The sequence below is a fragment of the Xenopus laevis genome, chromosome 4L, assembly GCF_017654675.1.
Source record: "Xenopus laevis strain J_2021 chromosome 4L, Xenopus_laevis_v10.1, whole genome shotgun sequence".
Classification (NCBI taxonomy): Eukaryota; Metazoa; Chordata; class Amphibia; order Anura; family Pipidae; genus Xenopus; species Xenopus laevis.
Genome location: NC_054377.1, coordinates 124584763 through 124873120, shown reverse-complemented (window position 1 = coordinate 124873120; position 288358 = coordinate 124584763). Strand labels below are relative to the sequence as shown.

At 40.8% G+C, this 288358-nt stretch overlaps 11 protein-coding genes across 23 annotated transcripts in view; 8 read left to right on the top strand and 3 right to left on the bottom strand.

The window, feature by feature from the left end:
• Positions 1–20281, top strand: part of ip6k1.L (inositol hexaphosphate kinase 1 L homeolog) — a 23132-nt gene extending 2851 nt beyond the window's left edge. Inside the window, exons 2-7 of one of the 3 annotated variants that reach the window (XM_041589266.1) lie at positions 8156–8203; positions 13969–14310; positions 15498–15717; positions 16024–16205; positions 16385–16560; positions 17525–20281. In XM_041589266.1, the coding sequence (XP_041445200.1) occupies positions 14088–14310; positions 15498–15717; positions 16024–16205; positions 16385–16560; positions 17525–17962 (1239 nt within the window). In that variant the 5' untranslated portion in view covers positions 8156–8203; positions 13969–14087 and the 3' untranslated portion in view covers positions 17963–20281. 3 annotated transcript variants of the gene reach the window in all.
• A 6498-nt stretch (positions 20282–26779) lies between these two features.
• Positions 26780–40711, top strand: gmppb.L (GDP-mannose pyrophosphorylase B L homeolog). Of its 3 annotated transcripts, none has more exon segments than NM_001094053.1 (10): positions 26780–26858; positions 30885–31019; positions 31200–31280; positions 31415–31463; positions 32534–32676; positions 34403–34561; positions 35332–35410; positions 37306–37433; positions 37671–37853; positions 40012–40711. In NM_001094053.1, coding segments are annotated over 9 exon segments (1083 nt in total). In that variant the 5' UTR covers positions 26780–26858; positions 30885–30890; the 3' UTR covers positions 40144–40711.
• A 4073-nt stretch (positions 40712–44784) lies between these two features.
• On the bottom strand, positions 44785–112875 carry rnf123.L (ring finger protein 123 L homeolog). The gene is made up of 39 exons (XM_018258948.2): positions 112754–112875; positions 110249–110342; positions 107481–107565; positions 102828–102907; positions 101937–102034; positions 101782–101836; positions 101435–101520; positions 100512–100598; positions 99532–99599; positions 99096–99221; positions 98691–98805; positions 97832–97936; positions 94695–94820; positions 94531–94623; positions 94360–94433; positions 91421–91538; positions 88013–88112; positions 87205–87266; positions 85519–85590; positions 83585–83705; positions 83174–83275; positions 82957–83063; positions 82623–82815; positions 82252–82397; positions 81861–81944; positions 79070–79177; positions 76797–76974; positions 76229–76303; positions 76003–76090; positions 75823–75910; positions 73409–73493; positions 73156–73295; positions 70245–70433; positions 70065–70140; positions 69811–69892; positions 55873–56015; positions 49272–49366; positions 47833–47918; positions 44785–45423 (listed from the first exon to the last, which is right to left on the bottom strand). The coding sequence occupies exons 2-39, from the start codon at positions 110328–110330 to the stop codon at positions 45324–45326; spliced, it is 3918 nt and encodes a 1305-aa protein (XP_018114437.1). The 5' UTR covers positions 110331–110342; positions 112754–112875; the 3' UTR covers positions 44785–45323.
• On the top strand, positions 58685–61041 carry amigo3.L (adhesion molecule with Ig-like domain 3 L homeolog). Its single transcript, XM_018258949.2, is given in 2 exon segments — positions 58685–59144; positions 59146–61041. Coding segments are annotated over 2 exon segments (1518 nt in total). The 5' UTR covers positions 58685–59117; the 3' UTR covers positions 60637–61041.
• Positions 112876–131665: 18790 nt separating the features above from the next.
• mst1.L (macrophage stimulating 1 L homeolog) lies at positions 131666–155352 on the top strand. 2 transcript variants are annotated; one of them, XM_018256427.2, is made up of 19 exons: positions 131666–131880; positions 135089–135180; positions 136347–136485; positions 139689–139801; positions 141062–141176; positions 141341–141477; positions 141600–141720; positions 142150–142268; positions 142825–142993; positions 143489–143619; positions 144291–144390; positions 144592–144728; positions 144846–144878; positions 145358–145469; positions 146951–147028; positions 148057–148203; positions 150865–150971; positions 152468–152616; positions 154605–155349. In XM_018256427.2, the coding sequence occupies exons 2-19, from the start codon at positions 135093–135095 to the stop codon at positions 154764–154766; spliced, it is 2157 nt and encodes a 718-aa protein (XP_018111916.1). In that variant the 5' UTR covers positions 131666–131880; positions 135089–135092; the 3' UTR covers positions 154767–155349.
• Positions 155353–160803: 5451 nt separating this feature from the next.
• On the bottom strand, positions 160804–166602 carry LOC100037040 (T-cell leukemia translocation-altered gene protein homolog). 2 transcript variants are annotated; one of them, XM_018258945.2, is made up of 3 exons: positions 166103–166602; positions 163344–163398; positions 160804–161780 (listed from the first exon to the last, which is right to left on the bottom strand). In XM_018258945.2, exons 1-3 carry the CDS (start codon positions 166378–166380, stop codon positions 161763–161765), a joined length of 351 nt encoding a protein of 116 aa, XP_018114434.1. In that variant the 5' UTR covers positions 166381–166602; the 3' UTR covers positions 160804–161762. The 2 variants fall into 2 exon arrangements, with proteins under 2 accessions (XP_018114434.1, XP_018114435.1); XM_018258946.2 differs by having other exon boundaries at positions 166167–166588.
• A 2677-nt stretch (positions 166603–169279) lies between these two features.
• apeh.L (acylaminoacyl-peptide hydrolase L homeolog) lies at positions 169280–190873 on the bottom strand. Of its 2 annotated transcripts, XM_041590760.1 has the most exons (23): positions 190734–190806; positions 188457–188567; positions 187218–187347; positions 185344–185470; positions 184435–184525; positions 184258–184333; positions 182874–183034; positions 182512–182649; positions 182302–182393; positions 182087–182127; positions 181796–181917; positions 178838–178898; positions 178361–178458; positions 178224–178278; positions 177594–177682; positions 177376–177514; positions 177111–177194; positions 176945–177025; positions 176760–176848; positions 176444–176634; positions 172146–172248; positions 171549–171655; positions 169280–169396 (listed from the first exon to the last, which is right to left on the bottom strand). In XM_041590760.1, exons 1-23 carry the CDS (start codon positions 190737–190739, stop codon positions 169285–169287), a joined length of 2304 nt encoding a protein of 767 aa, XP_041446694.1. In that variant the 5' UTR covers positions 190740–190806; the 3' UTR covers positions 169280–169284. The 2 variants fall into 2 exon arrangements, with proteins under 2 accessions (XP_041446694.1, XP_018114431.1); XM_018258942.2 differs by lacking the exon at positions 188457–188567 and having other exon boundaries at positions 190734–190873.
• A 56-nt stretch (positions 190874–190929) lies between these two features.
• Positions 190930–206236, top strand: nicn1.L (nicolin 1 L homeolog). Of its 2 annotated transcripts, none has more exons than XM_018258944.2 (7): positions 190930–191064; positions 193874–194041; positions 194911–195096; positions 202532–202645; positions 204033–204104; positions 204540–204644; positions 205600–206236. In XM_018258944.2, the coding sequence occupies exons 2-7, from the start codon at positions 193910–193912 to the stop codon at positions 205639–205641; spliced, it is 651 nt and encodes a 216-aa protein (XP_018114433.1). In that variant the 5' UTR covers positions 190930–191064; positions 193874–193909; the 3' UTR covers positions 205642–206236. The 2 variants fall into 2 exon arrangements, with proteins under 2 accessions (XP_018114433.1, XP_018114432.1); XM_018258943.2 differs by having other exon boundaries at positions 190971–191110.
• Positions 206237–211548: 5312 nt separating this feature from the next.
• amt.L (aminomethyltransferase L homeolog) lies at positions 211549–225558 on the top strand. Its single transcript, NM_001096947.1, is given in 9 exon segments — positions 211549–211643; positions 215436–215606; positions 215814–215894; positions 217770–217901; positions 218017–218095; positions 218846–218991; positions 221498–221678; positions 223656–223811; positions 224685–225558. Coding segments are annotated over 9 exon segments (1215 nt in total). The 5' UTR covers positions 211549–211553; the 3' UTR covers positions 224864–225558.
• Positions 225559–232427: 6869 nt separating this feature from the next.
• rhoa.L (ras homolog family member A L homeolog) lies at positions 232428–252904 on the top strand. 5 transcript variants are annotated; one of them, NM_001086260.2, is made up of 5 exons: positions 232428–232455; positions 246356–246513; positions 247419–247539; positions 249164–249294; positions 251668–251952. In NM_001086260.2, exons 2-5 carry the CDS (start codon positions 246358–246360, stop codon positions 251839–251841), a joined length of 582 nt encoding a protein of 193 aa, NP_001079729.1. In that variant the 5' UTR covers positions 232428–232455; positions 246356–246357; the 3' UTR covers positions 251842–251952. The 5 variants fall into 5 exon arrangements, with proteins under 5 accessions (NP_001079729.1, XP_018111936.1, XP_018111934.1 ...); XM_018256447.2 differs by lacking the exon at positions 232428–232455 and adding an exon at positions 232465–232496 and having other exon boundaries at positions 251668–252904; XM_018256445.1 differs by lacking the exon at positions 232428–232455 and adding an exon at positions 232482–232942 and having other exon boundaries at positions 251668–252904.
• Positions 252905–263647: 10743 nt separating this feature from the next.
• On the top strand, positions 263648–267436 carry gpx1.L (glutathione peroxidase 1 L homeolog). Its single transcript, NM_001095866.2, has 2 exons — positions 263648–263938; positions 266800–267436. The coding sequence occupies exons 1-2, from the start codon at positions 263675–263677 to the stop codon at positions 267151–267153; spliced, it is 618 nt and encodes a 205-aa protein (NP_001089335.2). The 5' UTR covers positions 263648–263674; the 3' UTR covers positions 267154–267436.
• The last annotated feature ends 20922 nt before the right edge of the window (positions 267437–288358 follow it).

Genomic DNA, 288358 nt, shown 5'->3' with positions numbered 1-288358 from the left:
CTGGTCTGGCCAGTTCTACGCTCACTTTTATCTGATGCATTAATAATTCTATTGCTTCATTATACATTTTACACAGGGACTGAGTTTTACCTGCAACTTACTTGTTGTTTTCAAAGTTAATACTCCCAAACTTGGTTGCCATTTAATTGGCCACCACTGGGATCACCTGACTATAGCTGGGAAGGGTGGGGGCTACAACATGGAGCTGGTCACTGCTCCTGTATAACTATAACAAACAAGGGAACGTTGTGCTCGCCACTAATTTTTAAAGGGCAACAATCATACCTAAAATCATATACTTGTAAATACACTATGTGAAAGTTCAAGGTTCCCTTTGGTTCAAGGTGCCCTTTAAACTATTAAGATGGGGTGCAATGAGGCTATGTATTGTTATTGCTACTTTTTATTCAGGCCTCTATTATTCATATTCCAGTCTTTTATGTACGTCAATGCATGGTTGCCAGGTTAATTTGGACTCTAGCAACCAGATTACTGAAGTTGCAAAGTGGAGAGCTGATGAATAAAAAGCTAAATACGGTAACTCAAAATCACAAATAATGGAAAAAATTGCATATTGTCTCAGAATATCACTCTCTACATCATAATAAAAGTTAACCAAAAGGTGAACAACCCCTGTAACAGAGGGGATACTATCACCATATTTGTAAAAAGCTATGATTCTTTATTTAGTTTGATGCCAGCACTGACTGTAAAATTAGGACAAAATGTGCCATTTAAACCTTCCTTTGTTTTTGTTGTTAGAATTGTATAATGCAATGACACATAGGGCCAGATTTACTAAAGGGCTGAGTTTTTCTTCATTGAAAATTGATAAGATAAATCTACATCAGTGACATCATATCCTGTATGCAAAAAAAGACCAGACGCTGGTGTTTTTTTCATATTTTAACATGGGATTATGTAAAAAAAAGCTATAACTTTTTTTTTAACCATTTGATATGGTTTGATTTGTCATATTTGTTTTAGGGTGGGCTTATGTCTAGGACAATAGAAGATCTCGTATTTAGCTTCTTTGGACATTTTTAATAATAAGTGGCCACTTCCAGCTATATCACCAACAATCACTAATAAAGATATATATATGACCTATACTGTATGTACCCGGCATATTTAAATTGCCGTAAGCGCAAGTATGTTAACGAAGTTTCGATAGGAAGAAAAGAACGAGAAAATTTGCTTATAAATGTTCATAGTTCACAAAGTTTTGCCAGCGTTTATCTGCCAAGATGAAACATAGCATTTTAATAAATACATGTATTTGCTGCAAAATAACGTCTGGAGACGTTTCCCCAAAGCGAAAATCCACCCTTTAGTAAATTTGTGTTTATTTCAGTATTATTGGCCAGTTAGAGAAAAAACTACGATGTGTTTATCCTTTTTAGGTCAGTGCTCACAGTTGATGTTTTACAGGTTGTCTGGGAAAATTTTGCAGACCAAATATTCTGATTTATGTTCTGAGTAGCTTTATAATGTAAAACTGGCAGCAACAGATCAATGGTTGACTGACTAGAGGAGTAGGTAAAGTGTTTAGGCATGTGGCCAGGATGCAAATTAAGATATCATCCAAACCTTAATTATTTACTGTTACAGTGCAAGTTACAGAGCGATTGGAAAGTCTTATATGTGCCAGCCTAACAACTTTTAAATAGGGATGGGCGAATTTGACCCGTTTCGATTCGCCAAAAATTTCGCCGGCGAAATGTCGCAGACGCCCATAAAAGTCTATGGGCGTCAAAAATTGTCGCGCGGTGAAATTGTTTTGACGCGCGTCTTTTTCTTTTTTTACGCACAGTGCCATACAAGTCTATGGGCGTCATTTTTTTGCCTACTTTTAAACTCTTGTGAGATATTTTACTATAGTGGTCTTTTTTAGTTCTTTAGGTGCCAGTGTAAGATTGCTTGTGTGGGCCCTACATGTGACTGATCATAGGTATGGGGCCCAACGATCAGATCAGCCCAGTCTGGCTAACCTCTTGTGTGACCTAATTGGGCAGAGATCTGCTTGCTGCAGCTGTGGCCTTGATTTAGGGCAGGGGTCCCCAACCTTTTTTGCCTGTGAGCCACATTCAAATGTTAAGAGTTATGGAGCAACACAAGCATGAAAAAGTCCCTTGGGATGCCAAAAAGGGCTGTGATTGGTTATTTGATAGCCCCTATGTGGACTGGCAGCCTACAAGAGGCTCTACTTGGCAGTATACTTAGTTTTTATGCAAATAAAACTTGCCTCCAAGCCTGGAATTCAAAAATTAGCACCTGCTTTCAGGACCCTGAGAGCAACATCCAAGGGGTTGGAAAGCAACAAGTTGCTCACGAGCTACTGGTTGGTGATCACTGATTTAGGGACTAGTGATGTGCAGGTCGACAAGAAGTCACTCCCGACCCGTCAAAAAGCCGGTTCTTGAACTGGCAATTCCCCTCTGTTTATAGACCTGCACCTGCCCCCCATCCCTGAGATCACAAAGTGGGAGTAGCAGACAAGTGCGTGTACAGTGGTGTGAAAAACTATTTGCCCCCTTCCTGATTTCTTATTCTTTTGCATGTTTGTCACACAAAATGTTTCTGATCATCAAACACATTTAACTATTAGTCAAAGATAACAACACAAGTAAACACAAAATGCAGTTTTTAAATGAGGGTTTTTATTATTTAGGGAGAAAAGAAATCCAAACCTGTGTGAAAAAGTAATCGCCCCCTGAACCTAATAACTGGTTGGGCCACCCTTAGCAGCAATAACTGCAATCAAGCGTTTGCGATAACTTGCAACGAGTCTTTTACAGCGCTCTGGAGGAATTTTGGCCCACTCATCTTTGCAGAATTGTTGTAATTCAGCTTTATTTGAGGGTTTTCTAGCATGAACTGCCTTTTTAAGGTCATGCCACAACATCTCAATAGGATTCAGGTCAGGACTTTGACTAGGCCACTCCAAAGTCTTCATTTTGTTTTTCTTCAGCCATTCAGAGGTGGATTTGCTGGTGTGTTTTGGGTCATTGTCCTGCTGCAGCACGTAAGATCGCTTCAGCTTGAGTTGACGAACAGATGGCCGGACATTCTCCTTCAGGATTTTTTGGTAGACAGTAGAATTCATGGTTCCATCTATCACAGCAAGTCTTCCAGGTCCTGAAGCAGCAAAACAACCCCAGACCATCACACTACCACCACCATATTTTACTGTTGGTATGATGTTCTTTTTCTGAAATGCTGTGTTACTTTTACGCCAGATGTAACGGGACACGCACCTTCCAAAAAGTTCAACTTTTGTCTCGTCGGTCCACAAGGTATTTTCCCAAAAGTCTTGGCAATCATTGAGATGTTTTTTAGCAAAATTGAGACGAGCCTTAATGTTCTTTTTGCTTAAAAGTGGTTTGCGCCTTGGAAATCTGCCATGCAGGCCGTTTTTGCCCAGTCTCTTTCTTATGGTGGAGTCGTGAACACTGACCTTAATTGAGGCAAGTGAGGCCTGCAGTTCTTTAGATGTTGTCCTGGGGTCTTTTGTGGCCTCTCGGATGAGTTGTCTCTGCGCTCTTGGGGTAATTTTGGTCGGCCGGCCACTCCTGGGAAGGTTCACCACTGTTCCATGTTTTTGCCATTTGTGGATAATGGCTCTCACTGTGGTTCGCTGGAGTCCCAAAGCTTTAGAAATGGCTTTATTACCTTTGAAATTGAACTCAGGTGTGATAAACCACAGTTAAGTTATTTTTTAACAAGGGGGGCAATCACTTTTTCACACAGGCCCATGTAGATTTGGAGTTTTTTTTCTCCCTTAATAACGTAAACCTTCCTTTAAAAACTGCATTTTGTGTTCAATTATGTTATCTTTGACTAATAGTTAATGGTTTTTGATGAGCAGAAACATTTAAGTGTGACAAACATGCAAAAGAATAAGAAATCAGGAAGGGGGCAAATAGTTTTTCACACCACTGTATATTCACAGCTCCCTGAGTCAGAATAGGGTAAAATTTAGGTCGTGGGTGGAAATAGTTCAGCCAGAACCTGTCCATGACCCACAAACTTGTGTATGTCACATTAAGGGACATATTCCTGCCTGAATAAATACTTAAGCAATTGTAATTCTTGCATTGCAGCATGTATGTGGTCATGGTGCTCTAAATTAGTGATCCCCAAATAGTGGCTTGTGAGCAACATGTTGATATGGGACCCCTTGGATGTTGCTCCCAGTGGCCTCAAAGCAGGTGCTTAGTTTTGAATTCCAGGCTTGGAGACAAGTTTTGGTTGTATAAAAACCATGTGTACTGCCAAACAGAGTCTTCTGAAGGCTGCCAGTCCACATAGGAGCTACCAAATAGCCAAGCTTTCTGTAAATTGGCCAAAAACTATATGGCGGATGCTGTATGAATATTCATTAAAGGGGTGGTTCACCTTCAAACAATTAGTTGTTTTCAGATTGATCACCAGAAATAACAACTTTTTCCAGTGACTTTCAATTTTCTATGTGAACGTTTTTCTAATATTTTGGTGTAAAATGTAATTTTTCATCTTCTGAAGCAGCTCAGGGGGGGTCGACGACCCTGTAAACAGTTCTAAATAGATACATTTAGTTGATACATTTCTTGTCTTTGTCCCTGAGCAGAATCTCTGGGTTTCTTTACAGGCAGCTGTTATAGAATTGATACAATAGTTGCTAATACTCCAGAGATGCTGCTGAGAAATGTATCAACTAAATGTTGTAAAAATGTAACAGTTTAGAGTCTGCACCTGAATTACTGAGCTGCCAGACTGACACCAGTCACAAACATTAACAGGGTTGTTCACCTCTGAGATAAATTTTAGTATGATGTAGTGAGTGATATTCTATATCTATATCTGAGATAATTTGCAATTTGTTTTAATTTTTTGTTATTGAAGGTTTTTGAGTTTTTTTTACCTTTTTTATTCAGCAACTCTTCAATTTGCATTTTAAGCCATCTGGTAACTAGGGCCCAAATTACCCTAGCAACCATGCATTGATTTGAATTGGAGACAAGAATATGAATAGGAGAGAGTCTGAATAGAAGGATCAGTAATAAAAAGTAACAATACATTTGTAGCCTTACAGAGCATTTGTTTTTTCAGATGGGGACAGTGATGCCCATGTGAAAGCTGCAAAGAATCAGAAGAAAAAGACAAATAACTATAAAACGATATATAAAAAAATAAATAATGAAAACCATTTGAAAAGTTGCTTAGAATTGGCCGTTCTATAACATAATAAAAGTTACTTTAAAGTTGAACCACCCCTTTAAACTTAGATTTTGGAAAAATAAATAATGGAAAGTAATTGAAAAAAAGTCTTTATTTATGGGGAGCAATCTAAAAACAACTGAATTGAAAAAAAGTGTTTGGAAGGTGAACAACCCCTTTTAAAGGGCAAGGAAAACTGGATTCACTGGAATTTAAGTTTATTTTTTAGCTGGAGCTCAGGGATTTTTATAATGTTGCACATATATGTCTAATTAGGGATGCCTGGAGACTACAGGTAAGATGCTAATGCTGCTTTAGAAATTCCCCTAGCTGTTGCTATTTCATTCTTTTTTAAAAAATTTTATTGCAGGGGATTGCTGGCCCGGGAATACATTTAGCAGTGGGATATAAATTCAGCTTTCTATGTCTATGAGAATAATGCTAACCAATAGGCTGCAGTGAAACACGATAAGTGAAGCAATAAATACATTCATATTAATGATGTGCAGACCGACCCGATACCCGCGGGTCGGGTAAGTTCGGGTCAACCTTGCACTGCTCCTCACAGGCAGGTGCGGGTTGAGCTCTTCTGCTCTCCCCGCCCACCACCTTCAAATGCCAACTTCTGGGTTCCGGTTTTATAGTCTTGCGTCTGCCTGCCCCACCCCTTTTGTCGGCGCGGGTCTATAAAACGACCCCGGAAGCGCAGGTGCGGGCGGGCGCAGGTTGGAGCAGGGCGGGTTAGGGTCGGGATCGGGTCAGGAAAACCCTGACCCGCACATCAATAATTCATAGGGTGGAAGTAATCCCTTTATGTTGCAATGTTAGTCATGTTCTAGAGCGGTGATCCCCAACCAGTAGCTCCTGAGCAACATGTTGCTCACCAATCCCTTGGATGTTGCTCCCAGTGGCCTTAAAGCAGGGGCTTGTTTTTGAATTCCAGGCTTGGAGGCAAGTTTTGGTTGGTAGTACATCTGGTTTTTATACAAACAGACCCACCTGTAGGCTGCCAGTCCACATAGCGGCTAGCAATAGCCAATCACAACCCTTATTTGGCACCACCCAGGAACATTCTTTGTGCTTGTGTTGCTCCCCAACTCTCTTTAAATCTGAATGTTGCTCATGGGTGAAAAAGGTTGGGGACCCCTGTTCTAGAGCATGGATTCCCAACCAGTGCCTCGAGAGTAACAAGTTGCTCACCGACCCATTGGATGTCGTTTCCAGTGGCTGCAAAGCAGGTGCTTATAATTCCTGTCTTGAAGGCAGACTTTAGGTGCATAAAAACCATATGTGAAGGCAAACTTGAGGTGCATAGACCATATGTGCAGCCAAACACAGCCTCGAGTTGTCTTCTAGTCCACATTGGAGCTGCCAGCAGCCAATCAAAGCTCATATATGGCCCCCCAGGAACTTTTGACATGCTTCTGTCGGTCTCCAAGTTTTATTTAAATTTGAATGTGGCTCCCTGTAAAAAAGGCTGTTCTACAGTCTATGTCTAGAACCAGGATCCTCGCACACCGGAGCAGCAGAACTTACTCCTATCATAATCCTTCAGATGGCTGCTTCTGTCATAATCCAAGATCCTATCATAAATTAACAGGCTGACCTTTGGGTAAATCCCTAAACTAGCCACGCATCAGCCGACCTTTTGGTAATACTGTTTATGCCAGTGAGACCTTTGGGTAAACTGTGTGACCCGTTGGCAGATAATTGTGGATTGTACCGGGTGGAACATTTAAGATGGCCATAGACTCCAAGATCCGCTCGTTTGGCGACATCGCCAAACGAGCGGATCTTTCCCCGATATGCCACTAAACTGCGTGGCTATATCGGGGGTAATTCGAACGTTCGGCCGTATGGCCGAACGATCGAATTACGATGCGCCAAGCGGCTCCGACGGGTCGGTCGGGTAAAAATCCAACCTTCCCGATCGATATCGTGGCCAGATATCGATCGGGAAGACCCGTCGGAAGCCCCCATACAGGGGCAGATAAGCTGTCAAATCGGTCCAAACGACCGATATCGGCAGCTTTATCTGCCCGTGTATGGCCACCATTAGTGTGTGTCCAGGATAATGTGTTAACTTTAATGGCTGCCCTACAAAGCAGGCTTATTTATATGAAAAGTGTTGCAGTGTTTTTGAAGCAAGCACACGCTTTTTACCAATGCAGCTTTACAATACATTATTTTTAATTGCATATAAAGCATTTCTCATTTTATTTATTTTTTTGGGCGTTACCGTTCCTTTAAAGGGGTAGTATACACCCTTTAAAAATAAGTAGAACTTATGCTTAAAAAACCCAGAGCACTATTGTATCATTGTTTGTTTTATTTTTTTACACTTAGGGGACATATTTATCAAGGGTCGATTTCGAATGGAAAAAACGTAATTCGAATTCTAAAAGACCAACCGAAATTAAGTCTGGTTTTTCCTGTCTGGTGACATATAGAAACAATTCTCAGTTTCATCTCATCTTTGAAACTACCAGTCTACTTAAACCAGTCATTTACTAATTTTAAAGGGGTTGTTTGCCTTTAAATTAACTTTAAGCATGATGTAGAGCAGGAGTGTCCATATTTGACTAATGTGGGGTCTACTTTTAGTGATGTTGTCTCATTATGATCTACATACATAATATCACTGTTAGCATTCTGTGCCATGGAAAATGTTACTTAAATATTGATTTTTAAATATAGAAATATAAATTCTCTTATGAAACAATTATTTCTTATGTAACCTTAAAAATCTGAACGAGAAGCATAAAACAGAAGGGTGATTTAGACAAGCTTTTTGTTGGCAATGTCTTGAGATCTACTGATCACCAACTAAAGGTCTACTGGTAAATCCCGATCTACCTTTTGGCACCCCTGATGTAGAGCGTGATATTCTCATTTGCAATTGGTTTTCGTCTTTTATTATTTGCAGTTTTTGAGATTCATTTTTTTTGTTCAGCAGTTCTCCAGTTTGTGATTTCAGCAAATATGGCAGCCCCCTCATAGACAGGTAATGTAAAAGCATTGGGCAAAAACTGTATGGCAAAATTATAAGAAGCATGCAAAGCCAATTTTAAAAGGTTAATTTTCTAGTGTCAGGTCGTACACAGGCTAGTGATGGGCTGAGTTGGCAGATTATCTGCCCCATGCATGTGCCCTCTGATGGGCCTACCAAACTGATATCTGCCCGTAAATCAGGCAGGTTTGAAAATTCAGTGGAGGCAAAGGACCCCATTGGTTTGTAGATGTGGTGGTCCTTGCCCTGATGGCCTATATCCCAGTCATTGTGATCTGATTGTTTGCCCCGAGGGTCAAATGATCGAATCTGCCTGATATTGCCTCAAAGTGAGATTATTGGGAAAATCTGCTTGTTTGGCAACATCCCCCCACTCCCATTGTGACCTACAGATAAGCAGAAGTTCATAATACAAGAGGCTTATCTAAACAGCACAGCGTAACTACTAAGCAAGAACCACGAAAATGAAAACTGAGACTAGTTTCCTTGTTTGCCCTGTCTAACTCAAGGAATTTTTTTTTTAAAAAAAAAAATTTCCGATTTGAAACAGTAGGCAAAATGTATGTTCAACCCTATAGAGAGAGAGCCGTGTTGAACAAGGGATGTACTGCACGTTTTATCATTACACACTATACGAATAGTGGAAGAGGGGTGGGAGGTTATTTATATCCGTTGCATTATTATTAGACTAAGATATAAGGGTTTAGGAATGTTTTCTGTGGCAGGAGACTGGATAGCTAGCTTGTGTTGTCTGCTTCAGACACTGATATGTGAAGGTGCTAGCACAAATACAGTCATGTCAAACAGCCATTTCTTCCTCCCATTATTTATGTCACACTGAATGACTCCTGATCTTAATAAAATGGAATATTAGACACATAACACAGGATTTTCATCAATACTGTCTTTATTCCAGGTTATATAGTGAATAAAGTACCCCCCTCTTGTAAAATATAAGGATATTATAAGTTACTGAGGAGTTTCATGACCATATAAAAACAAGGCTGAGTGTTTATATACAGGTCATGGAACTCTGAGGTGACGAATAATATCTGTATTTAGCAACGGCAAGTACTTTATTTATTATAATACACAATTTCAGTGAGTCATGTGACAGAAATGACATCAGAACTCACCGTTTATAAGAATATAATTTACAAGATATTCATGGCTTTTGTGTATTATATAGTGAATAAAGTACCCCCTTTTGTAAAATATAAGGATATTATAAGTTACCGAGGAGTTTCATGACCATATAAAAACACGATGCCGAAGGCCGAGTGTTCTTATACAGGTCATGGAACTCCGAGGTAACTTCTAATATCCTCATATTTTACAACTGGGGGTATTTTATTTATTATAATACACAAATTTTAGTGAGTCATGTGACAGAAATGACATCAGAACTCATTGTTTATAAGGATATAATTTACATGATATTTATGGCTTTTGTGTATTATAATATATATAATCTTATAGGATGTTTCCCCACCTGTATGTTTTATCTTGTTTAAATGGCTTTTCACCCAAAACAAATAGCACAGTGAAGCAAAATATGTATTTCCATCATTTTATTTATTCAGTTTATATAATTGCAATTGAAATTGGTATTGGTTTATACTTTTCTATTCTCTGAGGCGGATTAATAGGAGATTATTTACTAAACTCCAAATTTATCTTATTTTATTAAAAAAAAACCAGAACCAAACTCCAATGCCCAATTCAACCTTCTTTATTAATTTTAAGAAAACTCAAATTAATTGGATCGAGAAAAAACATGATAAAATCAAGCGAAAACCAGAAACATCCGATTTTTCAGACTTTCTTTCCCGAATCGCTACATTTTTGGGGGTTTTGTCTGGTGTCGGACCCATTTAATCAGCTGGGGCAGTAATGCTGTAAGGGTGGTGACACGCTGAGATTCGGGGAGATTAGTCGCCCAGCAACAAATCGCCTCTTCTTCAGTCGACTAATCTCCCCTAAATGCCTTCTTGCAGGCTAGAATGTAAATCACCGGTGGGATGGCACTCGGAACGCTTCATTCTCCAAAGTCGTCTGAAGTTGCCTCGCAAGGAAACTTTGGGCGACTTCGTAAAACAAAGCGTTCTAAGTGCCATCCTGTTGGCTATTTACATTCTAGCCTGCGGGAAGGCATTTAGGGGAGATTAGTTGGCTGAAGAAGAGGCGTTTTGTTGCTGGGCGACTAATCTCCGCGAATCTTAGCGTGTCACCACCTTAAGGGAACAGCAAGGATTAAGGACAAGTAAAGAAATAAATATGTCTATGTAAGATCTGGGCTAATTATCTGTGTCAGCTCAGTTGTAGACAGCTAAGCAGAGAGGCTGGAATGAAAATAGTCCTGCATGTCCCTTCTAACTTTTTCTATGCGCTCACCTGTATAATGAGGGGAATAAAGTTGTCTTATTGCATGTGAGGACTATTTGGCCTTTGCTTTGCTCTGGAACTGTTATTCCTTGGGAAATACAAGGAGGCATTTGACTCCAGAGGCCACCCTGTCTACAGGTTTGGGTCACATGAGGACGTTGGGAATCTTTCACTGCACGACCTACAGACTGCACGACCTACAGACTGCACGACCTACAGACTGCACGACCTACAGACTGCACGACCTACAGACTGCACGACCTACAGACTGCACGACCTACAGACTGCACGACCTACAGACTGCACGACCTACAGACTGCACGACCTACAGACTGCACGACCTACAGACTGCACGACCTACAGACTGCACGACCTACAGACTGCACGACCTACAGACTGCACATTCATTACAGAACTAGTTCCCCCCCGTGTAATATTTTCTTTGCTGCATTGCAGTGTTTATGTGCACCTTGCTAGTGTATGCATAGACCTATAAAAGTGCTTGTGCTCACAGAATACTTGTGCTTTCATTATATTCCTGCCTGCTCTTAATATTCAGTTCCAGTGCTGACAAAAGATTTATAGAGGGCCACAGAAGCATGTCAGGACTTTAGATTATGAATGGCAACTTCCAGCCTGTCTTTATCTCAGAACCTCCTATGTAGAGGGGTTTAAAACGGAACCGTGGATTGAGCCCTTTATATGCTTACACTGTTCCATTCATGCTTACACTGTAACCATGGGCATTCACTATTAGCCTCACAAATAATAAAAAGTAGGGATGCACCGAATACAGGATTCTGTTCGGGATTCGGGCTTTTTCAACAGGATTCAGCCAAATCCTTAAAGGAGAAGGAAAGGTTAAAACTAAGTAAGCCTTATCAGAAAGGTTCATCTAAATATACCAGTAATCCCCCAAAGTAATGCTGCTCTGAGTCCCCTGTCAAAAGAAACACTGCATTTCTTTCCTTCTATTGTGTACTCGTGGGCTTCTGTATCAGACTTCCTGCCTTCAGCTTAAACCTCATTGCCCTGGGCAAGAGCATGCTCAGTTTGCTCCTCTCCCCCCACCCCTCCCTTCTCTACTGTAATCTGAGCCCAGAGCAGGGAGAGACTCAGGCAGGAAGTGATGTCACACCATGTTAATACTGCAGCTCCTATTCTAAACAAACAGAGAGTTTCTAGAGCTTTTTACTCAGGTATGGAAAAACATTCTACAGAATAAATATAGCATTCTAGCTTGCACTATTGCAGCTAATCTATTGGCAATAAAATGCCTCCGTAGCTTTCCTTCTCCTTTAAGGGGTGATATGATAACTGTATAAATATATAAGGGGATCATATAATAATTCTCTCCCTGAATCAGTTGTACAGGCTGATACATTAGATAGCTTTAAGAAGGGGTTGGATGGCTTTTTAGCAAGTGAAGGGAATACAGGGTTAAGGAAGATCGCTCATAGTACAAGTTGATCCAGGGACTGGTCCGATTGCCATTTTGGAGTCAGGAAGGAATTTTTCCCCCTCTGAGGCAAATTGGAGAGGCTTCAGATGGGTTTTTTGCCTTCCTCTGGATCAACTGGCAGGTAGTTAATAAAAAAGAAAAAAAAAAGGTTGAACTCGATGGACATGTCTTTTTTCAACCTTACTTACTATGTTACTATGTTCTGCACGGCTGAACCAAATCCTAATTTGCATATGCAAATTAGGGGGCAGTGAGGGAAATTGTGACTTTTTGTCACAAAACAAGGAAGTAAAAAAATGTTTTCCCCTTTTCGTCGGATTCGGTTTGGTATTCGGCCGAATCTTTCACGAAAGATTTGGTGGTTCGGCCGAATCCAAAATAGTGAGTTCGGTGCATACCTAATAAAAAGGAGACTTAAAGTGATATTCTGAGACAATTTGCAATTGGGTTTTATTTGTTATTGTTTTTGAGACATTTAGCTTTTTATTCAGCAGCTCTTCCATTTTCAATCTGGTTGCTAGGGCCCAAATTACCCTAGCAACCATGCATTGATTTGAATAAGAGACTAGAATATGAATGGGTGAGGCCTGGATACAAAGATGAGTATTAAGTAGCAATAACAATACATTTTTTGTCTTCAAGCATTTGTTTTTAGATGGGGTCGGTGACTACCCATTTGAAAGCTGGAATGAGTCAGAAGAAAAAGGCAAACCATTCAAAAACTATAAAAACTAAAAAATGACCAATTGAAAAGTTGCTTAGAGTTAACCATTCTATAACATACTAAAGGTTAACCACTCCTTTAAAGTGAAATTTAAAGCATAGGGCCCGTTGCAGAGGCTTACCAAATCCCATATTTTTGCCAGACTTTCACAGAAGATTCATCCGATTACCAAATTTAATTTGAACCCTATTTTCCAATATGACTTGTACAGCAGTTCGACTCATTTGTATACATAAAATATATGTACTATAATATGACGCTGAGTGTAAAAGCCGATCGTCTTTCCCGTGTATTAATGTACGCGAAGAGGAATTTTGCCATTAAAAGAAAGGCCGCACAGATATTCTATTCCATTCTGTGTAATTCTTTTGTAAAGGGAAAGTTCATTTATATATTCACCTGATGAAGTGTCCTGCCTTGCTTTTCCTAAAACTACTGTTGGCAAATAATTAAAGAGCTTGGAGAGATCATGAGGTGCTGATTGTGCTTCTATGCATAGCCCTGCAAGTTCAGGTAGGAGGTGATTGGCGTGAGAATTGGGTTAGCCAAGTATCAAAGGAGAGAACTTGAGCCTCCAGGTGGTTTTAGGTTTTTGGTTCATGGGGTTCACTGCTAGAGTGTTGGGGAACTTAGTATGGAATTGGATAGGGCTGGAAACAGATCTTAGGAAGGATGATACAGACACCGAGTAGTTCTAAGGCAGACATGGACGTAGGAAAGATGCAGTTCAGACCATTTTATTAGAACTGGAAACTTGTTCCTTTCTGTGCATGAAATACTTAACCACTGACTGCAGTAGTTTTTACATTTGCTCCATCCGGAAGGGATAAATTTGGGTTCTTTTGTCTCGCTGTTGAAATGTATCGGGCACACAAAGGTTTGCATCTTCCACATTCTTCCAAGAATTCCTCAGCAGGACACATTACAAGGACCTTTTACTGATTGACGGCTATTCTAAATACAAGCACTTGTGATCCCTCAGCTGTCACTGAACTACAGTCTCCAGCTTCATCTAACAGCCTTTTGCTCTGGGAATACGAGTAATTCAGCTACATCTGCACATTTACATTAACACACATTCACTTCCTCCAAGTTAAAATGCTACATCACACAATATTGCAGTATTTAAGTGAACACACAGTGTAGCTATTTGCAGTCTATAACTTGTTTTACATTTTATTTCCACAGATTCCTGGAGTGATTCCAGTGTGAGAGATTTGCCATCCACTGTTCTTTGCTCTGCAGTGCTGTTCCCAGGCCCCCAAGCCCTTCCCCATGCCCCCACCGAGCATCGGGCGTCCAACGCAATGTGTGTTTGTCAAACCATGGAAGTGGGGAAGTGCATCAAGAACACAGTGTGTGACAGGGGCCGGGGGGTCCTGCTGGAGCCATTTATCCATCAGGTGGGGGGGCACAGCAGTATGATGCGCTATGATGACCACACTGTGTGTAAGCCCCTCATCTCCAGGGAGCAGCGTTTTTATGAGTCCCTGCCACCCGAAATGAAAGAATTCACCCCAGAATACAAAGGTAACAAACCCATTGTAACTGTTCTTCCTTTTTCCACGTCTGTTTCTTATTTACTCCCTTCAGTACTAATGGCCCAGAATATATTTTATTCTCTTTATATTTATTCTCTCTAGGGTTTATTTCTATGAACGTGTTTCCGGCAAAGCTGGTAGTTCCATATGTGTGAGATGTGAATTGGGCCTTGCTTGTTTTCAGGCTGTTATCCACTGGGCTAGCCAATGATTTGGAAATGGGGAGTCTGAAATAACCATCCATATATGTAGTTAAAATTCTTAAATATTTCTGCTAACTAATTTTATAATACATTTGCGACTCCTTGAATGTAATTTGGAAGTGCACATTCTTATTTCACACATTCCTGGTGGTATTGTTACAGTTCAGGCTTACTAGGAATTCTTTACCTTTAATGGAAACTCTTACTACTATTTAATGGGTACAATTATGAGAAGTGCCTTTTTAGGGCTGGTGGGAAGTAGATTTGTAGTACAGATTACATCCCTACCTAGGGTTGTTTCATTTTCACAGTGGCCTAGTACCAGTGAGGAATACCATTGGCTACTGAACAGAAATTAAATAAATACGAGAGTAACCTCAGCTGTCTGAAAAATTGCTTTATTATCAAACCTACAGCAACAAATGCTTCTTGTAAACGTCCTGCAGTTATGCAATTGAATAGGGTAATAGTAGGCCAATATATAGTGAATAAAGTACCCCCTATTGTAAAATATAAGGATATTCTAAGTCACCGAGGAGTTCCATGACCATATAAAGGTTACTTCTAATATCCTCATTTTCCAACAAGGGGTACTTTATTTATTATAATACACCAGTTTTAGGAGTCATGTGACAAAAATTACATCACTACTCACCATTTATAACTGATGACATCACTAGTCACCGTTTAGAAGGATATAATTTACAGGATATTCATGACTCTTGTGTATTATATTAGAATTAGGCAACCATGTAGTAAAAACCAGGTCGGAGAATAACAAATTAGAATCTCATTTAAGTGTGTGAGCTAAAGCCAGTACAGTTGTTACAAAGCCAGAGTAATATATGCCTAATGAACTTTGTGTACTGCTGCAGAACAGACAGAGATATCTTTGGTGACAGCCTACCGAAAGGGAAACTTTATCTATTTTAAACTTATTTTATTGCTTTTATAAATTTTTTTGTTTGTGCAGGAGTGGTGTCTGTCTGTTTTGAAGGCGACAGCGACGGTTACATTAACCTGGTGGCATATCCCTATGTGGAGAATGAAGCTGTGGACCAGGAAGAAGCTTTTGAGAGGGAGCATCCAAGACGCAAACACTCCCGAAGAAGCTTACACCGCACAAGTAGCACTGCAAGCAGTTCTGACCATAAGGATGAATGGCCACTGCTAACCGGGGAAAACACAGAGAGGTATCTGAAACAGCGGATATTTTCTTTGTACCATCTTAGGATCTTTATTGGCTATGCACAACATAAAGGGGAAGAATGGATAGGCATGTTATGTGTAGATAACGTTAATGCAACAAGTAAGGTGTATGAACCTAGTTAATATAGAGATGCTTGTTGCAGTTCCCAGTTCACAAGATAAAGAGCTTGTAATACACACATCAAGGAGCTAGAGATATTATAGTTTTTGAGTACTCCTATTTATTTATTTATTTAACAAGGAGTTTATCCATGCTTTTCTTAACTGCTGTAACCTCAATCTCCCTCTAGTGTACCAGAGATGAAGAGCCCAAAGTTGGAGCTACTCATGCAGTCAGATGTTCCTTTTCAGATGCTGGACAGCAACAATGAAATTAGCTCAGAAAGAATAAGCTACAACCCTTGGAGCTTGCGCTGTCACAAGCAGCAACTCAACCGCATGCGCTCGGAGTCCAAGGATCGCAAATTGTACAGTATCCTCTGAGAGAAAGGGTTAAAAGAAAGTAATTTGAAAATCTTTGCTAGCATAAGAGGCCTTTAACAGCCCTTATAGTGTGATCCATATGGCGGCAAAGAGGCTAATCTTTTAAGTTGTGATGTTTAAAATTCCACTTGCAGTTCTGTCACAGGTCCTTAACCCTATCCACCCCAGAGTTCCTTCTTCTGGAGAATGTGGTACACCATTTTGAGATTCCCTGTGTTCTGGATCTTAAAATGGGCACACGACAACATGGGGATGATGCCTCAGAGGAGAAGGCAGCCCGGCAGATGAAGAAATGTGAACAGAGCACATCAGCCACACTTGGTGTGAGAGTATGCGGCATGCAGGTACTATAGGCCTAATATTATGCACAACTCTATTGAAACGGAGGGTTGTATATTCTCGGGTTACAGGCAATATTGGTTTCAATATTCTCAGGATAAATAGTGACTTAGACGCAGAACCCTTCATAACTAAACACCAAAGCGAAAAATTCTAAGGCGTTTAATAGCTAAATAAAGCTAAGGAAGCAAGGGTGTTGAGACAAAGGGGGGATTCATTTGAGTGTGGGAGATGGTGGGCTATGGGCATTAAGGTCAATCTAAAGATGACCATACAAAGTCAGATTGAATCTGCCCATTTTTGGCCTTTAGACTCGGATTCGGCAGTTCATCTGCCCATGTATGGGGCCTCTATATCCGGCCAAAAGTCGGTCGGATACTGATCGGGCAGGATTGATTTTACCATCAGATCGGGGACTGCTTCCGCTAGTTGATGCTGTCCTCGCTCTGATTGCTCATGTATGGTCACCTTTATTCAGCGCAACTCAACTCCCCAATTAAGATGGCACTGTAATCGTATCCCAGCATGTGTGTGTCTTTAAAGGTTTAGGACCGTACTATGCTGCAGTCTTGCACGGTGTTCCACCCATTCAATGCTCATAAATCAATTATTCTCTTTTATTCACTATTAAAACATTAAATTAATCCAATAGGATTGTTTTACCACCACCCATATGGATTAATGATATCTTCAGTAGGATCAAGTAAAATTAATTAATTTATTATTACAAAGAAATAGGAAATTTTTAAAAAAAAATAAGTAATTTGCTTAAATGCATGGGAGATGGCTGTTGTGTAGTTCAGAGCTTTATAGATATAAGATTTCCATATAAGAGATCAAATACCAGTATTTTTCAATCTGGTTTTATCCATGCAGTTTGACATCTGTCTCTTCTAATTCCGCGACTTCTCTGCTGGAAATGGCTTGATAATTAGTTTGAATGTTAACTTCGGCTTTATTCCTCTGCAGGTCTTTCATGTGGACACGGGGCACTACCTTTGTTTAAACAAGTACTATGGGAGAGAACTGAGTGCAGAAGGTTTCCGGCAGGCCCTGTTCCAGTATCTTTACAACGGTGTTCGCCTGCGTGTTGATCTGTTTGAACCCATCCTTAGCAACCTGAGGCACCTTAAATGTGTCCTGGAAAGCCAAGCCTCTTATCGCTTTTATTCTAGCTCCCTTCTAATTATTTATAATGGGAGAGACTATCCAGCAACCAATGTAGCTGATCCATTGGCCCAGGAACGCGCACCCAAAGTAGATGTACGCATGATTGACTTTGCCCACAGCACCTATAAGGGCTTCCGTGATGACCCCACAGTGCATGATGGGCCAGACAAAGGCTATGTTTTGGGCTTGCGCAGCCTTATCAATATCTTGGAGCTTATTCGAGATGAGAGCCAATAATCTTTATTATAGCAAACAAATGACCTGGTCCTGCTTAGCCATTTCACCTGATGCGAGTCACACAAATACAAGGAGGTAACGGCACTCATGTTTTTCCCTTCCTTGTATAAACCAAATTATGCTGAAATCCATTATATTCTGCAAGTGAACTTTTTTCCTTGATTATGAGCTTTTTTTTGTCTGCTAAAAATGGGAATTGTTGCCCTACTGCTTGCCAAGGTATGCAAAGAACTGTTCCAGCGCAGGCGTTTGTCGCATAATAAACGTGGAAAAGTGCACGTGAGATACAGTTTCAATGGCTCTTGGGGCGAGAATTGTATACAAATTCCTGCAAACCTGCTTTGCTCTGAAATGCAAAAATACAGCTCTTTTTACACAGAAAACTGTCATTTCTCAGGCCTTTTGTTCTTGCTGCCATGCTTGGGACTGGACAATAGCAATTTTCCCAAGAAATCCGTCCTTTTGGCTGAGAACATAGAAGTGCAATGCAACGAAAATATGGACCCTTTTAGAGACCTTCGGACTTATGGCTTTCAGCCACATCAGTGTACATATTTCTATATTCCTATATATATATAGACACAAATATATCAGATTGAATCTATATAGAGCTATATTATTCACGCTTATCTGTGTGTAATGCCAGCCTTCTCTCTTCAGAAGGGTTGATTGGCTGATATTTTTTTAAAGTTAACACAAGTGTTTTTGTGACCTGGTTTACAAGACAATGAGTGAAAGCTTGTTTCCCAAACTGAATCACACCGAGCTGTATTCAACCCATTGCATACTGCAGGCTGGTGTGCTTCTGAACAATATTTAAGCCACTATCCTAGGTAAGTAATGTAACGGGAGGCTCCTACCAACTCTAAACGATACCAGCTGCTAAAAGGCTAGAATCACAATAGATCTACACTAGCAAAAAATCAGGTGCTGATTCCAATCCCTTTTGGTGGCAGAGGGCAAAGAAAACTATAAATAAAAAATACTAGATAGATGTTTTTGAAGATCCGATTATAATAAATAAAAGGCCGTCCCACTGACATGGAAATTCCCTGAAAATGCATTCTTTGTCATAGTCGTAGCACTTGCTTCTTGTATTACTTCCCAATGATTATAATTGCAACAAGTTACTTGGCTTTTGCTGTGTTTTTTTTTTTTTCTGACCCCCAGAAAAGTAGTAGAGCTCAAAATACTGGAGCATCGCCCTATGAGATTTTACCTCGTTGAAAGTATGATGTGCCAGGGAAATGTATTTGGTCTGGGATATCTTGTGGAAGGCATTAGGAACATGTCACACCTGAAGATCGGATTTGCTTTTAAGAGTCATCGCACACAGAGCTACTTTGGGCACTTTAAGGGCCATGTTTTAAGTAGCCTGAAAACACAGCACTAGAAAAGTCACTTATATATAATGTAATAGTTCTCTTCTCAGTACATTTGCAGTATTTAATGTTCTTTCTTGATATTGGCAGCTTTTACACAAAGAGTCACATGGCTATTTGTACAATACCCCATAAAAGTTTTGCACACTACATGGGGCATTGCAAATGCCTTCATGACTTCAGTGGTGTCTTGGGGGAAACCTCCAGTAGTCAAAATAGCCTAACTCTCCCTCTTCTAGTGAAACTGAAAAAGGCTGGTCAGACCCTGCCCACAAGTGATTGCCACTAGAAACAGCAGTACACCTTTCATATAAACGGACTTATTTGTTCACATCATAATAGCTTGCCCTTTATTCAGCAGTACATAATAATAACCCTGAAGAATTGGGATTAAACATTAGTGGGGTTATGAAATTAAAGGCACTAAATTTGCCCAGGTACACTAACCTATAGCAACCAATCAGCAGGTAGCATTTACTTGTCACACAAACATCTTATTGGTTACTGCTCCTGGGCAAATTTAGTGCCTTATATTATATAACCCCCTATATCTTATTGCATTGTAACTGCCAGATTTTCATCTGTCAATCTGAAATGACCAGCCTTCTTTGGGCACTTGAGTTGTAACAAATTTATCCTATGGTACCTTGGCTGTGCATCTCGGGAAAGAATTTGTTGCTAGTATCCGCCACCGTGTGCTGCGATTCTTTTCTAGAAATGTCTTTATTGAAACCAAAGGAGGTAAAGAGACCTGTGCGTTTGTTCGTGGGAAACATGCAATATTTGGGCTCCTTTGTGGCGAAAGGGGCAGAGAATACAGAGTAACAAGGCCGAGCTGACATATAGTGGATAATGTACCTCCTACTGTAATTTATAAGTATTTTAGAAGTCACCAAGGCACATCTATAATACTGTAGAAGTGTGCTGTTTATATAGTGAATAAAGTACCCCCTCTTGTAAATTATAAGGATACTATAAGTTACCAGGGAGTTTCATGACCATATAAAAACTCGAGGCCGAAGGCTGAGTGTTTATATACAGGTCATGGAACTCCGAGGTGACTAATAATATCTGTATTTAGCAACGGCAAGTACTTCATTTATTATAATACACAATTTCAGTGAGTCGTGACAGAAATGACATCACTAAGCGCCAATTATAACCGATGACATCACTAAACACCGTTTATAAGGATATAAATTATAGGATATTCGTGGCTCTTGTGTATTATATAGTGAATAAAGTACCCCCTCTTGTAAAATATAAGGATATTATAAGTTACCGAGGAGTTTCCTGACCATATAAAAACACGAGGCCGAAGGCCGAGTGTTTTTATACAGGTCATGGAACTCCGAGGTAACTTATAATATCCTCATATTTTACAACTGGGGGTACTTTATTAATTATAATACACAAATTTTAGTGAGTCATGTGACAGAAATTACATCACTACTCACCGTTTATAACTGATGACATCACTACTCACCGTTTATAAGGATATAATTTATAGGATATTCGTGGCTTTTGTGTATTATAAGGTTATAACTTACAGTTTGGTCGCATAGAGACATAATTAAAATATAGATGATATATTTATTAATCCCTCGCCTGCTGTTCCTGTTGGTACTGGGTTGTGCAATCATTTAGCAGGGACGACGGTTAACTGAATTTAAATGTTGTTCAATATCAGTCTTTGGGGTGTAAATGTTCAAAATATCCTGGACACCCTTATAGTGTGTGTTTGTTTTAATTGCAACCTGTTTCTTGCTCAACCAAAGTATGTGGTGGGAATGATTTTGCACATGTCTTTATAATGCCACTGTGGCTGAGAATGAAGTTGTGCTGGGAAGCCTCTGCAAACATGGCAGAGTACGATGCTCCAGTTGCTGCTGCATTTCCACTATTTTACACACATGCAGCCGCTACACCATGCTAAAAAGGGATCAGCAGTACTAATGAATTGTCTGTAGCACGTGTCTGCCCTGATGCTGCGACGGCCTGAAAGCAAGTCATTTTGACTCAGAGGTTCTATTTCGTTTTTTCAAGGAGCATTGTAGATACTTGATCACTTCCAGTTCTCACTCTCTGCCTTACTGCCCCTTTAAAAATCCACTCTGGGTGATGTCCTTTTGCCCAACAAGCATGTAAAAACATGAGAACAGACAGCAAAAAATAAAGAAATGTAAGTCTGCCTGAAAATTAAAGGGATACTGTCATGGGAAAAAACATTTTTTTCAAAATGAATCTGTTAATAGTGCTGCTCCAGCAGAATTTTGCACTGAAATCCATTTCTCAAAAGAGCAAACAGATTTTTTTTATATTCAATTTTGAAATCTGACATGGGGCTAGACATTTTGTCAATTTCCCAGCTGCCCCTGGTCATGTGACGTGTGCCTGCACTTTAGGAGAGAAATGCTTTCTGGCAGGCTGCTGTTTTTGCTTCTCAATGTAACTGAATGTGTCTCAGTGGGACATGGGTTTTTACTATTGAGTGCTGTTCTTATATCTACCAGGCAGCTGTTATCTTGTGTTAGGGAGCTGTTGTCTGGTTACCTTCCCATTGTTCTTTTGTTTGGCTGCTGGGAGGGGGGGAGGGAGGGGGTGATATCACTCCAACTTGCAGTACAGCAGTAAAGAGTGATTGAAGTTTATCAGAGCACAAGTCACATGACTTGGGCAGCTGGGAAATTGACAATATGTCTAGCCCCATGTCAGATTTCAAAATTGAATATAAAAAAAATCTGTTTGCTCTTTTGAGAAATGGATTTCAGTGCATAATTCTGCTGGAGCAGCACTATTAACTGATTCATTTTGAAAAAAATGTTTTTTCCCATGACAGTATCCCTTTAATTTTCAGGCAGACTTACATTTCTTTATTTTTTGCTGTCTGTTCTCATGTTTTTACATGCTTGTTGGGCAAAAGGACATCACCCAGAGTTATAGCTCATCGTTGAATTCTGTGTATTGCCTCAGATGAAGGATAGGAGACACTGCTGAAGTGCTGCAGATTTATCTTGCACTGACACGTCCTATATATATATAAAAGTGTATTTCCCACTATACCGCTGCTGAAACATGTTACCAAGTGTGTTTATGGAATTTGTTAGTTACTGTTTTTTTTTTTAAAATTAAACATATCCATTGATTTGTATCTCTGCCCGTGTACTTATTGCAGGAAAAAGACACAATGTGGTGTACATCCCTGGTTTATTGTTCATCCTGGTCATGTTCGTTGTTAAAATTGGTCACTAGAGATGTCGCGAACTGTTCGCCGGCGAACTTGTTCGCGCGAACATCGGGTGTTCGCGCTCGCCGGAAGTTCGCGAACGTCGCGCGACGTTCGCCATTTTGGGTTCGCCATTGTTGGCGCTTTTTTTTGCCCTCTCACCCCAGACCAGCAGGTACATGGCAGCCAATCAGGAAGCTCTCCCCTGGACCACTCCCCTTCCCTATAAAAACCGAAGCCCTGCAGCGTTTTTTCACTCTGCCTGTGTGTGCTGAAGAGATAGTGTAGGGAGAGAGCTGCTGCCTGTTAGTGATTTCAGGGACAGTTGAAAGTTTGCTGGCTAGTAATCGTTTTGATACTGCTCTGTTATTGGAGGGACAGAAGTCTGCAGGGGTTTGAGGGACATTTAAGCTTAGGTAGCTTTGCTGGCTAGTAATCTACCTTCTACTGCAGTGCTCTGTATGTAGCTGCAGTGGGCAGCTGTCCTGCTTCTGATCTCATCTGCTGACTGCTGCAATAACAGTAGTCCTTGTAAGGACTGCTTTTATTTATTTTTTTGTTGTTTTACTACTACTACTACTACTACTACTACTACTATAAGAGCCCAGTGCTATGCAACCAAAAAAGTTTATATTTTCAGCATTTATATGGCATAATTTTTCTGGCCTCTGTGCTTCAGTGGCTGCAACCAAAAAAATTTATATTTTCAGCATTTATATGGCATAATTTTTCTGGCAACTGTGCTTCAGTGGCTGCGTCCAAAAAAACTGGGCAAACAATGTCTACAAGGTCAACGTATGGCGAAAAATGACTATTTTCAGCATTTATATGGCATATTTTTTCTGGCAACTGTGCTTCAGTGGCTGCGTCCAAAAAAACTGGGCAAACAATGCCTACAAGGTCAACGTATGGCAGTTGTTTAAAGAGAACAGTAGATTACTAGCCAGCAAAGCTACCTAAGCTAAAATGTCCCTCAAATCCCTGCAGACTTCTGTCCCTCCAATACAGAGCAGTATCAAGCAGATTACTAGCCAGCAAACTTACTATCATCTGTCCCTGAAATCACTAACAGCTCTCCCCCTACACTATCTCTTCCAAGCACACACAGGCAGATTTTTCAGATACATTTTTGCCCTTGATCCCCCTCTGGCATGCCACTGTCCAGGTCGTTGCACCCTTTAAACAACTTTAAAATCATTTTTCTGGCCAGAAATGTCTTTTCTAGATGATAAAGTTCGCCTTCCCATTGAAGTCTATGGGGTTCGCGAACCGTTCGCGAACCGCTCGCATTTTTGCGCAAGTTCGCGAATATGTTCGCGAACTTTTTTTCCGACGTTCGCTACATCCCTATTGGTCACTTGTTTTTACTTTTAGCGTCTGCAGCCTTAACCTGCAAAATATTGCCGCTTTCCATTCTGTACATTGGTAGGCCCATTTATCAAAGTCCGAATTTATCTCATTATTTTCTTGAAAACGTCTCCAACCAAATCCGCACTGGATTTTTCCCATTATTTATCAATACAAAATTTCCTGTGCAGGGAAAAAATTGCGTACATTTTTTTTTTATTTTCCACCTGAAAACTGATTCATTTTTATTTTTTTCTGATTTTTGCCCGAAAACCACGAAATCTTTGGATTATTGCACGGAACCCAGAAATTCCAGTAGTTATTGGATGCACATGGAATGGTGACAGGATGATCCTGGCAGTAAAATAAAAAATATTTCTGAGTAGAAGCAGCTGATGCCTTGATAGTAGGCATAAAGACCAAAAACGAGAGTGCCCTGTTTAAGATGTTTGAGTCAGAAATTTTCTATACACTACACTAACCAGTCCATTGAGTCATCCCAGCAGGAGATCCTGTCCTACAACCAAAGAACAGACACTCTCAACAGGAAAAAGCTAGAGTGAAGGCAGACCCAGAGCTAAATCAAGCAGATTTCACTGGGCTTCCATTGGATCACAGAACCATAATATAATCCACCCAGCACATGTGTGACTAACTAGGAGAAAAGATCTTGTTCAGTTGTTTACCAAATGAGTGGATCTTTAAAGGATAAGGAGCCTTTTATTTTACAATCCTCAAATTACTCTAAACAGCTGCCAGAATAACAACTTTTTTTCTCTATCACAAGCAGGTGAACTGCAGCTCTCTTAGATAATTCCTTGTGTCGTGTGAAAGTCTGTCCCTTCGTTAAACTGCAGTTCAGCTGCTTGTCATAGATAAATGAAATCAGATGAAATGGAATGAGAGAGAAAAAAAGATGTTATTCTAGAGTGAGAAAAAAGGTCTACTTGTTCTTTAAGTAACACCACACCCTAGGCAGCCCAGCCGGCCGCAACGGGCAACACGATATAAGATGTGCCGCAAGAGGGACAACTGTATGCACCGACGGCCAGTCAGACTGGGGACCAGACTAGGGGTAGGAGAGGCAGAGATGGTGCGTTCCTGGCGCCCCCCCCAGCTTTGCACCCTACACATGTGCCTACTCTGCCTGCCCCTAGTTCCGGCCCTGCATTGAATAGACATCCTTAGGGCTATGGCACATGATCACCTGCAGGAAATCCACAATATCCACTGCCTCCTGAAAATGCCTTACCATTTACTAACCTTCAGATCACATTGCATGCAGTGATAATGTGGAAGAAGTAATCTCTGGCAGGAGATCATGTGCCATTGCCCTTAAGGCTTGGTCTGTTGATTCTAAGATCTTCACTTTTCTCTAAATTCCGACCACTTTGTTCCCCCAACGTAAATGTACATTCATTTGTTTATTCCAAATGCAGCAAACTGCCTCGTTGCTACTTATTTTCTAAACCATAAGAGCAGGAAGGGCAACCAGTCACAAAAACATTGTTACTAAGTGATAAATAACTAGAGATGCACAAATCCACTATTTTGGATTCGGCCGAAACCCTGAATCCTTCTCAAAAGATTCGGCCGAATACCGAACCAAATCCTAATTTGCATACGCAAATTAGGGGTGGGAAGGGGAAAGCATTTTTATTTCCTTGTTTTGTGAAAAAAAGTCATGCAATCTTCCTCCCTGCCCCTTATTTGCATATGCAAATTAGGATTCGGTTTGGTTCAGCCGGGCAGAAGGATTCGGCCCACAAAGTGTTGCAGCGCATTCCAAAGGTCAAGGATCGCTCCTGTTCAGGAATATTCACCTTTATTATTACATTTGATTAAAAACTACAGCATCCAAGGCCGATTCCAAATCCTGCTGAAAAAGGCCAAATTCTGAATTCAGTGCATCCCTATAAATAACAAACATTATTAACATGTATTTTTATCCCTAAAAAGTATAGTACTCATCAATAACCATCTCTTGCCCAGCATGGACATAGCTAATGGATTGTTGCCATTCATCATCACCATCATGTGCCCCTTAACATTGATCGCCTAAATCTGTGTAAGGAACGATCAAATAACATAACCTGTAAGCAGCATGCAGGCCTGGCAATCTGTGGGTTCTGGCAAATGCTGATGTTGCCATAGAAAGTCAGTATTTCGTGGGCTGATTGGGCCTGAAAAACCTGAACCTGAAATCCCAGGGCCTATTTTGGTTCTCAGTCTTTGTATTGTAAGCACGTCGCTAATAGCAACCAGAGCCCTGTAATTACTGGCGGCCCCAGTAGCGCAGGGAGGCGACGCAAGACTTCATAGTGATGCAAATCAGACTCTCCTGTACAACGTAACACAAAACTTCGCAAACCGGTAAAGTCACTAAAGCCGGAGTATTATTACAGCCAACACACCCTCCTGCACTCACTTTATGCCACACCCACTTCTGGGCATTTGTACTTCCGCATTGCTGGATTTGTCACCATCACAAATAGTCCCTGCGCCCACTGATTGGCTACACGCTTTTACCAATAGTTCTACGTTCTTACTGGAGGTGTGTTAGAAGCTGATTGGCTGGACAGGCTATTTGGGGGTTGTCCCGTTGTCTAGATGACAGCAGCCATTGAACTTCCTCTTATAGGTAGCGGATATGCTTAGTGGTTTCCTTGGTAACGGAAATGCTTAAGACAATTAGGCCTAGTGTTTTCCGAACAGGAGTCCAGGTTATCAACCTCTGGTATGTCTGGGCTACAGGTTGTCACGGTGCGGGTAATAATCATGACCTGTCTGTTGTCAGAACTGTACAGCGACTTCCTGCATTTTGTGGGCAAAAGCGGAAGTGGGTGTGTTGTAGCTCCGCCTCGCGACTCGGGCCGAAACCACGCCTTCGATTTGAATGGTACTGAGGTGGAAGAAGTCTGGTGACAAGTGGATCGGATAGGTGAGTGCGAGCAATTGGAGAATCGCTATGTGTAGAAGAGGGAATGTCGGGAGTTGTAGTTTGTCCTCAACGAGCCTGGTGTTAAGGATAATTGCTATATATGAGCGCCTGTGTATGTGTTAACTAGGGGCTGTGTAGCTTCCAAATGCACTGGATAGAGGGACACTTGGGGCAACCTGAAGGGAAATGGTGTCAGGTAAAGCTGTGGTCTGTGTGTATCCCCCTAACTGTTGTATATCGTGGTGACTGGAGCTTGCCTTCTTCTGACGTCACATCACAGTCATATAAATAACATTATTTGTGGCATGGAGTCTCTGTATGGGCTGCTGAAGGGAAAAGAGAAAAGTGCCAATCACAAGATGGAGTCAGTGCCAGCCAATAGCTGCTGAGTCTGTGAGCTTGGAGTCAAACCAGAGGGACAGGCAGGACTGGAATCCTTCGGCCTCCTTACTGCTTGTACTCAATGCTCACACTTACTATGGGCTTGGCCCGACTCCTTTACTGGACACATAACACGTTCACATTAAAGGACTGGTTCACCTTTCAATTCGCTTTTAGCAGGTTATAGAATGGCTAATTCTAAGCAACTTTTCAATTGGTCTTCATTTTTTCTTTTTTGTAGGATCACTGACCTCATCTAAAAATATGCTCTATTAGGCTAAAAAACTATAGTTATTGCTACTTTTATTACTCCACTTTCTATTCAGGCCTTCTCCCATTCATATCCCAGTCTAATTCTAAGCAACTTTTCAATTTGGGCTTCATTTTCTTTATTTTTTGTTGGATCGCTGACTCATCTAAAAATATGCTCTGAAAGGCTACAAATGTATTGTTATTGCTACTTTAATTACTCAACTCGCTATTCAGGCCTCTCCTATTCATATCACAGTCTCTTATTCATATCAGTGCATAGTTGCTAGGGGAATTTGGACCCTAGAAACCAGATTTCTGAAATGGTGAGCCGCTGAATATAAAAGCTAAATAACTAAGAAGACACAAATAATATAAAATTAAAATCAATAGCATATTATTTCAGGATATCACTCTCTGCATCATACTAAACATTAACTCAAAGGTGAACAACCCCTTCAAAAGAAACAAATTGTCACATTTATTTGCCCAGAGCTTTAAATTCACATAACTATTGAGAGTTTAGTTTGGCTGAGTGCTTTGGGTCCGGCTGATTATGAAACCTACTAAAAGTCCACAGGTTCAGCCGAATCCTGGAATCAGTGTATCCCTATTATGTTTAATCACCTTGACTCTGGGAGGCACTTGTGTAGGTGCCCCCAATATTCACCCAAGCTGCAGTCGTCCTTAGCAAAACAGTGTTTGTGTGGAGAGGCTGCTAGGGTTAAACACTGAGCTTGACGTGGAATCTTTTCTTTTTTGGACTGACAAAGATCCTGGTCAGATCCATTACAAACACACCAACCAGTTCTTTGAGGTGTGGGGATTTGATAAATGGGGCAGGTTTATGACTGTGCAGCTGAAATGTATGTTAAAGGGAAGGCGAAATGATTGAGTCATAACCAGATTTGTAAGGACTATATTAATCACAGAATGTCTACAAATGTTTTTAAAGGGGTAATTCACCTTTAAATTAACTTTTGGTATATTATAGAATGGTTAATTCTAAGCAACTTTTCAATTGGTCTTCATTGTGTATTTTTTAGTAGTTTCTGAATGATTTGCCTTCAGCTTTTGACTATTTCCATTTTTGAAAATGGGGTCACTAACCCCATCTAAAAACAGATGCCCTGTAAGGCTATGGATCTATTGTTATTGATACTTTTTATTACTCATCTTTCTATTCATATTCCACTCCCTTATTCAAATCAATGCATGATTGCTAGGGTAATTTGGACCCTAGCATCCAGATTGTTGAAATTGCAGACTGGAGAGCTGCTGAATAAAAAGTTAAATAACTCAAAAGACACATATAATAAAAAATGAAAACCAATTGCAAATTGTCTCATAATATCACCCACTACATTATTCTAAAAGTTAGCTCAAAGGTGAACAACCCTTTTAAAGACACAGCAACTTTTACGAGCTGTTTTAAAATAGTGTAGGTATGTCAGAAACCTGACATGTAGAAAGCTTATGATCATGGCCACCTCCCATAGAGTTCATTATAAGCAAATGATTCTCATTTTTACAACTGATTTACCTTTTCTCTATAATAAAACAATAGCTTCTACTTCTAATTAATCCTTATTGGAGGCAAAACAATCCTGTTGCGTTTATTTAATAATTTAATTTGTTTTTAGTAGACTTAAGGTATGGCGATCCAAATTATAGAAAGATCTCTTTACTGGAAACTTCCAGGTCCCAAGTATTCTGGATAACAGATTCTATACCAGTACTGCCTTATTACCGTCATTCGCGTATTTTTTACCTTTCTGGATAACGGATTTATACCTGTAATTTAGGGGCAGATTTACAGTATCAAAATGTGAGATTAGAACTCACCACAGGAAAACTCACTCACTTTATATTCATTTCTATGGGATTTTTAGAATCATATTTATCAATGGAAATCACCATTTGATAAATACAATTCTAAAAATCCCATAGGAATGAATATAAAGTGAGTGAGTTTTCCTGTGGTGAGTTCTAATCTCACATTTTGACAAATCTGCCCATTAATATGCTGTTACTTATGTACATTGAACCTTTTCAGATATTTGTGTGTGAGGGCCTAATATGTGCCGAGCAGAGAGGGCATTGGCATGGGGCCACCAAGTTCAGAGTACAAACAAAGCACAAACTTTTCTTTGTGTTTTTCTATCGGGCTGTTTACAGGTATGGGAACCATTATCCAGAAACCCATTATCCAGAAAGCTCTCCTATATACTCCTTTTTATCCAAATTTATTTAAATGATTCTTTTTTCTCTGTAATAATAAAACCATAACTTACACAGGTATGGCATCCGTCATCCAGAAACCCATTATCCAGAAAGCTCAGAATTACAGAATGGCTGTCTCCCATAGACTCAATTTTATCCACATAATCCACATTTTCCGTTTTCTCTGTAGTAATAAAACAGTAGCTTGTACTTGATCCCAACTAAGATATAATTAATCCTTATTGGAAGCAAAACCAGCCTTTTGGGTTTATTTAATGTTTACATGATTTTCTAGTAGACTTAAGGTATGAAGATCCAAATTAGGGAAAGATCCATTATCCGGAAAGCCCCAGGTCCCGAGTATTCTGGATAACAGGTTCCATACCTGTACTTGATCCAAACTAAGATATAATAATCCTTATTGGAAGCAAAACAACCTATTGGCTTTATGTAATGCTTAAATGATTTTCTAGTAGACTTAGGGGCAAATTCACCAAGGGTCGAATATCGAGGGTTAATTAACCCTCGATATTCGACTGGGAATTAAAATCCTTCGACTTCAAATATCGATTTTAGCGCAAATAGTTAGATCGAACGATCGAAGTAATAATCCTTCGATCGAACGATTAAATCCTTCTAAAAACTTAGGCAAGCCTATGGGGACCTTCCCCATAGGCTAACATTGGGTTCGGTAGGTTTTAGATGGCGAACTAGGGGGTCGAAGTTTTTTCTTAAAGAGACAGTACTTCGACTATCGAATGGTCGAATAGTCGAGCGATTTTTAGTTCGAATCCTTCGATTCGAAGTCGTAGTCGAAGTAGCCCAAAAAACACTTCGAAATTCAAAGTTTTTTTACTTCGAATCCTTCACTCGAGCTTGGGGAATTGACCCCTTAAGGTATGAAGATCCAAATTAGGGAAAGATCCATTATCCGGAAAACCCTAGCCCCTGAGCAATCTGGATAACAGGTCCCATACCCGTACCATCTCCTGCACCCCCAACTGCTTATTACCTTATTCCCAAAGTTTTTAGTAGACTTTTTATTCTTGTGTTGGGTTGAGGTTCACACACCTCACAGGTTTGTGTATTTAGTTGGTTTAGATAGTAAGGATTTGTATTTGTATTGATCTGATGGTGTTTTCCCTAGTAACAAGTCTTCTGATCTTGCTGCAGGCCAATATGAAGGCACTAATTCTTGTTGGTGGATATGGCACCAGGTTGCGGCCTTTAACCCTGAGTGTGCCAAAGCCATTAGTGGACTTCTGTAACAAACCCATCCTACTGCACCAAGTGGAGGCCCTAGTAAAGGTGAGTACTCAATGTAAAGTACTGTGTAGCCCACTCACACTCACTTATACCCACTCATACCTACCAAGCAGACAATGCCACCCTCACCCATCACTCAGCATGTCACATACCTCAGTCATTCACATGCTGTTTATCTGCGCACTAACTGAGTATTCCTATTGGTTGTCCTGTCCTGAACAGGCTGGAGTTACTCACGTGATCCTCGCTGTCAGCTACATGTCTGACATGTTAGAAAAGGAGATGAAGGAACAGGAAAAGAGGGTAAGTGCATGCAGCAATCTGACCAACTATAAGTCTGTATCAGTGCAGGTACCATATCTCTAGCATTAGCCCTGTGTATCTAGTACATCTGCTTCAATAATGACTCCTAAAACATTTCCCATCAATGTTAACAGCTTGGAATCCGAATCTCAATGTCACATGAAAAGGAGCCTTTGGGTACAGGTGAGCAGATCCAGAAATGCAGTCAGGTTTTATTATCTTTTATTTTTATATTTCCCCACCCACACAGCCTGCAGTCATTCAGCCCTTCCCTCATCTTGTTTCATGTTGAAGTGATGGATTCTGGGACTTAAAAGGGACCCTCACCCAAAAAGATTATTCCAAATCCTATTTTATCATGTTAGTCAAACAAAATTAATTACACTGTATAAATTATTTGAATCTCGTTTCCATCAGTCTGGGAACTCATAATTATAACAAGCAGGCAGGAGCCATTTTGTGGACACTGTTATTAAGACAAGCCTTGTATCATCTCAAAATCTTGTTTGTGCACCAGAATGGGAGACCTAATGTCCATCCCCATGCCCTGGCTACATAATTAAATGGTTGAGAATACTGGGAGAATGTGGGGAGAGCAGTGACATCTAGTAAGTGCTGAATGAAAAGTGAAAGTAAATGCCTGCCCCGCCTCTATGCCTAAGGCATAGAGGAGGGGCAGCCAATATTTGATTGACAGCTGAGATTTTTAATTGAGCTTACAACAGCTATGATGCTGAGATTTTTAAATGATCTTACAACAGCTATGAACACTAAAATAAAAAAAAAAGAATTTGGATTTCATGTTTAATTTTTATAAGCTCTTTAATTATACAGCTTTTTATGTCTGGGTGACAGGTCCCCTTTAAAGCCCCTCTACTTTCCCTGGTGGGCCATGCACAGATTATCTGTAAAGCAACAAAAGTTTATGCACCTTTTTATCAGTCCATATGAGTTTGTTTGTGTCAAAATATGGGTGGGGGCGGGGGCTGGGTTTTTTTAGCCTCCTACAGTCTCGTACAAAGTAGAATGTGACTTTGCCCTGTTTAGTGAAGAAATAAAAAAAAAAACCATAGTTATTCTTTTAGTATAGATAGTATGTTCAGCACAAGCTAAGTTCACTGCCCTTGAATTGAGGTATATTTTCCTTTTAAAAGCTATTCATATATTATATATTATAAATATATATCTTTTTTTATTTTATATATTTATATTCGGAATGCTAATTCTGCTATTTTTTTTTCTTTCTTACACAGCTGGTCCTTTAGCCCTGGCAAGGGAACTTTTGACTGAAAACTCCGAACCCTTCTTTGTCCTTAACAGTGATGTCATTTGTGACTTTCCTTTTGAGGATATGGTGCGATTCCATAAACACCACGGAAAAGAAGGAACCATCGTGGTGAGTCCTAGCCTATTCCACTGCCAAGATACATTAGAACAGATGTGTGCTTAACGGGGGAACTCCGCCCAAGAGCAATTTTCTCCCTGGAAAATGTAGGCAACATTCCAATATGGGTTAAACAGTGTCAGTGGTTTAATGTTATTTATTGAGTGCACCCTGTTTATATTCTATGCACTGATGGTTCTGACTTATGAAACAATGTTGCAGAATCCAACATTTAATGATGAAATAACATCTGCTATAAGTGAGAGCCCTCTGGATGCTTGTTCCCTCTTTCATGGACATGTGTAAATAACTTTGCAGTTCCATCCATGATTTTGCCCCGTTGCTATCTTTTGCAAGACCCCTGGGGGGGGGTGCACCTGCAGGAGTTACGCAGCTGGTTATTGAACTAATTAATCTGTTACTCTTGCTAACAACTCCTCTCCCCCCATTCATCTTAGTGTGGGGGTGCCTGAGGGTTCTGTACTTGGCCTTCTGTTGGTCTCCTTGTACACTCTCTCTTTGGGAGATCTTATATCTTCATTTGGCCTTAAATATCACCTGTATGCCAATGACACCAGATATATTTAGACACCCCTTCACTAACCACTCACATTCAGACCTAAATAGAAAACTGCCTACTAGCTATCTCCTCCTGGATGAACCAACGCCACCTCAAGCTCAGCTTGGCCATAACTGAGCTCATGGTCTTCCCACCCAAACCTAGCTCTTTTCTTTCTTTCACCATTACTATTGATGGCATGACCATTAACCCAGTTAATTCAGCACACTGCTTGTGGGTCATCTTCGATCAGTCTCTCCCCTTCGCTAATCATATTAATACTACTGCCAAAACCTTCCATTTCTTAGTTCGCAATATAGCCAAGATAGGCCCCTTTCTTTCACAAACTATAGCCAAACACTAGTCCATGTCCTTATTCTGTCCAGTTTAGACTATTGCAATCTCCTCCAATCAATCTTAAACTCCACCACCAGGATCCTCACACTCTCTCCCAAGAGGGAACCTGTCCAATCCCAACTAAAATCCTTATCATGGCTGCCTGTTAAAGGATAGCATATAAAATCCTTTTGCAAGTATTGAAAGCTCTTTACTCCTCTGCTCCTCACTAGATTTCTTCTCTTGTCTCACTGTACATTCCTGGTCATCTTCTCTGCTCCTCTCAGAGCCACCTTCTCTTCTTCTCTTCACCCCATCCACATCCACTGCCATCTCACATCTCAAACCTTTCTATCCTGCTGCTCCTTACCTCTGGCTGGAATTCCATCCCTGAATTTCTGAAGGAGTGCTCTCTCTCTAAATCTCTTCAGGAAAAAACTAAGAGTCTACCTTATGGAGCAATAGAACATTAGTCTAGTCCTGGCACCTATTTGACAATGCCTTTAGCTTGTGCAATTTCCCCCTCCAATTTGTGCCTATATGTTAGCCACCCACCCACTCTGTAAGACTGGAAGCTCTATAGGACAGAGATCTCCTTCCTCCTGTCTCATACCACATAGCACTTAAAGCTTCTTAATTCTGTGTACTGTGTGTGTGTATTTATTGTATTTATTGTCTGACTTGTCCTCCCTGTGTGTACTTTTATTTATATTGTACTTTAATGCATTTACGTTAACAGTGCTTTACAAATAAAATAATATATACATACATACAAGTAGAATATTAAGGGAGAAAAGGGGGGATGTTACAAAACGTAACAGTTATCTCTTCACCTCCATGTAGGTAACAAAGGTGGAGGAACCTTCAAAATATGGGGTTGTTGTATATGAGACAGAGTCAGGGCAAATCCAGCGCTTTGTGGAGAAGCCACAGGTATTTGTCTCCAACAAGATCAACTCAGGACTTTATATCTTCTCCCCAGCTGTGCTGGATCGTATTCAGGTAAGAAATGATAACTGGATTGTAGTGTTGCCATATACGCAATGACCCGGCGCATTCTAAGCCAGCGCAAGGGGAACACAAAAGCACTATTGCACATAACTCTCTAGTTATCTAATGTCTGTGCTAGTCTCTTGCATCTAAAGGGAAAACAATGTGTCCCCTGAGCAGTTTTATGTTTGTTTCAAGTAGCTACTTAGAAAAGCAATTTTAAGAGGAAACAGAAGTATTCAAGGACATTTGATGAGATGGGTTCTCCAGTCTTAATGGCAGCATCCTCTGCTCCTGACTCTTTCCTACAGACTTAAGCTGCCCATACACTTGCGGTTGTGATGAGGTCGCCAATCACGCGGATCTTTTCCCTGATATGCTTATGTTGGCTATATCTGGCTGATCAAACTTAGAGCCCTAGGGCCAATGATTGGATCACAATGAAAGAGTTACAGGCAGTCGGAGCAAACTCTGCATGAATCAGCTGATGTGGTCCTTGCTCCAATGACATTATTAAACCTGATCTGATCAATAACTGGACAAAGTTTGTCCAGATATTGCTTGGGGAAGCAGTCATCCAATACAAAGGTCAATAAGCTACCAACTCTGCAACTTTTATCAGCCCATAACCACCTTTAGGGCAGGGCTGCTTATTCTATCAACCAAAAGGAGAATAGAATGATGAGTTTGGTAAAGGCCATAGAGACTGGGTATGGACTCGCCCACTGACATCATTGGTATGAGGGAGCTGGAGATATTGACTGTCTCTGTTGTTTTTCTAGTTACGCCCAACCTCAATAGAAAAGGAGATTTTCCCTGCTATGGCTCAGGAGGGGCAGTTATTTGCAATGGAGCTGCAAGGTAAGTTGGTTTCGTTTTCTCTTTAGAGCTGTTTGTGAAATAGCCAAGAACAGGCGATGTTAAATAACTGTAACCCCTCTTTACATAAACTCCTTCAGATAACATAAGCTCTGATTCACAAGGACCATTCCCCCTTGGGTCATTCAGCCCCTCACTAACCTTGTTCCCTGTTAAGGTCCCTGTGCTTTTCATGGCAAAGCAGCACTGCATCCCGGATTCATATTGGTATTTGGCCAAATCCTTGTATCTTGGGCAGAATTCTGATTTCAGCCGAATCATGTAGTGTTTAACCAGACTGAATCCAAACCCTTAGTCATATGACTTCAGAGTGTTGGACAACAGACAGTGCCAGCTTTTTTCAAGTGTCACGGTTTTAGTGAATTTTTCTCAGATTTTAATATGCAAATTAGGGCTTGGTTTTGTTATGTTAAACATTCGTAATTAACCTGAATTAAAAAAAACTATGGATCGGATGCATCCTTGCTTGCAACTGCTTAAAGGGGAAGTAAAGTCTAAAATAGAATAATTCTAGAAAACATAAACATGAACTTACTGCATCACAAGCCTAATCAAACAAATGATTTATGCTTTCAAAGTTGGCCACAGGGGGTCACCATCTTGTAACTTTGCTAAACATCTTTATAAGACCAGGACTGTGCACCTGCTCAGTGTGATCTGTGCTGCTTAGGGATCGTCATAAATTATCAAAACAGCACAAGTGAAATAATATCTGCTAGAAACCGATACAGCAAGACTGGTTAATAATCAAAATATACAGACTGCACTGGGTCTTGTGTTGTTACGTAATCGAATGTGGATTTTATAGTTTTTGTATTGTTTAATACAAATTTTCTCCAAATCTGCAGAACCAATGGCTGCAGCAAAATAATCCTCCAAATAGAATCCCAGTTTATCTGTTTAAATCTGGCTCCATGATATTTGTCCCTGCAGCTGGAGTTGGAAATAGTAAAGGGGATGTAAAGGCAAAAATAAAATCCAATACAAATCTCTACACAGTCGCCCACTGTTCTACAGGGAAACAAACAAAGCTGCTTGAGTTCTGCATGGCTGGGAAGTAAGGCGGGGGCTCCCCCTGTTGTTCATAAGTTTGATTGTTTCCCTGCAGAGCAGTTAGGGACCGTCTGACAATTCCTATCCACAGCAGTAAATGAAGGGAGAATTTCACTGCATACAGTCAGGTTTCTTATAAAAACGGTACACATTTTTTAATTAAAGTATATTGGAGATAGGTTTTTTGTCATTAAAAAAAGTAAAAATGGGATTTTATTATTTGCCTTTACATCCCCTTTAACCACTGGCTGGAAGAGGGAGGGAAAGTGATGTCTGTAATGTTCCAGTCTCATTGTACAATGCAGTAACCCGATTTTAACCATTTAGCAAGGAAGGCTCCATTATATCACATCCCCAGTCAACTCTACAGGGGGCTCTTACTAGAACAACAATGGTCTAATTATGAGAAGAAATTCCTTAGAGAAACAATGGTCTCTGCCAGGAAGACATTAAAACTAACTTAAATGACGCTCCGTTCTCCCACCTTGGGCCAGTGGATGTCGGTGCAATAACAGCGGATGTGTTTCTAGTGCACAAGAGAGTATTACTGAGGCGCTGTAAAGATTGGCAAAATTTATTTAATTCTTGAAGGACATCAGCCTCCCACAGTTATTCCTCATCATTTTCCCATAGACTGCACCCCATTGGACCACTCATTATTAGCACTGTTAATTGGCAAGGTACGTAGGGGAGATCTACTTTGCCTTCCTCTGCACTTGCTAGTTATTTGTATTTTATATCACTGTCCAATAAATGACTGTATACTTTGTCCATACAAAGTATTGTGATTTATATGTATAATGGAATCAATGTCATTTCTTTAGGGTTCTGGATGGACATTGGTCAGCCTAAAGACTTCCTGACTGGCATGTGCATGTACCTCCAGTCTGTGAGACAGAAGCACCCAGAGTGGCTTCATGCTGGACCTGGATTTATTGGGAATGTGCTGGTGGTGAGTACGGAACCTGAGTTCATTCTCTTGAAGTCACAGCATCTGTGTCACTTAATTCATTGCAAAAGGGTGGTTCACGTTTCACTTAAAGCACCTTTTCAATTGGTCTTCATTATTTATTCTTTTATAGTTTTTTTTTAAAATTTTTTGCCTTCTTCTTCGGACTGTTTCTTAGCTTCCAAATAGGGGTCACTGCACGCACAGATTTCTCCAACCTTTGCTATGATCTCTTTCTAGGACCCCACAGCTAAGATTGGTCAGAACTGCAGCATTGGCCCTAATGTGACTATTGGCCCTGGAGTGACTGTAGAGGACGGAGTGCGTATCAAGAGATGCACAGTCATGAAAGGATCCCGGCTGCACTCCCATTCCTGGCTCGAGTCCTCCATTGTTGGTTGGAGCTCATCAGTAGGACAGTGGGTGAGACAGTGGGTGATCCCTATTCTACATATACATTTCCCACTTTAATCCCTAGAGGGTCATGTCCATTGCCCAAAACAAATCACCTGAGGCGTTTGAGTGGTGGTGATGTTATCCAGCTTTACAGTAACTATAACATTACAATGCAGCACCACTATTATCCTCTGCATGACATTAGTCATAGGAAAAACTGGTCTAACTGCCCAGGGAAGGTGAGAAGACATATTGTTACATGAATGGACAGGTTGCACAACAGAGAGGCCTAGATTATATGCAAACAGGCAGATGGGAGTCCATCTAAGGGGTCCTGTAAAAAAGGGAACCAGGCAGGAAGTGGATTATTGGACCCCCTACATTACTATGGGGACAAGCTTTGTGATGGGAGTTCTGTGATCATGTCAGTATCACTAATACACTATTATTTAAAAAAAAAATGTTCCCTCAACCCACCTGTTCTTCACAGATCCAACACCCGAACAGTTTTGTCAATCATGTTGGGCTGGAGAAGGTTCTGTCTTTCTATGTGCTGAAGTACTTTAAAGTGGACCTGTCACTACACATAAAAAGCTGTATAATGAAAGTCCTTTGCAAATTAAACATGAAACACTAATTATTTTTTCTTCATTTAAACACCCATACCTGTTATAAAGGTATTTAAATATTTCAGTTGTCAATCATATTATATGCCCCGCCTCTACGCCTGAGGCATAGAGGTGGGGCAGTCAATTACATTCACTTTCAATTCCGCACTTCCTACATATCATTGCACTGCTCACATTGCACTTTCCCTTCTCAGGCTCTATAATTGTGTAGGGCACTGTGCATGGGTATTATGTTCCCCATTCTGGTGTTTACACAAGATTTTGGGGTGATACAAAATTTATCTTAATAACAGTGTCCCCCAAAATGGCTCCTGCCTGCTTGCTGTGGTAGTGTAATTCTAAGACTGAAGGAAACAAAATGTAAATAATACATATAGTGTAAGTACAGTTTATTTTGCTCAGTTAACATGATAATAAAGAATTTATAATTATTTCTTAGGGTGACAGGTCCCCTTTAAGTGGTGGTTAACTTTTAGTTATTCTAAGAATTTTTTCCATTGGTCTTCAGTTTTATTTTTTGTTTTTTTTTTATATAGTTTTTGAAATGTTTGCCTTCTTCTGATTCTTTCCAATTTTCAAATATGGGTCACTGACCCCATCAAAAAAAACAAATCCTCTGTAAGACTAATATTCCAGTCTCTTATTCAAATCAATGCACGGTTGCTAGGGTAATTTGGAGCCTAGTTACCAGAAAACTGAAATTGCCACCTGGAGAGCTGCTGAATAAAAAGCTAAATAACTCAAATAACAAAAAATTAAAAGCAATAGCAAATTATCTCAGAATATCACTCTCTACGTTAATTTAAAGTTGATCAACCCCCTTTAACAGGCATGACAGTACAATATAGATGCTGTAATCATAAGCACTGCCATATTATTTTCTTATTTCTTACTTACCCCCTTGTAAACAGAGTCAGACTGGGCCAGAATCTCCGTTGCATCTCGCTGGTGCGACCTCCCTTTATTGGGCAGGTTGCGGCAAATACAAAGTGTATGCATGTGCCGCTGGCCCCGGCTCTTCATGGGACCCGGAGGGGGGTCCGCAGCCCAGTGGGCTCCCCACTCCGACCCTGCTTGTAAATGACTTTGAGCTTGTTATGTACAATCTGCTTACCAATGTGGGGGTCAGTCATTTTGCTTATGGGAATGACCAGCTGTACTTGATGGGAGAACTCCATCCAAACCAGTGATCCCCAACCTGTGGCTCATCAATAACATTGTGCTCCCCAACCCCTTGGATGTTGCTCTCAGTGGCCTCAAAGCAGGGGCTTATTTTTGAATTCCAGGCTTGGAGGTAAATTTTGGTTGCAGAAAAAACAGGTGTACTGCCAAATAGACCTTCCTATATGCTGGTAATTCACATGGAGGCTGCCAAATAGCCAATCACAGCCCTTATTTGGCACCCCAGGAACTTTTTTCATGCTAGTGTTGCTCCCCAACTCCTTTTACATCTGAATGTTGCTCACAGGTAAAAAAAAAAAAAAGGTTGGGGACTCCTGATATAGTGTATAATTCTTTGCCACTAAATTGCATTTGCCTTTCCCTGTGTATTGCAGGTGCGCATGGAGAACGTGACGGTGCTGGGGGAGGATGTTATTGTTAATGATGAGCTTTACCTGAATGGAGCCAACGTCCTGCCGCACAAGTGCATCTCGGAGTCTGTGCCTGAACCTCGGATAATCATGTAAACGTGCAAGTATTTCAATCAGACAGCACATAGCTCTCTTGTGATTGGGGACTATGATCATTATTGTGTGCTGTCCAGCAGCGAGGGGGTTTTGCACTATAGTACAGAGAGGAGCAGAGAAATAAATAAAGAGTATAATCTCAGGAGATGGTATACAGGCTGGCGCAGTGCTAAAAGCATGGCTAGTTGGTGGTGTCTGTATGACAGCAGTTACAGGGTGAGACAGGACAATTCATTGAGAATCAGGCTGTTACCCCTCAAGATAATTTATTATATAAGGAGCAGCCTTCACAATGGCATCTGATACTGAAAGGAACATCTAACACTGTGCTCAGCCCATCTATCCAAACTGCTTGATGGACCTACAGCACAGTGGGTTTTCTCAAATAATTGTGAGTAAAGGAACCAGTCAATATTAGGGATAGCATGCCACTCCCATGACTCTTTGCTGCCTGTGCGTTTTAAAGGATCTAAAATGGCGATTTCTCCTACAGTGGGCCAGATTTACTACAAGAACTCTACTGTATTTTCCAACACAAACACTTCTTATAAAGGAAAGAGATTTTTAACTCCTTGTCTGCCATATTTTTTAATTTTTCTTCCTGTATAAAATTGTGTATTGCTATGAAAGCCAAAAATAGAATCATTATATATTTATATAAAGTATACAAGTCATGAATATCCTGTAAATGATATCCTTATAAATGGTGCTTAGTCATGTCCTGTCAATGTCTGATATCTGTATTAGCTTAGGGGGGGGGGCTGATTAAAGGCTGGTTGTCCAAGTGGGGGTGTTGCCTAATGAAAGCCCCACCCAGTTTTTGTCCAATGGGGCTTTAGTTACAAGATTATAATCTTATAATACACAAAAGCCATGAATATCCTGTAAATTATATCCTTAGAAAGGGTGCTTAGTGGTGAAATCAGTTATAATCTGAGCTTAGTGATGTCACTTCTATCACATGACTCACTGAAACTTGTGAATTATAATAATGTAGCCCCTGCACCTGGGATCATTGTTTCTGCGCTGGTGCAATAGACAGTGGATTTCTGCACCGAAATTTCTGTCTGGCCCTAGCCTTAATGTGTTGGGCTTGCAGCTAATACCCAGAATATGAATAGAAAGCTGAAAAAAGGAGATTGTGTACTCACTAGTAAATCTCTATCATGTCTGATGGCAACGAGTGCCTCAATCCAGGGAGGGAAGTCCTGTGTCCCCCGAATGACTGAAGAGATTTAACGGTGAGTATACAAAATCTCCTTTTATCCAAGTCATCTTGGGGGACAGTGGGGACGTACTAAAGCTGTCCCCTTATACCTCCGGGTGGGAGAGTAGAAGTAACAGCTTGAAGCTCCTTTCTGCCAAAGCGAGCGTCAGAAGCCACAAAGGTGTCGAAATGATAGAGTTTTGAAAAAGAGTGGACAGAGGTCCACATTCAGCTGATGCTTGCTTCCTGAACGCCCAGGACATACTCCTCCCCCTGGTGGAGTGAGCTGTGAGTCTGGCTGGAGGCTTTTGACCGCGTGCCGCGTAGGCTTGCTGAATCGCTTGCTTGATCCAACAGGAAGTAGTGGATTTAGTGGAAGAGTATTTGACAGACTTCTCCACTGAATCTGAGGAAAGCTCGCCCTCTGAGTGATCAAAATCATCATCTGGAGGTGGTGATGATGATGCAATTCTCTCTTCATCCAATAGAGTTGGGGCTCTGCGTTTAGACATTCTCCCCCTGGGATTATCAAGGCAGGAGAGAAGTTTGTCCAAAGATTGAGACAATTTTGAGATCCCCGTAGCCAGTTGCGATGCCCATTCTGGAGGAGAATGCCGTCTACGTGGTGGGGAATCCCTGTTGGGAGTTGATGGTTCCCCTTGGTTCACTGGGGGGGGGGGGAAAGAATGTTCTGGGGAGTCAGGAACCAGTTCAGGTGGTTTGCATTTGCCACATATGGGTCTTTGTGCCGCTTGGCAAACATTTGCAGCATTTGGCACAGGCTAGAAATTTCATTGTGGCAGTAGGTGCCCCCCTAGAAAAAAGGCTATTGCTTGGTCCCTCAGACTTGGTGCCGGTAGGTCACTAAGACACCTGGACAATATGGGGTAACCCTTAGGTAATTAAACCTTCAAACTAGGTTTCAGATGGATCACCAGAAATAAAGACCTTTTCCATTGACTTTCTATTTTCTACGTGTGACCGTTTTTCTAATATTTAAGTGTAAAGTGTCATTTTTCATCTTCTGAAGTAGCTCGGGCGGGGGGGGGGTTGCCAACCCTGTAAACTGTTCTAAATGGATACATTAATTACTGAGCTGACAGACTCAAACACCAGAGACAGGGACATTAAACTTAATTTTGGAAAAAACAGTAAAAATAAATAAATAATGGAAATTGATTGAAAAAAGTCTTTATTTCTGGGGAAACAACTGAATTGAAAAAAGTGTTTGGAAGGTGAACAACCCCCTTAACCCAGAGAAGTTGACCTGACTGAGCGCTAACCTGTTGTGGTTATGAGCAGCTTGTCCCAGAAGTGCCTGTAGCTGAAGCAGCGCCTTGTGTAGCCCCGTGAGCGGAGTGCGGCCTTTCAGGTCCATGTTGGAATCTGCACCCAGTATGTTGCAGTAGTGTGTCCCAAGATGGCGGCTGTGATTGAAAGAGTGCCCTGAAATCGCACAATAACAGAGGCAGGCCTGAGGGAGAAAAGGCTCCAAATGAGAGTGTGTGCAATATTATACCGGTGTCTCCTCATTAACCAGTGGCCTGCAATCAGGGTTGCTCTGTCTCTTCCAGGCACGTCACTCACAGAGTAACTGATAGCTGGGGGGGGGGGGGGAATGACAGCACTTCCACAATACTCCCGTTAGAAGGAAGATGGTATGCTCCGGAGAGGGCAGGAGTCTGTACTTACTGATTTCTAATCCGCTCTCCACTGTCATCCGGCCAGCTGTTCTCCACCTGTAAGAAGGGGGGGGGGAAGGGTTATAGAAGCTTGATGGTCGTTGCCCAAGGCGCCCAGGACCCCGGAGACAGATCCAACGATGAGGGGTGCCTATGGGAATCCTCTACTTAATGTAGAGGTCCTGGAGATCCCCTGGTGTCAAGCAAGTGACAATCTCAGTGAAAAGATGAAAATAAAATGAATAGAAAATAAATGTCCTATCCTTCTGAGGACACAACACAAAGTGAGCTAAGCTGGGGGTATAACCAGTGGAGGAGGGGCTACCTTTTCCTACTGTTGTGTCCTGCCCTCCTAGTGGTACCGGCTATACACTGTCCCTGTGTCCTCCAAGCGGACTTGGAGAAAATGCACGTAACTGTTTTGTACTTTTGTATACGGTCATTAGTGATGGGTGAAGCTGACACGTTTCGCTTCACCGAAAAGCATTGAAGTTTATGGGCATGACTTTCACAGTGAAACTTGGCGACAAAATTTTGTTCATCACTAGTCATTGCTTTTACATTTCAGTCAGGGGGGTAGATTTGTACTGTAAGCAGGGCCACCATCAGGGGGGGACAAGTGTCCCAGGCCCAGGCCTGAACGGGGGGCCGGCAGTGCTGCACTTTCGAAAGAGCCGGGCCCCCCTTGACAGCGCCAAAGCCGTGCAGCCATTTCCGAAGTCCCGACAGCGGAATTCCCAAAAAGCCAAAACCCAAAAAGACCCAAAGCCACGAAAATAGCCAAAAAAAGTCCTGAAGCCACAAGTTCAATTCTACTGAACACCAATTTGTGTTTTTTTTTTTTTTTAATCCCCTGGCCACCAATGTATTATTTTAATACTCTATAGGCCCCTGCCACCAAAGTTTTTTTGAAAAATATTCTTTGGGGACCCCAATTTTTTTTTTAACTTGTAAGAGGGGCCCTGGTGCCAATTTATTTTTGTTTTTTAACTTGTAGGGGGACCCTGACCACCAATTTTTAAAAACTTTTAAGGGGGACCCTGGCACCACCGTTTTTTTTTTCAACTTGTAAGATGGCCCTGACCATCAATAGCTTTTTATAACTTTTGTGTGTTGGGGGGGGAGGGTTACCTTTTTTAGCGCTGATGTCTGTGTGGTCTTTTAACTGTTGCGTGGATTGAGTGGGATCTGGGATGGGGCCCCCAAAAATTGTTGTAAGGGGGGGATTTCTAAAGGTGGCCATAGACGCAAAGATCCGCTCGTTTGGCGATGTTTCCCTGATATGCCATTAACGAGCATGGCTATATCGGGGGGTAATCTGAACGTTCGTCTGTATGGCCAAACAATCTGATTACGATTCGCAATGGGCTCCAGCGGGATCCAAAAATGTCGGAACACTCCACACACGATCCGGAAATCATGAATCCTAGATTCGTACCGTAGGATCTTTGCATCTATTTCAACCTTAATGGCGGCCCTGACTGTAAATTCCTCTAGTGAATATGAAAAGTAACAACAGATCGGAGAAGCTTCAAATGGAGTTTTTTTGCCTTCCTCTGGATCAACTGGCAGTTGGGCAGGTTATATATAGAGTTAAAAGGTTGAACTTGGACGTGTGTCTTTTTGCACCTAATGTACTATGTTCCTATATAATATGGTGGCTGTGGGGCACTCCAGTAGCGCTTCTCTCAATTGGTTGAGTACATAGAAAAGATGGATGAACCTAAACTCCAAATAAAAAAAAGACAAGGCTGGCAGGATAAATAATTTAATACTCAGTTCTGTGTCCATGTGAGGAACAAACTGGACACACAATAAAAATGCATCTGTAAAACTGTACCAAAAGAAGCCGACTCCAGTGATAGGCCAGGCTGCGGCACAAGGCATCTGGATCAAGTGCAGCAACACAAGCCTTGGAGGTGAGCAAAGCTTTACTTGTACAATTGCTAGGGAGCCTTTGTGCCTGTAGTTGTGGCTACTCTTTATAACAGGTCGTCAGTGCAAATACACATAACAACTGCCACCCACCCCTTCCCACCAGCGTGACTGACAGCCAGTGGAGTCCAGCAGCTCCTAACGGAGTGTAAAGTCAGCGCACTTAAATAGCATTTAAAAATAAAGCTGTGTAAACATATTTAAAATGCTCCAAAATAAATGATGCTGCTGAACTAGAAACTCTGGGGCAGCACAATAAAATATTTTGTACAATAGTTCCCCTTTAAACCCATTAGGAGCCAGAATGACGGTGGGATCAGAGTGGCACCGGGCTGTACTGCAGAGGGTCGGAGGGGCTAGTTGCCAGCTGGCTTCTCATAGTCGTCTACTCCAGTGATGGTGGCCTTGCAGAAGAAGCAGTCTTTGTTGTTCATGAGGTGCTGGTTAATACAGGCCCTGTTAGAGAATAAAACAAACGCGGCTCCGTATCAATGCAACGTTTTCCATCCTATTGTCTTGGTATGTTCTCTACCTGCCTAACAACGAGTTCACTGCACAGAACAGATTTCTAGTTATAACTCACAAATGGTTGGAGGTCGTGGATTAAGAGGCTCTGGGATGAAGAGCTAACTCCCTATAACGCAGGGGTCCCCAACCACCAGCTGCCGAGCCCACAATTAACGCTGGACCACCAAATTGGACGCGCAGTCTCTGCTAGCTCCCCAACCCCCTCCTGACCCCCTGGTCCTTGCAAAAAAAATTTCCGTTACACCGGTCCCTGGGCAAAATAATGTTGGGACCACTGCTATAACGGACTGGAAGATCCCCAGGCTGCAAGGTATTCAATTAAAGGGGTTGTTCACCTTTAAATGAGCTGTTAGTATGATGTAGAGAGTGATATTCTGAGACTATTTGCAATTGGTTTTCATTTTTTATTATTTGTGGTTTTTGAGTTATTTAGCTTTTTATTCAGCAGTTCTCCAGTTTGCAATTTCAGCCATCTAGGGTCCAAATTCCCCTAGCAACCATGCACTGATTTGAATAAGAGACTGTGAAATAAATAGAAGAGGACTTGAATAGAATGGCAAGTAATAAAAAAAGTAGCAAGAACGATACATTTAAAGCTTTACAGAGCATTTGTTTTTAGATGGGGTCAGTGACCCCTATTTGAAAGCCGAAGAACGTCAGAAGAAGAAGGCAAATCATTAAAAAAAAAAAAAAACTATAAAAAATAAATAATGAAGACCAATTGAAAAGTTGCTTAGAAATTGCCATTCTATAACATACTAAAAGTTAACTGAAAGGTGACCCACCCCTTTAAGGAAACAAGAATGACTGTATGTCGTATATGGAATGAGGGGAGATTCAGGAGACGGGTGCGCTGTCTGACTTGTACTAGTGATGAGCGAATCGTGAAACGCATTGAAGTCAATGGGTGTCAAAACAATTGACGCGCGACAATTTGGTCCAAATGCATTAAAGTCAATGAACGTCCGGATAATTTGGACGCGCGACAATTTTTTATTTTATTCACCCATCACCAAGTTGTACATGTAGGGGGCAGTCTTGGCCTTTTCAAAGTCGTAGTCAAGTCTGTACAGCACTGATTTGTCACATGACCAGACATAAAGCCCTGAGCACGACTGGTGTCTGGACAGGTGAAGCTTAGGGAATGTCACTCCCAGCCCAGAGATCTGCGCTAGTTTTGTGGATAGACACACCAAGGGCTGAACTACGCGGTGCGCGTTCTTCAGATCCGACTCGCTGAGAACAATCACATGCGACGAACGAGACAGACGCGCCGAATATAATGTAACAGAAATGTCGCCCTGTGTGCGTCTGACACAACTGTCGGATGCGAATGCCATATTTCATCTTCATCAGTCAGTCGTGTTGTGTCAGATGCACGCAGTTTGTAGGTGCGACATTTCTATTACTTACTTTATATTCGGCGCATCCGTCTCGTCGCATGCGATTCTTCTCAGCGCGTCGGATCTGAAGAACGAGCGCCGTGTAGTTCAGCCCTTAATTGTCGTTCATTTAAATTCAGGAATCCCCCCCTTTTTTTTAACCCTTTATAAGGGGTGAGAGGGGAGACACAGGCCCAGGACTACTGGCTGAATGGGCTACATTATAATTAGCAGATTACAGCTGGCTTGGCACAAACACAAGGAAGAATAGAATTGTTTAGGCCATTTTGTTTGTTGTGAAATAAAAAAAAAAAAATAATTACTGTACATTGTATTATATTGCCAAGTAGAGTCCTGTGCGGAACCAATTTCTAAGACCTGGACCCGACCTGCACACGCAACTCGAACCGCAACCCGCATATTTACCCACTTTGATCCGCTACCCGACCCGGACCCGCAACTGCCTGATCCGCAACCCGCCGACCACCATAAAAACAGGAAGTGGTGGTGCTGCAAACCGGAAGTGATGTCATCAAAAGTGGGCGGGACAGAAACAAGTTTTGTAAAACTTGAAAAGGAGTAAAATATTGACAATATTACACAATAAGAAATTTAGATGAGACCCGCATCCCGACCCACAGGCACCTGAAAATCCTCCCCGCATTCCGCAGGGTGCCTGTTTTTTTAGCGGGTAACCTACGGGTACCCAACCCGCTGCAGAACTCTGTTGCCAAAATACCCTCCATTAGGAATTGCTCAGCTTTCTGGAGCCAATGCAACACTGACCCAAAGGCAAAAAGCTCACATTCCCTGAAAGGATTGTTTCTCATACACAAGCCAATGGGTTTGCTCAGCACTAGGACAAGATTATGTTCTGACTATATCAGCTCCATATAACCGTGTGTTGTTACACTACAAGGGGCATCTGAGGAAAGGACAAGTTACAGCCACTTACTTGCAGGACTTGTGGGAGCAGGGCTTGAACACAGCAGAGATGGGGTGCGCATAGCAGATGGGGCACAGATCCTCCTCACTTGTTGGCTGAAACAGATAAAACATAAGGACTGAATAAGGGTTCCTATGGAGCTTTTATATTTGTGAATATCTTCTCTGCTCAAGATTACTGCAGAGTTTCTGCAAGCTACAGATGCTGCACAATTGCAACTCCCAGCATCCTAATGGCAGGAAAGTGGCTTCCGGGAGTTGTAGTTCTACAATATCCATGCAACGACAAGCTGCCCATCCATGTCCTAAATTTCCCTTCCATGCAGAGCTCGGGGTAAGGACAGGGAGTTGGAAGGTGAAGCAGGAGATTGGTCCATTAATAATTCAAAGACATCGGCCCAACGTGTGCTTCCCCAGTGAGGATCACATTCTGTGCAGAAAACTATTTTTGCCCAGATCTGCAGTAAACTGATCACTTTATGGGAAGGAAAGGTCACGGTTTTGCAGAAACATAATCCTACCCCAGAATGCCGCCATTCCCTTACTGCACTATATGATACAAATGTGGCCCTCTCACATTCAGCACTGATGCTTACAGCCCAACGGCTCTTCCCATACTGCACTTTCATCCCACCACACAGTCCTAGGCAGCAAATGGTTAAAGGGGATGTAAAGGCAAATAAATAAAATCCCATTTTTACTATATTTAATGAAAAAGAAACCTATCTCCAATATACTTTAATTAAAAAATGTGTACTGTTTTTATAAGAAAACTGACTGTATGCAGTGAAATTCTCCCTTTGTTTTACTTGCTCTGACAGCTGCGGATAGGAAACTTCAGATGGTCCCTAACTGCTCTGCAGGGAAATGATCATACTTTCAAACGACAAGGGGAAGCCTTCACCTTACTTCCCAGAACTCCAGCAGCTTTGTTTATTTCCCTGTAACAACTGTGTAGCTTTGTATCCACAGACCCAGTGCAGTCTGTATATTCTGATTATTAATCAGTCTTGCTGTATCGGCTTCTGGCAGATATTATTTGACTTGTGCTGTTTTGATAATTTATGATTATCCTTAAGCTTAACCTCCCAACTGAAGCCCAGACCACACTGAGCATGTGCGTAGTCTTGGTCTTGCAAAGATGAGTTTCAAGATGGCAACCCCCTGTGGGCAACTTTTTTTAAAAAAAATTATCTTTTGTTTAATTAGACTTCTGGTGCAGTAAGTTTATGTTTATATTTAGTATACAAAATACAGCATTTCTAGCCTTGTTCTATTTTAGACTTTAGTTGCCCTTTAATATCACTTGCATACTGGGGCCTGGAGTCCAACCTGGGCACAAACCAAAAACCAACATGCTGCATTTGCTGCTTTCCTAGAGATGCTGTAGTATAGTGTGGGTAAGTGTGCGTGTGGGGGTTAAGTTGGGGTGGGGGGGTAAGTGGTCACCTGAGTGGACGCTGCTGCTTGCTTGGATTCCTCGCTCAGGTGGGCCAGCATCTTGCTCACTTTCCGGAGCTCTTCTGCGTCGATATAATCTGTGTCTGGACAAACAGAAACACTTGTTCCATTAAGCAGAAAGCAAAGCTCAGACTTGATGATCATTAATATTTCATTGAACAAAAGGGCTAATTATGACTGGACTAGAAAGGGGGGGATAAAACACAAAGCAGCAAATAGAGTTGAAATAACTAAATATACATCCCATCATGTAACAAGAAGTAATTATGTTCAGAATGAACCAATAGGAATGGAGGACCTCTCTGTTGCTTCAATGCAATTAGTCGTGTTTGTTGTAACCGCAGGAATGTACATAAAGGGGTATATTTATCAAAGAGTGAAGTTAGAGGTCACCGCAGTCCTCTAGAGTCAAATTCTGCCACTCTCCATTCATTTTAATGGGATTTTTAAAAGAGTATTTATCAATGGGTGAAAGTGAAAGTTTATCCTTTGATAAATCCGCCTTTTAAAATCCCATAGAAATAAATGGAGAGTGGCGGAATTTGACTCTAGAGGACTGCGGTGACCTCTAACTTCACTCGTTGATAAATATACCACTTTATTTACATTCCTGCGGTTACAACAAACACGACTAATTGCATTGAAGCAATAGCGAGAGAGGGCTGGTCCTCCATTCCTATTGGTTCATTCTAAACATAATTACCTTATTAGAGATCAGTAGAGTTGAAATAACTAAATATACATCCCATCATCTAACTTCAATCTGATAAATATACCCCAAAGGGTTTCTTCAACATTCCCCATGTGTTACAGTGTTTCGCACAATACAGGGCATATTATCAAGGGTCGAGTTTAGAAATTGAAAAAAACTTCGAAACTCGAATTCAAAAAGATCAAACGAAGTTCGAAGTTGTTTGGGGGTGGAAGTGGTCCGTATTCGACCTACTTTGAATCGTACGATTGAAGGAACAGCGTCTTTGATCTACTTCGATTTGAGTTTTTTTGAACCTCGACCTTCGATTTCCCAAACGCCCCCAATTGCCTCCATACAGGTTCTAGGAGGTCCCCCATAGGGTAAAACAGCACTTCGGCAGCTTTTAGGTGGCGAATGGTCGAAGCCGAAGTTTTAAAGAGACAGTACATGATAAATTTCAATATTCGAATTTCGAAGTTTTTTTCAAATTCGAACCGAAGTTGGACTATTCGATGGTCGAAGTACCCAAAAATTACTTACTAAGTGTTAGCCAGTGATATTAGCAGAACCCCACGGGCTTAACCCATTCGTTTGCTGTGTTACTTCATCAGGATTCATTTGCCCGTCAGGTTGCATGGCGGCACCTTTATACATTTATTTATTCATGATTATTCTTTGGCTCAGAGAAGAAGGGTTAATAGGAGGCCTGACCAGAGCGGCAGATGAGCAAGTGCCTATTAAACCCGATCTGGAAGCTTTTCTATCATATTAGTGAGCGGGAAAAGAGCAGCGATGGGCTCCTACTCCCCTTCAGGTCATTTTTCTCTCCAGAAATAGAGGTTTCTATAAATACTCTGCACATTAATAAAATATCCCGCTGCCTGCGCATGGTTCCTTTGTTACCAAGGCTTCTGACAGCTGTCACCGTCCCCGGATAAAATGGGTGGGAGGGAGATTTTCCACATGCAGCAGAAATACAGCGCGGCTTCTGGACAACAGATTGACAGCTTGTACTTTTCACTTCCTTCCTGTGCGGCACAACAGAAGCCCCCCCATCACTGGGAATGAGTCCTGGAATCACACAGCTTTTTACTGCTTTCAGTCACCTTAACATAGATCTATACCCAACTGAGACCTAGGGTCTATATTCCATGTACAGTGCCATGCGCTTACAACTGTATTCATAAACTGTCATGAAAAACATTTCCCTCCAGGGGCCAAACTGTCAGTAGAAAACAGCAGAACTGTTCCTCTTCGTGACAATAGCAGCTCTGTCCCTTTAATACCGACGCCCCACTGAAATCGCCAAATGTCCCATTTCCTTTGGCGATATATATATTTATTTATATGTCAGGTTCATGCAGAAACCTCAAAAGACTACATTTTTTTTCTAGTGTGAGGCAGTCACTAAGAGGGTTATTTACTAAAGGCCGAATGCAAAAATCACGAAAAATTCGTGATTTTTTTTTTATATAAAATTAGATTTTTAAAAAATCACGTATTTCTGGGAATTTATTAAACCCCGAGGATGGAAAAGTCCAAATCTGAAAATCTGGCATCTCAGACCTGTCGAGGTTGCATAATAGTCAACGGGAGAAGTCCCAATGATTTTTTGATGTGCGCTGGGTTTTCAGGCAGTACCTCGAAGTTTTCAGGTGAATAATACGAAAAGATGGTGAAAATCGGATGAAAAGTTAGAAAAATTCGTGAAACTCAGATTTTTTTCCCGCAGTGCAAATTTTGGTGAAAATGTAATAGGGATGCACCAAATCCAGGATTTGGTTCGGGATTCGGCCTTTTTCAGCAGGATTCAGATTCGGCCGAAACCTTCTGCCCAGCCGAACCAAATTTGCATATGCAAATTAGGGGCGGGAAATCGTGTGACTTTTTGTCAGAAAACAAGGAAGTAAAAAAAAAAAAATGTTTCCCCTTCCCACCCCTAATTTGCATATGCAAATTAGGGTTTGGATTCAGTTTGGTATTCGGCTGAATCTTTCACGAAGGATTCGGGGGTTCGGCCAAATCTAAAATAGTGGATTCGGTGCATCCCTAAAATGTAATAATAAATAAGCGTAAAAAAACCCGAGCGGATTTAATCGAACTTTGTAGCAGAAAATAAGAGATAAATTCGGACTTTGATAAATAACCCCCTAAGGTTTCTCCCTTTTCTGATGGTATAAAACATACAGAATTCTGGGACAGTACAATGGTCTTTTACAAGTTATCACCCCCTTAAATGCACCTGCAGCCTCGCGGATATGGGATCAACTGTCCAAAACATCAAGGTCCATTTCTTGCAACATAAACCATGTATGACGGCAGACACGTGTGCAATTACTGGTTCCTAAACATGTTACTGAGATGTCTCACAGCTGCGGTTTCATGTGAATGAAGGGATCCCTCCACTTAAAACAGGGGGTAACAGGAAGGTTCTTCTCAAACAGAAGGAAGTATTTTGCGTAAAGAAACTACAAGTTTTGTCTCCTAAAACTTGTAGTTTCTTTATCCACACATGTTCAGTAGAAGTCTCCTGATATTTATACACATTCTGCCTGGGTTGGTGGCTGCTCCTGGCCAGTCACATACTCATGTGTTACCTTTATATACTATACTTATATATACAGGTATGGGACCGGTTATCAAGAATGCTTGGGACCTGGGGTTTCCCAATAACAGATCTTTCTGTAATTTGGATCTTCCTACCTTAAGTCTACTAGAAAATCATGTAAACATTAAATAAATCCAATAGGCTGGTTTTGCTTCCAATAATATTATTTCTTAGTTTGGATCAAGAATAATGTACGGACGGCTAGAGGCTGTCCAGGAAAATTTGGATAAATAAGGAATGCCTGGATGGGGGGAGATCCAGGGTACCTAAAAGCCCTTCACTTTCCTTCCGCAGGGGATAGTATGGCTACTGTACATACGGGATCTGGGGTGAACCAGTAGCCTGAGCAGCAGATGAACCATACCCCTTACTTCATTTCAGTCTGCCCACCTAGACCCGCTCGCTCCTAGCCTTACTGTCAGATACTTAAACGAGGTCCATCCCCTCCTTACTTCCAGTTCTTCTTTGGATCCTTCAGAAGTTTTACCTTTTTTGTTTTCTATGCTTTTATCTTCTCTTATCTAGCTCTTAAATGTTTAAAAAAATCCAATAAAGAAAATCTTTAAAAAAAAAAAAAAAAAAAAAAAAAAGAAGAATAAAAGGTATGGTTTTATTATTACAGAGAAGAAGAAAATAGTTTTTTTAAAAATTTGAATTATTCGCATAAAATGGAGTCTATGGGAGACGGCCTTTCTGTAATTCGGAGCTTTCTGGATAATGGATCCCATACTTGTACTATAGTCTGACCGCAGCTTGAGAACTGACCACGTTGGTCTGAATTGTGCCTATGTGAGGTCACGTTACAATAAAACTTTACATATTATTTCCATTGGGTGTGAGATATTTCTGTTTACATATTTTTCTCCTTCTGCAAAGTAAAGGCACATAATTCCTTTGGCAGCCAATAAATACAGCCTATACCTGGATGAGCACATTTGGTATAATAGCAGCCAGGTTGCAACTGGAGTTGTATATGTGATGAGGTGGAGTTAGGGATTGGCAGAAGAGGTAAATACCTAGGGGCAGCGGTTGGAGAGAGGGTCGGAGAGGCAAGGCACCTCTTCTATCTGAGTAACCCTAGTCTTGGCCCTGGGTGAGGGAAATGGAGCCTTCCCACCAGCAATTTAGCCCTTTTCGCCAGGAACCCCCGTATGGCTATGGCACCCAAACTTCCCCCCACATGCAGAAAGGGGTGCTCACGTGTGATTGTTGCCTTTCCTTATCATGGTCCAGCACTGATGTGAAAGTGAGAGGAGTGAGAAAGAAAGGCAACACAGTGTATCAGTTGTACATGATCCTCCTGCAGCATCAGCACTTGTCATGTATCAGATGAGGCAGCAGCACAAAGTACACAAGGTTAAAGCAAAATAACATCATCGTCAAAACCACAATGAACCCCAACACAGGATTTGTCTTACACGGATTGATTCTTTAACAGAAACCAAACTACTCCATCATTTATTCCTCACCAACGACAACAACAATGTACTTGGCTAAACTGCATAATCCATATTGGGGGCAAACATTGCTATTTGCTTTATTTAATGGTTAAATGAGCTTGAGAAAGCCTGATTTAGAACATTAGGGCACACTTTACATTATTTACGGGCAATAACAATGGGGCCGGAGGCATGTACAACAATAGCCTAAAGGAATAAAATAGAGGCTGGCAGGAAAGTCAAGTTGAATTAGTGATCCCTTATCCGGAAACCCATTATCCAGAAAGCTCCGAATTACAGAAAGGCTGTCTCCATTTTATCCAAATAATCCAAATTTTTTAAAAATGATTTCCCTTTTCTGTGTAATAATAAAACAGTAGCTTGTACTTGATCCCAACTTAAGGTGGCCATACACGGGCAGATAAAGCTGCCGATATTGGTCGTTTGGACCGATTTGACAGCTTATCTGCCCCTGTATGGGGGCTTCCGACGGGTCTTCCCGATCGATATCTGGCCACTATATCGATCAGGAAGGTTGGATTTTTACCCGACCCGTCGGAGCCGCTTGGCGCATCGTAATTCGATCATTCGGCCATACGGCCGAACGTTCGAATTACCCCCGATATAGCCACGCAGTTTAGTGGCATATCGGGGAAAGATCCGCTCGTTTGGCTTGGAGTCTATGGCCACCTTAAGATATAATTAATCCTTATTGGAAGCAAAACCTTTTTGGGTTTGTTAAATGATTACATGGTTTTCTAGTAGAATCAAGGTATGAAGATCAAAATTATGGAAAGATCAGTTATCCAGAAAACCCCAGGTCTCGAGCATTCTAGATCACAGGTCCCATACAGGCCCGGACTGAGAATTAAAATAGGCCCTGGCATTTCAGGTACACAGAGGCCCAATCAGCCCACACAGAGGTCCAAACAGCCCCCACCAGCCCATTAAATACTGACTTTCTATGGCACCTTATATCAGAACCTCTGGCATTTGCTGAACCCACAGATTGCCAGTCCGGGCCTCCCATACCTGTATATGAAAGAGATTTAAGGTAAAATATGCCCAGTGAATTGAGGCTAAGATTATTCACTTTCAGTGGTACCAGTTTCATTATTCAGAATGTCAGCTGCTGCACTGACTCCTCTGAAAGGAAAAATTCCATATCGGACACAGACCTCACATAAAGAGTCTAGAGTGTGCAGTTTAAAAAGAGCGCTGGAGATTACCTGATTTACTAAACACCATGCAAGGCCAGCCTGTCACCAATCTGTGTGTGTGTCAGACAGGAGAGATGCCCTGATGCAAAGTGTGAATGAGGACTGCTGTACATAGCCAATAAGGAAGAACTCAAAAAACAAATAAAAATTAATCACTCTCTACATCTTACTAAAAGTTAACTCATAGGTGAACAACCCCTTTATAAGAGATTTCCTACTCTTCTTGCAGATTCTGCTTTGCACCAAATGTCCGTTGTCTATTCTTCTGTTTGGGTGTGTCCTGGAGCTGGAAGGAGAACTCTCCTGGGGAAGAATACTAGCCCTGCAATTGCTCTCTCACAAGGTGGAGTATTAGGTGTTGGAAAGCAACAGACAGAGATCGTTGTGATGTACTGTGATGTGGATTCTCCTAGAACGATTGTAAGGGTGTATAGAAATCTAATGAGATTGTTTCACACTGTTCAACCATCTGTTAGTAAACCTCTAAATGTAGACAAACATGGGTCCCTCAAAAAGGCAGCTCATTGTTCATGACCCACAGGCTAACCTAACATGTTACACGCGTGTGTAAAAAAAAAAAAAGCATGTTGTTCATACACCAGGGTGATACGAGTAAATTAGTACTTACAGGCCTGCAAGGAAAAATGTTTCTTATCAGCAGAAGGGGGTCCGGTCCCCAAGATGGACTGTTCAGTCTGACCCAAGAGGTACTGGATGGAGCGCAGCTGAAAACATGGATCTGCCAATAGGACCGCTGTGGCTCGTTGAATCCTGTGCGGAAAAATCAGATTAGAATTAGAAAAATGCATTATAAGGCCTGGCCATGGAACTACTGTAATTAATAACATAACATAATGGAAAGCCCCTCTGCAGTTGGTTCCCTTGTTGCTCTTAGCAGGCTACTGGCTGTAACATACCTAGTCTGTACATGGGAGTCCTGCTGTATCACTGGGCAACCGTACAGCAACACTCCAATTAACAATGGATAAGAAAGCACAGGGCTTCATGTGCAGCACAAGTAAAATGGCCTGCCATGATGTCTGTGCTTCACTCCTTTTGGCTTGGCTAAACTAAAGCATAATATGTATGTTTAGTACCTTATTTGAATAGACAGAATGTCCAGCAATGCATGCCCCACTCCGAGCCCTAGAACAACAGCAATACATTAAGGGGGTGGCTCACCTTTAAATTCTAAGCAACATTTCAATTGGCCTTCATTTTTTTTTTTTTAATATAGTTTTTGCCTTCTTATTCTTTCCAACTTTCAAATGGGGGTCACTGACCCCATCTAAAAAAACACATTCTCTGTAAGGCTACAAATGTATTGTCATTGCTACTTTTTACTTATCTTTCTATTCAGGCCTCTCATATTCCAGTGTCTTATAAAAAACCAATGCATGGTTCCTAGGATAATTTGGACCCTAGCTGCTGAATAAAAATCTAAAAATAAATAATAAAATGAAGCCCAATTGCAAATTGTTTCAGAATATCACTCTCAACATACTAAAAGTTTATGTAAGGGTAGAACTACACGGACTACTTCCAGGCGTTTTCGGCAGAGCCGATCCTGGGGCTGCTGCTGCCTGAGGGCGCGCTTAAAAAAATCAGCGTTGGAGCTGGCAGCATCGCTAGTGCATTGAGTGCAATTGCGCTCTTTGCACTAACTGAGTCGAATTTCCGGTTTAAAACCCAGAAATTTGGCTCTTAAAGCTACCCTAAAGATGAACAACCCCTTTAAATTGTGGAGGAAGTGTGGATGTCCCCAGTTGGATGCAGATTAATGTCTTTTATTTTGAACATGGTGCCATTTGCAGGAATAAAGCCTAGAAGGATGATTTCTTGGGAGCAAATAATCAATTTTAAAAATAATTTATTTTTTCTCTGTAATAATAAAACAGTACCTTGTACCGGTAACAAAGCTGCATGAATCCATACTTGTGGCAAAACCATCCTATTGGGTTTATTTAATGTTTAAACAGACTTAAACTATGGTAATCTAAATTAAAGAAAGATCCCATATCTGGAAAGCCCCAGGTTATGAGCATAAGAGATCCTATACCTGTAGGAGAGTATATAGAGCTGCTTGCTTTAGCTATCAGAGTTCAGCAAACGTTCAGGCCAGTGGATCCGGTGCAGGAAAACTCAAGGGAGGGCATCAGTTTGGTGCAGAGCAGTGCTAATAACATGATTATCAGATCATATTTCTCACAGTGGGTTTCTCTTTCTTCAGTGCCAGAAGTAAATAGAATGATGCCCAGGGGAGTACCAGCTTGGATCTTTTGTCCATTAAGTCCTGACAAAGCGAGGCAGGGAGTGAGGGATGTACTCACATTACATATTCCAGCTTTGAGCAGACTGCTACATATCAGCTTCTGCGGAAATCACAACAATTAACCCCAACTTACAGTCAAATGCCAGTTTCAGCTGACGGCTTCGTGCTTTTGCTGGATTTTACCAAGACCCCTTGAGACTGTAAGGATTACATGGCCAATCTCTGTACTTTCCACATTTAAGATTTAAGAGTGAAATGAAGTCTGATGAGTATGGTGGTCGGGGATGGACCAGCAACTATGTATTGCTGCTTAGTTCATGGATTTTTGTGCCAGACATAATTCTAGCAATATTTTATGCAGCACTCGGGAATGTTTAATGCCCTCGTCTACTGTATATCTGTTGGGTTCCCTTCTCTGTTCTACCATACGATCATGAATTCTATAAATGTCAGCAGGCCTTTGTCTCTTCCTTATTATATAATAATTGGTTATTCTTTGGCAATGCAAGGGTTAAATGTCTTCGGCAATTAAGAGACATTAAAATCCTATCAGCAAAGGCACAGGACAAATTGCAATTCTAATGAGCGCAAATGAAGAATACTTCCTAATACAGTTCTGACATCATTTAATGACTATTAGGAATGAATGCAGTTACCTACAAGGTGCTATGTGCCTTCCCATTAGTGCTCCACATACCTCCCTCATATTCTTTTATTGTTCTGCTGCAGAATCTCTAGACATTGCATATAATGATCACTGCTAATTTGCAGCATCTGTCCTCCCTGATTTACCATGCGTTACACAAAACAGTCACTTAACTCTGTCCTTTTCTGTTCCAGAAATGTTCCGGCCCCTCCATATGCTATTATTGCAGTCCGTCCATATTCTGGAATGCCTATAACAATGCTGTAATTATTACGGCTGAATGTGGTTGAATCCCTGCAACTGTAACCACTCGTTCTATTACTGTCATATCACATCGCTGTACCTAAAACCACATTCCCTCTGCCTCTATAATTATCCTGTGAACAGAGGCTGCAGTTGGACACTGGGATCTTGGCAGCCGCCCCAACCACTGTTGAATTGAGTAGCTGTATTCCCACGCCGTGCTCTGGGATTATGAGAGGAAATGTAGTGAGAATCATTGAGAATATTAGGGAGGGAGGGTCAGTGATGGACTCCAAGCTCAGCCCTTTGTAATACAGGTCGAGCCAATGAGGATCAGAAGAGATGTAGCCGTTGCTTGTCGTACGGAATGCAGGAGGGAGAGGAAGAGAACTGGATCCAGGCTCATTGAGCTGTAAGCACACACTGGCATTGTTCAGCTCAACTGTGATCTTCTCATCAGACAAAACTTCTTCCCTTTCTATGGCAACTGCATGCTGCCTTTCATACAGGATTGAGCTCAGGGAAAACACTTCTTGGAGACATTTGTCCATGGATTAGATGCAATGGAGAACCACAATCAAGTGGATCTTTTAATTTGGAGAATTCTGTGACTTTGGAGAATTCACCTGGAGGATTACAACGCCGTCTGCTGTGATTATAGAGAACTCTTTGCAGGGTAGTGGAACATGATCACCCTTTCAGCTGCACCACTATGTATATCCACATGGGCATAACTTATTAGTTTCTGGGTCTCTGATACAATGATAGCCTGTCCCTGGATGAGAGATTGGGAAGAAAAGCTCCTTTTCATCCTCATCATGGGAGCTTTGGCTGGTGGGTCCTTCAACTGTCCCTCCTCTTGTATATGTGCTTCTGATCTCCTCAGTTGCGTCAGGCAAAACCTGCACCAGGTACCGAAACCTCTGCCCTCCATTACAGTATCTCTGGACCTGAGCCATAACAATCTTAGTCACCTCCACAACCATTGGCTCTCTAGCCTGTCAAGACTGCATACCCTCCGCCTTAACCATAATCACATCCGCCAGATATCAGCCCATGCCTTTCACAACGCCACAGCACTGCACCACTTAGACCTTTCTTCCAATCTTCTGGAAGACATTAGGGAAGAGTGGTTTAAAAGCCTTTGTAAACTTGAGGAGCTGCTGCTATACAACAATCGCATTGGTTATGTGGATGATAGTACCTTCTCCCATTTGAGCAACATACAAAAAATCTACTTGAGCTGGAACTTAATGACCAATTTCTCATTTCAGTCCATGCAGAACCTGACCAACCCTCACCTACGCACACTTGATCTCTCCTCCAACAGGTTTCTGGAGCTTCCCGTGGAAGAACTGTCTGCTTTACCCGCATTTATAAAGAACGGCTTGTATCTACATAACAACCCACTGACCTGTCACTGTGCCCTGTATGCCCTCTTCACTCTTTGGGATAATCGGGGGTTTTCCTCTGTGGTGGATTTTTTTGAAGCGCACACCTGTCTGTATATGGGGAACCCTCGAGCCATAGTGCGCATTCTACAAACACAGAATGGATTTGACAACTGTTCACTTGGAAAGCCGCATAGACTGCAGGATAACAGTCTAAAGGTTCTTGTTGGGAAATCACTTATGATAACCTGCAACACTAGCTTGCCGCAAGAAAATACTACCTTTCTTTGGATCTTACCCACATATGAGTTCCTTGCCTTTCCTGGGAATAGCAATCAGAGCTTTAGAATTCTCCACAATGGTAGCCTAGAAATCAGGAAGGCTGAGATGTGGAATGCTGGATTCTACCTATGTATTGCCGTAAACAAATGGCTTAATTATAACGCTACCCATGAGGTGAACGTAACTGTGCATTATCCAAAACAAGAAGGTGAGTCCTTTAATACTGGACTTACCACCCTTTTGGGTTGTGTTGTTAGCTTAGTGTTAGTCTTCGTATATCTCTACATGACTCCGTGTAACTGCTTTCATTGCTGCTTTAAGCATCCGCACACTCCTAGTCCCCCACTAGAAAGCAGCGGCCAGTCATCTATCCTCTGTGGAACGCCACCCACCTTTGAAGGGCCCAACAGTCGCAGGGCCGGCATCAACCGCCACGTGGTCTTCTTGGAGCCAATCAAAGAGGGACGGGGTGAGAAAAACTCAAAAGTTATACAGCTACGGTCAGACTCTGACTCTGCTAGTTCTGTTTTTTCCGACAGTCCCATTGTGTCTACTTAGGTGGATAACTTTTATTATCATCCAGATGGAAGATGTAAAATATAATGCAATGGATGGATGACATGGTGAACATCTCTCTGACCTTAGTGTAGACAATGACCACACAGAGTCATTACCCTGATGGCCTTTATACAATGGCCAAGCATCGTGCCCCTAGCGGACCTGTAGCCTGGAATTTAAAGCGATATTAATGCGATACCAATAAATAATGGGGAAGTTCAACAAAAGGTTTTAAAAACCTTCATCCGACTTATATAGTTCAGCTTTTAAAAACATAATCTAGAAACAGGATTGTAGGAATCTGGAAGGAGACTGGCCATGCTTTATTATGAATTGAAAGACAGTGGTGGCTTTACTCTAGCAAAGTATAATCTCTATCATCTAATTTAAGAATAAGAAGAGAAAGGCAACCTCAGAAGACCTTATGGAAACTCTGCAGAGGCTGTAAGGCTTTATTACTATAGCTGCTGTTGTTGCACAGAACTTGAGCATGACCAGTCTCAGCATGCAGCATGTATGACGGGGCTCCATAGTGGCTCTCCTAGGTCTTTAAATATGTTTAGTTTATGCTAGGGTACAATGCCTGCTTATTTTCACTATAATAAAGCCCTGTCTTAGCATTCTTTTATGTTGCTGTGGTGTGAATTCTTTAGAAGCACAGAAAGAAAAAGCGCCTGCTGAAGAATACAGACTAGTTATTGCACGCAGCATGAAGTTTCTAAACAGCACTAGAAGCATTGTACTGTCCCTAATTTCTGCTGCCTCGGCTGTATCAGTATAGGAGGGGAGAATGGACGGTGAAGGGTGGGGGATGGTTTTGAGAAAGGGATGGAGACCCCGAGGGACTAGGCCTTAATGCAAAAACACTTTAGCACTTAGAGGCTGGGTCACTGCACGTTGATGTGTAAGCACATTAATGCTGACTCCATCACTTGATAACAGATGATACCGCAGATGGGAAAACAGGGGTCAGTACCAGGATGCACTCAAGATTTCACAACCCAAGTCACCTTCAAAATGATTTCTGACAAATATTGGTTAAGAACGCAACATGGCAAACTGGCAGGTTATTCACCTTTGCGTTAACTTTTAGTATGATGCAGAGAGTGCTATTCTGAGACCATTTGTATTTGGCTTTCATTTTTTATTATTTGTGGTTTTTGAGTTATTTAGCTTTTAATTCAGCAGCTCTCCAATTTGCAATTTCAGCAATCTGATTGCTAGGGTCCGAATTACCCTAGCAACCGTGCATTGATTTCAATAAGAGACTGGAATATGAATAGGGGAGGGCCTAAATAGGAAGATAAATAATAAAAAGCGGCAACATTAATATACATGTAGCCTTACAGAGCATTTGTTTTTAGAAGGGATCAGCAGCCTCCATCTGAAAGCTGGAAAGAGCCAGAAGAAGGCAATAATTCAAAAACTGCATAAAAAATAATAATAATGATAACCCATTGAAAAGTTGCTTAGAATCGGCCATTCGATAACATACTAAAAGTTAACTTAAAGGTGAACCACCACTTTAACGTCTACCCTGTTAAATGGCTCTATAAACAGTGTAGGCATTAGGGATGCACCCAATCCACTATTTTGGATTCGGCCGAACCCCCGAATCCTCCGCAAAGGATTTGGCCGAATACCGAACCGAATCCGGATTTACATATGCAGATTAGGGGTGGGAAGGGGAAAACATTTTTTACTTCTTTGTTTTGTGACAAAAAGTCACGCGATTTCCCTCCCGGATTTGGATTCGGTTCGGCCGAGCAGAAGGATTGGGCCGAATCCTGCTGAAAAAGTCCGAATCCTGGCCGAATCCCGAATTCGGTGCATCCCTAGTAGGCATGTATGGACCATGTATGCACAGTATATATGAGGACATATGCAAAGAGAAACAATATGGCAGTTCCACCAAAGCATACAATAGCACAATCATTTTAAGAGTTACATGTTGCCCCCCTCCAGTCTATATCTATTTTACAATTTGAGAAAAACTATTTGTTTTCCTTTAAAGCGGACCTGTCACCTACACATAAAAAGCTGCATAATGAAAGTCCTTTGCAAATTAAACATGGGACACTAATTTTAAAGGATCTATCCATGCTATAAAGGTATTTAAATATCTAAACTGTCAATCAGAATTATCTAAAGCATAGAGGTGGGGCAGACAATTACTTTCACTTTCCATTCAACAATTCCTACATGTCACTGCATTCCCCACATTCCCCCTTCCCTCCTCAGGCTCTATAATTGTGTAGGGTACTGCGCATGGGCATTAGGTCCCCCATTCTGGTGCTAACACAAGATTTTGGGGTGATACACTTGCTGTGATTGTATAATTTCAAGACTGAAGGAAACAAAATGTAAATAATAAATACAGTGTAAGTAAACTTTAAATTTGTGCAACTATCATGATCGAAAATAATTTGGAATTATTTCTTAGGGTGACAGGTCCCCTTTAAAGAAATGATACGAGGAAGCCGATTGCTGGGGTTCATCACTGCAGCTAATCTCTCTGGACAGTACTGTATTTCTCTGAGATTACATAACAGTGGTCACATGCATCTAAAAACCCCATATTCAAATTATAAATATTTCCTAGAAGAGATTAAGAATGTACATATTTATATTGTTGCAGACTAGTTATTTCTCTAGATCTTGTCTATTCTTCACAGATTTTTCATGTAAGCAGAACAATAAGCTGTGTATTGTAATGACCTGATCTGGCTGACTATGTCCTCAATGTGACATTCTGTTTCAATATGTCTGGCCTTATTAGTGAAAGACACTACTAGACAAGAAGTCATAGGACCTTTAAAACTTATTACATTGTCTCCTGTGGGCTTCGCTATCTTGTTACACACAACCTATCACACACCGAGAGTGTTATTATTTCATTATAATACACAAGAGCCATGAATATCTTGTAAATGATATCCTTATAAACAGTGACTAGTGATGTCATCAGTTATAAACAGTGAGTAGTGATGTCATTTTTGTCACATGACTTGCTAAAACTTGTGTATTACAATAAATAAAGTACCTTGTTGGAAAATATGAGGATATTAGACATCACCTTGGAGTTCCATGACCTGTATAAAAACACGTGGGCCAAGTATAACTCCTGAGTAATTTATAATATTCTTATATTTTACAAGAGGGGGTACTTTATTCACTATATTATTTTCACTTGGAGTTGATTTAGGACCCCATTTAAGAATGTTTGAGCATTCGACTAGTAAAAATACAAGAATAGGTCAGCTTCCTGTCCCCAACCTTGGAAGGTTTAGGTGAAGTTTTTTTTAAAAAAAAACCCACTTGAGGGGAAAAAAATGAACAGCAGGAAGTTTTCGAATGAGGAAACTGAGCAAGAGTTACTAGTTTTTACTAGTCAAATGCTCAAGCATTAAATGGAGCTCTGATTTTTACTTGCCACAAAAAGTAGTTGGGCCCTCTTTGTCTGCATGGCCACACCAATATGTCGAAACCCCAACTGCACGTCTCCTTCAATCGTGACAGTTTGCATATGCAAATCGGGGTCCCGATTCAGTTTAGGATTCTGATTCAGTTTAGGATTCTGATTCAGTTTAGGATTCTGATTCAGTTTAGGATTCCACCAAAATGGTGTGAAAGATTTGGCCAAATCCCAAAAGTAAAGGTGGCCATAGACACACAGATCCTATTGAACGAATCGAGGATTCGTACGATTTTCGGATCGTGTGTGGCGTGTGCCGACATCTTTCGTCCGGTGATCCCGCCAGGAAACCACGGCACATCGTAATCGGATCGTTCGGCCATACGGCCGAACAATCAGATTACACCCGATATAGCCATGTTTGTTAATGGCATATCGGGGGAAAAGATCCGCTCGTTTGGCGATGTTGCATCTATGGCCACCTTTAGGATTCTGTGAATCTCTACGTCAACCACATCTCAAACAAGAGTTTTTCCTGTCCTGTATAAATGACCCAAGTCAAATGACCACTATATAAAAAAAATGGAGGAACCGCTTGACATATTCATCATAGCCAACATATTTATCTAGTTAAAAGCGAGTAATGTCTTACTTATATACAAACGGAGGCTATTACAGTAATGTACTGTGGTTTGTTTCTCTTTTATTAGCATTTAGCTTTAATAAGCCACCCGCCCCAACCCCATCTGTCATGTGTTGTCTACTGCAGAGCAAAGAAAGGTAAAAACAAATACTATGTTAAGAACATTGTTGTTGCATTTCTTAGGTATATTTTCCTGTTCCAACATACAAATTCAACTTTAAAGGGTTATTCACCTTCCAAACACTTTTTCAGTTGAGTTGTTTTCAGATTGTTCCCCAAAAATAAAGACTTCTTTCAATTACTTTCCATTTTCTATTTTTTACTGTTTTTCCAAAATCTAAGTTTAAAGTTGAATGTTCGTGTCTCTGGTGTTTCAGACAGGCAGCTCAGTAATTCAGGTGCAGACTCTAACCCAGGAGTGCCCATACTTTACTAATGTGGGGTCTACTTTTAGTGATGTTGTCCCATTATGATCTACATCCATAAAAGCATTGTTAGCATTCTGTTCCATGCAAAATATTACTTAAATATTGATGTATATTGTATATTGTTATATTTAACAAACAACTATTTACTATGTAACCGTAACATAATAAATATCTGAAGGAAAAGAGTAAAACAGGAGGGTGATATAGACAAGCTGTTTGTTGACCGTGTCTTGAGATCTACTGATCACCAGCTAAAGGTCTACTGGTAGATCCCAATCTAACTTTTGGGCACCCCTGCTCTTAACGGTTACAATTTTGCAACTTTTAGGGCGTTATTTATTAAGGGTCGAGTTGTGTTTTCCAAGAGAACTCCAGTTTGATGGGTTTTTTTGGGTCAAAAATCTAATTTTCGCATTTAAAAAAAAACCCGGCCCTGGAGATAGCTCGAATCCGAAAATACTCCAGCTCAAACCTATTGAGGTCATGTAGAAGTCAATGGCAGAGGTCCCTTGAACCATTTCAAAGTGTTTTTTCAGAGGGTTTTGCCCAAGAACTCAATCAATTCGAGTGATTCGAGTTTTTTCCTGTTGAAAAATTAATTCATTAAAGTCTTCGGGTTGTTAAAGGAGAACTAAACCCTAAAAATTAATGTGGCTAAAAATGCCATATTTTATATATTGAACTTATTGCACCGGCCTAAAGTTTCAGCTTGTCAATAGCAGCAATGATCCAGGACCTCTAATTTGTCACAGGGGTCACCATCTTGGAAAGTGTCTCACATGCTCAGTGGGCTCTGAGCAGCTGTTGAGAAGCTAAGTTTAGGGGTCTTTGCAAATTATCAAGCAGAAAATGAGGTTTGTCTGTAATATAAGATGATGCTACAGGGCAGATTATTAAATTCTGATGCTAATTGCATGTGCTGCCATGTAGTAATTATCTGTATTAATTACTAATCAGCCTATAATATATTGTGACATTTCTATTCTATGTGTACTGTATATTGTGAGTGGGTCCCTAAGCTCAGTAAGTGACAGCAGCACAGAACATGTGCAGTGAATCAGCAGAAAAGAAGATGGGGAGCTACTGGGGCATCTTTGGACCAGATCTTTACTGCTAAAGGGCTGTGGTTGTCTTGGGCTGGTACAGAAGCCTAAAACATAATGTACAACATTTCTATCAACTTCTTTAGTTAGGCTTTAGTTCTCCTTTAACCTCAAACTCGTTTAATCAAGTTTTTTCCATTAGCGTTTTTTCTTAAATTAGAAACCATTCTAGTTGCGAGTTCAATCGAGGTATAAAATAAAATTCTTAAATTCAACCTTTGATAAATGACCCCCTTAGATGATTGATTTCTCAGCAGCATCTCTGAAGGATTAGCAACTATTGTATCAATTGTAACAGCTGCCTTTAAAGTGGAGCTCCACAAAAAACATTACTTAAGCCTTTTGAAAAGTAAACATAATTACAAGCAACTTTGCAATATACATCAATTAAAAAATATGCAGACTTTTTATGATGTTTAATGGATTGGAACAGTTCCCTACGCCTAGCCCTCTGCTCTCTTGCTGATCTATCCGATTACTTTGCTGAGCTGGCTGACCAGCAGGATTTCAGCTAAGAACATGGCATTTATTCATACTTTATGTAGAAACAGATAACACTTATGGGTATATTAGGGGTTTCTGTGTTAATCAGATTTTGGTTTGAAAGCCGGAGTTCCCCTTATATGAAACTCAGGGATTCTGCTCAGCAGGGACAAAAACAACAAATGTATTAAACTAAATGTATGAATTTAGTACAGTTACAGGGTCGGCAACGCCCCCCCAGGTGAAAAATGACACGTTACACTTCAATATTACAAAAACAGGCACAAAGGATTGTGGGAGTTGTAGTCAAGCAACACCCGAATGGTTGCAGGTCAGACAGCCCAGTTTACACCCATATATATCTCTGATGGTGTGTCATTCCTTAAAGGGATGCTGTCATGGGAGAAAGACATTTTTTTCAAAATGAATCAGTTAATAGTGCTGCTCCAGCAGAATTCTGCGCTGAAATCCATTTCTCAAAAGAGCAAACAGATTTTTTTATATTCAATTTTGAAATCTGACATGGGGCTAGACATATTGTCAATTTCCCAGCTGCCCCAAGTCATGTGACTTGTGCTCTGATAAACTTCAATCACTCTTTACTGCAAGTTGGAGTGATATCAACCCCCTCCCTTCCCCCCCCCCCCCCCAGCATCCAAACAAAAGAACAATGGGAAGGTAACCAGATAGCAGCTCCCTAACACAAGATAACAACTGCCTGGTAGATCTAAGATCAACACTCAATAGTAAAAACCCATGTCCCACTGAGACACATTCAGTTACATTGAGAAGGAAAAACAGCAGCCTCTCTCCTAAAGTGCAGGCACAAGTCACATGACCAGGGGCAGCTGGGAAATTGACAAAATGTCTAGCCCCATGTCAGATTTCAAAATTGAATATAACAAAATCTGTTTGCTCTTTTGAGAAATGGATTTCAGTGCAGAATTCTGCTGGAGTAGCTCTATTAATTGATGCATTTTGAAAAAAAACATGTTTTCCGATGACAGGATCCCTTTAAAATAAAGTAGTGATAAGATAGTTACAAATGGCATGTTTATATTTTTACCTCTGCCTCTTATCTGCCGTTTAACAAGGATGGGGGTCCTATGGCCACTGACTGTCATTTAGTCTGCGCAGTAACTGCCCCCAAGTGTTTGGATAACGTTTCATGGCACTTTCTGCAGCACCAGTGTTGTGTATTTTAATACTGTGCCACAATTTGGAAAGAATCACACTTAATGACCCCAGAGGATCTTCAAGACTCCGGTTCAAGAATCTGTTATGTACCCCTGGGGTACCAGAAGTGCTGTTTTCCTCATTATTTAAAGCAGGGCTGACCCTATTTTAGCAATTTTCAGTGAGGTCGCAGCATCAAGGTCAACTATCTCATAGTGTATTTCAATAAACAAAGTTTATCAAGTCACCGTTAGCCTGAGAATGCGTTATACATAGAGGAAATCTTATTGGACTGATTTTAAACAATGGGCTGCTATAAACGCCCCCAGCTCTACCTTTTGCGCATCACTGTTTGACTGTGTATCATGTCGTACACTTCAAATCATAGAACATACACAGTGTAATTCAGAATTACATTACATTTCATTTATATCACAGGGTAAGAAAAAATAAAAATCACTAGTCACAATTATGCAGAAACCTGCAGCTGTATTTGGGGGTTAATGCCTGAAAATGCAGAATGGAGAGATGTGCTTTGTAATTCACTGCTCGGTTCTACTCTGGTCCCTACATATGAATGGGTAGCATGTCTGACATACATGAAAGGGGTTGTTCACCTTTGAGTTCAATTTTAGTATGGCGTAGAGTGATATACTGAGAAGATCTGAAATTTGTTTTCATTTTTTATTATTTGTGGTTTTTGAGTTATTTAGCTTTTTATTCAGCAGTTCTGCAATTTCAGCATCTGGTTGCCAGAGCCCAAATTACCCTAGCAACCATGCTAAGAGACTGGAATATGAATAGTGGATGACCGGAATAAAAAGAGGAGCAATAATAATATATTTGTAGCCTTACAGAGCATTTGTTTTTTTAGATGGGGTCAGTGAACCCCATTTGAAAGCTTGAAAGAATCAGAACTATAAAAAAAAAAAAAAAGAAATGAAAACAATTGAAAAGTTTTTTAGAATTGACCATTCTTCAAAAAAGTTACTTTAATTTAAACGTGAACCACCCCATTAACTGTCGGGAAGGTGCAGTTGAGCAGAACAGTGAGAAAGTGTTGGTCTAACAAGGCAGTTCTTATTTTAAATATTATTGCTGAAATGTGTATTCTCTTCTTCACTATGGGGCAAATTTACTAAAGTGACTAACGTTAGCGAAAATTCACCAGCATGACGTCATTTTGGTACTTCGCTGATTTACTAACGGGTGCTGGCGTAACTTCACTAGAGAAGGAGATAGACTCTAGCAATACTTCGCACTCTTACGCCAGGAGAAGTTTCGGTCTGGCAAAAGAGTGTTACTTCGCAAATTCACTAAGATGCGCATTTTACTGGACGTTACCTGTTCCGCCAGACTTTCCTTCGCCAGCTCAGACCAGGCGAAGTGCAATAGAGTGTATAGGGCTTCTTCAATTTTTAGTTGAAAACTAAAAAAGTCCCAAAAAACGATGGCTTCTTTGTTCTTTCAGGGTGATAGGCTGTAAAAGTCTGTAAAATTATTTTTGGGTAGCTGGGCTCCCCCCTACATTTCCTAACATATGGCACAAACTATACACTGGGCACATGTGTAGGGCAATATAACAACTCTATTTTATTTCATTAAGGTTTCCTGGGCTTGTGTAGTGTAATGTATTTGCTGCAGCATATACGTCCATTCAACTTTTACTTCCCACCGTATGCAAATTAGGCGACGCTAACGCAACTTAAAGGTTAGTGAATTTGCCCCTATGTCTCCTGCTAACAGGAGCACCGGGCCAGAAGTATTAGTTAAGTGATTACAATCAATTGGGACTGCCTAACTTTTGTCAACCCCAAGTGATTGTGACTTTACTTCTCCTTACAGCAACAGACCGCTCATTTTCATTATACAGAGCAAACAAAAGTAACAAACTAACCCTGAAACGATAGAAAGTATGTCTCTTACCCTTGGGAGCTATCAACAAGCAGTCGAACTAGGATACCAGTCACAGCAACCAGAATTGGATAGTGATCCACACTTTCTAGCCCTGCCAGGTAAAGATATAAGCAAAGGGTTAAGAGGGGAAAAAAAAAAAAAAAGAAATCCTCACATGATTCAGGACACACGGGTATCTCTGCAGCGACTTCTAATTTTAGTCAAAGGAACTTCAGGCTCAGCATACAACAATGAAGAAAAAAAAACTTGGCTCACATAATTACCTGGAAGCCGGAGATTAACCACTCTGTCAAATAGGTTTCTCTCAGCTGTCACACGATTTAGCACCTGATTCAGAAGCTGAAAGGAGAATAATAAATCCATTAACGCGCCTTCCTCTTAAGAACTCGCTATACTTCAACAACACCATGTTACTTCTAGGATTGTGGAGACAGTGTCTGTACCTGAGCCAAGCGCCTTAGAAGCAGCTCAGATGATGACCGACTCCAGTCCAGAAAGATGTCAGGTACAAGGGTGACTGTCATTTCCAAAACCCGCAGGAGGCTGACAGATAAGTCAAAGCAGGTGGCACAAACTTTTAGCTGCCGGCTATCCACAAAGTTCCTCTCCAGCCGTTCAGCAGCTTGTTGTATCTGAAAGGGAAAGAGAAGCAAGAAGGATTATTGTGGCTCTTTTCTCAACAAGCTGCCTCCCAATACCTATTTTGCCTCTAGAATGGAATATTCATTTGATTTTTTAGACTCTCTTCATAAATGCACCCATAGCCTGCGCCAAACTTGTGGTTTTTCACATTTCTACAATATACTCTGTGCAGCCTATGCCACTTTCAAATGCATGCAGCACGTTGCCTTCAGGTTGAATTAGCCACCTGGGAATTGAGAGTGGCAGGTAATTAAAAGGGTTGTTCACCTTTAAACAACACGTTGGTTTCAGATAGATCACCAGAAATAACGACTTTTTCCAATGACTTTCTATTTTCTATGTGTGATAGTTTTTCTAATATTGAACTGTAGTGTCATTTTTCACCTTCTGAAGCAGCTCTGGGGGGGGTCGCAGACCCTGTAAACGAAATGGATACATTTCTTATCTGTGTCCCTGCTGAGCAGAATCCCCGAGTTTCATTACAGGCAGCTGTTAAAATTGATACAATATTTGCTAATACTCCAGAGATGCTTCTGAGAAATGTATCAACTCAATGTTGCAAAATTGTAACAGAATTACTCAAACACCAGAGACAAGGTCATTAAACTTTAAACTCAGATTTTGGAAAAACAGTAAAAAATAATGGAAAGTAATTGAAAAAGGTCTTTATTTCTGGAGAACAATCTGAAAACAACTGAACTGAAAAAAGTGTTTGGAAGGTGAAAACCCCCTTTAAAGGACCAGTAACATCAAATTTTTTTAAAAAAAAAAACACAACGAATAAATAACACCAAGACAAATTATATTTTAAAATTGCAAAGTCTTTATTAAGAAATAACTTACAAAAACTCAGCTTCCGCTCCTCTTCAGAAAAGGCGATAGGGCGACCATCCATCCAGTGGCGCTCAATTTCTCCTCCCTGGCTCTCTGCTGCTGGCCGCTGAATGGTGCTCTAAACTGTCAAAGTTTTCCCAATGTGCCCCAAGCCTGCCAGTGCCTGAGTGCAGCGCCCTCAGTGCCTGAGTCTTCTTCCACACATTCACAAACAGGAATGGTTTGTACTTTGTATAAGTGCTGCGATAACCCTGCGCTAATGTGTAGCGGTGCTGGTTATGTGTGTAACCAAGGTAGTAGGTAACTCTCATGCCCTTAACCGATGTGGTTAGTTCAGTAGGACTTGGTCTATTCCACTGTATGCACAGAGCACAGATCATTTGCAGCTTTTATTGTGTCTGCAATCCCTTCCCATTGTAGGAAGGCTGCTGGTTACCGTGTTTTATAACCTGTGCTTGTGTCTGTGTATGAGATGCGTCCTTGCTCAGAACTGTGCGATTGTGTCTCCTCTGGCTCCGGAGCTCTGCCGTGGTATGTGGTAGTGCAGGAGTGGGAGGCACTGTATTCTGCCGGCTCCACTCTCACACTGCTATAATATAGATAATGGGGTCCCTAGTGCTGCGCCGCATTGATCTATATAGATATACACACAGACACATAGAGTATTCAATAGCAGATCGCCGTGCCTGGGGACCCCATTACCTTTATTATAGGCGACACTAGAATGATATTGAGTAGTGACACGGAGCCCACACAAAACACACACCATTAGTTTCACAATCACACTGTGTATACTGTCACACTCCCTGGCACAGATGCAATAGTAACAGAGTGAAACACAGATGCGCCTCTAATACAGCAGCAGCGTTAGCAGTGTTTTGTGTGGGCTCCGTGTCACTACTCAATATCATTCTAGTGTCGCCTATAATAAAGGTAATGGGGTCCCCAGGCACGGCGATCTGCTATTGAATACTCTATGTGTCTGTGTGTATATCTATATAGATCAATGCGGCGCAGCACTAGGGACCCCATTATCTATATTATAGCAGTGTGAGAGTGGAGCCGGCAGAATACAGTGCCTCCCACTCCTGCACTACCACATACCACGGCAGAGCTCCGGAGCCAGAGGAGACACAATTGCACAGTTCTGAGCAAGGATGCATCTCACACACAGACACAAGCACAGGTTATAAAACACGGTAACCAGCAGCCTTCCTACAATGGGAAGGGATTGCAGACACAATAAAAGCTGCAAATGATCTGTGCTCTGTGCATACAGTGGAAGAGTCCAAGTCCTACTGAACTAACCACATCGGTCAAGGGCATGAGAGTTACCTACTACCTTGGTTACACACATAACCATCACCGCTACACATTAGTGCAGGGTTACGGCAGCACTTATACAAAGTACAAACCATTCCCGTTTGTGAATGTGTGTAAGAAGACTCAGGCACTGAGGGGGCTGCACTCAGGGGCTGGCAGGCTTGGGGTACATCGGGAAAACTTTGCCAGTTTGGAGCATCAGTCAGCGGTCAGCAGGATTCAGCAGCAAAGAGCCAGGGAGGAGAAATTGAGCGCCGCTGGATGGATGGTCGCCCTGTCGCCTTTTCTGAAGAGGAGCGGAAGCCGAGTTTTTGGGAGTTATTTCTTAAAGACTTTGCAATTTTAAAGTATAATTTGTCTTGGTGTTATTTATTAGTGGTGTACTAACGAATTTCTTTTAAAAAAAAATTTGATGTTACTGGTCTTTTAACCACTTCCGGGAGTTTTTCTCTACTCCATGTCCACAGCACCACAACCGCTTCTCATCATCTTGAGCTGGCTGTCATTAATCTAGTCAGGCCTCAAAGTCTCCTTCTAAACCCAGTCTTCACTTACCTCTTGGATCATACCAATGAATTCAGAGAAGGCCCAGTTTAGCTGATTCAGAACACTGTTGAGAAAGCTTGATGCCAGTTCTGGGTCTCCTCGAAGAAGCTCTGCCATGTGGTTTTGCAAGAGAGCGGAGGGACAGGGCTCTAACATAGCAGAAAAAGAAATTAAAAACTGGCATAAAAATCAGTCAAATTTGTTGACATAAAGGCCGTCAAATATCTAAACATGAATACAATAAGACATAGTTCTTACTCACTCTGCAAACTGGGCAGGTTGGCATCCTCGGGTTTAGTTTTCAGCAAGTGTGGAAGTCGTGTGTATCTGTAACCAAAGCCGCAGCCCTAAGAAGATGGGTGAAAACAGATTTTGGATCAGAAAAAACTTTAAGTGATGCAATATAACAATGTAAATAAATAGATAATATAAATGAAGTGGAAACAAATTAAAACACTCAGTACTGGATTAAAGAGAATAATAAATATAAATATATTTTTTTTCACCTCTAGAATTTGGTGGACATTGTGGCACTTTTATTAGATGGTGAAACTAGAGCTCACCACAAGTCAGAGTGAAATTCTGCTGCTCTCTGTTTATTTCTGTTATTTTGGGGGCCATATTTATCAATGGATGAAAGTGAGTTTACCTTTTGAAAAAAACGCTTTAAAAAAATTCCAAAGAAATTCATAAAATGACTTTCACTCTGGTGAACTGTGGTGAGATTTATCACACTTTAATAAATATGCCCCATTGTCTTAAAAACATGTAACCCCCCCACCACCACAAAAAATAATCAGTGAAGAGCCCCTTTAAAATCTTTAGATAACTGCAACACTGGTTGTTAAAAGGTTAACAGTAAGGCTGCAGCATCTTCTTAATCACTTAGGGAGTGGATTAGAAGAGGAGAAGGATTCCTAAGTTATTTACTTTGGCTGTTGGCTAATGAGCATGCTCAGTTCTTCTCAGCTCACTAAACACACCCTCCAGTCTAACAGCCAATGAAGAGATAGCATTGCTGGTTCCCATAGAAACCTTAGCTGACTGATCCTATTTTTTCTCCTAACCACCTCTCCTGAGTTCAGCTTAACCATTTCAGTGCTCATCCCCAGCAGAACTTTTTATCAGAGTATGTTGTGCCTGTGTAACCTGCAGTCTGCATTGCATGAACTATACAGCATATATGTCCTGTTTGCACATGTCACCGATGATGTGTAAGGGGGAAAATGGCCACCAGGTGAAATCTGCTATTTGTTTTAGGAAAATATGATGGCGCTGGCAAATGGAAAGGGTATATGCAGTACAAATGATGTTGCTTGGGTGGGGAAGATGCATATGCATGGTAGGAAAATGTAGGCCTTACATGTTCTTTAAGTTTGTCTGTGCAAAACAAGTAAACCTATAGCAACCAACAATCAGCTTTCTTTATTCAGCTTGCAGAGCCCTAAGGAAAGCCAATTGGTTGATTACGTTTACTGCACTGGGGCAAACAATCCATTGAGATTAACCAATCTTTGCTTAAAATGAAAAACTGCATTGAAATCCAGTGAGCAGAACACGTATGCATATGGGTATACTACGGGCCTTTGTTCTCTCTACGGTAATGGTATATTGCACAAACACCTGCAGCACTTAACAGTTTTGTTAAGGATTCAGACCCCATGAGCTTTGCTTGTTTGCCTACACATTATACATTTGTGCTCTTTTACCTTTTAATGTGACATATACAAAATAGGCCAGCAATTATTGGAATTGACTAACCACAGCCATTATTGCCAATACAGGTGCCATTACATCATACAATTACATTCTTTGCTTCCTACATCGTAGCTAAAGTTTGTGAAAGCCCCTTTATTGTTTCTGCCCAGCAATTCCCCATGTGCACAAAGTGAGGTCTATTCTCCATGCTTTGCAAAGATTAGAGCGGATGAAGTTTGTTGGATGCTTTGGTCCTGACTTCAACTGAAAGGAACGCCCGTGGGATGAAACTGGAATGGCAACTGCATTTCTTCATCCTGAACATCATCATCCTTACTCAACCTTACTGATGAATTGATGAATGGAAGAAAATCCCAGTAACAATTTCCAGTATTTGGTGGAAAGTCCTCCTATAAGTGCAGAGGCTGTTATAGCAGCAAAGAGATGACTGATTTCATATTAATAACCTTGGTTTGGGAATGAGATGTTGGACGGGCAAGTGTCTACTTTTGGCCATATAGTGTATATCTGTATTTTTAACACCTAATAGGTTTTCAAGGCACAATATGCTTCTTCAGGGAAAACAAGATGTACATATTAACTTTATTTCATAATGACATGTGGCTAATAGCAAGTTTCCCAATCCAAACTCCTGGCATGAAAATTCAATATACACTTTAAAGATTAGCTCTAAAGTTTCTGGAGGTTCCCCTACCTGTATCATGTTTATATACACGGTTAGTTCTGTTTCTAACTAGAATAGATCACAGTCTGTGGATAAAGCTGTTCAGGCAGGGGATACAGGAGTAAAGATTGGAAAGGTTCTCAATTAATAAAGACACTGCAGTGTGTCATATCTTGGCTGCCAGTGAAAGAAAAATGAATAAGGAGGAAAGGGGTAATCAGCCCACAGCATGTTAGCCACATTCTGCTTGTGAAATAAAAATCTAATTACACCCACTGGCCCTTTTTCCTTACCCTCCATAGCCTCACAAGGATCCAGTTGGTTTGAGCCCATGGTCTTTGCTCGTATGGAGCCAGCAAATTCTTCATCATGCTAATCTGCCTGAAGAAATAAACGCCAATTAGCAGGTCTGTGCAGCTAGAGCCACGTCAAGAGACTACATTAATTATATGCTAAAAAGAAGTCTGACTTACTGCTCTGCTGAGATCCTCTCCACCGCACGCAGGGAGTGTGGGTAACAGACATAGCTTGCAAGAGCCTGCATAAGCGAATCCTTAATGTCTGGCAGAAAACAGGAGGTTTTAGATGATTTCCTTAAACATTTTTTATCTTACACACACACACACAAAAGCCAAACCCATGGACAGGGAGTAAAAATTGGATCAGTGGTTAGAGAAAACCAACAATGCCTCTACTCACCAGTTCCCACAATTCTTGAATCTGCAAAGTGCTTGGCCAGGATGGTGGCCAAACGTGTTAGCGTTTCTTCATAGCCTACAACACAAAATTATATTTTTTTTTTTCCAGTGCAGCCTTTAAAATGGATTATACTTTATTTCTATGTTATTATACTTTATTTTTACATTTTTAAATTGATCATTGAGAAAATCTTGAAGCCCAAGCAAGTTCAGAATTCGTGTTAGGGTGGCCATACACGGAGAGATCCGCTCGTTTGGCGATGTCCACCGATATGCCCACCCTAGGGCCCAACGATCGGATCCTAACGATGCCTAATGGGGGGTGGCATCAATGAACAGATGCGGCCGCGATCCAACGAGATTTTTAGTCCCATCCGATCGAGATCTGCCCAACTTTCGGCCAGATCTCGATCGGGGAAGCCCGTCGGGGGCCCCATACACAGGCCAATAAGCTGCCGACTCGGTCTGTCAGCAGCTTTTATCGGCCCGTGTATGGCCACCTTTAGAGTCGAGCATATGAACCAAAACAGGTGGGAAAAAAGAAGTCATGCAAATCCAGTCAAACATACCTGGGAGCTCCTCCATACTGCTTACTGGGCTAAAGTAATTCTTGAGTGCATTATAGCTGTTCATAGCCACATTTAGGTAAAATTCTGGCATGAATGCAAAGAGGGATCCAGTACGGTCAGCATGTTCAATACTGCGTAAACACACCTGAAGAAGCCAGTATATGTCTTGCATCTTCTCCTGCATGGGGGCAGAAAACATATATTCAGCGTCTTCCATGCGGAGTGTTTATAGTAAGTAATGTAAGTACAGAAATATTCTTTCCATATCCCTTAATTAGTGAATATGTTAACACACAATACATTGCTACTGATAATGTATGTGCTGCTTATTAGGAATTATATTGTGCCATTTAATCATTGTACACATATGACATTACCATTTACAAGAAATTCTATTCTGTCTTTGGGAAGCAGAATAGATCATTGGTATTACTATTGCAGGTATGGGACCCGTTATCCAGAATGCTCGGGACCTGAGGTTTTCCGGATAACGGATCTTTCCATAATTCGGGTCTTCATGCCTTAAGTCTACTAGAAATTCATTTAAACATTAAATAAACCCAATAGGCTGGTTTTGCTTCCAATAAGGATTAATTCTATCTTAGTTGGGATCAAGTACAAGCTACTGTTTTATTATTACAGAGAAAAAGGAAATCATTTTTAAAAATTTCGATTATTTGGATAAAATGGAGTCTATGGGAGACAGCCATTCCGTAATTCGGAGCTTTCTGGATATCAGTTTTCCGGATAAGGGATCCTACATCTGTATTTGATTGAGAACCAATTCATCATATGTAACAGAAAGTGCAACTGTAACTAATCTTTGATTTCTACCAAAAGGCAAAACGGACCATGCATCACAAAATTTCACTACATAATAAGAATATTCTGTAGATTTTAAAGGTAAGGAATACAGACTAGAAAAAACATAAAATATTAAAGCAATGATAAAATGGCTCGTTTTGACCAGAGAAATATAGAAATTTCAAGTGGGCATGCTAAAATGTCAGCATTGCTAAATATCACTGAAATGATTTCTGTTTATGCCAAGTTGTTTTTAAATTAAAGTTCTGAGAATTTTCTAGCTGTAGCCTTGAACCCATAAACCAACACCCAGCTTACACAGAGTTAAAATACTAGGCAGAATCCACAATAATCCTAACAGACTCAAAGTTTAGAGACAAATATCTTTCAATGCCTCCAGTCTCTCAACAAAACTGATCTATGGTCCCTGCTTGTCCTCGTGGATATTAGAAAAATAAACCTATTGAAGTTGGTAATGTTCCCCAAATGTGTCAATTTCTTCATCATATCTCTGTTTATATAACTTCGTTGCTAAGTTAGTCACTGCTTGGTGGCGTGCTTCTCCCTCAGCAGATAAGTACACTGAGCGTGTAATCAACCGACAGAACATAATTAACCTCCCTGTAGAGAAGTATAAATTTCCCAACAGAAAAGTGTTTCAATTACTCCAATTTAGACAATCCCAAAGATCGTAACATCCCAATGAACAGATCTGGAACCAGGGGCAATCCTGGCCCCTCCGCCGCCTGCGGCAGCTTGGTGTTGCTGCCCCCCCACCCCGGGGCGCTCACCTTTTTGGTCTGGGGGGGTCCATGAGGGCGGCGGAGGGGGCCAGGACGCTAGCGCAAAGAGCACAATTATGCTATAGACGATCCAAATTTCCGGTTTTAACCGGAAATTCGGCTCTTAAAGTACCAGAAGTGGCATTTTTGCCACCCCTGGTACCTTGTGGGGCGCTGCCGCCTGAGGCGAGTTGCTCAACTTGTCTCATTGGTGGAGCACCCCTGTCTGGAACAAACATGAGGGCTACCCACACCCCTTTCAGTTTTGTTATGAACCACGCCCTCATAATCAACTTAGGACTCAGTATTAGAGGCAAAGCCAAAGACTGAATATTGTTATAAAATGTACCTTATCCCATACAGGATTCACAACAAGAAAACAACAATCCCCGGTGTACCAAATGCAAACAAACTTCTCCTCTTAAGCATGATTTGGGTTTGCCCTCAAAGCAAGTTTTTTTGAATGCAGTTTAATACAGAAATGTCAGGGATTCCAAGCTTACCATTGCTCAGGAACTTCCTATCCCTACTACACAGCCCATTTGAATAGATATCAAGGCCAACCAAACCTGTTTACTGAACAAATCTCATAGCTAGAATCAATTCACTTTCCAATGTTACACGGATTTCCCCTACCTTATGGCACCAGCGAGGTAAGCTAAACATCCTTACTGTACCATTCCTTACCTTGGAATAGATTGTAACATTGATCCAGGCCAGACGCCTGCTCAGGTGATTTAGCTTCTCAGAGAATACACGCTGACTTTTCACTAACTCATCCATAATATCTGCTCTCTGGGATGGAGGAGAGGAAACAGCAGATAATTAGATTTAAAAAAAAATAATTGGCATAAATATCTATTAATAAACATCAAATAAGAAAATAAATTTTGCAATATCAATTCCTCTACTATTTCTTCATATTCATTTAGCATTTTCTTCTTTATCTAATGCAGAAGAAAAAATACCTTGTATGTATGCACTCAAGATCTCGGCTTTGATATATGTACTGACAGGCATTATTTGAAATTTTGGGTCTGTTTCCTATGATATCACCGAAAGTGCTACGATTTCATGCACCAAACATGAAATTGAAACCACTTTGACTTTATAAACTTTCAGGTTCTGTCAGGTCCAAAGCCTAATAAAGGAAGGCATTTGTTCGCACAAAGCTCACTATATATATTTTTAAAAAAATGCCTTTTTAAAAGGGGGAAGGGGTTAAGTAGAAGATGAAATTGAAAAATATGGATTTTTTTAATTAAATAGGTAGAATTCATATATTTTTTTAAAAAATTTAACAGTTTTATTAAACACACATACATAACAGTGGTACATAAGAAGAGTAGTAATAAGAAAAAAGAAAAGAAAAGAAGAGAAGTGTGAACCCAGTTGGCCAGTTTAGGCCCAAAAGAGGGGAATTAGGTAAACAGGGGTATCTGTGCAATCCTTGGGGTTTGACATTCTAACTTTGGGCCGCAAATTCCTTAAAATTTATCAGGGCTTCCTCGTGCCATATATACCAGTTTTGGTTTAGCCAAGGATTAGTTAACTTTTCTGACTTCCATTGTAATAATATCACTTTCTTGGCAAAGTAAAATAGCTGTAGGTAGCAAAGTTTTGTGTAATTGCGCATGGGTAGTGTTCCCGTGATCCCCAGGAGACATAAGCTGGGAGACAGGATACTGGTTAGGTCTAACATGCGTTCTATGTACCGGTATGCCAATACTTCACTCCAAAAGCTCTGTATACGGGGCAACCCCAGAATATATGGCGATAGGTACCTACATCTCTCTCTTAAAAGCCTGTGCGGGGGAGGATCTAGCCCTCAGACTGAAACCAAGGTTCAAGTGACACTGATTACTAGTAATGCTACTATGCAGAGAAGTAAAAGACTTTTTATACTATGACCAGAGGTGTCTTAGATTTATATCGGTTGCCTTGGCTGGCATAAACCCTGTCTGGTCCGGATGGATCAATTCCCCTATCACTGCCTGTAGCCTGGTAGCCAGTATCTTGGCAAAGAGTTTCATATCACAGTTTAAAAGCGATATGGGTCTGTAAGATTCACATCTATGTGGTGGTTTCCATTCCTTTGGAATCAGTACAAAATTTGTATTTGAGTTCAGGAGTAGGTTGGTGTTATCCAATTAAGTAAATCTTTATGTTTGGGTGTGAATACTTCTGTGTATTTTTTGTACCACTCAGCAGCTCATTCCATCCAGGACAGATGTTTTTCCAGTGGGTAAACTGGCTATAGGCTCCTCAATCTCCTCTACTGTTATATCTACATCTAGTTGCTGTGCTACACCCACTGTAATGTAAGGTATATCAAGATTTTCCAAAAAGGGGAGCATATCTGAACAGTTGTAATAATGTGGCCCTTCATTTAACTTCTGATAGTACCGACTAAAGCAATGTGCAATTTCCTCTTTGTTATAGGTAAGGGTCTGGTCCTCCTTTTGGACTTCCTAAATAACTAGGTGGGGGGGGGGCTATCTCCTTTGGCCAGCATAGCCAGCAATTTACCATTTTCATCTCCCTTATCATACCATTGGGCCACTCTGTAGAGTTCCCTCTGTGTGATTTTATCTGTATAGATAAGATCAACGTTTCTTTGCATTTCAGTTACTTGGGCCTGGTGCATCTCTGTGGGATCGTCATCGAGCTTTTGTTCAGCCTTCACCAGTACATCCATTGCACAAGCAAGGCTAGCACCATACATTCTTCTAGTATCTTTTATTAGAGATATGTAAACTCCTCTTAAATAGGCTTTGCTGGTATCCCACACGACTGCCTCTGGGGCCAACTCAGCATTTATCTCCCAGTACTGGGTCAATGAGGAGAGAACGTTTCTGCTATATTCTTGGTATTCAGCCATTTAGTTAAACGCCATTGTTATTGCGTATTTTTAACGCCCCAAGTGAACTCAGTCAGTTGGGGGGCATGATCTGAGCAAACCCTTGGGAGAAATGTTGTGGATTTAAGGCCTTGGAGTAGATCTGAGTTTATCAATGTATAATCTATGCGGAAAGCGCCCCAGAGGCTGCAGTGTAACAGGGCTATTGTTTAGAGTGGGGATTAAACCATCTCTAGGAGTCAATTAGCTCCAGCGCAGCCACCCAGTGTATCAATGCCTGTGATTCATTTGCCTGTGGGCGGAGCCAATCTAACTGTGGGTCAAGAACCATATTAAAATCACCTGGCCAAAGGGTGGGGTAGGGGCCCAGTGTAGCCGATTAAGTAGCGGTGGGTCTGCAGTGGGGAGTAGAGGTTTACAAGCAGTTATATTTGCCCAGCAATATGTCCCTTAAGTATTAAGTACCGACCGCCTCGATCTGTTACCAAATTCTCGAGGTGGAAGTAAAGGGATTTCCTAACTAGAATTGCTACTCCAGCAGAATTCATATTTAACACAAATTCCAATAAATGTGCTTATGCAGAGCAATGGTGTCTATAGATAATAATAAATACTTACCCTTTTTGGGCAGCGCTTAATCTTTTCCTCTGTATCCTTTAAGGCCAGTGCATACTCATTCACATCATCTGAAACTCCAACCATCTATAAAAGAAACATGGTAACTAAATACTATTGTCGACAATCCTGTGCAACTGTTTGTCACTGCGATTCACATGGTGACCCATCCTAGCCTCTTATCATTAGCATAGACCTTATAAAGTACCCTTGTATCTCCATTGCAGGTAATGACAGTCTAAAGTAGGAAAGACAGATCATTGTCAGGTAATTTGAAAAATATTACTGGTCACTTTTGCCCACTAAAGTTTGTTGCCCCTGCAAGTGCAGACCTACTATGCCAGGTCTGGGGGGGGGGGAGTTGCATCTTTTATAAACAATTATCTATACATACCTTTCCAAGCTGCTGATGTACACTCAGGTTATACATCATAACTGCACCATCCAGGATCTCCAACAAGGAATTTTCTGTGATTACAGCATCCGTTTCCTCTGGTGGTCTACCCAGTAAAAGCCCATCATTTCCATGTTGGCCTTCAACTACAATCATATAAAACAAAGGTGCCATTGAACCACACACACAATGCACTGCAGGTAACCACAATGTTTGTTAGTAGACACTACAAGGAAAAGCAAAATGAAGCAAGAAAAACATATATAAAATGCTAGAAATCCCACAAAGTGGTAAACCGGTGACAACCGATGAGAGAATAACAAACATTGAGTAAAATTAAAATAGCTCTGTTTCACTTTGCCCTTACTCACTGTCATCCTCTGTGCGCTGGTCCACACTAAGACTGCGCACCTTGACTTTATCCAAAGCACCGAAGGGACGACGTGGGTTCATCAGGCTCACAGCAGCTGTGCTCAGGAAACGGTTTGCTCTCCCAAGGGTTGGGGAGCTAAGCCAGCTTGGTCTAGCAAGGGCTCCCCCAATTGCCAGAGCAGCACTGGACCTCTGAATGAAGAGTAAGAGAACAGGTAAAGTAAACATAATTAAAAAAAAACATGAAAGATTGTGGACAAAAGGAGTATAAAAACTATTAAATTATATGGTTTGTGAAATGAACTGAACCATACAATGACAGTTTCAACTTACCTGTGCAGTTGTATTGGCAGATTCATCTTCCTCTTCTAGATCATCCATTGTAACGGCCTGCAACTCCGAGGGATCGATCACGATATTGGCCTTAGATGCTAGCTCATCTATTAACGAACAGACAGAGACAGTACTGAGATAAGGCCACAGGAAACGAAAAGTGCTCAAATGACATGATTAAAATTGCATGAACAGAGAACTGCAACAACATGTTCACCTTTTAGTGTCTTCCTCAGGTGCGAGAGAAGCCCTCCAAGCCTTTGTAGGTCAAAATAGTCTACCTTCCCATTGTAGAAGAGCTGTGGGGGGACATAGGCTTCTGTAAAGTAAAAAATATAATGTTATGTTGGCTGCAAATAACATGGAATATTTAAACAGATACCCTGTTTTGTAGTTTACATAATTGATCATCAATGGAGTTTTATGGAGCGTGTTAATGTTTGGAAAATTAGGCATAGTCCTGCAACAGAAAATCCTGGATTTCACTTTCACATTTTTATTGGTCAAATCAGGCATTTTAACCTATTGTGTCTTGGCACATTACAGTTGCTAGAGAAAAGGCTGAAGTCTTTAAATTGTAACCACAAAATTGAAATAGAGGCACAACTTACCACTAACCCTTTCTTACCGTCACTGCGGCTGGCTAGTGGGTTTCTTATCTTGTTTTCATCCCAACAGGACCTCACAGCACAGATCAAGCGATGCAGAAAACAGACCATGTACTCAGGAGGACAAAGTACTGTTGGGTTCTGGGAAAAAAAAAAAAAAAGACCCGTTAATCTTATGAAAACAGTAATTCAATTATTCAGGTTTGTTGACCTCTTCCTCATGTAGTATGTCTCAACCATGGAAATGTGTTAAACGATTTTGCATGTGACACTCCAATGGACAGTGGACTCGAATCAAAGTTGGTTGAGTTTGAGAGCAGTTTCAAACACCTGCACTTTGCCCAGTCTATGCATGGATTCCTAGCTTGCCATCATGTAACTGTGCAATGCAAGCATTCTGTATTCATAGTGCAGGCTTAAACAAAAGCTGGAGGGAGTAAAGAAACAATCCAAAAATATACCCACCTGCGGGGTCACCAGTTAACACTGCTGTTGTACGAGTGTTGCTCTTAAACAACACAAAGCAGACTCAGTTAATTCTGCTCTTTAAGGTATATTTAAATATACTACGCTACTGCACTTGGAAGTTCTTCTAAGCTCTTTCGAAAGTTAGGGAGCTAAATCTATAGCAAAAGTGTAGAAAAGGAATTATGAAAAAACGGTGTTATCATGTAACCACCTTATGTAAAAAGAGAAGGAGAAATAAAGATATAATCACTAGGAGGGTGCCAAGTTGTTAGGTATTAATTAAAGGGGACCCATCACCCAAAAAAATTATTCAAAATCCTATTTTATCACATTAGTCAAGCAAAAAAAAAAACCTTAATTACACTATATAAATTATTTGAATCTTGTTTACTTCAGTCTGGGAATTCATAATTATAGCAAGCAGGCAGGAGCCATTTTGTGGACACTTATTAAGACAAGCCTTGTATCATCTCAGAATCTTGTTTGTGCACCAGAATGGGGGACCTGATTTCCATCCCCATGCCCTGGCTACACAATTAAATGGTTAACAGAATGGGGGAATGTGGGGAGGGCAGTGACAACAGGGCATAGAGGAGGGGCAGACAATATTTGATTGACAACTGAGATTTTTAAATGAGCTTACAACAGCTATGAATGCTTTAATACAAAATAGAAATTGGATTTCATGTTTAATTTGAAAATGACTTTTATTATACAGATTTTGGTGTCTGGGTGACAGGTCCTCTTTAAAGGAACAGTCAAATAATGTAATTGTTTTAAAGTAATAAATATAATGCAGTGCTGTCCAGCACTAGTAAAACTGATTGGTGTAGCAATGGAGGCACAGCAATTCAAAGGAAAAAAGGCTCAGGTTACACAGCAAATAGCAGATAAGCTCTGTAGAACATAATGTTATCTGTTATCCACTATTTAACCTGTGCCAAATAGCATTTTTTCAATTTCCACCATTGCTACACAGCAGCTTGTTTATATGAACTATAGTAGTGTTTCTGAAGCAAACACATCAGTTTTACCAGTGCAGAGCAACACTACATGATATTGTCATTACTTTAAAACTTAAATTTTTTGGTGTTACCGTTTCTTTAAGGTCTACACGTATTTGGACCTCCCAGGAGTCCCCGTGTCAGTTCTAGGAGGGTGCATGCATGTGTTGCACGATGGTGTTGCAGCCCTGAATACAGTATATAGAATATAGTACCCTGAGCTGGTGCATGTTTTAAGAAATAGGCAGACAGCCATGGTTAGCAGGTACATGACTAGTATCACTGTGTGGTGTGGCAACCAGGGGGCTACAGGCATACCCACTTTCCATAACCAACTACATGTTACACCAATTATGTCGATTTTCCAGCGGATATATTATGCACACGCTTCTGCTGAAAAAACATGAAAACCTTGGGGAAACCATTTTAAATTAATTAGTAAAAACAGTGGCCATCTCTTAAGTATTTCTACAAACACATACCCCTCTGTTGCTGGCATTTTCTTGTAAGAACTTTCTGAACTTGTTCAGAAAAATATACCTGGAAGCTTCACCCTGCCAGTAGGAATGAAAATAAATATGAAATATGGAGATAGAATACAATGCTTTAAAGTGGTTGGTAACTTTTAGTATGATATAGAGAGTGATATTCAGAGACAATTTGTAATCGTTTATTTTTTTTATTGTTTGTAGTTTTTGAGTTAAGTAGCTATTTATTTATTCAGCAGTTCTCCAATTTGTATTTTCAGCAGTCTGGTTGCTAGGGCCCAATTTAACCTAGCAACCATACATTGATTTGAATAAGATACTGGAAAATGAATAGGAGATGGCCTGAGTAGAAAGATGAACAATAAAACGTAGCAATAACCATACATTTTGCAGTCTTACAGAGCATTTGTTTTTAGATGGGGTCAGTTTCCCCCATTTGAAAGCTGAAAAGAGTCAAACGAAAAAGGCAAATTGAAAAGTTGCTTAGAATTGGCCTTTCTATAACATACTAAAAAATAACTTCAAAGTGAACCACCCTGCTAACAGTTATAGGCTACAAAATCTAAGTGCTTACTGCTCTTTACAGATGTGAATAGCAAGAATTCAGGGAGAAACGTGGGCAGTGTTGTATATGCCTGGATTCAGTAGTATGTCCCTGGTTTTATAAAGATTATAGGGTGGATATGTCAGCCCTAGGAAATGCTTACTGTGCAGTAAACATTACAGAAGGTTTTAGATGTAACTATGTTTTAGCAGAATATTTCTTTAGCACATAAAATGATTGCCTGAATCCTTTCACCTTGCATGTAACACACATCAAGGACAAAGGGTGTAGACAGGTGGTAGCACTCAGCACTATTCTTGCTACTGAAAATAGATTTCATAACATAACACAAACACAGAAATAGGATGAAATGGCAATCATTATTAATAAGTCACCATATAGGAGAGGACAACATTTAAAACAACATAAAATCCACTCATCCCCAAATCAACCTGAGAATACTATATTAGAAAGATCCTGCTAGGAATTCTTCAGGATCCCAGTTTGATAATTAAAAAATCAGTCCCTATGTTTTTATGCCAGAATTCCTTTCACATTTATATAAATATACCCTTCTTTTATCTGTGGAGGCAGTCGTGCAGGACTGTGAAGGGCCCACTTTGTATAGAGAACAGGGGAAAATAATGAAAAACTGATAGAGGCCCAGTCATTTGTGACTCTCTATACACATACAGTATGAACGTTTTTCTAAACCGGGCCACATAAAGGAAGATCAACTTAGACACCCTTGTTGCCAGTTTTCATGCCCTTTGCCAGATTATATGCAAACCCAGTTATTTTGGTCCCATTATACACACCCTTCAGACGCTCAAGGCAGTCCTCACATGGCAGGATACTCCAGCTTATTTAATCAATATCATAAGCCCCAGTCACATACTTTTTTGGGAGGACATTATTTTGGCCCCACGCACAGGCAAATAACCTGCAGAGCCAGGAATGACCATGTGGTTAGGTAATATTGGGTAGTAAATGACCATTTTAGTTGCTGGGCAGTCAGATATAATTTAGAAATCTATATTAATTGTGTATATTCATTTTCCATTCTGAGGGGAAACACCCACTTCAAAAAAGCTTTATGTATATGCTATAGTGCAAGGTCTCCTGGGCTTTCTTACCCCTCCCTTGTCTTTGTTGTTCAGCAACAGCCTCAAAATCTGCACCTGCAGTTCTTCCACCACTAAGTAAAGATGAAAGGAGAAAGATTATTAAATCAAACAAGTAAAATATCTTACACTTTAATTTAGCAGGAAGTGTGGTACTTCTGTTCCTCGTGACAGTGTAAGGGTCATGCTGCAGGAATTTCAGCAAGCAAATAAAAATTAATTGAAAAACAAAAATGAGGTTACTCACTATAACATAAGGCACATATAAGCCTGAATAAATTATTTTAGGAACACTGATGTGTTACTTTAAAGAAGGGATGCACAGAATCCAGGATTTGGTTGGGGATTCGGCCTTTTCAGCAGGATTCGGACGGCCAATGGCCTCACTGAACCCAAAAAATTGCACAACTTTTAGTCACAAAAACCAAGGAATTCAAAAATGTCTTTACCATGCACTCCATGCTCGGTTCTCTTTCCCCCTTTTTCGCTAATTTACATATGCAAATTAGGGCTTGGATTCAGCCTAATCCTAGAGTGGTGGATTCGGTGCTTCCCTACTTCAAAGATCCAGTCTTTTGGTTGTGTCACATGGGCAATTAATTTAACTTTGTGAGTAACTCAATAAGCCAGGCAAGACATCAGTATTGATTGCCAGAGAGTAACTGGCTAGCCTGACCCCATCTCCAAACTCCACCTAAAAAACACTAGAACTAGCTCTTATTTGATGGAACACCAATGCTTAGCTGTAAGTAACTGTAATTAATCGCAGACAGAATAACACCTTGTAGGCCATAATTATTAGGGCTGATACAGGACTCACCTTCAATTCGTTTTTTCAACCTCATGCAACCTCGTTCATATGCTCTCCTCCTAAGTCGTTCTTCTCCGCTTTCCTCTGATGTATCTCGGATTTCTTTCCCCTACAAGTAAAAATATGAAATACTTGGGAAATTTGACTCAAATTATTTAACATAAGATCATTTAGTTCATGGAGGAAGCACATCTTCCCAAAAGTGTCCTTAACAACACTTTATTCAACTTAATAAAGGGTCAAATATGTAAAGCACTATAGCTGGTGTTGTACTACAAGTCCCTCAACTCCCTTAGAGCATATTTGCAGTCTACATTGTATTGATATTTTATTCAGGTTGCACATCTCTGGTGCACATGCAAAACCCTGTACTTATTTCTGTGACTAGATAAATATAATATAATAAAATGTGTGTTGCACGCAGAGGTCCTCTTTTCCCAACTGCTTCTTGCTGCTAGTATTTTAAAGAGTTCAGATAAAAGTTCTGAAAATAAATATATTCTACGTAGAAGACAAAGCATCAATGCCAGAAAACACATGCAAGAGAAGAACTGACGTTGTTTTACCCAAACTGAAGCACTGATGGATAAGGGGTGGTTCACCTAAAAGTTATTTTAGTATGCTATAGAATGGCCAGTTCTAAGCAACATTTCAATTGGTCTTCTAGTTTTTTTAATTATTTGCGTTCTTCTTTTGACTCTTACCCAGGTTTCAAATGGGGGTTGCTACAATTTATTATTGCTACTTTTTATTACTCGTCTTTTAATACAGACCCTCTCTTATTCATATTCCAGGCTCATTCAAATCAGTGCATGGTTGCTATGGTAATTTGGACCCTAACAACCAGCAAACTGGAGAGCTGCTGAATAAAAAGCATAATAAAAAAAAATATTAAAAAAAGAAAACCAATGTAACTTGTCTCAGAATATCACTCTCTATATTTGACTAAAAGTTTAAAAAAAAAAAAAAAAAACCCCTTTAGAGTATTAGAGTTAATTCAGAAACCTACATCTCTATAAAGGCACAAATTACAGACTATTTTAAGATCGCCTTTCATTAAAGGCCAATCTGTCCCCACTCTAAAGCTCTCAGGCAGAAAGTTATGTTACTGATGCTGAGGTAGGTCTCAATGGATACTACAAATACATTACAGAGAAATTATATAAAAATGGTTGTTCACCATCCAACACTTTATTCAGTTCAGTTGGTTTCAGAAAGACTTTTTCCAACTACTTTCTATTTTCTATTTGCAACCCTTTCTAGAATATTGAAGTATAAAGTATTACACAAAGAAAAAGATAGTAACCCCAAACTATCTGAATAATCGGTTTCGATCTAAATTCTCAAACTACCACTATAGTCCTGTGCAGACTGTGAAAAGTGCTATGTGCGAATTAGTATCTCATACGAATTCATTAATCGTATGTAATCAACTGATTCAATTAATTAAATCAATTAATTAAAGTGCTAGTGCATGCAACAATGATTGTACATGCACTAGCACTTTAATTAATTGATTTAACTGCTTAAGTGATACTTTTTAAATGGATTTATAATACAAAGCAATTGTTATTTATTCATTTTATAAGCACTGGCACTTTATATTGGAATTAATTTATTAATTGAATCAACTGATAACATACGATTAATGAATTCGTATGAGATACTAATCCGCACATAGCACTTTTCACAGTCTGCACAGGACTATAGTGGTAGTTTTGAGAATTTAGATCTAAACCGATTATTCAGATAGTTTGGGGTTACTATCTTTTTCTTTGTGTAATAAATTGTCATTAGTAATTTACCTCTATACTATTTGATTTTATTAATTGTGAATAACAAGAAACAAGTGTGAGGAATGGAAGTATAAAGTGTAATTTTTCACTTTCTAAAACAGTTCCGGGGGGTCGCCGACCCTGTAAACTGTTATAAATGGATACATTTAGTTGATACATTTCTTATCTTGGTCCCTGCTGAGCAGAATCCTTGAGTTTCATTAAAGGGATACTGTCATGGGAAAAAAAAATTTTTTCAAAATGAATCAGTTAATAGTGCTGCTCCAGCAGAATTCTGCACTGCAATCCATTTCTCAAAAGAGCAAACAGATTTTTTTATATTCAATTTGAAATCTGACACGGGGCTAGACATATTGTCAATTTCCCAGCTGCTCCAAGTCATGTGACTTGTGCTCTGATAAACTTCAATCACTCTTTACTGCTGTACTGCAAGTCGGAGTGATATCACCCCCTCCCTTCCCCCCCCCCCAGCAGCCAAACAAAAGAACAATGGGAAGGTAACCAGATAGCAGCTCCCTAACACAAGATAACAGCTGCCTGGTAGATCTAAGAACAACACTCAATAGTAAAAATCCATGTCTCACTGAGACACATTCAGTTACATTGAGAAGGAAAAACAGCAGCCTGCCAGAAAGCATTTCTCTCCTAAAGAGCAGGCACAAGTCACATGACCAGGGGCAGCTGGGAAATTGACAAAATGTCTAGCCCCATGTCAGATTTCAAAATTGAATATAAAAAAATCTGTTTGCTCTTTTGAAAAATGGATTGCAGTGCAGAATTCCGCTGGAGCAGCACTATTAACTGATTCATTTTGAGATTTTTTTTTTCCCATGACATTATCCCTTTAAAGGCAGCATCTCTACTGCAGGCGACTAATATCCCGAATTGCCTTCTCGCTGGCAAGAATTCAAATCAGTGGCAAGATGGCATGTGTATCTCTTTGGTTTTCCAAAGTTGACACGAGGAAATTGATACAATAGTTGCTAATACTCAAAAGATACTGATGAGAAATGTAGCAGCTAAATGTAGCAAATTGTAACAGTTCAGAATCTGCATCTCAATCATGGAGCTGCCAGACTGAAACACCAGAAAACTAGAAAAAATTAAAGCAATTGAAACAGTCTATTTCTTCTGTAAAATCTAAAAACAACTTAACTGAAAAAAAAAGAAAAAAAAGTGTTTGGAAGGTGAACAACCACTTTAAGCAAAGGAGATCTAACCCCCCCAAAATGAATTGATGTTAACTTATCTGAGCACTTTTGAAACAGACATATTTAATATTTTTAGTGGCGTTAGCTGTCTAAAATACATAAAACACAAATATATCAGAAAACAGGTAAAAATAGAAAATGAACGTCAACTGCAAAAGAAGCAAACATGAGTTTATTTTTCTGGGTATAGATCCCCTTTAATAAATTCAGTCATTTGCTCATACAAAGTGTATGTGGTCTATAAGTGGCTAACAAATTAGCTGGTAAGTCACAATATGGCTTTTTTTTAGCAATTCATATTAAAGGTATGATTAAACAAGAGCTAGACTAGTTTGAAATTGACAGCTCACAGTACCTAAAGATACTAAAGGTTTTGGAATGTATTTATATGAAATGTAAATCTTTATCACCTCTTTGTTGAAGCGGTTGGGCCACCAAGTGGTTGGGATGAGCTCTTGCAGCCCAGCCTCCTCCACTCTCAGGGGGCACTTAATGAAGAAGAACACCACAGAACGAAGGACATCAAATCTTGCAAATTGATGTTAAGGAAAAAAACAAAGTACAAGTAGCATAGCACGAATGCAAGTTCTAACAGAACAAATACATTGGCTATATCCATTCCATAGATAGTTTGTATGTGAATGCATTTCTGATCTGTTTGTTGATCTTGTTGGATTGGAAAATTTCTGAATTACAAATATCTGCAGCATTTATGGGATTATTTTTTTTTTTTTAAAAAAAACCCACATCAAAACAAAGCAATTTATACAGGTTTTGATGGTGCAGGTGTATTAACCCTTTAAGTGCCACAGAGCATAGAATCTACGTTCTGTGGATAAAATGCTCTTCGTGCTACAGAACGTAGATTCTAGGTCAGGGATCCCCAACCTTTAGAACCCGTGAGCAACATTCAGAAGTAAAAAGAGTTGGGGAGCAACACTAGCATGGAAAATGTTCCTGGGTGCCAAATAAGGGCTGTGATTGGCCATTTAGGATTATCAACCTACATTGAGGCTCTGTTTGGCAGGAAACCTGTTTTTTATGCAGCCAAAACTTGCCTCCAAGTCTGGAATTCAAAAATAAGCACCTGCTTTGAGACCACTGGGAGCAACATCCAAGGGGTTGGAGAGCAACATGTTACTCACAAGCTACTGGTTGGGGATCACTATCTAGGTTCTGCAGCACTTCCTGGTTTGGGATCGGAGAATTGGCTTGTAAAGCTGTGCCTCTTCCCCAGCCCCTAGGCAATGAGCAGAAGTGAAAAATGAGCAGGCCCTTGAGCACAATCACTCAGGGGCCCCTAGAGAGCAGTTCCTCCTCTTCTTCCAGGATCACCCCTCCCAGTGGACCCCCTTCCTGATGGCGCAGTTCCAGGAGCTGCAGTGGTTCTCCTGTATCTCCAGCCTGGCAAGAGCCACTACACACATTTTACACTAATGCACAACTTTTTTTTACCTGAAAATTTTTTTATTGTCATTGCAAATAGCTTATTCGCAAACCACACAATACCTTTTGTATGTTACTTTGATGATTATATGACCATTTTGGGGATTTTGGTGCATTTGAAGCCATTGTATTACATTTTTAGCTGTGTGTAGGTGTTGTTTGCTTGTTTGTGTCCGTAAAAACTATTTAGCCAACCCAAAATAATCAGACTGTGATTCTAATTGTGGATTATACTAGGCGAGAACAAAAAAGTGTTGATTTTTGTGGTTTTATTGGATTTTAGTGATTTTATTTCATTTCGCCTAGTTCTGTTAATTGTTTTTGCCCATGGAAATTTGGTCTGCTATATATCCATTTTAGGGTCTCTAAGTACTAGATAGTTTAGTAATCCTATGCACAATGGGCATTAAACTGTTCAGTAGACCCCTGGCATTCATAGTTAGGATGTTTTTCTTGGTACCTAATGCTATGAGGGAGATACGTTGCTAGAAAATGGAAGCTTTGAGGCAATTTTCAGGTACTTTATCAAAACAGCATTACCCGCATTTTGGATTCGTCTGAATGTGTACTTTTCAAAAATATATGGTTTTGGGGTCAACTTATGTTTTTGTGTTTTTACCACCAAAATGCAGTAAATATGTTAATTTTTCAGCAGCTGAAGTGACCTCCAGGGAAATTTGTATGCACTAATTCATTTTGGGGTGCTCAAAGCACCAGATACTTTGGTAATTCTATGCACAATGGGCATCAAACGGTTTAGTGGACCTCTGACATTCATATGAAGGATGTTTTTTCTTGGTACCTTATGCTTTGTGGGAGATACGAACTTGCAAAAAACTTGCAAAGTGAACAATTTGAGATGATTTTTCAGAATTTTCAAAAAAAAAAAAAAGTTCAGAATAGCTTTGATGTCTGGTAATTTGGAGTAAAAAGACATGGTTACCAACATTGGATTTGGCAGAATGTGTATATCTGGTATAAATGAATATATGGTTTCCAGGGGTAAACCTACTGGTTCCAGGATTTTGGGCATTGGAATGTAAAGTATTCCATATTCTGCTGTAGTGCTTTGAAAATTCAGTAATTTATTGCTGGGAATTTTTGATCTATAAAAGTCAGAAATCAACATAAAACTATACATATCTGGAATGAGGCTTTCCAAATCCACATTTTTTGTGTATAAACCCATATATCATGAAAAATAGCATTTTTTCTTTTTTCTTGGTATTTAGATTCCTAAATCTTGCTCATAAACTCCCACAGATTTAGAAAGCTCATATTTAATTTTCCTAGGTAAACTAAACCCCCCCCCCCAGGAAATGCCTCTAAAGTGAGAGAGCAAAAACGTTAAAAAAATGGCTGGCGTTGAGTGCAAATGAAATGGGACATTCTGCTGGCACTTAAACGGTTACAGGCAGATGTTATATAGGACTTTTTTTCTGTGAGTAATGATGCAAAGGGGTTAACTAATGCAAACCCCATTGCTACTGGCTCAGTCATTTGTTTTTTTTATGAGGTTGAAAAGAAGTACCCATTGCACTCCAAAAGCTTCCGTCAACTCATCAGGCCAGCTATGTAAATAAAGGTCTTTTCTCTCACATTTCAGGAAGATCTGTATTCAAGTTACTTTTGGCTTCTGAGTCAGTACAAGCATGAGCAAGTCATGCATTAACATGGGAGGTATACTGAACACATCAGAATGGAAATTCTTCCCTTAACAATGTGCAGAGTCTTCTGCAGACCATAAAGCCAACAAAGAAGACAAAATGCTTCTGTTTCTGTCTCCATCTCACCTGGAAGTGCACAGGTAACATACTATGTGACAAACCGTAAACATCCAAGATCCATTTCTGAGGTACAAGCCTCACACACAAAAAAAAAATCTCCCACTAAAAAAGGATACAGAACATTACTTAGCAAATACTTGCGAGACTTTTCATGTCTCAGTATGGCGATGGTGAGACGCAAGTAGTGAATCTGCACAGAAGAAACAACAAATAATCAATAAGCAATTCCACTTGTTAGTATACATAAAGAGGACACACCAAATCCAAAGACAGAACAAAGTCCCCACCTGCAATCCCAGATCAGGCACTATAGGAGAGAATCGATAAGCTCGAAGAAGTGACATCATTAACTGTTTGAGGCACTCGTGAATTTCATAGTCCTGTTAGGAGGGAATGTGTTAGTGCGGACAACAAGCAGGCCTCTCTCTTTTCCATAGGAAATGCTAGTTACCTCCATAAGCAACCACATAAGGTCTAGGAGGTGCTGGATGAGGGGATGTTCGTCCACTGCTCCACCTTCTTCAAGGATCCCCAAAAGGAAGTTCATTAGCACATCCTCCACAAGAAACACCTTGCACTTCAAACCAGAAAAACAAAAACAAATAGTTCAGTTGATGTTGATTACTACATTGCTTTAAAAGGATTACTTTAAAAGACACATCGACCTTCCTTAAAGGGGAACTATAGCCAGAATGAAAATTTAACATAAGCTTCATCATACTGAAATAAGAAATTTTCGAGTTGATGGAATAAAAAGTGGAGGTGTGTTGGGTCCACTAGAATTGATACCCTGGGGAGGGGTATTAGGAACTGAATCCACCTTGTCAGCCTGTTGTGGAGGGTGTGGGGACAGTATTGGGGCCTCCAACGAATCTGATTTGCAATCGGAACAATAGTTCTTTTCAGATTTCCTCAGGGAATGCTTACATGTCTTGCATTTTGGTAATTTATCTGGCCTTTTCTGAGACCTTGTCTCCCTTTTCTTGGCAGTGTTAACCTCTGCTCTTAACTCGGTAAGGGAATCTGTTTGATCCATGGTATTTATATGCAGAGAACGCAGTAACTCACTGTTGTGCTCTTAATCATGCGACACGCTGTCTCGTGGTGCTTCAATGCGCCTGTCTAGACTGGCCTTCCGTTCCTGTAACTGCGCGGTTCAGACTAGGGCGGCTTCCCTGTAGGCGCGAACAGTGACGTCAGCGCGCAGTACGCACTCTGCCTTTTGGCGCGAGTGGACCGCGCACAGAGATGACGTCAGAGCGGCTCTCTCGGCTCTGTGCGAGAGAGACGCTGCCGTTGCCTATGGAAAGAACCTGTTACCTAGAAAGATGCGCGCACGGCCCCTACTAGACTGACTATGTGTCACAAGGTGTGCCATTGGAATTTACCTCCAGAATGTGGCGGCCATGTCATTGATCTGCTAAGGGAACAGCTCAGCGTGTTCAGCAGAATAAACTTGTAATTTGTAATCGGGTTACATCTAGGCAGCATCAGCGTGCCCCAGTAACAATATGATGATCTTTCCCTGTTCTTGTCACTGAAAATTCAGCGTTTACAGTAGAGGATGAACACTCACTTAGCCTGTGAGGTGCTCTGGTCGCATTACACTCGCATGGATAGCTCAGCATATCCTGAGTGGCAGAAGTCTTCCTTGAAGTAGAAATATAGTAATAAAAGAATTAAAAATAAAAACTAAAAGAAATAAAATAAAAAATAAACTGTCCTTCACCTCCGAGGCAGGACAAAAAACTGAGGGAAGATGGTGGAGCCAGAGCTTATATGAAGGAGGAGGAGGGGCCAAGAGGCATCAATCTTTCTGTCCTGCCTCCAGAGGTGAATCAAGACAAAACCCTGACGTCTGCACTGACAGGAGGGCCGACTAGAGAAATAAGAAATTTTCGAAATACTATCAATTAAATATTCTGCATAATTTCTGAAATAATCAAGTTTATGTTCTATATCCCTCTCTCAGCATCTGTTTCTCTTCATTCTCTCTTCATGCAGCAGTTGGGTGTCAGTCATTAAATCCAATATATCTTATAGGGGGGGGCTTCGTTTCCTAGCAGATGTATTAGAGCATATTAAAGTAACTGATTCCAGTACAAACAAAATCTAACAAAGTAACTGCCTTTTGCACAAATTCTGCATGTAGAGACATGGTGTCTGGTGATTTTAATAGAGTGAGCTTGAATACTTCTTCTAGGCAAAAGGAGCCCCCCTATAAGATATATTGAATCTAACTGTCAATGATCATCTGACACCCAACTCCTGCATGAAAAGAGAAAGATGCCGAGAGAGGGATATAGTGAAGATAAACTTGATTATTTCCGAAACAGTACATAATTAATTTTTAATTGATTGTATTTAGAAAAGTTTCTTATTTCAGTATGCTGAAGCTTATATTAAATCATCATGTTCGCGATAGTTCCCCTTTAAATACAAAACATAATAAATATACAGGAATACCTAAATATGCTGCAAGTATTCCCTATATAAAGGAGAAGTCAAACAAGAAGCACTGCAATATTTGCTGTATGTAAACAATATGGTATTGCGCAACTGAATGGTGACATTGATTCAGAAGTGCCTACGAAGCTATTTTGCTCTAAATTCTACTTGATGTTATTTGGGTATGATTTTTGTCCTAGAATTTCATGGTCAATACACACACACACACACAAAGGCATTAGTGCTGAACACTGGTTTAGTTAGCATTAAATTGGCCTTTAGCACATATTTCCATACAGCTCAGTACTATAAGAAAAGAGATCTTCATTATGGAATAAAGTAAAAAATAAAATTATATATATATATATATGAGTTTTGGATGAGTTTTTCATTTTTAATTATAATATGCACTTGATGCACTTTAATCAATGACTTATATGATGTTTTTAACTTATCTAGGTGGATATGGGACACAATTCGTTATTCTTTATCAATGAGTGAATGTATGGATATTGATACAATGCTACATATTATTTCACTATATTCATTATGTTACAGCACTTTGATGTGATGATGCCATTTCCTATTGACAAGGGGGTTGGGGTATTTAACTTGATTTGTGATACAGGCATGGTTGCCTTGAGAAAGGTCCCAGAGAGGACCGAAACGTCATGTTGGCTGTTCATGCATTTTCAATACACTTGAACTATCTTTTCACAAAGTATATCGGTGTTGCTGGTCTTTTTTTGTACTATATATATATATATATATATATATATAGATATAGATATAGATATAGATATAGATATAGATATAGATATAGATATAGATATAGATATAGATATAGATATAGATATAGATATATATATATATATATATATATATATAGATAGATATATATATTCAAATACTAATTCAAATACTGTAAACTAAACAAGAAAAGTAAAAGTAGATACCCAGTTCTATGTATTTATTTGCAGCTGCTGGGCCGAGACTTGTGGCATCTTGCATAATGAGGACACTGCACAGATTTAGTTGGTACCCAAAATAATAATAATAATAATGAGATGCTTCTTCTGGTCTTCAAAATCAGGAGCAGGAGAAAGGTTAAAGAATAAATAGCAGCAAAGAATTACTCACCATGAGTGGAGCAAACTGGTTGAATATATGAGCCAATGTAATCAGAACTGTAGGTTCCCCTTGCAGCTGCCATGTGTTCAGGTCCTTATCCACTAGCTTTCCTTCCTGGAGATAAGAACATCTGTCACAATTCTAAGGACTACCAAGTTTGTGGAACTCGTATATTAAAAGAGAATTAAAGATTAACAGGATGGAAATGCTCCACATTATATTTTGCAAGGTAATTCTCCTACCGCACACCTGTAGTTCACCAATCCTGCAAGCTGGTGGTGCGTTCCTTCCGTTGACCCGGCCGGGTCCCTTAGCAACCAACGTGTAAAAGAAACGGATCCGCACACACCGATTAGTGCAGTTGGGGATTATCCCCCCGAAACGTTGATGTTTGGTGGCTGAATAAAAGGGGATAATCCCCGACTGCACTAATCGGTGTGTGTGCGGATCCGTTTCTTTTACACGTTGGCCACATTATATTTTGGACATTGTTACCAGCCCAAGAAAAGATGAGCTTTACCTTACCACCCCATCTACTTTTCTACAGATTCCTAGCACAACCTTACTCCTAGCACACACCTAGCCAATGAAACTGTGGGGCATGAGACACATTGGTGCGCACACACAAAAACACACACAAAAACAACCTCCCTTATATTGACTTGGCCCTGAATAAGCATATTGCATCATCAAAGGAATGGAATTTAGACAGTTGCCGATTTGATATTTCCTAGATTTTGAAACCCAACAAATATCTTGCAAGAAAACTAAACTAAAAAAAGATCTGTAAAAAAAAAAAAACAATGCCTATGCTAATGATATGTTTTCAAATAAGTGGAAGTATAGATGTAGTGCAATAGTATGTTACCTGAACATCTATTCCAGTTCTAAGGACATTCTTGATATAACCCATCAGTCTCTGGGATTTCAGCAAGTCAGCAGTGGGGGGATCCTGCAGGGGGTGGTACCCTTCTACAGGATATGTACACAAGAAAGTTAAGGATAACCCAAAAAAACTCCTAAAGAGAAAGTATCATTGCTAAAAGAAACCCATGTGTTCAGTTATATTTCACAAATGCTATAATATTTTTTAAATGGTTTTTGAGAGATGAATGGCTCGTGGGTCCTGCTGCAAGCAACTCAGTTTTGTGGTTTGCCAGCTTATAAATATGCAAATACGCATTAATAAAATTGGTGGAATTTTAGAAAGTGCATATATAAAAAAAAGAAAAAAAAAATTATATAGTGATGAGAAACAACAAACAAAGGATATCGAAGGGGGCGAGATCCAAAGTTGAATGCAACAGATTCCTTAAATGACAGGCTGATTGCAGGAAAGTAGGCCATCCCAGATCCCCGAGAGATGTCACTAAAAGCTGTGCCTAAGGATACACCATTCCTGGAGGAGGGAAAAAACAATACTCATTCTGGTGGCAGTATTGTAGGCAAGGCCAGATCTAGGCTAAAGTAAACAAGGTGTTTGACAACAGATGACTTGGAGGGGAGATTGACAAGAAAAAGCCATTGCATAATTATTCATTTAATTATAATATTAAATTACTGCTAGACTTATTCTGTTTAAGACACATCAGTATTATGTCTGGCCAGGTATTGAACTAAAGTTTCCCAGGGGGGTGGAGGCCTGAAGCCTTTATACAATGCTGAGATCCCTGCATTCTCTAGCCAAAGCCCAGGAAGTCGGTCCTTACAGGCAGAAAGAAATGGTCCCTTCATCCAGGTCTATGAGACAGCTGACAATGTCCCCAGCCGCCCAAGACTGTGAAATGAAAAAGGAAAAAATGATTATAGTGAGCAATTGCACAAGTGCAGTATGTGCCCTAACTCAGCCCTGCCACCATTTCCCACAAATAACTGGACTAGACATTCCTCCAATAGTACTATAAAAGGAGGCTATGATCCTCCTATTAGTAAAATTAGTGGCATACTTTAAGGGGCAAATTCACTAAGATTCGTAGTTGCGCCAGGCGTAACTTCGCCGCACTTCGCCAGGCGTAGTTTCTCCAGCGCTCCGCAAATTCACTAAAATCCGAAGTTGCGCTCAGGGGTAGCGTAAGGTTGCGAAGTTGCGTTGATTCGCTAAGCGAAGCGAAGTTACGCTAGCGATGGTTAATTTGCATATGGCACCAAATTCAAATTTCAATGGAGGAATATGTAGCAGCACTACAAATGCCTGGGAAACCTTCAAAACAGCAAATAAAATTTTTATTTTGCCCTACACATGTGCCCACTGTATAGTTAAGTTGCCATGAGTTAGGAAATGTAGGGGGGGGAAAGAGGGGAGCCCCAAAAAAAATTTCAATCTTTTTCAGCCTATCACCCATAATATAGAAAAAACGCCAGCGTTTTTTGGGACTTAGAAAAAATTTGAACTTTTTTTTGAAGCAATCCCTATATACTCTGAGCTATTGCGCTTCGCCTGGTCTGAGGTGGCGAAGGAAGTCTAGCGTAAAAGGTAGCGTTCAGTACAATGCGCGTGTTAGTGAATTTGCGTAGTTACGTCCGTTGCGCAAATTCGCCAGGCGTAAGGGTGCGAAGTAACGCTAGCGAAGTTACGCCAGCGTTCGTTAGTGAATTTGCGAAGTAACGAAAATGCCCAACGCTAGTGAATTGACGCTAGCGTTAGGTGCTTCGGCGCTTAGTGAATTTGCCCCTAAGACACAACACTTACCTTTCCATAATTTGTAGTAGTCACATTCCATTTGCGCACTCTGTTCCCATCATAAGCAAAAGAGTCAGGAGTGTCACCAACACCTTCCTTTATAAATAAAGTGTATTTAGTGAGATTCTAAGCTCCATGTTTACACCACTTAAGTTGTGGACAAGTTTTCATGGGTGAACCACATAGAAATGTTAAAGGAGAAGGAAAGGTTAAAACTAATTAAGCCTTTTCAGAAAGGTCCATCTTAATATACCAGTACACCCCCAAAGTAATGTTGCTCTGAGTCCTCTGTCAAAAGAAACACTGCATTTCTTTCCTTCTATTGTGTACACATGGGCTTCTGTATCAGACTTCCTGCCTTCATCTTAAACCTCTTTGCCCTGGGCAAGAGCATGCTCAGTTTGCTCCTCTCCCCCACCCCTCCCTTCTCTACTGTAATCTGAGCCCAGAGCAGGGAGAGACTCAGGCAGGAAGTGATGTCACACCACATTAATACTGCAGCTCCTATCCTAAACAAACAGAGAGTTTCTAGAGCTTTTTACTCAGGTATGGTAAAACATTCTACAGAATAAATATAGCATTCTAGCTTGCACTATTGCAGCTAATGTATTGGCAATAAAATGCCTCTGTAGCTTTCCTTCTCCTTTAATGCCTATTTATAACAGTTATACTTTGACAACAAAAGAAATTCTGATGTTTAACAGTTCACTGCCAATACTCCACAAATATAGTATACTCAATATAGCCCATTACTGTGTAGCTATTCACAGGCCCAGACTGGCAATCTGTGGGTTCTGGCAAATGTCACTATTTAGTGAACTGCTGAGATCTGTTTGGTCCTCTTTATACTTGGAATGCCAGGGCCTATTTGGACTCCAGTCCAGACCTGGCTACCCATGATTAACTTTTCCATACATTGTTATATTCCATACCTCTTGGTTAAACCTGCAGCTTAGAGTACACCATCCGATCTGCATCAGACCCTGCGAGGAGATGAGGACCTCGTAAAGCCACTTTCCTGATCAGAAAGAGACAAGAAAAAAAAAAAAAAGGCCAAGAAAGATAGGAATACGAGAAAGGTGACGAGAATAAATTCATAGAAATGTAAATGAAGGTGGGAGGTGATAAAAGACAGAAATGAGCAGAAGTAGGAGACAGGAATTGGGAAACAGTCGTGAAAGGAAGAATAAAGTGAGACATCATAAGCAGAATTACAGCTTCAGGATTATAGGATCACAAGGTCTACCATAAATAGGTGTGCCCCTTATTTGTTCCTCACCTTTGTACACGCAGGTGGTAGCCCGGATGGAACTAAAATTACTGTGTCCGATTACCTGCAGGAAGAATATTAATGTTACTAACACTAGTCACAGAACACACTTGTCAACTTATTCTGTATAGGCTATGAGAGCTGGTATTAACTTTTATACTTACCCCTAAAAGGTCATCATCCACCAGCAACAATCCTTCAAAGCCACTGGTATGATCTAGTACTACTGTGGAAGGTCCCAAGCGTCCCTCCGCAGCCTGATCTGAGACAGAGATAGTGGAAGTCAGTTCTGTCTGAATCATTCCCCTCCCAGTTGATGCAATTTACCAGCAAGATCTCATATGCAGAATCCAGTAGAATTAAGTTTAAAGCAACTGGACTTTCTGATGATTTTTGAAAATGTTTCATCACTCATGCGGCTTCTTCTGTTTAACTGTAAGGTAGAGCCTACCCAATCATTTTAATACATTCAGCAACAACTAATCAGTACCTGGAGAGCACTCTGTGTCTTTAAAATGTTATGTCTTTATTGCAGAAAATTGTGCACTACATGTTTCGGCTCATCAGCCTTCATCAGGTGCATACGAAGGCCGAAACATGTAGTGCACAACGTTCTGCAATAAAGACATGACATTTTAAAGACACAGAGTGCTCTCCGGGTACTATTTATATTCACTTGGAATTTCACACGGGGACTGCAACCTGTGGAAATACTAATTTACACAATAAGGACAACCTTGTATCTATTTAACAACTACTCAGAATGACTCCATTGTTGAACTGAACAAGACACTCTGGTGAGCAGTAAACGTTTTCATCAGAGTCATCTGAAAGCCCAATTGCTTTAGACTCAATTGTGTTAAATACTGTATATGAAGAACTGGATAAATGAAAATCTTCATAGACAACGTTCCATATGATCTAAGGTACATGCATGCTGGCACTACAATCCTAGCTGAGTGTATTATGAATTACTGGCTGGTACAGAGACTAAAACATTCCTTTTCAATGGTTAACCTATGAATAAAAGGGCTAATAAACACAACTCTACTCACCAGTATCCTCTTCTGTTGTCTCCCCAGCAGACACATGTCTTTCCAAATGTTCATCCAGGTTCTGAAAAGTGAGAGGTTTTCTGCACATACAGAATAGAAAAGTTCACATATTATAAAGCTGAAATAAATACACAGACATTTAACTTTTCAAATATAATTTAAAGCACTGAAGTAAAATTCCAATCTTAAAAAAAACCCACTATAAACAAAAACTTCAAGCATACTCAGCCAGGAAGAATACATGGCCAGAAAGACTAATGGAGTAAATATACAGAGTTACATAAATTACACAACTATAGGTTCCTATTATAGCTCACATTAATGTATTAAAAGAGAAGTGTAACATAACATTATCTTGTAGTACTTGATAGAAGAGGGGTTCTTTCCTTTCTCTTATTTAAATCGTTTAGGTTACACTGATTAAATCAGACCTCAATTCTAATCAAGTGGATACATTGGAAGTTGTTAATTAAGGGTATCATCCATTCCCTATAAATAATAACATTATCTTGTAGAATGTTGTATGACAGGCGTATACTAAAATTATTTTAATATGAGATTGCTTGCCTTTTTTCGCTGTTCAGTTTGGCATTTAAACTGCTACTGTAGATACGTGCTAAGGTCAGTCACCCTAGCCCCCCTGCAGAGTAGATGGCAAGAACAAGGACTCGAACAATACCGCATACCACAATCTTTTTGCTTCTGGGTTGCTGCAAACACTTTTACATTTATATTCTTCACAAGCCCCCAGTCATGCACCCTACCTAAAAATAAAGAGTAAAACGGCCTACAAGTTGTTCAGAAGTATGGACAATTTTTTCTTAATGTCAGCATCAAGGAAACTACATACAAACTCTATGGTTGTTCAGGTATGGGATGCCTTATCCAGAAACCCATTATCCAGAAACCCTGAATTAAAGGAAGGTCATCTCCCATAGACAGGGGTGATCCTGGCCCCTCCGCCGCCTGAGGCAGCAGCAATTGCTGCTGCCCCCCCCCCCCCGAAATACGCTCTTAAAGTACCAGGAGCAGAATTTTTGCTGCCCCTGGTACCTAGTGGGGCGTTGCCGCCTGAGGTAACAGCCTCAACGCGCCTCATTTTGTGGACACTGTTATTAAGGCAAGTCTTAAAAAGCCAGAATCTTGTTTGTGCACCAGAATGGGGGACCCGATGTCCATCCCCATGCCCTGGCTACACAATTTAATGGTAAAGAGAGAGGGGGAATGTGAGTAGTGCAGTGACATTTAGGAAGTGCTAAATGGAAATTGAAAGTAATTGTCTGCCCTGCATCTATGCCTACAGCATAGAGGAGGGGCAGACAATATTTGATTGACAGCTGAGATGTTTAAATGAGCTTACAACAGCTATGAATGCTTTACTAAAAAATAGAAATTGGATTTCATGTTTAATTCAAAAAGGAATTTTATTATACAGCTTTTTGTGTCTGGGTCACAGGTCCACTTTAAATGATTTATTTAATGGATTTACTGTATGTCGACCCAAATTACAGAAAGGCCCATTATCAGGAAACCCCAGGCCCCAAGCATTCTAGATAACATGCATGAGGGATTTGTCCTACTGTGAAAGACTACTGGAATGTGGTTTGTTACATTGCCTCCTAAATGCTATGGAAGCCAGTATGCACACCCAGAAATAGCCCACTTTCTTCTGACAGTAGCAGCAACTGTTACCTCCTCTTCTAGCAGCCATAAGATAGGTCGCTTTAATTGGCTGTCAGCATCTCTCGCCTTAATATTTTTTCCAGGTTTAGTTATATTCAGCACTTTAAACACATGGCAGCATGGTTACAAGATCCCTTATATAACCACAATGCACTTTGGGCCTCTTGGATTGGTTACTATAAAAAAAAAAAAACAAACAATGCTCCCCACTAAATGTGATTAATAAGCTAGCACTTTATATAATGGGGAGCTTTGTTATTATTTGTTAATATAAGAAAGGGATACTTCAAAGATATACAATATAAGTATTTCCACTTTATTGAGAATCTTTTTTTCACTTGAAACCTTAGCACACCACAGCTTGTGACTAATTCTGTTACAAAACATATCATAAAATATTTTTTTTCGGGGGGGGGGGGGGAGGATAACAGCATCAAAAAGGGTTTCTTAGTAACTGCTAATGTTTAATAGAAACAACTGCACCTAATACATGATAATTCTCTAAACATGGAATATAACGGACGTTAAGGGGCAGATTTATCAAAGGTCGAATGTTAGAGTTGTTTTTTTAATTCGAATTAACTCGAATGACCTCTTATCTTATTTAAGAAAAAACTCATATCTAAAACTCGAACTAATATTACCGACTGGAAAACTCAAATCGAATTCAACTAAACTCAAATCGAGTTTATTTCTCAGAAAAAAGCTTGAATGTCAGGAAGGTTATTAACATCTTCAAATGAGTCACTGAACCTCTCCCACTGACTTCTACATGAAGTCGGCAGGTTTTAGGCGGCGAATACTCTAATTCGAATTGTTCCCAGGATCCCGGTATGATAAATCTCGAAATTCGAATTAGGATTATTCCCAATTTGAATTTGTGAGTTTTGGCCAAAAATCCAATACGAACCTTAATAAATATGCACCAAATTAGAGATGCAGAGAATCCAGGTTGCGGTTCAGGATTCAGCCAGGATTAGGCCTTTTTCAGCAGGATTCCTTCTGCCTTGCCGAATCGAATCCTAATTTGCATATGCAAATTAGGGACGGGGAGGGAAATCGTGTGACTTTTTGTCACAAAACAGGGAAGTAAAAACTGTTTTCCCCTTCCCAGCCCTAATTTGCATATGCAAATTAGGATTTGGCTCGTTATTCGGCCGAATCTTTCACAACGGATTCAAGGGTTGGGCCGAATCCAGTGCATCCCTACCCAAAATACTTAACAGCAATACAACAATTAAAGGGAGAATAAATCTCTAAGTGGGAACGTGCCGACTCTCTGATGAAAAGGTCATATCTCTTCACAGCCTTTGACATAGATGCAACTGAACTGGCTTTTTGTTTTTGGTGCTAAGTCATTCATACTCTACCGCATGGTTGGGGAGATTAGTCTGTACTGTAACTGAAGAAGGGCATTAAAGCATTGAGGGATTATTTTTAGAAGCGTTGAAGGACATCCTGGATGGACAACTGTACTCACACAAACGGCATTCATGCTATTATACTGAGCTTACTGGCAGGTCCCTTCCATCTGTTACCTGTATGTCTCTTCAAGAACCATTACTGATGCAAAGGATGATCTTTATAGCCTTATAATACTCAAAAGCCATGAATATCTTGTGAATTATATCCTTATAAACCGTAAATTCTGATGTCATCAGTTATAAACGGTGAGTAATGATGTCATTTTTGTCATATGACTCACTAAAACTTGTGTATTATCATAAATAAAGTAGGAACAGGACACACCGGCACAACATGGGTAATTTCAGCAGGTAAAACCTTGCTCGTTTATTGCGGATGCAACGTTTCGGGGCGTGACCCCTTTCTCAAGCAAGAAAGGGGTCACGCCCCGAAACGTTGCATCCGCAATAAACGAGCAAGGTTTTACCTGCTGAAATTACCCATGTTGTGCCGGTGTGTCCTGTTCCTACGTTGTTTCTGAGGTTGCCCATTCCCTCTAGCATCGAGCACCTGGGAGTCGCTGAAGTCTGGACGGCCAGGGTGTGCGAGTGTAAGTCTTTCTTTTTGCATAAATAAAGTACCCCATGTTGCAAAATATGAGAATAATATACGTTACCTCGGAGGCCTCCAGCCTCGTGTTTTTATATGGTCATGAAACTCCTCGGTAACTTATAATATCCTTATAGTTTACAAGAGGGGGTACTTTATTCACTATATAATGTTAATTCCATTTGATCACAGAATTTTGCTTTTCTGAATTTGGATATTTATCTGCATTTAAGTTTATTTTTCAATAACAATCAATAGTTCAGAGGCAACTTGAAAATTCGAAGCAATCCCGACGGAGATTCGTATTCTTGCCGGCAGGAGGGCAGTTTGGGGAGATTAGACGCCCGCAGTAGAGGAGATTTGTTGCTGGGTGACTAATCTCCCTGTCCGCCACCACCCTTATATAGTATTTCTACTAGCTGGACTTCAGTGCTTGTGCATTGTGGGGCTTGTTTACTTACAGAGTGCCAAACTGATACGCATAGCAATCAACCATATTATAGATTTATTTTTTAATAAAGTGTACTGAGCAAAATTTATTGCTATGGTTTACTGCACTTGCGCAATTAAGCACCCCAAACTTTGGAAAGAAGACATTTTTCATAGACATAGGTTGACTGTGTATCAGTTAGTGGAGCCTACTTCCTCTATAATTGCACTGCTGCTAATTCAATTAAGGATTTTGGGGTAGATGCTATCCATATAGTAAGAGCCGTGCACAGGTCCACTTCAATTGTAATACATTAAAGACATGCACAGCTTCTCACTTAAAACATTTATTTGTGCATTTTAACCACAGCAAAATTGCATATCAACACATTTTAATTAATGTATTATAAAAGAGTGGAATTCCATGATAAGAGTACAAAGAAAAGATGCAAACATGTAAGGACAATAGCACAATATGCAATGCCTAGGCAAAGTGTTAGATTTGATAATAATCCAACTATACTGTACCTGTATGCAGCACCATGCGATGTCCCATCTGTGGCAGGGAATATCCGTTGCAGATATTGATTTAGTAGTCTCTCATTCACAATACCTAACAAAACATTTAACAAATTGTGAGCCATCTCCCCACAGCAACCAACAATTGCTGTTATATAAAGAACTGCAGTTTTGGGAGCAATAAAGAATAGTCACTTTTTGGTTGGTAAGTTCTATAGGGCAGGTACCTATCCTTGTGAATGTTTGCCACGTAATCTTTGTTGCTGGGTATATTTACTTATATACATAAAAATGTTGCCCCCTTTTGCACTGAACTGTAAGGGTCAGGCCACACAAGCAGATTCAGGGAGATTAGTCTCCCCAGCGTTCCACTGGCTAAAATGAAAACCGCCTGGGAGAAGGCACATGCGGCGCTTCGTTTACCAAAACTTCGGGTGACTTTGGAAAATTAAGTGCCGCGTGTGCCTTCCCCCAGGAGATTTTCATTTTAGCAGGGGGAAGGCAGTTCGGGGAGATTGTCGCACCGAAGAAGAGGAGATTTGACGCTGGGGCGGCTAATCTCCCCGAATCTGCTCATGTGTCCTGACCCTAAAATATACCGAGCTGCACACAAAGCCCTGTGTGATACCAGGCATGTGGTTTATAGAGTCTAATTATACATGTGCCTCACAAGACAAACAGCAGGATCAGAAAGTCTAGCTTACATTTTCTACATTGTTACCTGTTGGTCTTAAATCATTTAGCAACGAGGGTAGAATAGAGAAGTCTGAATGTGGCAAATAAAAAAAAAAAAAACACTGAACATTTAAAATCAGGAAAAGGATCTCAATACAGGATCATAAAGGCTCCAAAATTTGACATTCCAGTTAAAGACCCTGACAAGTGCAGCAATAGGTGGAAACACTGCTCTCCCCTTGTCTCTTCATATCAGTCACACTGCACTAATGCAACATTTAACACTTGAAATTTCTGGTAAAAAACATTATCTGGCAAGTCTCAGACCACAAGGATACATTTTAGGACTACTAAAACACATTTTACACAATTTGCTGTAATTATAACAAACAAATAATTATGTCAACAGAATAACTTTAAATGGAAATATTTTATATATTTTACCTTTTATGCATATTGATGAAACTGTACGGTAGTTTGCTTTTAAGGGGGTTGTTTAGCTTTGATTTAACTTTTAGTATGGTGTAGATATTCTGAGACAATTTGCAATTGTTTTTAGCTTTTTAATTTTATGTTTGAGTTATTTAGCTTTTTATTCAGCAGCTCTCCAGCTTCCAATTTCAGCAATATGGTTGACGGGGTCCAAGTTACACAAGCAACCATGCATTAATATGAATAAGAGACTGGAATATAAATAGACAAGGGCATGAATAGAGATGAGTAAACAAAAGTAGCAATAGCAAAACATTGTAGCTTTACAGAGCATTTGTTTTTTTAGAGTCAGTGTCCCTAATTTGAAAGCTGGAAAGAGTCAGAAGCAGATGGCAAATAATTCAAAAACTATAAATAAAATAAATAATGATGACCAATTGATCACCAACCGATAGCGCCCAAGGACTTGGTGAAGCCGCCGTACAGTTACATCGCCCTCATCACCATCCAGAACGCCCCAGACAAGATGATCACCCTGAATGGCATCTACCACTTCATCATGGATCGCTTCCCTTTCTACCGAGAGAATAAGCAGGGCTGGCAGAACAGCATCAGGCACAACCTGTCCCTCAATATAAATGGTGTGTCGGAGAGTCAAGTTACTGCCATTGATTGAGGCTGAGCGGTGGAAGGAGAAGAGCTCTGTATGGAGGAGCCGAATTTGAGCTGCGGCTGAGGATGCGCTACTGGTCCAAGGCTATACTCAGAGCTTAGACTGGGCTTTCTGGACTGGGGCGTTCTGGCTGGCAATGGTGATGAGGGCGATGTAACTGTACAGCGACTTCACCAGGTCCTTGGGCACTGTTAGTTGGTGATGGTGAGTGGGTGCCGTCGGTTGGTGATGGTGAGTGTGATGCTTGTGAGTCATGTACACACTCATTGGGGTGGCCATGCTCCCATAGGTGTCCGCAGCCCTGTAGTAGTTCTGTTGGCTCATGTATGGCACGACCACTAAAGCATTGGGGTCTGCCACAGAGTAACACGCCTGCATCATTGGTGCTGAAAGGCGGAGTGCCAGGGGGCAGCAGTGATGGGGATCTCGCAGATGTAGAATGGACACAAAGCGATGAAGGCAGATGAGTCGGTACAGGGCAAGCAGGTATCAGTTGCAGTCTGGCATCCTCTTCTTGCCAGGTGATTGCACGGACTGAGGCACAGAATCTAATGCCAGCAAGCCAAGCACTTGTCCATAATCCCCGCTCCTCTGGATTCCCACTCCAAGGCTAAGCACTGGGTCTCATTGACCACTAAAAGATGCCTGGTGTAAAGCCCAGTCTAAGCTCTGACCTTGTTGTAAGATGAAAAGTATAGTCTTGGATCAGTAGCACCGCAAGATGGATGGTCGCCCTGTCGCTTGCCTTTTTTGAAGAGGAGCGGAAGTGGAGTTTTGGTAAGTTAATTCTTAATAAAGGCTTTGCACTTTAAAAGTTTAATTTGTCTTGGTGTTTATTTTTCGTTGTATACTAACAAATTTAAAAATAAATAAATAAATTTGATGTTACTGGGCCTTTAACTGTTTTTAGGAGTAAGTCTTCCTAAGATCAATGTGCCCTTTTAAGTGGGGCAATCATTATGAAATATATTCTAGCAGCTGACTCTTGGTAGCTTACCTGTGACCTTTCTTTTTTCAGATTCAGACGTCAACCTGTAGTTTTTTCTTGTCAGTGACGTGCCAGATCCCCTGGATGCCATGATCCTTTCTTGCTGTAGAGGGGGGAAAAAAGCAACAAAATTGTGCATCCCAGCAAAAGTGTATCTATAACCCCATCTAAACTACTTTGAACATGGTCTTAAAGTCTCTTATATTTTAAATGCATGGATACTAATCTGTGTCTCTGTTCCCTCTACAGCCTGTTAAGCCTGTTACTTGGAATGCCAAATATTTTATCATCCTTGCACTTAGAGCACCTACAACTCAAAAACAAATAAAAAATTTGAAGTCACATTTAGCAGTGCCATATTTTATAGAAGTGACATATTTTAAATGGATTCAGATCCAAGGATGTGTGGCTATATTTTCTAGCCTTAGCTGCTCATATATCAGGGAGAGATGCCAAATGCAGAATTTTGGGGGGTTTTTTGCTGACAATTCAGAATAACTGGAACACTTTATCAGTGCAAGCTTCCAAATCACTGGAGCAGTGGCACAAAGCAAGTAGTAGGGAAAGGCCAGGAGTAGGGAAAGGCCAGGAGTAGGGAAAGGCCAGGAGTAGGGAAAGGCCAGGAGTAGGGAAAGGCCAGGAGTAGGGAAAGGCCAGGAGTAGGGAAAGGCCAGGAGTAGGGAAAGGCCAGGAGTAGGGAAAGGCCAGGAGTAGGGAAAGGCCAGGAGTAGGGAAAGGCCAGGAGTAGGGAAAGGCCAGGAGTAAGGAAAGGCCAGGAGTAAGGAAAGGCCAGGAGTAAGGAAAGGCCAGGAGTAAGGAAAGGCCAGGAGTAAGGAAAGGCCAGGAGTAAGGAAAGGCCAGGAGTAGGGAAAGGCCAGGAGTAAGGAAAGGCCAGGAGTAAGGAAAGGCCAGGAGTAAGGAAAGGCCAGGAGTAAGGAAAGGCCAGGAGTAAGGAAAGGCCAGGAGTAAGGAAAGGCCAGGAGTAAGGAAAGGCCAGGAGTAAGGAAAGGCCAGGAGTAAGGAAAGGCAAGGAGTAAGGAAAGGCAAGAAGGAAAGGCAAGGAGTAGGAAAAGGCAAGAAGGAAAGGCAAGGAGTAGGGAAAGGCAAGGAGTAAGGAAAGGCAAGGAGTAAGGAAAGGCAAGGAGTAGGGAAAGGCAAGGAGTAGGGAAAGGCAAGGAGTAGGGAAAGGCAAGGAGTAAGGAAAGGCAAGGAGTAAGGAAAGGCAAGGAGTAAGGAAAGGCAAGGAGTAAGGAAAGGCAAGGAGTAAGGAAAGGCAAGGAGTAAGGAAAGGCAAGGAGTAAGGAAAGGCAAGGAGTAGGGAAAGGCAAGGAGTAGGGAAAGGCAAGGAGTAGGGAAAGGCAAGGAGTAGGGAAAGGCAAGGAGTAGGGAAAGGCAAGGAGTAGGGAAAGGCAAGGAGTAGGGAAAGGCAAGGAGTAGGGAAAGGCAAGGAGTAGGGAAAGGCAAGGAGTAGGGAAAGGCAAGGAGTAGGGAAAGGCAAGGAAAAGGCAAGGAAAAGGCAAGGAAAAGGCAAGGAAAAGGCAAGGAGTAGGGAAAGGCAAGGAGTAGGGAAAGGCAAGGAGTAGGGAAAGGCAAGGAGTAGGGAAAGGCAAGGAGTAGGGAAAGGCAAGGAGAAGGCAAGGAAAAGGCAAGGAGTAAGGAAAGGCAAGGAGTAGGGAAAGGCAAGGAGTAGGGAAAGGCAAGGAGTAGGGAAAGGCAAGGAGTAGGGAAAGGCAAGGAGTAGGGAAAGGCAAGGAGTAGGGAAAGGCAAGGAGTAGGGAAAGGTAGGGAAAGGCAAGGAGTAGGGAAAGGCAAGGAAAAGGCAAGGAGTAGGGAAAGGCAAGGAGTAGGGAAAGGCAAGGAGTAGGGAAAGGCAAGGAGTAGGGAAAGGCAAGGAGTAGGGAAAGGCAAGGAGTAGGGAAAGGCAAGGAGTAGGGAAAGGCAAGGAGTAGGGAAAGGCAAGGAGTAGGGAAAGGCAAGGAGTAGGGAAAGGCAAGGAGTAGGGAAAGGCAAGGAGTAGGGAAAGGCAAGGAGTAAGGAAAGGCAAGGAGTAGGGAAAGGCAAGGAGTAGGGAAAGGCAAGGAGTAGGGAAAGGCAAGGAGTAGGGAAAGGCAAGGTTTCATGGGAAGAAGGCCTGGCTCAACTACAGAAAGATAAGGCTGAAAGTGCTGGATACAATTCCTGGATTCATTGGGTAACAGATATCCTACAGGAGAGACATTCCAGCAGGGAGACTTGGGACATAGAACAGCCACCAGGACTTATTGGCACAGCATATATAGAGACTGTTGCACCAATTTTACATAAAAGGAGATTAAAGCTACTTCCAAGCAGGTGAATGGCATGCAGTCTCTCGGCACAGACAATGCTATATGTGAGCGTGAGTCAGTCAGTGCAGTGTCTCCGCTAATAAAATGATGTTATAGCAGAGCAGTATAATAATTGAAGCAGACTGACTAGGAGGGATCGGAGCAGCCGACAGCTCTAACCCGTCTCACACTGCCTGCTAGAGCTTACCCACACACCGGCTCCTCCCTCCCAGCGAAGCTCTCCTTCTTCTTCCTCCTCCCGGTCTATTTTGGCTTCCTGCTCACAGGATACATTTCACTTCAACAAACTTTATTTACAACGATCACGCGTTCAGCTGTCACTTTTTTTTTTTTACAATAAACTTTATTGGCCCCATAAAGCTTAACTGCTAAAAATACCAGCGCTCAGTACTTGTAAAGCGCTATTTCTAATCTGAAATGCTGATACAGTTTGAAATTGGACTTCTTTTGTTTTTTATTATGTTGTTTTTTTTTTAAAGGAGTGATTCACCTTTGAGTTTTCAGTGTTTAGTATGATGTAGAGAGGGATATTCTGAGAGACTGAGACAATGAGCAATTTGTATTCTTTTTTGATTATTTGTCGTTTTTCAGTTATTTAGTTTTTTTTTTTTTTACAGCTCTTGGTTTGCCATTTCAGCAATCTGGTTGCTAGGGTCAAAATGACCCTAGCAACCATGCACTGAATTGAATAAGAGTCTGGAATATGAATGGGAGAGGCCTGAAAGATGAGTAATAAAAAATAGCAATAACAAGTAGGATCCTCTGTCACCAGAATAGGGTTGTCACCTGTCCAGTTTTCACTGGAGGGCTGTCCTGGTATTTTTTATCATATTAAAAGGGTTGTTCACTGTCAAATTAACTTTTAGTATGATGTAGAGAGTGATATTCTGAGATAATTTGCAATTGGTTTTAATTTTTTATGAGTTATTTAGCTTTATATTCAGCAGCTTTCCAGTTTGCAATTTCATCTGGTTAGAATGTGTACTTTCTGAGAATATATGGTCAGTAACGTAATTGGGGGTGGGCGAGCCCTGGTGTGGGACCTGCCGCCGGGCCCCGCCCCCCTCCGTACCAGATTTTTTTTGCCCGAAATCGGCCGGTACGACCAGAAATCGTCAGTGCGCAATCAGCCCACACAGAGGCCCACCAATCCCCCACCAGCCCACTAAATACTGACTTTCAATGGCACCTTATAGCAGCCCATCTGGCATTTGCCAGAACCCACAGATTGCCAGTCCGGGCCTGGTGGTGCGAGGTCAGTCGGTAAACTCGCTGGTCCTGCGGGTATTGGGCCGGCCCGCACATCACTAAAGCCTTCCTATATATTCATACCTCCCACGTAGAACAGCAAAAAAAAAATCACCACGCCCTTTCTGTGGCCACACCCCCTAATTACCATGTTCATTTTACAAAATTTGGCAGGTTATGAAAGTTTGAAAATATTTCTCCTTATCTAAACTGTTTTTTTTGTGTCTCAAAATTGTTACAAAGCATCTTATTTGCACCTGTTGGCTGTTCTGGGCTCTCTGCTAAAAGCCAATTAAGTGAGAAACTTTGTTTCCTTTTCTGGCTGTTCAGTGCAGAGAAAAGAGGGACTTTCCAGTACAAATGCGGGACTGCAGGTTGAGCTGTCAAAAGAGGGACTGTCCCTCGGAAAAAGGGACAGTTGGGAGGTATGTATATTTTTCCCTATTAGTAACATTGCGATCAACCATAGTTTTTACCGACCAGGCCAAATTCATATGCAATATTTTCATTTGGGTGCTTCTACTTATGTGCCACATGGTTTGGTCTTGGGAATTAATCAGGAACTGGAGATCACTTGAGGTTAAGAGTGAAGTTTATTGACATGACCTGGGTGGATTCTGTACCCGCAAGAGGCAGAATACAGAACAAAGAACAAGGTGGGGGTTTTATAACCCTTCACACAACACACTGTTACAAGATGGAAAAACAGTGATGTTGAAACAATGGCGTGGGAGTAGAGCTGCCACCTTTTCTGGAAAAAGATACTGCCCTTCCTATATATTTATCTTTTTCTCTATTAATAATATTCGGATCAACCATAATTTTTCCTGGCCAGGCCAGTAAAATACTGGCCAGTGGCAACCATAATTGCAGCAGCCAAAATGTCAGCCGTGAAAATTCATATGCACTATTTTCATTTGGGCGCCTCTACGTATATGCCACGTGTTTTGCTAAATTTGTGCATATTGGGCATCAGAGTGTTCAGTAGGCCCAGGACGTTCATATTTATGATGTTTTATGCTGCTATGTTACGAAATGTAGGGCATATAACTGGCTAAAATGCAAGCTTTGTGACGATTTTCAGAAATTTCATAAAAACCTCTATGTTCAGCATAGCTTTACAGCCTGGTAGTGTTGTGGGAATTCACCAAAACTGGGAGATCACTTGAGGTAAAGAGTGAAGTTTATTGACACAAGCTGCGTGGATTCTGAAGGCAGAATACAGAACAAAAAAACCAAGGTGGGGGTTTTATACCCCTTCACACAACACACTGTTACAAGATGGAAAAACAGTGATGATGGAACAATGATGTGTAGGGTTGCCACCTTTTCTGGAAAAAGATACCGGCCTCCCATATACAGTATTTATCTTTTTTCCCTATTAATAACATTGGGATCAACCATTAGTTTTACCAGCCAGGCCGGTAAAATACCAGCCAGGTGGCAACCCTATGTGGGAGCCGTACGTAGGAACCTTGTAGGGCCCCAGAACCATGAAACAATGAAGCCATACATAGTACTGATAAGTTCCAGCTCTTGAGCTGTTACATCTGTGGTGCAGCAATGAAGAGGTAATTTGTAACTGCTTCACTGTGTCCTTGATGGTCGACTTAGAACAGAACTGACTAGTGAAGGGGGACATGAATCTTGAAGGAGGACTCTGGGTATACTGAATCATTCCTGCTAGACAAAATGTAACCCTTACAGTAAATTTAACCATTACAGTAGTTTGCAGTAGAAAGATATATTTACCCATTTTAGATTTGTCATAATGTGTATTTTCTGAAAATATATGTTTTTCTAGGATCTCTGTATTGTTGGGGGGGGGGGGTTGTTAAGGCACATACAGGGCCGGCCTTAGGCCAATTGGACCAATTGGGCCCAATTGGGCCCCGCACCTCTGGGGGCCCCGCACTGCCCCTTTCCTTTCTATTTTGTGCCTGTATGCCCTTATTTTCCTAAATACTTGCTGTGTCAGTAGCCAGCAACACTTTGTCTAGGGGCCCCGCCAACATGGTCCCAATTGGGCCCCACATTTGATAGGACCAGCCCTGGGCACATAATACATATATCAGGTGCTTAGATTGCAGCAGCCAGTGTGTCAGATGTAAAAATTAATTTGCAATATTTGATTGGGGGTCTCTGTATGCCACATAGTTTGGTAAATCTATGCATATTGGGCATATAACTGTAATCAGTAGACCTCAGAAGTGGAAATACACAAAAAGCTCTAGATCTCCTAAAAACGCAATTTATAGTTTTCCCTAGGTAACCCCCCCCCCCCCCGAAAAAGCCCCTAAATTGAGAGAGCACAAAATATTCAAAACCATCTGGCTCTAAGTACAAATGAAATGCGAAATTCTGCTGACACTTAAAGGAGTACTAACCCCCCCAATAAGAAAAGCCCCACCTACTACCCTAGATAGTCCCCCCTCCCTGTTTCCTCCCCACATAGTTCATTATTTCAGAAAGCGCCCCTGGACAGTATAATCGCATGATTTATATAGAGTAGCTCAGTGGAGTTCATGGACACCATCTTTGGATCTTCTTCTGTAAGGGAACTCTGTATTTGGCACATCTGCAGTTGGAGCAGTCCGGTATTCTTACCAACTGCGCATGCGACACAAAATCCGTGAAATGCCGAAGGGAAGGAAGAGGATCTGATTACTTTTTGGACCACTACCACTTTACATATGCTTGACTCTACCATATTTAATGCAACTAGACCACAATGTTTGAAAGTGAGCAACACTATCTAAATCAATGTCAGATACCTGCAAAATGGAACACAGACCTTGACCCTTATTACCCCCCATTTTTTTTCTCTCCCTAACCCTTATCTGCTTCTCCCTCCCCCAATAATGAAACAAAAACAAGGATGTTACCAAAATTCAATGATACTTTATTGATGTTCTTAAATACAGATTTATTTTCTGTGTCTTCTCTAAAATTGTAGTTATACAATCATGAATTGGAGTGAGCTGCTTGGTTCCTACTTTTGGGAAGTACTAACTGTGACTTGACAGGCATTTCAGAAGACAGGAGAGCAAGCCCACAGCCCCACACAGGAGGAGGTTTATGTACAAGTAGTGATATTTTAGAAAGCATTTAGCTGAGTAGTGCTTCTTGGGCAGGTAAGGTCGGAGGTCTGTCTGTCTGTCTGTCTGAGGCTGTGTCTGTCCCTGGCTAATACAGGTATGGGACCTGTTATCCAGAATGCTCAAGACCTGGAGTTTTCTGGATAAAAAATATTTCTGTAATATTATCGTGCGGTTAGTGGGATTCGAACGATCGTACATCTTGCGATTTTTCGGCCGACATCTGTCAGGAAATTGATCGGCCAGGTCAAAAAATCTTTGTTGGTTCCAGTGCAATGTATCTATGTTTGCAGGGCCAAGCAGGCAGCTCCCGTTTGTTTTCCTGGCAAATTGGTCTTTTTAGTTGACGGTAAATTCGTACGATCGCACGATCGTTCCGAGAAGATCGTGGTCTCACGATCAGGATCTGATCTTTTAAAAATCTCAACATCTATGGCCAGCTTAAGAGATGTTTTCATCTAAGGATAATAGCACTTGGTTGATGCAATGTCATGTGTTTTGTTGCATTAAACTGCTCGCAAGGCAGGAAACAAAATGTTTGGATTCACACTGCCTATTAATATTTCCCATACTGTAGTAATTGCCTGTACCCACAACTGCACTCATTATTCAGGCAATCATTGCTCGAAAACACTGGCTAATGCATTTTTGAGCAATAAATAGTCAATTGCACATGACTGAACCCTGCCATATAGGAGGTCATTTCCCAATAGGAAACTTGGGGAGGTGTAAAGGGTACAGCTTTGGGGCAGCTGCAAGGAGTTACTGTTCAGTAAAGGCGGCCATACACAGGGAGATCACCAAACGAGTGGATCTTTCCCCGATATGCCCACATTGAAGTGGGAGATATAAGGCTGATCCGATTGTGGGCCCTAGGGCCCAACGATCGGATCAGAATGGAGGCCAAACAGCCAGTCAGATCGCGGGACTGCATCCACAAAAAGACGCGATCCTGATCCGACGGGATATTTTAACATGCCCGATTGGCATCTGGCCGACTTTCGGCCAGATATCGATCAGGGACTACTGGCGGATGGCCCCACACACGGCCAATAAGCTGCCGACTCGGCAGCTTTTATCGGTCCGTGTATGGGGGCCTTGAGGAGCCGCAAAGTAATAGTTACTGATCTGATCTATAAAGATGAGTTCAACATACAGAAGATCTGCTTATACATGCAAGTGAACATACCATTAAAAGGGCAACCTTAAATAAAGCCTCTTATCAATCACATGATCAAATCAGTGCATATAGCAAATCAGTTGTTTGTATTAAGATCAAATTCACATGCTATATGTAATTAATGGGCCCATTCATTTTTTAGCATTTTATGTGTGATGAAAGCCCTGCAAAATAATTTAAAAAAAAAAACAAATACTTGAAGAAATCATGCATTCTAAAAATCTAAAATAGCTAAAGATGTCTTTCTGTTAAAAATATGAAATTTTGCTAAATTTAGAAGTTGTGACATTTCTGTTAGCTGGGGTCCATGGGTTGACACTCATTCCCTCTGTCTCCTTTGTTTGCTGCCTATGAAGAAGCTCCAGTTCCTGAAACTGCTACAGTCTGGTCCTTCCTTTCAGGTCCGGACTGAGAATTAAAATAGGCCCTGGCATTTCAAGTACACAGAGGCCCAATCAGCCCACACAGAGGCCCAAATAGCCCCCACCAGCCCACTAAATACTGACTTTCTATGGCACATTATAGCAGCCCCTCTGGCATTTGCCAGAACCCACAGATTGCCAGTCCTTGCCTGCTTCCTTCCCAGACCGTAAATTTTACAGTATGTGGCAGTTAAACAGATTAAACCAGAATTTGAATAACAGCTATAAACAACATTTAGGGTCACTTTAATATTGCTACATTTCCCTGGTGCTTGATTCCTTACCCTGTCAAAATAAACTAAATAACAAATCAGGATTTCCCAAACTTTGCGAGGTGTTCCCAGCAGACATACTTATGCTTGTTAAGTTAAAAATAAAAACACATAAGTACCACCCACACATTTACAACACCCAGTACAATAACAAAGATCAATCCTAACAAGCTTAGAGTGGCTTTTATATTAAATATTACAAAAAGAAATATACTATAGAACTTTGTATTTTATGCATTAACATAAGTGAAAAAAACAACTCTGCTTCACATAACTGTAGCTAACCAAGAAGGCTACTCTCTAGGCAACACTGTCAGCACCATATTTTTGGATAAGCCTTTTCTGAGTCTTGGCATCATCTTTCTGCAAGTCCAGGTCATCCTTCCCGACCCATATGGGATAGCCATCAGGCCTAAAACCAGTCTGAAGGAAATGCCTGGAGGCAGCCCGGCCAGCTCCCTGTTATTTTTAAGGAGTGCTTGAGTTACACCACACAAGCTGAGTTCAAACTCTGACATCATGCTAAGCAAGGCTTTTTGCAGACCTTCACTCTCTGAATCTTCTGGATTTGATTAAACTTCAGCCACCTGGGTCTGACTATCGGTGCAAGGTGAGTCTTCTCCATCACAAACTCTTTAAGACCAAAGCTCATTCTGGGGGCTTCAATCTCTGGGGTATCCTGTGACTGTCAGAAGAAAGAGAAAACATTGACTGTTACAATAAATATACAGACAGTGTTACTGTAACGGTTGGTACCCTAAATCTAGAACCAATGCCAAGCACCCTGGTCTCGGCTTGTGCTTCCGCCTGTAGCAGCCGCCTTTGGCTTCGGGAGGAGCCCTCAGCTACTCAGATGCCGCCAGGTCTTGAAACGAGAGGTGCAAGGCGAGGGGTTCTAGACAAGCAGAGGGGCACAACAGTAAACTAGAGTCTTTGGGCAAAAGGTCACAGTACAAGGTGAAAGGCAAAATCGTAGTCAGATCAGGCAGGGTCGAGGCAGGCAGAGAATAAATGTAGTCAGGCAGGCAAGGGTCAAACCGGGAGATCAATCAGAAGGGAATAAGCAGAAGAGGTAGTCGGTATTCAGGCAAGAGTCAGGATCCAGAGGTCAGAATATTCAAAAGCCAGGCAGGGGTCACAACAGGAATCAATCATAAGTTGCACCTCCCCATCATGAGATCTGATCACTCAAAGAACAAACTAAAACGTAACTTTTACTAATAAACTAAATATAAAATAGTAAGCCCAGGAAAGCATTAAAATAAGGTTAGAAACAGGAAGATGAATAGACTGAAAATAGATTGTCGGTATGCAGAGGCCGCAGAGTGGGTCACAGACCAGCCTATTCAGTCTGCAGCTGATTACTAACGTTGTTGAGGAGTAGAAGTAAAAACAGTAAAAACTGCAAAATGGCTCTCAGATCCGCCTACCCAGCTTGTCGTCGATACCCTTCCAAGCCACAATTCACCAACCACCCCTTCACCCACATTTAAACCCTCCCAGTTTCATGGTAAGAGACGGGTAAGTTAAGTGACTGACCACATATGAAGTCTACTTGGTCAAGTTGCGGTACACAAAGAAGGCTCACAATGAGCAATATGAATAAATTCCACCCCAAAAAAGGTCCGTTATCGCCAACCCCTTCACCCACAGAGCTCCCCTCCCAGTTCAGCTGTGAAGTGATGGCTAGGGATGTAGCGAACGTCGGAAAAAAAGTTCGCGAACATATTCGCGAACTTGCGCAAAAACGCGAGCGGTTCGCGAACGGTTCGCGAACCCCATAGACTTCAATGGGAAGGCGAACTTTAACATCTAGAAAAGACATTTCTGGCCAGAAAAATGATTTTAAAGTTGTTTAAAGGGTGCAACGACCTGGACAGTGGCATGCCAGAGGGGGATCAAGGGCAAAAATGTATCTGAAAAATCTGCCTGTGTGTGCTTGGAAGAGATAGTGTAGGGGGAGAGCTGTTAGTGATTTCAGGGACAGATGATAGTAAGTTTGCTGGCTAGTAATCTGCTTGATACTGCTCTGTATTGGAGGGACAGAAGTCTGCAGGGATTTGAGGGACATTTTAGCTTAGGTAGCTTTGCTGGCTAGTAATCTACTGTTCTCTTTAAACAACTGCCATACGTTGACCTTGTAGGCATTGTTTGCCCAGTTTTTTTGGACGCAGCCACTGAAGCACAGTTGCCAGAAAAAATATGCCATATAAATGCTGAAAATAGTCATTTTTCGCCATACGTTGACCTTGTAGACATTGTTTGCCCAGTTTTTTGGACGCAGCCACTGAAGCACAGTTGCCAGAAAAATTATGCCATATAAATGCTGAAAATATAAATTTTTTTGGTTGCAGCCACTGAAGCACAGAGGCCAGAAAATTATGCCATATAAATGCAGAAAATATGCATTTTTTTGGTCGCAGCCACTGAAGCACAGTTGACAGAAAAATTATGCCATATAAATGCTGAAAATATAAACTTTTTGGTTGCAGCCACTGAAGCACAGAGGCCAGAAAAATTATGCCATATAAATGCAGAAAACATGCATTTTTTTGGTCGCAGCCACTGAAGCACAGTTGACAGAAAAATTATGCCATATAAATGCTGAAAATATAAATTTTTTTGGTTGCAGCCACTGAAGCACAGAGGCCAGAAAAATTATGCCATATAAATGCAGAAAATATGCATTTTTTTGGTCGCAGCCACTGAAGCACAGTTGCCAGAAAAAATATGCCATATAAATGCTGAAAATAGTCATTTTTTGCCATATACGTTGAGTCAACGTATGGCAAAAAATGACTATTTTCAGCATTTATATGGCATATTTTTTCTGGCCTCTGTGCTTCAGTGGCTGCGGCCAAAAAAACTGGGCAAACAATGCCTACAAGGTCAACGTCGTTGACCTTGTAGGCATTGTTTGCCCAGTTTTTTTGGCCGCAGCCACTGAAGCACAGAGGCCAGAAAAAATATGCCATATAAATGCTGAAAATATAAATTTTTTTGGTCGCAGCCACTGAAGCACAGTTGCCAGAAAAATTATGCCATATAAATGCTGAAAACATAAATTTTTTTGGTTGCAGCCACTGAAGCACAGAGGCCAGGAAAAATTATGCCATATAAATGCAGAAAATATGCATTTTTTTGGTTGGCAGCCACTGAAGCACAGAGGCCAGAAAAATTATGCCATATAAATGCAGAAAATATGCATTTTTTTGGATGCAGCCACTGAAGCACAGTTGCCAGAAAAAATATGCCATATAAATGCTGAAAATAGTCATTTTTTGCCATACGTTGACCTTGTAGACATTGTTTGCCCAGTTTTTTTTGGTTGCAGCCACTGAAGCACAGAGGCCAGAAAAAATTAAACCAGTAGGGTTTGCACCCTAGTTTGTAACGGTGGCGGAGGGAGGAGGAGGACGCTAAAGGACAGCTGTGTGTGGAGTCATGAGGCTTGAAGAGAAGGACAGCTGCATAGAAGTCAGAACAAGTCTTCCGGCGTGCAGTAACCCTCCGAGATCCACCCCTCATTCATTTTAATAAAGGTCAGGTAATCGACACTTTTGTGACCTAGGCGAGTTCTCTTCTCAGTTACAATCCCTCCTGCTGCACTGAAGGTCCTTTCTGAGAGCACACTTGAGGCTGGGCAAGACAAGAGGTTCATGGCAAATTGTGACAGCTCTGGCCACAGATCAAGCCTGCGCACCCAGTAGTCCAGGGGTTCATCGCTCCTCAGAGTGTCGATATCTGCAGTTAATGCCAGGTAGTCCGCTACCTGCCGGTCGAGGCGTTCTTTGAGGGTGGATCCAGAAGGGTTGTGGCGCTGCCTTGGACAGAAAAACATTTGCATGTCTGACGTTACAGACTGGCCAAAGGGCTTTGTCCTTGCAGGTGTGCTCGTGGCAGGATTACTGGCACCTCTGCCCCTGGAATGTTGATGAGTTCCTGAAGTGACATCACCCTTAAAAGCATTGTACAACATGTTTTGCAGGCTGGTTTGTAAATGCCGCATCTTTTCGGACTTGTGGTATGTTGGTAACATTTCTGACACTTTATGCTTGTACCGAGGGTCTAGTAGCGTTGCGACCCAGTACAGGTCCTTCTCCTTAAGCCTCTTGATACGGGGGTCCTTCAACAGGCATGACAGCATGAAAGACCCCATTCTCACAAGGTTGGATGCAGAGCTATCCATCTCCGCTTCCTCATTATCAAGGACTGCATCATCCACGGTCTCCTCCCCCCAGCCACGTACAAGACCAGGGGTCCCCAAAAGGTCACCACTAGCCCCCTGGGAAGCCTGCTCCTGTTGGTCCTCCTCCTCCTCCTCCACAAAGCCACCTTCCTCCTCTGACTCCACTTCTGGCACCTCTCCCTGCGTTGCAGCAGGTGCCTGGGTTCGTTCTGGTGATTCCGACCAGAAATCGTGCGCTTCCAGCTCCTCGTCACGCTGGTCTACAGCCTCATCTGTCACTCGTCGCACGGCACGCTCCAGGAAGAAAGCGAAGGGTATTAGGTCGCTGATGGTGCCTTCGGTGCGACTGACCATATTTGTCACCTCTTCAAAAGGTCGCATGAGCCTGCAGGCATCGCGCATAAGCACCCAGTAACGGGGGAAAAAAATCCCCAGCTGTGCAGATCCAGTCCTACCACCCAGTTCAAAAAGGTACTCGTTGACGGCCCTTTGTTGTTGCAGCAGACGTTCCAACATAAGGAGCGTTGAATTCCAGCGAGTCTGGCTGTCAGAAATCAAACGCCTGACTGGCATGTTGTAGCGCTGCTGAATGTCAGCAAGGCGTGCCATGGCTGTGTAGGAACGTCTGAAATGGGCCGACACCTTTCTGGACTGGGTGAGAACGTCCTGGAATCCTGGGTACTTGGAGACAAAACGTTGGACTATTAAATTTAACACATGTGCCATGCAGGGCACATGTGTTAAATTGCCTAGTCTCAACGCTGCCAACAGATTGCTTCCATTGTCACACACCACTTTTCCGATCTGCAGTTGGTGTGGGGTCAGCCACCGATCGGCCTGTGACTGCAGAGATGACAGGAGTACAGATCCGGTATGGTTTTTGCTTTCCAGGCACGTCATCCCCAAGACAGCGTGACAACGGCGTACCTGGCACGTCGAATAGCCTAGGGGAGCTGGGGGTGCACAGGTGTGGAGGAGGAGAAGGAGGACCCAGCAGCAGAGTAAGAAGAAGAAGAAGACGAGGTAGAGAGCGATGGAGGAGTAGAGGTGGTGGCAGAACCGCGTGCAATCCGTGGCGGTGACACCAACTCCACTGTTGTTGTTGAGCTACCCATTCCCTGCTTCCCAGCCATTACCAAGTTCACCCAGTGGGCAGTGTAGGTGACATACCTGCCCTGACCATGCTTGGAGGACCATGCGTCAGTAGTCATATGGACCTTTGGCCCAACACTAAGTGACAGAGATGCGGTAACTTGGCTCTGCACATGTTGGTACAGGTGTGGTATTCCCTTTTTAGAAAAAAAATTGCGGCTGGGTACCTTCCACTGCGGTGTCCCAATTGCTACAAATTTGCGGAAGGCCTCAGAGTCCACCAGCTGGTATGGTAAAAGCTGGCGGGCTAAGAGTGCAGACAAGCCAGCTGTCAGACGCCGGGCAAGGGGTGACAGTCAGACATTGGCTTCTTACGCTCAAACATGGCCTTCACAGAAACTTGGCTGGTGGCAGATGACTGGGAATGGGAACAGGTGGTCAAGGTGGAAGGCGGAGTGGAGGGTGGTTCAGACGGGTCAAGGAGAGCAGAGGTAGAGCAGTAAGATGCTGGACCAGAAGGAGTGTGGCTTTTAGTTTGCCTGTTGCCTTTGAGGTGTTGCTCCCAAAGTGCTTTGTGCTTGCCGCTCATGTGCCTTCGCATAGAAGTTGTACCTATGTGGCTGTTGGGCTTACCAAGGCTCAGTTTCTGACTGCACTCATTGCAAATTACAATGCTTTTGTCAGAGGCACACACATTAAAAAAATCCCACACTGCTGACTTTTTGGAAGTGTGCGATCTGGCGGTAACAGTAGAAGTTGGCGGAGTTGGCGGTATTGGCGGCAATGGCGGGTGCGTTGGCCGGCTGAACACAGGTGCCGATACATGTTGTTGCCCTGCTGATCCCTGCGGGCTGTCCTCCCTGCTTCTTCTAAGTCTTATTCTCCTACTGCCTCTCTGACTCTCCGTCTCTCCATCTGAACTACCCTCCTCTTGCTCTCTTCTACTAGGCACCCACAAAACATCAATCTCCTCATCATCATTCTCCTCAGATGCATCAATTTCTTCTGACACATCACAGAAGGAAGCAGCAGCGGGGACCTCCTCCTCATCACTCATTATGTCCATCTCTATCGTGTTCTCTGCCAGAATTAAATCTGGTGTAAGGTCCTCATCTCCTTCATCTTCTTCTGGCAATAATGGTTGCGCATTACTCAGTTCAAGAAACTCATTGGAAAATAACTCCTCTGACCCCAGTGAAGAAGGGGCACCGGTGGTGGAGGAAGTGTTACGTGGGGTGGCCATAGCAGTGGAGGATGAGGAGGATGTTGTGGTAAAGTTAGAAACGGTAGAGGATGGGGTGTGCTGTGTAAGCCAGTCAACTACCTCTTCAGCATTTTGGGAGTTCAGGGTCATTGGCTTTTTAAAACTGGGCAATTTGCTAGGGCCACAGGATTGCATAGCAGCACGGCCCCTAGCACGGCCTCTGCGTGGCGGCCTGCCTTTGCCTGGCATTATTTTTAAAAAAACAAACAACAACAACAAAAACTCAGTTGGTTTTTCTGGAAACGATAATACACACAGCTAGATGGCGGGTTGAAGAAAACACTGTGCAAATAATGCCTACAAAGTCAACGTATACACTACTACAGCGGTGGATACGGATTACGTAAAATATATGAATGCTGCTTGAAAAAAAGTAACTCAAGTGGTTTTTCTAGAGACGATAATATTATCAATATTTAGACAAAATGTGAACAAGGTCACACAGCTCGATGGCGGGTTGAAGAAAACAGTGTGCAAATAATGCCTACAAGGTCAACGTATACACTACTACAGCGGTGGATACGGATTACGTAAAATATCTGAATGCTGCTTGAAAAAAAGTGACTCCGGTGTTTTTTCTGGAGACGGTAATATTATGGATATTTAGACAGAATGGGAACAAGGTCACACAGCTCGATGGCGGGTTGAAGAAAACAGTGTGCAAATAATGCCTACAAGGCCAACGTATACACTACTACAGCGGTGGATACGGATTACGTAAAATATATGAATGCTGCTTGAAAAAAGTGACTCCGGTGTTTTTTCTGGAGACGGTAATATTATGGATATTTAGACAGAATGGGAACAAGGTCACACAGCTCGATGGCGGGTTGAAGAAAACAGTGTGCAAATAATGCCTACAAGGTCAACGTATACACTACTACAGCGGTGGATACGGATTACGTAAAATATATGAATGCTGCTTGAAAAAAAGTAACTCAAGTGGTTTTTCTAGAGACGATAATATTATCAATATTTAGACAAAATGTGAACAAGCTCACACAGCTCGATGGCGGGTTGAAGAAAACAGTGTGCAAATAATGCCTACAAGGCCAACGTATACACTACTACAGCGGTGGATACGGATTACGTAAAATATATGAATGCTGCTTGAAAAAAGTGACTCCGGTGTTTTTTCTGGAGACGGTAATATTATGGATATTTAGACAGAATGGGAACAAGGTCACACAGCTCGATGGCGGGTTGAAGAAAACAGTGTGCAAATAATGCCTACAAGGCCAACGTATACACTACTACAGCGGTGGATACGGATTACGTAAAATATATGAATGCTGCTTGAAAAAAGTGACTCCGGTGTTTTTTCTGGAGACGGTAATATTATGGATATTTAGACAGAATGGGAACAAGGTCACACAGCTCGATGGCGGGTTGAAGAAAACAGTGTGCAAATAATGCCTACAAGGTCAACGTATACACTACTACAGCGGTGGATACGGATTACGTAAAATATATGAATGCTGCTTGAAAAAAAGTAACTCAAGTGGTTTTTCTAGAGACGATAATATTATCAATATTTAGACAAAATGTGAACAAGCTCACACAGCTCGATGGCGGGTTGAAGAAAACAGTGTGCAAATAATGCCTACAAGGCCAACGTATACACTACTACAGCGGTGGATACGGATTACGTAAAATATATGAATGCTGCTTGAAAAAAGTGACTCCGGTGTTTTTTCTGGAGACGGTAATATTATGGATATTTAGACAGAATGGGAACAAGGTCACACAGCTCGATGGCGGGTTGAAGAAAACAGTGTGCAAATAATGCCTACAAGGCCAACGTATACACTACTACAGCGGTGGATACGGATTACGTAAAATATATGAATGCTGCTTGAAAAAAGTGACTCCGGTGTTTTTTCTGGAGACGGTAATATTATGGATATTTAGACAGAATGGGAACAAGGTCACACAGCTCGATGGCGGGTTGAAGAAAACAGTGTGCAAATAATGCCTACAAGGCCAACGTATACACTACTACAGCGGTGGATACGGATTACGTAAAATATATTATGGCTGCTTGAAAAAAGTGACTCCGGTGTTTTTTCTGGAGACGGTAATATTATGGATATTTAGACAGAATGGGAACAAGGTCACACAGCTCGATGGCGGGTTGAAGAAAACAGTGTGCAAATAATGCCTACAGGGCAAATAATGCCTAAAAGGTCAACTTATACACTACTACAGCGGTAGTAAAATAAAAAAAAGTAAAATAAAAAAAAATGAATATTAAAAAAAAAAATTAAAGTTGGTGCTGCTGAACTACTAGGAGCAGCAGATTAGCACACCAGTCCCACTCCCCAACACTGCTAGACTAATAGCACTGGGCTCTTATAGTAGTAGTAGTAGTAGTAGTAAAACAACAAAAAAATAAATAAAAGCAGTCCTTACAAGGACTACTGTTATTGCAGCAGTCAGCAGATGAGATCAGAAGCAGGACAGCTGCCCACTGCAGCTACATACAGAGCACTGCAGTAGAAGGTAGATTACTAGCCAGCAAAGCTACCTAAGCTTAAATGTCCCTCAAACCCCTGCAGACTTCTGTCCCTCCAATAACAGAGCAGTATCAAAACGATTACTAGCCAGCAAACTTTCAACTGTCCCTGAAATCACTAACAGGCAGCAGCTCTCTCCCTACACTATCTCTTCAGCACACACAGGCAGAGTGAAAAAACGCTGCAGGGCTTCGGTTTTTATAGGGAAGGGAGTGGTCCAGGGGAGAGCTTCCTGATTGGCTGCCATGTACCTGCTGGTCTGGGGTGAGAGGGCAAAAAAAAGCGCCAACAATGGCGAACCCAAAATGGCGAACGTCGCGCGGCGTTCGCGAACTTCCGGCGAGCGCGAACACCCGATGTTCGCGCGAACAAGTTCGCCGGCGAACAGTTCGCGACATCTCTAGTGATGGCCTATATAATAAGTTTTGTTCAATATCCCCGCCTAAACAATCTAAAATGCACCTGACGTGCGTTTCGCCCGCAATATGTAGGCTTTGTCAGAGGCAACGTTAGTATTCAGCTGCTGATGGGGAGGTGCAACTTTAAGGGTTAGTTCTTTTTCCATATTCCATTTATTATGGCTCATAGATAGAAAATGTTGAGGACCTCTGCTTTAGATTATAAATTCCACTCAGCAGCATACTGTTTGGGGTCCAGGCCCCCCACAGGGAAGTTTTCTGATCATCTGGGGCAAAGTCACATAAATAGCAATTCCATTTTGTTGCTTAAGTTTTAGTTGTTCTGCTGGTAGACAAAATGCCCATAATCGGCTTTCTACTTATCTCAGTGCCAATCACATTTACCATTTAAGCAATTATCATAAAGATGAATGGAAAGCAATTGATTGTTGCGGAGAGGCATCTAATCTAAATCAGCATAGATAACCGAAGGAGAGATAATATTAAAGGGGTGGTTATAGAATGGCTAATTTTTTAAAAATAATTTTTGAATTGGTTACTATGGGGTACAGCACTTGTTACAGGGGTGCAACTACAGAGGAAGCAGATTTTGCAGCTGCAGAGGGGCCCCAGAGCTATAGGGGGCCCCATGAGGCCCTAATTAATGAGCAATTTAAATATATATTGATGAAAACGGACAACTTCTGGATATGTTGGGGGCCCTACAAGTAATTTGCTGTGGGGCCCAATAACATCTAGTAGCACCATTAACTTGTTATTTAGCATATATCTTAGTAAATCAGAGGCAATGAGTTTCAAGCCCATTCTACAACCTCCTCCTCCGCTATTTCTCATAATTGCTCTGAAGAATCATGGATGTGGGTGATAAATTGTCCCTGCTACTCTATTATACTTGTTAGTTCAAAAAACAACATCTTGATTTCATTAAACAGTGAGCAGAATGTTGTAAAATGTGTGGGATATGTTTATATTTAGTAAATGCCAGTGACGCATTTTGTACCTGATGTTGGCAATCTCAAATATACGCAAATCCGCCCCTTCCTCCAGACACTCTATAGCTACCGCACTGGTTGCTTCCTCACTCATCTCAACAGATTTCGATTTTCCTGAAATGCAGACAGGAGTATAGCAAGCAAAGGCCAGGAAAAAGTACGGGATCCGTTATCCGAAAACCCATTATCCAGAAAGCTCTGAATTACGGAAAGGCCATCTCCCATAAACTTCATTTTATCCAAATAATTCAAATGTTTAAATATGATTTTCTTTTTCTCTGTAATAATAAAACAGTCCATTGAACTTGATCCAAACTAAAATATAATTAATCCTTATTGGAAGCAAAACCAGTCTGTTGGGTTTATTCAATATTTACATGATTTTATAGTAGACTTTCGGGCAGATTTATTAAGGGTTGAATTTCGAAGTTAAAAAACTTCGAAATTCGACCAGGAGCTGAGTAGTCTGGGCTCTCTGTCAAAAGCTTCTTATTTAATTACATTTTCAAAATATTGTATTTCTGGCTTCAGTGCAGGAGATCAAACAGAGACTGCGGTCATTTCAGTAAAGCTGGCCACAGACGCAAAGATCCGATCGTACGAATCATCGTACGATCGGACTTTCCCATCTCCAGACCTGCCACTAACCATTCAGATCAAATAAAGTACAAAAGAACAGATCAGCCTCTGACAGCAATTGTACGAAAGTTATGTCACAGATATTATCGGCAGCCGACAGAAATCTTTTAACCTGTCCGATCGACCAAACGACCGATCTCCGCCGGATGAAAAATGTCGGGACTCTCCACACACGGTCCGAAAATTGTCCGAATCCTCGATTCGTACGATCAGATCTTTGCGTCTATGGCCAGCTTAACAAACTGGGACAGTGGGCTGAGTTGTCAAAATCGGGACTGTTCCTCGAAAAACAGGACAGTTGGGAGGTATGTATAAAGGCCAAATGCATCAAATGACAGTGTCGGACTAGGACTAGGGACCCACCAAATAACCTTACTATAGGCCCAATCTCCAAAATATTATCCTGCTGCCCTTATTCATCTTCTGCTTTTGTTAAAATACTATAATCTATCCTCCATCTATTTCTCCTGGTTGTGCTCATGTAGAAATAAGTTAGGAATAGGAGGGCCCACTGACACCTGGGTGGTCCACCAGGCATTTTCCTGCTATCCTGATGGGGCAGTCTGACACTGCTAGGAGGGTCAAGGCAGTTACAATTCAAGTCAATGAGGGGCCAAATATCAGCATTTTGATGTTGTGCCATTGTTTTAATGGTTACAGGAGGCACAGTATGGCCAATCCTCTGTAGAAATACAAGAACAGATTGAATGCTGAGCCCATGCCCCTCGTTGCAAGGCATGTGGTAGCTATCCCCACACACAGCAGGGGGGGTTCTGGACAGGAGGCCCTGAAGCAGCAGCCCCCAGGGTCCGCAGGGGGGCCCTGAGGCCAAGGCCCTGGTGGGCCTGGGCCCCCCAGTCCGACCTTGGCTACCACTGCATGACTGAGCTGTAAGGCTACAACTTTATAGTTATTGCCACTTTCTATTACTCTTCGTTCAATTCAGGCCTCTCCTATTTATATTGCAGTCTCTTTTTCCTATGAATGCATGGTTGTGATAGTTATTTGGTCCCTAGCAACCAAATTGCTGCAATTGCAAACTAGAAAGCTGCTGAATCAAAAGCTAAATAACTCAAAACCACATATAATATTAAACAAAAACAATTGCAAATTGTCTCAGCGTATCACTTTCTAAATCATACTAAAAGTTAACTTTGTTATAGAATGGGCAATTCTAAGCAACTTTTCTGACTCTTTCCAGCTTTCAAATGGAGGTCACTGACCCCATCTAAAAAACAAATGCTCTGTAAGGCTACAAATGTTTTGTTATTGCTACTTTTTATTACTCATCTTTCTATTCAGGCCTCTCCTGTTTATATTCCAGTCTCTTATTGAAATCAATGTATGGTTGCTAGGGTTCTTAGCAACCACATTACTGAAAGTGAAAACTGGAGAGCTGCTGAATACAAAGCTAAATAACCCAAGAACCACAAATAAATACCAATTGTAAATTGTCTCAATATATGACTCCCTACATCCTACTAAACGTTAACTCAAAGCTGAACATCCCTTTGATTAGTGAATGTACAGCTCTACTGAGAATTCACGTCTTCATCCCGACCCCACTGACATCTCTCCCTCCCAGCAGGTATAATTACCCCCGACCCCGGTCAGACTCTCATCCCCACCCCCGTTATTCCCGTATGTGAAGCAGAAACCAGTTTGTTCCAGAACAAGAAGGAGTCTGGCACCAAACAGCAGGACTTCTGGTAAATCCTCTGCCTCCCGCCGGGCCGGACAATGCTCTTTCCATGTGAGTGCAGCTGGAGGTGGGAATTGAAAGAGGAACAAACAAGAGGTAACTGCGACCCCCGGCTCCTCCTTCCGCCCCCTGAGGGGAACCTCGAAACTGTCCCGTTATCCGCAGCAACTCCAGCCCCCACAATCCATTCTACACCCGCTGCTGCTGCTGCTGCTGCACAGTCCGGCCTAGAGAGACAGACAGACAGAGAGACAGAGAGACAGACAGGGCACCGGACAGAGGTACGGGATTTTCATTATCATCCTAATTGGACATTTACACCCTGTTTCACATCCACTGACATTTATTTGACGCAAACATGATACAAACGAAACATAGGAACGCGCGCAAATGCGAACGCAGCAACTTGACAAATACTGACTGCTTAGAGATGGGACTCAATGTTACCTGGGGGCTTCCCTTCCCACTCCACTTTGTACCACAACATGCCAGGGCAATCTGTTACTGTGTCCCATCCCAGGGTTACCCGTTATTTATACTTTGTCTTTTCCCAGGGTTACCCATTACACTTTGTTCCATGCCAGGGTTACCCATTACTTACACTTTGTTCCATGCCAGGGTTACCCATTACACTTTGTTCCATGCCAGGGTTACCCATTACTTACACTTTGTCCCATGCCAGGGTTACCCATTACACTTTGTTCAATGTTAGGGTTACCCATTACTTACACTTTGTTCCATGTCAGGGTTACCCGTTACTTACACTTTGTCCCATGCCAGGGTTACCCATTACACTTTGTTCCATGCCAGTGTTACCCATTACTTACACTTTGTTCCATGACAGGGTTACCCATTACACTTTGTTCCATGCCAGTGTTACCCATTACTTACACTTTGTTCCATGCCAGGGTTACCCATTACTTACACTTTGTTCTATGCCAGCCGGGTTACTCGTTACACTTTGTCCCATACCAGGTTACCCGTTACACTGTTCCATGCCAGGGTTACCAGTTACTTACACTTTGTCCCATGCCAGGGTTACCCATTACACTTTGTTCCATGCCAGTGTTACCCATTACTTACACTTTGTTCCATGCCAGGGTTACCCATTACACTTTGTTCCATGCCAGGGTTACCCGTTACTTACACTTTGTCCCATGCCAGGGTTACCCATTACACTTTGTCCCATGCCTTTCTTACCCGTTACACTTTGTTCCATGCCAGGGTTACCCATTACACTTTGTTCCATGCCAGGGTTACCCATTACTTACACTTTGTTCCATGCCAGGGTTACCCATTACACTTTGTCACATTCCATTCGTATGAGTTATACATTTTGTCCCATTCCAGGCCAGGGTTACCCATTACTTAAATTTTGTCCTATGCCAGGGTTACCAGTTACACTTTGTCCCATGCCAGGGTTACCTGTTATACTTTGTCCCATGCCATGCCAGGGTTACCCTTCCTGTGATTCCATGCTATTTCTACCATTTGTCCTTCTCACATTTATCCCAGTAAACAAAAATATTGTGGGTACATGTGTGTATCTACCTGGTATATGATTGGGCAGTGCAGTGGATACTGCAGCACTAATTGGTTGGCATTGGCTGGAAGTGGCATCAAGTATGGAAAACAGATACATTTTGTGCCATTCATTTCTTCCAGCAAAGTGAATGCTTTTGGCAGGACTATAATATATATATATATATATATATATATATATATATATATATATATATATATATATATATATATATATATATATATATATATATATATATATATATATATATATATATATATATAATACACAAAAGCCATGAATATCCTGTAAATTATATCCTTATAAACGGTGAGTAGTGATGTCATCAGTTATAAACGGTGAGTAGTGATGTCATTTATGTCACATGACTCACTAAAATTTGTGTATTATAATAAATAAAGTACCCCCAGTTGTAAAATATGAGGATATTAGAAGTTACCTCGGAGTTCCATGACCTGTATAAAAACACTCGGCCTTCGGCCTCGTGTTTTTATATGGTCATGAAACTCCTCGGTAACTAATAATATCCTTATATTTTACAAGAGGGGGTACTTTATTCACTATATATATATATATATATATATATATATATATATATATACAGTATATATATATATATATATATATATATATATATATATATATATATATATATATATATATAGTCCGCTCAAAAAAAACCGCATCAACCAGGTCTTAGTATGAAAAATCAAATATTCAAAATTTATTGTCAACGTTTCGGCTCCATATATTGAGCCGTCTTCAGGACACAATATATGGAGCCGAAACGTTGACAATAAATTTTGAATATTTGATTTTTCATACTAAGACCTGGTTGATGCGGTTTTTTTTGAGCGGACTATGTGATTGTTGTAAACCAGCACACAGGCATTGGACTGTTTGCCGTGTGCACCAGCTACACAGTATATATATATATATATATATATATATATATATATATATATATATATATATATATATATATATATATATATATATATATATCTTTGTATATTGATTATTTTGTTCACTTATGTTATGATAATTGTTAGCCTGTATAATGTTATGCGTAGAGCTCTTAGCCATGCATGTATGTGGGTATATATTGCTTTGTGTGGTTTATGGTTACAGTGGGTAACGGGTTACATTTGTACAGTTTGAAAAAGTTTTTAGTCCTTGTTATTTTCTTCAGTTGTTTATTTGGCTGAACTCTCTAATGACAGGATGAGGGGGGTGCAGAGAAGGAGTAGGCTGGCTGCATATTCTATTCCTTCCAGGAATTCTGCTGGGGAAATTCAGTTGTGCTAGAACACCATGCCACTTATTTGGGGTATAATAAGTTTCCTGTGCATAAGTACTGCTATGGATATTCTTCTAAAGTTAAAGAGACTCTATCATCACACGCAGCCCACTATGACTAGTTCAGGTATAGGATTTATTATGTGGCATGCTTGGGGTTTTTCAGATCACTGGATTTGTATTGCTATAAATATGTAAATTCAATTCCAGATAAGGTGAATTGGTGAAAAGCCACAGGGTTTAAAGTGCCTGTAAAGTGCAGTTGTACATTTCTAATGTATTTTGAAAAATTGCTCTGAATTACATTTCACTATGCAAAGAATTTGTTTTCTATACATTCTAAATATTCCACAAAGGGGGTATTGAAGAACTATTACCACCACATGAGGTGCCAGATGCTTTAGGTGCGACTTTTTTTCTGCATTAAAAACATGAGATTATTGATGGTGGATCCAACATAAAACCAGTGAAAATGTGGACTCTCTTTACTTGACATTGTCGTTACCTTCCCACGTGGAGTCACTTTGCCATATTACAAAACCTACCTGGAGAACAACTATCCTGTTAATATGTCATCCGTACAAATATTTAGAGAGGGTGGGTGGTGTGGGCTTCAGATTACTGATCTCTTCTTTCCTTTGGGACAGGTTGATGAGACACATAACTGTACCGTCCAACATGAAGTCCTGTCTTTTTCTGCTATGCTTCAATGCTGCCGTGTTCTTTGTTACTGGAACAGGTACGGAACCACTTTGGGGCAATTGCAGGATTTGCTGAGCAATTACTCTTTTTAACAAGATATTTATCTTATGTTGGAACTGCTGAAATGTATGTCTTGCCTTGTACTTGGGCTACACTTGACATATATAAGAGCCAGTAATGGGATGGCTGGTGGGATTTCTAGGAGAGGACTTCTGTGGGGAGCCACTGTTGTTGTACCAAGAGTCTCGGTGGTATAGGTTGCAAATGACAAAGTCTGTCTCCTGTCTTTGTCTCCTGTGTGTCCATGGCTGGCAATGCAGTCTAGACTGTTAATTGTTAATCAGAAGGATTTGCCTCATCTGAACTTATATGAGTTGGTTGAAAATCCCTCCCATAGGAGTAGTGAAGAGTATACGTTTTTATGCTCACCATATATATCTCAAATGTAAAACAAATGTTTAACTCCATAATAATTTTTGAGATGGTGCAGTGCCTTCTCCATGACTTCTCCATGACTACAGTTAAAACTCACCAGTCGGCTGGTACTCTGCCAATAAAGCTATTGGGTACAAAAGATTTTGTCATGTTTCAACTTCTCCATGGGTGTTGTGGGAAGTTTGTAACCATTGCTCGGCCAAATTAATTCTTGCCACAGCTAAGATTTGACCCAAAAGCTTATTGGTTAGCACCTTAGTGGGAAGAGCTAACGGTGTTAAACGGACATCAAGGGTAATTGGCTTTTTTTAAAATAATTCACTTTTACAGAAGAAAAGAGTTCCTTTAAGTTTACCTGCTTGTTGGCATCATGTGTTTTGAATAATGTAGGTAGCCATTTCTTAAAAGATGGGTCAATTGAATTTATAACATGATAGAGTTAGGAGTATCTAAACGTTTCTTTTTCAGGCAGATTTTGATTAATTTGCATTTTGATTAAATTGCACATATTGTAGAAATTTGATCCCACTGGATTAAAGTAGGTCTTGTACCCCATTGGTCTGATTAACTTTCCACCACAAATGTATATGTAAGTGATGTGTTGTCCTAAACAACTGCAGCAAAAGTAAGTCATGTATTAATATTAATATAGTAATATAACCCAGTGGTAAATGTGTGTGTATCTGCTATAGAAGAAAGCCGTGAGGGTTGTTCCCCTCAATGTATAGGTAAAATATATAAGCTAGTTTAACCATTTGTGCCTTGTAGCTCACCGCAGTGCCTTGAATGATTACCAGCGTTCCAAGGGGTTGGAGTTAGTGCATATGAATGAAGGAGGGGTAAAACAAGAGGTACAGGCGGAAATTCAAATCTGTGCCAAGCAGTGCTCTGACCTTCTGGACTGCAGGTAAGAAGCAAGTGTTTATAGGTTGACTGTTTGTCTCATGGTCAATATTTGACTTGCCCTTCTCAGGTGTTAGGATGGTGTTTGCATGGACATGATGGTTCTGGGGAATTGTTGAGCTCAATATAAAACATTTAAACTTTCAAAATCACCTATTGAATTATACAATGTTTGTAGAGCAAAACTGTCCGACTGGCAGCTTCCCCTTGTGTGGCCCTCCATTGAAATCTAGCTGCTTTGATTTCTTACCTTTGTGTAAACATCAAAATGTATTAGAAATTAGATTAACTTTCCACCTCAAATTCAGGCTTTGTTCACAATTGTAATCCCATGTATTGTTCACACCTTTAAGACCCTATATCGTTCACACATGTAAGGACCTCCATTGCCTGTAATACCCTGCACTGCTCACACCTCAGACTGTCAGTGCCCACACTGATCACATGTTCACACCTCATACAGACTGAAGGAGCAGCACTGGCATTGTGTCACGGTACATAGTACAGTATGTACTGTTTAAAGTAGAGTTTTCCTGAAAGTTTTCCCTGTCTCCTACCCTGCTCTGCCTGTACCTGTTCTACCCTATAGAGTTAGATACTCTCACTGCCCTACTCTGCTTCTGTGCCATGCTCTGCCTTCCCTATATTTCTTGTGTGTACCATACTCTGCCTGCCCTATTCTCCCTGTGTGCACCATACTCTACCTGCCCTGCCTGTGTGTGCCGTACTCTACCTACCCTACTCTGCCTGTGTGATCTACTCCACCTGCCATATGCTGCCTGTATGTGCCATACTGTGCCTGCCTTGCCTGTGTGCCCTACTTTACCTGCCATATGCTGCCTGTATGTGCCATACTCTGTCTGCCTTGCTTGTGTGCCCTACTCTACCTGCCATATGCTGCCTGTATGTGCCATACTCTGTCTGCCTTACACTGCTTGTGTGTGCCATACTCTGCCTGTCCTATGCTCTCTGTATGTACCATACTCTGCCTGCCCTGTCTGCGTGCCCTGTTCTACCTGTCCTGTGCTGCCTGTATGTGTCATACTCTGCCTGCCCTATTCTGCCTATGTGCTCTACTCCACCTGCCATGTGCTGCCTGTATGTGCCATACTGTGCCTGCCTTGCCTGTGTGCCCTACTCTACCTGCCATATGTGCCTGTATGTGCCATACTCTGCCTTACACTGCTTGTGTGTGCCATACTCTGCCTGTCCTATGCTCTCTGTATGTACCATACTCTGCCTGCCCTGCCTGCATGCCCTGTTCTACCTGCCCTGTGCTGCCTGTATGTGTCATACTCTGCTTGCCCTACTCTGCCTGTGTGTGCCATACTCTGCCTGTCCTGTGCTGCCTGTATGTACCCAACTCTGCCTGTCTGTGCCCAACTCTGCCTGCCCTATGCTCCCTGTATATTCCCTACTCTGCCTGTCCTATGCTCCCTGTGTGTGCCCTACTCTGTCTGCCCTATGCTCCCTGTGTGTGCCATACTCTGTCTGTGGGAAGTGAACCTGGTCGGGGTATGTTAGCATTTGCAAATACTTGTTAGGGGGCCCCCAAGGTGTTGAATCATGTGCTGGGGGTTGCTGTACAATCCACATGGAAGGAAGAGGCATATGGAGTTAATGGTATGTCTAAATATGACTTTTCATATATGTGTGATCAGTACCCATTTAGGTTTTTAGTGTGCCACCAACATTATCGTGGGTATGGCTTTAACATTTTTTGTGATAACATGGGTGTGGTTTAAAGTGGGTGTGGTTTAAGGGGAGTGTTAAACACCATCTTCCATTATTGGCCCTCTACCATGTACGCAAGAAAAACTTCAGCCCTTGGTACTACAGAAGTTGGACAGCACTGTATAGAGCATGAAGAATACAAAATGTAATTCTAAACTTTGGTGGTTTAAATATTATTTGCTAACTTAATTGCAATTGAAAGCAATATTTGTTTATCCCTTTTCTGTTCTCTGGCTGTGATTCTTGAAACAATGTTGCTGGATTCCGCAACATGGTTTTTATAGTAGAACCAGGAGACACAGAATAGAGAAAGGGTAAACAAATACTGCTTGCATTTAAAAATTAACTTTAAACAAATTAAAAATCAATGGGGAGTTGCTTAGAATGTCTTTGATTTTGTAAAATACAGGACATTTCCTTTAATGCAGTGTTTTATGCGACAAAGCTTTGGCTTTAGATTTACCCAAGTTTATGGCTTTACCCCTTCCTGTGCAACGGAGGGCTGCCAGTGAATTCCAGGAGTGCTGGGAAGGTTACATAGTTAGTTACATAGTTAAATTGGGTTGAAAAAAGACAAAGTCCATCAAGTTCAACCCCTCCAAATGAAAACCCAGCATCCATACATACACCCCTCTCTACTTTTAATTAAATTCTATATACCCATACCTATACTAACTATAGAGCTTAGTATCACAATAGCCTTTGATATTATGTCTGTCCAAAAAATCATCCAAGCCACTCTTAAAGGCATTAACTGAATCAGCCATCACAACATCAGCCGGCAGTGCATTCCACAACCTCACTGTCCTGACTGTGAAGAACCCCCTACGTTGCTTCAAATGAAAGTTCTTTTCTTCTAGTCTAAAGGGGAGGCCTCTGGTACGGTGATCCACTTTATGGGTAAAAAGGTCCCCTGCTATTTGTCTATAATGTCCTCTAATGTACTTGTAAAGTGTAATCATGTCCCCTCGCAAGCGCCTTTTTTCCAGAGAAAACAACCCCAACCTTGACAGTCTACCCTCATAATTTAAGTCTTCCGTCCCTCTAACCAATTTAGTTGCACGTCTCTGCACTCTCTCCAGCTCATTTATATCCCTCTTAAGGACTGGAGTCCAAAACTGCACTGCATACTCCAGATGAGGCCTTACCAGGGACCTATAAAGAGGCATAATTATGTTTTCATCCCTTGAGTTAATGCCCTTTTTTATGCAAGACAGAACTTTATTTGCTTTAATAGCCGCAGAATGACACTGCCCAGAGTTAGACAACGTGTTATCTACAAAGACCCCTAGATCCTTCTCATTTAAGGAAACTCCCAACACACTGCCATTTAGTGTATAACTTGCATTTATATTATTTTTGCCAAAGTGCATAACCTCAAGTTTTATCAAGATGATGGTTCAGCCTTCTTGCACTGCCCCTGCCTGCCCAATTGTTCCCACTGATCTCCTATTTTCTTCCAATGCCAACCAGATCTTTTGATTATAATTGGAAGAGCCAAAGCTGCCGCCTGCTCCCTTGGACACAGAATTCTTCCAATGTTCTTCTGCAGAGAAATGTGCAGTATGACTTGTACCAGAAAAAAGGTGAGCAATTGAATGGAAAAACTACAGAATAAGTATTTGTCTTTATGGTAACGCAACACAAAGAACGGTATACCCAAAACTTCATATACGGAATATGAATTGACAGTCTGTTATCAGTTAATGTGGCGGGTGTGAAGTTCAAAACATTTGGAGATTTGTGGAGTAGGATCTCCATTTAGAGGGCAGCTTTTTCTGTAGTGGACTGGAATTCCAGCAGTTCTAGTTGTAGTCAATAGGATGCAACACATGGTCATACTTGATATTTTATCTGCACTTTTATTCCCCCAATATGTGATCAACAGATGGCCTGAAGCAGTAGGTGGTTTTAATAGTTGATATGAGGGGAGGAGTCCATGCAATACCCATGCTTTATATGAACAAATTCAGATCAGGATTTATGGGGACATATGGGGGGGGTGACATATGGGGGTGGGGTTAAGACATTTGGGGTGTTTTTGTGCTTCATGTGGGTGTTTTGTTTTGTTTTTTACATCAGAAGTGGTTAGATTATTGTTCAGGTTTAACAAGGATGTAGCTGAGACACCCGTAAGAAAAGCTAATTTGAACGGGTTGCAACCCTAATACTTAGGGAGTAGGCCTAGGTGGTTCACTTTTATCCCAGACATCGTAAATCTTCCAAAGATTGTACACCTACACAGAGAATTACAATAAAGCAGGCCCTAAAGTTTGTGGGGAAAAATAGCTGAAACATACAAGTAATAAATAATACAGTATGATAATAAATGCCCTGGCAGTCCAGGATTCATCTCATAGTGGAGAACCAATTCAGGTAGTTAAACCATTTTGACTTAATTGTCAGACCATCTGTTCAAATATTGGGGTCTTAGAATGAGTGTCTTGAATACACAGAGTTTACAGCAACTAATAAAGCGCATGGTTAACTAATGGCATATTTGGGCATGGATTCAGGGTCACCATTGAGATACACTGTGGGTTAAAGTCTGTATACACGTGACTAAGATTGAGCAATTCTGGAATATGCTATTCTATTAGACCAGAGCATTCATTTAACTAAATTGTTTGTTTATTGTTTGCTTGCTTACATGAGAAATGGCTAGTGTGTTTTTAGTAGAATGTACATCAGTTAACTTCTGTTGGAATTTGAGAGTCCGGATCCATTTTCCTATTTCAACCTGTCCAACTGAGGTTGTGTTGATTGTGTCTGTTGGAATACAGTCACTGGTATGTGGGGGGAGATGTTCAACTGTGACCACTGACCACAAGAGTCTGTATCCCTAGACTACATCCGTGACTGTGTGGTGGGCAATGGAAACACATACCGAGGGACTGTGTCCAAAACTAAGAATGGAAGGACCTGCCAACACTGGAGGCTGAAATTCCCCCATGATCACAAGTAAGTAAGGATTTAGAGATTGGAATTCATTTCTGCCCAGGGTTCTTGTGCATACTGTACTCATGATATGAGGCATACATTGTCTAATAAAGAAACAAACTGATGAGGAGCAGGTCTGAAGTGGCAACATGTTAGAAGGTGAAATCTGGAAATACTCTTTTTAGGTTCTCGCCAACACATTGGCCAGAATTGGAGGAAAACTACTGCCGAAACCCTGATTCAGACCCTGAAGGTCTCTGGTGTTACACAACTGACAAAAATATCCGACACCAGTATTGTGGGATCAAAAAGTGTGAGGATGGTAAGATCCCTGACTTTCCTAATTTCTTACAGTGGGCACTTCTTTGTTTTCTTTTTTTTGGTGGGTGGGGTGGGATATGTCCTTGTATCATAAATCTGATTGTGGTTCCTTAATTACTGCAGCTGTCTGTCTTACCTGTAATGGAGAGGATTACCGGGGGTCAGTGGACAGGACTGAATCTGGAAAAGAGTGTCAGCGATGGGATTTACAGGCACCCCACACACATCCCTACAAGCCAGAGAAGTAAGTACTGTAGGTGGCCTAGAAAGAATAACAGACTCAGAAGATAAGAGTACATCCAAAAGTATGTTTAGGGAATCGCACTGTATATACAAGAGAGTTTAAAAGCAATGAAAGGGTGCCTTATAATATAATTATATGTAGGCTTTGGCTTATTTGTATGGACTGTGTTCCTTCATATTTATATGTATACTTTTGAACGGCTGCTGGGTTACTGCTTAGCCGAGGTGTAGTTTCTACATACATCACACCCACATTATTGGGGTCCTAAAGTAAAAAATGGCTCCTTTGTTATTTTTGCAGCATGGCATTTCCCATTAATAAAAAAAGAAAAAATACTTTTGCTTAGATGAAAGAAATATATTTTTCTTCCCCCCCCCCATATATTTTGAAATTGTTACAATATCTGTATGTTTTCTGTCTGCTCAAAAGGTACCCTGACAAATCTCTGGATGATAATTATTGCCGGAATCCAGATAGCTCAGAACGGCCATGGTGTTACACTACGGATCCCAATGTGGAGAGAGAATTCTGCCACATCACTAAGTGCAGTAAGATCATGGAAACTGGGGGGTAGGAGCAAGGGTAGAGCAGGTTATAAACCAGGTATTGCGTGGGGGGGGGGGGCTAACTGAACCAAATCAGACATACCCAGTGAAATAGAATTTTATTTACAAATACCAAAAACACCACTCGTTATAATTTAATGTAAATATTTGTAATTTGCATTTTTACTAAGGAGTGTTCATTCCAAAGAGGGTTTTTCTGTTTTTTAAATACCCCGCCTGTCCTGATTATAAAAGGAGTTGCTATTAGGAGGGTCTGTGTGTGCTGTTACCCTTCCACCACTTACACAATCTTTATTTTGCTCATGTTTCAAAGAGGTGTATATTCTCCGAAAATTAAATAAAAAGGGGCCTTTTTTGTAGTATTCTGAATTGTTTCCTGCTTAGGTATGGGTAGGGTTAGATCTTTCACACATTTGGTACATGGAGAAGAGGGGAGACAGTTTTTTTTGCAAGAATTGGACACCCCTGTCCTTCATTCATGCTCCCTCTCTCTGGTTTCTGTTTTCTCTCCCTCTCCCACCACCTTGGTTTTGTGAAGTAGAGAAGCAGCGAATATCCAATATTGAAATAACAAGCACCTGCTTCAAGGAACGGGGAGAAGGTTACAGAGGCAAGGCAAATACAACAACCTCTGGAATCCCCTGTCAGCGCTGGGACACCCAGGCCCCTCACGTGCATCGCTTCTTGCCCGAAAAATACCCTTGCAAGTAAGCACCAAGCTTCCATTCATTCACAGACTACTGATCTTTCTCTAATTCTAATGTGTTCAAGGCGCAGCCCTCCCAGTATTTCCAGACACTGCTCAGCTGTTGGTGCATGTAGATGGGGCTGCCCACTCTGCACAAGGCTTTTTCCCCACCTGGTATCTTAAGGGTTCTTCATGGATTCAACTATGCCAATAGCAGCACCACCAGTAAAGTTTAATAAAGGGCCTATTAACCTTACCTACCTTACTACTGTGCCATTTTATGTCACACACAGCTGCTGACAGTGAGAAGCAGCACAGAGAGCCCTGTGCAGAAAATTTATTTGAATATGACAGCTTAATTCTGGGTTTTAATTGCGCTTTAATAATATATAGAGTCTGTGCTAAAGGTTTATCGCCATAAAACAATTCACAAGATTTTATGGTGCATGCTGGAATACTGTATCTTAACCTGTGAAGTGTAATACAGATTAAATAAACTTGACCTGCCTTCCAGGGGTCTGGATGAAAATTACTGCAGGAATCCAGTTGGCTCAGAGGCTCCTTGGTGTTTCACCACACTCAAAAACATGAGGATGGCTTACTGCTTCCAGATCAAACGCTGCACAGATGATGTTGTGGAACCAGGTCAGGACATGTAGAATGCTCTAATATCTGTTGGTTTGGTGGCTGAGGCAGCTGAAACCAAATCTGATCTGACATCTGATATCTTATAGGCATCACAGACCTGTTTATTTTACTTTATTGTCATTGTGTTTTATGTTCCTGTACCTTGTCGCTTATAAGAGCTACAGAATGAGACATGTTCTCTGGATGCAGAGATTAATAATGCACAAATGATTAATTTTTACATATTCACACTTTTTTGGAGCCAAGACTCTTGATGGTACAATGGAAGCTCCCAAACTGTGGGCTGGTCTGCTGCAGGGGTGGGGTTGCATCAAAAGTTGTGAATGGGGGGGGCATCATGTAGACTATAAAGGATGAGGTTTTTAAATTGAATGGTTATTTGCTGACTTTAGCAGGATGAAGGTTGTGACCATAATTGCCATGATGGCACCCCAAACACAGAAATGCTTGTTATCTCACAGGCTGTTTTCCAATCACATTTTGTCCTGAATATGCTCAAAACCCAATATGGCCAGTCCTATATGGTCAATATGGCAGGCCAATCACTTCAATGGTGAGTGGCCTGAACTGATACAGGCCTTTCTTCACCAGTGGCCGAGCAATCAATTGGTGTGCAATTTTGAACTAAAAGGGTCATCCTGTAAACTTCTTTTTGTTGTATTTAACAGAATGCTACCATGGTAATGGGGAACTGTACAGGGGGCGAGTCAGCAAGACACGAAAAGGAATCATGTGTCGCAGATGGGAGGAAAAGCAGAATGACCTAGAGTACGTCTGATAAACCTTGTTAAAGAGAGGATGGGATGTGTCCTGATTCATGAATTAAACCATTATAATCAGCAGAGAGGGCTAGACGGTTAAACTTCATTTTGCAGAAAAGAGTAATTTAGAGGGGGCATTCTTGAATGGGAATAAGATGCAGGTTAGAGGTGTGTGCACCCATGTAATGTTTAATGTTACTGTTCCCAGGCTTTCCTTGGCTCAGCCTTACCTTGTGCCCCTTGAAGAGAATTACTGTAGAAACCCAGACCGAGACAGCCATGGGCCCTGGTGTTACACAATGGACCCCAACACTCCCTTTGATTACTGTGCCCTTAAACCTTGTGGTAAGGAACTTCATATAGCTCTACTATTGCTCCATGTAGATATCTGTAACTGATACATGCAGATGTTTGCATTAAATCCACTGATCTTTTTCCCTATTTTTTTCTTCTTGTTGGCAGCTGGAGATAAAGTGTTGACCTTGGAAGAAGCAGGTAAGCTCAGCCACATTTATCACCAAGTACAAAAATTCTGTAATGTAGGGGTCAGACTTACCGGCCTACCAGCTGCTCCAGATTCATAAGCTTTTCAACTGTAGGGTGAAGTAAGAACCTTGACCAAGCTAGCATTCGTGCCAGAGCAGCAAGTAGCCACATGCACAAGTTTTTTTTAAAACTCGATTCAGCATATGTAGTAGCAGACAGAGATGAGCTCTTTTCTAGAAATTGACAAACCCCCATCTAGCACCAAAACTGGAGAAGAGGTGAGAGGCGTTCTGGAGTGGCCAGGGTAACTGGGCTCTGTTGTCTTAGGCACCAGAATGGCTAGGATCCCCCCTCGGCATACAGTACAACATATCTTTCTTACATAATAAAGGGAATACTAGCCTTTATTCAGTGTTGATTAAAAGTAGTGCCTGTTTCAAACAAATCCATTTTGCTTTTTACTCTTTTTTTTCTTTCTTTTTTTACAGAAAGCATTGCGTTTGATTCCTGTGGTAAAAGGACTGATAGACTTTTACGAAAGTCACGTATTGTGGGGGGTGAGCCAGGAAATTCACCATGGACAGTGAGCCTACGAAATAGGTGAGTCTAATTCGGCCAAAAAGGGGCAGTATACGCCATGCTCAACATAAATGCAAAGCAAAGGGCTTGTGCTGAGCATACTTTTTGCCTGTTTGAATTATAAAAAATCTGGTTATTGGTTTTTTTTTTCTTGAGCTAAACAGGACAAATGGGGAAACTGAAGTTACTCCATTTTTGTTCCTGGAGAGGTAGATAATTAAACTACTAGTATACAACACCATTCCTTAACCTCTGTTTGCAGGAGTCCATTATGCACTGGGATTATAAGTGCACTAGTATTTTAATTATCTACCTTGCAAGGACCAAATATCAAGTAGCTTCAAACTCCATGTTTGGCTCCCGAATAAAATATTGATTTCTCTTGATTAAAACAATGGGCTAAAAGTATGTTCAGCTCAATGCATTGAACTCACTTTGAGCAAGGGGGTATATTTCAAGGGTTATGTCACAGATAGTGCAGTCATCTTTTTTTAGTGCTGCTACTGCCACATTTAGAGGCAACTATAGCCTGATCAATAGTGATACTTAAAAATACTACCCTTAAAGGAATGTCTAAACCACTGGGGGTGCCATATGATAGGCACTCCACAGTGATTGTAATCAACTGATATCCCTGGCCGGTGCTCGTGTTAGAAAACTGTAGAGGCCAAGGTACTTCTGTACGAGCATCACGGAGCAATCCTCTTCTTACACTTCTTCTTTCTTCAATAACCCCTGGAAAACACATTCACAGTACGTTGAAAAGGCCGGCTTTATTTGTTAAAGTTCAGCTTTTCATTCTACTGCACATGAAGAAAGAAGAAGTAGGAAGAGGATCACTCAGTGGTCTTGGGGTATCAGGTAAGTGATTACAATCACTATGGGGTTCCTTATAACTGGCAACCCCTTGTAGATTTAGACTTTCCTTCTTCTTTAAAGAGCCCAAAATAACCATGTGTGCAGTTTCCCTAAGATGTCTACATGACTGTCAGTTCCAGGTTTATCTGAAGGGGATTGATAAAATTGCTGGGATGGTTTCAGTGACGTTGGGAACCTTTCCAGCAAGGATAATTTCCATATATTTTAGATCAGATTTATCTAGTTTTCACTACATGCTCCACCTCGTTGCAGCATAAAACAAAACCTTTAAAAAATTAGTTAGGCTACCCTTCTAAACCCCAACTTTTTCCCCGGGCTGCTGCACCACTTGGGCTGGACAAATGCTCAGTATTGTCTTTCAATCATTGCTACACTGTTCATGCATCATGTCCATGCAAGTAATCCCTGTCAGATGGTGGCACCTCACTTACCATGGACTCATTTTTTTTAGGGGGGGGGGTCATGCATGTTTGATGGACCCTTTTTTCAGAACATATGGGCAAAATGTAGAGTGAGCGATTATTCTTGCTGTTATGTTAGGGTAGCATGGAGGTTGCAGGTCAATGTCTAATTGGATATTTTATTCTTTGTTCTATTATATGTTTGTGTTTTATTTGCTGCAGACAAGGGGAGCATTTCTGTGGAGGATCCCTAGTAAAGGAGAATTGGGTGATCAGCACAAGGCAGTGTTTCTCCTCATGGTAAGAACTGCTAATTGTATTGCTCATCTAAACACCACTAAATCTGTAACAGCCTCTTTGGCAACCTTTGGAGACGGGCATTGTACCAGTCTATATGTGAGCATTAAATATGTTTGTCATAAGAGGGGGTTACATCATCATGAGGTGTAAGTCTTCCTTATATACAGGTCTGGATTTGTGGAAAGTCCACCAAGGCCGGACCTAGCGCGGCAGGATTTAACCAACCCACATTGGTTCAGGAACACTAGGGAAGCACAGGCGATAAAATCGTTTTTTAAATTTCCCATGCATCAATCCCCATTGCTCTGGTCCCAATGATGAAAATTTGTGCAAATAAAAGGATGGGAACGGGGGCGATGAACGTCAGTGGGCCTAGGGGTGCCTGCTATTTAAATCTGGCCCTGCTTATGTCATTTTATTATTCTTACACTTGATTCTGTTAACCTTCTCCAAGAAAAGGAAAGTCTATCTGCTTCTATGTCTCTTCAGCATGGCCTGAACACACAGAGAGGTAGAATGAGAAGAAATAATGCAGTCTCTTTTTTTTAATGTAAAGGCACAAACTTTATTCATTCGTGTCCTTTTAAACCTATTCAGATGAAGGGAAGTTCCTGAATAATCCTGTTTTACAGAATGATCGGGGACAAGGCTTGAAGTTTGTATAGCGCCTCTATCTAGTGCCTGAACAGAATGCAGGCAGTACCTTTTACTGGTTAATAGTATATTGCTGAGGCACTTACTGTAGATCACGTTGGCTTACAGTCTAAAAATAACCCTTCCAACAAAAGCATTTAGCAGCCATAATACAAATATATCTCCAGTGGTTTGCTCCACATTTTGTACAAATGTTTAGTGCTGGGTGTTGCCCAGCTCAGACGAGTCCAGCAAATGCTACATGAAATCTCTCCTACTTTTGCCATAGCTGTAAGTTAAAGGGCACATCCAGTGTGGTAAAATCAAAGGTCAAGATCTTTTCAGTTAAATTTTTACGTAACCATGAACAACATGCCTCTCTTTTTCTCTTACAGTGATGCTGACCTCTCTGGGTATGAAGCTGTCATGGGGACACTCTTTAAGAACCCAAGCCCCGATGATCCTGACAGGCAGTCTGTTCCCATAAGCAAAATAGTGTGTGGACCCTCTGACTCCAGCCTGGTGATGCTAAAACTTCAATGGTAAATAAGATATCCATGGCAGGAGACTGTATGAGAGGTAGAATGGGGGTAATGTTTCCAGTCATTTTTTTGTTAATGATAATGCAAATGTATTTTGCCTTCATCGCACATCATTCCCACTAGGGATGCACCAAATCCACTATATTGGGATTCAGCCAAAGACCAAATCCTTTGTGAAAGATTAGGCCGAATACCAACTAAATCTGAATCCTAATTTGCATATGCAAATCAGGAGTGACACTGGTGAAAGAGAAAAAAAAAATTATTTCCTTTGTGTGTGACATGATTTTAAGGATTCAGTTCGGCCAGGCACAAAGATTCAGCCAAAACCAAATCCAACTAAAAAGGCCAAATACCAAACAGAATCTTGGATTTGGTGCCTAATTTATATTATATCATCAAAAAAAGCCTGTAGGAAAAAATTAAATAAATATATATATATATATATAGTGAATAAAGTACCCCCTATTGTAAAATATAAGGATATTATAAGTTACCGAGGAGTTTCATGACCATATAAAAACACGAGGCCGAAGGCCGAGTGTTTTTATACAGGTCATGGAACTCCGAGGTAACTTCTAATATCCTCATATTTTGCAACTGGGGGTACTTTATTTATTATAATACACAAATTTCAGTGAGTCATGTGACAGAAATGACATCAGAACTCACCGTTTATAACTGATGACATCAGAACTCACCGTTTATAAGGATATAATTTACAAGATATTCATGGCTTTAGTGTATTATATATATATATATATATATACATATATTTATTAAATTTTTTCCTATAAGCTTTTTTTGATGATTCAATGTAATTTGGTAGACTTAAAGGGGTTGTTCACCTTCCAAACAGTTGAGTTGAGTTGTTTTCAGATTGTTCTCTATAAACAAAGTCTTTTTTCAATTGCTTTCCATCTTTTAGTTTTTTTTTACCATTTTCCTAAAATGTAAGGTTAAAGTTCAATGTTCCTGTATCTGGTGTTGGAGTCTGGTAGCTCAATGATCCCGGAGCATTCTGAACTGTTAAAATTTGCTACATTTAGTTCAGTGATCACCAACCAGTAGCTCGTGAGTAACATGTTGCTCTCCAACCCCTTGGATGTTGCTCCCAGTGGCCTCAAAGCAGGAGATTATTTTTGAATTCCAGGCTTGGAGGCAAGATTTGGTTGTATAAAAACCAAGTGCACTGCCAAACAGAGTCTCAATGTAGGTTGACAATCCACATAGGGGCTACTAAATGGCCAATCACAACACTTATTTGGCACCCCAAGGACATTTTTCATGCTAGTGTTGCTCCTAAACTCCTTTAACGTCTCGATGTTGCTCACGGGTTCAAAAGGTTGGGGATCCCTGATTTAGTTGATACATTTCTCATCAGCATTTGTGGAATATTAGCAACTATTGTATCAATTCAGCTGTGTTTAATGCATGGGTGTCCAAACTTTTTACAACGAGGGCCAGATTTAGTGAGGTGAAAATGTGTAAGGGCCGACCATTCAGCCTGACATCCATTCGGATGTAGCTAGCTTGTGATCAGGATCATTCACTCCTGGAGATGGACGCGTACACGACGGAAGTGGAGAAGTGGAATCGCGTAGCCATAGCAGTAATATTTGGGCACATGATTAGTGAAATGATCGTCTATACTGCTGCCTGTGTGCTGAAGGTGTTGCCAATAGACACGTACTGGCACGTAGTGATGCAACCGCTCTCGCATACGTATTTAGGGCTGAAGGTGCAATAGACGTACTGACGTGCCAGTACAGTAGACTAAAGATGTATGTGAGAGCGGTGCATCACTACGTGTCATTACATGTCTATTGCTAACACCTTCAGCACATAGGCAGCAGTATAGACTATCATTTCACTAATCATGTGCCCAAATATTACTGCTATGACTACGTGATTCCTGATTGCACTGTGCTGGGGGGCCAAATTATTATTAATTTCATGATGGAGGCTGAGGGCCGGTGTAAATTTGAAAATGGGCCACAATTGGCCCGCGGGCCTGACTTTGGACATGCCAGGTTTAATGAAACTCAGGGATTCTGCTCAGCAGGGACAAAGATAACAAATGTATCCACTAAATGTATCAATTTAAAACAGCTAAAGAGTCGGCGACCCCCCACTCCCACCCAGAGCTGCTCCAGAAGGTGAAAAATTAAACTTTACACTTTATATTAGAAAAACAGTCACAAATAGAAAATAAGAAGTCATTTTAAAAAAGTCTTTATTTCTGGTTAACTGTCTGAAACCAACTGAACTGAAAAAGATGTTTGAAAGTGAAAAACCCTTTAAAGGCACGGTGCTCCAAATTGTGGAATGACCACTTATTCAGAAAAGCCCAGATTTTGAACATTCTGCATAACAGAAGCCATACCTGTATTTTACTATCTAACCATGACAGAGGTGGCTTTCCATGGTAGAAAACTATTACAGTTATCATCTAAGTTTAGCTCTTTGCTGCAAGATGTAAAAAAAGAAAACGGGGTCCATGTACAATAAATTACTTTTCTCTGATTTCCTAAATTCTGCCGATGATTCCACTACTTCCAGCCTCAGCCCCCACTTCAACAGTTGTCTTTATCTCATCCCTTCCTTCCACTGATACAAAAGGTCCCTCATAATTATGTTTCTCTTGTTTCATATTTAAAGGCCTGTTACCCTAAACTCTCGTGTGGCTCTCATCTGTTTGCCCCCGGAGAGATACATTGTTCCAGAGGACACTAAGTGTGAGATAGCTGGCTGGGGGGACACCCAAGGTATGTTGGTGCAAGCTGAATACAGTTTAATGGATACTTTTAATATACTCTTATTACTTTTAACCCTTTTTGTCGAGGTCAAAAAAGCGAATTGTTTCTTAAAACAATTTGGATTGCAGGTTTTAAGAGCAATACCTTAGCCAAATCAGTGCTGTAAACTCGATTCACCACAATCTGTAGAGTCAGTTTAGGTAGGCTTACACTGTTCAATCCAGTTGTCCCGCACAGGGGTGGATTAATGAATAGGCTATAGAGTAGGGGCTCAGGGCCGCATCTAGCTTTTTCAATTATTATTTTTATTTTCTTTAAAAAATGTATTTTTATCAGTGATGTGCTGGGCCTGGGTCCAGTCAGGTAATTTAATCAGTACAAAGAAATCAATTCTTGTGTTAGACCTAGTCTGGTATTTCTAGGTACAGGCTATGAGCAATCTTCTAGGGTTGTGGACCTTAGCTGCATAGCCTTACCTTTTCTGTGTTCATTTGGCCACACCCTCAGACTGCTGGCCAATGGTAGTTTCTTCTGTAATCCTCAACTGAGCAGCTGAATTTCATTAAGGACAAGGGGAGATTTAGGGAAAATAGCAGCAGACTAAATGCCCATTTCCAGCTGTCACCCCTCTAATGCCCTTTATTGGCAAGTGCCCTGGCTGGACTACATAGGGGAGACAGGCTAAACTTGACAATAAAATGTTGCTTTGACAGCTACCATTCCCCACCAGAGGACAAAAGTGTTTAGGCTACCTCCCCGATGCCTTAGACCAGTGGTCCCCAACCTTTTGATCGATATTCAAATGTAAAAAGAGTTGGGCTATTTGGTAGCCTCTATATGGACTGGCAGCCTACAGAAGGCTCTACTTGGTAGTACATCTAGGTTTTATGCAATTAAAATTTTCCTGAAGCCTGGAATTCCAAAATAAATACCTGCTTCAAGGCCACTGAGAGCAACAGCCAAGGGGTTGGCGAGCCACTGGTTGGGGATCACTGCCTTAGACAATAAATAGTGTAACACGTTTATAAAAGATAGGGTAAGCTCTGCAACAAGGAATATACTGTATAATAATCATTCATATCTCATTCGTAACACAATGGTTTGTAATATATATGTGTGTATATATATATATATATATATATATATATATATATATATATAGTTCCAGTTGTGGCGCACTCCAATCAAACATTCTCTTCATGCCTGGGTGCTGTCAAATATATTATAGATAGTAGTCCCCCAAGATTGATGCACCCCAGGACTTCATAATGCAGATAGAAAAGAAAATTTATTGTCAACGTTTCGGTCCCGTTCTGGACCTTTCGTAATGTCTTGAGAAAGGTCCAGAACACGACCGAAATGTTGACAATAAATTTTCTTTTCTAACTGCATTATGAAGTCTTGGAGTGCGTCAATCTTGGGAGACTACTATATATATTATATAACTTGTATATTTCTATTTTTTAACTCTCTAAGGGATATCTGCATCTGTCTTCCTCCTCCAGGTACTGGACATGATAATGTTTTGAAGATTGCATCTTTTTATATCCTCAGCAATGACAATTGCAATAAGAATTATAGGAGTCAAAGGAACAAAGTGCTGGATAATGAGATGTGCACAAAGCCAATGACAGTAGATGTTGGAGCATGTGAGGTAATTGCGTAATAGTGTTATCTTTTATGGTGTTTAAAGGAGAACTGAACCACCTAACCTAGATATTCCTTTCCCCCACATGCTTCAATAGCCCTTAAAATGTCCCTAAAATATTTCACACCTATCAGTGCAGAGTAAGCGCAGCTGAGCTTGCAAGCGCCATCTTCAGGATTGCCGGTCTACATCTGTAATAGAGCACCATATTGGCGCATGCGCAGTTTGAGTAGTCTGAACTGCTGAAAATTGCATAGGAGGACCTGAAAAAATCTGAAGTCCTGGAAGATAGTGCCCCCGCGAGCACCGCTGCGCTTACTCGGCACTGATAGTTGAGAAATATTTTACGGACATTTTCAGGGCTATTGAAATATGCAGGAGGAGGGGAAGCAGGGAGGGAGGACTATCTAGATTAGTAGTAGGGGCTTTTTTTTTCCTATTGGGAGTTGAGTTCTACTTTAATGCCACAACACTATTTGAACCTTTTACATTTTAAATATGGAACTGGCTTATTGCTGCCTAATGCAACAGGTGATGGGAATGTAGAGAAACTTACTTAGTTTCTCATAGGTAACATGTTTATGTCAGGTTGGGCAGGTTCAAGATTTAAAAGTAACATACATAGTAACATAGTAAATTAGGTTGCGTAAAGAAACATCCATCAAGTTCAGCCTTTTCTTCTAAATGTAACCCGCCTAACTGCTAGTTGATCCATAGGAAGGTGAAAACCCCCCCATCTGATAGTTACATAGTTACATAGTTAAATTGGGTTGAAAAAAGACAAAGTCCATCAAGTTCAACCCCTCCAAATGAAAACCCATCATCCATACACACATCCCACCCTACTTTTAATTAAATTCTATATACCCATACTTATACTAACTATAGAGCTTAGTATCACAATAGCCTTTGATATTATGTCTGTCCAAAAAATCATCCAAGCCATTCTTAAAGGCATTAACTGAATCAGCATCACAACATCACCCGGCAGTGCATTCCACAACCTCACTGTCCTGACTGTGAAGAACCCCCTACGTTGCTTCAAATGAAAGTTCTTTTCTTCTAGTCTAAAGGGGTGGCCTCTGGTACGGTGATCCACTTTATGGGTAAAAAGGTCCCCTGCTATTTGTCTATAATGTCCTCTAATGTACTTGTAAAGTGTAATCATGTCCCCTCACAAGCGCCTTTTTTCCAGAGAAAACAACCCCAACCTTGACAGTCTCCCCTCATAATTTAAGTCTTTCATCCCTCTAACCAGTTTAGTTGCACTTAGTCTCTGCACTCTCTCCAGCTCATTTATATCCCTCTTAAGGACTGGAGTCCAAAACTGCACTGCATACTCCAGATGAGGCCTTACCAGGGACCTATAAAGAGGCATAATTATGTTTTCATCCCTTGAGTTAATGCCCTTTTTTATGCAAGACAGAACTTTATTTGCTTTAGTGGCCACAGAATGACACTGCGCAGAATTAGACAACGTGTTATCTACAAAGACCCCTAGATCCTTCTCATTTAAGGAAACTCCCAACACACTGCCATTTAGTGTATAACTTGCATTTATATTATTAAATTATATATTATTGATGCCTCTCCAATTTGCATCTCCAAATTCATCCCTGATTTCAAGATAGCAATTGGACCAGTCCCTGGATCACCTTGTACTAAGAGCTATATTCAATAACGCTGTATTTTCTCACTTGCTAAAAAGCCATCCAATCCCTTGAATGTCAGCAAGTTCAACTGACTTTGTAAGAGAATTCTACAACTTCACTGCTCTCACTGTAAAAAAACCCTTTTAGAATATTTAGATGGAACCAACTTTCTTCTTAATCTCCATTGTGGCTGCTGGAAGGACCTTCTGGTGAATAAAGCAAAAAAGAGAGTTGAATGGTCCCCTTCTACATTTGTACTAAGTTATATCCCGCCTCTTCTTCAGTATAAACATTCCCAGCTTGTCCAACGTTTTGTGTTATTTTTCTTTTTTTTCTTTCTAGGGAGACTATGGAGGGCCACTAGCCTGTCTGACCCATGACTGCTGGGTTTTGGAGGGGGTCATTGTGCCAGCGAGAGGATGTGGAAAGAAGAACCAGCCGGCCATATTTACTCGGGTCTCTGTATATGTTGACTGGATCAATAAAGTCATGAAAATGGTCTAAGAGTAACTGCCTAAACCTGCTCTGCAACCTTCTCTTAGAAAAGACCATTAAAAAGAAAGGGGAGCAGTACATGTAGAAGAAAGTCATGGGACTGGCAAAAATAAGAAGAAAGAGTGACTTTAAACCAGTGTGCCCTTCTATTGCTTAAATATTGTGTACTTTAATATTTTGTGCACACTTTCACAACTTAAATATACAGCCACCCCTTTTTAACAAGCATCACTTGTTAATGACCAAATGTTTTTTGTTTTTTTTTCATTTAAAAACTGGCACATTAACCCGAGAAGAAGACATATAAGTTTAGATGAGAAATACATAGCTGGGGTGGGGTTTGTGGCCAGGAGCAACATTATGGGACACAACAGTGGACTTGTTTAATCTCTGCGCAGGTTTTATTGTAAATAATTTTACTGTGACTTTACAGAATCCTTAAATGAAGATGCATTTTAGAATGAGTCTGGTCTCTGTCATTATAGGACGTCTTTATACAGAGAGCAGAAAATTTTTCTTATATATTTTTGTATTTCCCTTTTTATTTTGTATGCTCATAAGGCAGAGTTAAGTGATTAAAGTACATATTCCAGCCTGGGCTGCTTGACTTATTCGGCACAGCAATCATCTCATCTTGGAAGAAGTAGAGAAATGTAATGGCCATCGGGTGTAATAATATGCAGTAATATGTTTTTCTATTCTTACAAGCATGAATAGGGACTTGAACCCCAAAAAAACTCTAAGCTATTCCTGTAGGGGCTTTGCTGACTATGCCCAACTCACATTGTTATTTTAAAGTACGAAAGTAAGTACATGAGGCTGTTTTTCTGCCCGTGTATAAGAAAGAAGGTGGATAAAAAGCTAATCCACTCTGTGGTGTAACTGCACTGACATACACAGCATTAGCCTGTGTGCACAAACTAATGTGGTCCTTCTATTCAGCATGTTAACTACAGGCCTGTTAGTTTGATATCAGTGGCAGGCAAGCTTTTGGAAAGAGTAATAAGGCATACGATACTTGAATACATTGCAAATCACAATACTATGAGTTTGTGCTAGCCTGGTTTATAATGCCAAAAGCATAGTAGATCTTGCCAATTGAATGGCCTTTTATGAGGACGTAAGCAGGAACCTAGGCTTTGGGATGACAGTGGATATTATCTACTTAGATTTTACTAAAACTTATGATAAATAACCACACAGTTCCTGGTTAAATTAAGTAATATTGGCCTGGAACTTTATGGGGCGGATTCATTAAGGGTCGAATATCGAGGGTTAATTAACCCTCGATATTCGACTAGGAATTGAAATCCTTCGACTTCGAATATCGAAGGATTTAGCGCAAATTCTGCGATCGTACGATCTAAGGATTATTCCTTCGATCGAACAATAAAATCCTTCGAATCGAACGATTCGAAGGGTTTTAATCCAACGATCGAAGGAATATCCTTCGATCAAAAAAACTTAGGAAAGCCTATGGGGAAGGTCCCCATAGAGTAACATTGACTTCGGTAGCTTTTAGTTAGTCGAACGATTTTTAGTTCGAATCCTTCGATTCGAAGTCGTAGTCAAAGTAGCCCATTCGATGGTCGAAGTAGCCCAAAAAATACTTCGAAATTCAAAGTTTTTTTACTTCGAATCCTTCACTCGAATTTAGTGAATCGGCCCCTATATGTTTACTTGGATATAGAACTGGTTGAAGAATAGATTACAAAGAGTGGTGGTAAATGGAGCATTTTTTAATTGGACCAGTGTTGTTAGTGGAGTACTGCATGGGGTCCTTTGCTTTTTAATTTGTTGAGGTGGGCATTAAAGTACTGTCTTTATTTATGCTGAAATTGTGCAGAACTATAGGTTCCAAGCAGGATCTAGATAGGAACTTGAGACCTGGCACTCTGAAGATTCAGATTTCAGCTATTTCTGCTTTTATGGGAATTCGTTTATACACTGTTCCGCTTATTCAGAGGTTTATAAAAGCTGCACAAGTGCTTAGCCCTCCTGTGATAAATCCGGTACCTCAATGGGATCTTAATTTGGTGTTGGAAGGTTTATGTGATCCTCGCTTTGAACCACTAGAAAAAAGTGAATAGGAGACATCTATCCTTTTAAGCAGTTTTACTTGTTGCCATTACTTCTGCAAAGAGGGTTAGCGAGATTCAAGCTTTGACACGCCGTGAACCTTATCTTCAGTTCTTTCTTCATCAGGTCATCTTAAGAACCTTGCCAGATTTCAGGTTGCTTCTAATCTAAATATAATATGAACCAGGAGATTATTTTATATGCGTTTTGTCCAGAACCACAATCTGAAGAAGACTTTCGGGGGGGGGGGAAATAAAGTTGAGGCAGCTTCTAGACTTACAAACCATACTCAACCCATGAAACAGAGACATCCTGGGCAGAACATTTGTTGCCCCACGACCAAATTTGCAGAGCGGCTACTTGGACCGGTCTCCATACATTTGCTAAACATTACAGATTGGACATCGAGGCTTCCCAGGAAGCAGCCTTAGGTAGAATGCTTCTCCAGTCAATGTTCAGGAAGTAGTGATCTTCTTTCACTCTGTATGTCCCTTGTGTGCTGCTGTTTAGGATGTCAAGGAAAGATGAAATTTTATTTACTGGAATTTTTGTCCTTGAAGTCCATACAGCAGCACATCTGATTCCCACCCTAATAAAATATATTGAAGCAGTTCTGTGTATTCTTGTTACAACACAATCTGAAGGGGGTGGGGGAGTGAACTTATAGATTCTTGGTTTAATTGGCTCTTGTCTGTTCTATCAGAAAAAAGGGGATATTAACACGTGTGCTGCTGTATGGACTTCAAACATTGAACTTATAGATTCTTGATTTAATTGGATCTTGTCTGTCCTATCAGAAATAAGGGGATATTATCCCGTGTGCTGCTGTAAGGACTTTAAGGAAACAAAGATCACGGTAATTAAATTTTCTTCATTGTATACAATAGAGGAGTCAGAGTTCCTAGACCCACCTCATAGCTGCACTGTTGGTTCAGCTCAATCTAGTCAGTGGCTGACTCAGGATATGATTCATAAAGCTTTGCTAAAAATTGTGAACAAGGCGCCAGGGCCAGATTGAATACAACCTCGGATTATAAGAGAGCTTAATACATTTTCTGACTGGCCTCTATTTCTGATTTTCTCAGACTCGCTTTCATTTGGCATGGTACCTATGGAGGAAAGCCGATTCCTATATTTAAAAACGGATTACGATCTCAGCTTGGCAGTTATATGCCAGTAAGTTTTACATCCATGGTGGGCATTTGAAAGCTTGTTACGGGTTCACATAATGTTATGAATGACATTATGAAATCAGCATGGCTTTATGAAGGACAGGTGATGTCAGACAAATTAGATTTTTTTTTTATGATGAGGCAAGGAGAATTTATTTAGATTCTGCCAAGACACTTGATACAGTGCTCCACAATGGACTTATTTGTACACTAAGGGCTTAAAGAGATTCTGACACTAAAAAATGATTCTTCAAAATATTAATGTACATTAAAAGTTACCTATAGCTCATGTTGATAATTCTTCACAGATAGATCTGTTTTTGTAAGTAATTGCTACTTGAAGTTCCTAAACCTGACAGTTTTGCCAACATGACTGTCCCATCTCAACATGTCACGTAGAATTTCTAATGCTAACAAACTACTGGAGCTCAAATATGGCAGCCTCCTCATAGAGGAACATGGGGGATCAGATGTGTAATGTAAAAGCATCTGCAAATACATTTATGGCAAAATTATAGATCGCATGCAAACACAATGTTATGATAGATGTAAAAAAAATTTAATTTCTGGTGTCAGTATCTCTTTAATGAAGTCGTTTGCACATGGATAGGAAACTGGCTACAGGATCGGGTACAGAGGGTGGATGTTATTGGTACATTCTCTACTTGGAGTAAGGTTCTTAGTGGGGTCCCTCAGGGATCGGTATTGGGTCCACTTTTATTTAACTTGTGAATTAATGACTTAGGAGAGGGTATTGTAAGTAATGTATCAGTGTTTGCAGATGACGCAAAACTATCCAGCCCAATTAATTCCATCCAGGATGTGGCATCCTTGTAACATGATCTTGACAAACTGGCAATCTGGGCAGCTAAGTGGCAAATGAGATTCAATGTTGATAAATGTAAAGTCATGCACCTGGGATGTAAAAATATCCAAGTCACTTATACCCTTAATGGGACTGCACTAGGCAAATCCATTATGGAAAAGGACCTTGGAGTCCTTGTAGATGATAAACTTGACTGTAGCAAGCAATGCCAGTCAGCAGCATCAAGGGCAAATAAGGTCTTGAGCTGTATTAAAAGGGGCATAGAGTCACGCGAGGAGGGGGTCATTATTCCATTGTATAGAGCACTGGTAAGGCCCCATCTAGAATATGCCGTACAGTTTTGGTCTCCATCACTCAAACAGGACATTATTGAATTAGAGAGGGTACAGAGAAGGGCAACTAAGCTGGTAAAAGGTATTGAAAATCTTAGCTATGAGGAAAGACTGGCCAAATTGGGGATGTTCACGCTGGAGAAGAGGCGCTTAAGGGGTGATATGATAACTATGTATAAATATATAAGGGGATCATATAATAATCTCTCTAATGCTTTATTTACCAGTAGGTCTTTCCAGCTGACACAAGGTCATCCAATCCGATGAGAAGAGTTTCCGTCTAAATATTCAGAAGGGTTTTTTTTTTACAGTGAGAGCTGTGAAGATGTGGAATTCTCTCACTGAATCAGTCATACAGGCCTATTGCTTTAAAGGAGAACTCAACCCTCGTACCAAAAAAAAAACAACATCTTCCACCGCTTTCGGGCCTTCCTGTAATTCAGAGCTTTCTGGATACAAGATCCCATACCTGTACCAGATTCCTTCATTAGAAACTATTAAAGTTAAAGATTAGTGGATAAAGAAAGTGTTCCATGCAGAGTTTTGTGGGTTTTATTTAAACAAACTTTAGCCTTCTATCATTTCAGATTTAAAGCAAATGAATGGGACACACACATCACTCAAACCCTTTGTTCAGGAGACCCAATAAATTAAGAATATTAAATATCGCAGGGCATAGACACGCTTTCCCATTGTCTACGCACTTTGTACTTTCTTACACTGATTTGAATACGTGGTCTACAGCAAATCATACACAGATGAATAAAGCTTGGAATACACACAGTTATATGGAGCCTGCAAAAAGGGAAGATAACGTTCCGTAGATATACCCCAACAGAAATGGCACCAAAATCAAACGGATAGCATGAAGGGAAATGCAATGATTCTAGAAAATGTAAATAGAATCTCAAGATAAATTATAAACTCTCACACCTAGGAGAATAATTACTGAAACCTTCTGAGGTAGGGAGGAAAGCAACTATATATATATATATATATATATATATATATATTTTTTTTTTTTTTTTTAAAGGGGTAGTTCACCTTTCTAAAAAGTTAACTTTCAGTATGTTACAGAACGGACAGCAACTTTTCAACTGGTCTTTGCTTTTTACATTTTTTTTTTTTCATTATTTGCCTCCTTTTTCTGAAGCTTTCCAGTGGGGTCACGAAACCTGGCAGCCAAAAAACTATTATAGAGGCTACACTTTTGTTGTTATTGTTACTTTTTATTACTATTTTATTAATTATCTTAATTCTATTCAGATTCATCTGATCTCTGGTTGCTAGGGTAATTTTGACCTTACTGACCAGGTGTTTGCTAAAGATGCCAAATTAGAAAGCTGCTGCAAAAAAAAATGCAGACCAACTGCAAATTGTCTCAGAATGATACTTTATGATACTCTACTACATTATACTAAAAGTTAATTTAAAGTAGCAGATAAGCAAGGAACAGGCTGCTGGGTACTTGCTGTGAGGGATAAAGCACACAGGATCCTGAATGATGGAATCTGTATGCATATGCAGACACAGAGAAAAAAAACTAGTTAATACTTAATATAGTGCATATAAAAGGATACGTCAAGGAAGGGAAATATACCTTTTCTGCTATGATCAGGGTTTTTTTTCACCCAAACCAGATGCCTGCTGTTCTATGTCCAGCCACAGCTATTTGCAGGTAACAAACTACAACTTGGCATTGCAAGTAAGTGGCACAAGATGTGACTACAATCTGGCAAAGATCTTAATCCTGCACTGTATTAATATATTAAATGGTGTTACCCCTACTTAAATTTCCTTCCATCTACCGCTACTTGTTACATTTATAGTAAAACAAATGCAGCTTGTTTGTGATTAATCTACTCATATAACACTTGTATAGCAGTGCTGAGTATTGCATCCTCGTTCTAAAGCTTGGGCATATAGATTAGGTGCAGAATTCTACTCCTGCACTTGAGCAAGGCAATTATCCGTTCATTCTCTCTATGGGGTCAAACATGATTTGTGATTAGTGGTTTCAGTTACCTATACCAGGAGATCCCCACCAATAAGGCCACAGTATATTCTGTAACAGCAAGTTGTGGGCGGGGGAGACAGAGTGCAATATTACAATGTATTCTGTTGAACTGCTAAAGTGATTAGATTGAAAGATTAAGGACGGCGATGGGGTTTGCAGGGAGAACTGGCAATCATTGATATTTGCTAAATAAAAACTTAAATTTAAATAAGTCAAAAACATAAGCAATGTAACGACACAATTCATCTTGATACTTGTGGACAGAGTATGAATTAAGCCCTGATGTCAAATGAGAATGAGGCAATTCATCCAGCCTCATTATTCATTATTTAGTGATCAGAACCCTTATGAAGTCATCCAGCGGAGGTAGTCACTGTCCCGCACATGCTCAGTTTGTGAACTGATCCAGCCCGCTGTGTGTATTCTGGGGGTAGAACTGCCCCACCCAGTGCTAATACAGATCAACTCGTTCAGTCACACAGCCCTGGCATTTTATGGAGCAGGTTATCAGAAGTCTCCACTAGGGGACAGCAGAGTCCTGAAAAGAATGGTGCTCATTCTTGGTGCCTTTTTAAGGATTCAGTGCTTGAACTCTCCCTGCAGAGAAACACATGGCCGATCATCCAACAACTCAACACAATTTCTTAGTTACATGTCAAGCCTAAAACTGCTTGCCTAGCTCCTAGACTCCATCACTATAGCATAGAAGAAGTTGAGGAAGGGGCTGAATGAGTCTGGGAGCCAAAGGGAATAGAAAAATAAATATATATATATATATATATATATATATATATATATATATATATATATATATATATATATATATATATATATATATATATATATATATATATATATATATATATATATATATATATATGAGCCATGAATATCCTGTCAATTATATCCTTATAAACGGTGAGTAGTGATGTAATTTTTGTCACTTGACTCACTAAAACTTGTGTATTATAACTAAAGTACCCGTTGTTGGAAAATATGAGGATATTAGAAGTCCCCTATGAGTTACATGACCTGTATAAAAGCTTTTATATGCTCATGGAACTCCTCTGTAGCTTATAATATCCTTATATTTTACAAGAGGGGGTACTTTATTCACTATATATATGTAATATATATATTGACATGATGTAAATTCTGCCACTCTGACTCAATGAAATGTTTGCATTATAATATAGTGAATAAAGTACCCCCTCTTGTAAAATATAAGGATATTATAAGTCACCGAGGAGTTTTATGACCATATGTTTTTATACAGGTCATGGAACGCTGAGGCGACTTCCAATAGCCTCGTATTTTGCAACTGGGGGTACTTTATTATAATACACAAGTTTCAGTGAGTCATGTGACAGAAATGACATCAGAACTCACCGTTTATAAGGATATAATTTACAGGATAATCATGGCTTGTGTGTATTATAAGTAATTTACCCCCTGTTGTAAAATATAAGGATACTATATGTCACCTGTATGGCCTGTATAAAAGAACTCAGCCTGTGACCTCAGCCATTTATATGGTCATGAAACACCTGACTGAAAATATTTGTATATTTTACAATAGGTGGTACATTATTCTTTATACAGGTATGGAATCCGTTATCCTGAAACCTGTTATCCAGAAAGTCCCGAATTACGTAAAGGCCATCTCCCATAGACTCCATTTTATTCAAATCAAAATGTGTACAAATTATTTCCTTTTTCTCTGTAATAATAAGACAGTACCTTGTACTTGAAACAAACTAAGATATAATTAATCCTTATTGGAAGCAAAACCAGCCTATTGGGTTTATTTAATGTTTACATGATTTTCTAGTAGACTTAAGGTGTGAATTACAGAAAGATACGTTAGCCGGAACACCCCAGTTCCAGAGCATTCTGGATAACAGGTCCCATACATGTATATTTAAAATCTTGCAAAGGAATGCCCAATTAGAATCCACTATTTATGCCGTCTCTTTAGTTGTAATATTCTTCTCAAAATGAATAATCACAGTTTAATTATTTATGACACCAAATTAGTAATTTGGACAATAAACTAAATTCCCTTTACAAATGCAAAAAATATTGATATTTACATTTTCAAGTGCACTTTTTTTTTTAGATTAGATTTTGCCTCTCTAGGACCCCTCAAAAGATACTCACCATAATGGGAAACGAGCAGGGTACTCTGGGGTTCCTCCGTTTTGCCCCCCCATACCTGCAAGTAGTACAACGGAGAATCAGCATTTTCTCTATGTCTTGCAATAGGAATATATTGTAATTGATTTGTTGCTTTGGCATTACTACTGCATAATGTGCTGTAGGTACTGGTTGCCCTTGAGCATGGGATTTCATATATAAAACAATTGCAGGTTGAAGTAACAGGGAAATGCTATTAACGGGAGCGCGAAACAACTAAAAGCACCCAGATATAAACTAACATGGTAACTCTAAGTAACCTCTGTGTTTTTATAAAATCATTAGTTAACTCACCTCTGCACTATCACTTTTAGCTTTATCTTATCTCTGCTCTCCAGAGTTGACTTTGTGTGCTTTTGGGGGTATTCCCTCTTATAACCCGGGGGGCGGCCCCTCTGTATAACCCGGGGGCGGCCCCTCTGTATAACCCGGGGGCGACCCTTCTGTATAACCCGGGGGCGGTCCCTATGTATAATCCAGGGGCGGAACCCAAAAGTACCCCGTGACCTTGTGCCATTTCCCTACAATGATAATGCCCTTAGTTCTCCTTAAAAAAAAAAAATAATGCTTCTGAGTTTGACTGAATACACCAAGAACTTAGTTCAGTTTTAGCCCATCCATTATTTATTTTCATAGACTCCCTCAAATGATCTAATAAGGTACCAACAGTCTAAAAGAAAGTCTATGGAATATTTTTTTCTACAATTGTTTTATATTCAGAATTAAGGCACATATTGCATCACATGGTGTAGGTTAGGCACACTCACAACATACAAAAAAAATGTTTACATGTATCACACTCTTATTATAGAATGCTTACATTGGTTGCTGTTGCTTTTTCTATTGGTTTAGAATTTTGTGTAATTTGCCTTTCCTTGATTGGAGAAAGCCTTGTGTTATGTAATCGAAGCAAATTATTTTCAATGGTATGGAACTGTGCAATGTGATCTTCTTTGATTGGATAAGACTTTGTGTGATTTAATTTGTCATCTATTTTAATTTGTCATCTATATTGAGGGGAGACCAAGAGTAAGTGCCCATCTAGGCACAAAGCGCGTCAGGCTAATGCATGTCCTAATAAAGATTTTTTAATTTTATAATAACCTTGGCTACTGCATTACTAGTAGCGGATCTATGGTTGCCAGCTTTTAGCCCCGTGGAGACCAGACAGGGGACGGGGCTCTGACGTGGAGGGGGCATGACAGGGACTAGGAGTGGGCAGACCGTGACTTCAGGGGCTGTGCTATGACGCAGCAATTTGGCCGATCGCAGTGTCAATCATAGGAAATCCTGCCCGGCAGGCAGTTTTGACCTGGGTGGTCCCGGTCAAAACTGGACAGGTGGCAACCCTAAGGGGGTCTCTTCCCATCTAACTATTTATATGTAATCGTCAACCACCCAGTGGAAAAAAAAAAGCAATAAAAGGATTGTAGACTATTAAGGAAAACGATACCCCCCTGAACAATGTAGGTCTCTAAAAAATAAATTGCATAAAACAGCTCATATGTAAAACCCTGCTTCATGTAAATAAACCATTTTCATAATAGTATACTTTTTTTTAGTAGTATGTGCCATTGGGTAATCCTAAATAGAATATTGCCACTTTAAAAAATAACAGCTGCCCCCTGGGATTGTGATTGTAAGATTCACGGTGCACACAAACAAACCATACATGGTAGGTCACATGAGCCAATTAGCAGACAGAGTTGTGTCTTTTGCTTCCACACTTCTTCCTTTTACAGTTAGCGCTGCAGTATTTCTGGTCAGGTGATCTCTGAGGCAGCACCCAGCCCATCACGTAAAACAAGAGATGTAGAAGGGCAGTTTTAACTTAAATATATAGACCATTTTGGGAAGATTCTTGAATATGCCACTTAATTTTGTTATAAACTGTTGATTAAGTGTTAATTTTTATAATTTTACTTTAAAGGTATCCTGTCATCGGAAAACATGTTTATTTCAAAACGCATCAGTTAATAGTGCTACTCCAGCAGATTTCTGCACTGAAATCCATTTTTCAAAAGAGCAAACATATTTTTTTTATTCAATTTTGAAATCTGACATGGGGCTAGACATTTTGTCAATTTCCCAGCTGCCCCTGGTCATGTGACTTGTGCCTGCACTTTAGGAGAGAAATGCTTTCTGGCAAGCTGCTGTTTTTCCTTCTCAATGTAACTGAATGTGTCTCAGTGGGACATGGGTTTTTACTATTGAGTGTTGTTCTTAGATCTACCAGGCAGCTGTTATCTTGTGTTAGGGAGCTGTTATCTGGTTACCTTCCCATTGTTCTTTTGTTTGGCTGCTGGGAGGGAGGAGGTGATATCACTCCAACTTGCAGTACAGCAGTAAAGCGTGATTGAAGTTTATCAGAGCACAAGTCACATGACTTGGGGCAGCTGGGAAATTGACAATATGTCTAGCCGCATGTCAGATTTCAAAATTGAATATAAAAAAATCTGTTTGCTCTTTTGAGAAATGGATTTCAGTGCAGAATTCTGCTGGAGCAGCACTATTAACTGATTCATTTTGAAAAAAATGTTTTTTCCCCATGACAGTATCCCTTTAACATAGGTTAGTAAGATTCGAAACATGTTATAAAGCTTATACCACGGCCCCAGGTAAAGGGACTCATTAGAATTGACACCATGTTATGCAGGTTTAGCTAGGAATAAACACATTCTAACCATGTGACGTAACGTCACCAAGAAGGACGTCATACGCACATTACAGAACGGAGGGAGCTGCTGGTTTCAGGGGGTCGGTATAACCGAGGGGCCACATTCTCACCCTGCCGGTAGTAGATACTATTGACAGTGGCTCCGTAGCTTTTCCAAGCCAGCTGGATAGCAGTGACACTCAGCACGATCCAGCCCAACAGCAACTTAAAGATCGCAGCTTTCATATCACTGTTCTCCCATTCCAGTGTGAACTCTGAGCTGAAAGCCTGTAAACACCCGAGGGCCTGCGTCATAATCTCCGAAGCCCAAGTCTCAGCCATCATTTATTTAGCCCGGCCGCAGCCGCGCCATCCCGGAGCCAATCGCTACTAACAGGCCATGTCAGGAGCAGAGCTAAAACGGGCACGGTGTTGTCCTCTGTCGGTCAGCTTCTCTCAGTGTTAACAGCCCTGGCCAATGAAATAAGTATGCCTCGGCCTCGCTGAATCAGCTGCAGAGTCTGGCTCCGACCGACTGCCACATGAGCCGCGCTGATTGGTTGAAACAAACCAAAATAGGCGCGGCCTTGTGCTAGAACGAGGTTTGGAACGCACTAAAACCGGAACTAATGCCAGACGCGTGTAATTCGATAAATATGAAAAAAAAGGTGGCGCTTGTTTGTCAGTCTCTCAGTCACAACGTACAACCCTAGCACGCACGCAGCATAAATAGTGTTCACGCGTAACAAACAGCGCTGTTCATCAGAATTATATTTTATTGTTGTATTCAATAAATGCACAAACGTCTGAAAAGAAAGCAGCAAACCCTCTCCATTCCTGCAGTGTAATTCCAGTCATTATTTGTGTAAACAAAGCCATAGACAACCCAGAAAGGAGTGGCTTAAGAAAACTTTTAGTATGTTATATGAAAGCTAATTATAAGCAACATTTCAATTGGCCTTCATTGTTTAGTTTTTTTTTTTATATCGTTTTTGAATTATTTGCCGCCTTCCAGCTTCAAATAGGCCCCTGCCTAAACAAATAAAATTTAAGTAAAGACTATACATTAATGGTTATTGCAACTTTTTATAACTTTCTATTCAGGCCCTCTCCTATTCATATTCCAGTCTCTTATTTAAATCAATGTATGGTTGCTAGGGTCATTTATACCCTAGCAACCAGATTGCTGAAATTGCAGACAGGAAAGCTGCTGATTAAAAAGCTAAATAACTCAAAAAAGATATTGAAAAATGAAAACCAATTGCAAATTGTCTCAAAATATCACTCATTATACTTATTGTTAATTTAAAGGAGAACAGCCCATTTAACCCATAGGGGCAGATTTATCAAGGGTCGAAGTGAATTCGAGGGAATTTTCTAAGTAAAAAAATTCGAAATTCAAAGTAATTTTTTGGATACTTCAACAATCGAATAGGATACTATGACTTCGACTCGAAGTAAAATCGTTCGAATCTTCGATAACCTAAGTACTGTCTCTTTAAAAAAACTTTGACTTCAATACTTCGCCAAATTAAACCTGCCTAAGTGCTATGTTAGCCTATGGGGACCTTCTACAGCATTTTTCTAAGTTTTTTGAAGTCAAAGTAAAATCATTCGATTTGAAGGATTTAATGGTTCGATCGAACAATTTTACTTTGACCGCAGAATACCCAAATTCGATGGAGGACGTTCGAATACGATATTCAAATTCGAAGTATTTAAATTCGATGGTCGAATTTCGAAGTATTTTTTACTTTGAAATTCGACTCTTGATAAATCTGCACCTTATAGTCTAGTGTTGGACTGGCCAACTAGGGCTCCAGGAAAACTCCCTATAGTTGTGGGTGTGTCAGTGGGTCCTCCTGCTCACCCAGCCTATATTTTGTTTATTAACCATTTCTCTACAAGAATATATAGAGATAATAATTGGAAAGGTGGATAGTATGTAAAAAAAGAGAGTAGGAGAATAAGGAAGGTGAGTATGGAGAAGTAGCTGAATAACGTGGAGAGTGGGCCTGTGGGCTATTATTTTCTAGTGAGCATCTGGCATCACCAAATCACACTGTTAGGGGCAAATTTACTAAAGGGCAAAGTGACTAAAGTTACCGAAAATTTGCCAGCGTGACATCATTTCGTTACTTCACCGATTTACTAACGGGCGCTGGCGTAACTTTGCTAGCGAAGAAGATAAGACTCTAGCGCTACTTCGCACTCTTACGCCAGGCAAAGTTTCGATGGCAAAAGAGTGTTACTTGGCAAATTCACTAAGATGCGCATTTTACTGAACGTTACCTGTTCTGCCAGACTTGCGTTCGCCACCTTAGACAAGGCGAAGTGCAATGGATTTTTCAATTTAAAGTTGAAAAATTTTCTAAGTCCCAAAAATCACTGGCGTCTTTTACTTTTTTCAGGGTGATAGGCTGCAAAAGTCCGTATAAATTTTTTTTGGGTACCCGGGCTCTTCCATACATTTCCTAACATATGGCACATAAAGTATACAGTGGGCTCATGTGTAGGGTATAATAACAACTCTATTTTATTTTATTAAGGTTTCCTGGGGTTGTGTAGTGTAATGTATTTGCTGCAACATATACGTACATTGTGCTTTCACTTCCTGCCGTATGCAAATTAGCCAACGCTAGCGCAACTTTGCTTCGCTTGCCGCAGTACTGCTAGCGCAACTTCGCCAACGTTTGGCGCCCTGGACGCAATTTTGGATTTTAGTGAATTAGCGTTGTCCTGGCGAATCTATGCCTGTCGAAGTGTTGCGATGTGAGCAAAGCCGTCGCTGGCGAAATTACGGAGTTTAGTGAATTTGCCCCTTAGAATCTTAGGCTTTTATCTGTTGTTGAACTGCACTCTTATAACCCACCAAATTAGAGCTACAAGGCATTGTAATTCAACAACAGCTGTGGAAATGGAGGTTCAACATCCCTGCTTTAGAACCTTTTCTAGTAGAGAATGGCATATGAACAAACATTGGGTTTAGTGTGATTATCAATCATTCCTATTCAAACGTACATATATATATATCTACTGTTAGCCCTACGCCACACACAAAACAAATCAAATGCATTAGGTTAAAATAGGCGGCAATTAGCAGTGGACAACCAGTTTGTATAGCTGTACACAGCGGCATGTTAACCACATTCCTGTCTGGATAATTCTGATGTCTGGGGTTGGATCCCCAATTGCCTTCCAGGCCCATAGTGCAGTGAGGAGGTAAAGAATGTGACTCGTGGTGTAGAATCAACAAGTTTGCTTCATATGTTTCAAAATCCACAGTGCAATGTTCATGAAACAGTCTGATTCTGCATCAACCTTCGCCAGCGAGTGATTATTTCCTGGATACCAAAGCAGCCTGCAATAGAGGGAAATGAGCACAAAGTATATATATATATGTGCACTGCAGGTATATTTTGTCAGAGCAAGATTTGTGGTGAATTGCTTGACTTCATTGGAACTAAGGCTGAAAGACTGTTGCACCAGTATTTTCCTAAACCTGTAGTCATTTCCAGGCGCGTTTCAGCCTGAGGCGGCATTCAAAATGCCGACCCTCCCCTGCCCCTTGCACTTACCTTAAGATCGATGACCGGAGAGCATTATTCCGCTCTCTGAGCTAGAAAAACCAAATTTCGTGTTTAATAACTGGAAATTCGTCTCTAAGGGCTTTAGCACACGGGCAGATACGGGGAGATTTAGTCACCTGGTGACTAATCGTCTATCTTCGGGGGGACAATCTCCCCAAACTGCCTTCTCCCTGCCTTCCACCTGCTAAAATGAAAAATCACCTGCGATTAGCAGAGCGGAAGGCAGTTTGGGGAGATTGTCGCCCTGAATTAGAGGAGATTAGTCGCCAGGCGACTAAATCTCCCCAAATCTGCCAGTGTGCTAAAGCCCTTAAAGTTACCAGGAGCGGCTTTTTGCTGCCCCTGGTAACTTCTGGGGAGATGCCGCCTGAGGTAAGGTGCTCACCGTGCCTCATGGCAAAAACACCCATGGTCATTTCATAAGCTAAGGGGGTGGCCCTGACCAAAAGGTTGGACCTTCATGGAGGACCCATGGAGAACAGCTGGGCCCTGAAGTACAATTTGAACTGAAAAAGATTCTATAAGGTAACAGATGCAATTTTAGAAGCAAAACTAGGTTTCATCCTCAGTACTCTCTTCTCTGCTCATTCTAAGGGACAGATTTATTAAGGTTCGAGTTGGTTTTTCCACGAGAATTTGAGTATTCGAGTTGTATTTTTTGGTCAAAACTCACATTTTCAGTAGAAAAAAACCAAAAACTCAAATTGATCAAGTTTTTTTTAAAAAAAAAAAGAAACTTGAATATTCGAGATTTATTATACCTCAAGCCTGGAAATAGCTTGAATCCGAAAATACACCACCTAAAACCTGTCAAGGTTCTGTAGAAGTCTATGGCAGAGGTACATGGAACAATTTGAATAGATTAACAGCCTGCTTGATGTTCGAGTTTTGGCCGAAAACATGAATTGAGAATTCAATTCGATCGATTCAAGTTTTTTTCTGCTGAAAACTCGATCTATTCAGGTTTTTGGGTTGTGGGACTTGAACTAGCTGAATCTGTTTTTTGCCATTTGAGTTTTGAGGTCATTTGAGTTCATTCAAGGTTAAAAAAACTCTACACTTGACCTTTGATAAATAGCCTCCTAAATGCTTTTTTTTTGTGGAACCACGTCCTAACCCAATGGGTAAGCGTTAGCTTTCATTGGTGTATTCTGTGAAAATGAAAATCAGTGATACTGGGTTTATGCCCCATAAGTACTAAAAGCCACTAAAGTTCATCCCCTATAGTCAATAAGTTTGTCCAGGTGCAATAACCCATAGCAACCAATAAGCAGGCGACCAGTAAATGTCTCCTGATGATTGGCTGCTATAGGTGATTAGACCATTCGCAAACTTTGCACCTTTTATCATATTTCTCCATACTTATGTTAATCAAGCACTTACAAATAAACTATGTAATGGCAACACATGTGCTATTTTACATGAGATGGGTTTCTTTTATTTATAGATCTATGGGGAGCAAATGCAAATGCCATTTGGTTCATTAGTACCTTCTGTGTAAAAATAAAAACCATTGTATTCTTCCCATCTTATCTGTAAACATGTGCCTTTTTGTCCTATGGTGCTTATGGCTATACAACAGCTTCATATCAACCATAGTATTGTTTCTGAAACATGCATAAAAGTCAGTGTATTATATTCAAATGCAAATGAAACCCTTTCATTTTTAAGGCCAAGGGCAGATGGAGTGTTGGCTCCACAGCTCTCAGCCTGCGTACTTTTTCAGGTTGAGAGAAGTGGACCCGCTCCGTGCCCCAGCTCTGCGCAACTAAACCATTTCCACACAGGCACACGCAGTGGAGCGGATCTGCTTCTCTCTAACCCTGAAAAAAATATGCAGGTTGAGAGCAACTCTGTTTGCCCTAGGCCTTAGTGCTGCTACTTTAATGTTTTATTCAGATATGTGCATGGTTCCCCACTTACCGTGCAGGTACACCATGAGCTTTCAGAGCTCGATAATACTCCAGTCCCTGCTTGTTAGGGACCCGTCTGTCTTCCTCTCCCAGCATCAAAAGGACTGGGGTCTTTACCTAAATGTAAGAAAACACCTATATTGTTTGTATTTCTATACTTAAAGTAACTTACTCTTGGCAGTTACAGTACTTTTAGGCACATTAATAGTACCAGTGACTTCATGGAAAGCATGCATGGGATTGGTCTAATAACTGTCTGTACTTGCAGTTAATGGGAAGTAGCAGGAACAGTTTAAAAGTGGAGAAAAAACACTATGTACCAGAGCAGCAGTACTAGAGCTTTTCAGCCTGACAATGCTCACTACAATGTATGCAGACCAAAATGCACCAGTACTTGTACTATCAGGCATGAAAAGTGGAGGCAGCTGTGGGTTAAGGAACCTCTCTTTTCAAAACACAAAGGCAGAAAAACTCCCCTTAGGACATAAGCATAAAGTTCGCACATGTTATTTCTCAACTTCTCTCAATTGGCTACTTTAAAATGAAGTATTGATTATTTGGAACCTCTCTTTTTCCCTTTTACACCCACCATAACATCATTAAGTACCTGTGATACCGATCTTATAGGGGATTTATTTAGCATGTCTCCCCACTGTGCAGGATCTGGGAGAGTCTCAGGAGAATAGGGCAAGCCAGATTCCACAAGGCACCTGTAGTAAAGGACAATATATTAAGAAACACACAATAGCAGGGACTCCTATACAGGACAGCAGCATCTACAAAACTGGGATCTGACTCTATGTGACATTAACGTAATGAATCTTCTGTAAAACGAGTGATGGCCATCTTGTAAATAAATACTTGCATTTCAGGTGTATGGTACAGATTCGACTGTTTCTCACACAAGTGCCATGCAGCTGAACTATTTACTTATTGCCTGTGCTGCTTGTATATATTTTATGTCAAGTTTTAAAAAGAATAATGAAAGAAACCTTGCATATGCAACCATTTGTTTGTAGTTTGCACAAAGTATAAGCCCTATGGCACATAGAATACTGTAACATACGAGTGAGCATTTCTGTGCAGAAGCAGCCAGTCTCTGCCATAAGCAGCGCTTTCCTGGTTGCATATACGTGTGTGTATATGAGAAAGGTCCCCAGGTGGGACCAAAACGTCGGATAACATATACACATATATATACATATATATACATATACATATACATATACATATATATATATATATATATATATATATATATATATATATGTATATATCCATGGAAAAGAACCAGCAACTACAGGGTATTATTGAAAAATCAAGAGAAAGGTCCCAACAGCGACCGAAACGTCCCGTTATGGCTGCTTGAGAAATATCTGGGGATTTATCACAGTGGATCAAGTCCACTGAATCTGCTGTTCAAAAAGCTACTGATAAATTGCTTAAGAGATCTAGATCCCAAAACGGGGGTTGGTTGAGGATTGTATTGCCAAATTTTCTTATCTGAGAGAGAATTTATGGAGGATGAGGAAGAAGTACCTATGCAGGAAAATTCTAAATTTGATCCAGATATTATTGATTCATTGGAGCAAGCGGTAATTAAAACTTTACACAGAGGATACTAAGGAAGGTACATCTTCTAAACCAATTCATTGTTAGATCCCTCTTAAGAAATGCTGTGTTTCCCTAGCATGAGGAAATAGAGAAAGAAGTGGTGCAGGAATGGCAACAACCAGATCAAAAGTTTTTTTATTACTAAATGTTTGAACCATATGGACCCCTTTGCACAAAAGAAAATAAAAATTGGGCTAATACTTCAAAAGCAGATGTTCCCATTATCAGGCTGGCAAAGAAAAATATTCTGCCTGTGGATGATGGTGTCTAGTTCTGGGATGTAATGGAAAAAAAGACAGGAAGCTATTTTACCTAAGTCCAATGTGGTGGCAGGTGCTTTAACTAGAATCTCCATGGCTGTGTTTTGGGTTGTAAATGCCTCTGAGAAATAGACCAGGAATATACAGGAGGCTTTGGTTGATGATGGGGTTCCCAGAAATAAAATCATTGAGGCCCTATCAGAAATTATACTAGCAAATGAATTCCTCTCTGAAGCTAATCTGGACAGTGTAATTTTGTCTTCTAAATCAATGTCTTTTTCTGTCAAAGCAAGATGTGCTTTATGGCTGAGACAATGGCAAGCTGACTCCTCTTCAAAAATTCTATCAGAAATGGGGCCCATTAACAAAGAATTTGATGGCAACAGCCTGCAACTCTCAACTTCCTTTATTCTGTTCCAGCACTTACAGTCCTTAGGCGTACCAGATGAATGCATTCTTGTGCTCATGGAACCAAGGCCTTCTTTATGTTTTTCCTTCAATACATATGATCACGAAGGTCTTAACAAACGACTGAACAGAGCAGAAGAAGTAGCAATAACCCCCTTCTGGCCGAGAAGGCCCTGGTTATCACAGCTTCTTCAAGTGTCAATATATGAGCCATGGAAGATTCCGATAATACCTCAATTACAGAATCAGGGCCCAATATTCCATCCAGACTGCAGCAAACTGGCCCTGTCAGGTTGAGTGGCAAATTCTTTAAGAAAAAGGCCTCCTTGACACAGTGATTCAGACTCTAGTTCAAGCCAGGAAAATGACTACCAGAAAAAGCTATCATCAAGTATGGGATGTATTTTTTAAATGGTGTGCTGATAAAAACTATAATCCGCTCAAGACTTAGGTTAATCATGTTCTGGAAAGTAGATAAAAATCTTGCACTAAGACCTGACCTGAGACCTGAAAAGATTGTTAATGTTCCACAATGGGATCTCATAACTTCAGAGTCTTAGGCTAAGGCCACACTAGGCGATAGCGCCGCGATTTGACTCGCGGCGACTTTTAAGCCGCAATCGCTGGGGAAACTTTTGCACTGGCGTCTATGGGGAATCGCGAAAAATCGCCAGCGTAAAAACACACGCGGCGATCTTTTCTCTACTGTCGCTCGAAATTGCCTCGCTAGGCGATTTCGAGCGACAATAGAAAAAAGATCGCCGCGTGTGTTTTTACGCTGGCGATTTTTCGCGATTCCCCATAGACGCCAGCGCAAAAGTTTCCCCAGCGATTGCGGCTTAAAAGTCGCGGCGAAAAGTCGCGGCGAGTCAAATCGCGGGCGCTATCGCCTAGTGTGGCCTTAGCCTTATGAAACATCCTTTTGAGCCTATGCAAGACATTAAAAATGGTATTTATATTACCCATAACCTCAGCAAGGAGAGTGTTGGAGCTTCAAGCTCTATCTATTCAAAAGAATCAATATTTTATGAGGACTAAGTGGTTTTAAAGTAGAAGGAAAGGCATACTGCACTTGGGGGTGCCAAATGTTAGGCATACCCAAGTGATTGTATTGACTTACCTGAAAAACCCGGCCGGTGCTCCTATCAGCAGAAAACTGCACCGGCCGAGGTTATACCAGTGAGCACCACACAGCGGTTTTCTTCTGTCTTCTGCTTTCTACGCGAGGCTGCGCATGCGCAGTAGAGCAAAAAGCCGAACTATAACTAAAAAGTCGGATATTTCGCTTAACTGCGCATGCGTTTGCCCCGGGAAATTTGAAGCCGGAAGAGGATCACTCCGTGGAGCTCACTGGTATAACCCCGGCCGATGCAGGTTTTTGCTGATAGGAGCACCGGCCCGGGGTTTCAGGTTAGTCAATACAATCACTTGAGCAGCAGTGAAGGATGCCTTTTTTTTTTTTTTGCTTAAAATATGTTCTAATTTTCATCGTAAACTAGATACTGTTCTGAAAAACTAGTTTTGCTTGTCCACAGAATGATGAAGAAAAAATCTGGCATAGCCTAAATATTGTTAGGTGTGATGTACCTGAATTGTACCAAGTAACTGAAGGAAACTAAGGCACTAGTAGTGCCAAAAGGTAGCTGGTCTCCCAGTAACAAAATAGACGCTGGCTAATTACATTGTGAAGTGTATCCAGTTAGTATACAGTCACGAAGGCAAAGAGGTCCCGCAGAACGTGCATGTACATTCAACTAGAGTTATGGCAGCATCATGGACACTCAAAGCAGTTTGCATTTACCTAATAGTTTTGTAAAACATTATAAAATTGATGAATCTGCCTCAGAGGACAGTAATTTTGGAAGGAAAGTTCTTCTTTCAGCAACTCTGTAAATATTTTAAGCAGATTCTGGCATATACGTTTCAGCAACCCCCCTGTGGTTATCTTAGGTATGTCCCATTTGTGTATATTGCCATGGGAATGTGACCAGGAAAAGAGAAAATCTATAACCAACTTACCGTGATTTTCTTTTCCTGAAGCATTCCATTTTCCATTTTTTCCCTACCCTTTTTGTTTTGTCATCCTAGGGGAAAACCTGAGACAGGGTGGAAGGGGAAGGAGGCAATTTAAAGAATATGGAAAGCTTTGGTAGGCCAACTTCCTGATTGACAGGTTGGGTGGAGAAATCCCATTTGTGTATACTGCAATGGAATGCTCCAGGAAAAGAGAATCACTGTAAGTTGGTTATAGATTTTCTCTTTAACCATTCTTCTCTCTCATCAGTAGAGACAGGTGATTTTGTTTTGATTTTTTTACCACTGAAGACCTTTGCTAGAAAGCAGTTGTGGTCAAAATTTCTCATGTGCTATAGGCATATGCACATGAAGTACTCCAGACACTAGAAGAAACCACAATCAGAAAACTTTGGAACTAAGGAGAATAAAGTGGATGTCATACATTTAAGCAACAACAGTGTTTCTGCAACCTTGGCCTGATAAATATAATTGTATGTATAATACTTTGTCAAGCTTTAGTTGCATTTTAATCAATAGTCACTAAAGATATGGCTTAAAAGCTCAATTGCAGAACACAATGTATGAAAACTTATGGAAGGATCCTCACCAGTCTGGAATGTCAGTTGATCCTACCATTGCTGGCACATTGGTCACTGGGTTCCGGGAAATGCAGGCTATATAGAATCCAGGATACTGCCCAATCAAGTGACAAGACAAGAAGCCACCATGTGAGCCTCCACATAATGCAACCTTATGTGGATCTATAGAGTCTTCCCGTAGAACCTGTTCCACAGCCAACTGTAAAGAAAAGTCTTAGTGAGAGCAGCCAATTCATAACGAGCATCTTCAGCTAATACACCAGGCAAACATGTTGTATGAGTAACCAGTGAGTAAATAAGAATCAGTTCATATACTGTGTTTACCTGCACATCTTTCACATCTTGGTCCCCAATATTGCCTGGCAGCGAGAGGATGCTATCTTGCCCAAATCCTAAGGATCCCCTGTAATTCACTATGTTGCAAGCAGAAAAAAAAATACTGAGCTTATTACTAAGTACTTATGTCTAAGTACCTAACAAATCAAAAACCACCACTTCAGTTAGCTCACCTAGAAGCACAGCAAAACCCATTTTACATAGGACAGCTGGGAACAGCATCCACTCACTGACAAAATTAGAGTGCGGACCCCCTTTAAAAGGCAGAACACAGTACAGTTAGTGCAGGATCCCATCAATATAATTTGATACTAATAGGATACACAATGAAATACAAACCATGTGGGTATACAACCAATGGAATCTTGCTTTCAGGTGAGGCATTCTTTGGCTTTAAGAGGATGGACTCAAACAGAAGGCCAGCTGTAAAAAAATGTATAAAATAATTTAGATGCAAATAGGAATTGAATAAAATCTGTAACATAATAGTGTATGAGTCAACCACTATAGTTGTAACTGAAAAAAACATCCACTCGTTTCTTTATGGAGCAATCTGCCACTGTAATGTCACACCGTCCAGGATATTTCCCATGATATTACTTACGATATTGTGGATTATCCTGCTCTTGAGGTGGATGGTGGATCTTGATACTCCATTCTATGTCTTTAATAGGGGTTTCCTCCTCTAACGAAATCCATGTAACCTCCTTTTCTTTCCCACTTGAAGGAAGGAAACCAACTTTCTGCAGACATAGCAGATTCTGTCATACAAGTCAAAATCTGAGACTTGTATTTGGATACATTGATGATGAAGGTACTTACCAATGTTGGTGGACAGCTTGGAGATGAAAAGCTAACTATCAAGAGGTCTCGGTCAATAGCCATGAGTTTCCAACTACCTGGTGAAGATTCTTGGAAGCCATAAGTAAAATAATAACAGGGAATTATATAAGCTATTAATTATCTTTTTATTAAAATAAGGCATAACTAGCAAAAGAGGGTCATGAATCATAACCCCTGGATTGCAAGCTTTTATCTGAAAGGTTCCCTGCTCTTAGAATTGTTTGTTTACAAATAAATAAACAGAGCTAGAGAACCTATGCATGCATTTAAACAAAGAAATTATTAATATATAAGGAAAAATGAAAACAATGGATGAGTATTCAATTAACAGTACTGAGATAAACATGGAAATATATTAAAATAACATATATTACATTTGGTAGGTAATCCAGCTATGGATATGTAATACTGATATAATAAATAAAAAGATTTCCACCATGAAGTCTGTCCACATAAATGCAGGACACATGCTAATGATACAACGTCAGTAATTTGGTTTCATGGTGTTATTAAGTCTGTAGAATGCTATTATGCAAAATATTAAATTCTAAAGCACCGAGTTTGAATAAACCTACAAAAGCTTTTACTGGTGGGTCTTTGGCCTCTTACCTTTGGAGAAAAGTTGTGTTACATTTCCCGTACTTGTATCAATGACAAACAGGTTCTACAAGAGAAAAACCAGGCTTTAGAGACATCGGTATGTGTAAACACAAAGACATGTGCCTGAATGTTTTTCTGCTTCCCACCTCCTGGCTACGCTGTGCGGTGCTAAAAATCACTCTCTGACTGTCTGCTGACCAACAAAATGGTGCCAGGAGAGAGGTGTAGATGCCCGAGAACTTGCCTGGAATAACACAAGAGAGCAAAGTACGAGTTCAGAATTAGCATTGTCTAAAAAAAAGGTGAATTAGACTAAAATAAGTGACAGGAAATTAGGATTCAAGGAAAGAAACAATGATGCATGGTTAGTGCTGTTTTATCAGTGGTGGCAAAAAATGGAAGTATTGGGTCTGCGGCCTCAATATATATATATATATATATTCTTATATCAGTTATAATAGACAGTGGCACTTGGGCAGTTAATATATAGCAGTTACAATAAATAGTGGAAGTTACAAAATATGTCAGGCATGAACAGTAGGTATATAGCAGGTACAACAGCACAGCATGGTACATGAAGACAAGGAATAGAGGTAATGAATTAAAAGATAATCCTTACTAACCATCTATGGATCTAGGCACAGTATCCACAACAATGGATGTCACCTTGGTATACCAATCATACTAAAAAAAAATGAAACAACAGAATATTTTTCAGGTTGCAAAATGACAGTGCATCCTACCAATACAATATGACGGTCAGATTATATTAAAGTGATACTGAAGAATTTATTTTCAAAATATAATCTACATTAAAAGTTACATATAGGTCACGTTGATCATTTTTTGCTGATAGTTCTAATTTTATAAGTAATTATTACTTGAAGTTCCTAAACCTGACTGTTTGCCAACCTGACTGTGTCCCTTCTTAGCCTGTCAGTTAGAGTTTCTAATGCTAACGGACTACTGCAGCACAAATATGGCAGCCCCCTCATAGAGGAACATGGGGGTAAGAAAGGTAATGTAAAAGCATCAGGCAAATACTTTTATGGCAACATTATAAATAGCATTCAAAGACAATGTTATGATAGATATAAAAAAAAAATTATTTTCTGGTGTCAGTATCTCTTCAAAGGATAAAGAAACTCAAAGGAGGAGGGGTTGACAATTTGTTAGGCACCCCAGTGACTTTAGTTACCAACCAGGTACCCATTTCCCTTATAGCGCTGTGCTGCATTTTCCCAGGGATCCCTTGCATCCCCCCACAGTATAGACTACTATACAGCAAGGATGCCTGCCCAGGTACAAGGGATAATCAAAGAATCTTAAAGAAGAGGAGCGTTGGCTCAAGGACCCAGATTAGCCATCAGATCTATAGAGGTGCCCCCACCCAAATTAATTTGGTTTTTGTTTTCCTTTAATTAAAAAGCAGGCTATAGAGGTGTATAGCATTTGGTCTTCTAGTAAAGACAGAAATAAATTGTATTTCAGATGAGTATTTTTTTCTAAAAACTACTTTAGAGTGACATGGAATTATAATGTTGCTTTCCTAAACAATGGTATTCCATTTTAGAACACAGTAAAGCATTCCAGCAGTCTTTATAAAAATGTTGCCAAGAGGTAATTGTTTCATTAGAGGTCTTTGGATCTACAGTTAGGTCCATAAATCTTTAGACTGAGACAACTTTTTTCTTATTTTGTTTCTGGACATTACCACAATAAATTTTAAATAAAACAACTCAGATGCAGTTGAACTGCAGATTTTCAGATTTAATTCAGTGGGTTGAACAAAAAGATTGCATAAAATGTGATAACTAAAGCCTTTTTTTAACACAATCACCTCATTTCAGGGGCTCAAAAGTAATTGGACAATTGACTCAAAGCCTATTTCATGGGCAGGTGTGGGCAATTCCTTCATTATGTCATCAATGAAGCAGATAAAAGCCCTGGAGATAATTTGAGGGGGGGGGGTGCTTGTATGTGGAAGATTTTGCTGTGAACAGACAACATGCGCTCAAAGGAGCTCTCCATGCAGGTGAGACAAGCCATCCTTAAGCTGTAAAAACAGAAAAACTCATCTGAGAAATTGCTCCAATGTTAGGAGCGGCAAAATCTACAGTTTGGTACATCCTGAGAAAGAAAGAAAGAAAGAAAGAAAGAAAGAAAGAAAGAAAGAAAGAAAGAAAGAAAGAAAGAAAGAAAGAAAGAGCGAGCACTGGTGAACTCAGCAACGCCTGGACCTGGACATCCATGGAAGACAACAGTGGTGGATGATCGCAGAATCATTTCCATGGTGAAGAGAAGCCCCTTAAAAACAGCCAAACAAGTAAACAACACTCTGCAGGAGGTAGGTGTTTCGATATTCAAGTCTACCATAAAGAGAAGACTGCATGAAAGTAAATACAGAGGGTGCACTGCAAGGTGCAAGCCACTCATAAGCATCAAGAATAGAAAGGCTAAATTGGACTTTGCTAAAAAAAAAACTGTTTAAAAAGCCAGCACAGTTCTGGAAAAACATTAGTTGGACAGATGAAACCAAGATCAACCTCTACCAGAATGATGGCAAGAAAAAAGTATGGAGAAGGCGTGGAACAGCTCATGATCCAAAGCATACCACATCTCTATAAAACATTACAGAGGCATGGCTTGGGCGTGCATGGCTGCCAATAGCACTGGGACACTAGTGTTTATCCATGATGTGACACAGAACAGAAGCAGCCGCATGAATTCTGAGCTGTTCAGAAACACTGTCGCTCAAATCCAGCCAAATTGATTGGGAGGCGTTTCATAATACAGATGGACAATGACCCAAAACATACAGCCAAAGCAACCCAGAAGTTTATTAAAGCAAAGAAGTGGAATATTCTTAAATGGTCAAGTCACCTGATCTGAACCCAATTGAGCATGCATTTCACTTGTTGAAGACTAAACTTCGGACAGAAAAGCCCATAAACAAACAGCAACTGAAAACTGCTGCAGCCTGGCAGAGCATTAAAAAGGAGGAAACCCAGAATCTGGTGATGTCCATGAGTTCAAGACTTCAGGCTGTCATTGCCAGCAAAGGGTTTTCAACCAAGTATTAGAAATAAACATTTTATTTTCAGTTTTTTAATTTGTCCAATTACTTTTGAGCCCCTGAAATGAACTGATTGTATTTTAAAAGGCTTTAGTTCCTCACATTTTTATGCAATCTTTTTGTTCAACCCACTGAATAAAAGCTGAAAGTCTGCAGTTCAACTGCATCGGAGTTGTTTTTTTCAAATTCATTGTGGTAATCTACAGAAGCAACATTAGAAAAAAGTTGTCTCTGTCCAAAGATTTATGGATCTAACTCTAGATACCTAATCAAAGCAACCAGTGCCCCCACTAAAAAGAATGCAAATATGCAGATAAATAGGCTTCCAGGGCAAAATAGCGTACAAGAATGTATGTAGGAGACAAAATTGAAGTAAAGCCTACTTTTAAATAGGGCACACACTCCCAAATTGTTAGGCATCACCCAGTAACCCTGACTAGTGTGCCTCTTCATTAAAAAGTGCACTGGCTTTGGGTAAGCATGATTAGAAGAAGGTGATACCAACCATAACCAGCTGGCAGCACTGCTGGTGAGGCCCATACACATTACATTTCAGGTACACAATTCGGCACTTGTCTGGGCTCAGGCGGGGAGAAAACACCGCAGAGGAGTCTGATGAGAGCATCTCTGTTTGAAGAAACAAAAAATAATAATCATTATAATGTCGGAGAGAATGTTAATAAATCAGATGCATAAATAACAGAAGGTAAGAAGGAAATGCAGGGTATAAAGGAAAATACATAAAAAATAGTTTAAAACACTAAAGAGAATTAGTAAAAATACACGTTCTGCTTACCACATTTACCCTCTGTCAAGTCCACAAAGAACAGAGCTGATCTAGAAGCAGAGAAAGACCAGTTAGAAGGACATGGAAACTGTTTCGAGGCACAAGCTACAAACCCCATCATTCCAACACAAAGCATACAATTCCCAACATCCATTGTTCTGGGAGGTGTAATTCTCAATCCAGTGCAGGCGCAACAAATTGAAGGATAAAATGAATTGTCTTACCTCCTGTTGGCGCAATACTTAAGCCCTACACGAAATGGACTGTGCCACCAGCCAACAAACACCACTCCAGTATCACCAGGAGACCAGAATGCCTGCAACAATTACAGTACTTGTGAGACAAACCCAGCAATAGAATAGCAATGCAAGATAATAGTGTCACACAAGTTAATAAGGAATTAAACAGAAAAGAAGGTAGAATGTGCTACCTACCTGTCCAGGAGATATATGGTCTGGGATCCCCTCCAGTACAGAAATGTTGCCGCTCTCAATATCTAAGACACACAGAGCTGGGACACTTTTATTCACAAGACCTTCCCCCCAGTCCTCATGCAGCACAAACTGATCTCCCTGAAAACAAAATAGCAAATAGGTACTAATATTGCATTTAAAATTCAATTCCACTTACAAAAAGCAGAACAAGGATCCTGTGTAGCTATAATGCAGGCAAGTCTTACAGCAGCTGTATAGTTGGTGTATTTGAAAATCTTTCTGCAGCTTTGGTCTCTAAGGCCATAGCATCTCCTCAGGTAACTATAGGAATGGTGGTGTGCACAATTTAACCTTAATCTCACCTTTATGGGTTTATTAACGCCATCCTCCTCTTCTTCAGAAGCTCCTGTACTCAGCTGCCCTGTGGTTGCCTGGAAAAAGGACTCTGCTTTGGGCCGCTTCCGCTCAGCAATATACAGTAGGTGAGACTCTGAGTGTGACCAGGACAGACATCCAAACTGCTCTGAGGAATTATAAGGAAAACTCACAGATAATCTAAGCATGACCATGGAATGGTATTCAGTACTTGACCTTTCAGTTCAGAGGGGATAGAACGCTGCAAATGGATAAGTAAGCCAATTCAAACTAATTTCCAGGGAACACAATGCCAACTTGATATTAGATGTTGAAGAGTGGTGCCTGCCCGCTAGTTATTGCTATCTTTGTTACTCGATAACTGTACAACCTTTATGATAATTCTGTTACCCTGTAACTTTTTGACTTTCAAGGTATGACATCTTTACCATGGTCTAATGCAGAGAACACTAGCCCAATCACCAATGGGGTTATGCATAGGTGGCATCTAGATAGCACAATACTTGGATCAACCAGTGGCTCTGGCATCTATGAGTCCACCCTGAACTGCATATTCATGGGCATTAGGCATATATTAATATTCTGTCTGTGTGGCCAGTAGGAGATTCCAATAATAAGGTTGCTTGCTGGATACCAAATAAATGAAACCAAACTGCATTCTTATAACACTCAGTAACCTGACTTTTGAATTGGTTAAAGCTTGAATGTTCAACTGCACTGAATCTAAACCCTTACTATCTTGGGACTTTAAAGGGGATCTATGGTCGAAAACTATAATCCTCTTTAGTCTTTGGAGAATGAATATAAGCATATTTGGAATTGCAATGCATTATTTTTTATCAGCCGTTTTTATGGTGTAATCACCATTACCTTGCAGCTCTTTTTCTTCTCCCACATATCCGCTTAATTCAGTAGCTCTGAAAACCTTCATGGCCAGCGGCCATCTCTTCTACTTGGCCCGCCCACCCACCAATAAAAAAGACAGTAACATAGGCATGTAAGCATAGGCAGTTATGTTTACAGAGGCCAGCTGAATGTGCGTGCACTTCACTACCACGCTGTTTAAGCTGCTTTGCAATCTAAAAATATGTTACTGTGCTTTTCTATGTCAGCTCTATCTATTAGTGCAATGTATATACTTTGACTTTAGATCCCCTTTAAAGTACTGGACATTGTAAGTAGGCACATTTTGTTCACAGGTTATGCAAATTTTTTCTTATTTTACTCTAATCTGAATATGCAAATAAGTGCTCAGATTCAGTATTGGGCCAAATGTTTTGCAAAGTATTCAGTATTTAGCCAAAAGCAAAAATGCTGGCTTTTGTTCATCCTTAGTGTGATCAGATAAGAAGCATGAGTCATCATCCTTACCATCTTCATACACCTTCCCATGCTTATCCAGTGCAGTCAAGTTAATGCTCTTCACTTTGCGATTCCGTTCCCAGATCTGGTAAATAGAGAAATATCTGTGTTCACATACAGGAACTGGCTTTCTACTCCCCAATTTTCTATGAGTGGGTGATGGAGCCCTGAGAATTTCTCTCTTACCTCTAGAAACTGTGTGTCCTCCCCTTTGCTGTTTTTAGTCTCCCGCAGAACAGCCTTTAGGGTTCCAGAAGGGGACTCCCTGCTGAGAAGTCTGGGAAAATAAGAAGTGGTTTTTCAGAAGATTTTTTCCAAAAGCCCAAAAGCAGACATACACCACTTACACTTAACATGATCCCTAAACACTAGGGGTTCATTCATCTTAGTACAGTTATTTCCTTGTCTTTGACACTTGGCATTGACATGGGCCAAGGAGAGGCTACTGCAAAATAACATTGATGCTTGTGAAATCATTACAGGCCTTAGCCCTATAATTTCCCTTTAGGTAATGCTTAGTGAAAAAGGGGTGCATACTACCTCATTCATTTCCCTCTGGACATTGAAAATGTGATGCAATGAAAAGCAGATTGTATAAAATAACATGGCCCATTTATAAGTACAAATAAAATGTGCAAACAGACATAAATGTGTTCTACCAACAATGCAGAATTCAGAATTTCCTCTGAATTCCAACACAATTACAGGTGTTCTTGTTTCACAAATAGAGAAGCAAATAACTGTTTAACTTGGTAAATTATCCGGAAACTGTGGCTCAGAATTTTGATACTGCGTTAATTCACTGGGTGCAAGCCAGTTACACTTGTTTGATCCAAAATGCTAAGGGAACCCTGGAAGTAACACCTTCCCAAAGCAGGATTTAATTGCATTCATGTGCCCTGTACTTTGAAGCTTGCATACAGTCTAAGCTCGCACTTGCTGCAAGGTGTGAAAGTACATATGTTAAGAGCATTTAAAGGTGCGCTTTCAACTTCCACTCGTAAATGAACCCTAACATATCAGTCTGGACACTGCAACACTTTCAGAAATGTCCCAAACTTCAGGCATTCCTCCAGTTCAGTGAAGTCTACTTACTCGCCCTTAATCTCACTTCCATTTCCACAAGCACCAGAATATACAACAGCATTATTGTCATGGAAAACGATGTATTGCCGGCAAAACTTCACTTGTTCACTGCGATCTAGATCTCTCTGTGACCATTCTGAGAATGAAAGCAGCAAAATGACAATATGAATAGTGATCAAACACCAAAATAACAAAAATGTACATGATATCCTGCGCTGAAATGCAGTTGTCGAGATCAAGGCTTAGACTGGCCCACTGTACAGCAAGCCCCTTTTTATTCATGAACCACTCTATTTTTATTTTTCCTTGTATAAAGGATCATTTTCGTGCTGAAAGATTAGCATGCATTGTTTTATATTTTTGCAGTACAGTACCCTGTATTTTGCACCATGAATTTTAGGGATGCACCGAATCCAGGATTCGGTTCGGGATTAGGGTTGGCACCTTTCTGTACAGCTGAGACCGGGCAGGGCTGTGACGTCAGTGGGTAGGGCCATGACATAGGGGCTATTGGGCGATTGGCTGATCGCTGTGTCAATCAAGGGAAGTTTTGACCCGGGCAACCCTTCAAAATACCAGGCTGTCCAGGTCAATACTGGACAGGTGGCAACCCTAGTCAGGATTCAGCCTTTTTCAGCAGGATTCTGCCGAATCCTTCTGTCCGGCCAAACCGAATCCGAATCTTAATTTGCATATGAATTTCAGGAGCTGGGAGGGAAATCCCATGACTTTTTGTCACAAAACAAGGAAGTAAAAAATCTTTCCCCTTCCTACCCCAATTTGCATATGCAAACTAGGATTCGGTTCGGTATTCGGCCAAATCTTTTGCAAAGGATTCGGGGGTATAGTGGATTTGGTGCATCCCTAATGAATTCCTTCTGTCTTAAAAACATGCCAAAACCCTGCTAATGAGAAACAGTCCTACAGCATAATGCTATCAAGTATGTTTCTTTATGTGACATGTGGACAGTGCTTGTGCCACACACATTGCTTGATGTTAAAGGGGTTGTTTACCTTTAAATTAACTAGTTAATTAATTTAAATAGTATAATGTAGATGTGATATTCTGGGATAATTTGAAATTGCTCTTCATTTTTTATTATATATGTTTTTTTTAAATTATTTTGCTTTTCATTCAGTAGCTCTCCAGTTTCAGCAGCTATCTTTTTGCTAGGGTTCAAATGATACTAGCAACCAAGCAGTGGTTTAAATGAGAGACTGGAATATGAACGAGGGCTTGAATAGAAGTATAAGTTATAATATATCGTAACAATAACAAAGCGGTAGTTTTTTGGCTGTTAGGATCAGTGATTCCCATTTGAATACTGCAGAGTCTCAAAAGAGAAGGCAAATAATTCAAAAAAACTATAGGGATTATGTAATTAAATGCACTATTTGCCCATGGGCAGTAACCCATAGCAATCAATCAGCATGTAGAATTTATTGGTCACCTGTTTAAAAGTAAACATCTTATTGGTTGCAATGGGTTACTGCTTCTTAGTGCCTTTTATTACGGGGTATAAAAAGTAAATAATGAAGACTAATTGAAAAGTTGCTTAAATCTATCAAACTGTTATGATAAAGGTGAATCACTCCTTTAAGCCAAATAGCTCTGTATTGGTCTCATCTGACCACAAAACCTTTCCCATATAACAACTAGATCTTTTTTTAGTAATTTATACGTTAGTGCCCCCCCCCCATACAGGAAAATGATTTGGTTAACATATACAGTGAAATATAGTGGTGATAACATCATACTAGGGGTGCTCCTTATCACCAGCCAAAAAGTAAGTAAAAATTAATCTGTGACATAACAATTGACTACTGACAAGTCTGTATTTCTGTTTGCAAATTCCATACCATACACAAATCCATTTGCTTACCTGTGTAGATATTGCTGTATTTGCCCCCATACTGTGTGGTGACTTCTGGACCTATAGACACACTAGACAGAGATGGAAACTGACTGAATTCCCGGTACAAGGCGGCAATGTCCTTCGGTTTTCGGAGAATCTAAGAACAAGTTGGCAGCAAAAGAATATAATTATCAAATGCAAAAAATCCAAATACATTCACAGATTTTCCAGCTATCTCATCAGGCTTAATGCAGAAATACATTTCAAATTAACCCTTATCTAAACAAACTGCCTTCCATAGACTATTAGTCATGGTGCATGCAGATGTACTACAGGAATGGGTTTCATTCATTATCCGGAAACGTTATCCAAATTACAAGAAGGCCATCAAACATAGACTCCAATTTAAACTATCCCTTGTACTTGATTCTAACCAAGATATAATAAATGCTTATTTGAGACAAAACAATCCTATTGGGTTGATTTCATGTTTAAATTATATCTTACGAGACTTAAAATATGGTGATCCAGAAACCCCCCAGGTCTTGATCATACTGGATAACAAGTCCCACATCTGTATATCTATACAGATCTTGGTGCACAAACCTACAGTAATTAATTTTATTATTATGTTTTATTGCATTACAGCGTATTGGATACCAAACTAACACTACACACCCCTGGGAGATTTTAACTGTGTTGTTTAAAGGGCATGTAAAGTCTAAAATAGAATAAGGCTAGAAATGCTGTATTGTGTATACTAAATATAAACATGAACTTACTGCACCACAAGCCTAATCAAACAAATAATTTATGCTTTCAAAGTTGGCTACAGGGGGTCACCATCTTGTAACTTTTTTAAACATATTTGCAAGACTAAGACTGTGCACATGCTCAGTGTGGTCTGGGCTGCTTAGGGATCGTTATAAACAAAGCTTGAGTTCTGCATTGCTGGGAAGTGACGCGGGGGCTCCCCCTGCTGTTCATAAGTATGATTGTTTCCCTGCTCAGCAGTTAGGGACCATCTGACAATTCCTATCCACAGCAGTAAATGAAGGGAGAATTTCACTGCATACAGTCAGGTTTCTTATAAAAATGGTACATATTTTCTAATTAAAGTATATTGGAGATAGGTTTCTTTTTTATTAAAGAAAGTAAAAATGGGATATTATTTTTTGCCTTTACATGCCCTTTAAGGAACTCTAAGATAACTGCAGAATAATTAAAGTAGAAGTTAATTGCCATTAAAAATAAACAGAAAGGTACCTGGGACACAAGGTCATATGGCGGTGGGGCTGGGTGCACATGATGGTGGACAAAGGTCTGCCAGTTTAAAGCCCAGCGTTTAAAACAAAGGGCCAGACTTCGCCAAATGACCTATTAAAGTATATATCACAGCTGCCACTGTATCACATCATCAACACCCCTACAATTTCATTTGAATTATCACCCTGTTCTTCTTCACATCCTGACTATTTCTACTCCTTCGACCAAACCATGTTGCTAAATCAAATACCGAATGGCTGTTGTGTTGGCCACTAGCCTGCCAACTTAAGAAGGGTTAGATACATGATATAAACCACAATAAATGCGTGTATGTATGTGTTGTAAGCAGGAAATTGGACTGTAAAGCAGCACAGTAGATGCTGTCTACTTACACTTTGGCCAGGCTATTTAAAATATTTTTTGGAAAAATATTTCCCCACATAGGTATGGGATCTCTTATCTGGAAACCCAATATCCAGAAAAGGAAAGGAAGTCCTTTTAACGCTAATAATAATTAGCTTGTTTTTTTAAACAGTAGTTTGTACTTGATGGTAAATAAGCTGCATGAATCCATATTGGAGGCAAAATAATCCTATTGGGTTTATTAAATGTTTAAATGTTTTTAGTAGCCTTAGAGGCACATTTATCAAAGGTCGAATTTCGAATTCATGTGAGTTTTTAAAAACTCCCCTAAACTCCCATACATTCGACCAATCTATATTTATTTAAAATAAAAGTTGTTTTTTTTCAAACTCGGATGAATTAAATCGACTCGAAAACTCGAATTCAAATCTAACTTGATTCGAATTTTAAAAACTTGATTCGAGTTTTTTCTCAGAATAAATCTCAAATGACAGGAAGGCTGCAAACAAAACAAAATTGATCCCTGGACCTCTCCTGTTGACTTATACAGCAATCCAGCAGGTTTTATTAATAGTCGAATTCCAGTTCTTAAAGGGCCAGAAAAATCTTGAATATCGAATTCAAATTTTTTTTAAAAAAAAACTCGATTGAATTTGAAAACTCCTAAGTCGAATTTGACAGTTTTGACCATAAAAAATTCAAATTTCAAATTCGAATTTTCAGATGTCAGCAGTATCCTCTAACTGGACATGTATTCCTCATGATGTGCCACGCCAGGTTTGGAATGGGGGGGGGGCACTCTTGTTCTAGAAAGTATTTGTTAATAATAACAACAATAACTCAGAAAAACTATTGCAAAAAATGTACCTATGTTTGCAGGTGACACAAAAATTATGTAAGAATGAAAGATTTGTGTTAGGGATGAGGTAATATAAACATTATGCACAAATATGTATATGGTCCCTACAGTAAACTCAGATTTCTTATTAAAGATAAAGGTGCATCTTAACAATTTGCAGCACTGTGTATACAGTATTCCTGTATTTATGGAATACTATAGTATGTACCCCGTATTGTAAATTATATAGCGAATAAAGTACCCCCTATTGTAAATTATAAAGATATTATAAGTCACCGAGGAGTTTCATGTCCATATAAAAACACGAAGCTGAGTGTTTTTATACAGGTCATGGAACTCTAATATCCTCATATTTTCCAACAAGGGGTACTTTATTTATTATAATACACAAAAGCCATGAATATCTTGTAAATCATATCCTTATAAACAGTGAGTAGTGATGTCGTCAGTTATAAACAGTGAGTTCTGATGTCATTTCTGTCACATGACTCATTGAAACTTGTGTATTATAATAAAGTACCCCCTTTCGTGTTTTTATATGGTCATGAAACTCCTCTGTAACTTATAATATCCTTATATTTTACAAGATGGGGTACTTTATTCACTATATAATACTCTAGTTTTAGTGAGTCGTGTGACAAAAATGACATCAGAACTCACCGTTTATAACTGATGACATCACTAGTCACCATTTATAACTGATGACATCACTAGTCACCGTTTATAAGGATATCATTTACAGGATATATACATGACTTTTGTGTATTCTAAGGATGTTAGAAGTCACTGAGGGGTTACATGACCATTTAAAGGTATGAGGCTGCAGACCAAGTGGTTTATAGAGGGCAGGGAACTCCACGGTGACTCCTAATATGCCCATATTTTACCACAGGGGGTAAATTAATTATTTACAATAATGAAGTTTCAATGAGTCGTGTGTCTGAGATGACATCAGTAGGAACCAATAACAACAGATTCCTCTCACTAAGCACCGTTTATAAGGTCCTAGCTGATAGGATCCCTAGGGCTTTGGTGTATTATACATATATACTTACATTCATCTTAGGGTGCAGTAGAAAGAGATTTGGTTTTGCAGCAAGAAGTTGCGGAAGTGTGTCCAGGAAGTGACGTGATCAATCCGTGCCCTCCGCTTCCGGATTTCCCCAAACTCATTGATTCTCGGACTGAGCAACGCTGTGTACAGTGCGCCTGCCTTTTCCTGTGCACCTGCGGAACCTTTAGAGTAGCAACTGACAGACCAGCCTTTGCTGAGCTTACTCTGTAATGTCAGCTGACTACAGTGTTACTGTACAACCCGTTCTACTCTTGATCTCACCGCTTGATCGATCGGCCCACTGATTGGTCTTTGGAGAGCGCATGATCCGGGCTAGTACCATTCGTTTGTCTCTTCTGGAGTCAGTCTGCAGATAATGTAAATTGTCTCCCTGTCATGATGATATTTACCATTGTTGCCTGTGCTTCATTGACCAAAAAGCGAAAAAGGGATAGACTTCCAGTTGAAAAAGGAGCCCAGATGATATATAAAAAGTAGAAAAATCTTTATTAGGACATATTCAAGCCTGACGTGTTTCTTGCCAAGGGTGGGCAATGAGTAAAGGTGGCCGTAGACATAGAGGTTCGATCTTTTGGCGATGTCAACAAACAAGCGGATCTCTACAGGTTATGCCCACATTTAAGTGGGCGACATCGGCTGATCCGATCGTAGGCCCGTGGATCTGATCAGAATGGATCCGATACGGGTGGTCGGATCGCGGGGCTGCATAGATGCGGCCGTGATCCGATGAGATCTGCCCGACTTTCGGGCATGTATCGATCGGGGAAGCCCATTGGATGGCCCCACACTCGGTCTGTCGGCAGCTTTTATCGGCCTGTGTATGTGGGCCTTAAGTGCCCACCCTTGGCACGAAATGCATCAGGCATGAATATGTCCTAAAAAAGAATTTCCTACTTGTTATATATCACCTGGGCTCCTTTCAATTAACCGTAAGTCTATCCCATTTTCGCTTTTTGTTTTATTCCATTTAATTACATGGACCTTGGACTGGGGGTCTTTTTGGGATTAGACTACTGTGTATGATTTTGGAATTCACATTGATCTCTGGACTATGCTCAATTAGTAGAGGCACACACCACAGCTATATAGTTTATTTGCTTCATTGACCCTTGTACCTATTCTACATTCACCCTCTGGGCTCTGCAAGTAAAGACCATGCTGCATGTTTATTACCATATTCTCACCTTTATATTTCCTCATTGCCCTCCTCCTAATCACTCTTCAGCAGCCTTTACATACCCAGATTTTGACTGGTACTGTTCCTGACCTTGACCATGCTTCTGTACCATCTGTGCATGTATACCAGATTGGGGGTGCTGTTAAAATGGTGGTTCACCTTTTAGTTAACTTTTGGGGGCAGATTTATTAAAGGTCGAGTTGTAGTTAACCAGAAAATCTTGAGTTTTCAAGTCAAAACTCAAATTTTCAGGTTAAAAATTTAAATTTCCAAGATTTAATAATTTATATTTAATATAAATAATTTAGATTTAATTAATTTATTATACCCCTGAAAGCTTGAAAAAACATATATTTATGAAATGCAGCATCTCCCATATTTTATTTGTTACAAAGATACAAATGCTTGTAATATGAATGCCAAAAGTCTTCTGACCAGAACAGATTAATGTTGAGTATGTATAAGAGTATTAAAGTATGTGGCATGGTAGAGATCCCACCATGAAAAATGCATATACATGTTCTTGGTTCTCACTTCAGCTTCTCCAAATGTAAATTTTTTTTTGTGGGGAAAAAAACTTGCATTTTTCAAGATTTATTATATCCCCAATACTGCCTTTCCAGGGTTTTTGGGCAAAAACTAGAGATTCAGGGAAAAAGCATGAAAGGTTTCGATAGAGTTTATTGAGTTTTTCACGATCCGATTAAATCACGTTTTTTTTATTCATAAATGAGCTTAAATCGGGCATGATAGTTTGGTTGAGCTTTTTTAATTAGCATTATGAGATAAATTCAGGTTTTTTTTTGATGTGTGCTACAATCACCAAAAATGTTATTGACTCCAGAAAACCATTTATTAACTAATCCAAAATAAGTAAACACGTCTGTATTTTCCAAACTGCCAATCTTTAAAGTTTTGATTTATTTAATTTTACAGAATTCTTAACAATGTGATGCCTATTATGCATAAGGTGACCATAGAGATCCTAAAATTAAAATAGTCCAAATGGATTTTCTAGGGATGCATCGATTTTCGCATCTGTATAACCATATGAATCTTTTTTTTTTTTTTTACATTTATACTCCATAAGTGTTGCAGGACAACTTACATGGGTTATGCATTATAACAGTTGGTGTTAGGGAGTATTCATAGGATACAGAAAATTGCCCTTTATTTTCCTCTGTGCAATGACTTTAAAATCTTGTACATGTTCTGTATCATTGGTGGCTTCTAGTCCTACAGGTTTGAGATGACCTCTACTTTTACCTCTAATATTTGAAAATATGATGTATCCCAAAAACTGGCTACATTTATACCTGTAACAATGTGTGCATTTAAAATGGTATTAATAAGCCAGACTTTTAATTGTTTAAACTGGGTTGCTTGAACTGATATTTATCTTCTGAAATAGATACAGTAACTGATATTCACACATTAAAGTAGGGTGAGTGCCCCTGGTTATGATATTCAGATAGTTCAAATATTCCAGATCTTTATGCAGCAGAAGTGGTGCGTTTTACACTATGCAGTTAGGCTCACCAACCAAATTATTTGCCTTTCTATCTTAAAATTTGGAGTTCTGTTCTATTCAGCAGGCTTAGCATGGGCCCAAAAATAGATACAAGGGCCGCAAGTTAGTGGAATTGAAAAGGAACTTGTCTGTAGTAATATAGGTGATGTGCACTTCAGTATTTCTTTAATAGATCAGTTTGATGTAATGCTATCATCTGCCTCTTGTCGGCCATGTATGGGCAGTTAGTATTTCCAAGCAACTGTGTGCATATAAATTGTGCTGATGACTGCAATGCTAAGAGGCAACATTTCCATATTGTTAAATAATTATGTAAACTGGGTTGCTTTTCCCTGAATTAAGAAAGGAAATACCAACAATACCAATAAATATTTTTTTTAAAATAATTTTTTGTTTTTTTGCATTTGTTCAGAATCCTTGCAAGACCTTCATCTCTGCAGTGTAAATCATGGCCCAGGAGTCCGTCCCTTACACAGTCAAACCCCCTGTCCCATTGCAGGTGGGAGATGTGAAGACTGAAATCAGCCGGCCTGGTGTGTACGTCATCGATGTCACATTTCCCAAAAATCAGCCGGTTGATGTAAGTGCAGAACAGTGCTACTGTAATCACTTTTATTTATTTAGTCTTGTTACTTGACTAATGACACACTAAGGGGGTTATTTATCAAAGGCCGCATTTGTGAGTTTTTTTTTCTACCTCGAATAAACTCACAACTTGAATGTTTGCTTATTTCTGAAAAAAACCTGAGATGTAAAAAAACTCGAATTAATGTAATGGGGAGGAACTCGAATACACTAATTGAGTTATCGCTGAGTTATAGCTTTAATTGATTGAGTTTTCGAGAGCAAACCACCAGAAAAAAAAATCATGAAGGCTAAAAACATCTTCAAATGGTTCAAGGGACCTCTGCCATTGACTTCTACATGACCTCGACAGGTTTTCACTGGAGTATTTTCGGATTATCAGCTTCGGGTCAAAAAAAATGTGAGTTTTTCTTTTTAACCCAAAAAATTTGAATTTTTACTGAAACTACCCTCCAAATTTTTCAGGAAAACACAACTCAACCTTTGATAAATCACCTCCTAATTGTTCTCGTGTTTTCGGTACTAAAAACTGCTCCATTTTGAAACCATTAGATATCAGTAGGTAATTTAGCACTGGTAGAGTCACTGGTAGAGTAAGAGCATGGGAAGAACAGAGCATAGTGCTGCTGCGACTGCACATTAATATAGCAGTGCTAGTAATGACTCACCATATCTGAATGTTGATGTCTCTAACCAAGCATGAGGCAATTCTTTACTGGAGAGGTGGGGGTAAAGAGGAATAGTGTTTCTCTATACTTTACAATTGGGCCATTTTTTATGTGATGGTTGCACTTATATTAACACAATATTAATATAGGGCATTGAGCTACATTAATACTCCCTGCTCTGTATCTTACATCTCAGGTTCAGGAGATCACATTTAAGAATTATTATACTGCTTTTCTGAGTGTGAAGATCCAGCAAAAGAGGCCTTCAGAGTCAGTGGCCTGCCCTGCTGTATGGCATACATGTATCCGAAATCTTCGTCTTATGCCAAACCCACACACAGAGGAGGGATCCCAGGACTATGTGTCATTGCACAGACACCAGGTGAGAGGGAACAGAATGCAAATGACAAAAAATGCAACCCAGAAAGAAGAATCAGACTCCAGTTATTACAGACCTACAGAAATCAAGATCTCTTGTCACCTTTAATAACTGCAGAAAGTTTCCTGTCACTGTAATAGAGCATAGATAGCAAGCTGGGTAGAAATTATTGAAGAAGCTAACAACTGGTCAGATATGAAGTATGAATACTATAGAGGATATACAGATCTTTTTTTGGCAAATAAAATAAGCGTGGGTACCGTATTTTACAATTAATAGTGAAAACTGAGGACAAGTTCTAAAATTCTTCATGGCAGTTAACTCTTGGACAAAAATGTTGATCTCCTTTTAGCTGAAGAAAAGACTGTTATTAGGTTGTGTTGTGTTGTGTTTGCAGCTTCTTGTGCTTTTTCCTTATGTTTTGCTTAGTGAATTTTCAGTTATATAGATTTGCTGGTTGTCTCCCTTAGTTGGGCAATAAGCTGGGCAGCCATTTTTTTTAAAGTGATACTGACATGGTGATGTCAAAACCTGGAAGAGTTGTATATTGTCGAAAAAGGAACCCCTTATTAATCAATTTATTAAATATACATCCCTTGTTTGGGTTAAATTTCGAAATGCATTTGTGCTATATAATTCGACCCTCAATTAAACAGGGAAAATTATGCCAACTATATATTTCGCTAGTATATCCCCAAAAACGACCCAACAATGATTTTATCCGTAACTTAATCAACAATAAATTAGTGCAATTAATTACACCTCCTTCAATTAATTACGATATCTAAACTGCAAGTGCTTAAATAAATAATTAATTGGACTTCAATCCTTAATTCTAAAGTGGCTTGTGCTAATGATTGTCAATCAACAATCCACAATGAATTAGTGCAATTAATTAACCTCTGTTTCATTACACAAGTTCAATTTCACTCCAGTGCAGTAACCAGCAAGTCAGCTGCTTTCATCATTTGCACTGGTTGCTATGGGTTACTGCCTTTGTAAATATTAGCCCCAGTAAAACATAATAACCAATCAAAAATGAGTTATTGTCTGTCTTCCTCAGCTAGATCGATCAATACTCTTTTTTGTTGGTTGCTACTGGTGATTGCACCAATGACAGATCTGTCTAAATCATTGGTTATAATGTAGCTCCACAGGCCTTTTCTTTTCATCTTGTACTACTAACTTTAACTTAGAGTCCTGGTGCCTTTGAAAAAAGTAGGAAGAAGTACAAATGTAAAATTAAAGAGGATAGCCCCCCCCCCCAGTTTTATTTATAATGAAAGAAAAAGTATTTCCAATGAACTCTCCCATGTTCATTAATACAAATGTAAATGGTAATTTAACATAATAAAAATTGAAAACAGCATTTTCTGGATGTGAAACCATGCAGCAGAATAAAGCTCTCCTCAAGGTCTTTTAATCAGCTAGCACCTGCTACATTTTTTTTTCAGCCGTCAAGACCAGTAATTCACTATAAATTGCCAGGCAGCTACTGCTTTAAGTAGCAATTAAGTTTAGAAATACACGAGGGGCGTGGTTAACTGGCAATGTGAGCGGACGTCTTTTTGCTTAGCTCCGTAGTTAGCCTACTAAATCCGGCCAGATATCCTGACTTGGGTGGTATGTAACCCGCCTTTTGACTCAACTACTTCTACAGAACTTAACAGATGGGCAAGAAAAAGCAACAAGCCGCTGAATCTTCAGATATTAGAGCACATCTCCGCACCGCCGCGAGGCCCGCCAAGATGGCGGAACTACGCAGTGCCGCTCCACAGCAGCAACAACATGCTCCCTCCTCTCCGCTACCTCTCGATGATTCCGGGGACCACTCGACAACTGATGATACGGAGTCGGGGGCAATATCAGCCCCAAACTTCCACTCGTCACAAGTAGGTGACCCCTTGGGCGTAACAGCACTGCCTCAGCCTGCTGATTTAACTTTAGCGGAAGTTGTTACAGTCCTAAAGGCTACTATACAAACCTGCCATGCTGCCACAATGGCGAAGGTTGAGGAATTAAAAGTGGACTTTTCGATACTTCGGCAGGATGTGCAAAAGGTGAGAGAACGCACTACTGAGGTTGAGAGGAGGGTAGGCGGCCTAGAAGATCTCTGTAACCCTATGCCTGATCGCATTGAACAACTGCGTCATAGGCTTGACGCTGCGGAGGCCAAAGCTGATGATTTGGAGAATCGGCTCCGCAGGAACAATATAAGGATTGTAGGCTTTGCCGAAAGAGCTGAAGGCCCGGATACTACCAAGTTTCTGGAACGATGGCTCCAGGAGGAACTTGGTCCAGAGGCCTTCTCCACTGCCTTTATTATTGAACGTGCTCATCGTATCCCAGGTAGACCACCGCCCCCTGGGGCTCCTCCGCGGCCTATTATTGCACGGTTTTTGAATTTCAGAGACAGGGATGCCGCACTTGCTGCCGCCCGTCGTAAAGGGGAACTACGGTTTGAGAATGCTCTCATTTCCCTATACCCTGATTTCTCCAACGACCTACGTAAGCAACGGCAACAATTCACAGCGGTTAAACGGCGTCTCCGAGAAACGGGTCTCCAATATGCTATGTTGTACCCAGCCAAGCTTAGAATCTCAGCGGATGGGCGCACTCACTTTTTTACTACTCCTACTGAAGTCTCCAAATGGCTGGACCAACAACCGCAGTCGCATAGGCAATCCTAAGTTCTCATGTTCCACTCTTATAGCAGCCCTGCAACACAGTTCTGGTTTGGTAACGTATTTCTCTCCACACACTTTATCGGGTAACCCACATGGCTTCCCACTCAACGCCTCCTGGCTTAAGTGGGCCTACGGAGCTACAACGGATTACAGGCCCTGCTACATACACGGTGCTATAGCACAACTTTTGTTATTTGATACAGTTCAATTGTATTGATGCATACTGCTCTCTTTTGATCTGCTGGTTAATCTAACTTGGTGTACGGTTTGGGTACACCCTCCTTGGTTGTAAAATGTTAAGGGTGCAAAACTTCTCCACTTTTGGGAGAAGTAGGGTGGGTTGTGTTGGTTATTTCATGTCTCTGCTGTCCCTCTTCGCTATCTTCTCTTTTCTTCTCTTTTCCCTATGCTATTTCTCTTACGCTCTGCATCTCTCTTTGGGAGGGAGATGGTTCATTGGTTTGTTTTTATGCAATGACGGAGATAACTGCTATATCTTGGAATGTTAGGGGGCTAAGTTCTCCATTAAAGAGATCCTTGGTATTTAGCTTTTTACGTAAACGGAACCCCCATATTATCTGTCTCCAGGAGACTCACTTATCCCAAACTACTAACTCTACCTTCCTTAGAAAACCCTGGATTGCACAGTCCTATCACACGGCCTATTCCAATTATTCTAGAGGTACCTCCATTTTGATAAATAAGTCACTCCCTTTTCAACTCCTTCATTTAAAGAATGACCCGGAGGGTAGGTTTACTCTTATACAAGCCTCCTTAGCTGGTATGCCATATATTCTGGTTAGTGTATATGTCCCTCCTCCTTTCCAAGATATGCTATTATACGATTTACTCCACCATATTGCGGACCTGCCTCTTGGCCCGACATTGATACTTGGGGATTTTAACGCAGTCATGAATGGGGAGCAGGACCGCTTATCCCTATCTACTTTAGGCAGGGCTGACCCTGGTGGCTTGAGAAGCTGGGCACAAACCTCAGGGTTTGTAGATGTCTGGAGGGAATGTAATCCCACCAAAAAGATGTTCTCTTGTTACTCTAGGGGAGCAATGTCCAGAATTGATCTCGCTTTTGCCTCTCCTGACTTATCTTCCAAAATAGTCAAAGCAGAGTTTCTTCCCAGGGGAATCTCTGACCATGCTCCGCTGCTAATTACATGGATTCTGTACCCAAATCCTAAAAATAAAATGTGGAGACTTAGCCCGCACTGGATTACCCATCCAGATATACAAAAAACTATACAACTCTCACTCACTACCTACTTTCAAGAGAATATTAATACAGCCTCCCTGCCTTTGGTCTGGGATGCAATGAAAGCTTTTATTAGAGGAGAATATATTTCAGCTATTGCCTTTACTAGGAAGAAATCGGCCTGTTCTTTAGCTGACGCGGAGCATGGACTGCGGGAGGCTGAGGCGGGATATATTCGGAACCCTACTGAGCAATTAAAAGATCAATACGTTGTGGCCCAGAGGTTATATGCTCAAATACAATGGAAGAGCGCCCATAAAAAACATTTACATTATAAATTTGCTCTATATGAGAAAGGCGACAAAAATGGTAAAATGCTAGCTTTGTTGGCAAGAGAGGATCAACCCAGGACAGCTATTCACGCACTACAGCTAGACGATGACACGCTTCTCACAAACCCAACTCAAATCAATCAAAGCTTAGCAGATTACTACCAAGCCCTATATACTTCTAGAATCAATAAACATCCCAATGAAGTTCGAGCTTACCTTCACCGGCTAGGTCTTCCCAATCTCCCTCTAGAATATAGAGAACTCCTGGACCTCCCAATACAGGAACAAGAAGTCCTAGAGGCCATAGCTTCACTTCCATCTGGTAAAACCCCGGGTCCCGATGGTCTGCCAAACGCTTGGTATGTCTCGCATGCATCTACTCTAGCTCCACAACTCACTGAGTTATTTAATCATTCCCTAATTTCGGGAACTCTCCCGCCATCATTTGCAGATGCCACAATAGTTCTGATTTTAAAGCCTGGTAAGAACCCGTTACATCATTCTTCCTATCGACCCATCTCACTTATTAACTCGGACTCTAAAATCCTAACAAAGGTATTAGCCAGACGCCTCAACCTTGTTATTCAGTCTCTAGTTGCCCCTGACCAAGTGGGCTTTATACCTCATAAAGCTGCTGAACTTAATCTTAGGCGGCTGTACACTAACATTGTTGTGACATCTGATAATCCAGGTACCAGAGTCATTGCCTCTCTCGACAACGAGAAGGCATTTGACTCGGTTGAGTGGGTTTATTTGTGGGAAACTCTGAAAATGTTTGGCTTTCGCAAAAAATTTTTGGCATGGTTGCGGATGTTATATAATAATCCTACTGCTAGAATACTGTCGAATCTGGAACTCTCTGAACCGATAACATTAACTAGAGGTACCAGACAGGGTTGCCCCTTATCGCCAGGCCTATTTGCGCTTGCTATGGAACCTCTAGCATGCCTTATTAGGGATAGCGAAGAAATTAGGGGCTTTGAATTGGGCAATCTCAGGGAAAAAATTTCCCTATTTGCAGATGACACCTTGCTTTATCTACATGACCCGGGCCCCTCACTGAAACACGCCTTAACCCTAATTGATAACCACACTCTTTTCTCAGGCCTCAAAATTAATTGGACCAAATCCTCTCTATTGCTGTTAGATCCGAAAGCTTCTGAGGTAATTGACCCTTCCCTTCCACTGACACAGGTAGACACGCTGAAATACTTAGGGATACATGTACATCCGAACCTGGATAGATATAGGTCATTGAATATTGACCCTCTAATGGACTCTCTCCAAAAAACAATTGAAAAATGGCTCAAGCTCCCTTTATCATTACTTGGCAGGATAAATTTGTTCAAAATGAAGTTCCTCCCCAAGTTCCTCTATGTATTTAGACAATCACCAGTTTGGCTGCCTGCCTCTTTCTTTAAACTGCTTAGGATGCAACTTAACAAACTCTATTGGTCTCCGGGAGCTACTAGGGTTAAATACAATGCCCTGACATCCTTGCTGCAGGAGGGCGGACTAGCTGCCCCTGACATGTTTGACTATTTTATAGCAGCCCAATTGACACCTTTGAGGTGGTGGCAAACCCCAACGCCTGAAGACCCAGTGACACTTCTAGAAGCTCAAATAGCAGGGTCGCTTGAAGGGTTGTGTAATCTGATTTATAGAAAGGCTTCTTTCTCTACCAATATTACTCCAATGATGCAAAATGTGGTTAAAGCTTGGCAGTTGGGCTGTAAGAGATTGGGCACGGGTGCCCGGACCCTATCTCCTCACACCCCATTATGGTTTAACGTTAATCTGTCGCAACTTCTTACTGTACCAGACCCTCAGCTATGGGCTTACTACAATGTGAAATATCTCGGGGATTTGTATTTAGATAATGTACTTTTTTCCTTTCAACAACTTAAGGACAAATTTGGTCTGCCTAATGGAATGTTTTTTCGTTACCTACAGTTGAGACATGCTCTCACTCAACAATTTCAGTCCAATGCTCCCAGGATTGAACTTTCCCGACTAGAGACTCTAGTACGCAAGGAACATCTCACCAAACCACTATCCGCAATATACTCTTTATTGCGTACCAGCTACCAAACCACAAAGCAGGAACTGCTGCAGAAGTGGACTGTTAACATTCCGGATCTTACAATGGAGCAATGGTCCTATATTCTGGTTAATTCTCTTACCCCCTTGATCAGATCCAGGGACCGACTTATTCAATTTAAATACTTGCACCGGGCCTATTATACCCCCTACACTCTACATAAAATGAATCCAGATTTCCCGGACAAGTGCAACAGATGCAATAGCCCTAATGCAGATTTTTTTCACATGGTCTGGGAATGTGCCCAAATCCAGCACTTCTGGACAGAAATAGCTGATTATATAACTCAGCTTATGGCTATGCCAGTGGAGTTCCACCCTACGGTTTTACTACTCAACTACCTACAGGATACTACCTCTTCAGGAACAGAAAGGACTCTGCTCACCTTTCTCCTGTTCCATGCAAAACGGGCAATAGCCATAAAATGGAAAGACGAGAGTCCTCCTACCCTACACTTCTGGATAGCTCAGGTGGAGCAAACACTGCCCGCTCTGGAACAGATTTATTATGCAAGGGGGTGCCCTACGAAATTCAATAAAATCTGGACACTTTGGTTGTTGCGAAACGAATCTTATACTAATAGAACTGTAACTATTCCGACCCAACCAATGGACTGGCTTGAAGCCCCCACTTAAACCCTGGCTGACTAGCATTATTTGGATTGTCCAAACACCAATTCCTACTCTGCATATGGTTTTCAATGTGGTTGATAGTTTATTGCAATGTCCTAATGTCTCAAGTAGGCTTTCAATAACTTGTGCTGCTGGTTTATTGCTTTGTTTCCTGTGCAGATTGGTCCACCCCCCCCCCTATTTCTTCTCTACACTGTTCTTCTTTTTCTACTTCTCCTTTCTTTCTCTACTCTTGTCACCTACCTCTTTGTTGGGGATCCCAAGGTTGTAAATCAAAATACGGCTTTCAGAGATACGAAATGCAATATATCTGTAATAACTTTTTTCCTGTATGCACTTTATTTTGTATGCTTCTGGAAGTTGGAAAAAAATAAATACCTTTTAAAAAAAAGTTTAGAAATACACTGCAAAACTAAAGTTCTACATAATTCATTCTAAAATAATCTGAATAATGTATGTTTGTATATATTTCCTTTTAGATGCTGTGTGATACAGATCACGTGACATCGCTCCGACTGATCCTTAGGCAGCCGTCTCCAATCTGGCTAAACTTTAATTTGGAAGAGTTGCAAATAAATCCCACTAAGAAACAGGTTCCAGATTCATGATGTATTTTAGCTGCAGAAAGTATTGTCTATGCCAAAAGGGGGGTTGCAGATTGCTGAGCAATGCACGGTTTTAGCATAGGAATTGGAGGCTGCTGTTTTCATGAACAGCTGCCATAAACTTCCTTAAAATATCAAAAAGAATATATCAGAAATGCATAGATCTGTTGTCATGTACCAGACGATCATTTCACCATACAGGCAAAGGCATTCACCTGACACATTTCACATAACCAGACGCATCTTCACAACATCCCATGACTACATTTGGTTCATATTTTCTCCCAGATACTCAGGAACCCTTCTCACTTCAGGCCCTTTTTATGGCTTTGTTTACAAACTCAGACGTTAAATTACCAGCCCATGAGCAAATAGCTCTTATAAGTCTACTATAATGTAAGATGGCCATTAACTGAAACTCCAAACTGGCCACTAAGGTGCTGAGCCAAATGGGTCTGATAGATTATATGGTTACAAAAATTCACTGGCACTCACGGTTGATTCAAGCAGGGAAAATCCCTTGCGTGTTTATTTGCAGCTGTGCAGGTTGTACCCCTTTGTCAAGCATGCCGCGAGTGCCAATGAATTTTTGGAACTGACTGTCTGGGAGGGTGCCGATGCCTCCATCACCGCGCACCAGGGGATATCTAAAGAAGGCCAGTTTGTGCGAGCGGGCCATACATTCCAGATTATATGGTGAATCTGGCAGTTGTATTGGCTAATCACCTGACCTGCAGGTAATATCAGCCCATGCTCTAGAAAATTAAAAGAAAGATCTGATTCCTGTCTATGGGTAATTGTGGAGGTGCAGTTTAGCACTAGTAATGCAACCTCCACTTTCCATAGGCTCTTTAGAACTGCCTGTGTCAGATTTTAAGTGTCCTCGATCAAGAAGGTTTACTTATCCATTATCCGGAAACCCATTATTCAGAAAGCTCTAAATTAAAGATAGGCCATCTCACATAGACTCAATTTTATCCAAATAATCCAAATTTTAAAAATATAAAATATTTCCTTTTTCTCTGTAATAATAAAACAGCACCTTGAACGTAATCCAAACTAAGATATAATTAATCCTTATTGGATGAAAAGACAGCCTATTAGGTTTATTTAATGTATAAATGAATTTCTAGTAGATTTAAGGTATGAAGATCCAAATTATAGAAAGATCTGTTATCTGGAAAACCCAAGGTCGCAAGCATTCTGGATAACAGGTGCCATACCTGTACTCTTATGGGTAATATCTCTTATGGTAATAATCTCTTCATTCTCATTATGTCTAAGTGAGCAAGGAAACATTATACGAAATAACCGTTTTTGTTTCCCTACACTCCTGAGCAGTTGATATTTTTATTTTTTTTGTCCTTAATATAAGAGTCCACAAAAAAGGTTCTCGTGTTGGCTTTCTCGCCTACCTCAAGAGGAGCAGCTACAAAATCTACACAAGGTGAGTGAGTTTAAGAAGTTGCCATGTTTATTCTGCAGAGTGAAGTGAAAGAATTTAATTGTGCTTGCTAGCAAACCACAAAGATGGACAGAAGGAGCTGAAACTTGTTGAAAAGGTTAAAATGTTAAATAAAAACTTTCAAAAAAAATGTTGAAAGTTAGATTTGCACTTACAAAAAAAATGTAGATGCATGTTTTATTTCTCTTCAGTCAGAAATAAACTTTGCAATTGTTTGTATGGGTTTATACATATGCTTGGTTATTGCTGTGAAGCTAAGTGCCCTTCTGAACTGTTTAGTGTAATAAAATAGTCAGGAGATTCACCATTGACCTCTTCTAATAAACAAGTACGAACAAAAGCTGTCGATGCTTTATGGGGGCAAACAAGAAGAAATGCAATCTTTTCTATTTTAATAGCTTGATTTCCCTTTTCTAGGGCCTCCCAGATCCTGACAAAGTGTCAAGTGAGATGCAACAAATGTGGGTGCTGACTGAAATGATGAGAGCCAATCAGAGTACAGCGAACGTTGGGAGATTTGATGTGAGTATATTGGATCACCTGCTTAAAGGAACAGTAACACCAACAAATTTGTGTTTTAAAGTAATGAAAATATAATGTAGTATCGCCCTGCATAGGAAAACTGATGTGTTTGCTTCAGAAACACTATTATAGTTCATATAAACAAGCTGCGGTGTAGCAATGGTGGAAATTGACAAAAGTCTATATGGCACAGGTTAAATAGTGGATAATAGATAACACCATTATGTTCTACAGACCTTATCTGCTATCTGCTGTGTAAACTGAGCCTTTTCTCCTTTGAATGGCTGCCCTCATTGCTACACAGCATGCATGCAAGCATTTACGTATGTTAACAATAGTAGTGTTTCTGAAGCAAACACGGCAGTTTTACCAGTGCAGGGCAACACTGCATTATATTTTTATTTTAAACATTTTTATTTTTTGATGTTACTGTTCCTTTAAGGAGCGATATGGGCACAGTCTAGCGTGGGGGGGGAGGAATAAAATAATGTAAATCAGGAATGTCATAAAGCTAGTAGTGCCACACCCATAGTAAGTAACTCACAATAACCAACAGCATTTTGTCATCACTGGTAGCAATAATTAGAACGCCTTATGTCCTATAGCCCTCAGAAATAAACAAGCTGATAGCATGTCATACATAACGGAAACAATATTGTACTGTCTTGCAATTAAATATCTGGCTTGTCCCTAATTTAGTTTGATATAATGCCATATAGGCTCCAGTCATTGAAGGTTCTTACTAGTTTATTGGGAATCCTGGATCCTTTAAGTTAGGCCATCTTTTTCTGTTTTACAACAGCTAAAATCCCATTAAGTCAAAAACTGTTGTGTGATGCAGGGAATAGTGGTTCAACAACAGCTAAAGACAGCTTAACTAGAGCGCTGTCGGTTGCAGATTCTTACCCATGACAATTGACTCTTGAGAATTATATTTTTAATTGTTTTTGTCCAGGTGGATGGGTGTTATGATATCAACCTCCTGTCATACACGTGAAATAATCAAGAAATGTCGGACGTGGCCATTACTGGAGTCTTTCAAAGGAATTAAGCATGACCTTGTTCTTGAACAACAGTAGGAATTTTCAGGCTTTACACTGATGAACTAGGCATCGTAGGAGCTCATTATCAAATCGTAATATAGCCTTCCTTCTGAAACGAACAGAAGACAAATTATATTATATTCATCTGGTGTCTGTGTTATCAGGGCATCATCAACAGGAGAGAGACACATTCCCAGTCCTTACAACTTCCTGTTGACTCCTGATAACAGCTTTGAGATTAACAAAACCCATGTAATACACTACAATTATGTTTAACATTACTGGCAGATCTTCTGAGCACAGATCCTAGCCAGGATTTTGCTACAATGATGTATATGGAATGACATCTGACTCCACTCAGAAGGAAATAATCAGTTTAATAGAGCAGAAAATTATGGCTGCTTGAATTTGTTTGAGTCTCTAAATAATGCTTAGAGTGTAACATTATTATTTATTATGGCAGCTCACTAACTAATCGACTTTATTGTGCCTGGCACTTCTGATCTGATGGTTTATTTATTCGTAATAAAATTTGAATTGTAAGTGGTAGATCAAGGCAAATGTTTTATTTGTGATAGGCTAGATATGTATTTATTTATTTGTCACGTCTAGTAAACATAATAATAAACAAACTTCTCCTGAATAAAATATTTTGTTATAAATGAGACACCGGGACATTTGGTTGGCCCTTACCCTACCCCTTTGACAGGAAGCAGCTTCCCATTTTCCCCCCTTTGCCTTGTAGAAGGCCTGATAAATGGGTTGTGGATGAAAATACATTACACGTTGCAAAATACATTTTAGCATGAAGGGAGCTTGATGCTAAAATTCTGATTTGTGTTTTTTAACCAGGTCTGATATATCAGGCAGCATGAGGGCAAGAAGTGCCCCTGAGAAAAGAACACTAAGGGGCAGATTTATTAAGGTTTGAGTTGTGTTCTCTGCGAAAAATTGAAGTTTTCAAGCTTATTTTGGGTTTAAAAAACTCTAATTTTTCTAGGTTGTTTTTTTTTTTAACTCAAATTTTTCCACATTAGTATACCCCGACCCTGGAAATATCTTGGATCCAAAAATACACCATCTTATACCTGTCGAGATCATGGAGAAGTCAATGGCAGGGGTTCCTTGAACCATTTGAAGATGTTAATAGCCTTCATGATGTTCAAGGGTTTTCCGGTGGGTTTTGCCCAAAAACCTGATCAGTTTAAGTGATTCGAGTTCTTTTCCGCCGAAAGCTCGATCAATTTGAGCTTTCAGGTTGTGAACCCCAAACTCTCTAATTCGAGTTTTATCATAAATTAGAAACCATTCAAGTTGTGAGTTCATTCGAGGTCTAAGAAATGCTAACTTTAAACCTTTGATAAATAACTCCCTTAGTATGCCCGCTAAGGGATAATAAAAATCAGCTTGTTTTGTGTGTATACAGTATATATTGGGTAAATATGCCCCATAGATAGTATAGGGCTGTATTTTGGAGCTGCATGATTGAATCCATGCTATAAAATAAAATCTGCTGAGTGAGAACCTTGCAGTTAAAATTATAATAACACTAAAAACCCACTATCCCTATTCTCATGCTTAAAGCAAAGATAATTGACATTGCAGCTAACGAAAGATTGTCTTACATGTTGCAAAACGACCTGGAGGCCTACGATAAGATTTGGTTGCCCTGGTTAATGTGTGAAAATGACCCCTTGCTTTTCTCAGCATTGCATGTATAACCTGTCTCCTTTCCTTTGGGTCCTCTCACTGCATGTGCCCTTGATTATGCTCATGATTATTGTTCTCGTTTACTTTGACACCTAGCCCAGCCGCCGTTTTTACTTTTACTTTTACTTTTTACTTTATTTTCTTTTTCTGTTTTTTTTTTTTTTTTTTTTTATTTATGTGTTTAATTTCATACTGTTACTGTACTCATGCGACAATGAGATGTATTCTTTCTTCTTTTATTTTTCATTTACTGATATTTTTGGAAAATCAATAAAACTTTCAGTTTAAAAAAAAAAATTATAATAACACTAGTGATTTCAACCCTGCCTTGGTTAACAGCAGGCGTTCAAGTAATCGGTGTAGCTAAACTTTGCTACCTGGGGCAGTACAAGGGTCTGGATTGCCCTATTATGAAAAATTCTCAATATTCTACATAATGTAGTTTCCCTTTAATATATTTCTGATTTTCTTGAAAGGAAGTGTTTACCCATTACAATAATCACAAAACTGCCTTTTTTTAAAAAAGAAGGTAAAATCCCTAGGAGGGTGTCCAGTTGTTTGGCATCTCTTCCCCAACACCTGATTCTAGTGACTTTTCATGCCACCCTGGTCTGGTGTATTCCACACATTCTATATGTCTATTGAAGCCGCATGCATGTGCAATACAGAAGTCGTCAAAGTTGTGTATTTTGCCTGTGCTTGCCCAGGACGCCAGAACAAGATGGCAGCACTCTTCAAACAGTCCCCCAGGCTTGTGAGTTTTTTAAGTAAAGGAGCACCAGTCCAATGGAACAGGTAAACTGTTAGAATCACTGGGGGTGTCTAAAAACTTGGCTCCCCATTGTGAATTAACCTTTCCTTCCCCTTTAACTTTCACTTTTAATTAGCTGCTAGGCTGAAAATGAAGAGTGATCTAATGCAAGGATTTACAAAACACAGGGCAGACCCCATTTGAGGGCTCAAAGCTGTGGGAAGAAGGGTCCTACTTGAACTCTTGAGTCATTTAAGCTGGCCGTACATGGGCAAATTTAAGTTGCCCATTTGCCCTCCTTCTTTGCTTGTCCTGTAGCCTTTTCCCAGTGGTCTCCCTGACAGATATCTATCAGGCAGGCTTGAAAATTTGCCCCCCCCCTCATACTGTCCAATCCTGATTATTGACATGGGAGAGATATGGCTAACTTGGCCTTGCACGTGGGTGGGAAATTTGTCAAAGATCCACTCATTTAGCAACCTTGCCACCCTAGTGGGTCTTTATGTGTATGATGAGCTGTATATTAGTGCTTTTGAGTCTTTGCCCATCCTATTGTAAGATATAGCGCCTAAAGTTGAAAAAAATGCTCCAAAAACAAGACACATGGGTCTATTATTTGCCACCCAAGCAGGCCTGGATTTGGGGGCAGGCCACAAAGGCCCATGCCTTGGGCGACAAAGATTGGGGGCCGGCATCCAGTCCGATGGCCACATCTTTACATGGGATTGGACAGAAGACTTTGACAGCGGTTTGAACCTACCGCCCAGTCCCCAATGGAATGGATCACACTTTGCCAGAAGCAGCAGAGCCGGCAGGGGAGGTCAGAGAAATTCAAGCGGCGGGGGGGGGGGGTTGGGTTGCAAGTGGGGGGGGTCTGGGGCGATTAGAGGGGAAGGGTGCAAGTAGTGGGGGGTCCTAGGGTTGCAGAATCTTTAAATCTGGCCCAGCACCCAAGTGATTTTCAGCTTTAGTGACAAAATGCTGGGAATTTACCCTCCACTGACGTAAATGATTATTATGGATAGAGTCATTTATTGCTGGAGTCACTGTGAGTGACTGGCAAGTTCTTAGCAATTATCACTAAAGGGGTGGTTCACTTTTCAGTAAACTTTTAGCATGTTATAGAATGGTTAATTCTAAGACTCTTTTAAATTGGTCTTCATTTTCCTTTTTATAGTTTTTAAACAATTTGTCTTTTTCTTACTGACTCGAATGGGGGTCAATGACCACATCTAAAAAAAATGCTCTGTAAGGCTATAAATGTATTGTTGCTACTTTTTATTACTCCTCATTCTATTCAGGCCTCTCATATTTATATTCCAGTCTTTTATTCAAATCAATGCTTAGTTCAGGGGTGTAACTACAGAGGAAGCAGAAAAACAAAAGTTACCGGTCAAGAAACTCCCACTCCCACAGCTGCTCTCCTATATGAAACTGGGTTCTCAGTCTACAGCGTCCCCAATGTCTGTACTCCAAAACCAAAAAAGGACGGCACTCCGAAAAAAAACAGATTTATTGCAGAGTCCTGCAGATATCCATCACCTTACGCGTTTCGGGAGTCTATCCCTTAATTATTGGTTTATGATTAAGGGATTGACTCCCGAAACGCGTAAGGCGATGGATATCTGCAGGACTCTGCAATAAATCCGCCTTTTTTTGGTTTTTGAATGAGTACAGAGGAAGCAGTCCCTGTGGCTGCAGGGGGGCCCATGAGGTATAAGAGCCCCATGAGGCCCTAATTCATATATTATTTCAATAGATATTTGTAAAACAGGTCAACCTCTAGACATTTTGGGGGCCTGTAAAATAATTTGCTGTGGGGCCCAGTAACATCTAGTTATGCTACTGGCTTGCTAGCGTATTTTTTGCTAGCATCAAAGTCAGATATTATCTCAACATTTTCTGCTACAAAGTAAGATCAAATCAGCTCTGGGTTTTTTACACTTACGGTATGTATTATTATATTTTCCAGAAAATTTGCTTTGCGGGAAAAAAAAAATCAGTTTTTACTATTTTTTCGGATTTTTCACCTGAAAACTCCTATTTCTTATACCTTTTTGCCTGAAAAAGCAGAAAACTAATGGGTATTGCACAAAACCCAGCACACGTCAAAAAATCATTGGGACTTCTCCCATTGACTTATATACAACCTCGACAGGTCTGAGATGCCGGATTTTCTAATTCGACTTTTCCTTCTTTGGGGTTTAATCAATTCCGAAAAATTCGTGATTTTTTTTAAAGTGCAATTTTCTAACAAAAACAACACACATTTTTCGGGATTTTTGCATTCGGAGTTTTGTAAATAACCCCCTAAGTGTCCAGCCCAGTTCTCAGGCATAAGTCTTCACCACAAAATACACAAAGAGTTAAATGGGTTCTGCACCTTTAAAGGGGTTGTTCTCCTTTGAGTTAACTTGTAGTATGATGTGGAGAGTGATATACTGAGACAATTTTCAATTGTTTTTCATTTCTTTATATTTGTGGTTTTTGTGTTTTTTAGCTTTTTATTCATCAGATCTTCAATTTGCATTTTAAGAAATCTGGTCACTATGGTTCCAATTACCCTAGCAACCATGCAGTGATATGAATATGAAAAAACTGGAATATGAATAGGAGAGGGACTGAATAGAAAGACGAGTAATAAAAAGTAGCAATAACGATACATTTGCAGCCTTACAGAGCATTTGTTTTTTAGATGGGGTCAGCGACACCCATTTGAAAGCTGCAAAGTGTCAGAAGAAAAAAGCAAATAATTATAAAACTATAAAGAATAAATAATGAAAACCAATTAAAAATTTGCTTAGTATTCACCTTTCTATAAGATACTGAAAGTGACCTTAAAGGTGAACCACCCTTTAAATTAACTTCTAGTATGAGTGATATTCCGAGATAATTTGCAATGGGATTTCATTTTTTATTTGTGGTTTTTGACTTATTTCCTTTTTTATTCAGCAGCTCTGCAATTTCAGCAGTCTGGTCGCTAGGGTCCAAATTACCCTAGCAACCATGCATTGATTTGAATAACAACCTGGAGTATGAATAGGAGAGGCCTGAATAGAAAGATGAGTAATAAAAAGTAGCAATAACATGTGTAGACTTAAAGAGCATTTGTTTTTTTAGATGGGGTCAAGCTGGAAAAAGTCAGAAGGCAAATAATTAAAAAACTGTATTAAAATTAAGGCAAATTGAAAGGTTGCTTAGAATTAGCCATTCTGTCACATATGAAAAGTTAACCACCCTTTAAGTATTTTATTGTAAGCTCACTAATTGCAGCCAATGAGATGAGCGCTATGGAGGGGCAGGTACAGCCGGGAGCCAACACGCCCACTCCGCGCATATGCAGTGTATCTGGGGGTGTGTACTCCGCGCATGCGTAGTCCATCAGGCTGAAGCTTTACAAGTAGGATGCAGCGATTGCGCTGGATCGGTGTTAAAGCGCTGCGATCTGGGGCAGCTGGGAGTAGGTTGCAGGAGAGGAGCTACAGCAGCAGCCAGGTACCGCTAAGCTGACATCAGTTTTCTAATATGACGCAGAAATAGCCTTGTAATCGCTCTTTATAAAGTCTGCAGATTCGCAGTATAGAGATCTAAGGCTTCTGAAACTTTCCATGGGGGCCCAACGTGTAACTTCGAGACAAGTGCTGGTATATTTATACTCGTAACAATTTCCATTCGATGTTATTTAAGATTTTGGTTTTAGGCAGGGCCATATGAGTGCAGTGCTTACACAGATGCTGCACAATAATAATGCTATAGGGTATGCATCATGATCTCTGATAGTTTTGGGGTGCACATCAGTACTATTCACATACAATCTGGCATAGTTGGGGTACCCAAACTTATATAGGGTCTCAAAGCAGCAGCCTTAGTCCTGTACCCATGATGAATATATTCTGGATACCCATCAGGAGGATCTGCTGGTATGACCCATTCATTTACTGATTTTCCACTTGAGCACTACCCTTATTAAGGTGCCCAGGTTTGGGGATACTTCTGATTACCCATTCATTTACTGATTTTCCACTTGAGCACTTCCCTTATTAAGGTGCCCAGGTTTGGGGATACTTCTGATTCCCCTGATACCTTGTGCCAGGCACTTCATTGTAATTCAGTGGTCCGCCTGTTTGTACAGATCTAGGTGCAAAGGTTGCAGAATAGCTGAGTGTGGAGATTGACAGTCAGACTGTGACCCAGAGATATCAGGCGTCCTATTACCACTGGAGTCTGTCCTTGCAAACCTATGCAGCACACTCTCAGGTGTCTGGGCAAGAAAGGGTGTTTTCTGGTTAAACATAAAAAAAAGTTATTTTTCAAAGCTATTTGTTAATTTTAGCAGTTGCATGTGACCATGGATTAGTCAGACGTGAGCTCGCTGGCCTGCAAGAGGGGGGTAGGCATTTCTTTGGATCAGCACAAAAACGATTTTGCAATAGTTGTTGGTCTTGTAGATTACCCGCTGATATATCTCTACACACAAGTTGTACACTGCAGTGTGGTGCAGGTTGCAGCTCTCCCAGTTCCACAATTGGAATGCCATGTCTAATGTGAGTTTCGGTGTGCAAGCAACTGCATCTGATTTTATATGTGGCGCTGCTATCACATATACAATTATGCAACAAAGGTTGTTTGCTCAAACCCTTTTTGCAGTAGCGAAAAGCAGGCCCAAACTGGCAATCTGTAGATTCTGGAAAACGCCAGAGGGGCTGCTGTAAGATGCCAAAGACACTCATTTTTTGGACCTGCTGGGGACACTTTGGGCCTTTGTGTACTTGAAATGCCAGGGACTGTTTTGAATCTTAGTACAAAGATCTGTGTCTCCAAAGATGCCCCAGTAGCTCCCCATCTTCTTTACTGCTGATTCACTGCACATGCTTTGTGCTGCTGTCACTTACTGAGCTTAGGGACCCACTCACAATATACAGTACACATAGAATAGAAATGTCACAATATAAGGCTGATTAGTAATTAATACAGATAATTACTACATGGCAGCACAGAAACCAGTGCAACTAGCATCAGAATTTAATAATCATCCCTGTAGCATCAGCTTATAATACAGGCCAACCTCTTTTTCTGCTTGATAATGTGCAATAACTCCTAAGCTTATCTTCTCAACGGCTGCTCAGAGCCCACTGAGCTTGTGAGTGTCACAGACACTTTCCAAGATGGTGACCCCCTGTAAAAAGTAGGGATGCACCAAATCCACCATTTTGGATTCGGCCAAACCCCCGAATCCTTTGCGAAAGATTTTGCTGAATACCGAACCGAATCCTAATTTGCATATGCAAATTAGGGGTGGGAAGGGGAAAACATTTTTTACTTCCTTGGTTTGTGACAAAAAGTCACAAGATTTTCCTCCCGCCCCTAATTTGCATATGCACATTAGGTTTTGGTCTGGCCGGGCAGAAGGATTCAGCCAAATCCTGCTGAAAAAGGCCGAATCTCGAACTGAATCCTGGATTCGGTGCATCCCTAGTAAAAAGTTTGCCCTGGATCATTGCTGCTATTGACAAGCTGAAACTTTGGGCTGGTGCAATAAGTTCAGTATATAAAATATGGCATTTTAACCATATTTATTCTTAGGGTTTAGTTCTCCTTTAAGCTCAAGCAATAATTAGGCTAGAAATGCTACACCTTATGCTGTGGGCTTCAGTCCTAACTAGGGATGCACCGAATCCAGGATTCAGTTGGGGATTCGGCCTTTACAGCAGGATTTGGATTCGGCCGAATCCTTCTGTACAGCCGAACTGAATCCGAATTTGCATATGCAAATTAGGGGTGGGGAGGGAAATCATGTGACTTTAAGTCACAAAATAAGGAAGTAAAAAATATTTTCCCCTTCCCACCCCTAATTTGCATATGCAAATTCGGTTCAGTATTTCGGCCAAATCTTTTGCGAAGGATTTGGGGTTCAGCCGAATCCAAAATAGTGGATTTGGTGCATCCCTAGTCCTAACTCAGTACCACCACATCGTTTCGCAATGACATCTGTGACTTTGAAGGTTCACCCTAGTTAGTGGCCAGGCCCGGACTGGCAATCTGTGGGTTCTGGCAAATGCCAAAGGGGCTGCTATAAGGTGCCATAGAACGTTACTATTTAGTGGACTGGTGGGGCTGTTTGGGCCTCTGTGTACCTGAAATGCCAGGGCCTATTTTAATTCTCAGTCCGGACTTGTTAGTGGCATAAGTACCCACAGCAGATGTGGGTGAGATTGGACAAGGGCCCCAGTGGGGCCTGCCAGAGATATAGCCGAACACTGTGCAGGGGAAGGAGGGGGTGGGGTTTAGTTCAGCTAGTTCTCAAAGTAGCTCCCTATCTTCTATAATATTATCTACAATTAATTATAATAACAATTATAATCATTTTAATAATATATATAATTATTATTATAATATTATTTATAAATTATATTCAGATTCACATTATATTGCAGCTCTAAAAACAGTCCATTCTGCAGCATCCAAATTGATTAATAATCAGCACTAAACATCAGCTTCTATGACCGGTGTAGCCTCACTTTCTGATTCTATTTGGATGTTTTCTCACACTGAGCACGGTCAGCCCCACTCAAAATCAAGAAGGTGGTGGACATCTATAAAGAATTGTTGCTGTTATATGGCTGCTCAACCTCTACCTTTAGTACTGTATATAACATGCAGCATTTGAAGCCATATACTTTTTTTTAGGTTTTAGTTCTCGTTTAAGCATGAACCAATGGAATTTACTGCATAACTGAATCTGATACAATCAGGTGGTCACATGACTAGAAATAACATAACATGTTTTTTTACCAATCATCATTACACAGAGTGGTCCAGCTTCAATGTATCTACCCCAGAACTGGACCCCAATTGCCAGCACCAGACAGAAAGCTTTGTCGTGTCTTCATAGCAACCCCTGTGTCCCCATTTGTGAGCTGGGACACGTGATTGTGGCAGAGCAACATGTAGCAAGGGAAATGCTTAGCTGGCACTTTGCTTAACAAAAGAATAGGTCAGAGTTGCAGACAGGCGTTAAGAGCAGGAGGCAGCAAGAGTGCGAGAAAATTTGCAGCAGTGCCATCTGGGTCTGGGTAGCTGTTCTGCTCATGTTACCTTGCTTACCCACAAATGCCCAACTTATTCCTATTGCTTCTTGTGGGAGTTGCCTGTGTAGCTTTAGGGCTTTGGTTCACTGTCAGTTTTTGTTAATGTTACTTGTCTCCACAATGTAAACACCCTTTTGAATGCATACTAAATGAGTTTGGGGAAACTGTTTATCACTCGCACTATAATTTTTTTTTACAGACCAATCCCCCTCGCCAGACACCACTGTACGACTTTCATCGTGAACATGGCGGCAAGATGGTGGAGTTTGCAGGCTGGAAGCTTCCAGTGCAGTACAAAGACTCACACATTGCCTCCCATCTCCACACCCGTCAACACTGTTCTGTGTTTGATGTTTCCCACATGCTGCAGGTAACCCATTTACCTTAGGGTATTGTACCCTGGGCGACTAATCTCCCCATGTGTCACTACCCTTAACAAGTTACTCTACTAATGTTGCACTAGTACTGTTTGATTTTCTTTAGCCAACCGCCCTCCAGTATTTTGCTTTCTACAGGATGCACATCACTGTTGTCTTCTGCTGCTGCTGCCATTTGAACCAATGTATTTCTTTTACAGACCAAAGTCCTAGGGAAGGATCGCATACCCTTCATGGAGAGCATGGTGGTGGCAGATATTGCAGAGCTAAAGGAGAACCAGGTGAGACTTCTGCTGATTTGCTATCAGCATCTTTTATCCTAACATATCAACATTTTAGCCAATATTATGTACTTGGACTTGTACTGGTATATTTGGATGAATATGGCTTTTGTTACATGGAGAGCCGTCAGTAATTAATGGAAACATTATGTTAAAAACAATAATATACCAGTGTATTATATTCTTTTGAATATAGAGGAAGTGTGCTTGAAAAAAGTAGCATTTCAGGCTGATTTATTGAAAACTTCTGCATAAATGAACCCTTCCCATCTATTCCACTTCCTGTTGCCTCCTTTCCCAGGCTGTGCAGGGGAGCCAGTTGCACTCAGCACACTGCACTGTAGTGTAGGAACCAATCAGCAGCTGGGCAGACCTGATAGGGAACTGAAGCCTGTCTGCTTGTGTGACTTCAGGTCTGTGATTGGCTGTCTCCCTCTTACTGTGCTTCTGGAAGGGGCTTTTAGGGCATGCCGGCCCCTCATTTGAAACATGGACAGTGACCGTAGCAGATCTATAGGGAGCTCAAATAAAGGGGCTGGTTTTTAGAGAAAACATAAATTAGTAGTCTAATGTGAGACCAGCACCTTATATTAGTCATAATTGCCCATAAAATTAAGGATTTCTTTAGTTATCTTATGTTTCCTTTAAAGTTGCCCTACCTTGCACATGGGTCATAGTGAATGGCACTTCAATTAACTACATCATCTTTAGCTTTCCATAAATATTTGTCAGTTAAAGGGAAGATTCCACATATGGATTTCTCCATTCCACTAGCAATTGTGCCTTGGTTGTCTAGCTGGTAACCAATTGCATCAAATCTTCTCATATTTATGTACAAATGTATTTCATTGGTACCTGCTTGGCTTATGGGTGGTGAATCTAGCAGCCCCCTAAAATGACATTTCAGACAGTTGCTTTTAGTTACACAAAATTATGCTACTCTGCAGTCCATTGCTCTGTTGGTTGTCTAATACTGGTTAGAAGAAGCTTGAAACTTATTAGCCAGGTGCTGGTTAGATAATAATCCCAATAAACTGAGAGACAGATTTAGTAGACATTTGTTAATGTGTTGGTATTGTGCTTCAGGCAGCCTGTAAAGCTGAGATCACTTTTCATAGCACACTGCAGGAGATATAGGAAATTGTTAATGGTTCTGTAATTTGGGACTGCACTTTTCTATTAGATTCATCACACAGCAGTTGCACAACCATTTTTGAGTGCATATGGACATCCACAGAACTGCTACGCAGCTATACATGAGAGCAGTCTGTGTGAGCACAGAGGGGAGATTATGGCTTCATGACAAAAGTAATAAGACCTGATATGATATTTATGTGTGTATTGCCTTCCTCTCACACCTACAATCTCTTTCTGACACTATTACATCTTGATCCTCAATCCCTACCCTAAATAAACAAAACCCAAGGCACTAGATAGTTGTATGAAACCATACACAGTAGAACCCCCATTTTACGTTTTTCAGGGGACCAGAAAAAAATGGTGTCAAATCCAGGAAAATGTAAAATCAGGGTAATGTATTATGCATAATATATAGGTGGGACCACAAAACAACAATGTAAAATGAGGGGAAACTTAAAATCAGGGGATGTAAAATGGGGGGTTCTACTGTATATTTATATTTAAAACTTACAGGTATAGGAGCCGTTATCCGCAAACCTGTTATCCAGTAAGCTCTGAATTATGAAGGCCATCTCCTGTAGACTCCATTATAATCACATTAAATTACAGAAAGAACCCTTATCTGGAAAACCCTAGGTCCCGAGAATTTTGGATAACAGGTCCCATACCTGTATAAAAAGTGGCTAATCATGTGCCAGGCGCATTAAAATGTTGCCCCTTTTCTTCTTTTCACAGGGTACATTGTCTCTCTTCACTAACGAGAAGGGTGGAATAATTGATGACCTCATAGTCACCAAGACCTCAGATGGATATCTATATGTGGTGTCCAATGCTGGCTGCTCTGAGAAGGACTCTGCCCACATGCTGGTGATTTCCTCTGCTGAATAGGGAGATTTGAAATGATGATGACTTATAGTTGATGAAGGGATGCTGGGAGCCATATTTCAGAGTACATGAATATGTTTCTTTATTTCCCCCACAGAATAAATTGCAGGCGTTCAAAGCCGCTGGACGTGATGTGGATCTAGAACACATTGATTGTGCTCTTCTGGCAGTGCAAGGTAATGCTTGTTATCTTTACCACCATCAAGATGTACATAACATTGGCTCTTTGTATTAATTGTATTCCTATTGATAGTAGTGTATGGCCTCCCAAATCCCTATATCTGAAATTTGAGAACTTTAAAATGTTCATCTATATATCTTTCATAATCAACTACTCTGTAAGGCCTGAATGACCAGATTTCTATTGGACAGAATACCATTGGGTGAGCATCTCATCCAACCTTTTTTAACCCATGAGCCATATTCAAAAATAAAGCGTTGGGGAGCAACACAAGCATGCAAAAAGTTCTTGGGGTGCCAAATGAGGGCTGTGATCGGCTATTTGGTAGCCTCCAATATGGATGGGCAGCCTACAAGAGGATCTGTTTGGCAGTGAATCTGGTTTTTATACAACCAAAACTTGCCTGCAAGCCAGGAATTCAAAAATAAGCACCTGCTTTGAGGCCACTGAGAGCAACATCCAAGGGGTTGATGAGCACTGGTTGGGGATCACTGCATTAGACAGTTGATCTTCTCCTGACAAGCTGCATAGGCCCCTATTATGATCTGATGGTCAAATGATCAGCTCAATTTGGTCCAACACATGGTTGACCTTCTTAACTTTTATTGACTAGTGGGCTAGTCAAGTGGTACCAGTTCCGCTTTACATTAATATCAGGAGGAATTCATATTTAATATATCTAATTGTAACTAGGCAAACATGCTACTGATATTGGAGCTAACTTTACATTTCTGTGGGTTTTCAGGTCCCCTTTCTGCTCGAGTTCTCCAGGCTGGACTAACTGATGATCTTTCCAAGCTAACATTCATGACCAGTGTTTACACAACTGTGTTTGGCATCCCTGGCTGCAGAGTGACTCGCTGTGGATACACAGGAGAAGATGGTGTGGAGGTACAGACAACAGACTTGCTTACAGAAAAGCCTTGAACCTTTTGTGAGCTGTGTCACCTATTAGCAACAAGGGGTTGTTTGCCTTTAAAGGAAAAGTAACACCAACAAATGTAAAGTGTTTTAAAGTAATGGATATCATGTACTGTTGCCCTGCACTAGTAAAACTGATCTTTTTGCTTCAGAAACACTACTATAGTTCATATAAACATGCTGCTGTGTAGCAATAGCAGAAATTGAAAAAAAGTCTATATGGCACAGGTAAAATAGTGGATAACAGATAACACCAGTATGTTCTACAGAGCTTATCTGCTATCTGCTGTGTAACCTGAGCCTTTTCTCCTTTGAATGGCTGCCCCCATTTCTACACAGCAATAGTGTGTCTCTGAAGCAAATACATCGGTTTTACCAGTGCAGGGCAAAACTGCATTACATTTTCATTACTTTAAAACACTTAAATTTTTTGATGTTACTGTTCCTTTAACTTGACATTTAGTATGATGTAGAGAGTGATATTTGGAGACAATTTGCAATTGGTTTTAATTTTTTATTATTTCAGTTTTTTGAGTTATTTAGCTTTTAATTCAGCAGCTCCCCACTTTGCAATTATGGCAGTTGTGTTGGTAGGGTCCAAACTACCCGGGTCACAACCTGGAGAGCTGCTGAATAAAAAGCTAAATAATGCACAAACTATAAATAATAAACATGAAAATCAATTGCAAATTGTCTGAGTATCACTCTCTACATCAATACTAAAACTTAATTTAACGGTAAATAACCCCTTTAACCATGATGACATTTCTCAAGATTTTAATGTCCACCTTGGAACCTGCCCAGTGACATAAATAGTAGCGTGCACCTGTATATCACACTGTTCTCTAACTGTTTAGGAGATCCCTCTGACATCATGTCAGGTATTCAAGTAATAGGAGCACAAAAAATTGTAGATATACAGTAGGACAATTGCCTGCTTGAATAATGAATTGCATGGGGTTCCTTTGCTTAAAGAAACCCTTTACTTCCCAGCTAGTTATATGGGATTATATGTCCTGCCCATATGGGATGTGTGAGCTGCACATAACATCCAATTGTGACTTGGCAATCTGACACATGTACTTGGTGTTTAACAAGGTAATGTTACCCAGGTTTCTAGCTGCATGAATGTAATATTTTCCTCCCATCCAAATGCTGATAAATTCAATAATAGAATTGCTAATCAACAGATTATTTTTTACAATTAAATTAGTACAACTGTGTTTCTATTGGCCCAACTGGTAACTGCTCAGATTTATTAATTTATTACATATCCCCCATATACGTTTATACACATAAGCTTATAAAAATAGATGTTTTTTGTTCTTTCTGGTTTATTAAAAAATAAAACCAAAGCTTGACAAAATTATTTTTGGCCTATTTTCCCACTGGCTGAGGACATTGGTTACCGTGATGGCTTAGTGCCTGCTGGGGTAGCCCAATGAAGTCAGCCACATACTACATTAACTGCATTGATCCCATACACGAGCCATTGGACTTCTATTTTGGTCAAGAGAGGCAGAATTGGCAGCCAAAACTTATGCAAATTTAAAGGAAAAGATTCCAAAAGTGGATAAATAAGTTTAAGCAGGTAGAAATTCTCAAAAAACTGTACTGTGTGTACTGTCCAGGTGCACACACCTTGGAGCCTTAAGCCTTTACCTACAGTTGCATAGAGGGCTAGTAGTGAGTGCTCGATAATGACAAAACAAATGTTTTAAATTATTTTTGAATTATCTTTTAACATAATACATTTTATTAGACTTACGTCAAACCTATGCTAGGGACATACAAGTCTCCCTGAATAATATCACCTAATATAGCATGGTCCAGAACTAGTGGCATTACTAAAGTTTGCTGGGCCCCCCTGCAGACAAACATGGGGGGCCCCTCATCCTTGAAGAACTAATGGAGCACATTTATAACTTGCAACAAAAAAAGACTTGCCAGCAAGGCCACTGCAAATATGTCCAACGATTACTCCATTAACTCCAGACTTGCCATTAAAATGACTGCAGAAATAGCTTCTGGGCACTTCATTAATAGACTGAAAGCATTAACTTACCAAGCTGAATACAACACTTTTCTTCTAATTAAGCTTGTCTCTCTCTTTGCCCCTTCCACCTCGTTGAAACTTCAAAGAAAAAAAACAAAGATGGCCGTGTGTTCCACAGGTGGAATGCACAACCATCTTTGATTTATTCCTACCAGAATAGGTGGGAAAGCTCTGTTTAAACCCTGGCAGTGGTGGGGGCCCCTCAAGACCTCCCCCCCGTGCGGTGCGGTCCTGTGGGGGTGTTATTGTCAAGAACATTGAGTACCATGTGCAGCCAACTCCCCATTTTGGTGTAGACTGTCCGACCCCAGCCTTATTCTTATATTTAGGTGTACCTTTAAACCTAACACTGTATTCAGCCACAAACTGTACTCCTGTTATCACATCCACTTATTCCATCCTGTTTTCTATCTCTCAAAGATCTCTGTGCCAGCCCAGCGGGCAGTGGAGTTGGCTGACAAGCTGCTGCAGAACAGTGATGTGAAGTTGGCAGGTCTGGCAGCACGTGACAGTTTGCGCCTGGAGGCTGGGTTATGTCTGTATGGCAATGACATTGATGAGACCACCACTCCAGTGGAAGCCAGCTTGGTTTGGACTCTTGGTATGTAAGATAAAGAAGATTGTAAAGAAGACTTAGGGATTTGATGCAGAACAGATATAAATAAAAGAACTGTAGGCTATAATATTAGGATGTGTGGAGAAAAAACAGGATATGGCAAGTTGGAGATCTTAAAGGAGAAGGAAATTTGTCTTGCACTTGGGGTGGCAAATGTTAGACACCCCCAAGTGATTGCACCACCGAGCGATCATCTTCCGGCTTCTTTTTTCTTCAAATTTCCCGGGGTAGATGCATGCGCAGTCAGGGACGGGCCCCCTCAGGGCCCCCCGGCAGTCCACGCGCCGCTTATTCCCGTGCCACTTCCGGGTGTACGGAGAGGGGTGGGGGCCCAGCTGCGTGTCCTGCGCCAGGGCCTGCCCCCCTCTAGTTCCATTTCTGTGCGCAGTAGAACGAAATAGCCAACTTTTTAGTTAAAGTTTGGCTTTTCCCTCTACTGCGCATGCGCAGCCGCGTGAAGAAAGAGGAAGGCAGAAGAGGAGCGCTTTATAGTGCTCACTGGAAGAACCCCAATCACTTGGGGTGCCTTACATTTGACACCCCCCAAATGCAAGACGACTTTCCTTCTTCTTTAAATTAGATATAATGTGTTAAAATAAGAATGTGCCAGTGCATTATACTCTTTTTAATATAGATAGCATGTGTTTTAAAAAGTAGTGTTTTGGGTTGATTTTTGATAAAAAAAAAATTCTGCAAAAACCTACTAGTCCTGTCCGTCTGTTCCACTTCCTGCTGTCTCCTTTCCCAGGCTGTACAGGAGGGCTGACGTCATCCAGCACACTGTATTGTAGGCTAGGAACCAATCAGCAGGCTGACCTGATAGGGAACTGAAGCCTGTCTTTGATTGTGTGACTGTAGGGCTGTGATTTGCTGTCCCCCTCCTACTGTGTTTCTGGCAGGGACTATTAGGACTCGCCCATCCCTCACGGACAGGGACAGTAGCAGATCTATATGGAGCTTCAATAAATTAAATATTAATTTTTAGCCCAAAGTCAAACCTGCACCATATAGTTTTCTTTAGAGCCTACAAAATTACGTGGGGTTCATTTATCCTATATGTCTCCTTTAAAGGAATTGTTCAGTGTAAAAATAAAAACTGTGTAAATAGATAGGCTGTGCAAAATAAAAATGTTTCTAATATAGTTAGTTAGCCAAAAATGTAATGTATAAAGGCTGGAGTGACTGGATGTCTAACATAATAGCCAGAACACTACTTCCTGCTTTTCAGCTTTCTTGGTTTATACTGACTGGTTACTCTGGTTACCAGGCAGTAACCAATCAGAGACTTGAGGGGGGCCACATGGGTTATATCTGTTGCTTTTGAATCTGAGCTAAATGCTAAGTATCAGTTGCAAACGCACTGAACAGTTATGTCCAATGTGGCCCCCCTTCAAGTCGCTGACTAACTCAGAGTTAGAGAGCTGAAAAGCAGGAAGTAGTGTTCTGGCTATTATGTTACACATCCAGTCACTCCAGCCTTTACACATTACACAGTTTTTATTTTCACACTGAACTGTTCCTTTAAGACAGGGCTAAACCTTTATTTTCCTTTTAAGTTTGTCTAATGGGAGTAGTTACAGAGAAATATCTAGTTGTAGTCATGGTATACAGCTTTGTTAGAAGCTTAAATTGCAAATTTGTTGTTAATCCTTCTCATTTTCTGCTGTAAACCCTCCTGTAAGTGGAAGTCCTCAAATTTGAAGCCAGCTTGACAGCAGGTTGAGGAGAAGTGAACAAGAAGTCATGGCCAGCCAAAAGCATGCATTGAGGCAAAGATTAATGACAGGAACAAACCTGTCATAAATTATGTCTAGCATGTGCCGTATCCTAAGTGCAATTAGGCAATCAAAATGTAGTGTTTGGTGTCCATTGTAAATAAAAATGATAGGACTGTTTAAAAAAAAAAATGATTTTACTATTGAACGTGAGTGTGGGTTTAATAATCGTGTGGCATCATTGTAGGAAAACGACGCAGAACAGCAATGGATTTTCCAGGAGCCTCGGTCATTGTCCCTCAGATTAAAGGAAAAGTGAAACATAAGCGAGTTGGTCTGACCTCAACAGGACCTCCAGTCCGGCAGCATGCGCCTATCCTGAACCTAGAGGGGCGTGTTATTGGTGAGTGGATGCAATGCAGGTATTGAGGTTGCACTTCAGTAGTAAGTAATGTATTGTTGATTGGGCAACAATTCTATAAAGGATTATGTTGCTATTTGGCTCCTCTGTACCTACTATCCTGCAGTGCCTTTCCAGAGGTTATTATGTCTACTCCTACTATAGGCACCATCTCTTCCTACTATACCTGCTATCTCACAGTTCTTTCCCAAAGACTATTATTCCACTATTACTAAATAAACCATGTCTCCCTACTATACCTGCTATGCCACACTCCCTTCCCAGAGACTATTATCCCACTGTTACTGTAGGCACCATCTCTCCCTACTATACCTGCTATCCCACAGCCACAATCCCTTCCCAGAGACTATTATCCCACTGCTACTATATGCACCATCTCTCTACTATACCACATCCACACTCCCTTCACAGAGACTATTACCCCCACTGTTACTATAGGTACCATCTCTCCCTACTATCCCACAGCCACAGCCTTCCCAAAGGCTATTATCCCATTGCTACTATAGGCACCATCTCTCGCTATTATCCTCATTGCTACTATAGGCACCATCTCTCCCTACTATACCTGCTGTCCCACAGATACCGTCCCTTCCCAAAGACTAATATCCCCACTGCTACTATAGGCACCAGCTCTCCCTACTATACCTACTATCTCATAACCACAGCCCCTCTATTATCACATGCTGCCAATGGGTGAATTTCTATAACATTACTGAACTTTCTATATTCTTTTTCCCCAGGGTAGGGAATACAGTATATTCTGTTTTTTGCAGGGTAGGTAGTATGTGTAGGCTCAGCACATTTCATTCCTGCTTGAATGCCTTTAAAACTGATCTTCTCTGCTTCTATCCTCAGGTGAAGTGACCAGCGGTTGCCCTTCGCCCAGTCTGCGAGTTAATGTGGCCATGGGCTATGTGGAACCAGAATACGCAAAAGCTGGCACAGCCGTGCGTTTTGAAGTCAGGAAGAAGATTGTAGATGGTGTTACCACCAAAATGCCATTTGTGCCTGCAAAGTATTATACCCTAAAGTGAACTGGTGAAAGAGGAACAATGTAGAAATGTAATGAGCTGTGTGTATGTGACTGTGTGTTTATATACCTTTTCCTTTTCAATCTGAATGAATATTGTGCATGTGGGGGTTTGCTTTCCTTGTGTTGGTGCATGCCTGTGCCCATATTCAGTTATCCGTGACAAATACACAGAGCAGTTAAAGAACAACCCGGATGAAGGGCAGATGTAGAGTCCTACTACTGAAGCAATAAAATTAATTAGCTTTGTAGTTGGCATATGTGGGCCATACCCTACTTCATTTCAAGTCTCAGGTCCTTTCTTTACTCAGGGTGTCTTGCACAAGTGCCAAAATCCTTCTTCCAAAATAATAACCCATTCCATATATTTAAAGGGGACAATCTACACCCACCCTGTGGCATCTCTTTATCCAACCTGCTTTTGCAATGGTGCATTCAGCATCTTTGGTTCTAGCAGAAGCCATGAGCTATGAACCTGTTTAAGTAACAAAAAGCTTCCCTTTAACTAAAAACAAAAGTAAATCTGGAAAATAGTAACTTGCAAACATAAACAAGATTATGTAAAAACAGCAAACTATGAAGGTTGTAACTAATTTCATTCCAGCAATTGGTGTATAAAAGATGTTATTGATGTATAAGGTGCCAGTTAGATTAGAATTTACAACAAAGACATAGACAAAATAAACAACCATAGATGTACTTAATATTGCATCCTGATATTTGTGGCCAAATTCTGTTAATAATTAACTATGATTTGTTACTAAAATAATTTTGTAGTAGACACCTCGTGTGTTTTCTTGAATTTTGTTACTGTTCCTAGATCCCTTAAAGGAGAAGCAAACCCTAAAAATTAATATGGCTGAAAAAATGCTATATTTTATATACTGAACTTATTGCACCAGTCTAAATTTTCAGATTCTCAATAGCAGCAATGATCCAGGACTTCAAACTAGTCACAGGGGGTCACCATCTTGGAAAGTGTCTGTGACACTCACATGCTTAGTGGGCTCTGAGCAGCTGTTGAGAAGCTAAGCTTAGGGGTTGTCACAAATTATCAAGCAGAAAATTAGGTTTGTTTGTAATATAAGCTGATGCAACAGGACTGTTTATTAAATTCTGATGCTAGTTGCACTGGTTTCTTGCTGCCATGCAGGAATTATTTGTATTAATTACTAATCAGCTTTATATTGTGACATTTATATTCTATGTGTACCGTATATTGTGAGTGGGTCCCTAAGCTCAGTAAGCGACAGCAGCACAGAGCATGTGCAGTGAATCAGCAGAAAAGAAGATTGTGAGCTACTGGGGCATCTTTGGAGACACAGATATTTTCTTCTAAAGGTCTGCGGTTGCCGTGGGCTGGTACTGAAGCCAAAAACATAATGTACAACATTTCTAGCTACTTCTTTAGTTAAGCTTTAGTTCTCCTTTAAGTACAGCTCTCTGCCTTCTCCTGCATATCCCTGATGCACTTTCACTGTGAAACTTTTTTATACATATCCATGTATATGTAATGTCTTGCATCTGTGGCATTGTTATCCATTTAAAGAGACTGAAAGGTGCATTCACTGGTGGGTGATGTCATTGAGTCTAGTTGCTTTCTACCCTGCACGAGTGCTCCTTGCTTGCCCAGAAGTACCCAGCTGGTGCATTTTCTGCTAACAGAAGCACTGGTTCGCGATATCCGGTAACTGATTAATCACTGTGGTTGGCTAACATTTGGCATGCCCCAGTGATTTAACCTTTACTTCTTCCTTTGGGCACTGGCCCAAGTGGAATCTCCTGTACTGAGGGCAACTAATCTGCAAATGCTTTTCCACTAGAAATAATGTAAATCGTCTCTGGAAAGACATAAGAAAAACATTTGCGAAGTAGTTCAAAGTTGCCTCCACATCTGCCATTGTCCTAAAACTGCAATATACCTGGACTGGTGGATTTCATGGTTTCTAACTATGCAGCGCTTTGACCAATTTGACTGATCTAATGATTTGACTCATGACTAAACGTAATGTCATAATTCAGACAGCCAAATAGTGGAAGGGTGTTAGCTTGCCACTAGGGATTGTGGGTCTAGGTACAAGTGCCCCAAACCTTTAGCTTAGGGAGTAACCACAGGAATCCAAAACAAATAAATAGGCTGGCTCAAATCTGTTATCTATAGAATGTGGAAACGTAGGATCATAAGTCATGTTCTCAGTGGGGCAGAGGCTGGATGGTTGTAGGTTACCAATGATGAGCATCCAATCTCTTGAAGTTATCTCTTGAAGCTGTAATGATTTTCCTTTCAGCCATCACAGAAAGAGACATTGGGGCTCATTTATAAACACTGGGCAAATTTGCACCTGGGCAGTAACCCATAGCAACCAATCAGTGATTAGATTTTTCCAGCCAGCTACAAGGAGAACAATGAAAGCAAACATCTGATTGGTTGCTGTGGGAAACTGCCCAGGTGCAAATTTGCCCAGTGTTTATAAATGAACCTCAGTCTGTTATGTAAGTTGTTTAGAAACACGCTTAGGAGAGCACTCACCCAACAAACGAGTCAGGAAACGACCAGAGCAGGCTGTGCTGGTAACGTGGACATGACTCCGGATAGAGCGTAGCAATTTGTATCTATAAAGTCTTTAATCCACGGAGCACTAGACAAGGTCGGAGCTTAATTTTTGAAAATTCGTTACTATACAACGAAAAAAAAACCACCAACTCAAATTAAATTTTAAAATAGCAAAGCCTTTATTAAAAAATAACTTACAGAAAGTTCACTTTCTGTCCTCTTCAGAACCGGCAAAAAGGCGACCATCCATCCTGCAGCAATCGATTTCTCCTCCCTGGCTTTTCAAGTGACAGCATGCGGCTTCTTCTCCTCCTTGATTCGGGGCCCAGCAGATTCTCGATAAAGAAAGAAGACACCCTGGCTTCCGTGGTTTCCAGTAGAGACACATGCGCTCGTGCTCTATAGGCAGCTCTGGAATGTACTGCAGCCACAACCGAAATTCAAACTATGTTTCTTCAGGGGGGAGGGGTTGAGAGACTCTGTTCTTACGTCTTCCTTTTGCAGCATAAGCTTGCTTGATTGACTCTCTGATCCATCTTGATAAGGACGACTTTGAAGCTGCCTGACCCCTACGGGGACCAGATGGAATAACAAACCGAGCCTGAGATTTTCGGAAGGACTTCGATTGTTCAACATACCATCGCATACATACAACATCCAGTTTGTGTAGTCTGTGTTCCTTATCATTCTTCGGTTCTGAACAGATAGAAGGAACGACAATTTCTTGGTTCACATGGAAGGCAGAAACAACTTTGGGTAGAAATGTCGGCACTGTTCTGAGAACGGCTTTGTCTTTATGAAAGATTAAGTATGGAGGTTCACACGAGAGAGAGCTGAGTGGTGGCATGATATGTGGCACTCCTTGCAGGAACGTGCGTATAATGTCTTCATTCGCCAAGCGAGATTGAAACAGAATTGACAGGGCCGACACTTGAACTTTAAGTGAACTGAGCTTGAGGCCCATTTGTAGGCCTTGCTGTAGAAATGAAAGTATTCGTGGTAGCTGTAATTCAAGGAAACGGAAACCAGACTCCTTACACCATTTGAAATAGGACTGACAAACTCTGTGATATGATCTAAACGATGAGGCTTTTCGAGCCCTTAGCATCATGGGTATAACCTCTTCATCTGGTCCTCGACTTCTCCAGATGGAAATCTCAACAGCCATCCCATCAAAGCGAATAGTCCGGGGTTGTGGTGTGCTATGGGCCCCTGTTGAAGGTCTGGCCTGCACTCCAGCCAAACTGGCTGTGCGATTGATTTCTCCTGCAAGTCAGTGAACCAGGTTCTCCGAGGCCAGTACAGTAGCATGGGAAGTGGTGGGAAGACATACGCTAGATTGAACTGCCAGTGCTGAGTCATGGCATCCACCCCCAGTGCTAACGGGTCTCTGTAGCGGGCAAAAAATCTTGTTACTTTTTGGCTGTTTCTGGATGCCATTAGATCTATGCTGGGAATGCCCCATTGACTCGTGAGTTGTTTGACTGCCTCTGGGTGTAGTTCCCATTCCCCTGGGTCCAGCTGATTCCGACTGAGAGTCCGCCTTTGTGTTAGAGACTCCCGGAATGTGTATTGCAGATAACTTTACTGAGTTGATTTCTGCCCAGTGTAGTATTGTCTGGCTTCTACCAGTGCTGCCCGTCTTCTCGTTCCTCCCTGACGGTTTATGTACACTTCTGTTGTAGCGTTGTCGCTTTGGATGCATATTGGTTTTGCTGCAAGCTTTCTTATCCATTGAACTAGGCCCAGCTTCACTGCTCTTAGTTCCAGGATATTTATCGGTAGTCTGGATTCCTCGGGAGACCATTGTCCTTGTGCTGACTGATTGTAGCAAGTTGACCCCCATCCCTGAAGGCTGGCATCCGTGGATATCACCACCCAGTCCGGGGTTGCCCATGACTGACCCACGGCTAGGTTGTCTGACCTCAGCCACCACTGCAATGCTGTCTTTGTCGGTTGCGATAAGGAGAGGGGTTGAGATATCGATCCCCCTTTCCGTGATGTAAGAATGCTGACTTGAAGTGGTCGAAGGTGTGCGAATGGTACTGCTTTGATGGCCAAGACCATCGTGCCCAGAACTTGCATTTCCCTGTGCACTGTTATCCGTTGGTTGGACAGTAGAGACCGAACCTGATCTCTGATCTGTTTGTCTGTGGGCAGGCTTACAGTTTGTGAAATTGTGTCAAATTGAGGCCTAGGAATAACATTTTGTGACAGGGGTGTGGGTTGGACTTCGACCAGTTGATGGTCCATCCAAAGTTCTGTAGCAACTGTACCGCCTTCTGTAGATCCTCCTTGGCCCTAATCTCTGATCTGGCCTTCAAGGTGAGATCGTCCAGGTAGGAAATCACTGAAATCCCTTGTAATCTGAACGTGACTGCTGTTACTACCATTATCTTTGTGAACACCCTGGGGGCAGACGAAAGTCCGAACGGAAGTGCCATAAACTGATAGTGCTTGTTCTTGAATGCAAAGCGAAGATAATGGTGATGAGGAGGCCATATTGGGACGTGGAGGTATGCATCCTTGATGTCCAAAGACATCATTAGTTGACCCTGTTCCATTCCCCAAATTACTGATCTCAACGTTTCCATCTTGAAGCGTACTGATCGGATGAATTTGTTGAGCCCTTTGAGATCGAGTACTGGCCTATGCTTGTATAGCTCTGGACACCCATGCTGATGCCAAACAGGGACTAAACGTTGACCCTGCGGAGGTGTAAATTGCTCGAAGAAAGCCCTGCAACCTTCTATCTGAAGGGTCTTTGAACGCTGCCGCGTCGGTGACTGGTAGGGTCTACTGGAGCATCTACTGCCGGTGGGTTAGACCATTTTTCTACCAATTCCTTCGGGAACAGATATGACTTCAAAAATTTCTTACTTGCATGAAATTTATGATCAGGGGAATTCCACTCGTCTTAAATCGGACTCTGCAGTTGCTCATGCTCTGGGAAGCAGACTGATGATTTCTGCTGCCTCTTGAATAGGGTAGGCGCCTCATCTGCCTGTTTGGGCTTCTGTGATATATTCAGTACCTCAGGCACCCCCTTAATAATGCCGTGTAGATTATCACGGTCTCTGCCCTCATCCTGGTAATCCTCCTCATCCGCAGATGTAGAACCAGAAGAAGCAATTTCACCCTCTGAGTGAGATGAGTGTTGTTCAGGAGATGATTCGTCAGACCTAGCAGTGTTGACAGTATCCTCTTTTGTGTCATCTAACCATCTGCGTTTAGCACCGGACTTGTGACTGAGCCTAATGCTTTTCCCAGGTTGTCTGCAATGGCAGGTAACCCTTGTAAAGATGCCAGGGATTGGGACAATTGAACAGCCCATAGAGGGGGAGGAGGTTCTGCAGAAACTCTGGAGTCTAACTCCTGTGTGTCAATTTGGGGAGAAATCTCAACGTGTGCAGCTGGGAGACCCCCTGAGGCGCTGGTTGCCCCCTGTCCCTGAGTGCAAGACCTGCACAGCAGCTCCCCCTGGCCCCCTTGAAAAATTTAGCTGACAATTAGTACAAGACAATTAGTGGAAAGCACGTTTGCGTTCCAATACGTGCGCACAAGCGCTTCCCTTCGCGCCAAAAGAAAATGGCCACCGGCAGATTAGAAGGTGGAACGCACATGAGTTCCAACCTTTATGACCCTTATGTGCTCCCAAACTCAACCACGAGTCAGCCAGGGAGCTACTAACTGCAGCCTCCAGTTCACACAGCGCGCTGGTATCTGCGCCCATTCCCCTAAGGCACTGAAGTCTGCGGCAGGTCAAAAAAGAATGTCAGGCTATGGCAGTGGAGGTCGGGGGGGAAAGGGGGTTGCTCCAACTGGGTTTCACTTTAAGGCTAAGGCCACACTAGGCGATAGCGCCGCGATTTGCAATTTCCTAGCGAGGCAATTTGCCTAGCGAGGCAATTTCGAGCGACAGTAGAGAAAAGATCGCCGTGTGTGTTTTTACGCTGGCGATTTTACGCGATTCCCCATAGACGCCAGCGCAAAAGTTTCCCCAGCGATTGCTTAAAAGTCGCGGCGAAAAGTCGCGGCGAGTCAAATCGCGGCTCTATCGCCTAGTGTGGCCTTAGCCTAAAGGAGAACTAAACCCCCTCCTCCCTGCACAGTCTTACCCCTGAATTCTGTCCCCTCTAAAAATAGTGACCGCACATGTAGAGTAAGCGCAGTGGAGCTCACAGGCGCCATCTTCTTCTCTTCTGTAATCTTCGTGAAGTCAGCAGCTCATGCACAGTTGAGAGACGGAAATTGCCGAAGGGGAGGAAGAAGACACGAAGATTACCAAAGAGAAGATGTCGCCCGTGAGCTCCGCATTTGCGGTCACTATTTCTAGAGGGGACAGAATTCAGGGGTAAGACTTGCAGGGGGGACTTATCACCATCGGGGGTTTAGTTCTCCTTTAAAACTTAAAATGTATTGTTATTGCTCATTTATATTACTCATTTCTATTCAGGCCCTCTCCTATTCATATTCCAGTCTCTTATTCAAATCAATGCATGGTTACTAGGGTAATTTGGACCCTAGCAACCAGATTTCTGAAATTGCAAATCGGAGAGATGCTGAATAAAAAGCTACATAACTCAAAACCCACAAATGATAAGAAATGAAAACAAATTGCTTCAGCATATCACTCTCTACGTCATACTAAAAATGAATCCAAAGGTGAACGCCCCTTTTAATCGCTCGCCATTGTAGACCCGCCTCCACACGTACAAAGACTCAAAACACAAAAGCGTCCAAATATCATTCTTTAATGACTACCAGCACTTCTCCACAAAACAATAATCACACGCCGATTATGCAATGAAATTGTGCGCGTTGATTCTACAAATAAATAATAACGTCAGTTAAACCCTACTTCCCGTACCTCGCTCTGTTGTAAAGTGAGAAAATAGCAACGGCTGCTTTTATACCCCTATTTTACCAGAGAGCTCGAGAGCCCCGCCCCTGTGACGATTCTATTGGACGCCAGGCAAAGACCGCCTCTCGCCTATCCCATTTCCTCCCCTTCAATGTCGGCGAACGTTTCTTGAGAAAAGGTAAAATATTTGGAAATGATATAATCACTTCGGGGTGAGATGTAAGTCGCTTTATTTCTCCTCCCCTAACCTTGTGAGCTGGTGGGAATTAACATTGTGATCGTATTCGTGTGTGCTCGAGCGCCAAGCCTTTGCTGCCCCACCCAAATTTGCCTGGTAGTGCGCATGTGCGCTGCCTCCTCTTTCTAAGTGTTATTCTCATGCCTGCGCTCTGGTGACGTCGCCATCCTTAGCAGTGTGTTGGGTGCTGGCTGCTTCTCTCCGCCTCGCCTACGTTGTGCACGCGCACGCATCCTTGCCGTGCCCGAGCTTGAGCCGGGCGGTTCTTACGCTGGAAGGAGCTGGAGTCAGTGTGAACTAATAACCACCGCCGCCCGTGGGAGGGACGGAAAACACGAGCTATATACCGTGTGTAAGCGAGCCGGTGAGTGTGCTCGGCTGAGGCAACGCAGGTCTCTACAAGAATCTTAAAGCGGCTCAGCGTGAGGTGAGACCCCGGGGTTCCAGGGCGGCTGGGCCTAGGCCTGTAAAGGCGGGGATAGTCCGACTCAGGAAGACTTCCCAACAGACTGGCTTTGTAACTGCGCCTAATAAGTCTTCGCTTTGCCGCCCTACGACTTCCCCATTGCCGGATCTAGAGTAGGACAGGGAGGCTATTTGCCACTTCTTAGCGGCCCAGAGGGGAGGGGGGACGTATTTAAAAGTACAAAGGACATATTGTGTTTTTAACTGCTCCTTGATTTTAATACTGCAATCAGCAGGCTCGCCCCACCTGCAGCCATTCTCTGTTGGTACAGTCTGCTCTTGCTACAATTATCTCTGTTTATTTCACCCCTAGAAGGGCCCTGTCCTTCCTGTATTGCCCGGGGCGCTTTCATTTCTAATTCCAGCAGCTCTAACAGGCACTGTTGGGAGTTGTACTTGCTTCTCCACTGCCCTTAGTTTAGTGAATAACCAGGGATTTCTCTGCTTCCTCTGGGAGTTGTAGTTTAGGAGCCACAGGTTGTAAATCTCAGGTCTGCAATTGAACATATTATCTGAGGCTGCATTTTAGGATTTAATGTGTGTGATGTCTATCTATCTATCTATCTATCTATCTATCTATCTATCTATCTATCTATCTATCTATAGAGAACGAGAGAGAGACATATTTATATAGATAGATCTAGATACAGAGAGAAAGAGGTGTGTGTATATATATATATATATATATTTATATTTGGTGGAAATGTATTAAAACTCAAGATGATAAAATCAGAGGCTCCTTGAGGTGGCAGTTGTATAGTGTAGAAGTAATGTGCGCAGGTTGGTAACTAATGGTACAGTGGAGAGATCTCTGCCATTTGCTGTAGGAATATGGGAAGGAACTGAGCCGCAGATTTTCTTATTGTGTCGTAAGTTGTTCTTTTCATGAGGGTGCCAGCATTTCACTGACATTCTTCTAAACACAAACTTCCTTGGCTCTTGAAGGTCTCCGTGAATTTACTGAGACATGTTGTTGGGCTGCAAAAGAGCCAGTTCTGGGCCTGCCAGCCATTTCTCACTGAAGTTAATATAAGAATGGCAGGAGATAAATTCAAGCCTTTTATAGCCAGTTCAAAATTGCCCCCCCTATCAGTGTACAGGTATAAGACCCGTTATCCGGAATCCCCTTATCCAGAAAGCCCCGAAATACAGGAAGACCATCTCCCATAGATTCCATCATAATAAACAAAATCCAAATATTAACAAACTTTCATTTTTCGCTAATAAACCAGTACCTTGTACTTTATTCAATCTAAGATATTATTAATCCTTATTGGAGGCAAAACCAGCCTTTTGGGTTTATGTAATGTTTACATTATATTCTAATAGACTTGAGATAGGACGATCCTAATTACGGATAGATCCATTATCCAGAAAACCCTAAGTCCTGAGCATTCTGGATACCATGTCCCATACCTGTAGTTTATTCAAAATTGGTTGCTTTGAGTTCTAACTAAAATAGCCACCTTTGTATAGGTGGGCATCTGTTGACTTGCGAGGGGCAGATATAGCCTGGTATAGCATGTTGTCATATTGTAAAGCCACAGGAAGAAAGTTAAGCTGGCCATAGATGTTGAGATTTTTAAAAGATTAGATCCTCATCGTGAGACCACGATTTTCTCGGAATGATCGTACGAATTGACCATCAACTAAAAGACCAATTTGCCAGGAAAACAAAGGGGAGCTGCCTGCTTGGCCCTGCAAACATAGATAGATTGCACTGGGACCGACAAAGATTTTTTGACCTGGCCGATCAATTTCCTGACAGATGTCGGCCGGAAAAATCGTAAGATGTACGATCATTCGAATCCCACTAACCGCACGATAATTTCGAAGGATTGGTCGGACTTCCCTAAAATCGGTCGTTCGGCAAGAAGAATCGTCACGTCTATGGGGAGTTCAAAAGGCAGATGTTTTCACCCCTTTAAGGTTGAAATGTGCTGTTTGCACTTGTTTTCAGACATGTATATGTGTTTTGATACACTTCTAAATATACTTTCTGGGGCTGAGTTGACAGTTTGATGTAAAGGCCATGACCCTGATGATTCACAAGGTACAATGCACTCATTATTTCTTAAATTGCCAACATTACCCAATCTGTGCTAAGCTTGTCACAAAAGTGCTAAGGAAGCCACTGCCACCATCTTTCAGGTTGGCTGATCGGAATTTGAATTCTAATTGATTAGAAAGTTTGACTCCCCCTGTGTAAAGCTGTATTCAGTGAAACAGACATAATGGACACCACAGCAGCCTTTAGCTTCATAAAGTTGCATAGAGAACAAAATAACACAATGTTTAATGTTTAGACATTCTATTTAGTTTTTAATGGAGATTCATATACCGGTATGTGTGGATTGTGTTAGAGGTTTAATCTGATGTATTTGTTTTCTCAAAATAGCTGCTCTCATGGGCAATGTTTTACTGGAACGTTACTGTATATACACGCCGCTGAAAATATTTTTATAGATCCAGATGGAGCCCTGTGAGCCAGATGTGTTTGTCCAGGACACTTTATGACGCCCTCAGCCTGCTGAAGGCTGCACTGACTACTTGTTTGGCCAGTAGTTTGCCCTTCAAATATGCCAACTAGTACAAAATATCTGCACTACATGGACAAAGTTGGGCTGCTCTGTTTGGCTAATGCCTGGATTCTCTGGCAGTTTGGCCTCCAATTGACTTAAAAACTGTGGGTGCACTTGGCAAGCATTTCAATGCAGAAAGCTTATGCTTTAATGGTTCCCATTGAAGTCGCTGGGAGCTTTGGGATATGGTCATTGCTACTTCACTACATGTGACACGATCTTTGAAGGTGAGTTTGAAACAGGTTAGAATACAGTACAAGTATGGCACTTGTTATCAAGAATGTTTGGCACCTGGGTTTTCAGATAACAGATCTTTCCATAATTTGGATTTTCATACCTTGTCTACTAGAAAAATCATGTAAACATGAAATAAACCCAATAGACTGGATTAGTCCAATAAGAATTAATTATATCTTAGTTTGGATCAAGTACAAGGTATTTTTTTATCATTACTGAGAAAAAGGATATATATATATATATTTATTTTTTTTTAGAAATTTGCATTATTTGGATAAAATGGAGTCCATGGGAGAAGGCCTTTCTCTAATTCGAACTTTCTGGATAATGGGTTTCCAGATAACTGATCCTGTATTCAAATCCCAATTTTTAACATCTGGGAGGCTGCAGTGTCACTTTGTCTATCGAAATAGACAAAGTGATCACAGAGAAATATGTGTAGACTGTGTGCCAGTGTCTAGTTCAAATAACTGAAAGGGGATTGTGGAGAATAATGGGATTATTTATTATGTTAAGAAAGTGTATTTACATCTGATTGTATGAGCAGCCCTGGCTATAGTTGCTGCCCTGATAAAGGTATGAAATATCCTTGGGGAAACTGCTTGCTCAGGTGATGGTGCTATGAGGCAACTCTACGGGGCACTTCTAGAAACTTTCACTTGGCAGGTTCCAGTTTGGGCAATGGGAGATGTGGTGTTTTGTCTGAACTGTCATCCAAAAATCAATAGGTGGGGGGGTCTACTGGCATAGACGGCCTTCTTTAGGGTAGGGTGCATTTGGCTATGTTTGACTTTCTATATAACAGGGATCCCCAACCTTTTGAACCCATAAGCAACATTCAGAAGTAAATAGAGTTGGGGACCAACACTAGCATGAAAAATGTTCTTGGGGTTCCAAATAAGTGCTGTGATTGGCTATTTGGTAGCGCCTATGTGGATTGTCAACCTATATTGAAGCTCTGTTTATCAGTACACCTGGTTTTAATACAACTAAAACTTGCCTCCAAGCCTGAAATTCAAAAATAAGCACCTGCTTTGAGGCCACTGGGAGCAACAATCACGGGGTTGGAGAGCAACATGTTGCTCATGAGCTACTGGACTGCTATATAGTCATATTTAAAAAGAAACTGTATAGATTAGTTTGTTGCACAACTTGCTCTTGAAATCATTTTGACACAGGCCATTAAGTACATGTGTAGAACTTGGGTGTGTAATAACTAGGATATTAAACAGGCATCATACCTACGAGCTGAGAGCCTGACACAAGGCTTTGCTCTTGGTGGTCTAAGGCCAGTTCTCATGCTCGGATGCACTCCTCCCGACTTAAGGTGGCCATAGATGCAAAGATCCGCTCGTTTGGCCACATCGCCAAACGAGCAGATCTTTCCCCGATATGCCATTAACAAACATGGCTATATTGGGGGTGATCTGATTGTTCGGCCGTATGGCCGAACGATCCGATTACGATGTGCCGTGGGCTCCGGCGGGATTGGTCGGGTCAAAATCAAACCTGACCGATCAGCCAAACTACCGATCTCCGCCGGACGAAAGATGTCGGCACACGCGATCCGAAAATCGTACGAATAGGATCTGTGTGTCTATGGCCACCTTTATGCTTACGCTATCTCTGTAAGCATGGGGACAAAAATGTGTGGATCCATGTTTCCAGCAACACCGTAGTTTGAGCATCAGGGATGCCTTCTAGTATCTGAAGAATGCATTATATAAATCCCCAGGCAAAGGATATGTTGTGAGCTGGATGCATTGACCTTACCTACACATCAGATGTACAAAATAACGGTGTAGTGTTGATTACATTTATAGTTGCATCTACTTTGATTATAGTTTTATATATTTATTATTTTAATAGCAATTATTAGATACAGTAAGATCAAGCATGTCAACATGGCAGGGTCCCTGTCGTAAGATCAATGCTTGATACTATCTCATATAACTGGCTGCAGCTGAGCAAACTGCTACTTCAAAATGTTGCTTGTGTGCCAAAATGTTGACACAAGCCCATAAACACTAGATGTCTGCTGGTTGACTTCAGGTCCTTGGCTGCTTGAAGACTACCTTGCGAGTAGCCACTAGGAGGCACAACTATTTGTCCAGACCAAGGTCTATAGCAGGGGTGTCCAAAAGGTAGATGGGGAGGGGGTGATCAGTAGATCTCAAGACACTGTCAACAAACAGCTTGAATAAATTACCCTTCTGATGAATTTCTTTTCATTCAGATATTTATTCTATTATGGTTACATAAGAAATAGTAAATATAGTAATATAAAAATATACTGTTAATAAGTCATGCTTTGGGCTTGTTCTACAATAGTGCTCTCCAACTTTTCCCTCTAATGGGCTCATGTTTGAGGGATTAAATTATGTCCTACAAAGAAGTTGTGGGCTATAAAATCTTTTTTTAGGAACAGCGTTTGGTCTGTGTGAGCTCCATTTGTACTTCCCTGCTCCAGAAAAATAATTTAAGAGCTCTCTCTACATCAAGCTGCCCTCTTCTCTTGAACCAGCCCCCATACACCAGTCTTCCTCGTATGATAATGTCACATATAAGAAGCTGTGCATTGCCAAGACATGGTCCCCGGTTCATCAGATGTAATAACATAGTTGCACTTCTCATCTGCTCATCCTGACAAGTTAAGATTTCAGTGCAAACTCAAGAGTTCATAGAGTGAGGAAGCTAATTGCAAAATGCTTTCTTCCTGGTTCCCTCAGCCCATAAATCACTATAGGTAGTTATTCATGACAATGGGTGGGCCTTAAGGGTAAGGTCACACCTGGAGATTCAGGGAGATTTAGTCGCCTGGCGACTAATCGCCTTTTCCCTGAACAACTTCACCCTGTGTTCCGCCTGCCAGAATGAGAAATAGCCTGCGGTATGGTACTTGCGCCGCTTCGTTTTCCGAAATCGCCCCAAGTTTCCTCGTGGGGGTGACTTCAGAAAAGGAATCGCTGCGAGTGCCATGCCGCAGGCAATTTCTCATTCTAGCAGGAGGAAGCCTTTCGGGGAGATTAGTTGCCCGAAAGAAGAGGCAATTAGTCGTCGGGCGACTAAATCTCCCCGAATCTCCAGGTGTGCCCTTACCCTAAGGCTGAGAATAGAGTGTGGGTGGCCCAGCACAGCCTAACTTCATGTAGTCTTGTGACATGTGACCTGTGTGTGCCATTAAGCTGGTTGTCATACTGCAGTGATTCCTTGTACTTTTCTTATGATCTTCTCCATGGGGAAAGTCACTAAGACCAAATGCCACCAGAAAAATCATCTTAAGTGACTGGGGATAATTTAAAGGGCGAATGTAATTCATAGATCTCTTTTAATAAACATGTGACCTGTGTAATTTTAAATGAAAAATATAGCACTGGCTGGCTTCAAGGTCTGTAGATTATATAATTAATAAATTACCCCCTCTGGTAAAATATAAGGATATTAGAAGTTACAGGGGAGTTCTATGACCATATACATACAGGTCATGGGACTTTGAGGTGACTTCGACTATCCTCATATTTTGCAACAAAGATTACTTTATTATAATAAAGTGAGTTTCAGTGAGTCATGACAGAAATGACATCACTAAGCTCCAATTATAACCGATGACATCACTACGCACTGTTTATATAGTGAATAAAGTACCCCCTCTTGTAAAATATAAGGATATTATGAGTTACCGAGGAGTTTCATGACCATATTAAAAACACGAGGCCGAAGGCCGAGTGTTTTTATACAGGTCATGGAACTCTGAGGTAACTTATAATATCCTCATATTTTACAACTGGGGGTACTTTATTAATTATAATACACATATTTTAGTGAGTCATGTGACAGAAATTACATCACTACTCACCGTTTATAACTGATGACATCACTACTCACCGTTTATAAGGATATAATTTACAGGATATTCATGGCTTTTGTGTATTATAAGGATATACTGTACAGGATATTTATGGCTTTTGTGTATTATAACTTTATAATTAGGTGCTGTTGAGTCATTACCTTATTATAATTTAACTAGTATTTGCTATTGCATTATACACTCCTAAAAATAGACGGTACCCACTTTTGTGTACCTCAGCTGCCAGTGGCTTGGAAGACCAGTTTATATTTGCCCTGCACATACAAGTCTCGTGTGCTAGTGTGGTTTTTTGCTCCAGTTTATAGTTCTCTGTGCTGTTTAAGCTGTGATTGGCTAATGGTTTAAATAGCCACTCCTGTGCTTTGGGGGGGACAAACGTGTTAGGACCTGTTCTTTTGCAACAGATAACAGACATAAAGGTAAATGTAATGGCTATTGAAAGCCATATCTGACCCTTTGCACTGCTGGTTCTGACTTCTGATACCAGACTGCTAAATTGTTTTCAGAATCGGCAATGACCTCTTCGCTGTGGGTCTTAATTACGTTTGCTTCTGTCATGAGCTGGAATAAGCATTCAAGTCCAGAGCCATATGTTGTCACTCCTCCTTTTAGTTTTATCAGTGGTTTGTGCAAGGGGAAGTGAACACACTGAGATGCAGGAAATCACCCTGTGAAATGGCTTCCAGAACCAGCTGCCTGACTTCTGTTGTACAACAATAATGAGCTGTTGGGCAGGGCACTTCCTGTGACTTCATATCCTGTGCTGTCCTCTCGCTCTCTCCAGCCTTTCCCTGCCCAGCTTCAACTGCACTCTGCTCTTTCTTTGCATAAACATTTCAGTAATGATGTGATTGAACTCAAGCAACACACTTAGTTGTACACATTGTAGTACAGGTGTGGGACCTGTTATCCAGAATGCTCGGATCTTTCTGTAATTTGGATATTCATACCTTAAGTCTACTAGAAAATCATGTAAACTAAAGAAATCCAATAGGTTGGTTTTGCTTCCAATAAGGATTAATTATATCTTAGTTTGGATCATATAAACTGTGCTTTATTATTACAAAGAAAAAGGAAATCATTAAAAAAAAAAAAAAAAGGATAAAATGCAGTCTATGTGAGACAGCCTTTATGCAATTCGGAGCTTTCTGATAACGGGTTTTCAGATAACCGATCCCATACCTCTACAAGGAAATAATTAATGTTATGAAGCCGAAGGAAAAAACGGGAGAATCAAGATAAAAGTAACATTTAAAAAAAAAAATGAACATAAAGTAACTTAAATAATAGGGATGCACTGAATCCAGGATTCTGTTTGGGACTCTGATTCAGCCGAATCCTAAAAATCATGCAACTTTTGTTACACCAACAAAAAGTAAGCGGTTCTCTTCCTGCCCTAATTTGCATATGGAAATTAGGGTTCTGATTGGGCTGAATATTTCATGAAGAATTTGGCCAAATCTCAAAATAGTGGCTTTTGTGCACCCCCTATTAAATAATATCTAATGCCGGTAGAATATATTTTCACTGCCATGTTGGAGAATAATGTTTAAATCTTTTACAGGTATCAAATCCGTTATCCGGAAACACATTATTCAGAAAGCTCCGAATTATGTTAAGTCTCGCAGACTACATTTAAAAAATCTGGTTTAAACTATTTCCTTTTTCTCTGTAATGGTAAAACCGTAACTTGAACGGTTCGCTTATGCAGCAGCTCTCCAGTTTGCAATTTCAGCAATCTGGTTGCTAGGATCCAAATTACCCTAGCAACCATTCATTGATTTGAATGAGAGGGAGCGGGCCTGAATAGAAAAACGATTAACAAGTAGCAATAACCATAAATATGTAGCCTTACAGAGCATCCATTTTTTTTTAGATGAGTTCAATGAACCCCATTTGAAAGCCGGAAAGAGTCATAAGAAAAAGACAAATAGTTAAAAGGATATGAAAAATAAATAATGAACAGCAGTTGTAAAGTTGCTTAGAATTGGCTGTTCATTAACATACTGAAAGTTCACTAAAAGGGATTGTAATTTTTATGATGTCGTTTTTATTTCTAAATTACACTAACAATAATTCACTCTACAATATAAAATTTCATTCCTGAACCATGAAGTGTATTTTTTTGTTGTAATGTTGGTGTGTAGGCACCATCTCTGGTAATTTTGCCTGGTCATGTGCTTTCAGAAGAAACCAGCAGTAGGCTGATGTTTCTCCTACTCAATGTAACTGAATGTGTTGCAGTGGGACCTAGATTTTACTGTAGAGTGCTTTTCTTATATCTACCAGGGAGCTGTTATCTTGTGTTAGGGAGCTTCTATCTATTCTACTTTCTGTTCTGTGATATCGCGCCGTTACACTCGCATCGCGGTTACGCACACTTCCTTGAAGAGACATCATACCTGCCCCTTTCATTACATACAAATAAGTAATAACTGCCATGGACACACAGGCACACACTGTTTAAAAGAATTGGTTTGGATTGAGAAAAAAGCAAATGTTTTTGCCTCCTTGCCCCTCCTCCCTTTGTCAAGTTCACTTTTCCTCCTCACTAGGAGATATTTACACAAAGCTCTTGCATGTGTCCAGGAAATGTGTGGGGTGTGGTTGCACTTTCATCATTGCCCCACACTGCTAGCACAGGGCTACTGGAACTCACAAGCTGCCCAAACATTATACACCTTCAGGCTGCTCAATCGTTTGCTCCTTTGATCTAGGACCACATCAACGCACTAGTTCAGACCTCAATCCCACTGGAAAATCCAACCTGTACGTCCGATACCTGGCTGATTTATTGGTTGCTTGAGCCTATCAAGGTTCCCTGTATATGGCATCTTAAATATGAGAGAGCCCAGCGATGATCATAGGCATGCAAATGTATATTACTATGGCTTTAAAGTGACACTGACACTTAAAAAAAAAAAAAATACTCTTCAAAATGTTAATGTACGTAAAAAGGTCATGTTGATCATTTTTCGGCTCATAGGGCTTTCTTTTTTTAAGCAAGTGTTACTTTGACATTCCTAAACCTAACTGTCCCTTCTCAACCTCCCCATTTCTAATGATAACAGGCTACTGCTGCACAATACAGCAGGGGGCCCGCTTTATTCAACATGTTTCCTCCCAATGCTTCTTTTTTTAAAGCAGCTTTTGTGATAGCTGACCGTTCTCTTTAAGAATGTCTGTACCCAGTCAAATGTCATTCAGTATTATACCTGCAGGGGTCAGCAGTGGAAAAGCTTAAGCACCAACTGTAGCTTCCACTGGATCTTCTGCCGCCACTGCCATATGATGGAGCCTCTCCATTCCCAAGCTGTTTTGAGTGGAGAAATGGCATTTTCCTTCAATCCTGTTTGTTTCACGTTTTGCCTACACATTCATTTGGTACCTACCCGTACATGGAATGAGCCACTGCACTGTCCTTTAAATCTCCTGAACAAGCTGATGTGCATTACTTGCTGCTTCCCTGGCATATGCATATAGTGTTGTGGTTAGACACTGGCACATTTATATAGAGAACAAGCTGCCATGTATTAGTTGTTGCTTCCCTGGCATATGCATATAGTGTTGTGGTTAGACACTGGCACATTTATATAGTGTCCGGCTTAGACACTGGGTCACCGCGTCCCTGCCTGCCACACTCACAGCATCCCAGGATTCAATAAGAAAATAGTCTGTTTTAGGTAAAGACATTTTTTTAAAATGCTGTTAAATGTGTACTTCTATTCAATGTAGAACTGGTTCTGTATGAAAGCTGAATTTGAATGATTGGGTTCTCTAGCTAGCCCTAGGCACTAGCCAAGTGACGGTCTATAAACTCAGCAGCTAGGTCTTATTGGCTTACACCTTCCAGCCCTACATTCAGCCCCAACACCACTGCTTTAATCCCATCCAATGGGGGCTAGCACCTTAATAACTGCTGCTTTTAAAGGGATACTGTCATGACACATCAGTTAATAGTGCTGCTCCAGCAGACTTCTGCACTGAAATCCGTTTTTTTTTTTTTCTATTTAATTTTGGGGCTAGGCATATTGTCAGTTTCCCAGCTGCCCCCAGTCATGTGACTTGTTCTGTGATAAACTTCATTCACTCTTTACAACTGCACTGCATGTTGGAGTGAAATCACCCCCCTTCCCCCAGCAGCCTAAAGGTCCCCATAGACGCAAAGATTTTTGTTGCCGAACGACCGATTTAAGTGAAGTCCGACCAATCCTTCAAAATTATCGTGCGGTTAGCCGGATTCGAACAATCGTACATCTTATGATTTTTCAGAAAAATTGTCAGAAAATTGATCAGCAAGGTTAAATCTTTATCGGTCCCAGTGCATTCTAACTATGTTTGCAGGGCCAAGCAGGCAGCTACCATTTGTTTTCCTGGCAATATCGCCTGAAATGGTCTTTTTAGTTGATGGACAATTCGTACGATTGTTTCGAGATAACCGTGGTCTCACGATAAGCATCTGATCTTCTAAAAATCTTTACATCTATGGCCAGTTTAACAGAACAATGGGAAAGTAACCAGATAGCAGCTTCCTAACGCAAGATAACAACTGTCTGGTAGATCTAAGATCAGCACTAGTAAAATCCGGGTCTCACTGCAACACATTCAGTTACATTGAGTAGGAGAAACAACAGCCTGTCAGAAAGCAGTTCCATCCTAAAGTGCTGACTCTTTCTGAAAGCACATGACCAGACAAAATGACCTGAAATCGCTGCCTACACACCAATATTACAACTAAAAAAAAATACACTTGCTGGTTGAGGAATACAATTTTATATTATATTGTAGAGTGAATTATTTGCAGTGTAAACAGTGTAATTTAGAAATAAAAACATCATAAAAATCAGGACAGAAGCTGTCATTAGGGATAGCTGTGTTATTACTGGATTGAGTTTTGGAGTTTTTCTGAACTCCCCTCAATTGTCACATTGTTGCTATTAATATACATACATCCCATCTGTCCAATTTGTCTGGTGCAGTCCCACAGCTTGGTTGTTTTGATCACCTTTATGGTATAGACCAGGGGTCCCCAACCTTTTTTCACCCGTGAGCAACATTCAGATGTAAAAAGAGTTGGGGAGCAACACAAGCATGAAAAATGTTCCTAGGTGGTGCCATATAAGGGCTGTGATTGACTATTGGTAGCCCCTATGTGGACTGGCAACCTACAGAAGCCTCTGTTTGGCAGTACACCTGGTTTTTATGCAACTAAAACTTGCCTCCAAGCCTGGAATTCAAAAATAATCACCTGCTTTGAGGCCACTGGGAGCAACATCCAAGGGGTTGGGGAGCAACATGTTGCTCACGAGCTACTGGTTGGGGAACACTGGTATAGACTTTAGGGTCGCTTTCAAATCACTGCTCTGGTAGTTTGGTGACACCTAGTGGTGGAGCAGTGAAGTTCCATCAGCCATTATCCAGCAAATGTTAGGAGGACTATAGATCAGCTCTAGAATTGCGCCATGTTATTCTTATTGGTAGCCTCTGCTGTTTCATGGTTTTCATTTTTGTACATTGGATCAGATGCTCTTTCCTTGTCTGTGTGACTGCACACCTGCTGTTTGTTTCAGTGACAGCCTACATTCCATTTAGGTGAAGCCATAGCAATGATAAATCTAAAAATAGTTCCTCTCTAAATTAATGTAAGGGCATAATAGTGAATAGCCTTTCACTTGTCGTGTGTGTGTGTGTGTGTGTGTGTATACACACTATGCCTAGGTCTGAACTTGATTTTGTTTTGGCTCTCACTTGCTATGAGCTTAGCTTATAGATAAAAACTGCTGCATTAAATGTCAGACTGACTTCATTTTCCCATGCCTACAACCTTTATTTGAGAAAAGGGTGATCCCCCAGAAATAACTCCTATATTACACCATTTATGTATGTGTGTGTGATAAAAACACATGATCTCATGTGAGAATTTGGAAATGGTGACTCAATATTTTTAGTGATATGCATCAGGTTAATGTTTCCATACTCTGAGACAAATAATACTTCTCTAGTTGTTGTTTTGGAAGTGTTGTCACTGTTACCATGGCTGGTGAGGTTTTTCCCATCGGGTGTAGGTATGAGACGTCACTTTACTGCATCGCGTGGATTCTTGTTTGACGTGTGAGCTACACAGTGACATGCATTGTTGTTGGGTTGGAAAAGAACCGTTGCATTCATTAGGTTCAACCTTTATTTAACATGATTTTTTTTTTCTATGAAATATGGGGTCTTTTTTAGGGTGTTCATCATCCAAAAATATGGTTTATTTTAATCCGTTCTGAGGCACAAACAAAGTGATTTTGCAGTTGTTTAAATATACAATCTTAAATGCACCATCCTTTCTCTAATAAATGTGTTATGGCTGCAGGTTGGACATCCCAGGTCATAGAGGAGGGGCAGACAATATTTGATTGACAGCTGAGATTTTTAAATGAACTCACAACAGCTATGAATGCTTTAATGAAAAATAGAAATTGGATTTCATGTTTAATTTGAAAAGGACTTTTATTATACAGATTTTTGTGTCTGGGTGACAGGTCCACTTTAAGCCTCACTTATCATATGGAGAAGTCCATAATACAGAAGAATTGTATTTATTCCACACTCTCTGCGCTGTTGAATACAGTCCTTTATACCGCAGTTCTTGTGAATATTTATCACTCAATGTGTTTAATCTTGATGATCTTTTGTTTTTCAGAAATGGCAGCCATTCGTAAGAAGCTCGTAATTGTTGGAGATGGTGCATGCGGGAAAACCTGCCTTCTGATTGTGTTCAGTAAAGACCAGTTTCCAGAAGTGTATGTCCCAACAGTTTTTGAGAACTATGTGGCAGACATAGAAGTGGATGGCAAGCAGGTATGTATCCTGAGAAGGAGGAGTGCTGCTGGGATTATATTATAGCACACACAAGTCATTCATCCCATGGCAAATATATAGTGAATAAAGTACCCCCTCTTGTAAAATATAAGGATATTATAAATTACCGAGGAGTTTCATGACCATATAAAAACACGAGGCCGAAGGCCGAGTGTTTTTATACAGGTCATGGAACTCCGAGGTAACTTCTAATATCCTCATATTTTACAACTGGGGGTACTTTATTTATTATAATACACAAATTTTAGTGAGTCATGTGACAGAAATTACATCACTACTCACCGTTTATAACTGATGACATCACTACTCACCATTTATAAGGATATAATTTACAAGATATTCATGGCTTTTGTGTATTATATGCATTTAAACTACGCTGCAATGTTCCTTGCCACAAAATTACATTTCACGTCAAAGGGGAAGTATGCCCTCTATCATTTATATAATGAATATGGTTTGTGCTGATCATACTTTTTTCTTGCCTCTTGTTTTAATAGAAATTCTCTGTGGGTTTTGCCCCTTTTTGCTAAAAAGGGCAGAAGCTGAAAGTAAAGTCCCATTATATTTTGGATTTTCCCAAACTTTTATTAGATTCTGAGATAAAGAGCAGTTCGTTGTACAGAGGCCTCCTAGTAGACGGCTGATTTGTATTAATTGCGCTAATTTGAACCACAATGTGACTGACTTTCCCTTTGCAATGCAAGAAATAACACACGCATGTTTCCTAATTAAAACAGTAAGCAATAAGTATGGTGAACGCACGCCATTTTTATTACCTTTATGCCCATTGCCTTATGCTATACATGTTAAATACTTCCATTAGCCTTGTGTTTTGCAACATCAGACTGATTTAATTTTTAACTGCTGCCTTTTCCCTCCATTAGGTTGAGTTGGCCCTATGGGATACAGCTGGTCAAGAAGATTATGACAGACTGCGACCTCTGTCCTATCCAGACACTGATGTTATATTAATGTGCTTTTCCATTGATAGCCCCGACAGTTTAGGTAAGAGCTTTTTACTTTTTTTTTTTTTTCTATAGGATTTTTTGATGTGGGTGATTGTTTTGTGCAATTGTAGTGTCTATTATGCTCATTTAATTAGGGATGCACCAAATCCACTATTTTGGATTCGGCTGAATCCTTTGAGAAAGATTCGGCCGAATATCGATCCGAATTCTAATTTGCATATGCAAATTAGGGGTGGGAAGGGGGAAACATTTTTTACTTCCTTTTTTTTGGCAAAAAGTCATGTGGTTTCCCTCCCTGCCCTTAATTTGCATATACAAATTCGGGTTCGGCCGGGCAGAAGGATTTGGCTGAATCCGAATCCTGCTGAAAAAGGCCGAATCCTGGATTAGGTGCATCTCTACATTTAATGTTTATGGCTGTAGCAGCAAGGACTGCTAGCTATATTTAGGCCAATGTTTATTCAATGCAGATTGTTAGTTCACTCAGTGTTTCTGTTATATCATAAGTCTAATCTGCATTGAATCTCTGGTGGCAGAGCACTGTGTTCTTTGAGAGCTTTGAGTAGGTTTTCCTGTATAGGTAAAAGTGGAGTTGAATTGACCTTATTTTCCTTTTCACGTGAACACGATTACAATTACTAAGCTAAGGACAACTAGAACAGCAGGAGGAAAAGAGGGAGAACGTAGAACATAAGAAATGTTCTTAGGGTGCCAAATAAGTGCTGTGATTGGTTATTTGGTAGCCCCTATGTGGATTTGTTAACCTACATTGAGGCTCTGTTTGGCAGTGCACTTGGTTTTTATACAACCAAAACTTGCCTCCAAGCCTGGAATTCAAAAATAAGCTCCTGCTTTGAGGCCACTAGGGGCAACATCCATGGGATTGGAGAGCAACATGTTGCTCACGAGCTATTGGTTGGGGATCACTGATGTAGAGCGTGATATTCTGAGACAATTTGCAATTGGTTTTCATTTTTTATTATTTAAGGTTTTTGAGTTATTTGGCTTTTTATTCAGCAGCTCTTCAATTTATATTTTAAGCAATCTGGTAGCTAGGGTCTAAATTACCCTGGCAACCATGCATTGATTTGAATAAGAGACTGAAATCTGAATAGGAGAGGGGCTGAATGAAGATGAATAATAAAAATTAGCAATAACAATACATTTTTAGCCTTACAGAGCCGTTGCTTTTTAGAAGGGCCAGCGACGCCCATTTGAAAATTGTAAAGAGTCAGAGGAAAAAGGCAAATATCTAAAAAGCTAAAAAAATAATGAAAACCAATTTAAAAGTTGATTAGAACTGGCCATTCTATAAAATACTAAATGATACCTTAAAGGGGAACCACCGTAAGCTAACATTTAGCTTAAGTTTCTGCACCCTAATTCTAGAGCATTAAGAAGAGAATAAAACTCTGCAATTTCTTGTTCTGGAGTATTTGGGGATATTATGGCAGTCAGGGAACCCCCAAAGACTGCACATATATATTTATTGTAAGTGGACATAAGCAGTATTGCACTGACAAGTGCCCCCTCCTTTTTTTTTTTTTAATTTGTGTACCGTGAATTCAGTGGCATTGGGTGCGGTTTCTCCCAGACAAATGTGTTATTAAATCTGTTAATTGTATATGTTATGTATGTTCCTTCTCCCTTGTATCCTGTAGAAAACATACCTGAGAAATGGACCCCGGAGGTGAAACATTTCTGCCCCAATGTGCCCATTATTTTAGTTGGAAACAAGAAGGATCTGCGTAATGATGAACACACTCGTAGGGAGCTCACCAAAATGAAACAGGTAGTGTATACAATTGTGTTTAAGTTGCAAATCTACTATGATACTAATCCTGGTATTTGCAAACTAAGTTGACTGTTAATACATTGAATTTGTGTACATTTCCCCATATAACTGTTGCCAGAATAACCTTCTTTGTAATAGGGATTAGTTAAAACTCGCTATTATGAATTACTACTTATCAAGCAAAATTGTATCCATGCCTCTGGTTAAGCACTGTCATGACTAAAGCTGGCCATAGATGCAAAGATCCGATCGTACGAACCATCGTACAATCGGACTTTCCCATCTCCCGACCCGCCACTAATCATTCAGATCAAAGTCTTACCAGTCAGATTAGTTAAAGAACAGATCAGCAATGTTCTGCCCCTGACAGCAATCGTACGATATCTATGTCCAACCAAAGCTGGTGACAGTCTCCCACTGAAAATCGTACGATCGGCAATACACACAGAGATATTATCGGCAGCCGACAGAAATTTTCTAACCTGTCCAAACGACCGATCTCCGCCGGACGAAAAATGTCGGGATTCTCCACACACGGTTCGAAAATCGTACGAATCCTCGATTCGAACGATCAGATCTCTCCGTCTATGGCCAGCTTAAGGCAGGCCAGGGAGCACTGTTCATGTCTACTTAACAGTTTGGCATGACATTAATCTGGTTATCTCTAAAATTAATATTATGCAGATGAGCTACGAAGGAACAGGACATGTTCAGTACCACTTGAAGTTGCCCTGCTCTTTTTGGCTAAATAGATGACCTGTGCATGAAGGTGTAGTGGACGGACAGCTGCAACTTCCCCTTTAAACGTGATCACTGATGTTTCCACCACTAGGTGCTGTGTGCAGTGGAATCGCCTGCATTTAAAGGAAAACGATACGCCCAAGATGAATACTTAAGCAACATATAGTTTATATTGTATTAAGTGCCATATTAAAGAATCTTGCCAAACTGGAATAAATATTTTAGTAAATTGTACCCTTTTACATCTCTTGCCTTGAACCACCATTTCGTGATGGTCTGTGTGCTGCCTCAGAGATCACCTGACCAGAAATACTTCAACTCTAACTGTAACAGGAAGAAGTGTGGAAGCAAAAGACAGAACTCTGTCTGTTAATTGGCTCATGTGACCTAACATATATAGTTTGTTTGTGCACTGTGAATCCTACAATCCCAGTGGGTGGCCCTTATTTTTTAAATATTCTATTTATGAATACTCAATGGCACATACTACTAAAAAAGTAAATTATTAAAAATAGTTTATTTACAAACGAGCTGTTTTATGCAATATATTTTATAGAGACCTACATTGTTCAGGGGATATAGTTTTCCTTTTAAAGGAATTGTTCAGTGTAAAAATAAAAACTGGGTAAATAGATCAGCTGTGCAAAATAAATCAAGTTTCTAATATAGTTAGTTAGGCAAAAATGTAATGTATAAAGGCTTGAGTGACTGGACTTCTAACATAATAGCCAGAACACTACTTCCTGCTTTTCAGCTTTCTTGGTTTCCACTAATTGGTTACCATTCAGCAACCAATCAGAGACTTGAGGGTGGGGTCACATGGGTCATATCTGTTGCTTTTGAATCTGAGCTGAATGCTGAGGATCACTTGCAAACTCACTGAACAGAAATGTACCATGTGGCCCCCCTTCAAGTCTCTGACTAACTCAAGAGTTAGAGAGCTGAAAATAGGAAGTTCTGTATGTTATACATCCAGTTACTCCAGCCTTTATACATTATATTTTTGGCTAACTATATTAGAAACATTTTTTATTTTGCATAGCCTATCTATTTACCCAGTTTTTATTTATACATTGAACTGTTCCTTTAAGAAGAGAAATATGTAAAGTATGAATTTACCATTAACCTGCCACAAAGAGTATTGTGTGATCACAAGTAATTGACTCTTCATTGCTTCCTAATATTTATTCAAATTTTGGGAAATATCAGTTACCTGAAAGTTTCTTACAGTAGATTCTTGTCGCTTATTGTTGTGTAGAAATCCAGAATTTGGCTGACTCTTCAGTATTACATGCCAGTTCCCTTAGTATTAGAATCGTATGTTTATACATTGAAATTTCTTGGGCCTACAATTGTGTTAACACAAAACGCATAAGGCTATGGATACAATAAATTACTTTTAACCTTGAAAACCTTTGCCTGTTGGAAGTTTTTTGAGTGCCTGCTTTAAAGAAATTTCAGTTGTCCGCTCCCTATGCTGAGGGCTCAGGGTGGTGTACCTGGGCCACTTCCCAATTATTATTTTACTAACTTGCAGACCCCTATCTCATGTATTCTATATGTTTATAAATTAACAACCTGCCACACAGCTTGATGTTCACCTACGTAACCCTCCGATTGCTCTTGTAGGAGCCTGTGAAGCCCGAAGAAGGTCGTGACATGGCAAACCGTATCTCCGCCTACGGCTACATGGAATGCTCTGCAAAAACGAAAGATGGCGTGAGGGAAGTGTTTGAGCTGGCTACACGGGCAGCCCTGCAAGCTAGGCGTGGCAAGAAGAAAACCACGTGCCTTCTCATCTAACAGAGAAACATGCCGTATTGCACACACACAACCTATTCCCATACTCCTCTGGGGCACTGGGAGTGCAGCAAGGGTGAAGCCCACGGCAAAACGTACAGTCACAGAAAAAAATCCTGGAAGGGATGTTTATTAATCTTTAGAGTGTTCTTACTGGCCTTTTTGTCTTTTTCATTTATTCTGTTATGAGATTTTATAAAAAAAAAAAAAGTCATCTTGCTACCAGTATTTAAAAGTCAACGTTTTTTCTTTGATATATAAATATATAATATGTAACTTCACTGTTAGCAGATTTGTCCATGCACCAGACTAACTCTGACATTCCACTGTAATACCAGTCTGCACCAGGGAATTCTGATACGAGACTGGCCTCCTTTATTTCTCCTAAGCTTCATAGTGTCCCCCTCTTATTAATATTTGCTCCTGCCTTTAAATATGTAGTATTACATGTTGCACTTTTGTCTTCGCCATCTCCGTGCTCATTGGACAGGACAGCAATTTTGGTTCATCTTTCAGTTAAGAGCAACATGGCAGGAGTAGTGTTTACGTCGCAGGGCTCCTTTTAGTTTTTTCCTTCCCTGTGTACAGAGTTAAAAGCTGCTCGACTAAAACCGTATAATGTTTCAAGAAGTCATTTATCCCATTGAGCCTCCTGCTTCTTAATTTGATGAAGTGTTCATGCAGACGGGCTCCGTATGAAATGAGACAGCCGTTTTTATACTCTAAGTCTCTAAATATGGTGGCAGTAGTCGGCAGGGGCTAAAAAAAAAAAAGAAAAAAAACTTACCAATGGAGTAGTTTGGCAGTCAAGCACTACAGAAGTTGTTGCCTTTGAATCGCTGTCCTGGTGTGGTGTCACGTGACCTACGTGGGACGGTGATTATTCGACTGTAACAATACTGCTGCAGTGTTTAGAGGGTAAAACTTACTGTTGCTGGAATGGTCTGCAACAGATTGCTTTGCAATGCATTTAAACCCTTTTGTAGCAAAAGGGGTTAATTATCTTTGGGTACACTGACTTGTTTTAATTTTTTGTGGCATTGGTTAATAAAAATTTCTAGAACCATCTTGTCACACTGACTTTGTGTAGAGAAACTGCGGTGGGAGGGTTAATGCTGTGCCTACAGGCAGGAGAGGAGCATTTGTTACCACCCTGAGAAACGGGTCCAGTACAGTTGTACCAAATCTAAATGGTTCTGTTAAAGGGATCCTGTCATCGGAAAACATGGTTTTTTTTCAAAACCCATCAGTTAATAGTGCTACTCCAGCAGAATTCTGCACTGAAATCCATTTCTCAAAAGAGCAGATTTATTTCATATTCAATTTTGAAATCTGACATGGGGCTAGACATTCTTTTGTTTGGCTGCTGGGGGGGGGAAGGGCTGATATTACTCCCAACTTGCAGTACAGCAGTAAAGAGTGATTGAAGTGTATCAGAGCACAAGTCACATGACTTGGGGCAGCTGGGAAATTGACAATATGTCTAGCCCCATGTCATATTTCAAAATTGAATATAAAAAAAATCTGTTAGCTCTTTTGAGAAATGGATTTCAGTGCAGAATTCTGCTGGAGCTGCACTATTAACTGGTTAATTTTGAAAATATTTATTTTTCCCATGACCGTATCCCTTTAAGCTGGCCACAGACGCAAAAATCCGATCGTACAAATTACTGTATGATCGGACTTTGCCATTTTATAGCCAGCACAGTATGAAATGTCACATTATATTCACAAGTTACTATCATGAGAATGAAAATTTAATAAGCTTCTTCATACTAAAATAAGAAACTTTCTAAATATAATCAATTGCAAATTCTGTGCTGTTTCTAAATTAATCACGTTTGTCACTATCTTCCCTAAGAGCATCTGTTTCTCCTCATTCTGTCTTTATGCTGGAGTTGGGTGTCAGATTTTTCACATTTGACAGTTAGATCCAATATATCTTTTGCGGGGGAGCGCTCCTGTCCTAGAAGATGTATTGGAGCTCGCTCAAATAACTGATTCCAACACTAACAAAATAACCAACTTCGCACAAATACTGCATGTAGAGAGACAGGATTTCTGGTGTTTTTACAGGACAAGGAAAGGCAAAACATAAAATCCCATTTTTAATTTCTTTAATGAAAGAGACCTTGCTCAGAAGTTTTTCTTTTTTTATTAGCAAGTATGTGTAATCCTACTCCCTCCTACATGTAATCCCACTCACTCATATGCATAATCCTGATCACTCATATGCATAATCCAATTCATACTTGTAATCCCACCCATGTACATGTAATCCCACTCATACTTGTATGCATAATCTCACTCATATGCATAATCCCACTCGCTTGTATGAATAATCCCACTCACTCATATGCATAATCCCACTCACTCATACATGAATTAGTGGGATTATGCATGTGAGTGGGATTACATGCATGCGTGATATTATGCATATGATTGAGCAGGATTATGACGGATTATACATGAGCGGGATTATGCACGAGTGAAGGGGATTATGCATCAGTGAGTGGGATCATACATCCTTACTGTTAACCTGTTAACAACCAGAGTGGCAGTTATCTAAAGATTTAAAAGAGGCCGTTCACTGATTACATTTTTATGGTGGTTTACATGTCCTTTAAACAATACAAAAACTATAAAATCCACATTAGATTACGTGACAACACAGGACCCAGTGCATTCTGTATATTCTGATTATTAATCAGTCTTGCTGTATTGGCTTCTGGCAGATATTATTTGACTGGTGCTCTTTTGATAATTTATGATCCCTAAGAAGCCCAGACCACACTGAGCATGTGCAGAGTCTTGGTCTTACAAAGATGTTTAACAAAATGACAGCCCCCTGTGGCCAACTTTGAAAGCATAAATCATTTGTTTGATTAGGCTTGTGGTGCAGTAAGTTCATGCTTATGTTTAGTATAGAAAATACAGCATTTCTAGCCTTATTCTATTTTAGACTTTTTTTGTCCTTTAAGAGTGAGCTCTTAATACTGAGCTCTTAATACTCTCTAAGGCTATATTAGACATAATTGTCAATCTAAATCAGACTCATATATACCGCACTTTGAAAGAACGAAGAGAGACAGATGCTGAGAGGGGGGTTGGGAATAGTAACAGTTCAGAAAAGAGTTAGAATTCTGAATTATATGTAGAAAATGTATTATTTCAATATGATGACGCATACAGTAGATTTTCATGATAGCCCAATAAATGTTTTGTTTTCTGCACCATTCATTTTATAGGTCCTCTATACAAACTTTTTTTTTCTTGATGAAATATAATTTTTAAGCAGCTTTCCAGAAAACATAAATGGAACACTTAACATTGATTCTAAAGATTTGTAAATGTTTTTGGCATTGAAAGCAGATCTGTCTATATCCTCTAAAAATACCAGGAATTCTGGGGAAAAAACAGGGCAATTCTAAATTGAACTTGCCAACATAAATAAACCTTAAAGGGTCCTCAAGTCAAAGTAAACTTTATTGTCATCTCAGCAGTATACGAATATACAGTGAGACTGTGAACAACACTTCTGAAAAACTGAAATCTTAGCCTCCTTTTATGCCTTCAAGCCTGGAATTCAAAAATAAAAACCTGCTCTGAGACAACCAATAGCAACATCCGAGGGGTTGAGAGTAAACATGTTGGGTTGGATTTTAAACATGCAGTTAATACGGTCTTTCTGAATTTCTGAGGACGATCCTAAATATGCAGAATCAAAGATCTTTTCTTACCCAGTAAAAAGTATAGATGGTCAAACGTACAGACATGGTGCGTTTTAACTAGGTCGCTCTTGGATTGGTGGTTTGCACATAAAAGGAACATTTCTTATCTGCAGTTGAGGTGAGGGGTGACTTGAGTCTCTGAACAGTAGTTTTTTTGGGTTTTTTTTTTTTACAAGGGAAGGCAAGAAGTATGCTTTAGTAGTGACTTTATACACTTCAACAAGAGAAGCTTTTTTTTTTGCCCATGATCTGGTTCATCATCACAACATATGCCAGCCTCAAGGATGTAGGGAGGTATTTGGCAAGGAGAACACATTTTGCCTGTTACGAGGATCCCAACGTCACAGGAGTGGGTTTAAAGGAGTTTGTGGCTTTAGGGTGCAATTGATTCCATAACTGCTAAAAAGATCCTCATGGAGGAGTTCAAGCTATTTCATACTGCCCCTTAAGGTACCCCCAAGTGATTGTATTTACTTACATGAAACCCCGGGCTGGTGCTCCTATCAGCAGGGAGCCAGTGAGCACCACAGAGGGATCTTCCTTCGCGCGGCTGCGCAGTAGAACATAAAGCCGAACTTTAACTAAAAAGTCGGCTATTTCGTTCAACTGTGCATGCGTCTGCCCCGGGAAATTTGAAGAAGCCGGAAGACGATCGCTCTGTGGTACTGGTATAAGCCCGGGCCGTTGCAGTTTTTTTGTTGATCGGAGCACCCGCCCAGGGTTTCAGGTAAATAAATACAATCACTTGGGGTGGCTAACATTTGGCACCCAAAGTGCACCAAGCCTTTCCTTCTCCTGTAAGTAGATATTGACGATGGATCTTAAGTTACTTTCAGACCGAAAGGAGCTTTTGTCTTACGGGCCATTTCTTCATCCAGATTCACGATTCCTGTCTTTACTAGCATTGTTTTTGTGTCCAATCTTTTATGCTCATAGCCAGAAAATCCTAACTGACTCCACAGGCCTTTTCTTCTTTATGGAGTGCCTGCGGTTTTCTTGACGCCTATAGTGTTGGACTTTCTGCAAGAGAAAAAGCTCCCATATGGATTAGCTGGTGGTTTTTTAGGCGTACAAGATTTTGGGGCACACAACCCTTTTTGTCCATGGTTCGGTTGTCTGTTTCACTAAAGATGGGCAAGTGAAGGACATTGGAACATGTGTCCTGTGTGCCTCCTCCTTTTTTGTGCTGTACTGGACTTCAGCTTATAGAAGCCTTTGCTCCAATCTAGACTGTATGTATTGGAATTGGAATGTCATGCTGTGAAGCGGTTTCACGTATTCCAAAACGTTGGACTTTCAGGGCTCATAGCTTAATTTTAAGTTGTGCAAGCGATGTTGGTGGCATTGGTTACCTGTGGTCCAAATGAAGTCCTGCATTCCTGTTAGCGGAAGAAGTGGTCTTTGACCGACAACTTACCTAATGACAACATGCCATACCTACCTTAGTTGCTAGAAAAAAATGAAAATAATTATGCATTCACCTTTTAATACATTTCCATTTGTTCCCGTTAATTGTTGAGCCTGTAACATCTGTAGCTGGCTTGGAGATACAGGGATCAGGTCTGGAAGCTACAACAGAAAACAAACCCGACAGTACCTAACAGTCACCAGATCTCATGGATGCTTAGGAACAAACATAACACACAGTAAATAGGTTGTGAAGTGTATTTTGATACAACACATATAGGTTTACACAACAACTGCATTTAATACTAAGAGCTGAAGGCTTTAATTTTGGGCTTCCAACAAAAACAACTGTAGCCTTCCTCAGTCTAGTTCCTGTACAGTTTAATATATTCTCCACAATAAGTCAGTCTCAAATATTAGCGCTGACTGCCAGAATTAAGAGCAAGATGTGCAGAACCCCACTTTGATTCAAATCACACAAATGATTCACAATCGGAAATATTACCAAAGGACGAATGATCTTTGTTCTTATAGTATTATACGGCTGGGTGACAATGTAATACACAAACATGTATAATTGAACATACAGAGGTACCCCATTACCATGCCTTTTTGCTGAATATACTATTATTACTGAAAGATTATCCCCCAAATCATCACTATTAAAGGAACAGTAACATCAAAAAATGAAAGTGTTTTAAAGTAATAAAAATATAATGCAGTGTTGCCCTGCACTGGTAAATCTGGTGTGTTTACTTCATGAACACTACTATTGTTTATATAAATAAGCTGCTGTGTAGCAATGGGGGCAGCCATTCAAAGGAGAAAAGGCTCAGGTTAAACAGCAGATAAGCTCTGCAGAACATAATGGTGTTATCTGTTATCCACTGTTTAACCAGTGCCATATAGACTTTTTTTCAATTTCCACCATTGCTACACAGCAGCTTGTTTATATGAACTATAAATAAAAATAACCCAAGACGCAATCAGTCTCATAGTCGGGGCTAATATGAACTTGCTGATTTTAGATAAAAGGGCTTATTTATGATCACCAGGGCTGTGAGCAAAGCTGAAATTTGAGTGCAATTTCCCATAATGCATAATTTCCCCCACAATTCCAGTGGTGTGTTTCGATTCAGCAGGATTAACTCAACTGTGTGCACATTTTGTTGCACATAGGACACATTTTTGCAGAGGTTTGTCTGGCGTCATTTCTGGGCATGTGAGTGAGGTTTGTGTCAGGTTCTATAGGTGCAAGTGCGTTGTGGCTGCTGACGCTGGGCATGATGGGATTCCTAAGGCTACTGCTGGTCAGGAAGTGACAGTTGCAATAGGTGCAGCAGTGCCTGATTTGGAACAGAAGGCGAAAAAGGATTGAGCGGTGCCGAGTGCCACAAGGAAGTGTGAAGAGAACATTTTGATGCAAGTAGTGGGGTTTAATGAGTAACTCACCGCTGGGAAGAGTAAACTAGCACGACTGCACTTGCTCTTGTAAATGAGAGTACATCATGATTTCCACTGGAAACGGCACAGTCAGAAACTGCTTAGTGCATCTACCTACCCAGCCCTTCTGTAAGCCTAATTCTAGAACTGAGAACTTGTTCTGTTTATTTAAAGGATAAATTAGTGAATGTAAAATTGATGAGGTAGTTATTCTAAGCACTTTAGTAATGTGCATTCATTATTTATTTATTTTTTAATTCCAAGATATTAAAGGATACATTTACTGTTAATATGAATAACATTTATTTCAACAGCACCACCTGCTGGTCAGTTTTAACCAGTCTGACCACCAAGTAGTCAAGGAAGTTATCAGGATAAAGAAAGAGGCTGCTCTGATGTTCTTCTGGTTGGGAAAGATGTGAGAAAGGTTTCAATTTTTTTTTTTTTTCTGAGGCAGAAGAACATCAGAGCAGCCACTTTCTTTCTCCTGATAACTTCCTTGACTACTTGGCAGTCAGACTGGTTAAAACCAAACAAGCAGGTGGCTCTGTTGTAATAAACGTCATTCATATTAACAGTACATGTATCCTTTAATATCTCAGAATTAATAAATAATGAATGTACATTGCAAAAGTGCTAAGAATAGCCCCCTCATCAATTTTACATTCACTCATTTTTAAGGTTTACTTATCCTTTAAAGGACCAGTAACACTAAAAAATGAAAGGGATTGCACGTATTTAAATATAATGCCCTGTTACCATTACTAATTGTGTATTTACTCCAGAATCCTTACAATAGTTTATCTAAATGAGCTGCGGTGTAGCCATGAGTGCATCTATGTAAGTTATTGAGCTACAGGGCACACATATATATAGAGCAGATAACAGATAAACTGTGGAAAACACAATGGCTTATCGTTCTTACACACATAGCTAAACAGGAAAAATTGTGGCTTTCTACAGAACTATAGAATGAAAATAGAATGAAAATCTCTCTCAGATAAAATAGAATATTTGTTGCCAAGAAAAAGTTGTAGATTCTGGAGGAAGTTAATCACTTTATGGCATTACTGGTCCTTTAACTGTCCCAATAATTATTTAACATGATATTGTCTTTATCTGAAGGCATGATTCCTTCTTCTTATCTGCTGATCAAATTAGTATCAGATGATAAAGTTTTGATTGAAGTCCTGCAGTGGGTCGGGTACCCACGGGATACCAGAAAAGTAGTCGAGATTAGTCACCCGGCGACAAATTGCCTCTTCTTTGGGCGACTAATCTCCCGAACTGCCTTCCTGCCAGCTAGAATCGAAAATCGTTGGCGGGATTGCACTCTGAGTGCTTCGTTTTCCGAAGTCCGAGTCAACTTCAGAAAACGAAGCGCTCCGAGTGCCATTGCGCCGGCGATTTATATTCTAGCCGTCGAGAAGGCAGTTTGGGGAGATTAGTCCCCCGAAGAAGAGGCGATTAAATCTCTCCAAATCTCCACGTGTGTCTCTGCCCTCACAAATACTCTGCCCCCCGCACTGAGATTGAATACCTGGTGCTGGGGCCATGTTGGGACACACCCATGTGCACGATGATAGGTTTGGATGGGGTTTGTCTTAGCATTGGGCATTAGGATAGCAAAATGTGATGGGATTCAGCTGAAAATCCTGAATTCAGCACATCTCAAATCAAAAATACATCATTTTTAATATTTATAAAGGAGATCAATTATTGTATTTTTTGTGTACATTTTTGTGCATTTTCTCTTTAAAGGGATACTGTCATGGGAAAAAAAAATTTCAAAATGAATCAGTTAATAGTGCTGCTCCAGCAGAATTCTGCATTGAAATCCATTTCTCAAAAGAGCAAACAAATTTTTTTATATTCAATTTTGAAATCTGACATGGGGCTAGACATATTGTCAATTTCCCAGCTGCCCCCAGTCATGTGACTTGTGCTCTGATAAACTTCAGTCACTCTTTACTGCTGTACTGCAAGTTGGAGTGATATCACCCCCCTCCCTTTCCCCCCCCCCAGCAGCCAAACAAAAGAACAATGGGAAGGTAACCAGATAGCAGCTCCCTAACACAAGATAACAGCTGCCTGGTGGATCTAAGAACAGCACTCAATAGTAAAATCCCATGTCTCACTGAGACACATTCAGTTACATTGTGAAGGAAAAACAGCAGCCTGCCAGAAAGCATTTCTCTCCTAAAGTTCAGGCACAAGTCACATGACCAGGGGCAGCTGGGAAATTGACAAAATGTCTAGCCCCATGTCAGATTTCAAAATTGAATATAAAAAAATCTGTTTGCTCTTTTGAGAAATGGATTTCAGTGCAGAATTCTGCTGGAGTAGCACTATTAACTGATGCGTTTTGAAAAAAACATGTTTTCCGATGACAGGATCCCTTTAAGGTTAATGCCACACGGGGCTGATCTTGACCTGTGGAAAAGTGCCGCCCCAGAATCAACCCGAACGCTGGCATTAGCTTTCTTCTTTGGCTGCACCAGTAACCACTGTCTGGGTACAGGCACATGAGGTGGTTTCGGCACTTGAAGTCAGCTGCACATGGACAGATGGAATGGCTCCTGGTTGATTCTGGGGCTGCGTTTAGTGTAAATCAAGTTTAATTCCAGGATTTCTAACCAAAGGGGTGGAAAAATACAAGGAGGGTTGAATACAAATGCAAACACTGTGTATCTGAAACATCTGTGGCCAGATCAATTGCATGTCATGTATATTTCACAGATAGTGTAATTAGCCTTGGGGAGCTCTTATGAACTCCTTTGTTCTAAACTGCTGAGTCCAGAATGAGTCGGCACTTTGCAACTACAAGTTGCAAGATAGCGTGATTAAGCTTTCTCCTGGCAGAGAATTAGTTTGGAAAAATATACTGTTAGGTAATTGTAACTTTTTTTATTGCTCTCCTCCAGTTTCTCATTCAAACCTCTGCCTGGTTGCTGGGGTGCATTGGTCCCTAGTCAAGTTTGTTAAAGGAACAGTAACATCAAAAAATGAAAGTGTTTTAAAGTAATAAAAATATAATGCAGTGTTGCCCTGCACTGGTAAAACTGCTGTGTTTGCTTCAGAAATGCTACAATTGTTTATATAAATAAGCTGCTGTGTAGCAATGGGGGCAGCCATTCAAAGGAGAAAAGGCTCAGTTTACACAGCAGATAAGATCTGGAGGACATTATGGTGTTATCTGTTATCCACTATTTAACCTGTGCCATATAGACTTTTTTCAATTTGGCCATTGCTCCACAGCAGCTTGTTTATATGAACTATAGTAGTGTTTCTGAAGTAAACACATCAGATTTAGCAGTGCAGGGCAACAGTACATGATATTTTCATTACTTTAAAACACTTAAATTTTTTGGTGTTACTGTTCCTTTTAACAGTATTTTAAAGTAATGAAAATATCATGTTGTGTTGCCCTGCACTGGTAAAACGGATCTGTTTGCTTCAGAAACACTACTATAGTTCATATAAGGGCAGAGACACGCTCAGAATTGGGGGAGATTTAGTCTAATCGATTCTTCTTCAGCGACTAATCTCCCTGAACTGCTTCCTGCCGGCTAGAATGTAAATCACAGGCGGGATGGCACTCAGAACGCTTTGTTTTCCGAAGTCTCCCAAAGTTTCCTTGTGAGGCAACTTCGAACAACTTCGGAAAACGAAGCGTTCAGAGTGCCATCCCTCCGGAGATTTACATTCTAGCTAGCGGGAAGGCAGTTCAGGGAGATTAGTCGCTGAAGAAGAGGCGATTTGTCGTCGGGCGACTAAATCTCCCCAAATCTGAGCGTGTCTCTGCCCTAACACGGGGAAAAAGCAGTTTGTATGAGTCAGACAGGTAACCCTCAGAAACCAGCAGTCAGTGAATTCCACTTACTTCCTCCTTTCAACCATCGCTCCCAGCATGCACTGCAAACACGTTTTTTGGTTTCCAATGCCTGCCAAACACTTACATGACATGCAACTTATTGAAGTGAGAAACACATGATTTCCTCTTGGCCCAGCCCAGTAGAGGAGGAAGCTGTGTGGGAGTGGAACCAAGCAGTAAGGTGAAGTGAAACTACTGTTAGCAGAGCCCTGACATTTAAAGGGGTTGTTCACCTTCCAAGCACCTTTTTAGTTGAGTTTTCAGACTTTGCAACTTTAATCTTAGACTTTTAGAAAACCGGTAAAAAAAATATGGAGTCTCTGGTGTTTCAGTCTGGCAGCTCAGTAATTCAGGTGCAGATTCTAAACTGCTACAATTTTGCAACATTTAGTTGATACATTTCTCAGCAGCATCTCTGGAGTATTAGCAACTATTGTATCAGTTCTAACAGCTGCCTGTAATGAAACCCAGAGATTCTGCTCAGCAGGGACAAAGATAAGAAATGTATCAACTAAGGGCTATTCCACACGGGGAGATAGCGACGCGTTTGCGGTCGCGGCGCTTCGCAGGCGACAGTTTTGAATGGGCGCCTATGTAAAAACGCCTGTGCTAACCACACGAGGCGATGCGCTTTTCAACAGTCGCCTGAAAATGCCTCGCCAGGCTTTTCAGGCGACTGTTGAAAGCGCATCGCCTCGTGTGGTTAGCACAGGCGTTTTTACATAGGCGCCCATACAAAACTGTCGCCTGCGCCGGTCGCGGCGACTGTCGCGGCGCTTTGTCGCCGCGACCGCAAACGCGTCGCTATCTCCCCGTGTGGAATAGCCCTAAATGTATCCATTTAGAACAGTTTACAGTGTCGGCGACCCCCCCCTTCCTAGAGCTGTTTTAGAAAAGTGAAAAAATAGATTTACATTTCAATATTTTAAAAAATGGTCACTGACAGAAAAAAGAAAGTAATTGGGTGAACCCCCTCTCTCTCTCTCTTCCCCATAGTCTGTTTTATTGCAGCTAAACTGTAGGAGCTGTAACTTGCAATACAACTCATAACTACTAAACCCCAGCAACACACGGGTAGACATCAGTCACCTGATCAAATGTGTCTGAAACCCGCCAAAACACACCCTGCTTCTTACTGTGAGAATCATCTACAGCTCAGACATTCGAGAAACTCATTCATTCTTACATTAAATGTTCACTCTTCTCGTTATGTCACTTATCCCTCTCAGAACAAAAGCTCTCTCAAAATACAAGTTCTCTCAAAATTTCTTAATACGCTTTACTTGTGTAAAACTCCGAAGCACAGACCTCAGCATCCCCCACCCCTCCCTGTGAATGGGCTCACCCAGCAGTAGCTCCGCCCAGTCCAAGTGTCTAATAAATGTCCCACAGCTCCACTCCTTCTCTCCACACGCTTTCAGCTATGGTTTCGCGTACTGTTCACGAGTTCTCTGCTCGGCTCCTCACCAGTGGGGAGAACACGGCTCTGTCCCAGTACAAGGGTCGCGTGCTTCTCATTGAGAATGTGGCGTCGCTCTGAGGCACAACCATCCGGGATTATACCCAGATGAGCAGGCTTCAGGACATGTATGGCTCCCGCGGGCTGCAGGTCCTCGCCTTTCCCTGTAACCAGTTTGGACACCAGGTGAGTGAGATGGGGCCGTGTAGTGGGAGCCTTATTCCAGGAACAATACAAGAAATGCTCAGTTATCTCCATATTGGAAGCAGGTCCGGACTGAGAATGAAAATAGGCCCTGGCATTTCAGGTACACAGAGGCCCACTCAGCCCACACAGAGGCCCAAACAGCCCCCACCAGCCCACTAAATACTGACTTTCTATGGGACCTTATAGCAGCCCCTCTGGCATTTGCCAGAACCCACAGATTGCCAGTCCGGGCCTGATTGGAAGGTCACCATTTCCCAGCTGGGACTCTTTCCCTGTACCTGCAGTTACTGGGCCACTTTTCTTCCTGCCACTTCCTTGTGTCTGTCCGTGGTTTCCCCCATATGATTGGGCTGTTTGGTAATTCCCAATCCATTCTCTCCCCTCCAGAATCATTTGGGACAGCCCAACCTGCTTCCCATCTTGCCTCATATCCCTGTGTGAGTTTCAGCCAGACATGCAGTCACTGGCCTTAAAAGTGATACGGTCATGGGAAAACATGTTTAAAATAACACATCAGTTAATAGTGCTACACCAGCAGAATTCTGCACTGAAATCCATTTCTCAAAAGAACAAACAGATTTTTTTTATATTCAATTTTGAAATCTGACATGGGGCTGGACATTTTGTCAATTTCCCAGCTGCCCCAGTCATGTGACTTGTGCTCTGATAAACTTCAGTCACTCTTTACTGCTGTACTGCAAGTTTGAGTGATATCTCCCCTACCCCCCAGCAGTCTAACAACAGAACAATGGGAAGGTAACCAGATAACGGCTCCCTAACACAAGATAACAACTGCCTGGTAGATCTAAAGGTGGCCATAGACGTAACAATTACGGTTTTTCTTGGAAAAGATCTTTCCAAGAAAGATTGTTTGTTTCAATACACACGTGTAGAGCTGAATCGGTAGATATACGGGAAGAAACAATAGAATTCTTCCTGTATCTGACGATTCAGCACTAACAATGGCCGATGTTTGGGTCCCTTCAAAGGCACCCGTTCAAAATTTTCCGTCCAGCCCGATCGACAAGTCTGCCGATATCGGTCGGCTCCTTTTCCACCATACATGCAACGAATATCGGACGAAAATTCGTTTCGTACGATATTATCTGTGCATCTATGGCCACCTTTAGAACCGCACTTAATAGTAAAGGCCAAGTCTCACTGAGACTGATTCAGTTACACTAAGTAGAAGAAACAGCCTGCCAGAAAGCAGTTCCATCCTAAAGTGCAGGTACAAGTCACATGACTGGGGCAGCTGGGAAACTGACAAAATGTCTAGCCCATGTCAGATTTCAAAATTGAATTAAAAAAAAAAAAAAAATTGTTTGCTCTTTTGAGAAACGTATTTCAGTGCAGAAGTCTGCTGGAGTAGCACTTATTAACTGATGCGTTTTGAAAAAAAAACATGTTTTCCCATGCCAGTATCCCTTTAAAGAAGAAAAAGATTAAAACTAAGCTGCATTAAAAAGGTCTTTGTAAAAACACCCACTAACATACACTGTGCCGCTGTTAAGTCCCCCCGCTTGAGTCCACGTTTCTTGCTTCTGTGTTTACATATGCGATTCAGATTTTTCTTCTCTCCTTGATCAAACCTACAGCACCCTCCTCTCTACCTTCTCCCTGCTGTATTCTGTGCAGAGAACATGAGGCAGGAGGAGAGCCCATCAGGGGAATTTGTCTTACACCAAACTAATATGGCAGCAGCTTCCTTTAAATAAATAGAGAGATGTTCTGTGGCTGTTTACTCCTGTATGGTAAAAACAGTTTTAGAAAACAAATAGAGTATTCTATATTGAAATGGTGTGGCTAATTTATTGGCAATCTGTAGCTTTCCTTCTCCTTTAATAAGAGAGATGGCCAATTTCACTAATGCAAATAACAGGCAGCAGGAACAGGTTTGGGCACGTTTTAAATGAAACTAAAAGTCCACTGGGGAGCAGGCAGGTGCAGCTTGTGTCTAATTTTATTAGAGATGCACAACCGCCTGAAGAAAACTCTGGGACTATGGAAAGATGAAGCAACGTCTATGGTTTCCCATTGTTGATTTACATTATTGGTGGTAGGAAAACATCTGCAGGAGATTAGTTTCCAGTGGAAGAGGATATCTATTGTGGGCAACTAATTTTCCCAGTTTGACCCTGGCCATCAGCCTTCTGCAAACTGTCATGTACCATTAATTGCCATTTTGTTCCTTCAGCTTATGGTGTCCCTGTTTCATGGGCCCCGTGTGACTCGCATGAATCACCGGAGGAGAACATAAGCTCAAACACATTGTTGGCACATTGCCCTTTATCCGTAAATATCTACCTCTAAAGATGCTCCCTTGCATTCCTGAGTTTAGGGACTGACTCACAACATACTGTATGTGTCTTTCTCTCGCCAATTTTTACAGCAAATTGGTAAATAAGTCTGATTTAAAGTGGCATTACATGGCAGCTGAGAAACTAGTGCATTCTGCATCAGAATTAATGAAAATTCAGCCCTATACCATCCACTGCTGTGACAGATGAGCCTCATTCTCCTCTTGATTTCTGATGACTCCTGACTTTGCTTCCTTAAGCTGCATGGAGCATACTGAGCATGTGCAGAGTCACTGACACTCCTAACAAAATCTAAGTGCGCTTCTGTGCACAAATGTCAAGACCTGGACCACTACTGTTCTACAGCTGCTGGTAGAGCAAGTTCAGCATCTAAACTACAGCATTTCTAGCCATATACATATAATTGGGTCTCTAGCACCCTATGAACTCTTCAAGCTACACATAACCTTTATATTTCATAAGTAGTTGTGATGAAACTTCTTATTTCTGATGCACTTACTCCCCTCCATCCCCCCACAGGAGAACAGCGGCAACCAGGAGATTCTGAACATCTTGCAGCATGTCCGTCCTGGGGGTGACTTCAAACCAAACTTCCCCCTCTTTGAGAAGGTTGATGTTAATGGAGAAAAGGAGCACCCACTCTTTACTTTCCTGAAGCAGCAGCTTCCGTATCCCAGCGATGACTCCCTTTCCCTCATGCAGGATCCCAAGAGCATCATCTGGTCGCCTGTGCGTAGGAACGACATCGCATGGAACTTCGAGAAGTTCTTAATCACTAAGAATGGGGTCCCGTACAAGCGTTACGGCCGTCGCTTCGAGACATTCAACATCCAGCAAGACATAGAGAAGCTGCTTGATGAAAAGTGTGCATAGTGCATATCCCGACGGCTCTGATGCACTGACTGTGTCAGGTCTTTATCTCCCATCCTAGTGATGTTTTCTACCTGGCCCTCCCCAAACCCTCTTGGTTCCCTGTACTGGCTACTTGCCCCCAGGCTATTACTAATGATGATCTGCCTTGAAATCTAGAGAGGCAGAGCTGATGTACTCCTGTAAGTGCCTGAGGGCGGTGCTGGGAAAGGGAGCCTGGAGACTGGATGGAGGGTCCCTATTTTGTAGTTGTCATAAGAAAATAAAGTTTATTTAACTATTTTGACAGAACGTGTGGTGTGAGCTTGGTTCTGAAAGGGGTAACTAGCTGGAGCCAAGAAGGCTTGAGTTTCTTTTATGTCTGTGCTGCAGTTTATACTTACAGTAGGGAGCAATGTGTGTATTCTTAAAGTAACACCAAAAAAAAGTTTTAAAGGAATGACAATATAATGTAGTGTTGCCCCACACTGGTAAAACTGCTGTTTGCTTCTGAAACACTACTATAGTTTATATAAACAAGTTGCTGTGTAGCCATGGGGGCAGCCATTCAAGCACAGGATACACAGTAGATAACAGATACATTCTGAAGAATCCCTTTATGTACTATGGCGCTTAAAGAGGTTGTTCACCTTTAAATTAACTTTTAGTATGATGTAGAGTGATATTCTGAGACAATTTGCAATTGGTTTTCTTTTTTTTTTTTTTTTTATTTAAGGTTTTTGTTATTTTAGCTTTTTATTCAGAAAGTTGCATTTTAAGCAAATCTGGTTGCTAGGGTGGAAATTACTCTAGCAACCATGCATTGATTTAAATAAGAGACTGGAATATGAATAGAGGGGCTGAATAGAAAGATGATAAAGTAACAATACTTTTACTGTTAATTTAATGGGGTTGTGTAAATCAACTTAGTATGATGTACAGAATGAAATTCTGAGACCATTTGCAACTTGGCTTTTAGTTATTTTGTAGTTTTTATTTAGCTTTCTATTCAGCAGTTTTCCAGTATGTAAATGCAGCATTCTAGTTGCTAAGGTTTAAATTAAAAAAGATTAGTAATCACGTAACCTTATAGAACGTGTTTTTTTTTTTTAAGATGGGGTCAGTGAAAAGGGACAAAATTAAGACCAGTTGAAAAGCTGCTTAGAATTAGCCATGCTATAACATACTAAAAGATTATCTTAAAGGTGAACCACCCCATTAATTGTGTTTATGGTACACAGGAAACTTTAATACTCAAATGTGATGTCCCTGATCTTATCCTTCAAATGCTGGACACAGTGTCGGACTGGCCCACAGGGATACCAGGAAAACTCCCGGTGGGCCCAGGTGTCAGTGGCCCGTCATGCTGTGAACTTTTGGCCTGTTTCATGGTTATTCCCTATTTCTATGAGAACAAAGAGGCTAAATAGATGGAATAATTATAGTTTGTAAAGAAAACAAATTAGGAGAATGGAGGTTGATTGAAGAGATGAAGAATATTACTGAGAGTGGGCCCCTGGTCTAAGGTTTTTGGGTGGGCCACTGGCGGCCCAGTTCGACAGTGGCTGGACATGCTATTGCCCTGGACTGACTCCTTGCAAGCTCTGTGGTCTAGATGACTTACCCCACATGTTTAACCAGAATCTGTTTTCATTTAGAACAGCTGGTGACTGGAAAATGAGCCGGGGCCACAGGTATTGGACAATTAGTCAGGTGCCCATGTGATGCCAACTTTAGGGAACTTTTAGCAATTCTGAAGTCTTATTGTAAATTACAGCTCCCATAGTGCTTAGTGTTTGCGGTTGCCAGTGGCACTTGGATATGACATTGGGCAGCAATGGAGACTCCACATGAGATGTTCTTATGCTAGAAAGGCTTGCTGTCACAAGGGGCAGCTCCAAGAATTACTTTATATACAACTTCTAATGCATTCACATACAATTACAGAAGTGAGTATATTTCTTATTTACTTACACTGTGTAAAACACAGCTTTCATAAAAAATCCAGTTTAGTTCTAAGAAGATAAAGGTTATGGAGTAGAGAGAGTTAAAAGTCAGGGCAGTATAACTTCACCTTACACTTCCTCATCATCTAGGCCTGGGCCACAGAGAATCATTTGTTTCTTATTCACTTTAGGGAAATTCCACCCACAGGCAAGAAATCATGTCTCATGTCACATCCAGGTCCAACTGTGCTTGTTTGCACTCCCTTTCACTACGGGAGCTTTACCAGCAACTGCTCCTCACACTTCTTTCAGCACAGCGAGGCCTCCCTATTTAAGCCAATGATTGGCCTCCATTGATATCTAATTGGGGCTCATACTGGTTATCAAGTGGACCAGCAGGAAGATTATTACTTGCTGAAGACTGCATGCTGTCCAAGTAATGGCATTTCTCTGGCCAACATATTGGTCCAAACAATAGCCCTATCACTAAATGCTGAGATCAATTTGGCCCACAAACAGAAGAGCTTACAGTTACAGTGTCATCCCTTTAAAGGGGTGGCTCACCTTAGTTAACTTTTAGTATGCTATAGAAGCCCCTATTCCTAACCTTGCATATTGTTTTTATTATTTTTTTGAGTTTCTGAATTATTTGCCTTCTTCTGCCTCTCTCCAGCCTCTCTCCAGCTTTCAAATGGGGGTTACCGGCCTAGCCGGTAAAATAGCAAAATGTCTAAAGGTGGACATGTTTTACCCAATATTTATTGAAATTGTATATGAATAGCCCCCTCCTGCAGTCACAGGGTCTTCTGGCCTTCAGCAGTTTTATCAGTGCAGGGTAAACACTACATTATTTATCCATTACTTAAAACATGTTACTATTCCTTTAACTGCCATGCCTTGACCTTGTTATTTGGCTGTTCTAGGGTTGGGCCCTGGAGATAAACAGCAGATGGCAGGGAGATAAGTAGAGGAGCCGGCTAGCAGAGAATGATACAGGCAAGGACTGGAATCTGTGCTGTTTGTACATTGGCCACAATCCAGCCAAGATGACTGTGTGATCCACTCAATGAACACTGTGCTGTCACTCTGAGTCACTGTGCTGTAGGGTGGCCATTAAAGAAGGAAGGGGGTGCGTCTCAATTAAACATGGCACCCACCCTTTTACTCTATTGTGTAACACCTGTTTTCTGTGGAGTTTCTGGTTTTTTAAACTACAGTATTTGCTGTGCCGAGACTGATGACTTAGCTGAGTTTAGGTAATTTTTTGATAAAACTGCAAAAAAAGCAATATCTTGAAACACTTTGGGGGTTACTAAAAGATAAATGTAATCAATAATAAACTCAACTACAGGTATGGGATCTGTTATCCGGAAACCCGATATCTAGAGAGCTTAGAATTATAGAAATGCATTCTCCCATACAGCCCATTTTAGGGAAATAATTCCAATTTTCAAAATGATTTCCTTTTTCTCTATAATAATCAAACCATACCTTGATGGTATCTAAGCTGCTGAAATCCACATTGGCAGCAAAAAATGTTGGGTTTATTTAATATTTTAATGATTTTTTTAGCAGACAGAATATGGTGATCCAAATTACAGAAATATCTCTTATTTGGAAAACCCAGGTCCAATGTCTGTAAGGAGTAAAGACGTTTGTTTACATTTCTTTAATTTCTTTTTCATTGGTTATATGGCGCCCACTTTAGATATCTGTGGCCCTCGCTATGGTCTACCTACTGAGTTCAGCACCTACACAACTAGACAAAAATCTGTATAATGAAATATAAACTTTTTGTGGTTCCGATGATTAATAAAAGCAATCGCTCAGCAGGATAATCATTAACAAAGTGCTGTATATCGAGTCAAATTCTGCAAGGACAAGTTTCACACCCTGGATTTTGGAAAGGAATCAGAGATACTGTATAGGCCCAGTGGGCGAGATAGTCACTTTATATAAAATGAAACAATTCATTGAATGCACAAAGGATAAAGCCTGATCTGAGGTCATGTGGCTTCAAACAGCCTGTTCTTTTATTCATAGACTAACCTGTTTGTTCACCATGCAGCAGAAACCTGGCTGGCTTTATTAAGTCTGTCCCACCATTGTCTTTCAACCAACCTGGTCCTGCAGTAGCTGCAAGACTCTGTACCACTGTTCGCCTTCTTCATCCCACATCTAGCAGAATTCTTAAAGGGAAACTAACATGAAAATGAAAATTTAATATAAGCTTCAGCATACTGAAATAAGAAACTTTCTAAATACAATCTATTAAATATTCTGTACAGTTTCTGAAATAATCAAGTTTATCTTCACTATTCCACTCTCAGCATCTATTTCTCTTCATTCTCTCTTCATTCAGGAGTCAGATGAATGATCCACTATATCTTATAGGAGGGCTTCTTTTACCTAAAAGATGTATTAGAGCTCACTCTATTAAAATCACCAGACATGGCTCAGGTGCTGTAGGGCAGCCATGAAAAGCCATGAAAGACCAGTGGGAAGGGGGTGCAGCATGTTGTATCTCTCTCTCCTAATGTGCAGCCCCCAAACATGGCACTCATCCTTTAAGGGTCTGGCCACACGGGCAGATTCGGGGACTTCCCCTGCCTTACCACAGGCACTTGGAGTGCTTTGTTTTCTGAAGTCGCTCCAAAATTTCTCGTGAGGCAATTACAGACGACTTCGGAAAATGAACCGCTCCGAGTGCCTGCCCCCAGGCCATTTTCATTTTAGCTGGCGGAAGGCAGATTGGGGACATTTGTTGTCGTGAAGAAGAGGAGATTTGCCGGGTGACTAATCTCCCCGAATCTGCCCGTGTGGCCGAACCCTTACTCTGTTTTTTAACGCCTCTTTTCTGTGGGGATTATTATTTTTTACTTGTGGGTGTCTATCATATTGGCAACCTCAGTGTTTGTTGCTTCCGGTGTACAGTTGATCTTATCATTTCCAGTGAATGCCCAACCCTTGTACTTGGCTCACAAACAGTCCTATGTTGCAGGAGCTTTGACCTTCCATTCTAAGGAGGGTGATTAGCGCACACTATCCTTTACTGTTTACCAGTCATTTGTTTTAGATAACTATAGTTACCTCTGTAGCCAGAAGCGCGGGTTTTATATTAGGATGGGCCAGTGTGAAGTTGTGCTGCTGTATGAGATTTTAGAATGCACCTGGTAGCCATTCTTTTACACTGCCCACTAGAAGGCTAATGAAATCACTCTTGCCAGAGGCCAGGCACATGAAAAAATCAGGGTTTGTGTTGTGATGTCTTCCAACCCCCTCCCCCTGGGTAACCTTAATGAGAAGACCCTAATCATAGTTATCTGGGCTGGACTGGCAATCTGTGGATTCTGGCAAATGCCAGAGGGGCTGCTAGGGTTGCCACCTGGCTGGTATTTTACTGGCTTGGCCTGTAAAAATGACGCTTGATCCCAATGTTATAAATAGGTAAAAAAGATAAATATATAGGAAGGTTGGTATTTTTTTCCAGAAAAGGTGGCAACCCTAGGGGCTGCTGTAAGATGCCATAGAAAGTTGCTATTTATTGGGCTGGTGGGGGCTGTCTGGGCCTCTGTAGTTAGGCTGTTTGACTGATATTGGCTTTACTACCTGAACACTGGAACATTTATGGGGACATCAACAGACAGTTTGCAATCCCATATAACACATAGGATATTATTACATATAGTAACTTGCAGGCCCATATATATCTCTTCCAATAGCGCAGATTGTGCAGAGTGATTTGACTAAATTGGAAAACTGGGCAGCAAACTAGATAATGAGGTTCAATGTTAATAAATGCAATAATAATAATACATAAATGCAAGTTATACACTAAATGGAAGTGTTTGGAGAGTTTCCTTAAATGAGAAGGATCTTGGGGTTTTGTAGATAACAAGTTGTCTAATTCTGGGCAGTGTCATTCTGTGGCTACTAAAGCAAATAAAGTTCTGTCTTGCATAAAAAAGGGCATTAACTCAAGGGATGAAAACATAATTCTGCCTCTTTATAGGTCCCTGGTGAGGCCTCATCTGAAGTATGCAGTTCAGTTTTGGACTCCAGTCCTTAAAGGGGAAGGAAACCTCCTCGGCGCTAACCCCCCACCCCCCCTCCCGTGTGTTGCCCCCCCTCCCTCCTCCCCCCTGGCCTACCCCTCCCGCTGGGCAAATGCCCCTAACTTGTTACTTACCCTTCTGCACAGGTCCAGTCCAGGGAGTTCACAGGCGACATCTTCTTCCACGCGATCTTCTTCCTGCTTTGACCGGCGCATGCGCAGTAGGATCGTTTCGCCGGTACGATCTACTGCGCATGCACGTGACTTTTGGCGCATGCGCAGTAGATCGGTACCGGCGAAATGCTCCTATTGCGCATGCGCCAAAACGCCGGTCAAAGGAGGAAGAAGATCGCGTGGAAGAAGATGTCGCCTGTGAACTCCCTGGACTGGACCTGCGCAGAAGGGTAAGTAACAAGTTAGGGGCATTTGCCCAGCGGGAGGGGTAGACCAGGTGGGAGGAGGGAGGGGGGCAACACACGGGAGGGGGGGAAGGGGGTTAGCGCCGACGAGGTTTCCTTCCCCTTTAAGAGGGATATAAATGAGCTGGAGAGAGTGCAGAGACTAAGTGCAACTAAACTGGTTAGAGGGATGGAAAACTTAAAGGAACAGTAACATCAAAAAATGAAAGTGTTTTAAAGTAATGAAAATATCATGTAGTGTTGCCCTGCACTGGTAAAACTGATGTGTTTGCTTCAGAAGCACTACTATAGTTCATATAAACAAGCTGCTGTGTAGCAATGGCGGAAATTGAAAAACGGCTATATGGCACAGGTTAACTAATGGATAACAGATAACACCATTAGACAGACAGAGCTTATTTGCTATCTGCAGTGTAACCTGAGACTTTTCTCCTTTGAATGGCTGCCCCCATTGCTACACAGCAGCTTATTTATATAAACAATAGTAGTGTTTCTTAAGCAAACACAGCAGTTTTACAGTGCAGGGCAACACTGCATTATATTTTCATTACTTTAAAACACTTATTTTTTGATGTTACTGATCCTTTAAATCATGAGGGGAGACTGTCAAGGTTGGGGTTGTTTTCTCTGGAAAAAAGGAGCTTGTGAGGGGACATGATTACACTTTACAAGTACATTAGAGGACATTATAGACAAATAGCAGAGGACCTTTTTACCCATAAAGTGGATCACCGTACCAGAGGTCTCCCCTTTAGACTAGAAGAAAAGAACTTTCATTTGAAGCAACGTAGGGGGTTCTTCACAGTGAGGACAGTGAGGTTGTGGAATACACTGCCGGGTGATGTTCTGATGCTGATTCAGTTAACGCCTTTAAAGGAGAAACAAACCCTAAAGTTAAAAACCCTACCCCCCCCCCGCCCTACATAGACCCCCCTCCCTCCTACCCCCCAGCCTAGCGCCCCCCCCCCGGGCAAATGCCCCTAACTCTTTACTTACCCCTCTGAGCAGATTCTGAGCAGCAGAGTTCACGGCAGACATCTTCAATCACTTTGGTAATCTTCGGAATGAGACCTCCGCTTTGCAAATTTTCATGAGTTTTGGCGCATATGCAGTTGTGAAAAATAAAATTGCTCCAACTGCGCATGCGTCACTTCGACGGTTTCATTCAGAAGATTACCGAAGAGAAGAAGATGGCGCCCGTGAACTCCGCTGGACAGAATCTGCACCGAGGGTTAAGTAAAGACTTAGTGGCATTTGCCCGAGGGGGGTGGGTCAGCTAGGCTGGGGGGAGGAGGGAGGGGGGACTATGTAGGGTAGGGGGGTAAGGTTTGGAGCAATTTTCTGTTTCGCGACAACTTTAGGGTTTGTTTCTACTTTAAGAATGGCTTGGATGATTTTTTGGACAGACATAATATCAAAGACTTTGTGATACTAAGCTCTATAGTTAGTATAGATATGGGTATATAGAATTTATGTGAAAGTAGGGAGGGGGGTGTGTATGGATGCTGGGTTTTCATTTGAAGGGGTTGAACTTGATGGACTTTGTCTTTTTTCAACCCGATTTAACTATGTAACTATGTAAAATGGCGACTTATTCTGCCAATGAATAACTGTGACGGTGGGTAGACCTTTCTCCCAGCAACGACTGGTAAACTGCTTTTTATTCTGACATATTAGCTTTGCCCACTCAACTCTACTCATCTGCTACAGAAAGGAACAGCATTTCCCCAGTACAACATCTGCCCTGATTGGTTGGCCCTGTTGCTATGGATACATGCGCTGCATCCTGCCCTCATTGAAACTGCCCTTGGGAACATCCCATTCTTTTTTGAAGCCTGTGCTGGGGGAATACTAATCATAATAACTTTCAGCTATAAGAGAACTCCCCAGGATTATTTCCAGGTAATAACAAGTTAGTGTGAGGCTGGATCCCTACTACAGTCACATGAGTGAGATGCCTCATTATTCATACAGTCTTGTGTATTTGTCCTGGGTAATGACACTGCTGCTATGTGATAATAACCCAGAAATGTATACAGCTATGGCACCTGTTATCCAAAATGCTTGGGAATTGGAGTTTTCCAGATATGGGGTCCTTATGTAATTTGGTCTGCTAAAAAAATTACTTAATAAATTACTAAATAAACCCAACGGTATTGTTTTTCTTCCAATAAGGATTAATTATATCTCTGTCAAGATCTGGTACAAGATAGAGAAAAAGGAAATCATTTTAAAAAATTCGAATTATTTGATTAAAATGGAGTCTATGGAAGACGGCCTTCCTGTAATTTGGAAGTTTCTGTATAACGGGTTTCTGATTAACGTATCCCATACCTGTAGATGACTGATTAACATCTAGTTGGCCCAAATGTAACCTTGTCCTGCCATTACATATAGGGTTCTGTGTTTGTGAGCACAAAACTTGTTTTCGCAGTCACAAAATATTTCTGCCAGCACAAAATAAACACATAGACCAGTATGAAGCCACAGATGTACCTTGAATTAATTTGTGTCTGTGAAATTCATTTTTCGACGACGATAAGTTTTGTGTTGCCTTCGCCTGGATAATATAACTCTTTTGATTGCGAAATGTATTTTTGTGGCCACAAACAGGGCCGGCCTTAGGCCAATTGGACCAATTGGGCCCAATTGGGCCCCGCACCTCTGGGGGCCCCGCACCACAGGGCAGCACAGATAATATTTCCCTCAGCACATGATGCTGCCTGGCCTGCCCCCAACTTTGAGAGTCCAGCCCATCCCCAAATCCATAGGTCTAGCCTGCCCCCAACTCTCATAGGCCCAGCTTTCCTCCAACCTTGATAGGCCCTGCCTGCCCCCAATCCATTATGTTACCTTGTCTGCCCCTTTCCTTTCTATTTTGTGCCTGTATGCCCTTATTTTCCTAAATACTTGGTGTGTCAGTAGCCAGCAACACTTTGTCTAGGGGCCCCGCCAACATGGTCCCAATTGGGCCCCACATTTGATAGGACCAGCCCTGGCCACAAACGTAACCTGTCAGCAAAATGTTCAAAATGTAGAGGGAGCACCCCACAGCCATGACAAAAAGCAAAATGATATTTAGGTGATTGTGGAATTTCTGCTTAATTGATCTTGTTTACGTAGGCGCCATGTCTGAGAAGCTGAGAAGGTGCAGAAAGGAACTTTCCGAATCCATCAGTAGGGCACTTGAACATTCTGGGCTCCAGTACTTCATCCATCTTTATACTTACCACTGGCCTGCTGAATATATGAAATCTGTGCCTACGAAGGGCATTATTAGTGAAAATGTTGTTTCCAAGCCCTTCTGTGCTCTGAGCCTAGAGAACTTGCCCTCACACCCACCAGACTTAACACAACTGGGACAACATTCACTTAGGTAATTCAGCCCACAGTATTATGTAAGATTCTCTACTTCACTTGTACTCAATTGTCTTTGTTCTCTGATGTATCCGATTATGTCATCTTAATATTGTGCCTCTTTCAGATAAGGGTCACTGACCCCACAGCCAAAAAACAATTGCTCTGTGAGGCTACAGTTTTATAATTATTATTACTTTTTATTACTTATCTTTCTATTTGTCTTCCAGGCTCTCATTCAAAGCACTTCCAGGTTGCTAGGGTAAATTGGACCCTAGCAACCAGCTGCCATGTTATTATATGTACTGTGACAGCCTGCTGGGTTACTTTCCTTTTTTACCTTGCACCATAGGGAGTATCTGGCTGTAACTGCTCATTAACAGCCTGGTATTCAATCATCGTACAAACCTCTCCAGGGCACATTTGAATCACATCGTGGAACAATTTACAACCCACAGGAAAAACAGACAATTGGAAAATTGTTTCACCAGTGATGAACCATGAAAATTCATGGAAATGCTCATCTTTGAATTGATTACCATGATTTTAATTCCTAGTATTGCTGGCATGGCTCACTGAATAGCCTCTGCATTTTTATATACCCTTACATCAATAAGCTACCAACACTAACTCATTTCTCTTACTTTATATATATATATATATATATATATATATATATATATATATATATATATATATATAATATATATATATTATATATATATATATATAATATATATATATTCATTTATATATATATTTATTTATATTTATTTATATATATATAATAATATATATATATTTATATTTGTATAATGTTAAAGGGGTTATTCGCCTTTCAGTTAACAATTTGCATTTGGTTTTCATTTATTATTATTTCTGGTTTTTTTTAGTTATTTAGCTTTTTATTCAGCAGCTCTCCAGTTTGCAATTTCAGCAATCTAGTTGCTAGGGTCCAAATTACCCTAACAACAATGCATAGATTTGAATAAGAGTCTGCAATATGAATAGGAGAGGGTCTGAATAGAAAGATGAGTAATAAAAAGTAGAAATAACAATACATTTATAACCTTACAGAGTATATATTTTTTAGATGGGGCCAGTGACCCCATTTGAAAGCTGGAAAGAGTCAAAACAAGAAGGCAAATAATTAAAAAACTATAAAAAATGAAGACCAAGTGAAAAGTTGCTTAAAATTAGCCATTCTATAACTAAAAGTTTTATTAAAGGTGAACCACTCCTTTAACATATCCTCATAATGTTATACAGGTATGGGACCTATTATACAGAATGCTCAGGACCTGGGGGTTTCTGGATAAAAGATCTTTCCATAATTTGGATCTTCATACCTTAAGTCTACTAGAAAATAATGTAAACATTAAATACACCCAATAAGGTGGTTTTACTTCCAGTAACAGTTAATTATATTGTAGTTGGGATCAAGTACAAGCTACTGTTTTATTATTACAGAGAAAAAGTCATTTTTAAAAATTGGGATTATTTGGATAAAATGGAGTCTATGGGAGACGGCCTTTCTGTATTTTGGAGCTTTCTGGATAATGGGTTTCCTGGATAACGGATCCCATACATGTAGTACTATAAATACATAACCAACAGGACTCAAATATTCAGTTCTGATTATGTTTCATTATTTTAACACAGCCTGGATTTGGAACATACCCCTACATCTACTATCAGTTCAGTCACAGAATCGTATGAAGAGGACATCACTGGAACCCTTCTGCAAATAATTGGTATGGGACAAGTAATTCACTGGACATGAAAGGGTCAGGTTTGGGAGGACTGTGGGTGTGTTTGGAGGGGATTGATTGGGGTGGATTGTGAGTGTGATCAGGGTGGGATTTAGTTGATGCTTTACAAAAAAAAATGAGGGCCCTATTGTATTTAGTTTGTAGAGCCCATGGCCCAGGCGGCCCAGGAATGCAGTGGACAAATATATGGGCCCCCTGTGGGGCAGGTCCTATTAACTAAATAATATGGGGCCCCCATGATTCCTGATGAAGGCCATAGCTTTCTCTATAAATATGCTCCTGTGGTTATTCCCCTATAGATATGCCAGGCAATGTGATTGGCTCTGCTACTTGATACAGTTTGGGGGACCTAACAGTTGCAGACCTGCTGGAAAGCAAAGTACAGACCCCCCACCTGCAACAAATGTACATAAACAATGGTCTACATTACAATATTTGTGGGTATTTATGTTCAAATTGTAGACAACACCAGCTCCCGTGTGATGGCAGAAATATATGAGACAGTGGAAAGAGAGGTTGATCTCAGCATAGTGTATGGCCTGTGCCCACAATCTCCATCCTATGGTGCCGCCATGTTGTCATTGAACCCGGCTGATGAGGAGACCACAGCTGATGCCACTCACACATCACACAGTGACCACTGTACAATCATTGAGATGGTCCTGGACATGGAACAAGATTATTGTCATCAGATACAGACATGGGATGGTTTCACTTGAAGCAGGAGAGGAGGAGCAGGAGAAGCAGTATTTTGTTTCCCCCCCAGGCTTAACATTGCTGCACATCTGTATATATATCAGCAGGAGAGATCCGATGCAGACATTTGCTTCTTAACAGGCAGACAGCGCCATTCTGTAACATGTACCTGCATGTAATTGGGAGTTTCCATATTACTATCCATTGTTAAAGGGCAATAAAGATGAATGTAATTGTTAATGTTGAACTCTGGGAGTAGTGCCCCACCATATGTAGTCCTGGACCAGTACAGTGGTTCTGTATTGCACGTGGCTTCTTATCCAAGTCCACCGGTCCACCAGTGCTAGCAATTATATATGCTGGGGGGTACCTAAAAAATGTACCTTCTAGTGAACTGGATTTTAGTTGTCCTTTAATGAATGCAAATATGTATTTATTTTTATACAAATGCAGAAGGGGATTCATCTTAGCCATATTAAGTGTCGGGGCACACGGGCAGATTCGGGGAGATTAGTTGCCAGGCGACAAATCTCTTCTTCAGGGTGACTAATCTCCCTGAACTGCCTTTGGGGCCTTCCACCGGCTAAAATGTAAATCGGCTGGGGACAGGCACTCAGAGCGCTTCGTTTTCTGAAGTCGCCCGTAATTGTCTCACGAGGAAACTTCAGGGAGACTTCTGAAAACGAAGAGCTCCGAGTGCCTACCCCCAGGTTATTTTCATTTTAGCCAGCGGAAGGCAGATCAGAGAGATTAGTTGTCCCGAAGAAGAGGAGATTTGTCGCCTGGCAACTAATCTACCCGAATCTGCCCGTGTGTCCCGACCCTTACTGTGCAAGAGATAGGAATTTATTTATATATGGGACATAGGAAGTGATGTCTTTTTTGGATATTCTTTCAGACTTCACTGTGAGTTCTATTCTGTTCAATGTCCTGGTTTATTAACTGTATAATCTGTTCCCCTTTATAAGGCTCCCGACAGATCTCTCTTTTATCTGGAGGTTCAATTAGATCAATAACAGCTCATAGGGCTCCATTATTATTGCCCAGCCCAGTTCTCTGCTGGTTCAGGGGGTTCTCCAAAGCTGCAGTCAGTGATCTCTTGTAATGTCAAGATGATTGAGAGTCTGAATTCATACTATTTATTTATTCATTATATTATTTAAAGGGGTGGTTGAACTTTGAGGTGACCTTTAGTATGCTATAGAGTGTACAATTCCTAGCAACTTTGTAATTGGTCTTCATTATTTATATTTGATTTGTTATTTGACTTCTTCTTTTGCCTCTCTCATCTTCAGATGGGGTCAATACTTATAAAGGCTACAAATGTATTGTTATTGCTTCTTTTTATTACTCATCTTTTTATTCAGGCCTCTCCTATTCATATTCCAGTCTCTTATTCAAATCAATGCTTGGTTGCTAGGGGAATTTGGACCCTAGTGCCCAGATTGCTGAAATTGCAAACTGAAGAGCTGCTGAATAAAAGGCTAAATAACTCAAAAACCACAAATAATACCAAATGCAAACCAATTGCAAATTGTCTCAGTATATCACTCTTTACACCATATTAAAGGTTACTTTAATGGTAACAATTCCTTTAACTGGACTTTTCTGCCATAAAATACAAATACATTAGTAAGGTGTTTCCATTGTTAATGATATTTTATGATGTAAGGGTCATGGCACAAAGGGCAACTAGCTGGTGTTGTCAAGTGACAGTCACACGTTGCTGCATTTCCAAGCAATACTTGTCACTTAACAGCACCAGGCGTACGCAGGCAATTCCAGGGGTGTGACTCCATGGCCCTGGGCTCCCCAGAAATTTTATAGGAGAATTCAACCCTTAAAGGAACAGTAACGTCAAAAACTGAAAGTGTTTTAAATTAATAAAAATATAATGCAGTGTTGCCCTGCACTGGTAAAACTGCTGTAAAACACAACTATTGTTTATATAAATAAGCTGCTGTGTAGCAATGGGGGCAGCCATTCAAAGGAGAAAAGTCTCAGGTTACACAGCAGATAAGCTCTGTAGAACATAATTGTGTTATCTATTATCCACTATTTAACCTGTGCCATATAGACTTTTTTTCAATTTCCGCCATTGCTACACAGCAGCTTGTTTATATGAACTATAGTAGTGTTTCTGAAGCAAATAGATCAGTTTTACCAGTGCAGGGCAACACTACATGATATTTTCATTACTTTAAAACACTTTCCATTTTTTGGTGTTACTGTTCCTTTAACTAAAAAACCCTACCCCCCCTGTAGACCCCCCTCCCTCCTCCCCCCACAGCCTAGCTGCTACCCCGTGAAAATTCCCCTAACTTTTTACTTACCCCTCGGTGCAGATCCAGGGATCGGAGTTCACGGCAACCATCTTCCGGGTCTTCGTGTCTTCTTCAGGCGCTTCCGCAATTTCCGTCTATTTCAGGGCAGTTGTCACGAAGTGGGAAATTGCTCCAACTGCGCATGCACCGCTTCACCGGTCTCAGACTACCGAAGAACCGAAAGATGGCTGCTGTGAACTGCGATCCCTGAATCTGTACCAAGGGGTAAGTAAAAAGTTAGGGGCATTTCCCCAGGTTAGCAGCTAGGCTGGGTGGGAGGAGGGAGGGGGTTTATGTAGGGTAGGGGGGTAGGTTTTTTTTTTCTAGAATTCTCTTTTAAGCTGCCCCCCCCTCATATTTCACATACATACTGTGTGCTATATACTCATGTCTACCTGCCCCGCCCCCTCTGGTGACATCAGAGATAGGTGTACGGGGCGCTGGGAGATAAATAACAATGGATTGGTGGGGTGGGCTAAGGGTAAGGGCACAAAGGCAGATTCAGGGAGATTAGTCGCCTCTTCTTCGGGGTGAAAATCTTGCCTCACGGGGAAACTTCTGGCAACTTTGGAAAACGAAGCGCCGCGAGTGCCATCCCGCTGGCGACTTTTCATTCTAGCCGGTGGGAAGGCAGTTGGGGGAGATTGTTGCCCCAAAGAAGAGGCGATTTGTCGCTGTGGCGACTAATCTCCCCGAATCTGCCCGTGTGCCCTGACCCTAAGGTTGTGTGTGGGACAACTGTTTTGCTGAGCTGCACATAATTACTTTGTAATACGACTGTAATACGACTCTTACAACAGAAATCTTTTTATTTTTTTAAACGTAGTTTGTTTGAAATCTACACAATCCAATGCAACGTATCAGTACAGTGTTTCCCATTCGTAACTGACAGTTTTATTTTGTTACCTTGTCGAATACAGATCTTAAAATAAATCAGTTCTTCTGTCAGACATCCTTACTGTGTTATTTGTACAAGTGGATTCAGCTGTGCCCGGGCATCAAGGGGTGAATGTTGATTTATCTATAGTGCCAAGGCGGAAACTAATAGCAATGTAAATACACAGTGAAGACAATATAAACCACAGAGGAAAATAACCACCGGCATCTGGCCCAGCAGCTCGGGTAACGAGAAGTGCAAGTCGGGCAAAGTACAGTCAGAACCTCTGCCACACCCTTTAACTGCTGTAAAGAAGGAAACACAACTGTATGTTCCTCATCTGAAAGGCAACAATAAACTATTCATTAAACGGGTTGTTCACCTTTGAGTTAATTAATAGTACGATGTAGAGAGTGATATTCTGGGAGAATTTGCAATTGCTTTTCATTTTTTATTATTGGTGGTTTTTGAGTTATTTAGCTTTTTATTCAGCAGCTCTTCAGTTTGCAATTTCAGCTAAAAGTTATATATATAAATATATTTTATTTCAAGCTCCTGCCACATTTGTTTTCGGGTGGGCTTATGTCTAGGACACCAACATCTCTAATATATGACCTTTACATATCTGGCATATACCAGTATGTTAACGAAGTTTCGCTAGTGAAAATTCGAAAATGATGACGCTGACGAATTTTCACGGGCGAAAGTACACCACAGGTCGTTTGCTGCGACAAAACTTTTCATTTTGATAAATATTAAATTGCGAATTGACGTTAACGAAGTTGCGCAAACTGTGGAGGAGCCTCCCTAGTGAAAATTCACTCTTCAGTAAATTTGCCCTTATGTGTAGTAGCGTGCGGGGAAAAATGGATCTCCTTAATCACATGGAGTTTCGGATTTGGTTCAGCCAGGCACTTTGAATCTGAATCCTGCTGAAAAAGGCTCAGACTCGGCCAAATCCAGAGTTCTGTGCATCAGTTACTGCACACAAGGATCAGCTGTTTAATTGGCAGTTTGTCTGCCAGCAGAGTGAAGAATATCAAACAGGGGGTTACCCCAAATCTTATACTAAGTGACCTCTGAGCGGTGCTTCCATGAGAACCATACTAGGAGGTCAAATGGGCGTCCCTAAATCTCACCTTAACTGACTCTCAAGTTTGGGCATTGGACTAAACCCACGGTTTGGGAACCACTGATCAGAAGTGTTTGTAAAACTATAAGGCCACCCTCCTTGTTGGGCTCAGCTGCAAGTGTTTTGCTCCTCATACATGGCAGTAGCAACTACTATTTCCCAGAGCTATGAATTTCTGCCCTGTGGCCCCTATAGGTGTTTATACTATATACTCAGTATATTGGCACCCAGGACCGCCATCAGAAATTGCAGGGCCCCATACGACAAAATTTCCAGGGCCCCCTGGGCTGCACCCACTGCAGGCCCCACCTACAGGTCCGCCCCCCCACCACACAGTAAAAAAACAAAATAAATATTGGTGGCTAGGGTTCCCACGTGTTAATAAAAAAATAAAAAGATATTGGTGGTCAGGGCCCCCCATAAAAAAATATTTGTGGCCAGGGCCCCCGATTAAAAAATATTGGTGGCTAGGACCCCACATAAGAAAAAAAAATTGGTGGCCAAGGCCCCACATTATGAGAAAATTGAGAAAATATGAGAAAATTGGAAGTGGAAATCTGAAGTTCTCAGAAAGATGGGGGGCTAATCAAGTAAGTGTGGCGTGACTGGGCCCCCCTTACCCTCAGGGCCCACTACAACTCTCCCCCCTGATGGCAGCCCTGTTGGCGCCGTCCAATGAAATGTATCGCTGGGTATCATCTTTCTTTGGAATATCCTCAAACACTTCAGCGGCAGCAATTTTGCAGCACACAGGGAGGATGTGCAACGCAGTTGAATGAATCTACATTGGATGTTCCATTGGGTCAGGCAAAGCAGCTACAAATATTTTCTTGTTTTGTACTTTCCTGCCAGTTTTTTCTGCACTGAAATTGCATTTCCTTGATCACTAGAGCTGGAGAACAGACTTCAGGTAAGAAGGTAACCCCTGAACATTATTGTGCACTGCCACTGGGGTGCTTGTCTCTATTAGAATTGAACTAATACAATATAGCTAGCAATCCCGAAATGTATATACTGAACCAGGCCAGAGGCTCAGCATCCTATAACAGGAATGATCCAGGACTTCAAGGTTGTCTCCAGCAGCTCTCCATCGTCTGATCTTGTTGACCATCTTTTGAGTGTTAGTGGCACTGCACTCGCTCAGTGTACTCTGGGCAGCTACTGAGAAATTAAGCTCATTACATTTGGTCTCTCTATGGGGCAAATTTACTAAAGGGCGAAGTGACTAACGCAGGTGAAAATTTGCCAGCGTGACGTCATTTCGGGACTTCGCCCGATTTAATAACGGGCGCTGGGGTTATTTCTCTAGCGAAGGAGATGGACTGCAGTGCTACTTCACACGCTATAATTTTCGCTCTGGTGAACAGACGTAACTACTTCATTAATTTTGATTTTACTGAACCTTACCTCTATTGCCAGACTTGCCTTCACCACCTCAGACCAGGCAAAGTGCAATAGAGTAGATAGGAGTTCCAAAAAACGCTGGCGACTTTTCAGTTTTTCAGGGTGAAAGGCAGCAAAAGATAGTACAATTTTTTTACTTCCCCCCTACATTTCTTACATATGGCACATAAACTATACACTGGGCTCATGTGTAGGGCGTTATAACAACTTTATTTTATTTATTAAGGTTCCCTGGGCTTGTGTAATGTAATGTATTTACTGCAACATATACCATTGTACTTTAACTTCCCATCGTATGCAAATTAGCCAACGAGAGCGCAACTTTGCTTTGCTTGCCAAATTAACGTTAGCAAAACTTCGCCATTGTTTGGCGCCCTGGACGCAGCTTTGATTTTTACTGAATTAGCGTTGTCCTGGCAAATTTTCCCTGGCGGAGTGTGGCGATGTGAGCAAAGCAGTCGCTGGCGAATTTCTGGAGGTTAGTGATTTTGCCCCTATGACTCCTGCACTTGACAAAAGGGTTACGGCCCGAAACGTTGCATCCGCAAATAAACGAGCAAGGGTTTCCCTGCTAGAAATATCCTGTTGTGCTGGTGATTTTCCACTTCTCTGTCTGTCGTGGAGGCTGCAAATATCTCCTTCATCGAGCACCAGGTTTCACAAGATTCGGACGGCCAGGGTGTGCATGGGGATGGACATCAGGTCCCCTATTCTGGTGCACAAACAAGATTCTGAGATGACACAAGGCTTGTCTTAATAACAGTGTCCACAAATGGCTCCTGCCTGCTTTCTATAATTATGAATTCCCAGACTGAAGGAAACAAGATTCAAATAATTTATAAAGTGTCATTAAGTTAACTTTTAGTAGGTTATAGAACAACTAATTCTGAGGAAACCTTTCAATTGATCATTATTTTTTGTATACATTTGCCGTCTTCTGACTTTCCGGCTTTCAAACGCGGGTCGCTGGCCCCATTGAAAAATCAAATGCCCTGTATTTGATAAATAACCGTTTATGGTTTATTATTTGTGGTTTTTGAGTTATTTAGCTTTTTATTCAGCAGCTCTCCAGTTTGCAGTTTCAGTCGTCTGGTTGTTAGGGTTTAAATTGCCACTTGAGAATGGCATCAGTTTCTCTCCAGGCTCCTGCCTTGATTCCTCATATCCCAAGTCATCTCAGAACAACTTGCTCTGCATTGTGACCATCACTAATGTCCCCTCAATAAAGTGCTTCACGTGTTTCTATTCGGAGTGATTCATAGGCCTGAGGATTGTGCTTTGGGCCCAGTCTTCGCTCTAAATAAATCTTAACTTGTTCATTTGCCATGATAACTTCAAGTTGGAGACATTTCAACTGGTCATTGTAGCCAATGGTCACAGCAAGTTTCTTGTGGCACTAGATATCAGGACTCCTCCCCTCTACATCCCCATTGTACCGACCCCTCTGAGCTTCTGCTGTTTTGTCTTTCACAACAACCACTTCCAGTTTAGAACACTTTGGGCTCAGCATTTAGTGTGTACCAAGCAAGGTGATGGCGTCTGCAGCAGAAACTGCTCAAGAACATGGAGGGTTTCTCCCTATTTGGACAATGTCCTCATGAAGACACTAACCTAAGAAGCAGCCCTGAGCCAAGTCCAGGTGGGATGGACCAAATATTAATTTCAGGCATGACCATCGACACCCAATCCCGCCAGATCTTTCTTCCACAATAGAAATATCCTAATTTTGGATTAAGACATGGCTTTCTCTGCTGCCTCTAGACATTTGCCATGAGAGAATCATATTCCATGGTCCTGACTACAGTTGTTTTTACTCCGTGCCACTCAGGGAGCTGCTGTGGAACATTATGTCCCAGTAGGATCACAACTTGATCATCATTATGGCTTAGACATCATTTTATCGTATGCCAAACACCTGAGCATGGGCAGATTCCTGGGAAACTGCCACTGGAGGGTCCTTCACACCTGCCGACAGTCTTAAAGGGGAACTATTGCAAAAATGAAAAATTTTATATAATCCGCATACTGAAATAAGAAGCTTTGTAAATACAATCAATTAAATATTCTGCATTGTTTCTGAAATAATCAAGTTTATCTTCACTATTCCTCCCTCAGCATCGGTTTCTTTTCATTCTGTCTTCATTCAGCAGTTGGGTGTCAGATATTCATTGACAGATCCAATAAATCTTATAGGGGCTGCTTTCCTAGCAGATGAATTAGAGTTCACTCAAATAACAGATTTTGTTTGTACTGGAATCTAACAGAATAACTGTTTTTGCACAATTCTGCCTGTAGAGAGACGTGATGTCTGGTGATTTTAATAGACTGAGCTCTACTACATCTTCTAGGAAAAAGGAGCCCCCCTATAAGATATATTGGATCATTCATCTGACACCCAACTACTGCAGGAAGGCAGAAAGTTTCTTATTTCAGTATGACGTTTATATTACATTTTCATGATAGTTCCCCTTCAAGGATGAGGAGCAGTTCTCCAGGTGCAGATAGCGGAGACTATAGTGGAGGCCATTTTCCCTATGGATATGTTGGAGAAGCAACTGCCTAGTAGGGTTGCCACCTTTTAAAATAATCTTCACCGGTAGGTGGAGGGGGCGGGGTTAAAAGGGTGGGGCCGTGATGCGCTATTGGCTGGCCGGGCATGATGTCAAAGGGGGCGGAGCCAAACGCACACATTTGGCAAGAAGCCCAGGAAAGAAAGTACGTTTGGAGCAGGCTGGGGGCAGGCTACATTGCCGGTAAATTTGTAATACCGGCCCCGGCCTTGGCTGGTGTTTTACTGGCTAGGCTGGTAAAATACACTACTGCCTAGGCCTACAAGAAGTATTATTTTTGCAGGTTAAGAAATACATTGAAGAAGTCAAATGTGACAGTGGCAAGAGTTGAAAGTGAAAAAAAACAGCACAAGACTCGTATCAAGCTGCCAACACCCATTTATTTCCTCTTTATATAATAAAGCCAGATGCTCAAAAAGTGCCAGCATTACAAATAGGTCTGAAGTAAGAACAGTTCTGTATCCCCCCAGCACCACAATGCAGTCCACTCATTTTACAGCTGAAATGGCTTCTTTCCACCCATGACTTTACCTTCCTCCAAAAATACAGAATTGTAATCAGTTACCTGGGAATGATCCCACTTCTGCCTCTCAGCCCCAAATAATACATTCGCCAGGCGTTAAACGAATCTTAACTTTCTGATGCTCAAATCTGTATTATGGAGTTGGTAGCCAGTTA

Excerpts from the sequence above, each read along its gene's own strand:
- nicn1.L (XM_018258944.2), top strand. The coding sequence starts at position 193,910 with ATGGCCCAGGAGTCCGTCCCTTACACAGTCAAACCCCCTGTCCCATTG. Across the intron at positions 195,097-202,531 it reads TGTCATTGCACAGACACCAG|ATGCTGTGTGATACAGATCA; the intron begins GTGAGAGGGAAC and ends ATTTCCTTTTAG. Across the intron at positions 204,105-204,539 it reads AGCTACAAAATCTACACAAG|GGCCTCCCAGATCCTGACAA; the intron begins GTGAGTGAGTTT and ends TCCCTTTTCTAG.
- gmppb.L (XM_018256822.2), top strand. The coding sequence starts at position 27,004 with ATGCACTGGATAGAGGGACACTTGGGGCAACCTGAAGGGAAATGGTGT. Across the intron at positions 31,464-32,533 it reads AAAGGAGCCTTTGGGTACAG|CTGGTCCTTTAGCCCTGGCA; the intron begins GTGAGCAGATCC and ends TTTCTTACACAG. Across the intron at positions 32,677-34,402 it reads GAAAAGAAGGAACCATCGTG|GTAACAAAGGTGGAGGAACC; the intron begins GTGAGTCCTAGC and ends ACCTCCATGTAG.
- rnf123.L (XM_018258948.2), bottom strand. The coding sequence starts at position 110,330 with ATGGCATCCAGGGGATCTGGCACGTCACTGACAAGAAAAAACTACAGG. Across the intron at positions 94,821-97,831 it reads ACCAGTTTGCTCCACTCATG|TGCAAGGTGTTTCTTGTGGA; the intron begins GTGAGTAATTCT and ends TCTGGTTTGAAG. Across the intron at positions 94,434-94,530 it reads TGCCTGATCTGGGATTGCAG|ATTCACTACTTGCGTCTCAC; the intron begins GTGGGGACTTTG and ends TCTTCTGTGCAG.
- mst1.L (XM_018256427.2), top strand. The coding sequence starts at position 135,093 with ATGAGACACATAACTGTACCGTCCAACATGAAGTCCTGTCTTTTTCTG. Across the intron at positions 143,620-144,290 it reads AGATGATGTTGTGGAACCAG|AATGCTACCATGGTAATGGG; the intron begins GTCAGGACATGT and ends TGTATTTAACAG. Across the intron at positions 144,391-144,591 it reads GAAAAGCAGAATGACCTAGA|GCTTTCCTTGGCTCAGCCTT; the intron begins GTACGTCTGATA and ends TACTGTTCCCAG.
- rhoa.L (XM_018256447.2), top strand. The coding sequence starts at position 246,358 with ATGGCAGCCATTCGTAAGAAGCTCGTAATTGTTGGAGATGGTGCATGC. Across the intron at positions 246,514-247,418 it reads TAGAAGTGGATGGCAAGCAG|GTTGAGTTGGCCCTATGGGA; the intron begins GTATGTATCCTG and ends TCCCTCCATTAG. Across the intron at positions 249,295-251,667 it reads AGCTCACCAAAATGAAACAG|GAGCCTGTGAAGCCCGAAGA; the intron begins GTAGTGTATACA and ends TTGCTCTTGTAG.
- apeh.L (XM_041590760.1), bottom strand. Across the intron at positions 183,035-184,257 it reads TGGGAAGGTGTATGAAGATG|AGCAGTTTGGATGTCTGTCC; the intron begins GTAAGGATGATG and ends ATAATTCCTCAG. Across the intron at positions 176,849-176,944 it reads GGGTTTTGCTGTGCTTCTAG|TGAATTACAGGGGATCCTTA; the intron begins GTGAGCTAACTG and ends CTTGCAACATAG.
- LOC100037040 (XM_018258945.2), bottom strand. The coding sequence starts at position 166,380 with ATGATGGCTGAGACTTGGGCTTCGGAGATTATGACGCAGGCCCTCGGG. Across the intron at positions 163,399-166,102 it reads AGCTCCCTCCGTTCTGTAAT|GTATGGGGGGGCAAAACGGA; the intron begins GTGCGTATGACG and ends TACTACTTGCAG.